This window comes from Eumetopias jubatus, unplaced genomic scaffold (assembly GCF_037043125.1).
Source record: "Eumetopias jubatus isolate StellerSeaLion01/CBP00866 unplaced genomic scaffold, mEumJub1_p1.0 scaffold_9, whole genome shotgun sequence".
Classification (NCBI taxonomy): domain Eukaryota; kingdom Metazoa; phylum Chordata; class Mammalia; order Carnivora; family Otariidae; genus Eumetopias; species Eumetopias jubatus.
In genome coordinates this window covers 35,775,220-36,057,546 of record NW_028274815.1, presented here as the reverse complement: position 1 = coordinate 36,057,546, position 282,327 = coordinate 35,775,220, and the positions used below count along the sequence as shown (strand labels likewise).

Here is a 282,327-nt window from a genome sequence, read left to right as displayed (position 1 = left end):
TGGGGTGACTATATAGAAATAAAATCTCTTGAAATAAGTGCTGGCCCAGGGGGAGGTCTCTGAACTCGGACCTTCATCTAGCTTCCCTGTCCATAAATGGGGATGATGACTTCCAGCCTTGTGTACCCAGACAGGGGAGGAAAAGTTCAGAACCCTATCAGACAGGCAGAGATCGCTCAGGGAACAGGTGCCCACTGCCATGCTCAAGAGGACCACTAAGACTGGATTTGGGTAGCTGCATGGAGCATGGCATTTGGTTGGCAACTGCCCATCTTCAGCATTGTTTTAATCAAGTGCTTGCAGCTTTGGAGACACAGCATCATTCAGGTTCAAGGCTGAGTTCTACCACTCACAAGCTGTGTGGCCATGAGCAGCTACTTAACCTCTCAGAGCCTCCATACCTCATCAGTAAAATGGGAGTCATTCTACAGACCTCAAAAGCAAATCACATTATTTACTGGCAATTCCTGCCCTGTGAATCCTTCCCTGAAAACGTCCCTCACCTCCCTCCCGATTCTTTCCCCTAGCATAAAAGCTGGAAGTAACCTCTTGTGCCCTCAGGATGGCATAGCAATTGTCATTTTCCACTTCATAGAAACAGCCCTAGGCCATTTTATTATTTTGACAGAAGCCCCAGATCTAGACTGACCCCCACATTCACACACACTATGTGCTAGGAAGACCATGGATATTGCATTGAGTTATTATTGGCTAAGTTTGTTTTTTCATATCCTGCTGGAAACCAAAGTATGGTCCTGGGCTTCTTATAAATATGAACCAACTAAATCATCAGCAAGTAGCTCAGAGCACCCTCCAGGAGCTCTGCTATGAAATCAAGACGGACCCATCTCTACTTACTAATACTCTTTACGTTCACAGTCATTTAATTTCCTCCGTGGGCAGTCAGCACAGTCAAGGCTGGGTCCATCCTGGCATTGGGTAAACCTTCTTTGGGCATTTACCATGGGCTAGGTTCTTAGCCAGGCAGCAAAGACATGATATACAGGGAAGAAGGCAGGCACATGGAGGATGGACGTGGTAGATGCCCTGCAGAAGGTAGAGTATGGTCCAGAAAATGAACATCAAGCAAAGGAACACAGGTGAGATAGGCATTCACAGAGCAAGGGACAAGCCGTCCCTTGACCTTGGCCGGGAGAGGTCCTGGCCCTGGGGACCTGGTAGGGGCCAACAGGCCTTGGCACAATGGCACCCTAGGTCTCAGGCCACCAAAGCCAGCAGCACCAAGGAGTCCCAGAGGGACGGTGGGGTTTTCTCATTTCAATTTCCTGGTGCCTCTCCAGAAGCGGTCAGAACGGACAGCTCATGAGTGATGTAGGAAAGACGTTAGGGTTTGAAGCCAATGGCCAAGAAAGAATTCTTGAGACATCTTTGGCTCAAAAAACGGGTTTTATTAAAGCATGGGGACAGGACCTATGGGCAGAAGGAGCGGCACTGGGGTTGTGAGGAGCGACTGATGATACAGTTTCAAGTTGGGAGGGGGGTAGGGACAGCACAAGCTTCCCCGGGGATTTTGGAAACAAGGTTTCTAGGATCTGAGGGGGCTAGCTCTTGTTAGGAAAAGGTCATTTATTACTATTTGGTAAAAACTCAAGTCATGAGGCTCTTCAGATATATATCAGCAGGCCATATGCTTGGAGGATGACTGCCAACATGTATCTTGAAGGCTAGAGATAAAGGAAGTTTCCAAAGCAATTTTTATATGTTAAAGTAGACTTACAGGAATCTGGGGGGGGGGGGTCAGGCTAAAATTGCTTTTTGACCCCCAGCAAAGCATTAACATTGAGGCAGCTGATTTCCTAGAGCAAGATCACTCTGCCTATTTCAAGGACCTGTCAGTGAGCTATAGGGAGTAAGGAAATTTAAGCTTTCTTTTGTCTTTGTTTCCCACATCAATGGGCATGGATTTTTGCTTTGGAAATGTGTTCAGAATTTACTTCTCTTCATAGGGACTAGGAGAAAAAGAGCTGTGTAGAGGGGAAAGACTGAGGGTCCCCCTGGAGAGAGGGAAGCCCTGTGTCCTGCTCCTTGCTGTGGGTGAAGCCAACAGAAGCGCTGGGGAGGGGCGCCTGGGTGGCTCAGTCAGTTAAGCGTTTGCCTTCTCCTCAGGTCATGATCCCTGGGTCCTGGGATGGAATCACACACTGCGCTCCCTGCTCAGCGGGGAGCCTGCTTCTCCCTCTCCCTCTGCTGCTCCCCTGCTTGTGCTAACTCTCTCGTCAACTAAATAAATAAAATCTTTGGGGGGAAGAAAAGCACTGGGGAGTCTGATCTGGGGGCATGTCCTGAACTCCCAGCAGATTTTAGGCTTTAGGATTTGTAGAATAAAACTCAGTACTGTAATAGTATCTTAAAAATAAATGGGCAACTACTGGAGTCTGATACTTGTCTTAAAATAAAGGCAACAAAGAATAAATGAATCGTGGTCCAGAAAGAAACAAAACCAAAACAAAATCCAGGCAGTCAGAGCACATGAGGAGGAGTCATCTTACCCGCAGAGGCCCCAGGATACCCCCTCGGAGAGAAGGAGATAGATCTGCTCTAAAAGTGCCCCTCCCCGACCCTTGAATTCAATGCAGACTTGCCCCAGCACGGCCACCAGCAACCCTCCTCTGGGGGTCACATGGCTGAGAGCAACCTCCTACCCTCAGACTATTCGCAGCTCCAACGCATAGGGGAGTGGTGGACCGCGCGCTGGGCTCGGAATGCGCGGGGAGAAGGGTGGGTGGCTAGAGCTGGTCTCAGGGCTGCCCCCGCAGACCCCCAGCCTGCCGCCAACGGCAGAACTCGTCCCACCTGGAGCCTGAACGCGGAGGTCGCACTTCTCAACGCACCCAGCGCGGAATGATGAAGGAGACCCAACTTAAGAACAGTTAAAGCAATGGGGACCCTAGGGGTGTCACGGTGGGCAGTTTGGGGGGCCTAGGTATTGATGGTTATCATTCTTAAGGGATGGTGATCCCGTGCAAAGCGTGCTAAGCGCCTCGCCGAAGTGACTCTGTCCCGCTCCCGGTGGGAGGTGGCCCCGGAGGTGGGACGTAGGAGTCCGTCTCCCGCCCGCCGCGGCCCAAGTCCGCAGCGCGCCCTCCGGGTGGACCAGGACTGCACCCGCGGCGCTCCGGGCCGGATCCCCGTCGGCGCGCGTCTTGGACTTGGGCGGGGAGAGGGCGGGCGGTGACCGCGGCTCCTCCCTCCTCTGCCCCCGGCTCCCCTACTCTTAACCCGCGCGCGGGGGCGCCCGGGCCACTGGGCTCCGCAGAGCAAGCGAGCGGTCCGCGTGCGTCCAGTCCCGAGGCCGACGCCAGCACGCCCGCATGGCCCCCGCAGCGGCGTCGGGTGGCAGCACCCTGCCCAGAGGCTTCGCGGTCTTCGCCACTTTCCCGGACCTGCTCTTCATCTTCGAGTTTGTGAGTGGCTGGCGCGTCCGCGCCCGTGCCAGGGAAGGGGCGGGATGGGTGGTGGCGGCGGATCCGCAGGCTGCGCAGGTCCCCGGAGCATCGGGGTAGCGGGGCCAGAGTGAGGAAACCTCCTCCCACCCCACCCCCGGTCGTTTGGCCCCCTCTAGACAAGCCAAGGGGGTAAACAGTCTCCAGGACCTAGATGGGAAAACCAAATTCGCAGCATGGGTCAAATGTTGGAATTAGGCCTGGGTCCACTGGCTGTGCGCTGGTTTCAAAGCTGCGCTCCCAAGCCTCACAGGAGCCGCGCAGAGAATGCCCTTACTGGAGAGCGACGTCCTTGTACAAAATGCCCAGCTATTCCCAAGGTTAGGATTTCGTTAAAAAAAAAAAGAAAGAAAGAAAGAGAAAGAAAGAGAGAGAGAGAGAGAGAGAGAGAGAAAGAAAGAAAGCAAGAAAGCAAGAAAGAAAGAAAGAAAGAAAGGAAGAAAGAAAGAAAGGAAGAAAGAGAAAGAAACCTGAGTATGTATTGCCAATCGACGTCTGGAGATTGGGTTGGTGTTGTAGGAGGAGCTGAATCTGGATTATTTTCTTCGGGCCTTTGAAAGTTTCTGGCGAGTGAATGTACTTGCCACAACTTCGATCTGGAAGTAATAGAACAGGCCATCGTTTGCTGGCCACAGTCATTTTGCCCTGCACTGCGGGTGGGGGTAAGGGAGAGGGGCTGGCCTGAGCGGTCCTGCGCCTTGGCTCACCTTGAGCAGCAGGAACTCCACGGGTCCCTCCTTGAGCTGGAGCCGCGCTGTCTCCGCCCGGGAAAGCGCTTCGCACGCCCGGCTCCTAGAAAGGGGATCACTGTGTAGGGACGCTTCAGACCCCCCTCAGCCTAAACTCCGCAGGAGCTACAGACCCTTACCTGGGAGGGGGCGTGGTGTATTTACTCTGTGGGTGTGGTGCGTGGCGGCCACAGAGACTCGACTTCCCTGCACCCCCACTGCAGAAGTGGCTGCCTGGAGGGTTAGTTGGAAAAGAAAATGTCCAAACCTGACTGTTTAAAAACAGGACCCCGGCTTCTTATTGTCCGATGGGAGGCAGGAGGGTGTGAACAGCAAAGGGAGCAGGTTCTGTTCTCCCTGGAGGGCTTGGGGGAAAGGGTTAAGGGGGCTGAGGTTGCCTGGGGGCACCCTATCACTGAAGTTGTGTGAGTTGAGTTGAGCCCAAACCTGGATGTATCCAGAATGACTTCAAATCCTGGAGCTAGCCAGAATTAAGGAAGTGACATCTAGAAGAAACCCTGGACACCACTAAGCCCAGCCCCATCATTTATGGATGGGGACACCCAGGCCCAGAGGGGAGGGGCTTGCATTCACTGGCACATTCTTTTCCCAAATGGCTCATCTGAGCTTCCATGCAGCAGTTGGCCTGTGCTTGCCCAAGGCTGGATTTCTAAAAAGAACGTATAGACCCTATGACTTGGGAATAAGTAATGGGTGGTTCCTTCAGAGGCTGCTGCATTTACAAAGGCAGAGTTTCATGACCAAAAGAGATGATGGCTAATGGTGAGGTGTGATGAGGCAAGAGACATTTTTAAGCAACAAAGGGTTTTCCTCGTGTCTCTTAAATGGCCCTTATGTAGAGTGGCTTACTCTGCCTTTGTAGCTGTTTGAGGAGCATTAAAACAAGAATCAGGAGAGTGTGTTCCTTGAGCTCTAGGCAGAAGACTCTGGGGCACCATCCTCCTCTTGCCCTGACAAGAATGGGCTCAGCTGGCAGTAGGTGCTGGCAGGGGGCAGCTTCACAGAAGGGTTAAGCTCCAGGGCCCTCTGCCTCCTCCTGGTATCACAGTTTAGGGGAAGGATTACCCCTGAGGGTGGGAACAGCCCCGCTGAGCAGGGCCATCTGCTGGGTAGGGATGAGAGGATACCACCCCCAGAACCCAATAAGGGAAAGTGCAAGGCTGGGTGTGGGCAATCTCAGAACCATGGATTAGTGGAAATTTACTCCTCCTGGGGCTGTTTTGTGACCTGAGATGGTAGGGGCTTCTAGAAAAATCATTCTTTCTTGCTCGGAACAGTTTCCTCTCAGCTGTTAGAAGTGATTTTTTTTTTTTTTTCCCTCCTTAATGGCGCCTGGGTGGCATCTGACTCTTGGTTTTGGCTCAGGTCATGATCTCTGTGTCCTGGGATTGAGACCTGCCTCTGTTGGGCTCTGAGCTCAGCAGGGAGTCGGCTTGAGATTCTTTCTCTCTCCCTCTCCCTTTGCCTCTCCCCTGATTTGTGCTCCCTCTCTCTGAAATAAATAAATAAATCTTTAAAAAAAAAACCAAGTGATTTTTTTCCTCCTTAACCTCAGCCCTGCTCCCCCACCTCCCTTCCTTCCTCCCAACTTTCCGAGAGACCTCGCGTGCCCCAGTGTGTCTCTGAATCTCTTTCTTCCTCTCCAGAGTGGGGATGTACCCATGGGGTGCCAGAGAGCAGAAAAGAAAGCAGACACTGGTCCTTTAAGTTTTCCCCCAACATGGGTTGTAACATTGTAGAGCGGAAGCTGTATGCCTCTTGATGTGTGGAAAGAGTAGTGAGTTAAAGAACTCTGGGAGGGTTTTTTTCGGTTTGTGGGGTTTTTTGGTGTTTTTATTTTTTTTAATTTTTTATTGTTATGTTAATCACCATACATTAGATCATTAGTTTTTGATGTAGTGTTCCATGATTCATTGTCTGTGCATAACACCCAGTGCTCCACGCAGAACGTGCCCTCCTTAATACCCATCACCAGGCTAACCCATCCCCCCACCCCCCTCCCCTCTAGAACCCTCAGTTTGTTTTTCAGAGTCCATCGTCTCTCATGGTTCGTCTCCCCCTCTGATTTCCCCCCCTTCATTCTTCCCCTCCTGCTATCTTCTTCTTCTTTTTTTTTCTTAACATATATTGCATTATTTGTTTCAGAGGTACAGATCTGTGATTCAACAGTCTTGCACAATTCCCAGCGCTCACCATAGTACTGGGAGGGTTTTTTAAAATTACAGACTATTACAACTCAACAACAAAAAGACACAACAAGCCAGTTAGAAAATATGCAACAAACGTGAATAGACATTTCTCCAGAAGAGCTATACAAATGGCCCATAAGCACATGAAAAGAGGTTCAGCATCATTAGTCATTAGGAAAATGGAATAAAAACCACAATGAGGTACAATTTCACGTGAAATTATGGTGATTATTATTTAAAAAAAAAAACAGAAAATAGCAAGTGTTGGCCAGGATGAAATTAGAACCCTCATACACTGCTGGTGGAAACTAACATGGTTCCTCTGCTTCTGGAAAACAGTTTGGTGGTTCCTGAAAAAAGAAATTACCGTATGACCCAGCAATTCCATGGCTAGATTTTTAACCAAGATAATTAAAAGCAGGGACCTGAATAGGTACATGACATGCATGTTTGTAGTGGCCCTGTTCACAATAACCAACAGGTAGAAACAGCCCCAATTCAGTGGATGGATAGAGAAACTGTGATCTATCCATACAGTGGAATATTCTCCAGCCATAGAAAGGAATGAAGTAAGTACTGGTACATGCTGCAAAGTTGATAAACTCTGAAAACACTATGCTAAGTAAAAGAAGCCAGACACCAAAGGTCATGTATGGCACGGTTCCATTTATGTAAAATATATTCCAGAATAGGTAAATCCATTGAGACAGAACACAAACCGGTGGTTGTCCAGGGACCGAGATGAGAGGGAGAATGCGGAAGAACTACTTAATGGGAATGGGGTTTCCTTTTGGGGTGGTGAAAATGTTTTGGAGTTAGAGGTGGTGGTTGCACAACATCGTGAATGTATTAAATGCCATTGAACTCATCAATTTAAGATGGTTCGTCTTATGTTATGTAGACTTCCCTTAAGTTTGTTAAAGAACAAAAATTAAGAAATACTTCATATTTACAGAAAAGGTGCCCACATAATTAGCACTTCACTTTGTCAAATCTTAATATCTGGCCTGATTTACTTTTAGTATTCGGGAAATAAAGCTTTTCAGGTGGCATCTAAATGCACTGGCTGTTCTACGATTATCTTCTCTTCCCTCCATCCTCAGGACAATCCCTAGGCTGACCATGGTGTTCATTACTCCCAAGCAGAGTTGATTTAAACCTAGACTGCACACCTCACTATGGGTGGACTGCACGTGGCATTGTTTTATATGTTTTCACTTTATGAAAATAGTAACATCCCGCAGGTTGACCCTATTTATTTGTTCTTCTCTTGATGGACATTTTGGCTGTTTGCAGTCTGTTGCTTTCTGCTAGCACGGATAGCCTTGCCAAGAACATTCTTGTATGTGCCCTTTTAGTTAGATGTGGGGGAGTTCTTCCCAGAGCACACAGGGAGGATTTGACCTCCTGGTTCATAGGGAATGCACATCTTCCTTTTCCCAGCTGTTACCACATCGCTATGCAAAAGGATGATTCCAATGTACATGCTCCAGAAGCAGAGTTACCCGGAAGCCGATGAAGCATAATTAAGCTCAGGCCCCTTCCAAGACCCTGCCTTACTTCATATTCTTTAATAAAGAAGGTCCCCAAATTGTACACGTTTCAAGCAAAACCTGGACCAGGCCAACTCCCACCAGCAGTGTGTGAAAGTCCCCATTGTTCCTCATCCTTGCCACATGGGGTAGCATCAGAATTTGCAATTTTCTGCTAACCCAATGGGTGTGAAATGCTTGGTATGTTTTAAATCTGTAGTCCTTTGAGTTGATTACTCACGGTTCATACTCCCATGCCTGACCTCCACATAGCCTGGGAGTCACAGATGCCAGCAGCCAAGGCCAACAGGGTGAAGCTCCCCTCCCCTCCCAAGGCAAGGAAACTGCCCACAGGGGCAGGGAAGGGTGGTGGCTCAGGGGAGGGGTGGGTGGGGGTGTATGGCAACCTCACCCTGGCCCAGGACCCCACCCCAGACCTCCGAAAGCTGCAGGGCTGTGGCAGGGAGTGGAAGGCTGGCCCAACCAGGCGGTGTGAGCCACACAGGCCATATTGCTGCTGTGGGCAGTGCGGTCACAGGGGCACCCCAAATGGGCGGGCTCGCTGTGGAATGTCCTCTCCCAACAACTCAACCTGGGGCTTTGCCTCTGGCCTGTTCCTCTGTCCCCACCCAAGGACTTTGGGGACCACAGTCTCTGCTTCCTCTTCCTCCTTCCCTTCTAAGCCAGGGGCTCTGTGACACTTGGTCCACCATTTACAGAACAAGATGTTAACATAGGAAGCTTTTTGTCTCAGCCCTGGCCAGGGCCAGAGGAATCTTCTCTCACAAAGTCCCAGGAGAGATGACCGCACCCCCCGCCCCCTTCAGAACTTGTGAAGGAAATGCCCGAAAACAGGTTATGAAACCATTAACTCAGCTCATCCTCCCCAGCCCATCAAAGGGCAAAGCTGAGGACAGATCGGCTGGGAGTGAAGAGAGACCTGGGGAGTGCAGAGAATGAGGGTGAGAGTCCTGGCTCCTGGGGTGGGTGCACTTTTCTGAGGTGGGGTGGGGGAGCCCCCTGGAGTGGATTTGCAGTTTTGATTCTCACAGTGCACTGGACACAGTAGTTACTCACAGGAGACTGCGTCTCTGACCCAGAGTGACTGGGGACTTTTATCATGAGAGTGACCAGACAAGTCCTGAGACCTGCCCTAGATTTTCACCTGCCTGGGGAGCAGCCGCCCCAGATCATCCGGTGGAGAGGGTGGGGTGGGGGCAGGATGACACAGCAGTGTTCTGGTGGGTGGTCCACATTCTGGTTACACTGAGAACATAGCATGAGGACTCAGAGGAACCTGATTTTTCTGAGCTGGGAGGAGACTGAGGCTGCAGGGGGAGGGAAGAAGGGGGAGCATAGCTTGCCCAGGTAACTCAGTCTCCAGGGTGGCACTTCTTGCAGTGACAGCAAATCATGTCCCAGTTTCTGCCTTCACGCAAACACCCTCGATGAACTTTTGCCTGCAGCAGGAAGGACCATAAAAGGGGCCCCGTCCACAGGGCAGCCCTGGGCAAGGCCTGGTTCCCTTCTTCCCTTCTCTCCCCCAGGGAGTGAAGGGGCAGCTCGGAGCCACTGGGGAGCTCCCAGCCCCTGGGTCTGCTTGTCAAAAACACACCCTGAGGGATCTGAGTCACTACATCGAGGCTGGGCCCAAGAATCTGCATTTGCTGAGCCATTGATTCAGCAAGGTTTGGAGTAGCCACAGGAAGACCAGCCCACCCCCTCGACCTAGTTTCCACCGGGGACAGGGTAGTGGAGATGGTTCTCAGTAAGAGGCCAGGGAGGGAACCAGATGCCCTAAAGGTTCTCCTGGGTTCAAGGCAGGCACCCTCTGTGCTCTTGGTCAACTTTCCCTGCTGCCCCAGCCAGGGATCTCTTCTATAGTCCCCAGGGAGTCGGGGCTGGCCCTGCTGGACAGCGGCTGAGCTTGGCCTTCCCTGTCTGTGCCCACTGACTCCTGGCCCTGTGTCTTTGTCTTGCTTTGGGGGCCCCCCCCTCCTTAGAAGGGGATAAGGACCCTGCCTGGCTTTTCTCCTTTCCTCCTCTCTAAAGGGAGGGGAAGAATTATACATAGAGGTCTCTCACGGGTTTGTTCTTGGAGTTGAGAAATGACTTTTCTGGTTTTTCAAGAACCAGAGGACTGCTTTGATCAGGAGTCAGTGACTTGGAGCTGTTCTCTGGAAACTGCTGAGTGCGATGATGGGGCTGAACTCCCACACGGTCACGCATATGTCATCGCATCCACCATTCATTGAAAAAGCTTGCTTTTAAGCTTTCCATAGGTCACTCCCTGGCTTGATGCAGATGGGCTAATTCCTTGGGCGGTGTGAGGCATCCTCTCAGTCCGAGCATTCAGAAGAAAGGAGGATCCCAGATGCCGCTGCAGGGGAGGGGGAGTGCTCGCACGCAGGTCACTCGGGTTGGGTCAGGGACAAAGGCTGACTATTTGCACCTACACCTGCCACGCCCGGCAGCAGGTGGGGGAGCCCGCCGTTCTGCCAGCCTAGGCCAGTTCGCACAACCTTTGGAACAGCTTGGCTTTGCTCTGGGATTAGGCACATTCTCAAGGAAAGGCTACAGGAGGGGACTGGACAACCTGGGGCCTACCTTGAGGTGGGATGGGGCCAGCCGGCCTGGACCGGGCCAAGGGCCGAGTCCTCACGGATTCATGGTTAAGCCCTGGCCTCCACCGCCCACGCAAGGCCGTCTGGGGCTTCCTTTTGGACTGTCAAGTATCGGTCCCCAGACATAATGTTTTGGACCAAAGACCACCAGGGGCAGACACTAAGATCCTCCAGCAGGTGTTCTCTTCAGGGGCTGATGGACGAGAGGATGGTGAGTGAGTGGCCCCCCTTGTTCCAGAAGCACTGATGCCATGGGCAAGTAAGTGTAGGCTGACTCCTCACAGGCTTCAGACGGTTCCTGGGGGCCTGAAGCGGGTTCCTGGTCCTCTGCATCGTGGGGGCCCCACCTGCCTTCCACATTCTGGTGGAAAGGTCTAGCTCCTGGTTAGCTCGTGCTGGGCTCCAGCAGCATGACTATTTCCCAGGGTAATAATGTACTGGCATTGGTTTGTGCCACGCTGAGCTCCAGGCTCTCTACCACTCCCACCTCATGCATAGCTAATGTTCTGCCCACACTGGGCAGCTCCCCCTAAGGCCTGAGAAAAATATGTGGGAACTAAAAGAAAAGCCTTGTCACCAGCCATCATACATTGATATGCACGGGCAGCAGGAAGAGTCACAGCCTGTCTCAGCTGACCTGAAATTCCACACCAGAGCCCCAGATTCCTGTTAGAACACAGTTGGGCTGGGAGCTGAGGGGGCAGGAAGAGGAAGGAGAAGGGGGGAGAAGGCAGGAGGAGTACCCCCCAAAACTCCTGGATCCAAGTTTGAAGAAGGCCCTCAGAAAACCCAAGGGTGCAGGCTCTAAATGGGGGGAGCAAACAGGTGGCAGCCTCACACCTGTTAGTAGGGGTACAGCTCATGACAAGTGTCCTGCTAATGGACCCAGGGATGAGAACCGCAGGCCTGTGCCTACAGAAGAGGGAGTAATGTCCTTTTGCTTGTTTTTTGGTCTTAAACACAAACCTTGGTATTCTTTTCCTCTGAAAGAACAGAGCCTATTGAACAAGCGGGGGGTGGGGGAGGGGAAGCCTGCTCTGGAAGCCACCTCCCTTGCAGTTCTCTCTAGACCCAGGGCGGCTGGGAGCAGGGCTCTGTCTCCTGTTACTTGACTGTATTCAGGGCTGTTTCCAAAGCGACCTTATAGACAGGGGAGAGATTTAGTGGCGAAGTGCTTGTGGGTTGCCTCGGGTAACTGCCTCACGCATGGAGCATCTGACCGAGGCTCCACAACCAGCCTGTGGGAGCGGATACTCAGTGGCTGCGAGGATGCGAGCAGGCAACCGTGCCTTAGTTTCTGCATCAATAAAATGGGGATATAATAGCACCTACCTCAAGGATTGCTGTGAGGAATAACTGAATGAGTGTCATATGCACAAAGCTCTTAAAACGACACGATGCACATAGTTACTGCTCAATAGCTATTAAGTACAACTGTTATTAATTTTCTAATGACTCAAACACCTGCTCTGAGATCAACTGGCCAAGCCCTGCTAAGGGGGCAACTGCAGGATGGGGGCCGTAAGACCCATCCCGTACTACCTTTTGCCTTAAATACCCTTCTCAGGCAGGGGTGAGTAAGATTTGGGAGTGGGTGGGGCTGTTGCGGGCACACTTGACTTGGCTCTGAGGTTGTCAAGTAGAGCATAGATCCCACCCCTGTAAGGCCTTCCCCGTGCCTGCCCCGCTCGGAGCTGCCCCTGGCTAGCCTGCTGCGGCGGCCAGGGGGAAGGGGCACCATGGCAGTCCTGTCCTGTCTTCTGCCTCGGGGCAGGGAATGTCTGGAGCCTCTCTCATGCACCACCCTGCCCGTTTGGTGCCAGGATGGGTGGGGAGAGCTTTGTGAATTCTCGGTGCCCGGCACCTTGCTGCATCTGCCCCCAGGGGAAGGAACCAGTTACCAGTGGGCCTGGGATTAAGACTTACGGAAATGATTTGTCTTCAGTGTCAGTGTATCGCCATCTGGAAGAGCACTGGTTCAGGGAGAGGGCGGCCTCCGGCACAAGAGTGCCCCCGCCTCTCCCAGCCGCCATCCTGCCCTGTGGCTGGTGATAAGCCAAACACGGATGTATAGAGGGGCCTGACAGGAAGGTTCCACCTTGCTTTTGTGTCTTAGGACTCTTTCCAGAACCAGCCCATAGTCCTCCACTGGTCTCCATTTAAGGCGTTCCTTTGGTGCAGGTGGCATGGTGGGACTAAGCCCTCTATCCTTCAGGACCAGACTTCCCCAGTGCCTCCACCGGGAAGCCCACCCTGAGAGCACCCCTTTCCTGGCACTTGGCACCTATACGGCAGGCCCTTGCTTGGCTCTGTCTCCTGCCTGCACTGTAAGTCTGTCCGTGTCCCCGGCACAGGCAGTGCCCTCTGAAGCATTTGTTCTTATCATGCATCAGTAGGATGGGGGCTAACTTCTCATCTCCCACCTGGCTGATATGAATCACAAGAGGAGTGTCTGACTCCAAGGGCAGATGAGGATGAAGCTGATAGTCACCAGCAATCCCCAAGAAAGAACCCCTAGGACCCTGGAAAGAAGCCCCTGGCCCTATATGGGCAGTTCCTTCTCATTACAGAGGGTACACACCTGTTTCGTCTGTTCGCTCACTGAATTATTATCCTCATGGTAACTCCCATTAGTACCTCTTGTTTTTCTGGCACTGCAGCCATGCCCATCAGGTCTAGCATTTCCCCGGATTTGCCCTTTTTACAGGTGGCTTACTGGTATTCTTCATGGAGCCTACTGGTTTCTGTTTATCCTGCTGGGTAAAGCCCGTGGGTATAGGTGTGGTTAGGAAACTTTTCCATCCAGATGAGGACATGCTTGTCTGAATGCCCCTAGCTCTGTGGACCCGAAAGAACTTTTCATTCATTCAGGAATGGGTGACTGTCCTCTGCCCAAGGAGAGAGTGATGAGCGGCAGGTGCTTCAAGCCGAGGTCTAGTGTGTACCGTGGAAGAGATTTCCCTGGGACTTGAGGGAAGTGGGATCGTGGGCCTGGACAGGGGCCTCTTCTCAGTCCACCCTGACCCTGTTAATGTCCACTGCGGACCTGAACTCAGCCCCTATCCCTGTGAATCTCAAGTCTCTACCTCCCTCTTCACAGACTCCAGGCCCCCTGAGATCTGGCCTTACCTCCAGATTAGATAAAGGGACACTATCTAAGCCTGCTTTGGGAGGGATAATGGCATAATGGGTTCCCCTGGAAGGATGAATTTGTTGATGAAGGGGCCGGGAGGGCAGAGCAACTTGCATAGGTAAACTGAGTCAGGTGGCCTCAACACCACTCCTGGTGTTTGCTTTAAGAGTAGCCTCAGAGGTCAGACTCCCAATCAGCTGCCTTCTCAGTTAACAGAGGGGGTGGGGTCCACACATGGAGAATCTTCTGACCCTCCCCCCCACACACACCTCCCTAGGGGGTCTGTGCAAATTGCTGCGCTCTGTCCCCGTCCTGGGCAGAGGTGTTTAGCGCGTCACCCTCCCTGGGGCCCCGACACCTTTACCAGGGCCTGACTCTGCCCTTGGTGGAGCCAGCACTGTTCCGGTGGAGCCTGGCAGCAGGATTTGAAAGGAGAGATGGACTCCGGACATTGGTGTGAGTCTCTGGATAAGGTCTGCCGCGGTGGCTGTACCAGCCTCAGCTCTGGCCGGGCTCAGGAGCACTGTCAGCGTCTGCTAAATGCACGGATGACCAAACGAAGGAGGGAGGGGGTGAGCGAGGGAGCGAGTGAAGGAAGCCTCTCCTTTGACTCGCGGCGGGGCTGAGCCCTTCCACACCAGGGAGGTGGGCTTCACACAAGAACCAGAGATGCTGGCATAAGCCCCACATGGGTGCTTCCTGCCATCACCACTCCTCAGAACAGGGAGAGTCCCCAGCCTGCCTCTCAGACCTGAAGAGAAGAGCTGAGGGATGTTTGGAGAAGGCTTCTGCGTTTGGGGGTCTTGTCTTGGTCTTTCCCTCTGAGCTCCCTCTGCGTCTGGGGCTCCATTTTACTTAGTCAGGGTCTTCACAAGCAGATGCTTTCCCAGTCACAAGTCAAGGTGTGAACTAAAGAGGATTTCCCTCGCAGGGCTTCCCACATACACGCTTGGTAGTGTGGCACCTTGGGGTCCAGCGTCAGACTTCCCAACGGCTCCGAGGGCATGGGGTGGCTTTCCTGAAGGCACACGTGAACAGGAGTGTGTAATCTGAACTCTCGAGAAGCAAAGGAAACTGGTTACAGAATGCAGACGGTGTACCCAACACTAGGCTGTCCTGCCACTTTGTGAGAGGCCACGGATCATCTCCCCAGGAAGGAAAAGGGAAGATGGCCACCCCAGATGAGGCTCCCTCTGCGTCTTCTCTTACCACCTGGTCTGAATGCCAGGGTGGTGCCAGGCATCCAGCTCTGTGGACCCCCCTAGCATTTCCCTCCTCCCCAATAGCACATCCATAACCAGCCTCCACACACCAATCCACATGCTCACTCAGGCACACACGCTCCCACGCACGTGCTCTCACCCACACGCTCACTCAGGGACGCGCACTCTCTACTCTAACTCACAGAATGATGAATCTTTTTAGCCACCCAACCCTTAGAGCTGGTTGAGCTTCTTGCAGAGCACACAGTTACTACACTAGTAAGATCACCTACGCAACACGGCTTTCCGGCATTGCAATAAGCCCTGACTGCTCAAATAGTCCAGTGAGTACAGACAGTTCCCTCAACACAAATTGAGGTGACTGTTCCTGGTGGCCTCGAGAGAGCACCAAAGGGCTCGGAGCTCATAGCAGCTGGGACCAGCTCATGGCAGCTGGGACCCGCCTCATTTGGGGTGGCCATCTTCCCTTTTCCTTCCTGGGGAGATGATCCCGTGGCCTCTCACAAAGTGGCAGGACAGCCTAGTGTTGGGTGCACCGTCTGCGTTCTGTAACCAGTTTCCTTTGCTTCTCGAGAGTTCAGATTACACACTCCTGTTCACGTGTGCCTTCAGGAAAGCCACCCCACGCCCTCGGAGCCGTTGGGAAGTCTGACGCTGGACCCCAAGGTGCCACACTACCAAGCGTGTATGTGGGAAGCCCTGCGAGGGAAATCCTCTTTAGTTCACACCTTGACTTGTGACTGGGAAAGCATCTGCTTGTGAAGACCCTGACTAAGTAAAATGGAGCCCCAGAAAAGATATCCAGAGAATTTGAGCGATTCTCCTGCACTGACCTCAGATATCCCAGCCGTGCAGGAAAAACACTGGGCGATTGTGGATGCAGAGCTCTTTCAGCCCGGCACATGCAGTGGAAACACCACACAAATCTCAAGAATGTGCTGGAGGATTCCTTTTCCCCCTTTTGTAACCAAGGCTCATTGTTTGAAGGAAGGCTCTCTCCTTTTTAAGTGTCTTTTGAGTTTCCTTCCACAGAGGCGGACACATTTTTCTCAACTTTTGATTTCTGGGAGATCATCTGTTTTTCTCCTTTCTGATGTTTTTGAAGTTATTTTTAAATTCTAGGTCCCAATCCTGTTTGCAGTGGGTAACTGTGCACGTGGAGATCCTAGACCTACTGGAATTTTCACACGGTTACAGTTGAGAGAGCAAGTGCTCAGGCGCTCACCATGTGTCAGGCACTCCACAGACACAACCCCATTTCACTCCAACCCCCTGGGGTGGGCACTGTTGTTATCGCCGTTTTGCAAATAGGGAACAGAGAGGTTAAGCAACGTACCAGAAACAACCAGCCACCCAGCTAGTAAGTGGCAGAGGTGAGATTGAAACCTGGTAGCTCAGGTTCCAAAGTCTACACCCTTCACCATGCTAGCCTGCCTCCTGTGGATTAATTCGGAAAGAAAAACGGAGAACCTTCTCTAAGTTTACACAAGAGCTCCCTCAAAGACTATCCCCTGAGGAAATTTTTTTTACAAAAATCATTTGATTGGGCAGGCACAAATATAAACTCTTTGAAGTCTTTGGAATTTTTCAGTCTGGTTTTGTGTATTACCCCTGGTTCCTAGGGAACCTCAACTCTGCTCAGCATCCCAAACTGGGTGGTTTCCAGTCCTCAAACACCAGGGGCAAGGGCCTCAGATCACCAGCTCGTTCCCCTGCATCTGGAGGACGCCCAAGGACGAGCTAACCTCACATTCAAGGCAAGACAGGGATTGAAGCTTGAGGAGAGGAAAGGGAAGGGAGCTTTGCACCGAGAGCCCAGTTGGGACCTGGAGAGGCTGCCTCAGTGGGCATCGCTGGACCACCGAGTGGGGCATTGGAGACAGGAGCCAGTTCTTATTCTGTTTGAAAGGAATTACCAGGACATAATCCATGGATTATGTCCTGGTAATTTCTTCTCTCCACTGGAGTCAGATCGCAGGCATTGGTGTCCCAGACAATTCTAGCGTAGAGTGAAGGCTGCAAACCATGGTGTTAGCTCAGACCCACCACTATTTTCCAGCTTGGGGTTCTGGGCCCCACCAAGAGAGCTCAATGCAGATCATTCTCAGGCCACCCAACTTAGAGACTGTTTCTGGTCTCTATTATGGAGGACGGTGACCTGGTGTAGGCAGGGGGTAATGGGAAGCCCGGCCTGTTGACAGAGATAAACAGAAACTGTGGTCATGCCTCCACTTGGATGACTAATGTTTCCGAATGATTGCCTCGGAGCACTTGCTGCCTGGGAGCTGGGAGCTGCTTGGAGTTTTCTTTACAAAGGGAAATGCATGAACCCTCACCTACCCCCTTCTCTTGACAAATATTTGGCCAATTGGGTCCTGAGGTCAGGATGGGGTGGACTGCTCCCTGCCCAGGATGCCTTATCTCCCCGGGTATGGATGCTATGCTTGTTCTGTTTGCTCTCTGCACATTTAGTAGGTGGGGTGGGGCAGGCACCGGCTTTGTCCCATGATTCACACTGAACCCCAGCTTGCCATGGAGCGGGGCCTTAAAGGCCTTCACGCCGGCCCAGAGATCAGTTCTGTCTCGAGTGTCGTCCCCGTTGAGCCCCATCTTCAGCCACCCCTCCCCCTCACTGCCTACCTTATGCCCAGCTCCCTGGCCTTCTGAAGCCCTCACTGCTGCTTCCGCAGCCTCTGGACTTGGCCGGTTATGTTATGTTATATTATATTATATTATATTATATTATATTATATTATATTATATTATATTAATTATATTATTATTATATACTCCTTCCTCGCCCTGGAAAGCCACTCCTTGACCTTTCGGCCCGGTAAACCAGTTAGTCCAACCGTGCCTTCGAGACTCGATCGGGGCCCTGCACAGTCCGGGCTGCGGCGCCCCCTCAGCGCCGGTTCCCGTCCTGCCTTGTAGACTGGCTGCCTCTGCACGTGTCTGAGGGCTGCTGGCCTCGCGGGAGAACAGCGTCTCACCCCAGTGGTGGGGTGCTGCCGGGCACCGCGCCAGGAGCTCCGCACTCACATCCCTCGCGTCAACCAGGGTGCGCCAGCCTGCCGCGCCGAGACGCCGCTGCAAACTGCCGTTTGTGGACGACGAGGCTGGCGCCCAAGAGCCTGCCTCACGCCGCAGCCTCGTGCAGAGGGGGTGGGTGGAGAGAGGCCCTCGCAGGGCTCGCGAGCCGGCGGCGGCGGCGGCGGCGGCGGCGGCGGCGGCGGCGGCGGCGGCGGGGTGCCCGGGAGGCGCGGAGCCTTCACACATGCGCAGCTGGGACCGCTGTGGCCGCTTCCAACCGGCGCCCGCGCCCGGCTTCTCACAGCCGCGGTGCCTGTATCCAGGGCGCTGCTCCCAGATATCTAGCTGGGAATAGACTCCTCGGCCCAGGCCCGTCTTTTTTCACTCGCCCCCTCCCGTCCTCAGGGTTGTTCGGCCCCTATCTCAAACCCCCCTGCCCGGCGGTGCTCGCCTGGGGAACCCTTTGGGCAGGGCTGTGAGGGGTAGAGGGCAGGCCCCTGCCAGTCTTCTGGGAGCAAAACCCCCGGGTTTTAGTCATTTCACCTGTGCTGAGGACATGACGTTCGCATGGTGTGTAGCTTAAAATACATTGCAGGGACAGTCTGGGCTGGTGGCGTGCCTCCTCCGGGAACGTCCCTGGGAACCCGTGGCTCCTCAGCTGTTTGCGGCTTGGACGCTCCAGAGAAATGAGACACGTGCACTCAGTGTCCCCCCAAATGGTGGGGGCTGGAATGGGCCAGTGGGGTGCGCTATGATGGTAGCTATTTCGTAAAAGTTCCCTTGAGAGGGAATTTCTCACCTTGAAAGACAGGATGCTAAAGGAAAGAAGCCAGTCAAAAAAGCCCATCTTTTATTATATGATTCAACTCATGTGAAAATTCGGAATAGTATAATCTAGAGACAGGAAGTAGGTTAGTGGTCACTTAGGGTTGGGAGGGAGGGAAGCGAGCGATAGCTAAAGGGTACGGGGTTTCTTTTGAGGTGATGAAAAGGTCCTAAAGCTCGTCTGGAGATGATGATGGCACATACCTGTAAATATTCTCAAACCATTGAATTTTACAGTTTAAATAGGCAAGTTGTCTAGTACATGAATTATATTCCATTAAAGCTGTGAGAGAGAGAGAGAGAATTGCTTCCCACCATCTTACTATGAAACTTGCCGCTATAGACAAATGGTGCAAAGAAATAATTGTTAAAAGGACCTTGGCAAGGTTGTAGACCCAAAGGCAGGATAGGGTCCTGAGGTCTGCCAGAGGGCAGGGGCTGGGATTGAGTTCAGGGTGGGCTTTGCTCCTATGGACAGGTATTCTTACTACAGACTCCAGGAGTCTGAGAGAGAGAGACAGAGAGAGAGAGAGAGAGAATGCATTTTCCAGGGAGCTGGAACACAGCTGCATCAGACTGGTAAAAGCACACACCTGAAGCAGGTCAAGTGTCCGGATGAACCCTGAAGCTTCCCTCTGCACTGAGTACCAGAAGCTCAGCATCAAAACTGGGGCCACTTCTAGCTAGTGCATGCTCCGGACTCTATGGCAGGCGCTCCGGGCCGTGGCTTCACTCTGACTTCACCTTCTTTCTCCTGCCCATGATTCCCAACCAAGCCCCACAGGGAGAAACTTAGCTGACAGAGGTAGAGTTAGAGAAGTCTGTAGAGCAGCCTGAGAGCCATATTCTCAGATTTTGCCATTTCCTGGTACCATCTGTGCATTAACTTACCCCATACGGTTTTTAGTTAATTTTGTCCAAAATAACTGTATCACTATCTTAAAAATAAAAACAGTGTCATTGCCCAGTTCACCTTTGCCAGCCCATTCTGGGAGCCCATGCTCTAAGGGAGCTCCAGACCCCTGACTCAACCCTGAGCCCTTCTTGCCTTAGAAAAACCAAAGAGTGAAAAAGAGAATCGTTTTTCCTGGTGTGGTATTCGGTGTTCATCAATACCATGTCCATTGGCTGCCCACGAGCACCTCCGGCCCACTGGGTCCCCGCATGATTCCCTAACACAGGGCTCTGCCCTCCACACACAACGCATAAATCATTCCAGTTTACCCATACCCCCCTGACGGGAGCCCCCGAAGGCCAGTTAACTAACTCAGACACTGACGCACAGCTGGACAGGTGTCCCACACCCAGGAGTTAGCTGTGAGCAAGGGGACCCTCGCCCCCTCCATCACCTGGTCAGGGATAGTGCCGTTTTGTAACTAACCAAGTACACCTGGATGCTGCTAGGGAGAAGGAAGGGCAGGGCTCCCTGAGAGCATATGAGGGAACCTAACTGAGATGGGTCCTCCTTGGATGGTCACCTGGCGCCCAGGTAAAGGACGCTCAAGAGAGGAGCATCCCAGGCCCTTGCCTCTGCCCTCCAGACAGGCACTGTCCCCTTCTCCTGCTTCTCCAGGCCACGCTCAGCCAAGTTCTCAGCTGCCAGCATGTTCATGTCCCTTTGCCAGGGCCCGTGATGGAGAAGGCCGGTCGTCTGTGTGATCTTAGAGGCAGCTATGGATGAAATGCACACACACTCAGATCGGATGCTACAGTGGTCTAAGGATTTTTGTTTAAACTGCTTTATTTACCTGTTTGTGCATTTAACTGCAAGTTGTTAAATGTGTCCCACCGCCTCTGCCAGTGCCTTCACAGACCCTCAGATTCAACAGTAGAGGAAGTGCTCTAGTCAGAGATGCCCAGATCTGAGTCAGTAGGCCCAGCTTTGTTTTGATAACCCCAGTTTCTTCATTGCTCTGATTTTTCTACTCAGATGTGATCCCATCCTGAAGCTTCTCAGCTGAGAGGCTCAGAGAGCACCTGTGAGGATGGTGGTCTCTTGCCCAGCAGGTGGGCAGCAGGTGCAGGAGAGGGAGCCCAGGCACCACTTGAGTTCACACCATAGGGGACGTACGGCTGGGAGGGCAGCCTGACCTCAGCCCCTAGATGCTCCGAAGGACCTTGGGGACCTTTGGCCACAGAGCCCTCTCCACCTGTGTCCCAGCCTTCCCAAGCACAGTCCTTACCTAGGTGGGGGATGGTGGAGGAGACTGAGCTGCCTTCCCGGGGGTGAGGAGGGAGAGGGAAGAGAAGACAATCCCCGATTCAGTATGTGCGCTTTTGTCCCCGGGGAGCCAGGACTGTGGCCTCAGGGTGCTGTTATGATTCCTACCTTGTCCTGCGCTCCTCTTTGAAAACATGGGGCTCCCTGAGCCTTCAGACACCAACAGGGGCTTCTTCCGGATAACAGCAGGGAAATGCTTCTCTCACACCACTCCTGGGCCCCCCGAGGAGGTGAGGAGGCGGGCTGACCTCTCCATCCCAGCCCGGACCCCAGTAGTCAGAGCACTTCCTGGACTTGGGGCTTAAGGGGTCAAATAAAAAAAATTATGCTTATGACATAGTGTGGTCGATTATTTTGCCAAGTAAAGACCAAAAGAGTCTGCTAGTCACTAACCTTTCATAAAAGGAAAGATATTTTAATGTCAAAATGTTAGTGATTTAATCTAGGATAAAACCTCAGAATAATGATGATACTGGAGGAGATAAGTCCTTTCTTGGGATGACAAATCACTTAGCGCCCATGTGCCTCAGTTTCCCCATCTGACAAACAGGTCAGTACCTCGTCCGTAGGGTTGTTATGAGAATTAACTGAGTTAATATTTGCAAAGCGCTTAGGACGGTGCCTGGCATATAAGCGTGTGATATACGTTTTTGTTAAATACAAAATTAAAATTGCATTTAAAATGTGAATAAAGGCAAGCAAGCAGGGGATTGGACTGAGACTGGCAATGCAGGCAGAAAGAGTGATTTTTGGTAAGGAAAATGCCCACTGCCATTCTCTGGCTCCTTCCTGTTTTTCTGCCCCTAATGCCCCAGCATGACTCTAGGTCTGGCCCTTCCCGGGTGCGGGCTCTCCTGCTCTGATGCTCACTCCTGCCCTCCCTCCCTCTGTAGGTCTTCGGGGGCCTGGTGTGGATCCTGGTTGCCTCGTCCCTGGTGCCCATCCCCCTGATCCAGGGCTGGGTGATGTTTGTGTCCGTGTTCTGCTTCCTGGCCACCACAACCTTGCTTGTCCTGTACATAATTGGTGCCCACGGCGGGGAGACTTCCTGGGTCACCCTGGTGAGTCACAGCCCGGAATGTTTGGGGTGGGCGGGTGGGTATTGGACCCTCTCCCCTGGCAGGCTGGTCTTTCCAGTGCTGGGTGAGGCTGTCCCATCGATGCGTCCTAGCCCCGTTCCCAGGCTGGGCTGACCAGGCCTTTGGCTCTGAGCTCTCCCCAGCAGCCCAGGGCTCCACACAGCAGGGAGGTCAGGAGAAGGTGAAGGCAGAGGTTGATTGTCGCTGCCTGATTCCCACTGGGCCTGCTCTGCTTTCTCCTGCATGACTGCCTTTTTCATGGATAACCAGCAGCCCAACCCCCGCCCCCCCTCCACCACCTGCACCAGCCAGGTGCCTGCTGGCGTTTCCCAACATCCAGGAGAGCTGGTTTCCATCCTAGGAGGGGGCAGGGACCTGGGGGCTGGCCTCGGCTGCCCAGTGAGGCTAGGCTTCCTCCCAGTGATGGCCTTCTAAGTAGGGTCCCCAGAGAAGAACTTGGAGGCGGTAGAGGGATGGCCTGTGGTCCTAATTCTGCATAAGTTCTGCCTTGAGGTCCTCGAAGGGAGTAAAACTTACACATGGGACACCTGCCTTTTTCCTATGGCAGAAGGGGGCAGGGCCATTTGGTGAGGCCTCTACTCTCAAAAGGCCTCCTACTTAGACTTTCTTTTTTTTTTTTTAAGTTTTTGTCTTTTTTTTAAGACTTTTTTTGAGAGAGAGTATGAGAGCACAAGCAGGGGGAGCAGCAGAGGGAGAGGGAGAAGCAGACTCCCCACTGAGCAGGGAGCCCAACTTGGCGCTCGATCCCGGGACCCCGGGCTCATGACCCGAGTCGGAGGCAGACGCTTAACCTACTGAGCCACCTAGGCGCCCCCTACTTAGACTTTCGAAATCACCTCCAAATTACAGCTACTCAAAAGCCCATTCTAGTACTTTTTTGCCTTTAAACATACCTGGAGCTCCCCCACCCAAGAAAAACCAAAGACTAACAAGACAAAAGCACAGTGGGAATGGCCTGGGCCTCTGTCACCCTGCCCTGGCCACTGAGGCCACATCTGAACTGGGACTGTGACCACCTAGGGGATGCTTCTCAGGGCCAGAGCCCATCTCTACCTGTTAGATCCCAGGCTGCCCCTTCTGACCCCCATCTCTTCCTTGATCCCACCTCAAAGGAAAGCAGAGTGCCTTCTCTCCTGAAGTCCTGACTCTGGTCCCCACACCGGTGAGACGGAAGCATCTGGGCAGTGCTGGTTACACATGCTCTGTGAAGAGGGGGCCTGGGTGTGGTGTTGGGTGGACAGGGTAAGGGTCGGGGCGGGAAGGCCCTTCTTTTCCAAAGGAAGGGGCCGAAGATGAGGGCAGGAGCTGAGCCATGCCAGGAGGGGACGGGGGGGCAGGGCAGGAGACAGGCCTTGCTAAGACCACTCTGACGGCCCCCTTTGACCCTACAGGATGCAGCCTACCACTGTGTTGCTGCCCTGTTTTACCTCAGTGCCTCTGTCCTGGAAGCTCTGGCCACCATCGGGATGCAAGAGGGTTACACCTATAAACAGTACCACGAGAACATCTCTGCCGTGGTGAGTGTCCCAGGCCCCTTGCCCCTGGGCCCAGCCGCCGCGCCCCCCCCCCCCCGATAGAGGGTCAGCGGAAGGGCTCTCCCCTCTCTTTTTACTTCACTGACTTCTACGGAAATAAAGCCCTGGAGAAAGCCCTGGAGAAGGGAGCTAACGTGCCCCAGCCTCCCTGAGCCCTCCAGTCTGTGCCATGCTGCGCAGGCCTGGACTGGCCCGGGGGTCTGCACCTGGGTGGGCTTTGCAGAAGGGAAATGACCGCGACTGTCAGGCACTGTCTGAGCTCTCCACGAAGGATCTAACGCTCCCAGTAGCACTAAGATGTAGGCGCTCTTATTAAACCCATTCACAGATGCAGAACCAGGGCACTGAGACCATGGATAACTTGCTCCAAGAGGGCCAGGTATTGTTGGTGTCCAGGGCAGGTGCTCTTAGCACCCGTTTGGAGCAGCGAGTCTGGCCACGTGGGGCTCCTGGCTCTCCCTGAGTGGTATTCCCTCCAAGTACACGGTCAGGCTCGGGGAAGCACTGAGGCCACAGATGGAAAATCGAGTGGCCAGGGTCTCACCAAGCCCCAGCTTCAGGGCTGGGGCTGTGAAAAGGCTTTTCTGGGCCCAGCATGTCCAGACCCCTCGGCTGTGCGTGTTTGTTGCTGCTGTTAGGCCTTCAGCTCTTCGTGACGATGCTTCCTGCCCGGCAGCTCTGAGAACCTGCTGGAGCAGGAGGGGCCGGAGCTCACACCTCCACCATTTCCTTGAGCAGGTGCCTCAGCTTGCTCATCTGTGAAATGAGCCCGTGGTTCCTGTCTAACTCCCTCAGAACTACAGAGATGTTAAATGCCTTTCTCCGAGGCCTCACAGCGAGCAATGGGGGCCTGGGGGCTTGAGCCTCATTCACTCTGTCGGCAGAACAAATGGGGGTACCCACTGTGTGTGGCCAGAGTGCACGGTGCATGCGGGCCTCTGGACCCTGAAAGAGGCGTTCTCCAACTGTGGGGCCAGACCCATTGGTGAACTTTGAGGTTATAACCCAGATTTTCTTTTTAGTGGAATGAATCAGAATGACAGAGTAGGAGAATGTTCTGATTCATAAAACCTTTTTCCAGAGCTCTGCACGTGTGGGCTCCCACCAGCATGCGAACTCACAATATCAGATGTATTTCTAACCACTTAAAAAATATTAAAGAGGTTCAGGAAGTAGATTTCTTCCTTAGATTTCTAGAAGTCGACATGTGGATTATACAAATCCTGAGGTCAAATGGGATGATCGATCAGAAGATTCCAGCTCCAGGTGCCAAAACTGTGCCATCCCCACTTTTTGGAAAGAGTAGAGCAGGGGCTGAGAGAAAACCCACAGGGAGGGGCATTGTTGGGCTCTAGGAAAAGATTTAGCAGGGGTGTTCTTCCTGCTCCCAGAGAGAGGGGTCTGGAGGAAAGTTCCTGAAAGACTGTGGGTCCCTAGGGGCCATCCCCTGTCCCAAAGAAGCCACACATTCCCCTTAAGTTCCCAGCCTACTCTCCAGTTCCATAAATATGGCCACTTCTGGTCCCTGGCACCCCCTCAAATGTGCCACAGTGTGGGAATGTCTCCCAATTTGGCTCATCTCCCAAGATGGTTGGTTTCTAAATAGGAACACAGCCAGGCGGCACCTTGGTTGTTCTTCCTTCCCTTGGGGGGCTGGTAAGCTGCCTCCTCTGTCGTCCTTCACACCTCGCCCTGTCCCAACCCGGGAAGCCTTCTCTCCGAACAGACATCAGTAGCAAGGCATTTGACAACAACTTCCATAAAACTATTGCAGATGACAGTCGTGACATGCATGTGGAATGTAGCTAGCAGGGAACAAGCCAGTTAGGGTGAATGACTGCCTCTTCCCGGGGGAGAGATCTCTAGTTGAGAACCACTGTGATCTACTGTGTTCCAACTTCCCTCTTTTTCTTCTTACCGAAATGCCACATACAACCAGAGAAGTGGGTAGGTTGCAAGTGTACAAATGGGTTAAATTTCCATCAAGTGAACTTCTCTGTGTAACAAGCATCCACACTGAGAAATAGAACATAATGACTGTCTCCCAGGGTCCCCTCGCCTTGCCGCTGTCACCACACCCACATGAAGGGTACCAGCCTCCTGATCTCTAGCTGCCTAGTTCAACTGTCCCTGCTTTTGAACTTCGTGTAATGGAGTCATGCAATGTGCGTTCTTTTACGTCTGGCTTCTTTCTCTCAACCTTAGGGCTGTGAGGCTCATCCACATTTTTGGGTGGGGGTGTAGAGTGTTCACTCTCGCTGCTGTCTAGCGTCCCACTGATGACTACACCAACATCTATGTATCCACGCTGCAGTTGATCATGTCCCCCCATTTTTGTTAGTTGAATTAGGTATACATGGGCATGCCCAGGCCAAGTCGGGAGTGCGAGAATCAAGAATGAAAATGTTGCCAGCAGGCCGATACCCTGGGCTAAAGGTCATGTATGAGCCTGGTTCAATGTAAAGTCATGCCTTTCTATTCAAAATATCAGCTGTATCCGTGCGCAGGGGAGACCCTGCCCATCCACAGCGAGCCTTTCCCGAGTCCTGGGCGTAGCCAGCCAGGGGAGTGGGGAGGCACCTCAAGGCCTTCTCCCACGCATTCCTGACCTTTGGAAGCATCTGGCCTGCCGCTCCCTCCTCCATGTTACTTGTTGGAGCTGCCTCAAAAGCTAAGCTTCTCCCTCTCTCCTTTGTTGGCAGCAGAGAGTCTGTGCCAGAGGGATCCCTGGGATTGGTGAGAACGGAGAGGGCAGCTGGAGACGGTCTGCAGAAATCTGGAATAACAATAATGGCAGCCATTTAGGGAGGGGGTTTCTGAAGCCCAACTATATGCATTCATGTCCCTGGCTCTCAGGGTCCCCAGTGTGCCATTGCTTGACCTCCCTTGGAGAGTAAGTGTCTGTTTCCTGCTACTGCGGGGGACATCAGAGGTGCTCCTGCCAACAGTTCTCACTGGGTCTGGAATTCCCCAGACAACATACTGCTCCCATCGGACAGGGAGAGGTGGGTTTTTTTGGAGGGGGGAGGTGCTGCTCACTCACATACAACTGCTCCTTTTAGATGGTGTTCCTGGATGAGTGCTCTGAAATTTGTTATTAAATAACTTGGCTTACTCATCGCCCCTGGCCAATGAGGGTGAAGGGTTTGTGGAGGCAGGGAGAGATCAGGCATGAGGACTGCTGGTGTTTATGGGCATTTTCAAGAGTCATGGAACCGTAGCTGCCCTAATGTCGTGCCTGGGTTGGAAACTCTTGACCCCACACCCAAGGTCACAAATCCAGGTGCAGATATTTGACTTGGGGGCAGGCAAGCCTTCAGGGAGGCCAGCCACCCAGAGCAGGTGATAGGAATAGACGGTGCCCACGTGAACACAAGTCAGGGCTTTGACAGGGACAAAGGGACTATTTGCCCCATTTCCAGGGCCTTTGTTCCCAGCGTCAAAACGCTGACTGGATCTTTCCAACAGCTTTCTGAGTAAGCCCCCCTCCTTTTTGCCAAAGCCCCAATCCCTTGTCCCTGTCCCAGCCCCTCACTTCCCATGAGCCTGACTCCCTTGCCCATGCTTGTGAAATTAAGATTCCTGGAATAAAATTCTGGTGGGGGTCTGAGGATGACCAGACAGCAACAAGACCTTAACCAGAGCCAGCAAACTCACGCGTTTATATTCTCTTAGCCAAGAGAGTATGGGCTCTGCCCTTAACTGGTGTGGTGGGGGGGGAGGATGTTTTCCATGGAGAGCAGTGTCATTTGAGGGGTCTCTGAGGGCCTCCATTTGTAGCTGGGTCGCACCAGCACGATGATGTGTGGCGGCAGATAGTTGACCTTGCACACCAAGTCCTGTGGGTTGGTGGGTCACCTGGAGCTCTGTGCTGAGAGCATTCTGGGGCCACATCTGGGCTCAGCAGGAAAAGATGTCTGCGGGAAGGATGGGAAGCAGGGGCAGTCCACACCCTTTCGGGCCATCGACCCCGAGCACCATGCCAGTGGCCAGCTCAGTGTGGACGGCCCATGCGTTGCCCTCTCCCCATGCACCCCCATTAATCCTTGTTTGTCTTGGTTTCAGGTGTTTTCATACGTGGCCACTCTGCTGTACGTGGTCCATGCAGTGTTTTCTTTAATCAGATGGAAGTCTTCATAAAGCCGCAGAACTTTTGCTGAAAACTCAGACGGTGTTCACTGATCAGCCCGCCTTCCAGTATAACATTTTAGAATGCACAAATACTCCCAATGGTGGAAAAAAGAAAACAAACAAAAAGCAACGCTCTGTTTCTTGTGGGTGTTATGTTTACTCTCCCATATACCTTCATGTCAGGGTTGGGGGCTTGCTGCATTTAACCTCCAACGACTGAGCTGTCTTTCTAGAGTCATTTTCTGTTTGTGAAAGAGGGCTGTCGGGGTGGGAAATGGGGGCTGTGACTGTGAAACCAAGATCCCCTGCTGACCCCTGGACCAGATCTTGAGAACTGTCTGTTGGAATTTTCCACAAGCTCTCTTGAGTACCCATCCTGGGGCTCGTTTCCAAGTCTTCATGGATAGTCTACCTGTCCTGGGGAGTAAAGCTCACCCAACAAGTGTCTGCAGATGTCCACAGTGGAAGATGATAAACCTTTGAAATACTTAAAAGTGCCTTTATGCTCAGTACTTTTGTAGGGTGTTTGGGGGGTTTTGTTTTTAATTCCCCAGTATCAGGGACTCCATCACTTTAGCTTTCTTCCTGAGGAATCCTTTGGCTTAGACGGAATCTCTAAAGGCAGCATCAAATGGCAGTTCAGATGACAGCTGTGTGTGCTCGGCCACCACGCTGCCAGGGAGCCCGTCACTGGGTATCCCACCCTCCCCAGCTACCACGCTTGTCAGATGGCTTTGCCCTCTCTGGAAACTCGCCAAGTACCAGCCCGGGGGGACCCCTTCTTTCTAATGGAACATAGAACCCCTACAAGACAAAGGGGTCTGTGCTCCATGAGGAAGTCCTTAAGCCAGGGGGCACCTGGGTGGCTCAGTCGGTTAAGCATCCGATTCTTGATCACTGCTCAGGTCTTGATCTCAGGGTCATGAGTTCAAGCCCCACATTGGGCTCCACGCTGGGTGTGGCGCCTACTTAAAAAAAAAAAGTCCTTAAACCAAAAGAAAACAAGGTGCAAAAGTTTCTTCTCACTCCTCGTGAAGCTGATCGGAAATTCTCTGGACAGTGTGCTTTGTGCTCTGTTCAAATTAGGGATGAGGGTAATAAACTGTTTTTTCAGAATTTCCTTGGGCCACTCCCAAGGAGAGCGGGAGGACCAGACCCCTGAGGGAAAGGAAGTAAAAGGACAAGTGGTGAGTGCCATGTTTTAGGTGTGGGATGTCTGTATTGAAAGGAGCGGGGGCAGTTAGGAAGGAGGCGCTCAGTTAGGAATCAATCCTGAAAGCCCAGTTTCCATTTTAAAATGCTGCTTTGTCTCTTTGCTCAGAGAATTTAATGATATTCCACAGCTGGGCACCAAACAGGTGCCTCAAAAACCTCCCAGCTATGGAGGTCTACAGGCAGAGGCTGGACGACCTCTTGCTAGTGGCCACACACAACGAAGATTCAAGCCTCGGGCAGAGGTTTAGCAAGTTGACATTTTACTCCCTTTCCAACTTGGGGACGCCTTGACTAAGTGGGGTCTCAGTGGTATTTTCAGGAGATCCTTTATGATCCCAGGGTAATGGTACCAGAAAAAGGCCACTTTTGGTGAATCCACTTTAAACAAAATTGAAGTAAATATTTCATAGTAAATTAGGAGCAAAAAGTTTGATTGAGGCTTTATCCTGAAAAAGTACACATTAAAAATCATGAAGAAATGATAGGAAGTTTGTCGTGTGTTTAACAAAATTTGCAGTCAAGTGCTGATTGAGGGAAGGGGCATTCCCTCCCCCCCACAAAACTGCCTGTTTGCATCCTGCTGAGCCAGAAACACGATGCCAATGGAGGAGCATTTTTGACCCCCATCAAAAAAGAGAAACTGAAGGCTTGCTTAAATTTCCTAAAGGTTCCTCAGTATTTTGGAATTTTAATCATTCTCTTTAAAGGAATCTTGACTTGTTCTTTCTCTTTTCTCCTTTTCATGTGCAAATTGGTCTAACAATAAAATGGATAAAATCCGTATTCCTCCGAGGCTTTGCAGGTGACTCTCTGACAAGACGTTCTCATCCCTCCCACCCTGAGTCCTTTTTTTTTTTTTTTTTTTAACTTGCAGTTTCATCTGGCATTTGACTTGCATCCTGCTCTCCTTGGATGTTAATGGATGGCCAGCCTCCCAAAATGCTCTCTCCTGGTCTTGCTTTTCCCTTTGCCCAGACCCTCCTCCCTGCCCCCGCCCCGGAACCTCGTCTAGTTTCCTTGCTCGTGTGTCTCATTGCTCAGCTCTTCTGCACCCTGCTGTTTAGGAGGTGTTTGCAGGGCAAGGGCTGACTGTTGGGCAGGCCTCCCTGCTAAGGGCACAGACCCTCTGGAAACCCGCGATGCCTGGGGAGGGAGCACTTAAGAAGTCTGCAGGGCAATAGCCAAATGGTCCTCGGATCCCACGGAATGGGCATCGACTGAGCACCTGCTCTGCGGGGACCGTTGATGGTGTGGGATGCTGTCTGCCCCCCAAAGCTTCTTGTAGCTGGCATGCCTCACCTCTTTACCTCTGGGTCTTGAACAGAATGGGTCCTTCTCTGGGGCATATCTTGGTTCTAGCCCAAGGGCAGATAGGACATTCCTTAGATACTGCCTGCTTGATGTCCCTGATGGACCAAAGGTAAGGTAGCACCAACACCCAAACATGACTGCCCAGAGGACCCACTTGTGCACCCGTGTGGCCATTCGCCTTCCATTTTTGGAGCTCTTGCCTTGGGCCCGGCACTGTGTAAGCACCTTCCATGTATGTGTGTAGCCTCCTGTCATCCCCACAATGGCCACAGGAGATAGCAAACCCTGTCGTTTTACAGGGGGAGGAAAGAGGCTCACTCAGCTGACGAGAACTGGAGCTGGGTTTCTGGCCGGCTGCTCCTGCTTCCTGCCCTCGGCTGCCCAGACTCATCCTCCCGCCAGTCTTCCCCCCGCCCCTGCCTCTCAGTGAGCGACAGTGAGACAAGCCCTCGTAGTGCCCCTCATACGGGCAGGCAGGGGTCATCTGAGGGGGCGAGGCCAGCATTTGGGACAGCCCAGCCTGCTGGCAGGGTCTGCAGGGGGCCACATGGGGCCGTACCGAAAGGGGCTGGCGGCGCCGGGCTGCAAAGTCGTGACAACAGTGCCCACCCAGGCAGGTACCAAGTTTTGCTCTGCAGCCTCCAGAGAGCCAAAGGCCCACCTGGTCCGGCAGATCCTTTGCAAGAAGGCGGATAACTGGATGTTTTTAAGGTCATGGAACAAAGAGCAGAATCCCTCCATGGATCTGAGAGAGGATTAAGAAGCTGATGTCTGTGATGTGACCACAAGCCAAAGCTTGCAGAACAGAACAAACCACGGTCACCACAAATACGTGGCAAGGGCAGGCATCACAGGAGGGCAAACGGCGACAGACAGCTGCGGAGCAGATCCAACCAGGACACTGTGGGGACTCTTACCTGTGACTACAGGGGCTCTGGGGGCATTCTCCTGGTGGCCTTCCCCGTACAGGGCAGGGTGGCCTGATGGGGGCCTCATCCACAGATGGTCCTCCTCCGCGAACCAATCCCTGACCTCCCATTCTGCTCCCAGGAGGCCCCCACTGGATCTGCCCTTCTCCTAGAGAGGACAGTTGATGGGCGTTGAGCTTCATCAGCATTTAGAAGCCAACTCTACAGAGCACTTCGTAGCAGAACCCTGGCAGCAACCCGCATGGGGGATTTCAGGCCTCCCCTGCTGACCTTACAGAGACAGCAAAGGGTTCGTGCTGCCAGCCGAGGGCCCGAGGGAGCAGGCCTTTGGGGCCCACACAAGGGCCTGTTGTCCCAGTAATCACTCGGGGCCGGTTCGGGGGTCACAATGGAGCCTTTCAAGGGACAAAGAGCCTCTGGCCCAGCGGAGTGTCCCTGCACACATGGGCATCTGCCCAGGGCATTTAAAATAACAGGATTTGGAAAAACAGATTTAAAGTGATGTTGCCCACTCTTTGCATGATTCAAGGCCTTTGTTCTGTCTCCGTCACGCTTGGCCATGGCAGCCGTGGTGCGGTGCTGGAGGCAGATGCCAGGGCTCCCTCTCAGGTACCACAGGGACAGTCACTGTGCCAGGCTCGGATTTGATACACACAGTGTGTTCAGCGTCCAGGGCTCCTCTCAGCCAATGCATGGTCTATGAAAGCTCACTAGGACAGACACCCAGGGACCGGAAGGGGGAGAAGACTCACCAATGACACCATGTGCCCAGTACTGCGTGACGTGCTGACCTCTTCACATAATCCTCATGACACCCCTATGTGATGGATGTCATTTGGATGAGGAGTATGAGGCACAGAGAGGTGAAGCGACTTAACCAAGTTCACACAGCAAGTCAATGTGATTCCAGTTCCAGGGTGTCTAGCTTCAAAGCCCCAAAGATACCTGTCATGTGCCACATCTCACCATGATAGGGTCTCTGTCCCTCTGGGAGCAAGGAGCACAGACAGGCCAAGCACGTCCTTCATACCCACAACACTGACAGACGAGATAAGAAGCTTCCAACCTGCACACAAGGAGTGTGGGCAAAACCCAGCCAGAAGCCCAGCCCGCCTGGGAGGTAGGTGTGAGATGAGGAGGACTTTGTTGGGCAAAGAGGGCAGGGAGGGCCTTCCTGGGCAGAGCCAGGGTGGGGTCCAACCCAGGGAGGGTGGGGAGGAAGAGGTCTCAGGAGGTTATGAGGACCTGGGGTGCCCCTGAAGGTGAGGCCGCAGCCTGGCTTTTACCCAAGGAGCACTGGGGGGCAGAATCCCCGTTGGACCGTGGCACATGTCTAAGAGATGGCGGCAGCGGGAGGGTCGGGAGGCAGGCGTGCAGGCTGGGCTGGGGAGGTGGGGCAGACCTGAGCAGACTGTGGCGGGCCGAGAGCCGCTAGAAGGGAGTGGCCGAGGGCATGCACCCCTGAGCTCGCCCAAGTGTGTGGCCTCTCTCTCAACCTCAGCTCCCTTCCCTGAGGAAGTGCCAGTAGCGATCACCATTATGGGAACGAAGGGAAAGGTCTAGAATGATCCTGAAGTTTCTAACCTGGGCAGGTAATGGTTATTGGCTTTGTCTTTATTCGTTAACCATGTTCCTGACATCAGAAACTTGGATATTTTGCTTTTCCCCACAGAAGTGAACGTTTAATTAGCCATGACATAGTTTAAAATAACCCTATTTAAGCTAGCCTGAGTGGCTCAGTCGGCTAAGTGTACAAATCTTGATTTCAGCTCAGGTCATGATTTCAGGGCTGTGAGATCGATCCTACACAGGGCTCCACGCTGGGGGTGGAGCCTGCTTGGGATTCTCTCTCTCCCTCTGTCCTCCCCCATGCTCGCACACTCTCTCTCTCTCTAGCTCTTAAAAAAAAAAAAAAAAAAAAAAAGCCCCATTTAGCGAATCAAACTTCAGTCCCTTGGAAAGAGGCCATTTCCTCCAGAGCCCTTCTGACCACTACGTGAAGTGCACCATGAAGGCCCGAGAGAGTCAGGGTCATCCAACCAGACCCTGGCTCCCTTCGGTTTCCTGGGCATGAGTAGCCAGGCCTGAGCAGCCTGAAGCCCCCATTCCCCTGGGGTCAGGCGGGACAGCGGTGCTGGGAGGGATCACAGAAGTTGCGGATGAACAGGAGATCCAGAAGTCCAAGAGACCCAGCCAGCACCCAGCAAGTGAGTGCTGGAGTTGGCACTCAGCCTTGGGCCCCCGGGTACCCTCCTCTGCCAGCCACCCCCTTGTCTTCCTGCACCTGCTGCCCTCCTCTTTCCTCCAGTTTTATTAAGATGTAATTGTCATGCAACATTGTACAAGTTTAAGGTGTACAACATAATGACTTAATATGTGTATATATTGTGAAATGCTTACCACAATGAGTTTAATTAATATCCATTATCTCGTCCCTGTTATAAAAAAAATTGTTACACATTTTTTTTTCCTTGGGCTGAGATCTTTTAAGACTTACTCTTAAGCCACTTTTAAATATACAGAACAGTGTTGTTAGCTGTAGTCATCATGTTGTACATCACGTCCCCGAACTTATTCGTCCTGTAACTGCAGGTTTGTGCCTTTTGACCCCCATCACTCAATTCTCCCGCCCCCCACCCCCCACTTCATGCAACCACTAATTTCACCTGTTTCCACGCGCTTGTTGTGGTCTTTTTTAGGTTCCACACACAAGTGAGATCACACAGTATTTGTCTTTCTCTGACTTATTTCACTTAGCATAAGGAAGTCACTATCCCAAACAGATATGGGCACCCTCCTGTTCACAGCAGTATTATTTACAGCAGCCAAGATGTGGAAACAACCTGGACGAATGGGTTAAAGGAATATTATAAAGGAATAAAGGAATATTATTCAGCCATAAAAAGGAAGGAAATCCTGCCATTTGTGACAACACGGATGGACCTCGAGGGCATTACACCCTGCTTAAGACACCCCACTGCTCTCTGCCTCATGCACTGTGGTGAACAGAGCAGAGCTATATTAGCAAACTGTGCTGGTGACACGGCAAGGTGGTGGCGGGGAGAAGAGCCATCCCTGGATAAATACCCAGGCTTGGTGGTCCACTGGGAGACTCTGTGGTCTTCAGTTTCGGGGGTTAGAACTGATGACCATCTTGAGCATCACACAGGACATGCATCCAGCAATGGCTTGAGTGAGGGGCGCAGCTGTCCCCAAACATCATGCACAAAGCACCCAGCATACTCTGTGCACATTGTACCATGAATGTCAGTGATGGTGATGATGGTGGTAATGGTGTCATCCACCAGCCTGAACCCTGCCTGGCTGACATGCCACGTCCTCCAGGGCACTGTCCCCCTACCCAGCCGGTTCCTTCTCTTGGGTATCTTGTCTCTTCACACCCCAGCCTCTGCTCCTTAAGCCTGCAAGCACCCCACTTCCCATCACTTCCCGGGCAGATGGCCTGGCGGGTTTCTCTGCAGAAACCTATGCGCACCCGCCCCCCCCAACAGGATAGAATGAGGCCAGAAGGACCGACGGCCTCTATACAGCTCCCAGGATGGAAAGTGGCAGGGGAAGGAGGACATGAACTGGCCCCCGGGCCTCTGCATTCCTCCCATCCAGGCCAGGAAGTGAAGGCCGGCAGGGGACATGCAGGTGGACAGACAGCATATTTCCATGGACCTCTCACATCTAAAAGCAGGGCTGGGGCCCCCAGTCTTGGCCTAGGCCCTGCTTGGTATAAACAATAACCGGAATGCACACCGAGACCGCGTGCCCAGGGAGCAGGTTGCCACAGCTAGCCGCCCTGCCTTTCACCCCACTCACCCAAGGCAGGCAGTGTCTGGCCCCTGCTGCTAGCGGGCAAATGATGTTGGCCCTCTCAGGGGGGCCCCGCTGGCTGTCCTCCATGCTCTGGCACAACCCCCCGCTGTAATGGAAGGGGCAGGGGTTTCTCGCCTCCCTCGGCAAGAAGGTGGCGGGGAGAGGAGTGATGGAGGGACAGAGAAAGCTGCCCTGTGGTCATCCATTCTTGCACATCCCCAAACTTCTCCACCAATGAGTGTGTTCTTCCTGCTGGAGTGGGACAACGACCCACCCCCAGTCCTGAGGAGCAGTAAGCAGGCCCCAGCATGCCTAAGCAAGCTCCGTCCTCTTTAGGCCCAGATAAGTGATTTCCCCGACAGCTGTGAGAAAGAGCTGATGCAGCCCGGAAGCCGGCAGGGTCCGCGAAACATCAGGTGGCCGGGAGAGGACGAAGATGAGTAAAAGGACCCCTTCCCTTCTTGGATGTGACCACACGGCAGATGTGGGTTTGGCGTTCTGATTTCTGGCGTTCTGATTTGCGGCCTTCGTTCCCTCCAGGTCCCTACTTCAGCACTCGGGCCAAAGTCACCTGCCAGATCACTCTCCTGCCACCTGCCCAGAGGGTGGGCATCAGGGACCCTTCCCCCCTCCCTAGTCAAGGAGAAATGCTCTGTGTCTTCTGTCCTCCTCCCACCCCCAGGGTGCTGAGAACACTCTGTGGCTCTCCGAACTGGTGTGTCTGGCCACCACACTCCCTGCCTCCAACCTCCGCAGGACCTCCCCAGCAACAGAGGCCCATCCCTCGCCCGAAACAACGTGAAACTCACATCTTTCCTTAAGCCCCGATTGGTCACGCGTTTCTAGCACCGCAAGAGACCTCATCTCCTACTTCCAAAAATTTAAAAGGAAGAAAAAGAAGAAGCCCATGAGAGGAACTTCCCCATTGCCTTGTCCTTCCTGGGCTCCATCTTCCTGCCCCACCCCTCCTAGTCTACAAACCTACCCCCATCCTCCTGGCCACGTACAGCCCCTTCACCTGCCCGAGGCCAGTCTCTCCCGCACTCCCCCTCCTAACCTTCCGTGGCTGCTCTCCTCCCTGCTGGGGTTTCCACCAGGGCACACGCTCACACACCTGCCTCTTCTCAGACAGCACCAACACCAACAGGAGGCAAAACCAGATCAACAAAAAGCAAAAACTAAAATAGAAGGAAGTAAAAACAACCCAAGTGAAACCAAACCAAACAAAACCTGCCCATCAACCCCCTCTTCGCTTCACAGCAGGACTGGTGAAGGAGGTCCCCCCTGTGCACTTGGAGAGTAGAGGTGAAATTGTTTCACCAACTTTATTGAGAGATAATTTGGCTATAATAAAATGTACCCATTTTCACATATATTTTGTTAAGTTTGACCAACACGCACACCCATGTAACAATGACCTTGATCAAATTATAGAGCATTTTCATCACATAGAAAAGTTCCCTTGTGTCCCTTTCAGTCAATATCCTACAGCTCCTACCCCTCGGCCCCAGGCAACCACTCATCTGCTCTCTGTCTCTATGGATGGATTTGTCATTTCTAGAGTTTCATATAAGTAGAATCTTACAGAATATACTCTTTTATACCTGGCTTCTTTTGCTCATCATGATGTCTATGAAATTCATCCATGTTACCGAGTTTTAAGCAATTCACTCTTTTTTTCTGGTGGTTTTTCTAGTATTCCATTGTATGAATATGTCATAATTTGTTTATCCATTCATCTGTCAGTAGACATTCTGGTTGGTCCAGCTTGAGATATTATGAATAAAGCTTTGTCTTGTGTGAACACGTTTTCTTTATTCTTGGTAAAAACCTAGCTGTTGGATAGCTGGGTCATGTGGTCAGTGCCTATTTAGGTTTATAGGAAAACCATTTTGCTTTTCAAAATGGTTGTACTATTTTGCATTCCCACGGAAATGCATGAGTCCCAGTTCCTCCTCCTACCAATATTTGATATTATCAGTCTTTTTAAATTTTAGTCATTCTGGTGGGTAAGATTTTAATATGCATTTTCCTAATAACTACTGATGTCAGACAACATTTCACGTGCTTATTGGCCATTTGTATATCTTCTTTTGTGAAGTGTGTGTTGAAATCCTTTCACATTTTCTACTGGGCTCTGTGTGTGTGTGTGTATCAGATATATATTTGATTCTCACTTGCAGTAGTTATGTCCTATAAAGTCACCACAAACACTGACCTAGCAAATACCCTCCTAGGGTAAATACAGGATTAGGTTCTATGAGCCTCTGGTCACAACATTTTCGTCATCTGACAAATACATAAACTTGTTTTATGTGTGTCTCTGTTTAAAGACACCTTATTTTATCTATGTTTTCAATTCATTAACATTGAACTCATAGCCAACAGCATTTTAACTTATTCCTGAAAGTTATCTAACATAGGGCTGCCTGAGTGGCACAGTCAGTTAAGCATCCGACTCGGTTTCAGGTCAGGTTGCGATCTCAGGATCAAACTCCAGGCTGGGCTGCACCCTGAGTGGAATCTGCTTGAGGCTCTCTTTCCCTCTCCTCTTGCCTCTCCCCACCACCCCTCTCGCATGTGCTCTGTCTCTCTCTAAAATAAATAGATCTTGAAGAAAGAAAGAAAGAAGAGAGAGAGAGAGAGAGAGAGAGAGAGAGAAAGAAAGAAAGAAAGAAAGAAAGAAAGAAAGAAAGAAAGAAAGAAAGAAAGAAAAAGAGAAAGAAAGAAAGAAAAGAAAAGAAAAGAATGAAGGAGGAGAGAGAAAGGGGGGCATCTGGGTGGCTCAGTCATTAAGCCTCTGCCTTCAGCTCAGGTCATGATCCCAGGGTCCTGGGATCGAGCCCCGCATCAGGTTCCCTGCTCATCGGGGAGCCTGCTTCTCCCTCTCCCACCCCCCCTGCTTGTGTTCCCTCTCTTGCTATCTCTCTCGCTGTCAAATAAATAAATAAAATCTTTGAAAGAAAGAAAGAAGGGAGGGAGGGAGGGCGGGTGGGAGGGAGGAAAGAAAGAAAAGGAAGGAAGGAGGGAAGGAAGGAAGAAAGTTACCTAACATATGTATTTTCTCCATAAGACACATCACAGCTTTTTTGTACCAGCCAGCACTATGGTTGGGCACCATTTTAAAAAGCAAAATCAGGGCGCCTGGGTGGCTCAGATGGTTAAGCATCTGCCTTCGGCTCAGGTCATGATCCCAGGGTCCTGGGATCGAGTCCCGCATCAGGCTCCCTGCTCCAAAGGGGGCCTGCTTCTTCTTCTCCTTCTACTGCTCCCCCTGCTTGTGCTCTTTCACTCTCTCTAATAAATAAATAAATAAAATCTTTAAAAAATAAAAAAAAATAAAAATAAAAAGCAAAATCACTAACAAAACCCACAAAACTGCAAGACACATGGCATGACACAGACCACAGGAAAGACATTTGGTTACAGCATGAGGGCTGAAACACAAAGCAGAGCATCAGCTTGTCAACCCCAGGCAGAATGTGCACATCCAGAAACTCAAATTTTTTTGCCACAAGTGACTGCAAAAGTGCCACAGGTATTGAATTTGGGGTCACAAATAAGTGTCAGTGAGTAGATGAATTTGTGGTATGGAATCCACACTTAACGAGAGGCAACTATAAATATTCAGAGGAATACATGGCCCAAGTTGGATACAAGATCTTTGTCAGATGTATGTAGTGTGAATATTTGTTCCCAGTCTGTCTTTTGAAAAGCAGATTTTAGTTTTATGAAGACTAGTTTATCAATGTTTCTTTTTATGATTTGTGATTTTTGTGTTTCTCTGACACATCAGTCTTTGCCTAACCCAAGGTCTTGAAGATTTTTTTCCTACATTAACTTCTAGAAATTTTATTGAACTTTTATATTTAGGTTTATGATCCATTTTGAGTTAATGTTTGTGTTTAGCCTAAAGTAAGGTCAAGATGTATTTTTTTCCCATATGAATATCCAAGGGTTCCATCACTGCATGTTGAAAAGACTATCCTTTTCCTCATAGGATTACCTTGGAGGCTTTGTCAAAAATTAGTTGACCCTCTATGTGTAGGTCTATTTCTGGATTCTCTTTGGTATGCCATTGATCCATGTGTCTATCCTTTTGCCAATACCACAGTTTTTGTCATTGTACCTCTATAATAAGTCTTGAAATCAGGTATTGTAAGCCCCTTTTTTCTTCTTTTTCAGAAGTGTTTGACTCTTCTTTATCCTTCATATTTTCATTTAGATTCTTTGTCAATTTCAGCAAAAAACCCTGAAGGGTGTATGATTGGGATTTCATTGAATCTACAGCTCAACTTGGGAAGGACTGATACTTTAACAGTATTGAGTCTTCTAATCTTTAAATGCGTCTTTCTATTTATTTAATCTCTTTAATTTCTCTTGGCAATGCTTTGTTTTCTAGATACATATCTTGCACATATTATTATTAATTTTCTTCCTTTCTAATGCTATTGCAAATGATATGTTTTAATTTTAATTTTAAAATATGTGGTGCTATATATAAAAATATACTTGATTTTTACATATTGATCTTGTATGATCCTGCTAAACACTTATTAGTTCTAGAAGTTTTTCATAGTCCTTAGGATTTTATACCCATACAATCATATCATCTGCAAATAAAGACAGTTTTACTTTTTCCTTTTCAATCTGGATGCTTCTTATTTATTTTTCTTGTCTTATTACACTAGCTATAACCTCTAGTACAATGTTGAATAGATGTGGTAAGACTGGACATTTTTGTTTTGTTTCCAATCTTAGAGAGAGAACATTCTGTGTTTCACCATTAAATACGATATTTGTGGCAGGTTTTTCACAGATGGTCTTTATCAGGTTGAAGACATTTCTTTTTATTCCTAATTCTCTAAGAGATTTTATCATGAAAGTTGTTGAATTTTGCCAAATTCTGTCAAATGCTTTTTCTGTATCTGCTGAGATAATCATATGGATTTTCCTCATTCTGTTAATGTGGTGGATTACATCACTTGATTTTCAAATGTTAAACCAACTTTGCATTCCTAGGATGAACTCCACTTGGTCATGGTGTATTTTTAATGTTTTTATATAACAATACATGTTACTGGATTCAACTTTGTAATGTTTTACCAAATGTTTTCGTGTCTTTGTTCATAAGGGTTATTGGTCTTTAGTTTTCTTGCTTTGTAATGTATTTGCCTGGTTTTTGCTTTAGGGCAAACCTGGCCCCATAGAATGAGTTGGAAAGTTGTCCCTCCTTTCCCACTTTCTGAGTTTGTGTAAGATTGGCATTGTTTTATTCTTTAAATGTTTGGTTGAATTAATCTGCAGTTTTCTTTGAGTGACAGCTCATATTGAAGTTCTGAGTACAAGGGAGGGCTTTCCTGGAGTGTCGCTGCAGGGTGATCTGGATGGACTGTTTATTAAAGGAATCTCTAATACCACTATCTGTTAGTCTTTCCTCCTGCCTAGTTAGATTCCCCCAGAGCAGACTCTTCCACTCTCCAGCCCAAAGGGGATAGACTGGCGGCCTGCCAGGGGGAACATTCTTATTTTGGACTTATTTTAGACTCCTTCTTCAGCCCTAGAGTTCCATGGCATCAACAGTTCCCAAGCCTTTTGAGGATTCTGTGTTATAGATTGGGTTGGTTCTAGGCTTTTCCTACTGCCTCCTCAGGGTTCAGGGGGTTTTTTAGTCTGAAAAGCTAGTTACAGTCTTTCTGGTTTCCAGCTTCTAAACTTTTTCTTCTCTCATTAGTCCTGTCCTTGTAGGTTTATACCTTTCAAAAACAACCTTTACTATCATTTGAGTATAGTTTCAAGAAAGCACTAACGTAGATATGCATGTTTCATCTGCCATATTTACCCCCCAAAGAACTTGTTTTTCTTTTTTTTTTTTTAAGATTATTTATTTATTTGAGAGAGAGCGTGCATGAGGCGGGAGGGGCAGAGGGAGAGAGAGAGAGAGTCCCCATGCAGGGCTCCATCTCACAATCCTGAGATCACCGAAACCCAGAGTCGGGTGCTTAATCGACTGAGCCACCGAGGCGCTCATTTTTATTTTCAATCCACTGCAATCTGGCTTCTGATCCCACTGCTCCACAGAAAGCTGCTCCTTCCTAGCTCACTAATTAACTCCTCCTTATGAAGTACAACGGGCCCCAATCAACAGTTCTCTTCCCCAACTTCTCACCAGCATTTGATATCACTGGGCCCCCCTGCTTGACACTGCTTCCTTCTTAGGCTTCAGTGACCTCACTGTCCTGGTCTCCCACCTATTTCTCTGGCTTGGTGGGCCTTCAACACTCCAACTGGAGCCATCTTCTCTTCTCCCCCCACAGCCCATGTCCATATTCTTCCTTGGAGAAATCACTCAGATCCACGCCAGTGATTCCCAAGTCCATTTATCCCTGTCTCTCACCCAAGTTCCAGATCCATGTACACAACTGCCTACCAAGTCTTCTCATCCATGAACATCCCATGTCTCCATTTGATCAAGATGTTTATGTCCTTCAGTAGAGATTTGTTGTCTTCTTAAAAATCTTGCATATTTCCTGTTGCGTGTGTTCCTGTGTTCTTTATAGTTGTGTTGCTATCATGGCTGGAACCTCTTTGATGTTACTTTGATGTTACTTTCTCTAACTGGCCATTCTGGGGCACTGGCCTCCTGATGATTTCCTATGGGGTCACCTGTATCTGGCCACCTTGAGCCTCACTTGTATTCACTCTAAGAGTCTATCCATTGATCCTCTTGGATAATATAGGTGGACAATCATGTCCCCTGTAAGTGAAGACTGCTTTGCTCCTTCCTGTCCCTTCTCTTGTCTTGCTATGCTGGGTCAACTTCCAAGACAGAACTGAATGGTAGAGGAGCAGGCATGCATGTCCTGTCCCATCTCTGAATGGAAGGAATGTTTCTAAGTTTTCACCACTAAGTTCCAGGTTTACTCTGGTCAGGACCCCTTATCACATTAAAGGCATTCCCTTCTACTCACAGTTTGCCAAGAGATTTTATTAAGAGTGGGTATGATTTTGATCAGTTTTCTTTGGCGTCTCTTAGAGACATCACAAGGCTTTTCCCTTTTAAGCTGTTATTCTACTAAATTGCACTGGTGGACTACTGTTGAACTAACCTTGGAGCCATTGTTCTGGCAGCCTTCTTGCCACCTTAACTCCATCGTGTGATGATTTCTCCTTCTCAGGGGAGTGGAGAGAGAGAATAAACCAGAGCCCATGTTCCCAAGCAAGTTTCACCAGTACCTGTTAGTCCCCTTACTGGAAGATAGCCTCAGGTAGCAACATCATGTAGGTCTGCACACTTTCCTTGTCTGATCAGTCTTTGGTGATTGGGCTTGCTTATTGTTTAGTGAAGAGTTGCACACTTCAGGTCCTGAAGGAGGATGGAGCCAAGCCAGGCTATGATCCAGACCTGTGATTTCTGCTTCAAGGGATATAAGCAACCATTTAGAACACCCCCCCACACACACACACATCCACCTGCTCATGCCCTCAGTGCCTGGTTGTGGACGGCAGCCTAACCCCTCTGTGTCTGCCTGTAGGACAAGTGAGCCACCAGCTCCAGAGTCCAGGACATTCAGGCTCAGGAGAAATTGTACCCTTCATAGAAAGATGGCTGGGGGTGAGCAACAATTTTGTCGGTCTCCATCTCTTGGTGTCTTGAAAGTTCATCTCTCTGATATCAAAGGAATCAAAGTAAAGATTTGCCCAGAAAGGGGATTAATTGCCAATTTCAGCAGCGCCAAACACAGTAATGGTGTAATGTTCTTTATATGCACCATAATTTATTGGGGATTTTGGTTTGGGGATGAATATGTGGGATTGACGCAGTTTTCTTTTCATGCACTGCATGGACTTGGGAAGCTTAAAAAAAAAAAAAATACAGCACAGGGTCCAAGCCCTGGAGATTCTGATCCAGTTGCCCCAAGATGGAAACGGGAATCTACATTTTTTTAATGATTTATTTATTTATTTGAGAGACAGGAAGAGAGAATGGGGGTGGGGGAAGGAGCAAAGGGAGAGGGAGAGAGAATCCCAAGCGGACTTGACGCTGAGCCTGGAGCCTGACCTGGGCCTTGATCTCACAACCCCAAGATCACAACCTGAGCTGAAACCAAGAGCCACATGATTAACGAACTGCACCACCCAGTCACCCCAGGAACCTGCATTTTTAAGAAGTTGTTTAGAGGCTTCTTAAGGACAGCCAGGTTTGGGAACCACTGACCAGGAAGATACTGGAAGGTCCTGGCCTCAGCTTCATCATCACTGAGATCTAGGGATTCCTATAGGGTCTTAGAGATCACATGGATACAACAGACCTTATAGCCTGATGTAGCCAAAGTGAAGCAGGAGTATGTGTGTCTGTGTGCACACTACTGAATCCAGCTCTCTCTGGGAAATGGGTGACCTCAGATTTCATAAACTTGTGGTCCCTGCCCTGATAATCCTGGGGATTGCATCTGAGTGTCCATCTGTGGTACAAACACCTATATACTCTTTAGTGCTCTTTTTCAAATATGCGTGGATGTGTTTGTGATACCTACAATACAACATCATTTAAAAACACTGCTGAACTCAGAGAAGACTTTTATAGGTGTTATTTTTCTCTATCAACAGTTACTAGAGGTGCACCTACTATTATAAGTGTCTCAGGTAGGGGGCCAATCTGTGATTTTTATTTTTTGCTTTTTCAATTTTAAGTAGGGATCTTCATCCATAGAAAGGCTGGGAAGTCCTAGGGAGAGGCCCTCTGGAGCCAGCAGTGTCCTTTGAGTTAACAGCAGCTGGGAGGTTGCTGCCCTGTCCACTGGGCGGGCAGTCACCACCCTCCAATCCCCCCACCCCGCCCACTCGGGTGACCAGCTGGCCCGGGTGCTCTCCAGGACTTGAGTCATCCCAGTCTGTGACAGTGAGGGCTCCATTAGAAAGGAGACTCAGGACCCAGGGATGGAGTGGGTCATTTGACTATAGAACAGTAGTAGGGGGTGAGGAGGAGGGCACTATGGCTGCCATCCAAGTGGACGCCTTCCCTCCCCTCCCCCTCTTCGGGCTGACTATTAGATCCTTAGAGGATTTCTCAGCCCTCCCAACTTTTAGTGGAAGAGTCTATGTGCTAATGGCCTCAAAAGCTTCTGTAAGGGCCACGAAGACACCATGTATAAGCTCTCATTACCTAACCAACTTCATGGCCCTTCCCAAGCGAAAAGCTATAAATCTGGTGACCTGGTGAGTGTCTGACTCACAGACTTAAATCATATGGTCAATGAAACTCCCCCATGGCTCCCTACTGAGAGGGCATCAGACTTTGTTCCTGTGAACCTCAAGGGCACAAAAGCCCTGGCAATGCCACCATCTTGAGAACACACAGGACATCTGAGGTGTGTGTGTGTGTGTGTGTGTGTGTGTGTGTGTGTGTGTTACTACCTTTTCCTGAACTATCTTGAAAACCCTGTCCTCACAGCATTTTCCCCAAACCCCATTCACCCCAGCTGGGAAATTCTATTCAGTCCTGAGTAAATGCAGTTTCTGAGAAAAAAGCACTCCTGCCTTCTCAAGGAAACTTTAGGGGTCCTTTTGTTCTTACTCTTGCCAACAAAGACAGGTATACCTGCTTTTTGAAAATTTCCATTAGGCCACTTCGCTTTTACAAAAAACCTATATTACTACCTGTTTTCACCAACTGTAAGAAATCCGAATTGGATTTTGCTCTTATGGAAAAAAGGCAAAAGGCAAAAATAGCTGTTCAGTGTTTATTTTTCAGCGAGCTGTCACAGAGGTGTGCCCAGAGCGAGTAGCGCCACCTAGCTCCTTCCCCGGGAACTACACTCAGCCTCTCAGCCTCCAGCCGCCAGAGCTTTGAGTCTGTACTTTATCTGGATTTCCTTTGGGCACACATTAGAAAGATATGTCCTAAGGTTTCAGAAAAGCCTAAGAGAGGTTATTTTTTGGGTCTGGGAATGCTCAAAGTTTTTCCCATATAAATTAATGATAATTATTTCTTCAAATTATGCCATTTTGGCTTACGAAAGCTTTCATAGAAATGCTCTACTTTCTGATAGAGGAGAAACCTGTAGTCTTATTTTGCTAAAACTTTCATGACAGAACGCTTAGGACTTTGCTCTTGTTTCCATTGTTAGAAATGTTGCCATTTGTTCTCAGTGCCTCTACCCAACCCCTGCCCCCAGCGAGGTCCTTTCCTGTTCTAGTGCTTTGAAGCAGCCGGTTTCCTCTGGCACAACATAATGAGAAGGAACTCCTGGGGCACCTGGGTGGCTCAGTCAGTTAGGTGTCTGCCTTTGGCTCAGGTCATGATCTCGGGGTCCTGCGATGGAGTCCCCTGTTAGGCTCCCTGCTCAGTGTGGGGAATCTGTGTCTCCCTCTCCCTCCGCCCCTCCCCCACCTTGAGCACACTCATGCTCTCAAATAAATAAATAAAATCTTTTTTTAAAAATAAAAAAAAAAGGAACTCCTCCAGGTTTTATTTCAACACAGGGAGAGAGGGGCTATTAGCTTTGGGGTGGGGGGTGCCAGTCTTGAGGGCTTCCAGGGAGCAGAGGGCAAAGGCTACTGGAGGCCTGGACACAGGCTACAGGTGTGGGGTAAACAGGGGTAAAGCCCCCTGGGCAGCAGGTAGGGAGAGTTGGCAGTTGGAGGGGAAGCCTTGCTCCCCAGGAGAAGACTGGAACCCAAAAGGGTATTGCCACCACAATCTCTGTGGAGCCTTTAGAAAGGGCAGGGCAGCATCCAGGCAGGAAGACACTGCAAGTGGATTGCTGCTCACCAAGGGGACATCAGGAAGGGGTACAACTGTGGAGTCTCCTCTGAAGACTGCTGTGATCCCAGCATTAGCGAAGGGCCTGAGTGAGGTCAGACTCCCCTTTTAAAAGATCGAGGTATGGGGGCACCTGGGTGGCTCAGCTGGTTAAGCGTCCGACTGGATCTCAGCTCAGGTCTTGATCTCAGGGTCGTGAGTTCCAAGCCCCTCATTGGGCTCCATGCTGGGTGTCGAGCCTATGTTAAAAAAAAAAAAAAAAAAGAGTCATCAAGAGATTTCCTGAGAGCCACAGAGACCATGACTCATGGGCTTCTGTTTGCCTTGGAAGAATGCCCTTGGCCATGCTGATGGCAATCCCCCCTACCCTTAATGGATCCCCTGGCATCTGCCCCAAGAGACTTCTCCCAGGCCTGGCCTTAGGAGACAGAGAAAACATATGCGGGGCCTCTGTCCTGGGCCCCCAAGATGACATACTTTGAAGAGAGTTTAATATCAGTTTTGGTGAGTTAGGGAATCCCCATGGAACTAGGGTCCACACTTCTGCAGCAGCGGCTGCATTTGTAAGATGAAAATCTTACCCTGATTTTTTGTTATGTCTGCAGTGTCCTTAAAGAGAGAATCTCCTGGTTGATGTTTACTAGACGTGAATTGAGCTGATCTCCAGGGACATGATGAGACAAAAATAATACAGCCCTGCTCTACAGTGTGGGCCCTCCACGGACAACCAGGAGGCCGGCGGCAGCTTCCTTCCCAAGGAGGCACCACTGTCAACGATGAACCTTAAGCTCAGGGCTTATAGCTATTTGCTCAGGAATGTACCATGAGTGAGTGTCCTATGGATACGTCCATCTCCTGTGCGTGGTGCGGGGGGGGGGGGGGTAGCTGTGACCTCACATCGTGCCCCAGTATCCAGATCCATCTTCAGTGAGCCTGAAGTCGTGGCCTCAGCCCCAGTTAATGATCACTTGGTCCATCCCTTGTTTTATAGATGTGGAAACCGAGGCCTGAGGAAGCTAGAGCAGCCCCAGCTTGCTGTCTTTTTATTATTAGAAATTGGTGTCCCCTACCTGTGGGTGCCTCCGGCTTCAATCTCTCTTGAAATCCTGGTATCTAACCGGGTTCGGGCAAGGGGGTGGTGGTGTTCCCAAAGGAAACAGCGAGCGCTTCCTGACTCACTACCTGCTTCAGAAAGCGTGGTGTCCGGCGGGAGCGTCTAGATCCGCACAGACCACTCCCTAAGCCACCAGCGGCTCAGCCTTGCAGGGTCGGGGTCGGGTGGGGGGGCAGGACAGGGGCCTTCCTGATGAAAAAGAACAAAGTCTCCTTTCTGCACGTACAGTCCAGGAGCCCAGCCCAAGGGGAAGTAGCAGGCCCGCTGCCCAGTAAGGGCTGGAGGCACTCCCGAGGCGGGAGCTGGTACCAACGGTGACCCAAACACAAGCGCGCCCTCGCCCTGGGCAACTCCCAGGCGGAGACGGCCAGATTTTCCCACGGCCCAGGGAGCCGAGAGCTGACGTCCTCCGGGCGCCGCCCGCCTGCAGCGGCCTCTCAGCTGGGAGCTGGGGGCTCCGCGCTGCTCCAGGGCTGCAGCTGCCGGGCCGGCGCAGACGTTGGCCGGGAGGAAAAGCTGGGGGGCCTGCCGCCGACCCACCCCACGCGCCTGAGCGGCTGCACGCACCCCGCCCCCTCCACTCCCTAAAAGCCCTCGCAACCCCGCGTCTCAGCAGGGGTCGCCCCGCCGGGCCCCCAGACGCATCCCTTAAGGCAAAATTCCTTTACTTCTCAGAGCTCCCGGAGATTTCTTTCCATACTTCTACGAAATCCTGTGACCTCCTCGAGACCCTCTGTGCTGGGTTTCCCCCCTCCGACCCCAAGATTCCTCCATAAAGGAACTTCTGCTTTATTGACACGACCCGCTCTTAGGGGCTGGACACTGGGGCCTGTCTGCTGGGGGCCAACCCTGGCTCTGCCTCTTACCGGCTGTGTCACCTTGAGCAAGTTTTATAATCTGGGAATCTCAGCGCTCAAGGGCTTTCTAGTTTAAACAAGTAAGTGGATTACAACTCTGTTTAGTATGTGTTAAGTCCTCAATAAATGTCAGCCATTACCATGCTCATTATAGAATAAAAATTTAAGGGGCGCCTGCGTGGCTCAGTTGGTTAAGCCTCAGACTCTTGATTTCAGCTCAGGTCATGATCTCAGGGTCCTGAGATCTAGCCCCACATGGAGCTCCACCCTCAGCAGGGAGTCTGCTTCCTCCTTCTCCCTCTCCCTCTCAAATAAATAAATAAATCCTTAAAAAAATTTTAAGTCACAGGACATAAATGCATGCCAAACAATATTCTCTGTAAGGATGAGGCTCTCGGAGCGCCTGGGTGGTTTAGTCGTTGGGTGTCTGCCTTCGGCTCGGGTCGTGGTCCCAGGGTCCTGGGATGGAGCCCCGCATCGGGCTCCCTGCTCAGTGGGAGGCCTGCTTCTCCCTCTCCCACTCCCCCCTGCTTGTGTTCCCTCTCTCGCTGTGTCTCTCTCTGTCGGATAAATAAATAAGATCTTTAAAAAAAAAAAGATGAGGCTCTCAACATCAAAGTAATGGACAAATGTCTGAGGGTCTGGGATCGCTGACTTCATGCTAAGAAAAAGGCAGGGGTGCACTTGCCTGGTACAGGTTACAGCACAAGGACAGTCATTGTTCCCAAGTATGCTCAGAGTGAGGCACCTTCTGCCCTGTGTCCGGGTCTCTCTCATTTGCCAGCAAGTGTTGCCTTTTTCTGAAAAGTTGAGCCCTTAGAAGCAGCGGGGCTGGACTGGTGAGAGGAGCCAGCTCCACCTTACCCAGGTCCAAGAGTCCCCAAAAGAGAGGGCACTGGAGCCCCTCCCAGGACTGCCACTTGTCTGTTGTAGCCCACCAGCCACCGCTCTCCTCCATAGACTTCGCTCATGTGCTCCCCTCCCTCTGATATGGGCCCCGGGCTGCCCTGGCAGGCAGTGTCAATTTTATAAGCAACATTCATGTCATTCCTCATTTTTAGAAAGCTGAGACTGGGGGCTGGAGTTACATAAAGTGATTAAGCAACGTGACTGATGTCACACAGCAAGTTGGTGGCCTCTGAGCTATAGTCCCCAGATCCCCCGTGCTTCCTGCAGCTGCCCTCCAACCCTGACTTACGCTTTGGATTTGTAAACCTTAGTTTGAATGCCGTGATCTGCAGCTGAAAGAAATTTGAATATCCTCATGAGAGGAAGAGGAGCAAATGTGATTCTTTCAAGACAGTATTTGTAGCACAAATCTGAAAGCTTAACCTGAATCTTGTTGCTAGTAGGTGTTTATATTCCCCCCCTCCCCCGGGGATCCCACCTCTAGCATTGCAAATTGTAATGATTTATCTATGTAGTAAGCAAGCATTCCTAACTACAAAATATTTGAGAGAGCAGAGATGCGTTTCTACTAGAATCATCAATTTCTACATTGTACTAGGTCCTGCCTCACTGCCTCATTGGGTAAACAGAACAGGGACTATTTGGAGGAGCTCTCCCTGCCCCCTGGTGGTTCTAAGTATAACTCTTTAACAGTTTCAGTGAGGTTTAAATAACATAAACTGCACAGGTTTAAACGTACCAAAACATGGGGCGCCTGGGTGGCTCAGTTGGTTGGGCGACTGCCTTCAGCTCAGGTCATGATCCTGGAGTCCCGGGATCGAGTCCCGCATCGGGCTCCCTGCTCAGCAGGGAGTCTGCTTCTCCCTCTGACCCTCCCCCCTCTCGTGCTCTCTCTCTCAAATAAATAAATAAAATATAAAAAAAAAAATAATAAAAAAAAAAATAAACGTACCAAAACTTTGGTGAGTTTTGACATATGCACATGAAAGCACTATGAAATCATCACCACAACCAAAATAATAAACATATCTATTATGCCCAAAACTTTCCTTATGCCCCTTTGTCACCCCTCCTTCCCACCCCTCCCCACCCTCTCCTAGTATTGTTGGTTTACACTTAAACAATAGAAATTACCCAATCTGAACAACAGAGAGTAAGCACACTACAAAAAAATAAGAGAGCTTCAGATACGTATGGGACTACAACAAAAGATCTAATGCTTAGGTCATCAACGTCCCAGTAGGAAGTTGAAAAAAATAGCCAAAGAAATAAGAAAATAATAATACAACCCACAGAATGGGAGAAAACTTTTGCAAGTCATGTATCTGATAGGGGGCCTGCTCTATAAAGAACTACTCCACTCAATAAAAACACAAATAACCGATTTTTTAAATGCACAAAGGATCTGAATAGACATTGCTCCAAAGAATAGCCAACAAGCCATGAAAAGATGCTCAACATCCTTAGTCATCAGGGAAATGCAAATCAAAACCACAATGAGATACCACTTCATTCCTACTGGGATAACTATCACCAAAAGACAAAAGGAATTTGGCAAAGATGTAGAGAAACCCTTATTCATCACCAGTGGGAATGTAAAGTGGTGCAGCCATGGTGGGAAACAGGTTAGCAGTTCCTCAAAGAGTTAAGCAGAGAATCACGGTATGACCCAGCAATTCCACTCCTAGATATATACCCCAAAGAAAACACTGATCTACACAAAAACTTGTACAAAAATGTTCATAGCAGGGGCACCTGCCTGGCCTCAGTCAGAAGACCATGTGACTCTTGATCTCAGGGTTGTAGGTTCAAGCCCCACGTTGGGAGTAGAGATTAAATAAAAATAAAATCTTGGGGTGCCTGGGTGGCTCAGTCATTAAGTGTCTGCCTTCGGCTCAGGTCATGATCCCAGCGTCCTGGGATCGAGCCCCGCATCAGGCTCCCTGCTCGGCCAGGAGCCTGCTTCTCCCTCTCCCACTCTGCCTGCTTGTGTTCCCTCTCTAGCTGTCTCTAATAAATAAACAAAATCTTAAAAAAAAATCTTAAAAAAAATGTTCACAGCATCATTATTCATAAGAGCTAAAAAGGAGAAACAACTCAAATGTCTTTCAACTGATGAATGGATAAATAAAAATGTGGTATATCTACACAATGAAGTTTTTATGGGCAATAAAACAAAATGAGGTATTTATATAGGTACATGAATGAATCTTGAAACATAATGCTCATTCAAAAATGCCAGTTACAAAAGACCATATATTGTGCGATTGCACCTATGTGAAATGTCCGGAATAGGCAAATCCATTGAGAGTAAATCAGTGGTTACCACAGGCTGGAGAGATAGGGTCCTGGGAAGGTACTGCTAATGCGTATAGAGTATCTTATTCTTAAAAGTTCTTAAATTGATTATGGTAATGGTTGCACAACTCTGTGAACAAACTAAAAACTACTAAGCTGTTAAGAGAAAACTTGAAGAAATTTTAGGAGAAAAACTTCCAAGTTTGGCAAAAGACAGATAAACCTATAGATTCAAGGTGAGCAAACCCCCCCAAAAAAATAAAATGAAAGAAATCTACCTATACCAAGACATATCATAATCAGATTTCAGAAAACTAAAGCCAAAAAAAAGTTCTTGAAGGCAGAGAGAGGAAAAACAATACCTTGTCTGTAAGGGGAAACCATTCAAAGGAAAGCAAATTGTCATCAGAAACCAAGGAGGCCAGAAGAAGTGGCATATTTGTCGAGTGGTGAGAGAAAGATTATCAGCCTGAGCCTGACACCTGGCTCTGGGACCTACTCTGAAAGCATAAGCAGAACTATAGTTGTATTAGTTGCATTAACTTAGTTCCACATTGTTTTGTTCCCTACTTAATTAACTTAACCTTTTCCACTCTTACTCCCTGTTTACCCACTGATGAGAATGGGATGGTAACATTGGTCTTGACATATCTAATCATGCCAGGTCCCAAATAGTGCCTCCTTGTCCAGAAGAATGCTCACCTCCAGATTGTTTCAAACCCCTCACCCCACCCCACCCCACCAAAGGTTTTAAGAAACGCCTTATCCTTCTCTCATGCATGTAAGCTCAACAGGGCAAGGCAGATTTGGGAATGATCCCCTGCCTTCTCATTGGGCTGCCCTTCTGATAATAAAGCTTTCTTTGCTTCAAAACCAGCATCTCAGACATTGGCTTACTGTGCACTGGGGACACGGACAAGTGTGAGTATGGTAACAAACCTGGAATTCTCTATCTGCTGAAACTATTCTTTAGGAATGAAAAATAAAGAGATTCTCATTGAAGGAAAACTAAGAGAATTTGTTAGCTAGAGGAAGTTCTTGCAGCAGGAAGGAAATGTGTGAGATAATAGATTTATTTACTTTCTTGTTTGCTTATTTATTATAGAAAACAGATATATATATATGGTAGAAAATAGAAAATAGAATACATATTGCTCTCTGCCCCCAGTTCCTGGCACAAAGATCCTAAAATCACTGTCATTTCTTAAGTGATAAGAGTATTGGCAGCATCTTTTGTTCTAATAGTTGGTTTTTGACCCCAGTTCCTGACACTTCCTCAATCCCTTGGAATTTCTTAGGTGATGGCATGGTCTTTTGTTCTAATGAGGTGACTCTTGGTGGGCTCCTGGATGGGTTCTGGTCACCAGAAAGACCAAGCCATGATTAGCAGCTTAGAATTTTCAGCCCCACCTCCCATTCTTCAGAGAGGGGGGAGGGGCTGGAAATGGAGTTAATGATCCATCATGCCTATGTGGTAAATGTGGTAAAGCCACCATAAAACCTCCAATAGTACAGGGCTCTGGGGGATTCTGGGTTGGTGAACACACGGAGTTGCTGAGACTGGCGCATCCTTTCCCACGTACCTTGCCCAAGGCACCTCTTCCATCTGGATGTTCATCTGGATCTTTTATCCTATCCTTTCATGATAAACTGGTAAACAGAAAGTAAACTGAGCTGCTCTAGCAAATTCATCAAACCCAGTGAGGGTGCCGTGGGAACTCAGAAGCACAGAGGACAATACACTTACGATTGGCATCTAAAGTAGGGTGAGGGTGGTCTTGTGGGACTGAGCCATCAACCGGTGGGATCGGACCCCACCTTCAGGTCAACAGTGTCAGAATTGTGTTAAGTTGCAGGGCATGCCAACTGCCTGGAGGAGGAAAACCCCCACAAGTCTGGTGTCAGAAGTGTTGAGTTCGGCAGTAAAGGGGATATGCAGGAGAACTGGGTGTTTCCCTACTCAGAATGCTAACAGAAAGACTCCTGGAAGGTCAGGAAAGAACAACTGAAAAGAATAAAAATATGGGTAGGGCACATCTGGCTGGCTGAGTGGAGTGTGGGACTCTTGATCTCAGGGTCGTTGAGTTCGAGCCCCACATTGGGGGTAGAGTTTACTTAAAAAATAGAGAGAGAGAGAGAGAGAGAGAGAGAGAGAGAGAGATAGGGGGACCTGAGCGGCTCAGTCAGTTAAGAGTCTGACTCTTGATCTCAGCTCAGGTCTTGATCTCAGGGTTGTGAGTTCAGGGCCTGTGTGGGGCTCCATGCTGGGCGTGGAGACTACTTAGAAAAAAGAAAAAGAAAATGAAACAATAAATAAGTAAAATTTAAAAATATGGGTAAATACAATAGGCTTTTGTTTTCTTCTTGAGTTTTCCATATTATGTTTGATGACTGAAGCAAAAAAGTATATCTAACTTGGTTCTAAACGTAGGTAGAGGAAATTTTGAAACAGTTATAGAAATTGGGGAAGGTAAGGGATTTAAAGGGTGGTAAGGTTTCTACACTTCAAAAGGGTAAAATATCAACACCAGTAGACAGGTGATGAGTGATGTATGCATAATGTAATACCTAGAGCAACCACTAAAACAGCATACAAAGAGTTTTAAAAAGAGAATTTCTAGAGTCAAAAAGAACAGGGTTGGGGCGCCTGGGTGGCTCAGTCGTTAAGCGTCTGCCTTCGGCTCAGGACATGATCCCAGGGTCCTGGGATCGAGCCCCGCATCGGGCTCCTTGCTCAACAGGGAGTCTGCTCCTCCCTTTGCCTGCCACTCCTGCTTGTGTTCCCGCTCTCGCTGGGCCCCTGTCAAATAAATAAATAAAATCTTTAAAAAAAAAAAAAAGAACAGGGTTTGCCCATTTTCCTCTACTTTCTGAGTGACTGTAGTCAAGTACTTAACTGTTCTGTAAAATGAAGTTAATAACATTCATTTTGGACAAATCAAAGTTAATATATATTAGCTATAAATATTATAGCAATTATTTTGCATATTATTTTTTATTGGATCAGGCTATAAACCCTGTCTTCCTAATTCATTTACTTTTGCTAGTTTAAATGAATATTTAAAGTAGCCTTGAAGGGGTACCTGGGTGGCTCAGTCGGTTAAGCATCTGCCTTCGGCTCAGGTCATGATCCCAGGGTCCTGGGATTGAGTCCCTCATCAGGCTCCGTGCTCAGCAGCAAGTCTGCTTCTCCCTCTCCTTCTGCCTGCCACTCTGCCTGCTTGTGCTCTATCAAATAAATAAAATCTTAAAAAAATAAATAAATAAAATAAAGTCGCCTTGAAACTATATTATGTACTGTTCCTATCACAGTTCCTAGCATATACCACATGCTCAAAAAGTTAAAGCTATAGTTATTTATTATTTGTCAATAAAGAAGGTTGGCCTGTCCTTTAAAAAGAAAGTGACATTCCAACATGTGAGGGGTTGAGCCTCCTCTAGGTGCTAGACAGGACCAGCTGCTGCAGCTGTACGAGGCCAAAGGGAAGCTCAGGTAGCAGCTCTCTTTAAATTCGACCACACTGAGCGCTTCATTCCCTGTGCGGCCTTCACTTCTTCCCAGTCCAGTTTGATGTCTGGAACCTCATCTTCTGGCTCGGGATCCTTTCTCAGGACTCCCTGAGGGGAGGCCACCACGATGGGCAGAGGGCCACATTCCTCCCGGAATTCTACAACGTGGAGACTCTTCTTATCAGCCAACTGTTGATGGGTTTCCTGGGCAAGATCAAATTGAGAAAGCCAGGTTAGGTCGATGAGAAACATCTGTAACTGAAAGAAAAGGAACGTCCACGTACCACTTGGGGGACTTCCATTTCAGAGGATTCTGGGTAATGTATCTTGCAGCTAAACCACAGTACCTAGAGTGGATGGTATCATCTCCCCACTCCCCACTGGAATGGAGGAAGGGCCCTGGTCTCTGGGCTCTTGCCTTCCAAACCCCCCCAATTATGTGCCATGCCATGCCCAAAACTGAACTTGAATCTCATCAAGCCCCTAGTTCTAGCTACTGTTTTACAGGACATGCAGGGAGAGAAGACATTAAGAACCCACGAGTATTTCGCAGCACACTGGGAAGCTACAGGACAAACAACCCAGTTTCTAAAAAAAAAAAAAAAGGGGAAACCTACAGATTAGAAGTGCCCTAAAAGACATGGCAAGAACTTATAATGTATTGATCTTTGCTGTACTCTAACTCAAACGAATTATGCAAAAAACTTTTGTAAAATTCAAACAAATGGATACATTACTAAGAACACTACCTAGGTAATTAATGATACTGCGGCACTGTTAACTTTTAGGTATAATAGTAGTGGGGGGTAGTTTTTAATCCTTATCTTTTAGAAATACATACTGAAATATTTATGAATGCTACAAGGTGATGTCTGAGACCTGGTTCAAAACAACTGGGCTGCATGGGGGAGGTGCTGAGAGACAAAGGTTGGCAACAAGCTTATAACTGCTGACCCTGGTGAGAGGGCCATGCGGATTCATTACAGACAGCAGCCACAGAAGTCTGGAAAAAGGCAAATAAATTTAGTAGATGGCTTAGTGATAGTACATTAAAATAGCTGGTATGTCCAACTTCATGTTTCCAGACTCTATGGCCATCTTGTACTATTCTAATTCTATGTAAGTTTGAAATTAGAAAAATGAGCTATTTCATAAAAACAAAATAATTTAAATTAATGGGTCTTACAATCAATGGCATATTGCTTAAATTGGTGACATTCTTTTTCTTTTTGAGTGGCACATGAAATAATGTAACGTTTTATTTATTTATGTATTATTTTTATTATTTTTGAGAGCACATGTGCGTTGGGGCGGGGCGGGTAGATATCCCAAGCAGGCTCCACCCTCAGCACAGAGCAATGTGAGGCTCAATCTCATGACCCTGAAATCTTGACCTAAGCTGAAATCAAGAGTCAGTCGCTTAACTGACTGAGCCACCCAGGCGCCCCAAATAATGCAACATTTTATAGTTGATGGCATTTTAGAAGAGATGATACATGGTAATCATATCAGAAAATTCAAAGTACTAACATAAAACAAAAATATTACAGGGGCACCTGGGTGGCTCAGTCTGTTAAGCGTCTGCCTTCGGCTCAGGTCATGATTCCAGGTACTGGGATCAAGCCCCACTTTGGGCTCCCTGCTCAGCGGGGAGCCTTTTTTCTCCCTCTGTCTCTGCCCCTCCCCCCACTCGTGCACACACTCTCTCTCTCAAATAAATAAAATCTGTAAAAAACAAACAAAAAATAATTACATAAAAGAACAAGTCTACTTGATCATAAATAATACCTATCTAAAACCAATACCTTAGTTACATCAAACAAACCTCTAATGAGAAATATGAATTTAGAAGTGCTTTTGAAGCATATTTTAGATAGTACCAACACATACACACAACTGTTCGCAAAGGATCTTTCAACCAAAGCTTTTCTTCCAATTAATCTTCCTATTTTACACAGAGATACGGATAATTATTCCACAGACCACTTTACTCAAAACCAGCTATCACTCTTTCTAAATATCAGGAAGATTGTCAAAGTTGAATCTCTTGAAATCTGGCTGTCTTTTCCACTCATCCAGCTGCTAAGGTCTACCCATCCCTTCAAAGGACAGACTAGCCCTTGGAGCAGGTAAGAGCGCAGCCCCGGAAGAGGGGCTTCTCCGCTGTGGAGCAGAGCGACTGCGCGCCTTGCCCAGGCTGGGGGGCAGCCCAGGGCTCTCAGCTCTGCAGAGAAATAACTCGGCATTTTAATGTTCATAGTTCAGGGCACCTGGGGGCTCAATCGTTAAGCATCTGCCTTCGGCTCAGGTCATGATCCCAGGGTCCTGGGATCGAGTCCCGCATCGGGCTCCCTGCTCTGCGGGAAGCCTGCTTCTCCCTCTCCCACTCCTCCTGCTTGTGTTCCCTCTCTCACTGTGTCTCTCTCTGCCAAATAAATAAATAAAATCTTTAATGTTCATAGTTCCTTCTAGCTCGGGTGTCCGTCTGAATGACCTATGCGGGTAACATGAAAACCGGCTGTGCTTCTCCTGAAGACGGTGCTCTCGAGTGGAAAGGCTTCACTCTAGTCCCAACTGAAAGGACTAAATTAGGTAACAGCCTTTCTCTTTCTACTTTACATTTCTATACTGTAAGAGTTGTAGAACAAGCATAAATTCTTTTCATAATAAAATACAGATTATAATTACTGGCTTTTAGAAATATTTCATTTCAAAACTTTAGAACAGCCATGCAGTATTTTTTAAAGGGTAATTTTCAGGCACTAACTCTCCAGTTGGATCGACTAAACTGATGCAGCCACAGGCAGCAAAGAAATGCCCAAGTGCTCAGGAGGCGCTGGGACAGCAACTCCAAGGGGCTCCCAGGACATCACGGTCTAAGTGCCCACAACTGAAATATGAACAAGAATTTCTATTTCAGAACCCAGGGAAGGTTACCTGGTGGGAGAGCCCATGGAAGAGGCCCCGTGTGAGGTTGAGCATGTTGACGGACCCAGAGACCTTGGCATACATGTCTTTGATGCCAATGAGCCGGCAGATGGTGATGATGGCCCGATGGCAGCGGAGGCCATAGCCTAGAAAAGGAAAAACGCCATCAGTCACCCTGCTGCCTTTCACACAGCTTTGGGCTCTGAGTTTGGGAGGCCCTGGTTCACATTCTGGATTCATCACTTCCCTGGAAAACTTACTTCCATAATGACCCTGATTTAAGTGAGATGTTATAAAGACTAAAGAAATAATAAACATACATTTCTTAAGCATGGGGGCAAAAAAACAGGGATGTTATAAAGATTAAGAGAAATGCGTGGAAGTTCTTGACCCCCCCAGGCCTGAGCTGGCTAAGAATAGAGGGACACATCTGTTTTCACCCTCCTCAATTGCTCAGTTGCACCAAGACCTTCTTCCTCTTCCTGGAAAAACTCCTCTCTTGGCTTTGGTAACACACCCTCTCCTCCGTTCCCTCCAAAACACAGCATCTTAATTGCTGCTTTCAGGCACTTAGTGGAACTTGCTTATCTGATGTTTCCCCTCAGTAGAATGCGGGCTCTGTGAGGGCTAAGAAATTATTTCTACTGTATTCCCAGAGCCTAGATCAGTACCCAGCAAATGCAGGTAGCAGTGAGAGAAAGACAGCCCAAATTTATACGCACATTTTGATTAGCCAGATAAGGAACTCAGCACACACCTCCGTGCTTTAAGGTAGAGGATCACTCTATATTACTGGCTTTCTAATTTCCAGTTGGTAATGGTAATTCAATATATGTATATAAAAACTCTATTTGGATCCAAGCACCTAACATAGAACCATCCCTTCTACTTGAAAGAGTCAATTAAATGTGGATCCCAGAGCTATGCCAGATCATGTGAAAACTAGGGACCTCAGAGGGTAGCTAAGACAGGCAACAACAGGGTGGTTTGTCCTTCTGTGCGGAGTTATACACACAGAACAAGTGTCCATGTGTGAACAAATGCATGCATGCACAGATGTGTATAAATGCACACACATCTAGAGACTGGTGCCCACGAAAGAGGGTGCAAGGCAGATCATGGAAGGGCCTGGAAGGCAGACTCTAACCTGCTACTGCTCACCGGATGATCCCAGGCAAGAGCCTCCCTTCTCCACCACACCTACTCAGCAGAGCTGATGCTGAGCTCCTGAGGGAAGGCAGGTAGACTGCACAGTCCCTGGACCACACACGACACTCCCCAAACTTTGGTAGCCAGCTTTGTACATATACAAACATCCATGTAAGAGTGGTCACAGTCCTGTGGTAATTATTTGAATGTACTCTGATTGTGAACACTTCCAGGCAGGCACTGTGTTAAAACCCTTGTTTAATGAAAGTTAAATTTGTGTGTGTGTGTGTGTGTGTGTGTGTGTGTGTGTGTGGTGTGATATGGGACATGCTTGGCAGTGCTGCGTGAGGCATTAAACATCAGGCTGCAGCCAAGGAAGAAGCGCCCCATCGTCAAATCAGCCAAGGAAGAGGCGTCCCATGGTCAAATCAGCCAAGGAAGAAGCGTCCCATGGTCAAATCAGTTTGCGAACACCGCCTTCTCCATCCCCCCCGCCGGGGAGATTCACATCGCAGAGCAGTGCATTAAAGACTGCAACAATCCCAAAGATGTACAAGCATCTTTTCTTACTTTCCATAACTGTTTTCCCACATGGCACTCTTTCTGGAGTTCACACCTACTAATATCTCCTCACAGAAATAGCAATGCACAGGGATATAGTTTAGGAACTGCTGTCTATAACACAGCCTACTGTTTTAGCTTCAAGATCAGAATATTTAACCCCAATGCACAGGGAACGGGTTCAACTATACAGAAACCTGAAAAATACAGCTTCAGGAGACAGGGAAGATAAAAAAAGCAAACTTCAACAATTCAGCCATCTTTCAAAAATCTTTCAGATACAAATGTATCTACACCAACACTGTTCCACAGAAGTAGGACATAAGCCATACATGCAAGCCATCTATGGAATTTTTAATTTTTTCATCAACGCATTTTTTAAGAAGAGGTAAAATTCATTTTAGTAATGTCTTTTCTTAACCCAATATCCCCAAAACACTATCATTTCAACATGCAATCAATAATAACGTTGAGATATTTTACATTCTTTGTTTTCAGACTGAGCCTTTGAAATCTGGCGTATACTTGACACTTGGCAGAAGCCACCTTTCAAGTGCTCGAGAGCCACTTGGGGTCCCAGCTACCACGGGAACAGCACAAGTCAAGAAACCTTGACATCTAAGTGTTCGACTCAATACTTTCTAATAAAAATAAAGGTTTTTATTAAGTATATAAATGATTATGATTTTAAAGCAAAGGCAAATTCTCTCGGTGCACAATTAGTACTGAATTTGATGCTTTTTCTTCCTCATTTATTTCCACATACGAGAAGCTTTGACATGAAAAATTTAGATATTTTATCTTTTTCTGATCCAAACTTTTTAAGACATACCTAGAGTATCATTTTTACTATAGAACCACAGGCTAAACACAAATCAAAGTGCTCAAAGAATTCTATACCCAGGGTCCACTGGGCATGACTGCCCCAGCTCCGTGACCCTGAACTCTGCCTGCCTGCTCTCCCACGGGACAGGAAGGTCCACCTCGGCATCCCCAGAGCTTAGCATAGCACCCAGCTCACAGTGTTCAATCGATACTTGATGATGTGGATGAATGACTGGAACCGAAGAAGCTATAAGAGTCCGCCACCTAATACTATCAATAATTCTCCAGGAGGAACTGATGGCCCCACTCATCCAAACCCAACGACTCACTCAGTTGCGCTTTCCCATTCAGAGTGTGCTCTTTCCACCCAGAATTGCCCTGGAACATGCCTGTGTTCATGGGAGCCCGAGTAGGCCGACTACTTTTTATTCCCTGAGAGCCGCGGCCTGCTTACATCTAACGTAGGCCTTTCCTTTTTGGTGTTTTCAAAAGGGAGTTCAATACATGTGATTAAGAAGAGAGGAGAGGATGGATCTGTGATAATTTCTCTGCTTTATCTTTAACAAATTATAAGAGTATTTTTGGTTACCTCTGGGTTGTTTCTTCATCTTGATATGTGTCCTTTTAAATCTTAAAGAAATATCGTGGAATACTGGAGGGTAAAAACATAAACATAAGAAGGATTAGGTGTGTAGCGTTAATGCCCTTGTAAAGACCACAGTGCAACTAATACTACCCTAAGCAGCTAGCACACACCGGCCAAGGATGAGTGACAAAACTCTGATTTCACTCATGACTAACCTTCTCAGGGGAGAAAATCTGTTTCTGTATTTTATACAATTATTTGTCCAGAACGTGATAACCAGCAGAGAAACACAAAGATAGCCATAGAGCTAAACTGTCACACTTAATGAAACAAGTGTAACCCTGCAAATTTTACAAGAGAAGATGAACACTCACTCGTATGGTCTTCGTATCGTTCTATATAATGCAAATAGTGAACTGCTCTATTCTTCGCCTGAAAGAAAGAAGGAAAATAGTTTTCTTAAATCTATTGATGGAATTTACATTTTCTTGGAGATTTAAAAAAAACAGCTTCCATAAAATATTTTATTCCAGAAAATTTCACACTTACACAAAAATTATATACTTCTAAAAGCTAAGGATTTTAATTTTAAAAATTTGTAACAGTATCACTATCACACGTAAAAAACATTAACAATAATTCCTTAGTATCTTTGAACATCCTGTCAGAGTTCCAACCTTCGCAGCTGTCTCCCACTTTTGGTCAGCAATCACAAGTCTGCTAAAACCAACGGAAAACAGGTGCTCCTAAGGCTGCTTTGGGGGAGATAAGTAACTTCTGACAGGAAGCCTCAGGGGAAGGTTCTTATTTTCATTGTTATTTTTTTTTTGCAGTTCTAATGGTGACTAGCCCACTGATCTTTTACTATCAACAAAAGAAAAATGTACATACCTTTCTGAAAGCATCCATCCGATCAGTGGCTTTCCCAACGGCAAAACCTTAAAAAAAAAAGTAAAACTATGAAAAAGGGCATAAATTTGGCACACAATGTCTTTCACCACATTTCAAGTGTCAGTTCCTACAATACTGCACAGCATTTCATTTGTCTTCTGCCCACAGAAAACCTGTTATCCAAAACAAATGATAAAACATGAGGCCATAGGGGGGCACCAGGCTGGCTCAGTTGGAAGAGCATGCGACTCTTGATCTTGGGTTTGTGAGTCTGAGCCCCACACTGGGTTGTGGAGATTACTTAAATAAATAAAACTTAAGACAAAACAAAACAAAACAAAAACAAAAACATGAGGCTATAGAGACTCACCTGTTTTGGGGCATTTGGGAAAGATTACATTTGAAATTATCTATGAAATCCAAGGTTAGGTATATAACACTACCTTTTATAAATCTCTAGATAAAACTAAATATACTTTAAAAAAAACTAACCATGCTCTAAATTAGTAAGATAAATAGTCTTGAACATTTTTTAAAATAGATTAAAATAACCAGAAAGGTTGGGGAAAAATATATATTGCTATAGAGTAAAACCACGACTTCACTGGAACTTTCAAATGCAATTCAGATTTCAATTAACCAGGAAATAAAATCAACAATTCTAAGTTTGTGAATGCTTAACCCTATGAAATGAAATTTATCACAATTTAACAGAAATGTTGCCATTATTTGCTATTACGTTAATTACTTTGAAGAATGTATTTTATTTTTAAATTACACATAGGAAAGTAATATAAAGCAATACTGCTCCATGAGATAGAAATGCAAGACATCTGAGGGGCGCCTGGGTGGCTCAGATGGTTAAGCGTCTGCCTTCAGCTCAGGTCATGATCCCAGGGTCCTGGGATCGAGCCCCACATCGGGCTTCTGACTCAGCGGGGAGTCTGCTCCTGCCTCTTCCACTGCTCAGGCCATCTCTCTCTCTCTGTGTCTCTGTGTCTCAAATGAATAAATAAAATCTTTAGAAAAAAAAAAGAAAAAAGAAATGCAAGCCATCTGAGAACCCGGGACAAAAGGGGCTGTAGATTTTAATCCCTAGTGTTTTGGGTTTTTTTTAAGATTTTTTTTTTAATTTATTTGACAGAGTAAGAGAGACAGCGAGAGAGGGAACACAAGCAGGGGGAGTGGGAGAGGGAGAAGCAGGCTTCCCACCGAGCAGGGAGCCCGATGCGGGGCTCGATCCCAGGACCCTGGGATCACGACCTGAGTCGAAGGCAGACGCTTAACGACTGAGCCACCCAGGCGCCCCTAATCCCTAGTTTAAACAAAAGAAATTAAGCCATATAAGTCTTAGAGGAAAATACAAGTGAACTTGTACTGAAGGCTTTGTAAACAAGACACAAAACTAGAAGAGATAAAAGACTGATAAAGTTGCTATATAGGGACACCTAGGTGGCTTCGTTGGTTAAGCGTCCAACTCTTGATTTCAACTCAGGTCATGATCTCAGGGTCATGAGATCAAGCCCCGAGTCAGGCTCCACACTCATGAAGCCTGCTTATGATTCTCTCTATCCCTCTCCCTATGCCCCTCCCCCGCTCATTCCCTCTCTCTCTCTCTCAAAAAAAAAAAAAAAGCTGCTACAGAAAGGTTTAAAACTTCTGTGGATTTAAAACTTTTGTGTAGAAAAAAATTAAAAACTAAGTTAAATGTATGATAAAGGGCTAATGTCCTTAACTTAGAAAGAGCTTATACCAATCAGTTAAGAAAAGAACCATCACCCAACAGGAAAATGGGTAAAACATGTAAACTAACTGATCTGAAAAAGGAAATAATGGCCAATAAACATGTAAAATGGTGTCCAAAATCTCATAATTAAAGAAATGCAAATCAAAACTAAGAGATACGCTTGACAATCAGTGAAGTTTGATAATACCCAGGGCTGGCCAGGGTGTGTTGATACTGTAGAACGTAAACTGACGCAACCTTTTGGGAGGGCAATCTGGCAACACTTATCAACATTTAAAATGCTTATAACTTTAAGGCAGCAATTTCACTGCAAGAAGCTTCCCCTATTGATATACTTGGAAAAGTACAACAAAGTACACATACAAGGAGCTCACTGGTTTTTATAAGTGGTAAAAAATGGAAATAACACATTCACCAAAAGGGAAAAGGTTACAATAATTATGTTTCTCCACACAATGGAACACTATGCAGTCAGTACAAAGAATGAGAGGGAATCTGTTTATGCTACTAAAGGAAGATCTCTGGGCATAATACTAAGCAAGGAAAGCAAGGTACAAAATTATGGATATACTCTGATCCCTCTGTGTAAATTTTTTTATTTTTATTTATTTTTAATTTTTTTTAAAGATTTTATTTATTTATTTGAGAGAGAGAATGAGATAGAGAGCATGAGAGGGGAGAGGGTCAGAGGGAGAAGCAGACTCCCTGCTGAGCAGGGAGCCCGATGTGGGACTCGATCCCGGGACTCCAGGATCATGACCTGAGCCGAAGGCAGTCGCTTAACCAACTGAGCCACCCAGGCGCCCTGTGTAAATTTTTTTAAAAGGTAAATGGTGATATATGAATACAGAATTTCTGGAAGATATAAAAGTAACTGTTAAGAGTGGTTTCTTTTGGCAACATGGTATCACAGAGATGACTTGTTTTGACAGTGTCAGTATGGGTTTAAATAGGAAGTTTTCCAGCTTCTTTCGCTAATGCATCCATGTATACACTTCAAAACCAGATGTTCACTGGAAAACTTTTACATAAAAGTATAAAGAAGAAAATTTAAATGATGCACAAACCTTTAGATTAAACACTAACTTTTTTCAGTGTATATCCTTCTAGTCTTTTGTTTTCATAGAAACATAACTTACATTAAAAAAAAACAAAAATTGACATATCATACAGTCTTCTGTGAAGTTTTTTTAGTTGCTTATTTTTAGCATTATTTTGTAAGTAATTTTCCATTCTTCTTTAATGGCTACAGAATATTACAATGTGTGGTTATACTCTTTTTTGTAACTATGTCCCTATTGTTGAACATTTAGTGGCTTTTCCCCCCTAATTTTTCACTATTATACATAATACAAGAGTGTCTTAAACCCTTTCAAATATCCATTGTTCTCCATGGAAAAGGCAGGTAGAGGAAGATCTGTTCTTTTTCCTCTAAGGGATTTTATGGGTTTGCCACAAAGTTCGTGGACCCAAACCACTCAAAAGGTTTAATCTGTACAAAGAGTCTGGCCCGCAGCAAGAACCCACGGACTCCAGAGCCAAGCCCAGGCCACACCCGTCCTGTGCCTCCACCACCAGCACCGCATACCACACCCCATTCACCTGCAGCTCCTCTGGCGTTCCCCACCGCGACCAGGACACGGACTGATTTCTTTCTTCCCTCTTTTGCTGTCATATTGAAAACATTCCTTACCTAAAAGACAAAATGTTTCATATATATTACACCTTAAGAAAATTCTGGGGGCACCTGGCTGGCTCAGTCAGCAGGACATGCAACTCTTGATCTCGGGGTTGTTGAGTTCAAGCCCCACGTTGGGTGTGGAGATTACTTAAAAATAAAATTAAAAAAAAAAAGAACAGAATATTCTGAAGTAAGGAACCAGAGTGACCTCATTACACACACACCCCCATGCCACGCAGCTACATCATCGTCCAAGTCATGAGCACCAACAGCAAACTTTCTCCAAAGGAAACCTCTCTCCGCACTATTTCTTCAGTGGTGAAATGGACATAAGACTTTCCCTTCCTATTTCATAAGGTTGTTAGAAGGTTGGACTGAGATACCTTTTGAAGGGATTCAAAACTGTGCAATTCAATATACACTATTTTAATGAATTTCACAAAGGAAGAGAGTTGCTGATTAAACTTTGAAAGAATTTATAACTGACTGATAACATATCCCAATTATCAGAGATGTTAAGATATGAAAAAATGTGCATCTTAGAAATGAATGAAAATGCAGTACATAGAAAGAATTAGGATACGACTGGATCTCTATGCTAAGGATTAGGCTCACCTGATAATACAAAATTTGGAAATACTTGCTTATTTTAAACTACAGGAAATTCTATGTTTTATTTTGTTTGCTTATTTTGTTTTGTGGGTTTTTTTTTTTTTGGTGTATTTAAAAGGCCAGGAATTATCAAACTGTTACCTTTAACTGCTTACATAGCAAGTCCTTTCCCATAAAATAAGGTTAAAGGAAAAGGGAGCTCCAGTCCACACCCATGGATAATCTTACAGGAAATCACCCACGGATACAAGAATTTTTCAAAGGGATTACTTCCAAAAGGTATAAACTGGGACCCAAAGACATAAAATGCTTGTAAACATATTTTAAATTACTGATAATGATGAAAGAATATACATATCCGATCACAAAATCAATAAGTGGTTTTTCCATATCGTATTTAACCCTGACCACGTATGTGGTACTAGCTCAAAGGGAAGCTCACTCTCTTAGGAAGTGCCCTGGAAAGAGTGATTGAAATTTACCTGATACAGGCTTCAGTTTCAAGGACCCACAAACAGCCCTCATCAAGAGCTGGGCACTCACAGCAACTCAAGCTTTCTTCCCCTGCCCCATGGTTCCTCCCCTCTGCTCCCTGAACTGAGGGCCAAATACAGCTTGTTTAGGATTCAAGGATAGATTGCTAATCCTACTTTAGCTTTAAGAGGGAGGATTTTAATAGTAATTTCCAAATTCTGTTCTCAACAATACCACTGAGGTTGCCTTGTCATGAAACCGCAACTGGTAGCCCCCATAAAGGGCAGCAGTCAGGAGAGCCAGTATCAAGTAACTAAAATTAAAATGTCATTATTTCCTTATCCAAATCAGCTCTCTGTCTCAGAAAAAGTCATGCATCAAGGGCTTTTCCTCAGGGGCACTGGGTGTTGCAATCAGTTAAGCATCCAACTCCTGATTTCAGCTCAGATCATGATCTCAGGGTCACGACACTGAGCCCTGTATTGGGCTCTACGCTGGGTGTGGAGCCTGCTTGAGATCCTCTCTATACCTCTCCCTCTGCCCACCCCTGCCTGTCTCCCCCTTTCCCCCACCCTGTACTCTCTCTCTCAAACAAAAAAAAAAAGAGCTTTCCTCATGGTTCCTCTCGTGCTATTCCCACTCCACCCACCCCAACTTCTCCAAAGGCTCAACGGGGTATTTAATTCTGCATGCCTACCTCAAGTATCCTGGTATCAAAATCATCATATGTTTCTGTAGAGAGAAAAGAAGCAGGCACACAGATAAATGTCTGTACAGTTAGTGCATGAAATCATTTTTCAACACAGGCAACACCACCGATTTTTAAGTGAGAAAGAATCTCAGATCTTTTGGTGCTACTCCCTGGTTGTCCATCACCAGTGACTGCTCCTACACTAAATTCATAAACTCCGCCACCCTCTCCCTGACTGCATCATCCCACCTTTCCAGCTCTCTCACCCAACAACTCGCATGGTGATGGTTCCTGGAGCTCCCCAGCACCTCCAGACTCTTGATCACTGTCTTCCCTTCCCTCTAACCCTCTCTGGTATTCACAGCCTCTAACACTCAGCTAAGACACCACAAGCCATCACTTCTACCAGATCTTGCAAATGTCCTCAATTCCCTCACCCTCTTCTCTCTCCATCCTGCTATCCAGGCCAGAATCAATGCGCCTGTCTGGCCACACCTGGCCTGCTGGGTGCTGCTGGAGAGAAGTCAAAGCACAGTACACATGTGGGCCACTAAAGATTCATGGTCTCCAACGCAATCAAGTCCTCCCTGCTGCCCACTGGCGTTTTATGTCCTTCTAGATCTCTTTCTACTCACCACAGCAGCCATTTCAAACACTCTCTGTGTTGTTTTATTTATTTTTCCTATAGAAAATTCCAATCATATAAAAAATAGGAGAGAACAGCAAAATGAAATCTTACATACCCATTAGCCAGCTTCAATAATTATCAACTCATAGCCAATTTTCTTTTCTCTAAACTCTTAACTCCTATTCCACTGGATAATTTTGAAGCCAGTCCCAGATACCCTGCCTCTTCATCAAAAGATTCTGGTGGCCACGCTCATCAGTGCCCCCATCCTACTTTCAACAGATGACCCCACCTCCTCCTCATAGACTAACTGAAGCCACCAGACAGACAGCACTCACACACCATGCCCCCAGCACGCACACATTTCCACTACCAACCGCACAGGCTCCCCTGAATCTGTAGTCACAAGTTAACCCATTGATCCATTCTGGATCTGGGCCCTCATTAGGGATTTAGTTTATGGGTTTTTCTCTCTCCAACCCATACCTTCATCCTCCCAACTGAAGCATTTTGCTCCATTCTAAGCACATTCACCTGAATCTCTCCATCTCAACTCCTCCTCTCCTCTTTAAGCCAAACTTGAGAAAGTAGCCAAACTCTTGTCTATTTCTTCCTCTCCTACTCATTGGCAAGAGTGAATTTTTCAGATGGATTTTTACTTCTTTACATATTTGGAATGGGGTTAGGGGAGAGGACTGTTTTCTAATTTGGCCTGATAAGTATTATCAATTTTTATTTCATGTATGCTTTTATAAAGCTGAACGACAACTATCTGGTTTACCTTCTGTTATCAAAACAGCACTCCCAAACCATGCTGCTCTATAGGTACCCCAGGGGAAACTGTTTCTGGGGAACTGCATCCTACAAGTGGTTTGTATAGATCCAAAATGCATACTACCACATTCAAGGTTCTGAGAAGCCACACAGTAAGGATGCCAAAAGCCAGTACTTTGCTTCCTATGTGTCAAACACTTCTTGGTTACGGGCCTCTAGAGTTCCATAAACTACAACTGAATAATAATGTGAAATTATTCCAATAATGCTCAAATCCTTTCTTAGAAAAAGGCAATCTAAACAGACAAATAAATAAAATCCTATTAAGGAATTCTAGAACTGTAAGTGCTCTCTCTATCACAAAGGGAAGCAACACCAGGACTCTGCTACCTCCATTGGGACCAGGGTCAGGGGGGCCAAGACTGACGCCTCCCCATGTGTTTCCGCTCCATCCTCGCTCCCGTTTAACCTTCCTCTTCCTCTTCCGGTCCCACTCTTCCCTCTGCTGGACCAGATCAGCCTCTACCTTCTCCTGCTCTTCCTTGCTTCTTTGGGCAATGGTCTGCACAGCTCCCTCTCTCATAAGAGGGACATTCAGACCAGGCCAGAGGAAGCCATGACGCCCTGAAGGTTTAAAAAAATACATTAATGAGAATTTTTAAAAAAAATCATTCATTTCTTAAATGTTAAAATGGCAGGCAACGGGTGTACAGACAATGACACTGCTGGACAGAGCTTAAACTAACGATCACCTGGCAGGCCACTTGGCACTGTCTATTAAAATTTTAAGTGTACCTTCCCCGTAACTGGTAATTCCACTTCATGATGTTACCTAGAGAAACACTCCTATACAAGTACGAGGCATAAGCGTGCTTAGACAAGGAGGGCCACTGAAGTGTTACTTGTAAAGGCAAAGAGTGGAAACAATCTACATGTAAAGCAATATTGGACTGGTTAAATGAACTATGGCATCTTCAACCCATGAAATATTTTTTACTAAACTGAAAGAGTAAGGTAGCAATATGGATTCAGATATGGAACAATTTCCAAGACCTATTATTGAGTGAAAAAAGTAAACTATAAGACAGTACATACCATGATATAATTTAATTTTTTTAAGAAAATATATGGTTTTTTGAGGGTATTTATGTATATAAAAATATTTTAAAAAGTCAGAAGGAAACATCAAAATGAGATCAATGCCTTGCTTGGGGGCAGCAACTGGGATTGGAAGAGATAGAAAGGGCATCAAGGGGACTTTAGATTTCTCTATAATCGTTGAATTTTTAACTGAGACGGTATATGTAATACGATTGTCGTAACTTTTAAAAACGTTAAAAAATAAGATACAAGGTGAGTCACTAGAGAAAAACATTCAAATAGACAAGCAAGTGCAGTGAACAGTGTTTTCTTTATGACTGGAAGCCTATTACAATAAAGGATAATTTGTCAGCCACCATAGCACAAAATATCGACTCAAGTACATTGTACTATTTTTACTCTTCAAAAAACACAAGTATGAACAATCATATGTTCCAACGGTTGGCAAATTAAGGCCCAGGGGCCAAACCCTGCCCACCACTTGTTTTTGTCAAGTATTATTAGAAGACAGCTATCCCAGTTTGATCATGTATTACCTAGGACTGTTTTTGAGCTCCCATGGCAGAGCTGAATAGTTGGAACAGAGCAGAGTTTTAGTGACTCACTAAAGCTAAAAATATTTACTAACTGGCCCTTTACGGATAAAGTTTGCCATCTCTCTCAATGAATCATAAGCTCCTTGAAGGCAGTGACTGTTGCAGAAGATGTGACACAATGGCACTTAAGGCTTGTTGAATGAAAAACTGAACGAATTCCTTTCTATGGGATTTTCTTCCCCCAGAATCATGGGGCATTAAGTGGGCCATCTGGTTGAACTCTAAAACTACAGACCCTAATGCCCTTCTTGAGAAATGTATGAGGCTTCTAGTCTATAAAAATCTCTATAAAACTAGGAAGGAAACCTTAAAAGACACATTAGCTTTTTTATAAATAAGCTTACCTTCACCAATGATCTGACCCCTGTTCAAATCCTTTTTTCTCTTTTTCTTAGTTCTTTTGCCTCTTCCTTTTCTTGCTCCTGCTCCAGTCTCTGCTAAAGCGCCTTTCCAAAGCTCATCGGCTGTCACTGTAATGAAACAGGTTTTTTGGTTTTTTAATTACCAAGCAATGATCTACGGTCCCCTATTGAATAAAAAAGGCCAGAAGAGGCCAGCTTCACTTGTATCACTGTAGAATTACAGGTCATTTTCTTCTTTTTGACTTTCTGTATTTACCAAATAATCTAAAATGAACTGGCTTTATAATCCTCTTTTTTTAAAAAAAACAGAAACTCTTTTTTTTAAGTAATCTCTACACCCAACGTGGGGCTCGAATGCACAACCCCAAAATCAAGAATTGCATGCTCCACCAAATGAGCCAACTAGGCACCCCAATTCTAATTTCTTTTAATTTGCCTAATTGTGAGTTCTGAAATCAATCTCTATTTATTACAAGCTAATTTCAGTTCAGATTGGACTATTTCAAATACCACTGCAAGTAGGAGTAGTGTTAGCAAAACAATGTCTAGTTAAAATTAACTTTTCCTGATTTGTACTATCTCCCCAACTAAAAGTGCAACTGAGAACAGACTTGGAGTATATTCTTGTCATGAATCTAAATCAGCAGGGATTTGGGACACAATTCAATACTCTTTAGGTCTCAGGTGCCCCAAACAAGGGGATTAAAGTAAACTAGTGCGCCCCAAAGTACAGTACAAATACAAAGTACAGTCGGTAGTATGTGAGATAATTCTAGGAGGTACACTGAGGAATATTTTTATTTTAATAGCACATCATATACTAATTTCTAATGTGTTAATTCATTAAAGAAAGAAGAAAAATTAAGATACAAAAGCACCTTTTATTTTCCTGTTTCACGAAATGGTAAGTTTGTGGCCAGGCTACGTACATTTAGTGAAGAAACTATAGGATCTATACTGTTGCCCCATCAAATTACTGGGAGAAAAACTCAAGCATTGTGTCTGTGGCGCACAGGTCAAGCTGCTGAAATGATGGTTGTCTCTGGTCCCTGGAGACACCAGAGGGCCTGTAGGTAGATGGAATAAAACTCCGAGTTAGATACCCATGCCTGTGAAAAAGTATTGCCAGCACCAAATAATTAATCATTCCTGATGCAAATAAGTCACTAAAATCCTGAATTTTTAAGAGTCATATTTTGAGGACAGCCTTTCTTTAAAAAATAAATCAAAACTTAGACCGCTGAGGTAACTGCCCATCCTCGTTACAGAAGTGATAGTTCATCCACATAATGGATGCAGCTGTCTAAAGAAAGAAGTAGACTTGTCCTTCCCGGGGTCCTCACGGCGCTATGTTGCCCTGACAACCCCATGATCAGCACTGTTCCTCTGGGCAAATGGTGACCTCTGCTGTATTCAGCAGGCAAGGTACCCGTGTGGAAAGACCTGTAAATGGTCTGGTTAGAAGAGCACAGTGCCAAACAGTAGAGCACCCTACCCTTCGTGTTGAAAAAACAAGGAGGGAACATGAATATACTTTATAGACTAATTTCAGAAGCAATATATAAGAAACTGGTCACGGCAGTTGCCTCTGAGGAAGAAAACTGATGTGTTTGTGGTTAGTAGGAGAGATTTGCTTTTTTTTGGAATTTTTCTAACCGTATGCATGTGTCACATAAGAAAGTGTTTTCAAATAGCCATGTCTTAGAGGCAGCCATCTGACCAATCCCACGGATGGTAGTGTCCTGTGAGAGAGATGGCAGGTGACAAGAATCAGGGACTCAAGGAAATGGGAATGTTGATCACAAACAGTGCACACACTCCAGCTTTGTATTTCAATGGAGAATTTAGTCACTATGACAAAAGTGAGGAAGGGGAGAAAGGAAAGCTCAGGTAAGTTCTGGACCCCTCAAGCAAGGCATGAAGGCATCTCAACAAGTGGGGTTAACAAGATAAAAGGGAGTTAAGACTAAAAGTAAAGTTCAGCACAGAGAGTTCCAAAAGCTCAAGGACACAATGAGATTTCAATTCTGCCTTAACCACAGGAAAAGTGAAGAGAATAAAGTTGATTTCAGGGCACTGGGCTTGAACAGAAAGCCAAAGAGTGACAGCAGTTATTTTCACGTCTCTGAGAAGTGAGGCCAGCCTATGGCCTTCCTCACAGAAGCCTTCTGCAGGCCCTCCAGCAGCTCAGGTTGCGGATACTACCTGGCTCACAGTTAAGGGCAGAGTCAGTAGTTTATGAATGAATGAGTCACCCAAATAAAGGGAAGAGCTCAGGTAAGCTCTGGACCCCTCAAGCAAGGCATGAAGGCATCTCAACAAATGGGGTTAACAAGATAAAAGGGAGTTAAGACTAAAAGTAAAGTTCAGCACAGAGAGTTCCAGAAGGTCAAGGACACAATGAGATTTCAGTTCTGCCTTAACCATGGGAAAAGGCATTTCACTGACCACAAACACAACATGGGCTCAGGAAAGGCGGGCTTCCTTCCCTTCTGGAGAGTAACTGAAGAGAAGGCCCTGTACTGTGTCAGTGTAGGAGCAAAGACCTCTGCAAAGACACAGCTTTACTGGGATGCATCACAGTACCCAGATAGCTCTGGACCCAGCCCTGCCATTTACTGACTGTGTGATCTTGAGCGAGTCACTAAGCCTCTCAGAGACTCACTCCATCATCTGCAAAATGGAAATGAAACCCCCTCATAAAAACTGGTGAGAATTAACCAATATAACATGTTACAAGCTTGATACACAGTTATTACTCCAAAAATCATAGCTATTTTTTTTAAAGCCTTGAAGTATAACAACTATAATAAAAAAAAACTTGAAAACTACTCTAGCCCTTATGCACTTCCACTATAAAGAATGTGTGCTGTTCATTTACATTTATGCCTACATAAAGTACTCTAGCATTAGATCTTATAAGAAAAGGCAGTTGGATAAACGAATCTCACCGTTGCTGAGAACAGTCTTCAATGCCAAAATGGAAGCTGTTGGAAAGGTGTTTTGGTAAAGCTGTCTGGACCATATGTGACCTGTAAATTAAAAAAAAAATTCTTTTAAGATACATTTCTACATTAAAAGGAACATTTTTAACACCCAAAGAATATTAGTATCTATAGGATAAAGGAACCAAGAGAAGTAAATGAATCATTTCCAGGTCCCATGACCACTTGAACATCACATCGTATCTTCTCCTTCATGCTCACATCTAACCAGTTACCGAGCCCTATAAAGTCTCCTCAAAAATGTAACAGCTGCATCCTCTCCCATGGTCTTACTGTCCGTTCTTTGCTCAGGCGCCATCCCTCAGCCACAAGATAACAATAGTCCCTTAGCAGGTCTTGCTGCTCCCCTAATTCTCCGTTGTCAGGCAGGTCTTCCTAAAATAACACGCCTGGTCACTTCCCAGGCCCGATTTATCATTCTTTGGCTCCCTACTGCCTGCAAAACAAAGTCAAAACTCCTCAACATGGCCTACAGGACTGCAACATGGTCCCAACCTTCCACATTAGACTCACCTGCCACCACTACCCCCTCCACCCTCTTTCACTAAACCAGACTTCTAGTCATTCTTGAACACACTCTGCTCTTCAATCCCTTTGAGTCTCTGACATGTTCTCCTGAAACATCACCTCTGGGTGAAGGCTCCCTAATTCCCACAGTGCCCCCTAAGCCCTCTGCTCTCCTCTCTCCTCCAAAGCCCCAGTGGCACCAGGCTGCAACCGTACTGTGAGCCACTTCACTCAGAACAGTGCTTCCAAACAGGCTCTGACAGCATTTACTGGTAACTGATTTTTGAAAAGGGTACCAAGACAAATTAGTGGGGAAAGAATAATCTTTTCAAGAAATGGTAATGGGACAACCTAATATCCACATGCAAAAGAATGAAATTAGAGCCCTACTTCATACCATATATAAAAATCAATTCAAAATGGATCAAAGACCTAAAGTTATGAGGAAAAACTATAAAACGCTTAGAAAAAACCCTAAGGGTAAATCATCATGACCTTGAATTTGGCTTTGGTTTCTTAGATATGCTAAAAGCATACGCAACCAAAATTAAATAGATAAATCAGACTTCACCAAAATTTAAAACTTTTGTGCTTCAAGGGGACATTATATTCAGAGAGTGAAAAGATAACATACAGATTGGGAGAAAGTTTTTGCAAATCATATATCTGACAAAGAACCTGTGTCTAGAATATATAAAGAACTCTAACAATTCACTAAGAAAAAGACAACCGTAGAAATGGGTAAAGATTTGAACAGACATTTCTCCAAAGAATATTTATAAATGGCCAAATAAACACAAAAAAAGATGTTCATAAGCCACCAGAGAAATGCAAATCAAAACCACAAACTGATTATCACTTCATACCCACTAGGATGACTATAATCAAAAAGACAGATAATAACAAATGCTGACAAGAATGTAGAGAAATAAGAACCCTCATGCACTGCTGGTGGGAATGTAAAATGATGCGGCTATGTGAGAAAACAATTTAGCCATTCCTCAAAAAGTTAAAACATGGAATTACCATTTGATCCAGCAATTCTACTCCCAGGTCTGCACACAAGAGAAACAAAAATATTTCACACAAATATTTATAGCAACATCAGGCATAATGGCCAAAAGGTGGAAACAAGCCAAATATTCTTCAACTGATAAATGGATAAACAAAATGTAGTATGTACCTGCAACAGAAATTCAGCCATAAAAAGGAATGAAGTACTGATACATGCTACAACATGAATGAATCTTGACAACCTTATGCTAAGTGAAAGAAGCCAATCACAAAAGACCACATAGTATATGAAATACCCAGAATATGCAAACTATAGATAGAGAAAGATAAGTGGTTGTCCAGAGCTGGGGGCAATGAGGAACTGGGGAGATGATAGCCAAAGGGCATACTTTTGCGGTGATGAAAATGTTCTAAAAGTTGATTATATGGTGATGGTTGTATAGTTTTGTGAATATACTAAAAACCACTGAATTGTACACTTTAAGAGGATAATTATATGGTGTGTAAATTACATCTCAATAAAGCTGCTACCAAAAGAAAAGTTTATAATATACCAGAAAAGGGGGTGGGTGAAAAAACAAAACAAAACAAACAAACAAAAACCAGGCTCTGGAGCCAAGTGGTACGGGTACAAAAACCTGACCCCCTTCCAGTGTAACCTTGAACACATTTCCCGACCTCCGTGTCTTGATTCCCTCATCTGTATGATGGGAATAATAAAGCATCTATCTCACAAAGGCACTGTGCAGATGAAGTGAGGAAGAGCATAAAGAGCTTAAGATAGTCCCTGGAACACAGTAAGAGCTCATGAAGGAAAGCTGTAAGTGCCACAGGTGCTATTTGAATGGAGCCTTGAAAAAGGAGGAGGTGGTCACAACACGGACAGAGGTGAAGAATGTTCAGGACAGATTTTTCTGCCAAATATTTCAAGTTAAGTTTCCCAACAAAATTAGTTACAAGAAAATCTTCGGTTTTTAGAGGTCTTTGGGTTTCGGAAATACGAATGCTGGGTTGTGGATTTACAATAAAATAGAGCGAAGAAAAAAGGCCAAGTCGATCATGAAGCACAGAGATAGACCTTATGCTAAAGGATATATAGCAGATTGCCCCTCCTTAGGCTGAAACCAACAAAGGTGGGAAAGGACAATTTAACAGCAAAACCACGGACATTCAAAGCATCCTCCTTTTCAATAATGACACTGATCAGCCCGGAATCTAAAATGACTAACCTTATCCGACTCAAGCTGGAGGACTGCCTCCACCTGCCTCGAACCCACATCGACATCTCCACATGAACCCACCACCAAATGAATCGCCATCACGCCCGCCGGGAGGACGATGCATGCTTCCCAGTCCCCCGCGCCTCTCAGCCAAGCAGGCACGAGAAGTTTGGTGAACTGGAAGGAGCCTTGGACGGCGTCCAGTCCACCCTCACTTTACAGACAGGAGCCCTGCGATCCAGAGAAGGCGCGGAAGCCCGCAAGGTCACACAGCGGCTCTGGAAAGGACGGGAGCCGAGCATGATGGGCCCAGGGGCAGCGTCCTGTCGCTTCTTTCCGCCCGTGCATCTGCAGTCCGCGGGCGAGCCCCCGCTCCCGCCCCCGCTCAGAGCCCCTCTCCCAGCCTCCCGGCTCTCACCCGCCCGCAGGGCACACAGCGCAGGGAAGCTGCCAGCGGCGCGTACCGCCGCCGCCATGGTGGAGCCCTGAGAGCGCCTCTGTCAGGACCGCCTTCTCCACCGCCTGCAGCGACTGCAACTCCCGAACGACCGGCCACAGCCTGCGGCTGAATTCCCGAGGCCAGAGGGCCGCGCCGCAGCGCAGACCGGGGTGGTGATTGTCTGTACCGGCAGCAGGATAGAGTGAATCCGGCGCAGCCGCGGACAGCCCCTCTGGGGTCCTCGCGTTAGGACCCGGGGGCGGGGCTTGGGCTAGCTGCGGGTGTGGGCGGAGCTGCCTCGTAGCGTACTCTGACGGGAGGGGAGGAGAGTGACCAGACCGAAAGGGCCGCGGATGCTTCGGTTGGGTAAGGTCCGCCTAGGGCTGACAGGAGCTGGGGCTGCGGACCGTTGGCAACAAGAAGTGCGAGGCACAGACGAGCACGAAAAGGGTCTAAGTAAAGGTGCAAGGGGTGATGTCTCGAGGAGGTTCAGAATAGGTAAGACAGTGAGTATAATAAAGTCGTTCATACCCAAGTCCAGAAAAGCTCTGCAGTTTTTAGATTTATTAAGCACGTCAGGTACCTTGGATTTCACACGCATTTACGTATTCTTCCGATTCTAACGTTTGGTCACACACTCATATCCCAGACCTACGCTATGGTGTTTTCACCAACCCCGCTCATGGCTTCATTGCACCTGGGTCTGCCCGGATTGCCCAAGTATGTGGACGGAGAAAAGATACGGACTTCTTTTTTTTAATTTTATTATGTTATGTTAGTCACCATACAGTACCTCATTAGTTTTTGATGTAGTGTCCCATGATTCATTGAAGATACAGGCTTCTTGTAAGAAGCTAATACTCCTGCTCAGCCAGACCTCCCATTTTCAAATTCAGTATAACAATTTTCAAACATACAGAAAAACAAAAATAATGAATTAGATTCCAAAAATTAAGATCGATTCGGTCGCTTCATCTACTCTTTTTCCTTTTTCTTTGCTGAATTATACAACCTGTTTCACCCCTATTTTATGATGCATCCCATTTTTATTTATTTTTTAAAGGATTTTTATTTATGTATTTATTTATTTATATTTATTTATTTTTTAATTGTTTATTTTTATTTATTTTTTATATATTATTTATTTATTTATTTATTTATTTATTTATTTATTTGACAGAGAGCACAAGCAGGGGGAGTGGCAGGGAGAGGGAGAAACAGGCTCCCCTGCTGAGCTGGCCTACGCGGGACTTGATCCCAGGACTCTGGGATCATGACCAGAGCAGAAAGGAACCACTTAATTGAGCCACCCAGGCGCACCTGATGCATCCCATTTTTAGTAGACTCTTAACATATCAAGTTGGCTAAATTAAGATATTGATCACACAGCGCTGGCAGGGATTTGGGTAAGAGGCACTCAAACAGTGGATTAAGGAGGGAAAATTACTACTCAGTTAAAAAATTCATAGATGGTAGGATTTCTGCAAAGATGGTCCCAACAATTCCTTCTCGGCCTCTAACTTACATGTTATTCCTCCCATCAAGAAGTGAAGTTTAGGGGCGCCTGGGTGGCTTAGTCGTTAAGCGTCTGCTTTCAGCTCAGGTCATGATCCCAGGGCCCTGGGATCGAGCCCCACATCGGGATCCCTGCTCAGCAGGAAGCCTGCTTCTCCCTTTCCCACACCCCTCCTGGTGTTTCCTCTCTCACTGTCTCTGTCAAATAAATAAATAAAATCTTAAAAAAAAAAAATACAGCAGTGAAACTCCAGAGTCAATTTTTCAGTATATATTTCACAACTAAAGAAGAAATCTTCAGAAAGTAGATGTGATACAACTGGAAGCCTAGTCCAGTAGAGGACTTCAGACAGGATTCTCCAAGATACTCTAGAAGCAGCTGATCTTCAGAAGTATATAGCTAACCAAAGACCTCTGGAATAAGTCGATGACCCATAATGAATAGCTTCTGCCGAAGATGTCAGACCAAGACTTTTGTCAAAGTCCTGTTCCGTTTTTCTTCTGCTTGCTTATATTATTTTTCTCATTCCTATAGGTCTCTGGTTGTTATCCACCCATAATGGTCCTTTTTTCTCTTTTTTTTTCTTCTTTAATATAATTGTTAGGTCAGACATATTCATTCTAATGCCATTCTTAAATTATCCTGAACCATAAGCACTACTCTCAGTCTTACCAGCTGCTAAATATGCCATCCATTGCCAGGCCACCATTACCAATTCTGGTCTCATCAAATGAGACTATAGGGAATTATAGTCAATGGTTTTTCCACTTGTACCTACAGGGACAAAAGACCTTAAACAAATCAACCTGTGACTGCTAGTGTCCCTGTGTCCCATAAAAGGCTAGCTATTACAATGTAATGATCAGACCACAGGTAACTGTAAATTTGAATTTGACAACCTTTGTAGTGTAATGGGTGTTACTTATCACTTAGATAATAGGAATCCAAATAGGTAACAAAGTTAATGTAAGGCTTTGGTCCCAATCTCATGTCATGAACAGCTTTTTTCCCCCTTGATTTCTATGTGCCCCTACTGTATTCTGCTTCCTTTGCAGCCAGGACAACTGTCTTGTTTTTCCCAGACTAAAACCTAATGCAGTTTAGGAATAGTATGCTAAGATCTGAGTGTGTACAGAAATCCTTTGTACAGAAATCCTAACTGTAAGTCACCGATACTGGAAATTCCAACTCAGATAGGAGCTCCAGAATGAGGAGCTTGAATATTCAGGCACTCAGGCAAATTGCTACCTCATTGTTTATGTGAACAATCAGAGTAGTATTTCCAATGGAGGGAATTAAAAAGACTTTAAAAGACCTATCACTGACTCTGGCAGAAGTTATTAATGATATCACCTCTTCCCTACATGGAAGATCTGTAAATCTGCCTCATTTCATTTGCACAAGTAGTTACGGGCACTTGTGCTACTCTAAACTTCTAATTGACTAACCATGGTGGTATCTGTGCCATGGCTATAATTTCTTGCTGTTCTTAGATATATGAAACAGACATGGTAGCACTGGCTATATATTGCCTTAAAGAAAACACTACTTGGCTCAATGTTTCTGCACAACTGCTCTCTTATTAAATGATTGCTGTGATGATACAACATCAAAAATAGGATACAGTTTGTATGGGGACAACTGAACAATCCCCAAGTTGTGAAGATCTGGAGGTCTAGTATCTCTGAATTGGCCAACGTCTCTCAAGCAAGGGAATGACCGAAGAGGGGGAAACTGAGGAACTAAATATACCAAGTGACAAGGGACACACCATATATGACAATAGAACTCTGACACACACCTCTGCAGCAACCAGCCTGAAAGGCAAACCACAGCCTCTACAGCAATCAGCTCAGAACAACCAGAACTTGGTCAATGACCGCTAGTTCCCCTATTTTGTTTGCCCCCACTTTCAACTTAGGATCAACCATAGAGGGCCAAATAAGCTCCCCAAACCAATCACATAAGATGTCCTGCTCCTAGCTAACCTACCTCCAGCCCTCCCATACCAACAACCTCCAATCAGGGCATACCTGAAGCTTCGTTCTTCTCATTTTAAAGCATTCTTACTTTCGGCATGCCTCTGGATCTCTGCCTAAGGCAGGTGATAGTAGCTGATCCTTCGCTATAGCAAGCTCTGAATAGCCTTTGTGTTCTCATTTAAGTGGGCTTCACTTATTTTCACAAGTACAGAGCCCTTCATCTTACAGAGAAAGCTGAGGCCCAGAGAATTAAGGATGTGCCTTCACACCCAAATGGCTTTGCAGTACTGGGTCTTGAGAAACAGATTCCTGGTCATCTGTCAGTATCCATCATCCTCTTTTTCCTTAATAACAGAATTCCCCAAATTTTACTAGGCTCTTTGCTGCCCAGGACAAAGACCAATTTCTGGCTTCCCTTGCCATCAGCTCTGGTCCTGTATCTAAGTTCTTGCCAGTGATCTGTAAGCAGAAGTGGTATATAGCAGTTATTTGTTGAGGAATATCTTAAGTACAGTCTAAATGTTTATGCTTTGTTTATTTGGATAATAACTGAAGAATTGAGGATGTGGAGAAAAGGAACCCTCTTGCACTATTGGTGGGAATGCAAACTGGTGCAGCTGATGTGGAGAACAAAGGCAAGAGAATGTAGATAAAATTAAGTCTCCTTACAACTTACAGCCCATTGACAAATACTTGGATTAAAAAAAAAGAAAGAAAAAAAATAATTGAAGAAGCATTTTCACGTTGATTTGAGTGTGTGCTTCTGTCATAAAGAACTTGGCTCGTCTTTGTCCTTGATTCCTGGGAGGTAACCCCTAAATCCTTGGAATTTCCTGAGTGATGAGAGTGTCTTTGTTATTCATAGTGGGTCTCTGGGAACACACCTGATAGTTCATGCTAATGAGATGACTCTTGGGATGCCTGGGTAGCTCAGTTAGGCATGTATCTGCCTTTGGCTCAGGTCATGATCCCAGGGTCCTGGGATCAAGTCCTGCACTGGGCTCCTTGCTCAGCAGGGAGCCTGCTTCTCCCTTTGCCTGTTGCTTCCCCTGCTTGTGCTCTGTCTCTCTGACAAATAAATAAATCTTTAAGAAAAAAAAAAAAGATGACTCTTGGTTGCCCCTGATTTATGCTAATTAGATTCAAGATGGGCGCTGACCAAGTCAGAAGGCTGACCAAGTCAGAAAGACCAATCTTGTGATTAGAGGGTTGGGACTTTGAGCCATGTGGTATCAGCCTGACTTCCAGGAAGGGAAGGGGCACTGGAGATTGAGTTAACTGTGTGGTCAACCAACCATGACAACATAATGAAACCCCAGTGAAAACTGGACTATGAAACTCAGGTGAGCTTCCCTAGTTGGTAGTACTCTGCATAGTTACACATTGCTATACCAGCAGGTGATGTGTTCCTGGGGAAGATGAAAGCCTCACATTTGAGATGCTCTCAGACCTCAATCTATGTGCCTCTTCCTTAGGTTGATTTTGATTTGTATCTTTTTGCTATAATAAAGTTATCATAATAAATATAGCCCTTTCCTGAGTTCTGAGATTTGCTCTGGAGAATTATCAAACCTGAAGGAGTAGTGGAAACTCCCAAATTTGTAGCCAGCTGGTCAGAAAAGTAGCATAGGGACCCCCAAATTTGTGGCTGGCGTCTGAAATGAGAGCAGTCTTGTGGGGTATTGTATCTTTAACCTGTGGAGTTTGGCCTAATTCTGGGCAGTTGATATGAGAAGTCATTGTAGTGCTACAAAATAAAATAGCAATGAGTTTTTATGTACACACATACCAACCCACCCCCAAAAGATGGAACAATGTCAATCTATATTTGAATTTGAAAAATAATTACATGAAGCAACATTGTATTTTTCTAAGAAAATATTTAATAGGTAGTTTTCTAGAAGGAATGTTTTTCATCTAGTACAAAAGTGTGAAGTCAGGGGCACCTGGCTGGCTCAGTCAGAAGAGCATGCGACTCTTGATCTTGGGGTTGTGAGTTCAAGCCCCATGTCGGGCATAGAGATTACTTAAATAAATAGTATTTTTTAAAATGTGGTATATCTATACAGTAAAATATTTTTTTAAAAAAAGTGTGAAGTCAGAAGCAGTGAGAAAACATGGGCAATACAAGTTTTTCCCAAATTAACACATGGTTAGTAAGCACCTACTGTCTGCTCATTTCTGAGAGGAAGTATGAGAAATTATCTGAAGCAGCTGATAATCTGGTTCAGGAGACAAGTGGCAAGCTGATAAACAAATGATTTAAATAGATCAAGACAGTAATAAGAACTATCCCAAGACATCTTTCATTTTTAAAAACCTTAAGCAAACACAAATGCTTTTACAATTGCAGATCAGTAAGATAATGACTTCACATCAGTGTTCGAGAATTCTTCCCTGATGAGAGGGTATTTGAACAGGGTTCTAATTATTAGGCTTCAGAGAAGTGGAGAGGGCACTCCAGACTGGTGGAACGGGCAGGGGAGTGTGAAGGTATGTCTGAGGTATGGCAAGCAAATTAGTTTGTCTGTAATAGAGGTTCTTGTCGGGAGCAGCAGCAGGTTAAGGCAGAGTGAAGCAGGCATTAAATGCCAAATGGAGGAGTGAGGATTTATCTTGTAGGCAGTACAAAGGCTTTCAGACAGGGCAGTGGGTACAGACTAAGAATAGTTACCATGGCAAAGATACACAAGAGAGACAGATGTTAAGCAAAGACCAGCTACAAAGTTGCAGGTGTCCAGGTATATAAAGTGACTTAGGTTGGGGTTAGAAAAGATAAGACAGAACAAACTAAGCTATTACTAATATAAGAAATTTGCTATTTCTCTCCTGTGCACTTTGGCTCTCTAGAAAGAAATCCCCATGATTTCTAGGTTGCTGGACTGGAATTCTGATCTCAGCTGTCAGATGCCTCTTGTTCATCCTCTCTGCCTTAGCCAACCGGTTGGACCCCTAGATTCTGACTGTCTGCATGGACATCCACTTTGAACTGATTCCCTGACGTCTAGGCTCAGCTTCCTCATCTGGACCTAAAATGCGTGAAGGACTGTCTTTAGTACAAGCTAATCTCTTTAGTCAAGGCTCTCCTGCTCTCTGCCTGCTCCTACTCCTGGCTTCTCCACGTAAATTTCAGATGCATCGTGATAGGAAATTGAGATCCAGTAAGCTTAGGGTTAACTCTTACAGCAAATAAAGACACACAGATGGCTTGAAGTTACCAGACAAGATAGGAAAAGTAGTTTAACAATAGTTGGTATATCTGTATATTTGTTTTTTTTTTTTAATTTTACTGAGGTGTAATTTACATACCATAAATTTCACCCATTTTGTGTGCACAATGCAGTAATTTTTAGTAAATTTACCAAGTTGTTCAGCCATCACCATAATCCAGTTTTAGGACATTTGCATCACCCCAGTAAGATTCCTTGTAACATTTGCATTTACTCCCAGTTGCCTCTCCCGGCAGCAGGCAACCACTAATCTACTTTGCCTCTGAGGATTTGCCATTTCTGGACATCTACTATAAATGGAATGGTGCCTGGCACCTGGCTTTCACTTAGAATAATGTTTTTGGAGTTTTTATTTTTTTTATACAATACCCACATTTTAATGTTTGAAAAGATTTTATTTCAAAAATCCCAAATCTCGTAGCATAAAGATCCAATAAAAAATTGCTTTTTGCTCAAACTTTAAAAATACTACTCCAGTGCATGGGGGGTTTTGTACAGGAAGAACTTCAGTCTCTCAATCTCAAAACCACAGCTGTGAACCAGAAGAAAAAGAGGCCCAGCCCAGTGCATGGCATTTTCAGATCAGTTTCCTTAGCCCTAAGATAGGGTTTGGCTAAATCAGTGGTGGCTCTCCACCTAGCTCAGCTTCCATTCTCTTCACCTACACAGTAACACCTCTGCCCCCATCAGTAACGGGATAGGGAGGTGAAGCACAGTGCAGTTATAGAGCCCCCACCAAATAGAAAACCACCAGATTTGATTTCTCAGATTCCTTTCAGCTCTTGTTTTATGAATCTCAAGTCTGAAAGGAACTTGCCCCACATTCAGTAAGTCTCCAGGGTTTCTCTTTGGAGTGAAGCCTTAATGTATGCTGAGGCCTGAACTGTACTAGTGGGTTTTCCCAGTTTCACCAAATTCAAAAAGTCACTCTAGGACACATTCTCTGATGTACAAAATGAGTGGAACATCGGCCAAAGGCTTTTCCACATGCATTACATTCCCAAGGCTTCTAACTAGCAGGGTAAGTTCACTGATATTTATAAAGGAAAGAGGTTTGGCTGAAGGCTCTCCCACATTCACTATTTCCATAGTGTTTTTCTCAAGAATAAATTCTCTGATTTTTATTAAGAGATGAGCTCTAATAGGCCTTCCCACATTTACTGCTTTCAAAGGACTTCTCTTGTGTATGTGTTCTTGGTGCTTAGTAAGGGAAGAAGTATTACAGACGGCTTTTACCACACTTGAGTTATCTATTTATTTACTTACTTACTGAACAGTATGTGACTGAAGGCTGTGTCATGCTCATTGCATTGATAAGGCTTCTTGCCAGTAGAAACTGTCTTATGTTGAATAACTTGTGTCCTCTGACAAAAGCCTTTCCAAATCAAATCACATTTACTTGGTTTCTCACTAATATGGATTCTCTAGTGTTTGATAAGAGGCAAGGTGTGACTGAAAGCCCGCCTTCTTTCTTGACATTGATAGAGCTTCTCTTTAGCAGGTACTGTCTGATGTTGAACAAGATAGGTCTTCCAACCAAAAGTCTTCCTACATACATTACACATACTGGATCTCTCTCCAGTGTGTGTCATGGGAATATTGTGTGTATTCCAGCTGAAAGCCTTCCTACGTTCACTGAATTCATACGGCTTTTTTTCCAGCATGACTTTTCTGATGTTTAATAAGGGATGCAGTATGAGCAAAGGCTCTCCCACATTCATTACATTTGTAGGGTTTCTCTCCAGTATGAAATCTATAATGTTGAGTGAGAGATGAACTTTGGCTGAAGGCTCTCCCACATTTATTACATTTGTAAGGTTTCTCTCCAGTATGAAATCTATAATGTACGATGAGAGATGAACTCTGACTGAAGGTTCTCCCACATTCCCTGCATTCATAGGGCTTTTCTCCAGTATGAGTTCTCTGATGTTTAATAAGAGACGAAGTATGACCAAAGGCTCTTCCACATTCATTACATTTGTAGGGTTTCTCTCCAGTATGAAATCTATAATGTAAAACAAGAGATGAACTCTGGCTGAAGGCTCTCCCACATTCACTGCATTCATAGGGCTTTTCTCCAGTATGAGTTCTCTGATGTTTAATAAGGGATGAAATATGACCAAAGGCTCTTCTACATTCACTGCATTCATAGGGCTTTTCTCCAGTGTGACATCTCTGGTGGCGCCTAAGTTCTGACTGGAAATGGAAAGACTTCCCACATTCATTACATTTACAAGGTTTCTTTTCTGAATGGGTTCTCTGGGAGTTATTTCTCCCTGAAGTCTGTCTGAATTCTGTATCACATTTATAGGATCCTTCTCCTATAGGAACACTGTGTTGGTTAACAAGGACTGATCTTAAGCCTAAACTTCTCCCAAATTCACTCCGTTCATGATCTGTCTTAAGGGTGGTAGATTTTTGAGTGATTGACATTTCTTTCAGATGTCTCTCCTGGTTTTCTGGATGTATCTCTAATTGGTCATCACAACCATAGGTTACTTTCAGTTTGCAGAAGCAGAGTTCATCTCTGACATGTTTTTCCACTGATGCTATCTGGAGTAATTCTTCTTTGGAAATTCCCTGATTTAGTATCGATTCCTTGGCTTTAGGCCTTTTTTCCCAGTCTGAGGAGGGGAAAAAAAAAGACATTCTAGTATCTAGTATTAACTGTTCCATGTACCCAGAGGAAGTAAAGTCCTATAATGGATGTAAGATAATCAAGTTTTAAAATAATATCTGAGCTGTGTACAGTTTCTTTCAAGTATAGTGTATATCTGAAGAAGGTTTTGGAGTTATCAAGAAGTGATAAACAAGTGAATGATTAGGAAAACCTGAAAAAATAGTGATTGGATTCCAGTACACAAGGTAAGTCCAAAGATCATAAAGATGAGAAGAGGGTAGGAAGATGTCCTCCACAAAGCCCCCTCAGCCCCTCAGTAATATATTACTGTATATAATTGTGATAGGCAAAATAATCCCCCCAAAGACATCCATGCCCTAATCCCAAGAACTTGTAAATATGTTACCTTATATGGCAAAAGGGACTTTGCAGATGGGATTAAGGGCCCAGACCTTTAGATGGGTATATTATCCTGGAATATTCAGATGGGCCCAATCTAATCACATTAAGTCCTTAAAATCAGAGAACATTTCCTGGCTGGGTCAGAGGGATGTGTGAGAAGGACTGAGGCCACCATTTCTGGCTTTGAAGGTGAAGGAAGGGCACCATGAGCCAAGGAATGTAGCAGTCTCTAGAAGCTGGAAACATTCCTCAGTTGACAGCCAGCAAGAAAACAAGGATCTTAGTTTCACAACTGCAAGAATTGGTTCTGCCAACAATTCAAATGCCAGAAAACAGAATCTGCCCTAGCAACTCCAGAAAGGAACACACCTCTCCTGATATCTTTTGTGAGACCCATGCCAGACTTCTGACCTATGAACTATTAATAAACTTGTGTTATTTAAAGTCATTAAGTTTGTATTAGTTTGTTTCAGCAATAATAGAAAACTAATATAATAATAATAACACTTCTGAAGAGGTAAATGATTAGTGATGCCAGTGCTCCCAGAAGCCAGATTCTGAGTCAGTTAGGTCTTATGTGACCCCTGGAGATCTGTATGTTTAACAAGCTCCCTGAGAGATTCTGAAACACAGCCATGTTTGTAGAGCACTGTCAACAGACAGGTATTTATCTTAAGACTAGATCCAGAGGTCACACCCTTGTTCCCATTCTAGAAGGAAAAAAGATCAAGAAAATATTAATATAGCAGAGATCAGCAACTTCCCTCTCTGTTCTCTATTCTAGGCTCCTTTAATGAGGCCCAGCCTGTGCTCTCAGGATTTGAGCACTGATTTCCAGAGATTTACCTCTGACCCAGGCTGATTCTACCTCCCAGAAGGACATTGGCACAGACTGTCACCTTCCTCCATTGTGCCTGGGCTACACATGGCAGGCAGGAGAGCTTGAGTCCAGAATTCTGCTCCAAGAGGTGAAGCCTGTCAGGTACTCTCAAGTTACCTAGGAATATATGGTCTCAAAGAGATGACATCAACAGACAGCAAGGAGAAATTTTTGCTCCTGGAACCACCTCTGTTGAAGCTCAGCTTAATCAAGCTTGAAGTGTCTTCAACTTGATCTTGACTTCTGTCTGTCCTGGCCTGTAACTCTTTAATTTCTAGGCTACTCTACTGTTTGGTCTCTCACTAACTCTCTTAGCCCTGCTGATATAGGATAGCCTCACCATTTACAACTGTCAATCTTTAGATTCCATCCAACAATGACCATATGACATCTAGTGATGCTGAGTGGCACCAAGAACCCAGAAGGGGTGAGCAGAGATGGGTACCAAAGGAAGTGTAAATGCTAGAGAAGAAAATGAGCGTCTCTTCTTCTGACACCAGATATAATTACAAAAGCCTAAAAGTATTCAAAATGTTGCAGTGGAGGGCTCCTGACAAGTGGTCTTACCTTCTCAAAGGAAAGCCCCATGACCAAGGGTTCAGGGCAATTTCTCACCCATGGCTGGTTCTTATTATGTGTGATGCTGCTTAGGTCTCACTCACTCACCTGTTGAGATTTCTCCCTCTAACACATAGGGCTCCTTCCCTTCCTCCAACTGGGAGATCACGTATGGTTTAGACACTGGAAGCCCTGATGGTAAAGAAAAAAGGATCATGACTGTGTATGTTAGAGGCCAAGGCTTTGGCCCTAGGTCTTTCTGGGGGAGACCAGAGTGTAGATGTGGAGAGCCTCCAAAGAATAGGCACTGTAAAATATTAGGAGCAGAATCATGAAACTTACTACAATTTCATATGAAGCAGGACTTTTCCTAGTAATGAGAACCCCAAAGACAATGTAAATGTCAGATTCCATAACCCTAGTCCAAAACTCAGCAAACAGGTCTAGAAACCCCAAGCTTTTAAACACAAAGAAATAAAAATGGCAGGCCTTTTGGGCTTTGGAGGAACTGAGCTCACCCAGAGAGGCCAGGTTCTTGAAGTTCTCCAGCATCACTGCCCTGTATAGGTCCTTTTGAGCGGGGTCCAACTTCCCCCATTCCCACTGGGTGAATTCCACAGCTACATCCTCAAATGTCATCAGATCCTGAAACACAGAAGACACTCTTGTACCCTCAGAGAGCACACTCTTATACCCTTAGGGAGCACACTAAGAGCCCCGGGGGGGAAGAGTGGGTGGATCTCTGAGTAGAACTTTCAGATGTAGAAGGGATTCCAAGAGTTTCTAGCTATCCCAATGCTCAGTTTTGGGTTTTGTCATCCCAAAAATATTTTAAGCTACTCCAGGGATTGTATTATCCTTACTACTTGGTATCCTACCCAATGCCCACTTTTGTCAGTATCACGCTGCTTAGAAATACAATCAGGATCTCAAGAGAATCAGGCCTACAGAAACATTCTGCTAAGGTAAGGGAGATAAATGCAATCCATTTCCTCAATCTTCAACATTTAATTAGAATCAACTAGAAATAACAGACTAATATGTTTTGCATTTTTTTAAAGTCTTATTTACTTATGTGAGAGAGAGCGTGAGTGAGTGTGGGAGGCGCAGAGTGAGAAGGAGAGAGAAACTCCAGCAGACTCCTCACTAAGCCTGGAGCCTGACGTGGGGCTCAATCCCAAGACCCTGAGATCATGACCTGAGCCCAAACCAAGAGTTGGACGCTTAACCAACTGTACCATCCAGAGGCCCTTGTTTTGCATTCTCAAATGCACTAGTATCAATAGTCTCCAACTGTTTTTGAAACTTGTGGCCTATGATTTTAAAGACAATTATTACTAAGTCCAAATCAAATAATTTGGGATTTATAATAATTTATCACCACCACCACCACACAGTTCAGTGCAAGTATATCAAGGGGCCTTATAATGAATCAGTAAGTCTTTTGTGAGTTTGATTACCATGAATCCTCTTGCCCAAAGCCTAATTACTTTTCAATTCCTACTCATTCAATTCCTGAATGTGCAAAACTGACAAAACTGACCCTGAATCCCAGGTCCCCACAAGGTACAACCATTCTGTGGGTCGCACCAGGACTATCCTGTCATCCTCTATAACAGCAATAGAACACCTCCCATTTGACTTACACTGTACAATAATCCACATACCATGAACTAAAATGCAGATAAATGAAGACAGTATAAACTCCTGCTACATTTCCCAAAATGTGTTTAGAAATCAAATCCTATTTAGGCATTGATTCCATAGAATAAGTCAAAGTAGAATTTTACATTAACACGAAGTCAGTCCAAAATAATCAAATATGGAAAACTCACTACTATAGTAACCTCCTGTGATAGATTATATTATTTGTTCAGAATATTCACTGGCTCTCCCTACAGGATTGAGTTCCCTGCCCCACTGACCCAGGTGTAGTCAAATAATCTGCTTTTGCAAATGGAATATAAAACAGGTAATGCAGCCAAGATATAGATCTTTGTTGGTATAAGTCTTAGGGTTTGCTGTTGTTATTACAGCATAACTAGCCTAAAATGACTCATTAAAAAGCTGTACTTAATGTAGAGTTCTGCCATAACAAAAAGCCTAAAATTTGTGACTTTGGTTTCAGGGCCGGGTAGTAAAGAAACTTATTGGTGAAATGGCAACCTATATAATTTGGTGGTGAACTGTGTACAAAAACTGTTGTCCGCAATAACTGGAAAGATGAACAATGTAAGCATGAACTTGTGATGTTACAAGAAGAGGCTGGAACATCAGTAGTGTGAGTTGGTTGTTATTGGCAGAATTTGACAAAATATTACAAGAAAAAAAACGAGCTCAAGAGTTTGCCAGTTTGCAAAATAAAAATGGAAGGCAAAAGAAAGTGTCCAGAAATTCCAGGACTTGCAGAGTTAAGAGATTTAACCACTTCTCATTTCCAGCTGGTCAAGACAATATAGATAAGGCTTTTGCATGACAGAGGATGATTAAAACTCAGCCTTAGGGAAGGACCAAATCATGAGTGTGGTAGTCAAACCTTCTGTTTAAACCTCTGAATAATTCCAGATGGCTCCCAGTAAATCTTTTCCACTGAATTGCTTAGTGACTAAAACAATGGCTGTCCCAAGAAAACCCCCAGAGCTCCACAATTAAGCCTAAAGAGAGGGGCATATTTAAAAAAGAACTGTGGGTAAAATTGCTGACACATGGAAGTGACAGAAAACAGATACATTAAAAGCTGATGACATTTTGAGAATTACACTGAACGTCCATGACTTGAAAAAATCCTTGGGCATATCAACCTACTAAGGCAGGATGAAAAAGGTGGTCAGCCCTCAAGTGAGTTTATTCTCCAATATCATTTCCTATGTGACCAAGGAGGATATTGCAAAAGGAACTTGGGGGGCAGAGCCAAGAGCTAAGGAAAACGGGACTGAGGAGCTCCACCCACAGAGAAGAACAAGGACATAACGAAAAGACTTCCCAGTCCCAAGATGAGTGGTTCTCACTAAGTCTGCCACGTGGAATTGCATAGCTGTTACAGACCTGAGACTGCTGGGCTCCTCCCATGCTTCCCTGTTCTGAATAGGGGTGCTTGTTGTGGTTATCCTGTCTCCATTGTTCCACTGTATGTTGGATATATGGATTCAGGCAATTTGCCCTTTTGGTTCACAGATCTCCAGATCCAGAAGAGAAACATCCAGACCTGATGTTGAAGCCATCACCCCATCCAGGACTCTGATCTTGATGTTCCTACTAGATAACTAAATGGGAGTTTTAGGGCTATCTTTTGGGGAGAGAATTTGTGTGGAGGGAGGGAAGTGAATATTTGTAAGAAAACAGACAGTGGTAGACTCATTTGTTCAAAATATTCACTGCCCCTCCCCTGGCTCCCCTCACTATGGGAGGCTTGTATTTCCCACCTCACTGACTTTAGGCTTGGCCACATGACTTGCTTTGGCCAGTGGACTGTGGGCAGAAGCCAGAAGAACCATCTCCTGGTTCTGACACTGCACTTTTCCCTGCCACATAACATCCCAGACAGGATTAAGCCTGAATCCCAGAGCAAAGAGGGTCTGGAGCAGTCACAGCCAGTCCACTACTGATATGTAACAGAAAAGAAATACACCTTTGTTACTATAAGCCATTGAGATCTACAGGCCACTGTTACCACAGCATAACTAGATTAAGCTCTCTGATGTACCTCTGAATGTGTACATCAAGGCCAAAGAGATTTAAACTCTATTACTCTACTAGCTATTTGTGAGACTTCCCTATTGGTGGGGGTTTCCCCCATTGGCTAGAAAATTAAACACAATGTCTATCATTAAGCTAGAATACATGAAACTATCATCTAGGTAGTACCAAGATAGTACCATCTTGGCATCCATGCTACGAAACAATGCAGGCTGGCATTCACAGCCTTCCACTTGGTTCTCCGGCCTACTACAGCCAAACCTGAACCCACTTCTGGAGTCAGTCATTATTACTCCCTCTACCCCCAACACAACTGAAGCTGACAAGGACTAAGCAGTTACCATTTGCCAGAAGACTCCAGCAACAATATGAGGTAGTTGCATTACTGAGTGGTTAAGATCTTGGAGCCAGACAACCTGGATCTGAAACTAGAATGCCTTCCTTATGAGCTAGATAACCATGAACAAGTTACTTTCTCTCTCTGTGCCTTGGCTTTCTCAGTTGCCTCGCTGTGCCTGAGTTGCCATTCCTCAAAATGAGAATGTTTGAAAGATGAAAAGAGTTAGTTTAAGTAAATTGTGTAGAATAGTTCCTGATACATATTTAGTTCTCAGTACATAATGGCTATTACTACTTTCATCATTATCATTAACATGATTACCATCCTCATTTTACAGTTGGCAAAACCAATGCATTAGAGAAGTTAGGTGAGTCTTCAGCCAGGAAGTAGTGAGTTAAGTCTATCTCCTCACTAATCCAGGAAGGTAACATCCGAACAGGGACATAGCTTCAAATGGCCTCCCCACCTGTCCATACCCTCAGAATCTCTTTGCCCCTCTTCTCCATGAGCCTTCCCCAACCTCTCCAGCACAGGCTGATTTTCCTTTTACTAAACCTTGAAGGAAAGGCCTATCTGTGCCACTCCCATCTGTCATTAAATCATGCACATCCTCACTGTGACTGGGGCTGCATCCTCAGTACCAGAGTCCTCCCCTTTCTGTGGTAGTGACACTCTTTTAAGGCCAGGGCTCTCTCACATTACTTGGTACTCACTGCAGTGCTCATGACAGAAATAAACCAAAGGATCTGAGTGAGTGCATACTGAGCAGAGAGGGGCCCTGGAAAGGGGCAGGGAGGCCAGCATCCACCCTGATGGGCTCAACCTCCTGCAGAGAAGGAATTGGGGTCAGTTCCCTTTGACGTTGAACAGAGGCTCCAGAGAAAAGGAGGCAAAGACATCCATAGTTCAGTCATTTGAGGAAAAATGAAGAGAACCCCAACTCACCTGGGGCCTGGCTTTCAGGAATAAACTGGTTGTTCCCTTTTCTCCTGGGTATCTCTCTGGAGGAAGAGCAGAGTCCTGAGAGGGGAGAACTAAGAAGGTAAAAGGAGCCATAAGGAAGGCTAACCCCATGGCCTGTGCAGCTCCCAGACTCCCCACGCTGGAGATTCTGAAGAGTCAGTGTGTCACTTCCACGGTTCTGGGGACAGAGCTGGGTCAAAGGGAGCTGAGGGGCAGCCTCTAGCTATCCCACACGAGAGAGAAGTACACAACCCCCCCGGCCCACTTCCTGTCCAAAGGCCACAGCAGGTTGCAGGTAACTGAAGTATCACCATAGCCTGGCCACTCCACTGGACAGTTATTTACTGGGTATCCAATATATAGGTCCTTCTAGGCTTTTTAAAAATATAAACATGGAGAAGGCTTTCAAGGAACTTTAAATCTAGCCTGCGGTATGACAGGTTAAGCATACAAAACAAGGCCCAGGGCAAGGCCGCAGAGGGATATTGACTTTAAGGGAAAGAAGTCACACATTTCCCCTCATCCTTGGGAAGCCAGCTCAAAGGTCAGTTCTTCCTGAGAAGTTCCCAAGCATCATTAGGTCTCTGCAAGCATACTTTGCAAGTCCCTCTATGATAGGGTTTTGTATTTGTTTTTAAAGCCTGAAAACAAAAAACTAACCCCAACCATACCAGAGAAGTGGTCATAGCTAACAACAAAAGCACGGAAGTGGCAAGCAGCATGGTATAGTATAGGTCAGCACTTCTCAAACTTTAATGTGTGTATAGATTCCTGAGAATCTTGTTAAACAGACTCTGATTCAGTGGATGTAGGATAGGGCCTGAGAGTCTGCATTTCTAAAGAGTTTCGAGATGATTCCTGTCCTGATGGTCTACAGAACACAGGCATAAAGGAATACAGAAGGGGTGATAGTCCCAGAGATTTGGCCCAGTTCTGCCATTGGCCAGTCTTATGACCTTGAGCATTTGCACTGAAGAATGGAAAGTCAAATTAAAATGCCCATTGGTGAAGGACAGGAGACTCTAAATTTACAAAGGAATGGCTTAAAACCTCCTGGGTCACCTGGATTGCCTCCTCCCAAACACTAGTGAAAGGGTCGCTACAGGAGGTGCCCCCATGTACACTGCTAATCTTGTATACAGTTGAGCTAGACGAGCTAGAGGAATCTTATTAGTTAATGAAGCAATAAAGGAAATGGTGGCAAGGCTCGAAATGGCCCCACCGCCCCCTGATCTCTGGCCAAGGACCGCTCCCCCACAGGTTTGTTTATTGTTTACCCTCTCCCTCCCACACAGGAAGAGATCCTTTCCCTCCGCCCCCGCTCTCCTCTGGCCTTTCGGAAGTCTTCCATGGCCATCCCCCCACTTCTACCATGGTGTTTGGATACTAGGACTTCATGCTCCTGGGCCTGGCAAATTAGGAAATGCCACAGGGAAGACGGTTGCAGGCTCTGCCCCATCAGTGGATTCCCCGGCTTCTTCCTAGGGTCCTCCTCCTCCTCGGCCCACTACTAACTCCCCAGAAGGGCTTCTGGCCCTCTGTACCCTCGAGAGCCAAACCTGATGCTGTGGAGTCCATAGCTGGGGCTAAGGGACGACGTCCTTTCACTAGGTCCAAATCACTGTCCTGCGGCCGCAGCCCTGTGGTCCTCCCTACAGTTCAGGGAGCAGGGAGTAAGCTGGTAAGATGGGTAACATCGAGCATTCCCACTCCGCGCGGTGACGCCCAGCCGACCCGCAGGGCCCAGAGCAGGGCTATCAAACCCGGACTCCCGCCCGGGCGCGGAGCGCTGCCGCCCGGAGCGGGACGGTTCCCCCGCTTTCAGGCGCGCTCTCAGACCGCGTTCCAGAGCCGGGCCTGGGCGCACTAGCTCCGCTCCGCCGCCCTTCTGGGACCAGGCTCTGGAACGGAGTTCCCACGCAGACCCACACCCACAGTGACGACTACACCACCAGGAGGTAGGGCCGTAGTCACGCCTGCGACCTTGGTGGCCAGTGCTCCTCCAAGGCCCTAAGACAGCAGGGATTCGGGGGGAGAGCCTCACAAGGACACGGACCGACCCTGCAACTCTTTCCCCTAGCTCCAGGCCCCCGTAGCCCCTCGCAGGCGGGCAGGCGGAGGAGCACTCCCAACTCTGTCACGGGCCGGGACGCGGTGCCCGGAACAGGCCTGCGCGCCCGAAGTCGCCGAACCCACAAAGAGTAAAGGCCACTCCTGCCCCAACCCCTGAGCCAAGACCCGTCCCGAGCCTGCGCAGACGGGCCGCCGCGCGGGGGTCAAACCAGCGAGCGTCCGGGGCGGGTCCGCGGGGCGGGGCGGGGCGAGCGGCGCCTGCGCCCTGGGGGCCGGAGCGAGAGGTCCTGGGCGTGCGGGCGGGGAGTTCCCCGGGAGCCGCACAGTGAGCTACCGACCTTGGTATAGGGTTTCCCGTGCTCTCACCACCGGCTGGGAACTGGGAGCAACTTACATCTTAGGTTCGATAGCCGGGTTTGGGGCTGTCCAACCAGAAACCACTGGAAATTTGTTAAAAAGAGAAGCCTGGGCCCTACCCTGAATCTGCCGAATAAGGATTTCCAGGAGACTCTGGGCGTATCTCCTACAGAATGCCCAGGAGATACAGATGGCTCATTGCTATTCTACAGGCCGTCCCGTGCCTCTCCGCCTTCCTCGCACTGCTGCAAGTTCTGAGTGCAGCGAAAGGTCAACGAAGAAACGACTGTGGACTCCTTCCTGCTCCAGAAACGTGTATCATTTAGGACCTAAAAGAAATATAGAAAAGGTTTGAATATTCAAACGATGGCTCTCAGGAGGCAGTCCTCAGCCAGAGAGGGGAGGACTGAGAATGGTTTATAGACCCTATCTAGGGATTCAGGGACAACCCATTGAGTCAGGGCAAAAAACACCATTTTCCCCTCTTGTTTTGTTTTTTTTTTAAGATTTTTTATTTATTTGACAGAGAGAGACACAGCGAGAGAGGGAACACAAGCGGGCTTCCCGCCGAGCAGGAGCCCGAAGCGGTGCTCGATCCCAGGACCCCGGGATCATGAACTGAGCCGAAGGCAGACGCTTAAACGACTGAGCCACCCAGGCGCCCCTCCCCTCTTGCTTTTTCAATCTCTGTCACTTTCTGCCAGCACTCATGGTGGCACACATGGCCAGGATGGCAGAGCAAGTGCCCAACAAGCAAGCCCTCTTCCTCTGGGGCTAGGGAGGGGGCTAGCAGGTGGGACGGAGGTGCTGCCAGGGAACCATGGCTGGCCGAGGAGTTTCTCTTCCCTTCTGTGCTCTGGAACCAAGAAGGTGAAGGGATGGACAAATGAGAAAAAAAATGTCATCTCATTGGTGACTTAGCACAACTAGATAGAAATGGAACTGCTCAGATTATCTTGAGGGGTGCCATCTGTCCCTGATGTGTCTTTTGGCATTGGCCTGCTACAGTGTCTGAAATTTCGGTCCTCTTAAATTCAGGACAGAGTGTGATCCAGAGGCCTATGTCACAATGCACATTTGTTACCCAGGAGAGTTAATCAATAGCTTAACAAGGATGTCCCCTCTTCCAGAGTGCTCTCATGTGCTACTTGATGTCAATTACTGTTAGGGTAGCTCTGGTCCCCAGCAACCTGGTAAGTTTGTGCATGACCCCAACATTCCCTTTTGCTGCTCCTTTGTAGTCAAACATTTCTCCCATTCCAACCTAGTGTGACCACTGATCTATCCCTATAGTTTAGCCTTTTCTGGAATGTCATATACAGGATTATACAGTATGTAACCTTTTGAGAGTGGCTTTTATCACTCCCTTGAGTGATAAAAGGCATAAAGCCCTTGAGATCCATCTGTATTGTCATGGGGATCAATAGTTCATTCCTTTGTACTCTTGACTCCGGCTGTCCTGTAAGGAAGATTGTCCTGAGGAGCTATACAGCACATCCATTTACATCCTATTTACCAGAACACTTGACCACATCTAGCTGCAGAGAAATGTACTCTTTAAACATGTGCCTGGCTAAAATTCTACTACCATGGAAGATGGAGAGAAAAAACGAGAAACAGATTTTAGGAACAATATTGATAAACTATAGTTTACCCAGAGGAAGAGTAGGTAGCAAGAGCATCTCAAAGTCAAATTAGCCTGAGGGAGATGGCTTACCCTATTTTAAGCTAATTCTAAAAAACAAAAATGTGAAGGTGCTTTTGTAAGGCAGAACTGAAGCACAGATTGTTTTCTACAGGTCCCCTGTGTGCTCAGGCATCCATCATCACACAACCTCCAACTTTCCTGGGTTGGGAGCCCCATGGTAAAAACAGAAACCTGTTCACAATTAGGGCTCAGGAATATGCAGTCATGGAGGGTGGACTAAAGATGCCCCAATGGTGGCCATTTTGAAAGAAGGTATTCCAAGAACAAAAAACAGAGAAGTAGAAAGCCATTCCAATCTGGAATCAGACCTGGGTATTAAAAGCAGCAGTGTTTTACAGGGATAGTGTGAAATTGTGCCTGAATATTTCTCTCCCACCCCATCACCCAGCTTCTGATCATACACAATTTCCACTCTCAGTATAAGGCTAAATAAATTAAAAACACCACCACCACACAGAAGGGAACAGCAAGAAAAATATGACTTCAATCAAGTCCTAATCCTGGAAGGTCCAAACCCTTACTACAGTACAAAACCATCCCCAATCTGGCCCCAAATTATGGTTGTCAGCCCCTAAATACCCCCTGACCATTCATCTTGCTAATTTTTCACACTTTTATCCCCTAGTCTATCTTTGTGGGTGCTCTTCTCTCTGCATAGATTGCACTTTGTTGTTGTTTTTTAAGATTTTATTTATTTATTTGGGGGCGGCAGAGGGAGAGAGAATCCCAGGCAGAGTCCACCCTGAGCATGGAGTCCAATTGGGGGTTCGATCTCAGAATTCTGAGATCATGACCTGAGCCCAAATCAAGAGTCCGAATCTTAACCAACTGAGCCACCCGGGCGCCCCTTCTTTCTTCTTAATAAAGTAAGTACTCTTTTTCAAGTGGATCACTTATAGGACTGTAACTGTCATAGGCCTTTTCTAACTTTCTCAGCCATAGTTAACTGCTTCCCGGTTGTACGCCCCTTGTGTCCGGGACGTGACATACAGAATATACCGCATTGTGTTGTAATACTTTTACATTCTGGTTTTTCCTTTGGACCATGGTTCGTTTGGGGCAGTAACTGTGTCTTATTTATATCTGTAACAATGCCTTGCCTATGGTAGGCATTATAGGTTTTTTGAGTGGAAGTGTAGACTTGTTCCTGAAGTCTATTATATTCTTGTAATCTCCAGTCTTCTCTGAAGCTCCAGCTCAGTGGTTCTTAGCTCTAGCAGCACATTAGAATCACCTGAAGATCTCTGTAACTCTCTTTAGAGTGGACCCCACGTATCAATTGTCCAAAGCTTTTCAGGTGATTCCGACATGCAGCCAAGGATGAGAATCCCTACGACGTCTCCAACTAGGCAGGGCCCTTCCCGCAATACCAAGGCAGGCGGACTGGTGTGCGCTCAAACTGTCGGTAATCTGCCGGCTGCCCAGTTAAACAGATGTGTATCCTGGGCTTTCCTCTTCCGGCGCAAAAATGTACACGTACCCTGCCTCAGGCCCAGCCTCATCCTAGAACCGAATTCTGCGTTTCTCCGGCCCAAATTTCAGAACCAAATCCCTGAAAGTGGGCAAGCTGAAGCAGAAAAAAAGCCTCTTCAAAGCGCCAGGAGACTCGTCGTTCTCGGTCTTTCGGTCGGTGAAAACCAAGGGTAGGGACCGGCCCCAAAGATCAGACACATTTCCTTCGGACGGCCCTTCCATCGGAGGACTGGAGGGACGTGACATCACACGTAGACAGTACTTCCAGGGTCCGGTAAGTCTCCCATACATCCACCAACGTTCCCTCACCCGGCTACAGCAACTGGAAAGCTGTGACGGACTCGCTTTAGAGCCGTCAGCTCCTTCCTTTCCCAGAAGCGTGCGCGTGCGCAGAATTTCATACGCCATATTGGAGCGCGCCGACCGCTGAGACTTCTGGGGAATGGAGTCTGTGAGAAGGCCGAACATTATTGGGAGCGCAGACGTCAGAGCCTTCGCGCAGGCGCATTACTTTCCCGACCTGACGAGGCGCCGTCTTCCTGGGTCCCGAGCACTCTGTGCCGGAGGTGAGGGCTGGGTGTTTGACTTCGAGATGCGGAGTGAGCGCAGCGGCCGAAAGAAGGGGACACTGAGAACTTGGGGGAGGTGCTGTGGGAGTAGAACGGGGTGACGCGGGCGGTGCCAGCCTGCAGAGAGACTGCAGAGAGTGTAAGTGTGTGTGTATGTGTGTGTGTACACGTCCCAGCTCGGAGAGGTGCGGACGGAAAGTTGCCCCTCGCCCCCGATGTGTGCGTGTGTTCCGTGGACTCTGGGCACTGTCAGGAGTGATCTTTCAGCATACACCCACTATATTGCCAGATCCCAACTTTCAGGTGTAAGTTTGCAGCCTTCCTCCGCCCTCGTCCTCCTTCCCATAATGTGTGTTTAATAAATATGGGTGGAATTGACATTAAATCTGTGGGGACGCCTACTCCACCCCCTCCCTCTTTCCCAGAAAACGTCTCAGATTGTCTCGGTTAGCTCCCTGTCTTGGGCCTCCATACGAGGCCCTCATTTAAGGATGGATACATCATTTTGTAGACTACATCATTGAACTTTTTTTTTTTTAATTTTAACCATGGCACTTTAACTTTTAAGCTGGTTGGAATCCATTGTTGAAACCGATGGTTATTATTTAGCTTGCTGTCAAGTTTAATTCTAGAAGTAACTACATCTCTAAGATATCTATGATTTAAAAAAGGATATTCGTGAATTGAGTCTAAGATGCAGTCCTTAAAGCTCTTGGCTTGACATATATGGTTATCCATTAAACCAATAATTAAAGCTACCTTAATGCCTAATGTGTCTGTTTCGGCTGTCACCATCATGCACAATCTTTTCTTAGTTCAGAGGAATGAATGGTAAAAGGAATGCTTTAATATCATTCTTTAGTTGCTAGGGGCCTTGATGAGGCGGAACCTTTCATGAAGGAGGTAGGATTGAGGTGAAAAAAGAAAAGGCAGGAAAGCAGCAGCAGAGCATTAGGCAGATTTGGGAGGGAGCTGATTTTAACTGGAGTGAAGTGTCAAGGAGTAGTTGGGAGATTAAGGGTGGAGAAAACTACACTGGCATGACGATACAGAGGGTCAGGACAAAACACAGGAGGCAGAGTGGATTGTATAGTTCTGATCTGAAGACTGACAGTAATAAAACTATTTGGGGACAGTAATTCTAGAGGTCATGTCCAGGACTAGAGAGAGGAAGGGACTAGTGGCAGGGAGCCAGTTAGGAATGCATAGTAATCCTGACGCAAGTTGTTACAGACCTGAATTAATGGTGTCAGTGGTAGGAAAGGATAAAAATGAATGCAGAAGAAGGGTCAGAAGGACCTGGTAACTAACTAGATTTGGGAGGAAAGAGAGCAAGGTAAAAGTTTGAATTGGGGGCATCTGGGAAAATAATAGAACATCTGACAGAAATGTCAAGCTAGGGAGAGGGGTTAATTGGGGAGTTGCATAGGAGAAGATGTTTTGAGGTGCTGGCAGAATGCCTAAATCAAAATTTGCAGTCACTTGGAAAGGCAAGCTGAGTTTGGAAGAGGTATTGGGACTAGCCTGGGAACCATCTCTGTAGAGGAGGAAAATGGAGGGCCAGGTGGATGGACTTTCTGAGCGATAGCAAGAACATTGTACAAAGACTGAGCGTTGGACAGCACCCAAGTTTCTAGGGCAAGACTGGGGAAAAGAAGCAGGAACTTGTCAGAACAATCAAAAGCAGCAGAGAAATAAAGATAAGGAGAAAACGACTATTGTAATTAGAGATGCATTGGTAATTTTCGAGCGTACAGTTTCAGGTGGTGAGGGGTGGCAAGAACAGAATAACATTCAAAAAGAGGAGATGGAATCGATAGATGTGTGTCACCAAGAAGTTTAATCATGAAAGGAAAACCCAAATGAGAACTCTTTTGCTAGAGAGAGGCCATGGGATTCGGTGAAGAAAGTTTCAGATAGACGAGGGTTGTATCTGTTTGAGGATGTGGGAAAAGAAGCTACTGGTGAGGTGGGAGATGGTGGAGAAAGAAAGACTGGGTAATGCAGGGAACAGATTCTGAGAGGCAACAGTAGTGGAAAAGGAGATAGGACACAGAGGACACTCAGGTAAAGACCCAGAAACGGAGACATTCTGTTTCATTGTCCTCACACCCCATGCTACTATGCACATAGCCGGTACTTGGACATATTTGTTGAATAGCAGGATGAATGAGTGGATGAATAGGTTGGTGTTGGGCAGTAGAAAGGAAAGCAATTTTCATCTGTTGAACAGACTGTAAGATAAATGCTTTACATTAAGTGTTCATTTACTATTAATAACTCTCTGTGAAGTAGGTGTTAAGCAACTGGAGGTCAACTTTTAGCTTAAGTAATCTGCCCAAGCCTTCCCATTAATAATTAAATGCCTGTGGAATGCTTTTTACCACACAGACTGCCTCCTTTGGAACACACTCTTGTGAGTGTTCTTCTGAAATTGAATGGTAGCCATGGAGTTTTGGAATAGCTATGGAGCAAGGATGGGACAGTAAAAGCTTTCTAGGCAAGGGCTCATTTGAAGATCTAGAATAAGAATTTGAGGTTTTTTTCTCCAGAAATACTCTGAGAACCAGTAATAGGACAAGAGAAAACAGAAGTGACTCCATGTGAATTTGGTGGATTTGGGGAGCCTTGAGTACCATTGAGCCTACTGAAGCAACCGCCAAGGTGGCGGGGGGAGTCAGCCTGGCAGGGAGCCCATGGATAATGAACACCTTGGGAATACCGACTGCTTACTTAATGGCTGGGGAGCTTTTATGCTCACCACCATTTGTAATGTGTTCAATGCTCACTTCATGAAGTCATAATCCAATAAATAAAACTTTGAAAATTGTCTTTAAGGATTTAAACATTGAGCAGTTTCAACTACAATTTCAGATGTAGTTCCACTGATTTGTTCGAAAAGTTCAGATGCTTTAGACAACATATTCAAATACTTTGATTCCAAAGTTATTACTACACTTACACTTAAACCTACTCTAAAACAGCAACAACATGTTGTAATTAATATTTTCATTATTTCTACCTTCCTAAGATTATAACATGACTTTTAGCTAATGCTAACACTTAGCATGTTATTCTATATGCTTTATATGTATTCTACTTAAGCATCACAATAACTATGAGATAGGTACTTTCATTATTCTAATTTTACAGATGGGTAAATTGAGACAGAGGTTGAGAAACTTGCCTAAGGTCATTACAGGTAGTAAGAGGCAGAGCTGGAATTTTATTTCAGGCAGTCTCTCCCGTATCTCTAAATACTAATTTACTCTCCTGTATCTCTAAATACTAATTTGGACTTCTTACTAGGGCCCAAGAGTAATGTTTTAAGACCCTCCTGAGAATGGAGGAATCTTGACAAGCAAGGGAAAGAATGCTGTCTTAACTCAGCTTGCAGGCTACTGATGATGTCTTATTTGTTTCCATTTGTGTATATATCACTCTGCCTCCTCCTAACAAGATTCAAATCCCAATCTCTCCTCAGGTCAAAATTCTTTCTTTATACTTATACTAAACATGTTTTTCCAGTAAGTTTTTTTTAAGTTTTTACCTTTTGCGTAGGTTTTAAACATTTTTGCAAACTGGTGTTCACCCTCAAGGTAATATTCTTTTAAAGTTTTGCTTGGCCAGTGTTCAATAACCCATTGTCTAGTAAATATATATTGATCTGGTCTTCTGGTGTTTTTGAAAACTTAACTGTACCTTATTAGTATCTCATAACTAATAAGATGAGATAGTGGGCTCATCTCCTAAGGGAGGAAGAATTAAGTCTGCATGGTTACTTTGCCTCTTTAGAAGAGCTCATGCTCTTTCTTCCTCTCCCCAGCACTGATTAGACCGTTTGGGGTTTGTAGTTCCTGATTCTGGGATTACTTGGTTTATCCCCATTCCCAAGATTTCTTTCTTAATGCTTATGTGAATGGACACAAGTATATAACCTAAAGATACATCTGTACTTTGTGAATAGTCATACAATTAATAGGGAAAAAAAAACAAAGTACTTATTTATATTACTAAAGGTATAAACATTGCCCTCTTTGTATTACAGCCATTTTTAAAATAAATTAATTTTTCCATTTTGAGTATGGAACTCATGGTCTTTCAAAATTCAAACTATTTCATTCAACAATAATAATTTTTATAACCTGGCCAGTGGAAGCCAGAGTCACCTGATTTTTCCTATCTAAAAAATGTGGGAACAGCTCAAACTCTAAATATTCCAAACTGTACTCATTAGCTTTCCCTCTAAACCTTCTTCTTCTCTGTTGCTCATCTCCATGAATGGTACCATTGTGCACACCGTTGTTCAGATCAGTGACCTGGAAGTCATCCTTACTTCGCCCATCACCCTCAGCCTCCACTTGCAGTCTGTTCTCTGTTCTTCTTCTTCTTCTTTTCTTTTTAAAGATGTTTTTATTTATTTGTCAGAGAGAGAGCACAAGCAGGGGGAGCTGTAGGCAGAGGAAGAAGCAGGCTCCCTGATGAGCAAGGAGCCTGATGCGGGACTCAATCCTAGGACCCTGGGATCATGATCTGAGCCCAAGGCAGATGCTTAACCCACTGAGCCACCCAGACGTCCCTGTTCTTCATGTCTTGACAGTAGTTCCCCTTCTGTCCATTTCTGCTGCCACTACTTTTGCAGTTTTCATCATTTTTCCTTATTTAATTATGAGATTCCTCACTGGTCTCCTCACCTCCATTCTTGCCCTCCTCTAGTCCCATTCTGCTCTAGCCACCCAGAATGGCATGGCTGCCTGTGTCGAAGGTCCCCAAGATCACCCCACATTCAGGGATTTGCTGGAAGGACGTGGGGCTCAGCCTACAGTTGCAGTCATGGCTAAGATTATGACCGTGATCTTGCAAGGATGTACAGCTAGGTCATATGGGGAAGAGACAGAGTCTGGAGAAACCCATATGCAGGCTTTCTTGTGCTCTCTCCCCGCCATGAGGGGTCCCACCATACACATCCTCTCCAGCAATGAAAATGCAACAACATGTGTGTGATGTTCCAGCTCACAAAAGCTCATTAGAGACTCAGAGCCCAAGTTTTTTTTATTGAGGGCTGGTTAGGTAGGCACCCTCTGCCTTACACATTCCAAAATTCTAGACCCTCTAGCAAGAAAGCAAGTGTTCAGCATAAATCACATTGTTTGCTCAAATAGTTTAGGCATAATGGACCACCCTTCTTTCTTAGGGAACCCTTCCAAAATCAAAGTTCCCAGACCCCAGCCAAGGACCAACCTGGCAAGTAGAACTTTCTAAGAATAGCTGTCTTGGATCTGCTGTAACTTTTCTGTATACCCCCATTCCTTCCTGTTATTTTTCCTGTACACCAAAGTAAATACATACTCATAAAAACAAAAATCAGGATATAAAGAATTATAAGAAATAGAATAAAACCACTTGTAATGCCACCACTCAAATTCCACTTACATTTTAGTATATATTCTTTTGGACTTTTTTCTATACATATATGCATACACAAATAAGTAATTTTAAGTACGCATTCTTCACTTAATATCTGTGAATTTGTTTAAAAAAATTTTTTAATAAAACATCACAAAGTTGAACTCTCCTGGTTATCTGTCCCAATTCCATATCCCTCCCTTCCCAGAGATAACTCACAATTTGGTACTTACTGTCCCATATAGATTTTTGTAGATATTATTTACCTGTTTTTAAGTTTGTTTGTTTTTTTTAAGATATATTTATTTGAGAGAGAGAGAAAGAGCGTGAGCTTGGTAGGGAGGAGCAGAGGGAGAGAGAGAATCTCAAGCAGACTCCCCACTTAGTGTGGAGCCTGATGCAGGGCTCAACCTCATGACCCTGAGATCATCTAAGATCATGACCTGAGCCAAAATCAAGAGTCAGAGGCTTAACCGACTGAGCCATCCTGGTGCCTTGTTTTTAAGTTTTATATAGATATTACACAATAATTCTAAAACTTTCTTATTTTTTGCTCAGTAATTTTTGTGATTTATTATTAACACAAGACTCTACTTCTTAATGTATAATGTTCCAATACACATAAGTTCACACACATAAAATAACAATTTATCCTTCTGATGAACATTTAAGTTGTTTGCAGTTTATCGCTAGTGATCTTTTCCTCAGTGATTCGTAATGCCAGCTCAGCTGTATATCAAGTTTCCCTACATGTTTGGATATGTTGGGGGATTTTTTGTTCTAGTCTATCGGTCTATTATCTGTGTGCCTATTTTTTCATGAAAATAAAAATCACATTATAGCATAGAGGTTAAAAAACTGATTGACAGACCTGGGTTCAAATTCTACCTCAGCTTCTTTTAACCTTAACTTCCCTAATCTGTTAAATAGTACCATCCTGGGATCGAGCCCCGCATCGGGCGCCCTGCTCAGCAGGGAGTCTGCTTCTCTTTCTCCCTCTGCCTCTCCCCAGCTTGTGCTCTCTCCCTCACTCTCTCCCTCAAATAAATAAAATAAAATCTTTAAAAATTAATTAATTAAATAGTACCTACCTTATTGATTTGTGAATATGGAATTAAATTATCCTGAGAAAGAGTGCTTAGTTGGGACACCCGGTTGGCTTAGTCAGTTAAGCGTCTGACTGTTGATTTCAGCTCAGGTCATGATCTAAGAGTCACGGGATCAAGCTCCATGTCAGGCTCCCTGCTCATCAGGGAGTCCACTTGTCCTTCCCCCTCTGCTCCTCCCCCTGCTTGTGTGCTTTCTCTCTCTCAAATAAATAAAATCTTTTTTTTTTTTAAGATTTTATTTATTTGACAGAGAGAGACACAGCAAGAGAGGGAACACAAGCAGGGGGAGTGGGAGAGGGAGAAGCAGGCTTCCTGCCGAGCAGGGAGCCCGAACGGGGCTTGATCCCAGGACCCTGGGAACATGACCTGAGCCGAAGGCAGACACTTAACGACTGAGCCACCCAGGCGCCCCTCAAATAAATAAAATCTTTAAAAAAAAATAAGAGTGCTTAGCACAGTGCCTGGTAAGTAGCAAATACTCAATAAATGCTAGTTATTATTAATATGATATTAAATGGTATTACAGTGTATGGATGGGCTAGATTGCAAATTATTTAATCATATCTCCTGTTTTAGAAACATAGGGTATTTCAAATTTTTCCTGTACTGTAAGGATTAAATGAGATAATACATGTAAAGTGCTTAAAAAGTTACCACATGTAGCGCTCAATAAAGGTTAGTGTTAATGATGACTAAGGATATTCTCACTTATTTCCTTAGGATAAACTCCTAGGAAAGATTTGCTGAGCCAGAATATGTGTATTCCAAGGCCCTTTATACAAATTGCAATGATCTTTCTAAAACACAAATCTGATGATAATACTTCCATGTTTAAATTCTTCAGTGATCTCCTTGCCTGTAGTCCCTCTTCCATATATGGGACCATACAAAGCTGTCCTTGATCTAGCTGGTCCCTGTCTACTTCGCCACAGCACTGCTCACAGCCTAGACCTCTGCCATTCTAAACTAGTTACAGTTGTTAATCTTGTCCATGTAAAGACCTGCCTCCTCGTTTTTGAAAAACTTGGTATTTTTCCTGCCCAGAATGTTCCACCCCCTCTCCCACATCAAAACTTCCTTTACATCACATTTCTGCCAAGGAGTCTACAGCCTCCTATGTGGGTGAGGCAAACCTCTGATGGGCTTTCATAGTTTTTTGTGGGTATCTCTTTATAGTACGGATCCATCCTATAGTGACACATTATTTGGGTTACTTGTTTGCCCTATGTTCTAAGCTATAAGCTTTTGGGGGACAAGGATAGTGTCCTAAAGTTTTTGTGTTTGGTATAAATAGTTGGTGCTGAATACATGTTGGTTGGATAGAAGGATGAGTGAATAGTAAGGATCAATACCCATATCCCCTTGACTGCAGGAGAGTAATCAGTGAGCCACCTCCTTGCCTCATCCTTCCTTGGGACCACACTTCCCGTCCCACTCATGACTCCTGGAAGTGCTTGACTTAACTGTGTTTAATTAGACTCTTGACTGTGGGAAACTGAGACCTACTCAGCTAACTCAAATAAAGGGAGTTTAGTGATAGGATTCATGCCAAGCCTAAGAAGGTTAGAGTGTTACAGCAATCCAAGAATAAATAAGACTGGTCTAAATGCAAATTGGAGCCCAGGGGTGGTACTGCATGAATTGAGGGACTTCAAAGCCAGTAAAAAACTCTTAGGTCTTTGCTCCAGTGCTTCACCACTAATGGGACCAGGCTCTTCTTCCCCACAGCCTGTGTCTAGTCTTACCAGTTCATGCCTTCCACTGACTCACGGGTTCTGCTTCCTGGTAACTTTGGCTCCCCTGATCCTCATGGCTACTTCCATCCCTTATGATATTCTTTTCAGCTCATCGCCCATCTGTTGTCCTAACATTTCTTAGTTTATATTCACCTTTTCAAGCTAGATCACATCTCAGTCTACTACCTGAGGCCTACATCAGTGTGGCTCCAGGAGTGAGACACAGCATCACGTGGAACAAAACATGGTTGCCCAATGGCTACTCCTTTAGCACAGGGCTGCAAATGGGGTATTTTTCCCTTAAAGAGGCTATGGGTGGGACGCCTGGGTGGCTCAGTCGGTTAAGCATCTGCCTTCGGCTCAGGTCATGATCCAGGGTCCTGGGATTGAGTCCCGCATCAGGCTCCTTGCTCAACAGGGAGCCTGCTTCTCCCTTTGCCTGCCACTCCTTCTGCTTGTACTCTCTCTCACTCTCTGTCTAGCAAACAAATAAATAAAAATCTTTAAAAAAAAAAAAGAGGCTATGGATATTTACTTGACATGTCTTTCCATATAGTCATTTATAAGATTTCTTAGACTTTTTATCTGGTAACATCAGGGCAATATTGAATGTGAACTTATAAATACAGTATAAGCTTCATATGTTCTTGATTCCCAGGAACAGAACTCTTCCTCTGGGATCATGGTCAAACCAGCACCCCCTTGTGTCCTGACTAGCAATATCCATGGCCTTTCATTCCAATTCTGGGTTGGGGTGGTGTTGCTCCTGGCCTTGCTTTGCTTTGCCTTCCCTTTTTGTAGGGTATTAAGAAAAAGAATAAGTATATAACTCACTGGTATTTGCAGATTTCTTGCTTTATGGGTCGGAAAACTACAAACCGTCTAAGACTGGTCTTTCTCATACCATCTTTCCCATCCCACACCTCTTCTTCATTAGGACTCTGCCCTTTTCTACAAGGAGAGCACACAGGAGGAATGGCTGCTGTGTCTCCGACTGCCAGGTGCCAGGTGAGGTGGACTTTGTGTGTCTGAAATACTCTGTGAGTCTCCAGATTGCAACCACTCTTCTTTCTCTATCCGGAAGCTTCTTCAGTCAAACCTAGCCAGGTGAATGAAGGGCTCCGGAGGGAATGCATCTTTCCCATTTGACTTGTGGTATCCATCAGTGACCTTTTCTTGCCTTGAACATGTGCCCATTAGCTTGTCACCAGGCACATGGCCACTGTGGCCTTGGCTCTGAGAGCTTTTGCCTAAAAAAATGAGGGTATAGGTCAGCTTGGATGGTTTGGGGAACAGTTCTAGTCCTGACTTCCCTTCAGTGCATCCCTCTGAGAGCAGATCCCACGAAAGTGCATCCCTCTGAGAGCGGACCCCAAGTATTCCAGGAAGTGTTGGATTAGGCTGGGGAACATGACACTTGCTGAAGAGCCCCGCAGTGAGGTGGTAAGAGTCCCGAAGAGAGATGAGTGTGGGTAGAGACATGGGGCTTGCCCCATTCCTGCCTATGGACCCAGAGTCTTGAATTCTATGCTCTGGCTTATAACTTCAGCAGGCACACTGGAGACTCATCTGGGGTTTTAGGACTGAGGGTAAAGATGCAGTCTTATACAATCACAAAGCATTAGCATGAAATGAGGGGATCCGAAGGACAACCTAATCAACACCATCATTTTAAGGATTTGTAAAAAAACCCAGATAATGGGTGGAATTCAAATAAGGTTGTAGATTATAGTATAATATCAATGATATTTTCTTGACTTTCTTTACTATACTGTGATTATATAAGAGAATATCCTTGTTTTTATAAAATTGCATAAAATATGAGTAAAGAGGCACCATGTTTGCAGGTCACTCTCAAGAAGTTGAAAAAGATAGGATAATGTGTATATACTGAGAGAGACAAAAAGATAAAGCAAATGTGGAAAATGTTAACATTTGGGGAAGCTGGGTGAAGGGTGTACATAGGCTTTCTTTGTTCTGGTCTTGCAAATTATCTGTAAGTATGAAAAAAGAGCCCCTGACATTCACAGGCTCAGCTGTGAATATAAGGATTATGACCAAGAACTTCATGCCTCAGGGAATTATGCCACTTACCCCAAGTGCTTCAAAGCCCTACTTTATCAGAACCATTTCGCTTCCCCTTCTTCCACAACCCCAGGGCTGTCACCTTTATGACTGTTTTGTCTGGTCCATATAAAGAGAAGGGTTATGAGTAAGGGACAATGTGATTGTGTTTCCAGGAATCAGTGACATTCGAGGATGTGGCCGTGATTTTCACAGATGAAGAGTGGAGGCATCTAGTCCCTATTCAGAGGGACCTCTACAAGGAGGTGATGCTGGAAAACTATAAGAGCATTGTCTCATTGGGTAAGGAGAACTTCCCGTAAGAAGTCAGACTCTGTACTGTGTTAATGGGGGGTTGAGGGGCCAATAAATGATACCTCTTCTCCCACCTGAGTTCTGAAGCACCAAGAGACAAGATGGAAGAGTAGAAGGATATGGCTTAGGTGAGCTTCTTAATCCTGAACCCCAGCATTGGACAGACTTGCTTCCTGAGCCATAGGCAGGTTGTACAACCCCAGCCTCCCTTGCTCAGCAGCCTGTCCCTACAGTACAGGGGACCCACTCTCCAAAGGGGGAAAGGGGCAAACAAAAGCAGCTGAGTTACATATGTCCTGTTCCTTCCCCAGCTCATCAGTCAGGTAACTTACTCAGCTCCATCCAGAGGACTAAGGGTGCCATCTTGTTGAGAGAAAATTTCTCCTCAGAGAAGGAGAGGAGGGAAGGGAGAAGTGTTTCCCTTTAAAAAGAGGGCAGTAGGGGTGTAGAAATACAAGGCTGTGCCTCAGAGTAGGTCACTAGAAATGAATTTGATTTTGAATATTTATCTTAAGTGTGGTCTTAGAGAGAGGCCCGCAGAAGGCACTTTGCTGTTATTAGAGACTTGTGTGACAAAAGGAAAATTAAGAATGACTGCTGACGGAGGTGCCTGACCGGCTCAGTCTGTAGAGCATGCAACTCTTGATCTTGGGGTCGTGAGTTTAAGCCCCACACTGGGTGTAGAGCTTACTTTAAAAAAAAGTAAAGAAAAGAAAGAATGCTGGTGTGAGATATTCATGAGAAGTAAAGGTTGGGCTCCTGTACATAATGACAACCTCCTAGGAGCTTCCAGAATAAGAGACTGAGAGAGTGTGCAGATTCAGAAACAGGTGTAAAATAAGCAGCAGGTGGCAGTCAAAGGAGTCACACTGCAGATTTTCTATGAGGCAGGTCAAGAATTTAAATAGGCCACATAGGAAAAACAGGATGGAATGTTCAGGGAGCATTAAGGGAGACTGCTGAGCCTTTGTCACAGACTTTGGTGGGATGAAATATTGGGGAAAATAGAATTCCTAAGATCAGAAACAGGAAGCCATAGGGAGGCAATGGATGTGGCCGATTTGTCAGCAGATGGTCAGCATTTAAGCAGATAGGTGATCCCTGGGCCCAGTAAGAAAGTGTTTCTCTTTCCCAAAATGGGGGGGCCCCAATGCAAGTTGAAGTTTAGACTTCAAGACTACTTCTAGGATAGATTCTATTTCTTTAAATAACCAAAAATGGATAGATTCACTTAGAAATTCGTCCCAAGCAAATAATAAGATCAGCAGCCCCGGGTATACAAAAATGTTCATCACATCATTGTTTGTTAATAGCAAGACAGTAAAAACAGTTCTGAATGTCTGTCAGCAGGAGATTAAATAAATTAGATTATTCCATACAATTAACATCATGTAGACATTAAAGTGGTGATGTAGATCTGTGCTAATTGAAATAAAATAATATTTTAAGTTTATTATGTGAAAAAAAAATCAAGTTTACAAGTCAGCATTATTTTATAACCCAGTTTTTAACAGAATATATCTATAGGTATCTTTCAGTTTCAAAATGAATAGAAAGAAAAAATGAATACAAAGTACAAAAGGTGATTTTTCTTTTTATTTCTACTTACCTCTAATTTTCCTACAATGAACAGGACCCACTTGTATAAATAAGAGCTTAATACCAAAGGGTAAACCAACAAACAAAATTACACGTTTTTCACTCAAGATGATCTGTTTTCATTCTTATCTTCCCTGAGCCAAGGACTGTTTCCCACCATCCTACCAGTGCTAAAGCTATGACATCCCGTTCACTTCAACGGGGAAAATAAACACATCAATTCAAATGGATTTTATCAACTTTTTGACCAAGTGCTACTTGTTCCTTTTTAGAACCTCAGTCTTGACCTCCATTCTGAGTTTCCCTCATCCTTTTGCATTACTTTGTACTCTGCATTCCTGGCGTGCACCCTCTGCCTTTCCATTTTCTCTCAGAAAGATTTGGAGGTTGGGTTTAAGCTTTGGAATAGTTATGTATTTTCATCACATACCTGGCTTGTTTCTTTCTCCCTGAGCAGGACTTCCAGTTCCTCGACCTGATGTCATTTTTCAGTTGAAGAGAGGGGATGAGCCTTGGATAGTTGATCTTCATGGATCTGAGGAGAGAGAATGTCCAGAGAATGTCTCTCTAGGTAACTGTGTATGAACAGGGCAGGGCACAGTTTTGTTTTGTGGTTGTTATTTGGGTGTGTGGGAAAGAGGCTTGGGTACCATGTTTTTCTCACATTCACATCTTCTGCTTTCGTGTTTATTCTCTGTCACCCACCGCTTTCATTTTTTTCTCCACACCTGTAAGTGTTACTCATCTTTATCCACCAAATGTTATTATTCTGTCAGATCTGTCATGTTGCCCATTCACACTTTGATATTCCTGTTGCCACCGTCCCCCCCACTTACCATATTCTCCTAATTATCCTGGCCATGCGCCCAATGGAAAGTCTTCTCTCTTCTGAGCTGTCCACTGTCAGTTCTGTTCCCTTTCCAAGTCTCAGTCTTCTCCCAGTGCAAAAAACTGTCTGTGGGAGCAAGTGGGGCGGTTACCATACACTACTGTTCCAATTTATTGTAGCATCTCTTCTTTCTGCTGTAGTAGTTCCTACCCCAGGAAAGAAACTACAACTGTATTTTCTGTCCATTCCAGACTGGGAGACTAAGCCTGAGATTCACGGTGCTTCAGAAGAAGAATCAGAAGGAACAGCGAGGGGAAAGCTTGGAGGAGAAGTTCCTGTGTGTCCTAAATTTGAAGCTCATGCACTGGAGGATGAGTCGGAAGAAGGAAAGGAGAGCCCTGCCGTCCAGACCTGCAAGAAGTCCCTTTCCCAGAAGGAAAGCTTGCAGCAAGGGTCTACCCCTCTCAAGAAAATTCTCACTAAAGAGAGAGACCAGGAATGCAGCCACTGTGGGAAGACCTTTTTTGACCACTCATCCCTTATCCGCCACCAGAGGACTCACACTGGAGAGAAGCCCTATGACTGTCACGAGTGTGGGAAGGCCTTCAGTCACAGGAGCAGTCTCAGTAGACATCTGATGTCTCACACTGGGGAGAGCCCCTACGAATGCAACGCGTGTGGGAAGGCCTTTTTCGACCGGTCATCCCTAACTGTCCATCAGCGAATTCATACTGGAGAGAAGCCCTTTAAATGCAGTGAGTGTGGGAAAGCCTTCTTTGACCGTTCATCCCTTACCCGACACCAGAGAATCCATACCGGAGAAAGCCCTTATGAATGTAATCAGTGTGGGAAAGCCTTTAGCCAGAAGAGTATTCTTACTCGACATCAGCTCATCCACACTGGCAGGAAGCCTTATGAATGTAATGAGTGTGGGAAAGCCTTCTATGGTGTCTCATCCCTGAACAGACATCAGAAAGCTCACACTGGAGAGCCGCACTATCAGTGCAGTGAGTGTGGGAAAGCTTTCTTTGACCGCTCATCCCTTACACAGCATCAGAAGATTCACACTGGAGACAAGCCATATGAGTGCACCGAATGTGGGAAAGCCTTTAGCCAGAGATGCCGGCTTACGCGACATCAGAGAGTGCATACAGGAGAGAAACCCTTTGAATGCAGTGTGTGTGGGAAAGTGTTCAGTTCTAAATCGTCCGTTATTCAACATCAACGACGTTACGCCAAACAAGGAATAGATTGAGTTGGTGAAAGCTTTAGTCAAAGGACCTCCATAGAAACTCAAGATAGGTCTTCCCCATCATAAGCAAATCCATCCTTTGAGCATTCTACCTATTCTGGCTACTAATCTCCTTTTTCATCTCTGCTACCACAGTGTGAATAAACATTCTCTACCTACCATGTTATAGAACTGACATGGGATGCCAGAAGTTAGGATGTGACTCTAAAGGGTCGACATTTTGCGGAAGTTTGTCAGACAACAGGATAAATATTAGGAGGTGATCCTCAGACACGCCTCTTGTCTGAGGCCCCAGATATCACTGCACTTTAATAACTGGAGGCTTGAACAGGAGGGAAGGCAAAATTGGAGCAGCACTGTTGTTTCCAGAACAGTTCTTTTTATTGCTGTGTCCCTTTCTCTGGGAGCTTTTTTGGGCACCAACCTTGTTCTTTGTGTCCCAGCTTTTAGGTTCCTCCTCCTCCTCCTACTACTACTAGTTAGCACTTACTGAGTGCTTATTATGGGGTAAGCACTCAGCGGAGAGTTTGGGAAAGAGTAGATTATTTGGTCCTCTCACCAACCCTGTGAAGTAGAAGTAGGTACTATTACTATCCTTGTTTTACAGGTGAGCAAACTGAAGTTTATAGGTGTTAAATAATTTGCCCAAAGTGACACAGCTAGTAAAAGGTGAAGCTAATCCTTGAATACAAGTCTACCTTCAAAGTCTGTTCTCTTAACCATTATGGTATATGGTTAGTTTAATAATTTATGTACATGTATTATCTCCTCAACTAGATTGTAAGCACTTGGAGGCGTGACTTATGTGTCTTTGCATCTCACACAGTGCCTTGCACATAATAGGTGCTCAATAAATATTTATCTGAATTAATGACTTTTCTACTTACCGAGTTCTCTCTATTTAAAACACCTCTTGGATGTCCATCCTGTGTCTGAATTTTCAGTCTACCCTACACCTTTTTCCTTTCAGGCTCCCATTACTGTGGTAGTCACTTCCTAATTTGAATTCTTCCCTCTTCACCATCAAACAGAGGTATGCTAAGCTCTGGTAACCCCCCAACTGAAGATTCATGTCTCACATAAAATCTGATGTGAGTCAGTCTGTCTTACTCCATCCTCATCATTTAGAACATGTTGCCTCTAAGGTTATCATAAAAGAGAAAACTGGAAGATATTTTAGGATATTTTTAAGGGCCATCACTTGTGTTCACATCTCATAAACCAGAACCCAGCACCAGAGGCTAGGAAAGTAAACAAGCACCTCAATATTTGGTTAACATCAAAAGCTTCTGTCACAAATTACATTTTGCACATTACTCTTAGACCAGTCTTTCTAAATGACCCCTTCCTGCTCATCATTGCCATACTCAAGACCTAAAATATCTCCCTGTTTAATGAAAGCTTCTCTGAACGTTTAAGGTCTGCCTTGATGTGATTCCACATCACTGAACTTTAAGTTCTGACTCCCTAAATTCTTCTATGCCCTGGGCCCAGCCCTATATTTTTATTTTATTAAAGGTCAGGGACTAGGCAGCTTTAACCCTAGGTATCTGCATTCCCTTCCTAGTTGCTTGATGTGAAGCCTGGAAGAGGACTTGATTCTGAAAGGCTGTCTGGAATTTAGCTTGCCTGCATGAATCCCAGTGGACCAAGATGCATTTCTCCTGAGAGGTAAAGTCAGATTCAAGAAGCTGGATTGCCAAACAGAAGGGCCCCCCCCCCAATCTACTAACAACCCTATTTGTCCACCTTTCTTAAAGCAGATGAGTGACAGGGAAGAATTCACATGTGAACTCTTGAAGCAACTTGAAGAAAAACACTTCAGAGAGTGCAGAATCTATCAGAGTGGATAATATCTGGTATTATTTAATAATGTCAAGTAGAAAATAAAAGGGACTATTGATGAACTTTTGACCAATGACTAAATCTGAGAGTTCTGAATCTTCAATTTATTCCCCTGTTAAAAGTAAATTGAGGATCAAGTATTTCCCCAAGATATTCTGCCATTGTCAGCAAGATGAGACTAGAACAAATTCAGAATACTAATGGAGTTTTGAGTATAGTGTTAAGTGAAACAGAATGGGGACATAAATAGGATAGTTTCCCTTTGTTCCCTTTTTAAATTTGGTGATCTGCAGAGCATTTTTAAAAATGTGAAGTACTCTTCCACCTCCTACTAAAAATTCTGAGGGAAGGGCCATTTTCCCTTTTAACTGATATCTTCCAAGAGGGCATACAGTACTGGAGATCTTAAATTTTGAGGGTTTTTTTTTTAAAGATTTTATTTATTTATTTGACACAGAGAGAGACAGCGAGAGCAGGAACACAAGCAGGGGGAGTGGGAGAGGGAGAAGCAGGCTTCCCGCCGAGCAGGGAGCTTGATGCAGGGCTAGATCCCAGGACCCTGAGATCATGACCTGAGCCGAAGGCAGATGCTTAACGACTGAGCCACCCAGGCACCCCCTTTTTTAAAGATTATTTATTTGAGAGAGAGAGCATGAGAGGGGAGAGGGCCAGAGGGAGAAGCAGACTCCCTGCTGAGCAGGGAGCCTGATGTGGGACTCGATCCTAGGACTCCAGGATCAGGACCTGAGCCCAATGCAGTCGCTTAACTAACTGAGCCCCCCAGGTGCCCAAATTTTGAGGTTTTAGCTTCACCAAGTGATCATTAGGAGTATCAAATCTTGGAATCAGAAATTGGTCAAATTGGAAGTATGCCATATTTTTAAAATTGAAAATGAAACTGGTGGAATTTTAATATTTCGTTCAATATTTGAATTTAATTCAAATATTTAAAAATCTCATGCAATGTTATTTCAACATGTAATCAATATAAAAATTATTGAGATACCCTACATCCTTTTTTAAAAAACTAAATCTTCAACTACTTTGTATTTAGAGCACATCTCAAATTCAGACTAGCCACATTTCAAGTGCTCAGCAGCCACCTGTGGCTAGTTGTATTGAACAGCACAGTTTTGGATAGCCATCTGGAGCTTTTAGAGGGAAAAGATAAAGGGATTATTTTGATCATTGGAGATGTTGGAGGGATGCTTGCTTCTGGCCATGTGGCAAGCTCTCTGCACCTGTAGAAGGCAGTCTTCTGCTTCCAGTAGGTTAAGTGGTGTCCAAGCCTGGGAAGCCTGTTGTTACCATCCCTCGGACACATTTTTAACAGATCTCAAAACAGCTGCTCTGATCTCTGTGTGCCTGACTCCTTTGTTCTCTCTGAGTTGAATCTTTTATTATCTCAGGTGGGGAAGAGATGTTATGTATGAACCTTTAACAACCCAACCAGGATATGGAGGAGGAAGTATCTAAGGTTGCCAGTTAGTGAAAGATAAAAGATACTTTGTGTGATCATTTCACCTTTTCTGAGCAGGATATTAGAATCCATTTATTATGATTCTGGAGGGAGGAGGATGTTCTGTTAGAATGTGCAAAGCACAAAAGGGTGCTGGCGATGGATGTGCCCAGTAGAAGCCACTAGAGCTCCCCCACCACCCCAAAATTGTCAATATAAAACATTCAGAAAAATTACAGCCATGATGATAAAGTTGGAGGACCTGGGAGTGCTTTGTCCCACCATTTCCTTTCTGATTCCTTGATTTGTCTGGTCAAAAAGCTAGATCCTGGAAGTTAACTATCTCTGATAATACAGAAAAGCTAATGAAATGGAGTCAACTGTAGCTACTTCTGTGCTTCACCTTGTTTCTACATTGGAAGGTAGCTGTAAGTTGCCCTTTGACTGATATGTAGACACTGATCTAGTTAACACATTCTTTTCTGTACCCATTAAGTTGATCCACCAATAGCAGTGTAAATTTAATTTCACCTAACACACTAGCAATTTACTTTTACTGGCCTGCCACTGAGATTTTTTTGTTTGCATTATACCATAATTTGATAAAGCAAGATTTAAATCATTAAAATAATGAAATTATTCATCATACTAATGACAGTATCTGTTAAAAAGAGAAGAAGAAAAAGCCAATAAATAGCATGTAATCAAGTTAGTCACTGCCCTGGGCACCTGAGGCTCAATCCCACTGGGACCTGTGAGTCATGTTGAATGAGCCTCGGAATTGTCTGCCCCTGACGTGGGGAGCATTTATCTACTGGCTCCCATCCCCTGTTGGTTAAGTGTTGCTGTGTGTACACCCAAGGTTTCTGTAGCCATCCCCCATGGCAAAGTCAGAGACTAACTCCAGGGAGGAAAGTGACAAGGGTGGGGTACAACTGAAGGGAGGGTTTATCTGATTATGTTTGTGCAAATGTATTTGCTGCAGCATGGCTGGGGTAAAATTTGGGCCAAGAGAAGATGAGGTAGTGTACCCAATAGAGAGTGAGCTCAATTGAATATATTGAGCTTGAGATGCTTGTGAAATATCCAGACATATGTGGAAATGTTCTGTAGGTAAGACTGAAGTTAAAAAGAGTAATCTCAGATATATGGATATCTGAAACCATATGAGTGGTGGGAAATAGCTTATCAAAGTGTAGGTAGGAAGAGACTAGGATCTAGGATAGGTCCTTGAAGAACACTGAGATTAAACGGGCATGAAGAAAGGAAGAGCCCATAAAAGGAGAGTGAATAGAAGAGGATAGGGAGGTAAGAGAACCACTAGGTGAGAGCAGGGTTACAGGAAAGACTTTCAAGAAAAAGAATAGTAAACAGTATTCAATGTTGCCAAGTGGTCAAGAAAGACAAAGCCTTAGCCTTTTCACGAAGATGGCACCAAAGGCAAAGAAGGAAAACCCTGCTCCTCCCAAAGCAGAAGCCAAAGCAAAGGCTTTGAAGGCCAAGAAAGCCGTGCTGGGGCATCCACAGTCACAAAGAAAAGATCCGCAAGTCACCTACATTCCCACAGCCCAAAACACTGTGTCTCCGAAGGCAGCCCAAATACCCTCCAAAGAGCACCCCCAGGAGAAACAAGTTTAACCACTATGCCATCATCAATTCCCCCGACTATGGAGTCAGCCATGAAGAAAATATAAGACAACAACACAGTTGTGTTCGTTGTGGATGTCAAGGCCAATAAGCACCAGATCAAACAGGCTGTGAAGAAGCTCTATGACATTGGCAGAGCCAAGGTCAACACCCTGATCAGGCCCGAAGGAGAGAAGAAAGCATGCGTCCAACTGGCTCCTGACCATGATGCTTTGGATGTTGCCAACAAAATTGGGGCCATCTAAACTGAGTCCAGCTGGCTAAATCTAAATATAAATTTTTTTCACCATGGTTGGGGGGGAGACAAAGCTTTAGCGTTCCCTCCCCCCATCCCCCATGTTTGTCGGTAACTTGGATGGTGGCGCCAAAGCCATATTGGAATGAATTTGGTTAAGGAATGAGTGGGGGGAGTGGAAGGTAGAAATAGAAAATATCCTCAGTGCTGAGTAATTTGGCTTTGAGAAGAAGGAGAGGTCAAGATTGGTAGTTGGAGGGGGAAGTAAGACTAAGCGAATACTTCTTTTAAAATGTGAGAGATGTGAACACGTATCAGGATGCCTTCAGGTACAGGGGACAGAAAATTCTTCCCCAACTTGCTTAAGCCTAAAGGGACTTTATTAACATAGATTTGCAAAGCCCCAGTGTGCTCTTTTTTATTGTTATAATTGGAGAGGCTGTAGAATGGACGTAAGGAAAGGCAAATTTTTACATCTGATTACAGGCAAGTATGGGAATTCTCTCTGATGCTTCTTCCGGTCCACCCCCATTCCGAAAGTGAGGGAGAAGATGAAGTAGCAGGTGCCTGAGGAGAGCAGAGGTTACAAATATCCTCCTGGAGAACTGGATAGAAACCTGCATAAAAACAGAGGCATCCACGGTAGGGATCCGCCTGGGGCAGGCGAACAGGGCCAGGAGACAGCTTTGGTTCTTCACCCTTCGGCTTCCCTTCATTTTTACCCCAAATGTCTCCTTCCACCTTTTGAGGAACGTATTCGTGTACCCCGTTTGGTACCTTAGGGGGCGGGGCCTCCGAAAACGGGCTGGGCCTCTGGTTTTCCGCTACTCCCGCGGCCTTCTGGGAATCGTAGTTTTCTGAGGGCACTGTGCGCAGGCGCTCTGTGGTCCTTGCTCCTTGTGGGGCCGCCGCGAGCAGGTTGGCACCCAAGGTGAGGAACAGGGGTCGGGTGTGGTGGAAGCGGCGGCCGAGGGAGGGAGGTGCCGAAGAAAGGACGGGGAAGGAAGGAGGGATGCGAGGCGCGGTGACGTGAGGCTGGACCCGAAATGGGGTGTTTCGTACTATCCCTGGCCCCCGCCCCTAGGCTGCCCTTGATCCGACCTGCGGCGGGGCAGGGGAGGAGGCGCCAGCTGCAGGACCGGCACGACTCAGGGCGACGACGTGGCAGCGAGGTGAAGCGAGATGTCGCTAGCCTGGTCCCGGAGTGTGAGATGACGTGCTCTGGGGTGCACAGAGCCGCACTCCGCAGTGCGTATTCCCCGAGTAGAATGGCGCATTCCCTCCCTTAGCCTTCTTTTCCGAAGCTCGCCCTGCGGTCCTTCCCCTGCTTACCTGTGGCAGGGGTTCAGTACACCAGGACTGAACTGACTCCGCGGAAACCAGCTGGTCCATCTTTCCCGGAAAGCACCTCCGCTCCGTGGGCCAGGTTCAGGCGTTTCAAGCTCTTACACCTGGCTCGTTGGAGCTGCCCAGTGGCGCTCCCTCTTCTGAGCGCTGCTTTCCAATGCCAGCCAGACTTTCGTGCAAAACTTGGTATTTCAGTTAGTCTGCAAATAGTTCTTGAGTACTAACTATGTGGAAGTAGCTTTCTTAGTGTGAGGGAAGCAAGATGTGGCTCCCAAGATTTACCACCTACTTGGAAAGGTACAAAGATACTTATATACTAGGTGATTGAATCAGAAATCTGAAAGTTCAAAGAAGATAAAGACCCTGACTCTTTGTTTCGTGATGTGGATCCATTTGGTTGTAGATTGGAAAAGAGTATATAGGCTTGGCTGGAAGCATCCATAGCTTATTTTAATGACACTGGTGGGCATCTTAAGATTAATATCACCTTCTGAGTTCTGTGAGGCACATTGGATGCTGTGTCCTCTATGTACCCCCAGGACTCTAAAGAGGTCTTAAGAGGAGAGGTCTGGTAGCAGAACATGAAGAATGAAACCTTAGGCGAGGAAGGTAGAAGCTTGCCTTTGCTACCTGTCTGAGTCTCTGGGTTGCAAATTACAGAAACCCAGCTCAAACTAGTATGGAGGGGTTCATTTTGAGGATACTTGGTTAGGTCACGGAGCCCCAAAGAAAAGACTACAGGTGTGTAAACCGGAACAAAACAAATTCAGGACCCTCTCTTAACCCCTTGCCCCTTCTTCTGTATGCCCTTATGTTTCATATTTCCCTGTCACTGCTGACTGGCTTTTTCTGCTCTCAGATGGCTTGACAAAATGTGACTGTCAAGGGCCCTCACGTGGAGCCTCATGAGAAGAGACTGATCTCTTTTTCTTGGTTCCACTTTCAAAATTCCATGGGAAGGACTAATTTGTTCAGATGCCAGTCAGCTTTGGCCAGGAAATGGAGTCAGTTTTTATTATTGTATGGATGTGGGTGAAGCTATTTCCTTGAAAAGAGTGAAGTGTTGGCAGAGCTCAAGAGACAGAACAATAGCTGCTGCTGGTTGCCTGTCACTCACCTTGAAGTAGAACTACTAAGAAAATTACTTTATGTAGAGTAGTAGGCCTGTCCTGGCCATAGTCCCTTTCTCTGAGAACTGCTCTTTGTGCTCCTTGGGAATGGCTGAGTGGGCAAGAGGTGGAAACATGATCTAAGGTCATTAGTCTCTCAATGGCTAACAACCGATAGGGCCTTGAGAATTCTAAGTAGGAAACAGAGACCATGGCCAGTTAATTGTGGGTGTTAGATCAGTAAGCCCAGGAGGGCTGGGAGTTAAAGAACTTATTGAACCTTATCTATACAGAGGACAATGTTCTGAGAACATTCCTCTGAGAACATTGTCTTGGGGGATGAAAAGATGCAAGACCCATTTAGCCCTTGCTGGCTTGAGAGAGTACCTTTTGTTTCAGCACCATTCTCATTTGTGGTCGCCTCTATGCACGTGTCAGATGGCCTGCATACACAGAAATTATAAATATAATCTTGCTATTGGCCATTCTAAATATCCAAGATGGCATATACAGGTTCTCTATGTAGAGCTCTTAAGAGCAAGAGGTAAAGATATGCAGCGCCGTCATCCTTCAATATCCAGTGGGGTACGCAAGTCTATTAATGAAAAAAATAAAATCTGATTGGTAGTGGATCACAACCATAATTGGAATCCAGAAGATGGTGCCAAGTAGGATTTATCGCACTGGATCATATGGATTGTATTATATGGAATCAGCCTCCGATGAGCACTGATGGATCCCTTTACCCGTTCTTTTCTACTCTTCAGTCCTCCCTACTAGTACTGACTCCATCTTGCAACAACTTTTGTCATAAATCCCTGACAGAATATTGTTATAGTAGTCTCTGTGGGCAAGCTTGGGGAGACCATTGTTCCTTGGCTCCACTTCTGGAAGGGTTTTTCACTTTCCCTGACTAAAACTTCTGTCAGATGAATGAATTTTTCTCTTGAGAATATTGTTCTCTCTCATGTCTTCCAGGTACTGTTATGTCACAGGTTTTCTCCATATCAGGCCCAAAGATGAGTAGGATTAGAAAGAAGAGGACAGAGATTCTTCATCCTGTTCCAGATGTATAGTTATTCTGTGTAGTCTGCCTTCGTTTTTTGATATTTGACTGCTGACAGCTCTTAAGACTCACCCCTCCTTCCCCTGGTGTCCCACACCTGAACAAGCTGATAAGGAAGCCTGAATGCTCTCTCCCTGGGCATTGGCAAGAGGTTCACATCACACAACTCCCTTCCTGTGGGCATGGGAACACTCACCCTGGCCCTAACCACAATAAAAACCCAGGCCAGTCTCCTTTCCTCACTTTCTCAAGCCATTTTGGGCCTGCTTGAGAGACCTACCCTGGTCTCTCCCAGAGACCTCAGTTACGTAAGTAATAAACATTTTCATACACTTGGTCTGTGTTTATGTGGCATCATCATTCTCAATATTGGAACCAAACTTTGGGTGGGGCCTATCTGCCTCTGCAGGTGACCATTACACTCTGGATACTCTAGCTCTCTAGCTAATCCTTTATTTCCCATGGTCTTCTGTGATGCCAGCCAATGCTGCAAGGGCAGTGGTCAGTCAGTCCATCCTGGTTGGTCCTGCTGCCCTGTTTCTCCTGCAGGAGAAGCAATTGTATTCAGTCCTGAACTCACCATTGAATATCTGGGTGTCATTTTGCATATAGCCTCCTAGTTCTATGGAAACTTTAAAAATGACTAACAGAGGTGCTTGGCTGCCTCAGTTGAAGGAGTGTGCAACTCTTGATCTCAGGGTTGTGAGTTCAAGCCCCATGTTGTGTGTGGAAATAATAAACTAAAAAATAAATAAATAAACTTAAAAAAATGACTCTACCAAAAAAAAAAAAAATGACCCTAAAGAAACTGGCTGGAAATTCTAGAATTTGGTGTCTGACTCCGTTTCTTGGTTGGATGAGACCCGGTCACTTTCTTGAAACTTTGGCAATCAGGAAGGAATTAGGACAGGAGGCCAGTGCTCTTCAGATCCCGGTAAGGGCCACAGATGTCATGAGGCCTAGATGCTGTTTAATTACAGTATTCTTATAATGCCCACTGTACCCTAAAAACAACACCTGAGTTGGCTTGAATGTATTTCTGTCCTTAGAATGAAACAAAACTTGACTAATACACTAATAAACTAATTTGCTTTTACTTTTTAATTCTTGATCATATAGGCTTCACACTAGCTTTATTTTTTGTTTTTTTAAGATTTTATTTATTTATTTGACAGAGAGAGAGAGCCCAAGTAGAGGGAGCAGCAAGCAGAGGGGTGGGAGAAGCCGGCTTCTCACTGAGGAGGGAAGCCTGATATGGGGCTTGATCCCAGGACCCTGGGATCATGACCTGAGCTAAAGGCAGACGCTTAACTGACAGAGCCACCCAGGCTCCCCATTCACGTTAGCTTTTAAAAAAAATGTTAGTATAAGCATCCTCCTGGTCATCTTGAACTTAAAAGTCAAATTGGGTTATTTATTAAATTGCTTATTTATGTCAAAATACTACAGAGTACAATGCTTATTATAGATTTATGAAATGGGGTAAAAACTAACTTCATTGTAAACTGTTTGATTTTTTAATAGTTTTCTGGTGTGGGTTCTGTTCCCAGGAAGCTGCTAACTCAGGAACAGAGTTATGGCAATATCCATAATTTCCATCTCCTGGGAAACGAATTTACTTCTAGGCTTGCTTTGCTCTTCATAGAGTATTGAGAATAAGGGCTGTTTCATACCTAATTGATATGTAGAGATTTTTAGTCTGGGTCAGAGAACTACAAAATGTAATTGGTCTCTGTCATGTTTCCTCTAGCTCTGCCAACTCTGGCATGGGCCTTTTCCAAGAGAACATAGAGGAGGAGAGAATGGCAGCCAGATGGCAGGTGAGTTGGATTTTCTTCAGTCCGGAGCTTCTTTGCAAGCCTTGGAGATTCATCCCATTATGGTAAAAGTTGGGCTCTGTAGAGAAGACGAGTACGTTTGCTGGCTTCAGATTCTCTTCTTTCTCACCATACAACGCAGCTGTAGGGATCTTCCTTCTGAATGGCCCTTCATAACGCCTTGGTGACCGGCCCCATCATATCTTTTGTAATGGTTGGGGACCAGAGGATTGAGGCAGCTCTGCCATTAGCAGTGAGCTCAGGGAGTGCTTAGAGAACTCTCATGAGAATATAAAAATTCTGAATCTTCTGGTCTGGAATGTTATATTCCTTTCAAAGGGACACCATATTTTTTTTATCTTTTTTCTCCAGTTTTAGTTCTTAAAAGTATCTTCTGTTCCTCGTACACTTATCATGGATCTTCCCTTGACTTGAGAATCAGTTGTTCAGGCTGAGATCCTCTTGGATCCCTGAGTGTTAGAGCTGAAAGGGAATTTAAAGATCATCTAATCTAAAAAAAAATAAAGATCATCTAATCTAATTCCTTAATAATTTTATCGTTTAAAAAATTGAGGCTAGGGGTGCCTGGGTGGCTCAGTTGGTTAAGCGTCTGCCTTTGGCTCAGGTCATAATCCCAGGGTCCTGGGATCGAGCCCCGCAACAGGCTCCTTGCTCAGCAGAGAGCCTGCTTCTCCCTCTCCCTCTGCCTGCCTCTCTGCCTACTTGTGCTTTCTATCTCTCTGTCAAATAACTAAATAAAATCTTTAAAAAAAAATTGAGGCTAATAACAGTGTCCCTGAAGTTTGGAGGCTCTGCCATGGATATGACATGAGGCCATCAGCAAGAGTTTCATGCCTCAGGTCACAGACCTGTACCTCTTTTTTTTTTTTTTTAAGATTTTATTTATTTATTTGAGAGAGAGAGAAATTGAGCATGAGCAAGGGGGAGGGCAGAAAGAGAGGGAGAAGCAGGCTCCCCACTGAGCAGGGAGCCCAACGCAGGGCTCAATCCTGAGCCAAAGGCAGACGCTTAACCAACTGAGCCACCCATGTACCCCATTTTTTTAAGTAGTCTCTATGTCCAGTGTGGAGCCCAACACAGGGCTTGAACTCACGACCCTGAGATCAAGACCTGAGCTGAGATCAAGAGTCAGACACTTAACTGACTGAGCCACCCAGGTGCCCCTCAGACCAGCACCTCTTATGTAAAATATCCAGTGCTCTTACATCATTAAAATCATTTCTTTTTTGTTCCATATATCCTCTGGTGCTGTATTCTTTTCTCTTACTTAGTGAGACATAAAAGAAGACACATAGGTGAGTAAGAACATGTCTGTCTTTTCAGAAGTCACTCAAGTTTAAGGATGTGGCTGTGAAGTTCTCAAAGGATGAGTGGAAGCAACTGGTTCCTACTCAGAGGGATCTTTACAGGGAGGTGATGCTGGAGAACTATCAGGGTTTTGTTTCTCTGGGTAAGCATGACTTTCCTTGGTGACTCAGAATCTGCCATTGGGTGTGTGTGTAAAGAAGATGGCCCTTCTTTTCTTACTGGGGCAGAATTGTACATCTTTGGATAGATCCCCAGGAAGGGTGTAAGTGGTTTATTTTTTGTTGTTTGTGTTTAACTAATAGCTGTCAGTACTGTCAGTAAATGGCCTTTTTGATCTGGATAGAATCTGTAGGATAAGTGAAGTTTGGTCTGAGACCCTAGCTTTAAGCAAAAAATTATATTATATAAAATGGAAAATGGGTACCCCCTTTCCTAGGAATTTTCAATAAGGGGGGAATCAGATAAATGTTTATCTCTGTTTTGCCTAAAATTGTAAAACAATGGAAACAACGCAGGCACTTGGGAATAGGGATTTAGGTAAATGAATCATTGTACATCCATAATGGAGTACGTTGTACACCCACGTGGGCCTTTACCATGAATGATATTTATAGAGTTGGAAAGATATTAATGATATCCTGTTAAATGATAAAATCAGTATATGAAATGACTGGAACCTGAGTACATTTACAACATATATCTATATGCATAGAAAAAGTCTGGAAGAATCTACACCAAAATTTTACCCCTAATTATCTTTGACTAGTAGGCTTACAGGTAAGTTTTTCTTTTTTTTTTTTTTTATATTTCTTAATTGTCTACAATGAACATGAAATATTTTTTTAATTAAAAAAATTATTTTTGAGAGAGAGTGTGTGTCTGTGCATGAGCCAGAGTGGGGGGGTGCGCCTCAGAGGGAGAGGGAGAGAGAGAATCCCAAGCAGGCTCCATGCTCAGCACAGAGCCTGACATAGGGCTCGATCTCACGACCCTGAGATCATGACCTGAGCTGAAATCAAGAGTTGGACACCCAACTGACTGAGCCACCCAGGCACCCTGAACATGAAATATTTTTAAAACTACAAAGATGAGGAAACATTTTTAAATGCATTGTGATTAACACCAAAGTTAGTATAGTGGTTGCCTCATGGTGGGGAGGAAGAGGGGTTGAGGGAGGGGCTTCAATCTTAGTATTAATGTTTATTAAGTTAGATGGGTTCATAGGTGTTTGTTTTAGTCTTTATGCCTTTTGTATGCTTAAACATTTAATAATGCAATTAAAAACTAAATGTAGAAAATTTATGTGTCACTAAATAAATTTATATATATATGACATTTATAAATGTCACTACTTTAAATCATTAAAAACCAAAGACATTATAATTTTTCTTTTTAAGAATTTCTAAAAAATTGTTTATTAATGTTTTAAGTTTTAAGTGTTTCATATTAACCGCACATAAGTTGAATATTTCTTAAACTGCTCTAGTTTGAGTTGTAGTTGCACCAAATTCAGTATAATTGCACAGAAGTATAATTAAGGGATACAAATCTATTATTTAAAAAACTACAAAAGAAAATGGGATAGCTTCTTCACCTTAGCTCCTTGAGGTGCAGAACCTTCTCCATATTCCACTTCTCTAAGCTAAGAATTTCCCCTCAACTCACAAGAATACTCGTTCCATCTGGGGGAGGTTCCTAGATTAGAGAAAAATTAGTGAAGTACTTCAATAGATCTAATTCAGACTTTCTAGAAAGTACTGACTTCCCTTCAGAGAAGGAGAATTAGCATCTTATCTTAGAAATTAGCATATGCTTTTGGGATACTTCCATTTTCCTCTCTAGAGAGTAAGGGGATCTTATTAAACCCTGGGATAGTTGTGAATTTCTATCCCAAACAGCCATTTCTCATTTTGTCCTTTGTGAGCAGGACTTCTAGTTCCTAAACCTGATGTGATTTTCCAGTTGAAGAGAGGTGAAGAGCCATGGAAACTTGATTTTCAGGAAGGTGAAGAAAGTGATGTCCCAGGAAGCACTTTTCTAGGTATGTGTGAACTGGGTAGATGGGATTTCGCTGGACAGTTCACTTGTGTGAACACTCCTTGTGCTAGTCATAGGCCTATGGAGAGGGTCACTTCTATACTGGGTCTTTGTCTGGAAAATTTATGCCCAGGTAGCCACGTGGCTTTCTTGTCACCTTTTTCAGGTTTTTGCTCAAATGAGCTGCCTTCTCAGTCAGGCCTGCCCTGACGACCCTATCTGTAATTGAACTCTCTCCATCTCTTTCCTCCTTCCCTGCACTACCTTAGCTCTCTTCTCAGGTGTGTCTTCCTAACATACTATATTTTTACTTCTTTATTTTGTTTCGTGTTTGTCCATACCTACCCTGATGAAAATGTAAACTCCGTCAGAGGTTTTATGTTGTTCACTACTGGATCCCCAGTGTTTAGAACAGTACCTGGTATAGGACGCCTGGGTGGCTCAGTTGGTTAAGCGACTGCCTTCGGCTCAGGTCATGATCCTGGAGTCCCAGGATCGAGTCCCACATCGGGCTCCCCGCTCAGTGGGGAGTCTGCTTCTCCCTCTGACCCTCTTCCCTCTCGTGCTCTCTGTCTCTTATTCTCTCTCTCTCAAATAAATAAATAAAATCTTAAAAAAAAAAAAAGGAACAGTACCTGGTATATAGCACACACTCAGGTATTTGTCAGATGAACAAACAGGTATCAAAGTCCCACCTGTTGGGGGTTTTGGGGGAGGAGGCTGAGGGAGGGTTGAGACCTATTTGTATTTAACTCTGATAATACTTTTTTATCTTTCCTACTTACCTTTTACCACATCTCTTCCTCTTCCTTTAAAAACCATTGTCATTGACAGTTCACTTTCTCAGGTCCTAGCTGGTCTTCCCACTTATTCTCTGCTGTTTAAACTCACTGACATGTAATAAACTGCCCAGTCATTTCCATGCTTCTTTGTGTATCCCCTGTTTTTCTGCATGTACCCCTCCCTGAAATGTTCTTCTTTTGGTTGTTCACATGGTTAACATATCTTCCAGATGACCATTCTTAAGTTTTCCTTCTAAAGAAAACCCCACTCCAACTTCCATTCATTATTTCCTTCACTGGACTTACCATATCTGTTACATTTTATTTGTTTACTCTTTGTCTTCTGTCATGTAGAATATAAGCATCATGAGGACAGGGACCATGTCTCTCTTATTCAATAGAGTCCCAGTGACTTCTACTGTACCTAGCACTTTGTAGGCACCTAATGAATATCTAATGAATGAACAACAGAAGCTTGTTTGGTGGGCTAATTGCGCACCTTCTACTTCTCTTCTCTGTTCTTCTCTTCTCCTCTGCCATTTTTCAGCCTCTTTGTGATGTTTTTCTTTTGAGGAGTTATCAATAAACCAGGCAGTATTTTGTATTCATTTTTTTCTTTTTTTTTTAAGACTTTATTTATTTATTTGAGAGAGAAAGAGCGTGAGTGAGAGAGAGCACAAGCCAGGGGGAGAGGCAGAGGGAGAGGGAGAAGCAGACTCCCCACTGAGCAGGGAGCCTGACGTGGGGCTCAATCCCAGGACCCTGGGATCATGACCTGAGCCAAAGGCAGACACTTAAATGACTGAGCCACCCAGGCGCCCCTGTTCATTCTTTTCTTAACATAGATAATGTTCTTTTTTTCACTAATATTAAGACCCAGTTATATCTGTAATTTCTATTTGTTTTAGACCAGAATGCTAGACTTGAGAGCCAGGATTCAACTCAAAGGCAGGATGTTTCTAAAAAAGCAAAGTCACAAAAGACATTAATGGAAACACTCAGAAAAGATGGCCCTCTGGGTCCTGTACTTGGCCCAGAAAACCTTGAGGGCACCAAGAAAGAACATCTTTCAGGGGAGACTTTGAAGAAATCCTCCCCCAAGGAAGACTCGCAAAGATCCACTCCTGCCAAGAAAACCAACAGTAAGGGGAGAAACCTTGAATGCAGCATATGTGGGAAGACCTTATATAACCACTTATCCCTCACTCGTCATCAAAGGACCCACACTGGAGAGAAACCCTATAACTGTCAAGAGTGCGGGAAAGCCTTCAGCTATAGAAGTAGCCTTAAGAAACACCTGATATCTCACACTGGGAAGAGCCCTTTTGAATGCAATGAATGTGGGAAAACTTTCTATGACCGATTAACCCTTACCGAACATCAGCGAACTCATACAGGAGAGAAGCCCTTTAAATGTCACGAATGTGGCAAGGCTTTCTTTGTCCGCTCATCTTTTACCCGCCATCAGAGAATTCATACTGGAGAAAGTCTTTATGAGTGTACAGAATGTGGGAAATCCTTTAGCCAGAAAAGCATCCTCGCTCGCCACAAGCTCACTCACACTGGAGAGCGGCCTTATGAATGCAGGGGGTGTGGCAAAGCCCTGTTTGACCACTCCTCCCTCATTCGCCACCGCAGAGCACACACCGGAGAGACCTGTTTTGAATGTAATGAGTGTGGGAAAGTTTTCTTTGACCGCTCATCCCTTAATCAGCATCAGAAAATTCATAGTGGAGACAAGCCCTATAAATGCACTGAATGTGGGAAAGCCTTCCTCCAGAAGAGACCGCTTACTCAGCATCAGAGAGTGCACACTGGAGAGAAGCCCTACGAATGCAGCGTGTGTGGGAAGGTGTTCAGTTGCAAGTCCTCTATCATCCAACATCAGCGACGTTATGCCAGGCGGGCTTCAGACTATCACAGAGGTGCTTCAGCCCAGCAAGGGACCCCCACAGGAACTTAAGCCACTTTTGTGCAAGGTAATGAAGGTTTGTGTTCGAGCACCTTCTAACTGCTGCTTATTCTCATGCCTCCATTTGATACTAGAGTCTCAGTAAATAGTCTTAATGGACCATGCCGTAGACTTCCCCTTGGATGCCTCATACTTAATATGATACTCTGAGGATCCCCAGATTGGTCAGAAGCTCTCCAATCAATATGTTTTGTAAGTGTTTGAAGGGGACCCTAAGATAAGCATCATATGTTATTTATTTATTTAGTTATAATTGTTTTTTTTATTTCTGGACCACTCTGTAAGAATGGGAACTATTTCATATCTGTGCATTGCTGTGTCCCCAGTGTGGTGCCTGCCACTTATTACATATTTTCTCAATGAATGAATACCTGTCTAGTCATGAGAACTTGAGTCCCCAGTCAAAAGTACTTTCTAGAACTAGAAACTTCAATAAGAAAATTAACATGAAGGTAATATGTATGTAGGACTGTAAATACCTTCACTATAACTGCCCTATTAGCTCTTAATCCACTCTGCTTGGAGGTTTCTGGAGCCCTGGTTTGGGTATGCCCTTGTTCTTCCCTCAGGATCCTTAGTTTCCCTGAACTTTGGCTCTAACCTGACCTTTGGGCTCTAGTAGACTAACCTATCACCCTTGTTTCTAGGTTAATGGTTGTGTTTTTGTTTTATGTTTGTTTAATCTCATTGATAACTAAAATTCCTTAGCCCTGGTTTTGCCATTCCATCCATACCCTGGACACAACACCTTCCCTTTCTCATAATGTATTCGCGTATAATTGCTGAAGGGAAAAATATTCACACCAAACGTTCAAAGTCCAGTTGCAAGCCAGCTGTAGCCATGGCAGATGGGTGGGGTTCCAGGCTGAAGAAGTCAGCTACAATGAACCAGGAGATGGTGCTATGTCTAGTCTCAATATCACAAAGCCAAAGTTAACTCCAGGCATAGCTCATCCATGAGTAGTCATCCTTCAGTACTAAAGCAGCAGACATGAGAATGTAACTGAGACCCAGGCCACCACATCCTATTAGACATGATGTCCTTCTTGCCAGAACATCAGTATCTGTGAAACCAAAATGCAGACTGTCCTATCCACACCTACATAGTGGAGACGTAGATTGGCTTCCTCACACCTTCACCTTGAGAATTCCTCCTTAGTAATAAAGCAGTAATTCCAGGGAGCAGCTGAGAGAACACAAGCACTTAGATGAGGAGGAGGACAGGTTCCTCACATCTAGATGTTTGTTTTTTTTTAAAAAAGCACAGTTGTTTCAGTTTCTTATACCATATTGGTATTATAATGGATGAAGGGTAGAGAATTAGCATGGCACTCTCTTCTTTCACCTTGTTAATGGACAGGAATCTGGAACCTTGGGCAGGACAAATGGAGTTATAGTGAAGCCCAGTAGCAGAGACCACAAAAAATCAGTCCCCATGATGATCAAAGATCTGTCCCCTTGTATGATGCCCAACCTATAAAATATGCCATAGGTATCAGGTAAAAATGTGGATTCCTTTCCATCACACATATGAACATATGATTCCCACATTCTGTACACTCGTAACATATGTGAACATATGTCTAAAACCTGTGCAAATTATGCAGAAGAAGCAATTGACCAAATATCCCAGGATCAGTAGTTCAACTTACTGAGCCATCTTACAGAACCTCATGATTAAGTAACTTGCAAAAGCCAAAGTGTTGATAATAAGCATTGATTAATGCTTACTGTGGCAGAAGCTGTTAGTTGCCTAACTTGTAGTCATACTTCTTTTCTTTCTTAACAATAGGAAATCCAAGTCTCTTCTGAGCAACAGAGTGCTCAACTATATTGCTCAGCCTCTCCTGTAGTGAGGTATATCTAGTCAGGCCAATGAAATACGGATATATCAAATGTCAAGCCAAGTATATTGATATATCACATACCAGACAAATGATATGTTGATATCATTGGAATTTGTTGGATAAGACTTCTGGAAAGGCACCTTAAAAGGGAGGGATATCTAAGAAACCTCCTTTTGCCTTTGCCTTTCCCTTCTTCTCTACCTGGAATGTGGATTTAGTGGCTGGAATTCCAGCAGCCATCTTGTGACTTTGAGGATCTAAGTCATGCCTGAAGGATGGGAAAGGAGAAAAACAGAAGACATCTGATTCTTTGATGATCTTATGGAGATTCCATACCAGCTCTGGACTACCTACTTCTGATCTTGCATGAGAGAGAATAAACCCTTATGTATTTAACCACTATATTCACAGCCAAAGGAAATTTCTTAAGTTGATGGGCAAAGAGAAACAGAAGGAATTTATCTGATCAGATTCCTCCTGTTTCCCTCATACTTTCAGGTTGCTTCATCCAGCCACCCCTAGGGAGGCCAGATCCCACAGCCCACTGTGTGGCACTTCAGCAAGCCTGGAAGTGGTGCAAGGAACCAGAAACTTGAGCTGTGCAGTTGTTTAGCCTGTGGCAAGCAAGGGGGAGAGACTGACACTCCCAAGCAGATAACTGCCCAGCTGAAGCTGGTGCAATCAAATGTCTGAGTGGGTTCATTGGCTCAGGCAGCTGAGGTAGAGCAAAGTGCTGAGGGTATGTGCACAGGCCCAAAAGTAACATGTAACTTGACTAGGCACATACTCATGCCTGATTTATTGCCTTTGCTATTTTTTTCCCGCCAAGTTTGATTACCTGTCTCAAGTCTGCCTTCTTCTCTCCCTACCTGAGACCTGTAGCACCTCTCTCTTCTGTTGAATCTCATGTCCCTGAGACCTCCACCTGTTTGCCACACAAATCCACCTTTACATTTTCAGTTTTGCCCTCTTCCGTGGTGACTAAAGGATTCCTTGTTTGTCACTCTGCATATCAATTTTCATCTCAAAGTAAATGGCCTTTCAAGGCACTGTAGCTTCAAAGGAATGCAAAGATGCTTTCCTAGTGAGATGTTGTGGCAAACACAAAGACAGACTAGAAGGAAACAGAAGCACTCACTGAATTTAGGAAAACCCTTAAGAGACTATATCTTAAAGTGTTCCAAGTCCACTCTACTGTGGAACACCAATTTATGTGCTTGGGCCAGCTGGTAGTGTCCAGGGCTACGTGATTAAAGTAGGGCCTCTGTAAATAAAAGTAGGGTTACGAAGGAAGTCCAGGTTTTCCAAAAGCACGCAAATGAAAGCCAAGAAAAACAATGAGGGCAATGTTAGTTTCAGGCATTTACACCTTCTCTACAAGCACAGAAAAGAGTATACTCAGTTATTGATCATCTAAGTAGCAGTAAATACTCCGGGATACTCCTCCCATGGAGCTTAATCTGTGGTGTATGTGTGTTGGGAGATACCCAATAAACAAAATTAATTACGTTAGAAAGAGATAAGTACTATGGAAAAAAATGAAGTGGTCAGCGAAGTCTTCACAAGGAGAACAAAGGCTTGGAGGAGGTGAGAGAGCAAGCCATGTGGATACTTGGGGGATATCCACCCATCACGTCTATCCAGGCAGAGGAAGAAGCGCTCCGTAATGGAAGCATGCCTCACTCAATTGAATGATAGGTCAGTGTGGCTGCAGCAGAACAAATGAGGGGAAAGTGGTAGAAGATGAGATCAGAGTTAGTGTGTGTGGATTTTGCAGGGCTTTGTGGGCCACTGTAAGGACTTTGACTTTGTTTTGAGATTGGAGAGCAATTGTGTTAAGAATAGTATGTATAGGGCAAGAGTAGGAGTGAGACCAGTCAGCAGGCATTTGCAGTGATCCAGGCAACAGTTGATGGGTGCTTCGACCGGGGTGGCAGCGGTGGAGATGGCGAGACGTGGTCAGATTCTACGTGTATTTTGAAAGTACAGCCAACAGGATTTGCAGAGGAACTGGATGTGGGTTGTGAGATAAAGAGAATGATGACCCCAAGGTGTTTGGACTGAGCAACTAGAAGGATGAGTTGCCATTTACTGAAGTAGGGAAAACTGTAGGAGGAAGAGTTTATGGCATTGGGGGAGGAAGGGCATCAAAAGTTCAGTTTTGAACATCCTATTTTAGAGATATTTATTAAACATCCAAGTAAAGAGATTGAGGAGACAACTCAAGGTCAGAGGAGAAGCCCATGTTAGAGATACGAATTGGGAATTGATCACATTTGGATGGTATTTAGAACATCTAGACTGAACAAGATTACTAAGAAGTAAGTGTTCACAGAAAAAGAAGAGCAGCCCAAGGATTGGTCTCTGGGACAGTCCAACATTTAGTTGGTCCCCAAATGAGCAGCTTCAGCAGCCCTTGGGAACTTGTTAGAAAAGCAAAATCTCAGGCCACACCCCAGAATCCTAAATAAGGTTAGAGTTCAGCACTTTGTTTTAACAAGTCTTCCAGGTGATTCTGATCATGGTATAGTTTGAGAATCACTGGTTTCAAGGCTGGGGAGAAGGAAGAGGAGTCTATTTAGAAACTGAGAAGGAGTCACCAGTCAAGGAGGAAAACCAGAGTTTTTCCAGGAGGAAGGAGTAGTCAGTTTTATCAACCGCTGGTGAAAGATGAAGTGAGAGGAAGACTGAGAATTGACCATTGATTTGGTAACAAAAGAAGGGGGATTTCTGTAATGGGGTTGGTTAACAAAAGGAAGGTATACCCTGGTGTTCCAGACAAGTGGTGCCTTTCATATACAACGGTTTTTCAAAAAAACTGTCCATTCCATAGCTCTTGCTATGGAGGGGGTTGGTTGGGGGGAGGCTCCTTTCAGCTGTTCTTTGAGCTGGTAGGGCTGTATTGTCTACCACATGCCCTCTCTCCTCTCAGCCCTAGCTGATTGGACCAAAAGCAGCCAACCTTACAAATCAGTTAGAAGATAAGTGTAACTATCTGTACAACAAACCTAGTGTAATAGTGGCCTATATAAAATAGAAGTTTACATCTCTCTCACATTAAAGCTCAAGTTCTGTTCCACCAAATTGTCAGGGGCTCAGTTCCTTCTATGGTGTTGGTTTGCCATTTCTCTCGTGTTAACCTTGTCCACGTGGTCCACAATGACTTGTGTTCCAGCCAGCATGGAGGAGCTTTCCTCTTCCCTTTAAGAATCACTTTGCTCTCATTTCCCTGGCAAGAGATAGGGATGATAATAAATATAATCTTGGGGCGCCTGGGTGGCTCAGTTGGTTAAGCGACTGCCTTCGGCTCAGGTCATGATCCTGGAGTCCCAGGATAGAGTCCCGCATCAGGGAGTCTGCTTCTCCCTCTACCTTCCCCCCTCTCATGTACTCTCTCTCTCTCATTCTCTCTCTCAAATAAATAAATAAAATCTTAAAAAAAAAAAAAAAGAAATATAATCTTTACTCTAGGAAGCTTTAGGCCTACCTAAAAGTTGGGAACACTATTAGAGAAAAGACAAATGGACATTGTGGCTTCTACCCAAAGAGGGACAGTTAGGCTAATTTGATTTTCTTTCTTGGGAATTTGAACTAGAGAGAAAACTGGCTACTTTACTGTGGAAGATACGTGAGACCATGCACCATCCTGAAGATACACCCAATCCCATCTGACAGCTCCTCGAACTTCTCTGGAGTCTTGAGAGACTTCCATGTTCCAGTCACCTTGAGATTGGCGGTACCAGTTATTAACTAGTAACTTCTTGGGGCTCTGTGTCTGGGTTGAGGTGATTTCCAGGACAGAGATTCTACTTTTCCTTATTCTGCAGCCTGGAATACACACCCCTGATTACTTTATATAATCTCTGTCCCCGTCACAATGGGCTAACACCATGGAGGCGCAGGAAGGAAGCGGTGGGGATGCGGGCGCCTCCCTCGGAGGGAGTACCGCAGGTAAAGAGGGAATCCTGGGTAGGTGGTGGGGGATGTCGCCAGGCCCTCGGCCCATCACAGTTGCCATGCGAGGCGGGGTTTAGCGTGGCCGAACACATCTTCTGGGCCCGGGCCCAGAGTCGGCATCGAGGAAGGCGCGGCCTTTCGAGCAGCCAGCAAGGGGTTTCCTAAGGGGCTCGACGCCCTTGGAAACTCAGTAACTGCATCACGCCGCAGGCTTCTCAGCCCTGAATAGGGGGGACAGCCTGGCTAGCGTCCCGCGGAGTCCTCTGGGAAGCGGCGTCCCGTGACGTGAGCCGCGCCCCGCGGAGGATTCTGGGAGTTGTAGTTCAGCCTCGAGTTCGGGCCGGCGCAAGTTGGCCCCGCGGACTCCTAGATACCTTTGCCGCCTGGCTGGGGCTTCCTCCGCGTCGTGAGGGAGGTCGAGCCTGTTGTCGAGGAGGGCTGAGCGCGGGGCCTTCCAAGTCTGAGTGGCCGGAAGGAGGGCGGCGGGAGGGCCACCCGCGTGGCGCCAGGCTGCCCTGAGAGGGTCTCGGGGCCTCCGAGTGCACCAGAGCGGTGGACCCCCGGGGTCCCTCGCCCGTTCGCTGCTCCCTTCTCCCAAGGCAATCGTCACCTGCGCGGGCCGGGGGAGGGAGTCGCCATGGAGCCTGGGGGCAGAGGTGAGAATTTCGGAGGGATGCGGCTGCAGAGCCTGCTGGAGAGAAAAAAAAAAGGGGAAAGGCTGCCCTCTGGCTGGGGCAGGCTCTGGAAGGAGAAGCATCACGTCTTTGTGAGACGACAGCCCTTTCCAACTGGTTGGTCTCACGTTGGGGTTTTGAGGGAGAGCCCGCTACCTCATTGCCCTGCTGTTCTTAAGAATGATGTATGCCTCCCTTGCACCCAAAATCACCAGATCCGACAGTGTGGCTTTTGACAATGACTTTGTTTTGTCTTCACGGGAACCCCATAAGGTGGTAGGAAGGAGATTGTTATACCCATTTGGCAGATGGGGAAAGTGAGTATTCCAGTTGTCACAAGATTTGTTTAGAATCCTGGATTTTTTCCCCATAAGACCCATTGCTTTTCTAAGAATGCCAGTATTGTATCTGAAAAGCCAGTGTTCAAGAAGAATTTAACTAGTCTTCCTTCATCCTGTGAGCCTGGAATAGAACAGGAATGAATCATTAAGCGAGGATCGGATGGACACAAAGAAACTTTGAGTATTACTTTGATTCTCACTCAGCGATGAGAGTTAGAAATATGTATTTAATTTATGTGTCCAGATTTTCATAGCAGAGTCCTGCTAGAGTTTAAGGGCAGAGAAAGATGGGAGGATTTGGAGGCAACGATGGTCATGTTTGTATTAATTCAGGGATGTTGTGGGATTGTCCCTTGATTTCCTGTGTTGACTTTTCTCAGGTGACAAGTAGCTGTGTGTGGCAGTATCCTCAAGTTTACTGCAAAGCAAGAGTAATCATCATGGCTCCTGTCTCCACTTGTAGGGTCACTTTCTGAGGACTCAGGCCTTCCCTGTGCTGGAGACCCAAAAGAAAATGGCATGACCCCTGTGCTGCTGACCCCTGCATCCCAGGTGGGTTTAATTTCCTTTTTTCTCTTGTTTTCAGAACAGAAATACGATTTCCTCGATTGTTATGGAGTTGCTCAGCTATGATTCCTAGACTACTGGGTTCATCCTGATAAAATGATGAGTGATGAACCTGACAGTAAATGCTCCTCACTTGTGCAGAACTTTCCCTCCAGCATTACTTCTCCATCTACTTAGTGCTCAATTCACTCTTAGATCTTTGGTGCTGTCACTGGCCTCATGGTCAGGTGCAGAGTAATAGAAGCCGGTTTCCCTGACTCGCAAAATTTACTGAGGAAATAAGACAGAGATAAGGAAAATAGTTAATCAGCAAGAAGATATATATATAAAGATGCAGAAATGACTGGTACAGATAAGTCATAAAAGGCCTTGGAAGAGGTTTTACATCCTCTAGAGTATTTGGGGAAAAAATACTGGGATAAAAGCTGTACTTTGGAAAATAAGAGAGGGTAGGTAGCTGGAGAATAGAACACAGGATTATTCCAAGAGAGAGAAACAGCTTTGGCAGAAAGTCTGTTAGCGAGTTGGAGGTCTTCACGGGGTATGTGTGTCACTGTAGGGTGAGCTAGAGTGTGGTAAGGGAAGCTTAGGTATGTTGTAGCCACACTGCAGGAAAACCTACACGGGGTCTTATTCCAAAGGTAAATAAAACCCCATAAAAGTTTGTAGAGGCCCAGCAAGACGAAACATGCCTCTCTCTGATTGAAGGGAAATTAGTCAAAATGTTTCTGTAAGATCTGGCCTCAGACCCTGGGAGAATGGCACCTCTGTGGTAAAGGCAGTGGGACTATTTGACAACTTCAGACCTGCCTCACAGCGCTTAGGTCTGAAACGCTGGGGGTTCTGATCTGAATTTGTAGATCTCTTTCAGAGGAAAGGGGAGAGAGAGTCAGTAGCCTCTGCTGGACAGTTTCCAGTTGGTCTTGCTGTGTCTTCCAGCCCCAGCACATGCACACTGAGCAGCAGCTCTTTAAACAAGTTCAATTTCTGAGGTTTTCTCAGGAAACTAAAGTCTGAAATGAACTGCCAGTTAGTCTGTTACTGTTTGTAAAGAGAGGAGACCATATAAATTATATTGCTGTGTTGATCACTCCTGAGGCATATGGTCTTAAGGGACCATGAACTTAAATAAAAAGGGTAGTGATTTTATACTTCAAGTATTAAACAGTTAACATATGTGGAATTTAAGAAACAAAACAGAGGAGCATAGGGGAAGGGAGGGAAAAATAAAACAAGACAAAATCAGAGAGGCAGACAAACTGTAAGAGACACTTAACTATAGGAAACAAACGGAAGGTTGCTGGAGGGGAGGGGGTGGGGGGATGGGATAACTGGGTGATGGACATTAAGGAGGGCAGGTGATGTAATGAGCACTGGGTATTACATAAGACTGATGAATCACTGACCTCTACCTCTGAAACTAATAATACACTGTATGTTAATTAATTGAATTTAAGTTAAAAGAAAACAAGATAAAAGATTCAACATAAAAAAATAAAAATAAAAAAATTATTTTGAGCAGGGGATTTTCCAAGTAGGTAGTTATCTTAACTTTATTTTATTATATGAATTGTTTTTACCATTTATTTTTAGAAGGCTGTATCATAAACACTAGAATGCTGACTGCAAACAAAATTACCCATTATATTCATATGTATGTTCAGGGAGCTATGGCAAAAGTGGTAGTTCAAAGAGAGACAAAACTGTTTCATTTGCTAGCATCCCAGGGACAGGTCTGTTTTAGTGTATCACAATTAAAGTTGTACAGGAAGTTTTTTATATAAAATTAGAAAAATTAGTAGACGTCTGTCTTATCAGCAGGAAATAGATTCAGCTGCAGATTCAGATGAGCATTACCCACTCTGCTCCCTTGCCCTATATTTTAGGAGAGAATCTGAACTTTGTGCCTGTCACAAAAAGATAGATCCAGGTTAGGCTTGTACTCCTGCAATGTATGACATCCTTCTCGTCCCTTCCCCACCTCTGTTCCCACACCCACTTTTACAGAACCCCATTTAAACTGTTGCTACTAATTCTTCTTCTTCAAGTGTTCCTTTCTTCCTTCAGCCCTTGACGAATACTTACAGTGTTTCTGCTCTGTGCCAGATAACTAGAGTTGCTTCAGTGAGCAAAATTAGACCCGGCCTCTGCTCTTGTGGAGCTTACCGTCTAATGGGACAGACAGACATTACTCACAAAGTCCCCTCAGTGTGTGCATCACACAAGAGAAGGGGAAGAGCATGGTGCTCCAGTCCAGAGAGCCAGGAAAGCCTTCCCTGAGGAGGTAACACCTGAACTGAGATCTGAAGTGTGAGCAGGATTAAAATAGCTGAAAGGATGCGGCAGGGGGAGAGCATTCAGGAACAGGAAGCAGCCTGTGTAAGGGGGTAAAAGGGAATGTGGCACACATCTCAAGCAGCTGAAAGGCAGCCACCAGCTGGAGCACAAGGAATGTGGGAGGAGTAGTGTGTGATAGGGGAGAAGTAGACAGAGCAGGAGATGGGGAGGTATCACACTGATCAGGGCCATTATGAGACATGGCAGGAACACTTGTGTGACTTTTATAATTTGAGCTTGAGATACTGTTTTACAAATAAATCTACATTCTGTGACATGTATAGCAAACGTCTTAACTTTAGTATGTATTGGGCAGATTTTACTCTCAAAGGAAAACTAGAGAGAAAAATATTTCCTGTTTCTTGAACCCCTTACAGTTTAAAACCATACCACAGAGAAAATAGTTAACTCATAATTATATTTTCTCCCTTCCCTGTGTCTAAATGGTAAGGATTTCTGTAGTTGTGTAATTTAATTTATCGATCTATAAACTAATAACTTGGTCCCTTCAGGTTTTACAGTGAAGGTTCCTTCCTACTTGCAGGTTACATGCAGTTCTCATGTATGGACGCAAGGAGTGAGTCTGGCTACAGATGCGCCAGAGAATCTTACTGTTGGAAGGGATGTTAGAGGTCCTTTTGTCCAGCCCTCCTTCCTGTCTTCCTTCTGTTATGCTATCAGTTTGAGTCCCTCTCAGAGGCTCCTGGAAGATCCCTTTGTGAACACAGGTGTGTTTGGTTTTTCAGGAGTCATTGGTGATCAGGGATATGGCTGAGGCTCTTGCCCAATGGGGGCAGCTGAACCCTCCTCAGGGAGATGTGCCTGAGAAGCATAGGCATCTGGTCTTGCTGGGTAAGGTTGGCCTCCTCCCCCGCTTTGAACTTACCCAGTGTGGTACCTTTGCTTTCTCGGTTCCTAGGAGCTCTGAGAATCAAAGATTCTTAATCGCTGTGTAAGTCCTGAGACAGGCAATGTCTACTTTTGTTTCTGGATATATGTGTAACTCTCCCAGAGTTAGAGATGGACTCCTTTTGACTGTATTTTCCTAGGTGGTAGCATCCTTCTTCTCTCCTCCCTGACCAAGGATGTTGAGACAAAGTTCTAGTGCAGATACCTTTTAAGAAATGGGTGCTTGGGGCGCCTGGGTGGCTCAGGTGGTTAAGCGTCTGCCTTTGGCTCAGGTCATGATCCCGGGGTTCTGGGATCGAGCCCCACATCAGGTTCCTGGCTCAGCGGGGAGCCTGCTTCTCCCTTTCCCTCTGCCTCTCCCCCTGCTCATGCTCTCTCTCTCTCTGTATCTCTGTGTCTCAAATGAACAAATAAAATCTTTAAAAAAAAAAAATGGGTGTTTATTGTTTTAATAGAGAGAGGTAAAAACAAGTGACTTAGTTGTTTTGCTCAAGTAGACCCATATCCATCTTCCTACCTTCTGAGCACTGTTGAGGGAGAAATCTAGAACTGACCTCTCTCTTTCTTTCTCTCTCTCTCTTTTTTAGAGATTTTATTTATTTGACAGAGAGAGAGCCAGACAGCACAAGTGGGGGGAATAGCAGAGGGAGAGGGAGAAGCGGGGAGCCCAGTGCGGGACTCGATCCCAGGACCCCAGGATCATGACCTGAGCCGAAGGCAGACACTTAACTGACTGAACCGCCCAGGCGCCCCTCTTTCTTTCTCTTATACTATCTTCCCTAACGACCAAGGAAATAACACTTGTTACCAAACGAATTTTTCTTTTCCCATGAACAGGGCTTCCAATTTCCAAGCCTGATGTAATCTCTCAGTTGGAGTGTGGGGAAGAGTTAGAGAGAGAAGTATCAAAAGCATCAGGTGAGTGATAACATAAAACCCAGATGGTCAGTGGTATCAAATGGATCAAAGCATCTTTGAGGTGCTTGTGGAGGAGCCTTTCCAGATTTCACTAGACCCATGGAAAAGTTGAAGTGAAGTCCCTTTCTCCCCATGCCACACTCCAGCTCTGTGGATGATCATCTTTTATAAATGCATACTTTTTAAATTTTTTTTTTTAGAAAATAAGTAATTTCCACCCTTTTCAAACCTATTCTTTTTCCCAAATAAGGTAAAAATGAAGTCAACATTTTAATATTTGTTAATAATATGCTTGGGTATTAGGCTCTAAACCAGGCTTTTTCATATTATTTTTTATTTTATCTCTGCAGGATAGTGTGACTTTTTATCTTGGACCAATGACTAAAAATCGATCTCTGAGTTTCCCCTTGCCTTCCTCTTTATCTAAGTAGAGAAAGCATAGGGTAGTGGTTGCGTGCAGACTTTGGAACCAGTGTAAATGTGTTCAAAGCCAGTCTTAACTACTTACTAGCTTTGTGACCTTTAACAAGTGAATTATCCTCTCTGTAACTCAAAGTCCTCAACTATAAAAGGGGGATAATGATAGCACTTAACTCATAGGGTTGCTGTGAAGATCAAATGAAATAATCCAAAAGAAATGCTTAGAGTAGTACCTGACCAAATGCTGAGCAAGTAATAACTATTGATTAAGTCCTGGTAAATTATTTTGAAAGATATCATGAATTTGACCTGATCATTTCTATCAAACTGGATACCGCAATGGACTACCTGCTAATTATACGTTCCTTAGTCTTACCCTTGTCTAACTGAGGCAGCATACCACTGCTGGATTCCCCACTCTGCCAGTTCTGTATTCCTCTACCCTGCTTTCAAGGCTTTTGTTACTACCTGCCTAACCATTTCACCTTCTTTATCCTTCAGCTTGAACCCTTAACGCCAGACAGGCAATCTCCTACTTTCCTCCATTAACTGTGTTCTCCACGGACATTTTGGGATTTAATTCTTCTGTTCCCCTTAGCTGAAAGTCCATTTGCCTTTAACCTGTTTCTACCCATTTGCCCTCTAAAATTCCAGGTACTTCCCTGATTATATGCAGTTGAGAACATTGTATTGTATTGATTTATTTCATATAGAGTCATGGTTGGAATGGATATTAAAGACCATTTAAGCCTGGAAATATTTAAACATTTTTAGCTTTTCTCCCAAAACTCTTACTAGGAAACCTAGGATTTGGGGCAGTTGTCCTGACAGGTTGGGAACCAATCTGAGCATCTAGGGATTTGACCCTTCTCCCTACATGCTGCTCTTTTTTTTCAAACTTCATTCTATTTAACTCTTTATAGGGCTTTTTTTTTTTTCAAGATTTAATTTATTTATTTGACAGAGAGAGACACAGTGAGAGAGGGAACACAAGCAGGGGGAGTGGAGGAGGGAGAAGCAGGCTTCCTGCGGAGCAGGGAGCCTGATGCAGGACTTGATCCCAGGACCCTGGGTTCATGACCTGAGCCGAAGGCAGACGCTTAATGACTGAGCCACCCAGGCGCCCCTCTATTTAAGTCTTTAAAGTTTGTTAGGTGTGGGGCAGTCAGAGGTGATCAGTTGCTTTTTTTTTTTAAGATTTATTATTTTATTTTATTTTTAAAATATTTATTTATTTGAGAGAGAGAGGACAGATGGGAGGGGCAAAGGGAGAGGGAGAGAGAATCCCAAGCAGATTCCGTGCTAAGCGCAGAGCCTGACATGGGGCTCAGTCTCATGACCCTGAAACCGTGACAGCTGAAATCAAGAGTTAGATGCTTACTGACTGAGCCACCCAGTTGTTCGATTTGCCTCTTAATCACTAAGCTTTGTGATGATGTGAATTTGCTGAGCTGGACCACTTTGTTTCTTTGTTGTTGTTGTTTTTTATTTTTTTTTAAGGTTTTATTTATTTGAGAGAAAGAGAGAGAGAGCGAGTGCACAAGAGCAGAGGGAGGGGCAGAGGGAGAGGAAAAAGCAGACTCCCCACTGAGCAGGGAGCCTGATGCGGGACTTGATCCCAGGACCCTGAGATCATGACCTGAGCAAAAGGCAGGCACAACCAACTGAGTCACCCAGCACCCTGATCTGGACCACTTTGAATGCTAGCTTAGAGAATCGGTGTCTCATCTTGGGACCATGGAACCAACAGAGTTTTTTTTTAAGGTTTTGAAGGTTAGTCTGTTAGCAGTGATTGGGAAATCCTGGGATGGGGAAAGATTGGTAGCAAGGAGATCAACTAACGATGGTCTTTCTCAAGACATGAGGTGCAGAGGCTCCAGTAAGAGATAAGAGTGGGCAATCCCTGTGAGACTTTTTCTGGCTCCACCTCACCCGTTTTTAAATCTTATCTGCCATTTACCCACATGACCTCTGCCTAGTCTTATTCTCTGTTATTCTTTCTCATCTCCTACCTGCCTAGATAGAAGAGTATTGAGTTCCTGCTCACTCTTTCCCTTTTGTGCAGTTGCATTTCTTTGCCCACTCACCTTTCTTTTCTCAAGTTCTTTCAGAATTGCAAAGCTATTTTTGAGAGCTTTCAAGTTCCTGTGTTCTCTTGTAAACATTTTTCATTATTTTCCTACCACAATAGTTATTTTTCTTTCCCGTGTAGGAAATGATACATGTGTATTTTTGTTTCTTTCAGACTGGGAGACAATACCAGAAAGCAAGGAGTTTACTCCAGAGCAGGGTATTTCTGAGGAAGAATCAGCCGCTGGTGTGTTAATAGAAAGATTTCCAAAGGAAAGTTCCAGTGAATGTGAGGATTCTTTAGAGAGTCAGGAGGAAAACCATGAGAAACATTTAATACAGGAGGTTGTCACTCAGAAGAAATCTTCTGGGGAGGGAAGTTACCAGTGTGATGAATTTGGGGGAAGTTTTAGTCAAAGATCATTACTTATTCAACAGCAAGGAGAGAGACTACACAACTGTGATTCATTTAAAAAGAACTTAAAATTCAGATCTAATGAGGCACGAGAAAATTTGTGCAGAGAAGAAACCTTGGAAGTGTAATGAGTGTGAGAAAGCCTTTAGTTACTACTCAGCTTTTGTCTTGCATCAGAGAATTCACACAGGAGAAAAGCCCTACGAATGTAATGAATGTGGTAAAGCTTTTAGCCAGAGCATACACCTTACTCTACACCAGAGAATTCATACTGGAGAGAAACCCTACGAATGTCATGAATGTGGGAAAGCCTTCAGTCACCGCTCTGCCCTTATTCGGCATCATATCATCCATACTGGAGAGAAGCCCTATGAATGCAATGAATGTGGGAAGGCCTTTAATCAGAGCTCATACCTCACTCAACATCAGCGAATTCATACTGGAGAGAAACCTTATGAGTGTAACGAATGTGGGAAGGCCTTTAGCCAAAGCACATTCCTTACCCAGCATCAGGTCATTCACACTGGAGAGAAACCCTATAAATGTAATGAATGTGGGAAAGCCTTTAGTGATCGATCAGGCCTTATTCAGCACCAGAGAACTCATACTGGGGAGAGGCCTTATGAGTGTAATGAGTGTGGGAAAGCCTTTGGCTACTGTTCAGCCCTGACTCAACACCAGAGAACTCACACTGGGGAGAAACCCTATAAATGCAATGATTGTGCCAAAGCCTTCAGCGACCGCTCAGCCCTTATTCGTCATCAGAGAACACACACTGGAGAGAAACCTTACAAGTGTAAGGACTGTGGAAAAGCTTTCAGCCAGAGCTCATCTCTTACAAAGCATCAGAAAACTCACACTGGAGAAAAGCCCTATAAGTGTAAGGAATGTGGAAAAGCTTTCAGCCAGAGTTCATCCCTTTCTCAACATCAGAAAACCCATGCTGGAGGGAAAACCAAAGAATATGGAAAAGCGTTTAGTGAGCATTCAGCCTTTGGCCAGCAAAAGAGAATTCATACTGGATAAAGACTATGTAAATGTGGTACATTCAGAACATATTTATCGAACAATTACTAAACACGGTGTGAGGGCTACAAAGGAATTTCAGCGTGTATTACACAAAAGATATTAATTGAGAAGTCATTGCTGATACAAGGCATAGCTTACTTAGAATGTGAAGGGGGGGGTTTACATTTTTTCAGTGCAGCAGAGGACTTTGAATTTCCTTGGGGAAAGAGGAAGATTATTTCCAACACTCTAAGGTGTATGTAAGCTTCCAAATCCTTGTGGGAGAAATAGGGTGTGCGATGATGCAAAGAAGAGATCTTCGCTGGATAGTCTCTTAATGCTAAGGAGATGAAGCTTTAAAGAGATGAGGGTTTCTTTAGGGAAATTGCAGAGGCAGAAATAAGAGATTGAGAATTCACAATGAGTTTGTCCAGGGTTTGGGAGTAGAGGTGGAAGGAAAGTTGTCCTTAGGCTTAAGTATAAGGTCACTTAGGAGATAGATGAGAAGGTTCGAGAAAAAGAACTGGGGTAGTGAACTCAAGAAATGTTGATTGAGATAACTACTCAAATTTGAGTGCTCCCAACCAGGGAAAATGTTAGACTCGTTAGTTGGTCAGGTGCAAAGTTTCCACCCTGATGCCAAGGAACGTTGGCCTGGCAGTCTGCTTCTGCGCTTTTTGTCTTGGAGACCTTGGTTATTGATTCACAGCTTGCTAAGAATCATATTAACTCCAGGGGTCAAGGCTGACAGCCTAGAAAGAGAAGGTATAGGAGGGACCTTTGATGTTTTCAGTCTATCTTAAGCTACCTATTTTAAGCTAAGTTACCTGAGAATATGCTTATTTATAAAGATTTTACCTCAATCGTATGTAGTTTGTACTTTAGATTTAGTCATACCATAGTCAAATTAAGTTGTAGACCTGAGCTGACACTGCATAGTGGATTGTGAAAGATTCGAGAAGGCTTTGAAATACTTACCTTTCACCATTTTATTCTTGGGTAGAGGCACATGACAGCCTTGTATATATTTTTTTCCATTGGAACTTCGAAGGTTATTGCATATTTTGAGTATTGTGTTTTTAGTTTTCACAAGTTTGATGATATGTCTTGATGTGGATTTCTTTGAGTTTATCTTGTTTTCTGAACTTCAATTTGTAGGTTTATGTGTTGGGGAATTTTTAGCCATCATTTCTTTGAACACATTTTCCAGCCCTCACTCCTTTTCTCCTTCCAGGACCCTGATGACACACATGTTAGATCTTTGTAGTCCCACAAGTTCCTGAGGCTCTGTTCTGTGATTTTTTTTTTCCAGTATATTTTTATCTCAATCTGCTCAGGCTACCATAACAAAATAATGTAGAATGGGGGGGCTCAAACAACAGAAATGAATTTCTCACAGTTTTGGAGGCTGGGAAGTCCAAGATCAAGGTGTCAGCTTTGGCCTCTGGTGAGGGCTCTCTTCCTGGATTGCAGAGGACCACCTTCTTGCTGTATCCTCATGAGGCCTTTTTTTGGTGCTTGCAGGGGAAAAGAGAACTCTTCTATTTCCTATAAAGCTGCCAGTCCTATCTGGTTAGGACCCCAGCCTTATGACCTCATTTAACCTTAATTACCTCTGAGAAGCCCTGTGTCCAAATACAATCATTTTGAGAGTTAGCACTTCAACATATGAATTTGGGGGGCACACAATTCAGTCCATAGCATTCTGCCCCTAGTTCCCCCAAATTCATGTTTATGCAAAATACATTTGCTCCATCCCAACAACCCCTCAAATCTTAACTCATTGCAGCATCAAGTCTGAAGTCTTTACCTAAATATCACACAAATCAGATATGGGTGAAGCTTAAGGTGTAATTTATCCTGAGACAAAATTCTTATTCAGCTGCGAATCTACGAAACCAGATAAGTTATGTGTTTCCAAAATATAATTGTGGGACAGGCATGTGATAAATATCCTCATTCCAAAAGAGGAAAGAAGGAAGGAGTGAGAGGTCCCCAGCTAGTCTAAAACCCAGCAGGACAAATTCCATAAAATCTTAAGTCTTGAGAGCAAATGCTGTTTGGCTTGATGCCCCACCTTACAGACCCACTGAGGCAGTGATCCCACATTTTGGACCCACTGGTACAGCAGTCTCACCACCAAGGCTCTGCTGGCCTATTGAAACTGAGATGATGTCCCTACCCTTTGAAACAGGAGGCAGCAATGATCCTGAAATTGACTGGAGTCACTCTTTTTTTTTTGAAACAAAAAGCATGTTCATGGCTGAGTCGCTTTACTGTCCAGTCCTATAGGATCTAAGAAGTCGGACAGTCTTCCTCCATTTGTCTAGTTTTTCTGTCCCTTGGGCCCAGCTGGCTTGTTTCTGCTGATATAATCCCTGGCTTCTGTGGAGATGCCTGAACTTAATCACACCCATGAGTCACACCCATGATCTCTTTTTCAAATGGTTGTTCAGCCACACCCTTAGTGTTCTCAGGCAGAACAAGCTTTCTCCTATTTTGCAACATGGGTGGATGGAATTTTCTAAATCTCCAAGTTCTAGGGTTTTGTTTTGTTTGTTTGTTTTTTTGTTTTTGTTTTTGTTTTTGCTTAACAAGTCTTCTTCAATTTATCTCTCGGCCTCTCCTATTTTGTTATAAGCAGTAAGGAGGGCCCGAGCTGCACCTTTAACACTTTGCTTGGAAATCTGTGTTGAATGTCCACAGTTTCTTTGCTCACAAGTTCTGCCTTTCACAAAACACTAGAACACCGTTCAGCCAAGTTCTTTACCACTTTACAACAAGGATTACCTTCCTTCCAGGTTCCAGTAATGTGTTCCTCATTTCTGTCTGAGATTTCATCAGAGCGGCCTTTAACATCCATATTTATAGTGTGCACCTCAAAACTCTGCCATCCTCTACCCATTACTCAGTTCCAAAGGTGCTTCCACATTTTTAGGTGTTTGTTAGAACAGTACCCCTCCTCTAGGTGCCAAAATCTGTTAATCTGCTTGGGGGTGCCATAACAAAATACCATAGACTGGGGGGCTCACACAACAGAAGTTAATTTCTCACCATTCTAGAGGCTGGGAAGGCCAAGATCAAGGTGTCTGCTGATTGGTTTCTGGTAAGAAGGTTCTCTTCCTACTTGTAGATGGCCACCTTCTTGCAGTGTCCTCACAATCCTTCCTCAGTGCGTGCGGGCACAGAGAGAATTCTCTCTTCTTACAAGGCTACCAATCCTGTCAGCTTAAGACCCCATACTTATGACCTCAGTTAACCTTAATTACCTTCTACAAACTCTATCTCTAAATACAGTCACATTGATTAGGGCTTCAACATGAATTAGTGGTTGGGGGATGGTTAACACAATTCCATCCATGGTAATTTTCTTTCTGTTCAAATTTATATTATCTTCAACTTCACTGATTCTTTCCTCTGCTTCTTCCATTCTGATGTTGACTCCATCATTGGATTTTATTTCAGTGATAGTTTTCAGTTCCATTTGATTCTCTGTATTATATTTCTTTAGTGAAACTATTTTCTAAATTTGTGTCAAGCATGTTTGCCATTGCTCATTGAGGCATTTTATGATGGCTGTTTTAAAATCTTTTATCAGGTAATTCTAACATCTGTGTCATTTTGGTGTTGGCGTCTGTGGGTTGTCTTCTCATTCAAGTTGAGATTTTCCTTCTGTGTGTGCTGACAATTTTCAGTTGAAATCTGGGCATTTTGAGTATTATGTTATGAGACTCTGTCCTATTTAAACTTCTGTTTGGGCAGGCCTCTGTGGAGAAAGGGTTGAGGGGATACTGCTTATTACTGTAGGTTGGTGTTGGAAGTGCAGGGAAATCATTGGCCTCTACTGACACCTGGATAGGGGGCCTCACTCTGCCAGATAGGGGTGGGGGTGGGGGTTACAACTCCCTACCAGACCTCTACTGACACCACACCAGCAAGGAAGGGGAGAGACGTCTTGTCTCTGGGTAGGATTGGAAGCCTACTCCCCACGTCGTCTTCAGTGGACACTGCCAGGATGGGATGGGGAAAGAGTTGGTTTGGAAAATTCTGTCCTGACTTGACCCTCTCAATACTACTGTGGTGTGGGGGTGGAGCATTGAGGAGCCTCGTTACAGACTGGTGAGGGTAGAAGTGTAGCCTCCCCACTTGGTCTTGGGTCTTCGGCTGGAGTAGGTTGGTTATTATCTAAAAGTTTTCTGTCTTCCTAGGCCACTTCTTTCCTCATCCTTTTTCCAGAAAGAACAGACTTTTCTTGCCCCCCCCCCCGCCCTTTTTTTTTTTTTGGTCTGTGCTCATTGGCATTTCTCGGTTGCCAACTTCTTCTGAATCCAGTCTGGGATAGATGAGGCAAAAGGAAAACCCAAGGACCTCAGTGCTGTGGTGTTCTTCAGGTCCTGAGGTCCCCAACTGGTCTGCATTCTCTCCACCTTTCAGAATCTTATGTTGTTTTATACAGAATGTCCATGGTTTTTAGCTGTACTTTGAGAAGTAGGGAAAGGCACTACTACATATTCCCCATGACATCCTTTCATTTGACACCAAAATAGCAGGTCAAGTTGTTGTCAAATTTTTGTGGCACACATAGGTCATTTGCAACCAGTTAGGATTAAGTACCAAGAGGAGTGCTCACTTGTTCTTCAATATAAGTTACCACGTTGGTAGGTAGGAACTACCAGGCTGCAAGCTTCATCTAGCTTTCAAGGAACTATAGTGTTTAAGTTGAGGAAATGCCAGTATTTAATTGTAGATTATAAATTTCAGAAGGAAGGATAGATATGATTAAGAATATAAACACATAAACTTGTGTTAATTTTTTTAATTTATAGCTTTGTTCCAAGAGCATGTAAAAACCACTGGAGAATTGAATTCAGAATTTTGGTGTGGTTTTTCTTCTATAATGTATTACCTGTATGTAGATATCTGTTCATTTTAATTTGATATATAACACAGGAAATCATAGAGAACCAACAAAGAATGAAAATAATTGGGATTTGGGACAAATCACTTCATCCTTTTAAATCTGTTTCCTCATTTGTATATTTTTTAAAAATGTAATACCTCCTTCAGAGTGGCTAGACTATGTAGATAATGGATGCAAAGTGATTTGCAAGCTATCAAGTGCTATATAACTATTAGGTATTGTTGATATAGTCATTTAAGACCTGTTCATCATGTATACTTTATGATGGTGTAGTCCAATAAAAATGATGAATATAATGGAATGTGTCTTTTTATATTTTCTTAAAAATAACTTTTCTTGGACAGAAGTAAAATGTGCATCTTTTGAGATGATCATATGGTTTTCTTTAATCTGTTAATGTGGTACATTATAATGATAGATTTTTTTTTTTTAATGATAGACTTTCTAATGCCAAAGAATACTTGCATTCTTGGGATTATCCAACTTAATGATTTTTCCCACTTCTGGAAGAGTTTGTTAAGGTTCTCCAAAAACACACAACCAATAGGATATATATATTCTATTGGATAAATAGTGATATTTATTATAAGGAATTGACTCCTGCATTTATGGAGACTGATGTGCCATGGCCTGTTGTCTACAAGCTGGGGACCCAGGAAAACTGGGAGTGTCATTCCAGCCCAAGTCCAAAGCCTGAGAACCAAGAGCACCGAGGGCAGAAGACCAATGTCTCAGCTCAACAGTCAGGCAGGGAGAGCTAATTCAGCCCTCGGCCTTTTTGTTCCATTTAGGCCCATAACATAGTGGACGATGCCCACCCTCACTGGAGAGGCACTCTGATTTTCTCAGTCCCCCAATTCGAATACTAATCTTTTCTGGGAACACCTTTACAGACACACCCAGAAATAATGTTTAACCAGGTATTTGGGCATCCCTGGCCCCATCAAACTGATACATAAAATTAACCATTACACTAATATATTTTTACCAGTTAGTCTTGTTCTATTTGCCTTTCCCTCTTCTTTCTTGTTTTCTTTCGGATTGATTAATAAGTTTTATTTTTTACTTTGCAGGTTTGAAATGTATATACTCTGTTTCTATTCTTTTTAATGGTTATTGTTAACATTTTTAACAAGCTGAATTATATTAAAGCACGTTTAACTGAAACTCTAAAATTAATATCATTATTGTTCCTACAACAACATTAAGGACCCTAGAATGTTTTAACTTCAATCATAACTGTATCAATTATTGCTGCATAGCAAACCAGTCTAAAATTTAGTGTGTTTTTTTTTTTAAGATTTTTATTTATTTGAGAGAGAGCGGGAGCATGAGTGGGGGCGGGTGGGGCAGAGGGCGAGGGAGAAGCAGGCTGCCCCCTGAGCGCAGGGCTCCATGCGGGGCTCAGGACCCCAGGACCTTGAGATCATGACCTGAGCCAAAGTCAGACACTTAACCGACTGAAGCACCCCTAAAATTTAGTGGTTTAAAACAACAGCTACGTATGATTCCTCATGAATCTGCAGGTCAGCTGGACGGTGCTGCTGATCTGATCTCAGCTGGGATTGGTCCTGTGTCTATAGTCAGGGGGTGGGTTGGCTGTGGCTGGCTGGCAGAGGATGGTCTTGGATGGAAAGGCTCTGCTCTCCTCCCTACTATTCCAGTGGGCTAGCTCAACATGCTCTCTTGGTGGCAGGGACCAAGAGAATAGAAGCATGCAATGCCATTTGAAGCCTCAGCTCAAAACTAGCACACCCAAATTTTCATCACATTCCATTGGCCAAAGCAAGTCACAAGGCCAGCCTTGATTCAAGAGGTGGGGAAAGAGACTCCACCTCTGTATTAAAGGAACTGTACAATCACATCACAGAGGGTGTGGACACAGGGAAGGGTGAAGAACTGGGTCAGTTTGCAACAGATATACCACACTCCTGCCCCACCCCCGCCATCTAAAGTATAAGTGCTAACATTGTCATTGTTCAGATTCACCCAAATGTTTATCTCTATTCTTTCTTGCATTCCAGAAGAACTTCCTCCTGGAGGCATATCCTTTCTTCCTGAATGAGATCTTTTAGAGGTTACTCTGGTAAGGATCTGCTGATCGTAAAATGTCAGTTTTTGTTGACTGATGTCTTTATTTTTGCCCTAGTCCTTGATGTATATTTTCAGCAGGTAAAGAATTCTAGACTGGCTGTTATTTTTCTCTCAGAACTTGAAAGATATTGTTCTACTTTAATCTGGCTTGGTTTCTCATGGTTTCATAATCATGAGTTATGAGCTTAAATGTTATTGACCTTACGGTGTGGGAATACTGAAAAAATGGGTTGTGGGTGTTTCTCCAGAGAAGAATTGAATAAATCCATTTTGTCGACTGAGATTTCCTGGCCCATGTAGGAAATACTACCTCAAATGACAAACGCACAAATGCTCCTCAAATAGGTCTGTGATTATGATTTACTAGAGGAAAATCCGCATCCCAAACTTCCATCACCAAGTTTGGGGGTGCTCACGTGTCTCTGTGGACTCCCCTTTTTGGTGGTTAGATTTATTTTCTGCCTCCTTTTCACGAAGGATCTCAATCATATGTGGTGTCCTAGATCTAACTCACCACCCTGATCTGGGCCAAGGGCTTGTCTACTGGACTCCAGTGGCTCTTGCATCCCCAAGTTCTAGGTTGTTAAGATTGGCATGCAAGGCAGGAAATTTCTGGTTTCTTTTGTCCTTAGAAATGGCAGTATTAAAAAAAAAAAAAAAGAAATGGCAGTATTTTAGGGGCACTCAGGAGGTTAAGCGTCCGACTCTTGGTTTCAGCTCAGGTCATGATCTCAGGGTGGTGCGATCGAGCCCCGCACTCAGCGAAGAGTCTGCCTCAGGATTCTCTCTCTCTCCTGCACCTCTCACTCTCTCTCAAACAAACAAACAAACAAACAAACAAATAAAATGTTAAAAAAAAAGAAATGGCAGTATTTTATTAACCTAATGAATTTTACAATGAAACAACAGCAGGAAGGAAGCTGAGGATCCTCCCTCCTTTCTTCCCTTCCTTCTCCTTTTTCTTTTCCTTCTACCACATTTGCTTTGTCTATATATGTTTTCCTTTGCTGAACTATTTGAAACTAAGTTGCCTACATTGTGGCATTTCATCCTGATATTGTATGTTTTGTAGGAATATGTATCAGCTTGCATCTTGTATGAGCAACAACATTCTCCAACATAAGCACAATGCCACCATTCAACTCAAGAAATGTAACATTTATTCAATAATGTTATCTAACATAGAGCCAGTTTTAACTTATTCACACTTATCCCAAAATGTCATTTAGAGCCCCACTGCCTAGTTTCCAGTCAATGATGACACATCGCAAAGTTTGTCCTGCCTCTTTAGTCTTCTTCAGTCTAGAATGGTCTTTCGACCTCTCTAGTCTTTCATTTTGAGAAGTCCAGGCCAGTTGACTTGTCAAATGTCCCACAATCCGTATTTTTTGATTACTTTCTCATGATTAGATTCAGATTAAGCATTTTTGGCAAGAAATCTACATAGATGTTGTGTTATCCTCAAGTCACATCAAGAGACTCAAGATGCCAGTTTGTCCTGTTATTCCTAATGCTAAATTTGATTACTTTGTTTACATGTGGTGCAGTCCAAATTCCTTCATTGTAATTAATAATCTCTCCTTTTGGACTTAATAAGTAATCTATGAATACTTTGTTTCCCAGCAACAACCTTCCCCCAGTGTTTTTGGACTCATTGATGATCCCTGCCTGAATCAATTATTAGTGCTTACAGAATGGTATTTTTCTAACTCTATCATTCCTTCTACATCAAGTAGCTGGCTGGCATCCTTACAAAAATAACAACTTTCCATCACCACCTCCCACCCTGTTTTTGTGGTATCACTGTGGGTTCATAGATTTCTTTTTCAAATTTTATTTTAATTGAGGTTAAACATTCCTAATGTGTATAAATCTTCAGTATGCAGCTTGATGAACTTTTACATATGCATAGACCCACGTAACCACCAACACATCTTAGGTCAGGATACAGAACATTTCCATTATTCCCGGAAGGCTCCCCATTGCCTCTTTCCAGTCAATCCACCCCCACCCCACCTCATCTTCCCAGCCTCTCACCTCCCTGTCCCCCAAGGTAATTACTGTTTTGGTTTCTATTATCCTGGACTAGTTTTACCTATTCTTGATCATCATTAAAAAAAAAAAATCATATAGTATTGGGCTGCCTGGGTGGTTCAGTCAGTTAAGTGTCTGACTCTTGGTTTTGGTTCAGGTCTGATCTCAGGGTTATGAGATCGAGCCCCATTTCAGGCTTCCTGCTCAGCATGGAGTCTGCTTGAGTTTCTCTCTCCCTCTTCCGCTGCCCCTCCCTCCCTTCATGGGAGCTCACTCTTGCTCTCTCTCACTGAAATAAATAAATAAATAAATCTTTTTAAAAAAAATCATATAGTATGTAATTTTTTGTATCTGGCTTCCTCACTCCACATTTTGTGTAATTCAACCATCTTGCATATATCAGTAATTTGTTCTTTTTCACTGATGGTGTAGTATTCCATTGTATGAATATATGGCAGTTTGTTTATCCATCCTGCTGTTGAGGGATATTTGAGTTGTTTCCAGTTTGGGGCTATTATGAGTATAACTGTTATGCACATTCCTAGTAGACATATGTTTTTCTCTTGGATATGTATATATATATATATATATATTTAGGAGTAGAATTCCTGGGTCCTGGATCACACATATGTTTAACTTTAGAAGATAATGTCAAATGGTTTCTAAATGACTTTAGCAATTTACAACACTTCTATCAGGAAAGTATGAGAGTTCCAGTTTTTCAACATGTAACTTTAGTCTTTTAAATTTTAACGGCCTGGTTAGTAATCTCTCATGGTGGCTTTTATTTTCATTTTTCTGATAACTAATGATATTGATCACTCCTTCAAATGTTAATGGGACACCTGGATATCTACTTTTTTAAAAGTGACTAGTCAAGTCTTTTGTCCATTTAAAAGAATTTTTTGGTTTATTTGTGAGAGTTCTTGATACATTCTTGACACAAGTCCTTTGTTAGATATCTATACTGAGAATTTGATCTCTGATTGTTTTGTTATGATGAAATGGAGAAAGTGGGAGCCCTTCATGCTGGCCCCTCTATCCTTTCCCTTGAGTGAACTCCCTGTTTTTTAGAGAAAGAGTGAGCATTTGTACACACATGAAGGGAGGGAAGGGCAGAGGAACAGGGAGAGAGAATCCTAAGCAGGCTCCACACTGAGCCAGACGAGGCGCTCGATCACACGACCCTGAGGCCATGACATGAGCCGAAATCAAGAGTTGGGCACTTAATGGACTGAGCCACCCAGGCTCCCCTAAAGTGTGGTGTTTTATAGAAGGTCTACCTCACCTAATGCTGACATAATAGTTTATATGAAGGCTTCTTCTCCTTGTTTTGCCGCTCATGTAGAATTGGACTCCTCCGAACTTTAGAAATGAAAGGAATACTGCAGGTGGGAAGGTAAAAATTCTATCACCATATTGGAAAATGATTTGGCAGCTTCTTATAAAGATAAACATATACCTACACATTGACCAGAAAGCTGACTCCTGAATATTTGCCCAAGATGTGAAAATATTTGTTCGTGAGAAAACTTAACACAGAATGTTCCTAGTACGTAGTACTATTCTTGGACACAGCCCAGATGTCCCTCAGCAGCTTAATTGAAAGACAAATTATGGCATATTCACACAATGGACTGTCACTCCACAATAAACAGAATGAGCTCCTAATACACGGATGAATTTCAAAAACATCATGTGGAGTGAAGGAAGTCAGAACACTACAGTGCAGACTATATGATTCTGTTTACATGGAACTCTAGAAAAGATAAAACTGGTCTCTAGTGACAGAAATTAGAAGAGTCACTGCTTCTTAGAGGAGGACTGCCTGGGGAAGGGCCCAGGGATATTTTCTAGGGTGATGAAAATGCTCCTTATCTCAACTGGGGTATGGATTACACAAGCGTGTATCTGTCTGTTGAAATGGTACAGTTAAGATGTATGCATGCAATGTATATAAAATTGTCTAAAATGTGTGTATATATATTATATGTAATGTGTATATATATATATGTATATATATATATATATATATGAGTGTGTGTGTGTGATTCATGTCTCTGGGTTTAAAAAGAAAGAGAAATCGAGGCACCTGAGTGGCTCAGTTGGTTAAGCAACTGCTTTCGGCTCGGGTCATGATCCTGGAGTCTCAGGATCAAGTCCAGCATCAGGCTGCCTGCTCAGCAGGGAGTCGACTTCTCCCTCTGACCCTTCCCCTTCTCATGTGCTCTCTCTCAAATAAATAAATAAAAATTTAAAAAAAGAAAGAAAGAAAGAAAAAGGAATGGAAGGAAATGCTAATTGCCTGGCAAAGACTTAGAGTTAGCTGAGCAGATCTCGGCAGTGTTGGGGACTCCAGGACGCTGCTGTCCAGGAGCTCCCCCTTCCGCTCGGTGCCTTGAGAGATTTATTGGTCTTTAAAGAACTTCCCTGTAGTTCCCTTAGGCTTCACCAGGTGGCAGTGTTGCACCAGCCGCCAGGTGTCTAGGAGGGGTCAGATCGCTAGATACCCTGCTCTCTGGAGCCACTAAAGAGAACCGGTTTCCGTATGTTATCATAATCCACTATAAATAGATGATATTACTCATCTCAATTGCCTATATAATTCGCCAGCCTCATCTGAAACGACTTTTATCTTTTTCCAAAAATTAGTATCTAGAGCGCAAATGTGCCACCACCGCAGGTATTCAAGAGAACGTACCTAAGGCCCTGTTGAAAGCTCGGCTGAAGAAGAGCTCCCCAAATACTGAGATGTCATCTCCCAGACTGGCTGACTTATGGCATAGTCCCCCTGGAGGAGTTTGGGAAGTCTACATGATTTCTCTCCAAAGCTTCCTCCTTTGAGGGGCCATGCCACCATGATTCTCAATGTACGAAGGAGCCCCAGGTTCAGCTGATAATTACTACCATTTGTCGAACCTTTGCCACGTGGCAGGAACTATTTTTATGCTGAATATTCATCATATCATTTCCACTGTGGGAAGTAGGGACTAGTAACACACCGATTTCCAAGTGAAGAAACAGATTAAAAGGTGTTCTGTGGGGCGTCTAGGTGGCTCAGTTGGTTGGGTGTCTGCCTTCAGCTCTGGTCATGATCTCAGGGTCCTGGGATTTAGCCCCACGCTGGGCTTCCTGCTCAGGAGGGAGCCTGCTTCTCCCTCTCCCTCTGCCTGCCTCTCCCGCTGCTTGTGAGCATGCTCTCTCTCTGTCAAATAAATAAATAAAATCTTAAAAAACAAAACAGATAAAATGTGATGTCCCAGTGCTAGTGAAAATGGCGCTGGGCGTGACCCTGGCGGGGGGGACACCAGAGCTACAGGTAAGACTAATGGATTCAGACTCATTTGGTCTAGTGGCTGAGTAAAACCATGGGAGACACGTTTTGGCTGACATTTCCAGGATGGTATTTTGCTTTTCATCTCTTCAAAACTCTGGAGTGACTTCACCAGTTCGGTGTTTGTGGGTCTCAGTACATCCCATAGATTTGCTGACATTTGATCCAGAACCTTCCAGTGTGTCCACTTCAAAAGAGAGGAAGAAGGCTTGACTATGGAGAAACAACAACAAGAAAAATTATTCTATATTCTTATCATCGCTTAGCACATCTCTGTACCCTGGTCCTTTCAATAGCTCCTACTAATTTAGGCTTGCTCCTTTTTTAAGCAAACAGAGTTGGAGAAATAGTCCTCCATTCATCCGTGATCCCAGCATGGTGGTAGATATAGCATGGGTGCTCGGCAAAGGTTTGTGGATTGAATGGTCTTTTGAATTCTTTTCAAAATACACCTGAAATTATTTTTAGCTCTAATTTCAGTTTGCCTCATTAGGTGGGATGTCCGGTTCTCTGCTGGACTAATTGTTTTGGAAAGATGCACTTTGCCCAAGGACAACTTCAAGTCACATTCAGAACCTTTGGTTTTCGTTTCTGGAAGTACTCCTTTGTCCAGGGTTTCTTATAAGGACTCCTAATTATAAATCTTTGTTTCAGCTTTACACACACACATACACACACAGGTTTTTAATATTTCCTTTCCTTTTCAATGCACACATTTCCTCAGCTCCGGACAGGCTGCTCTAGCTGACACCTGGACAGGATGGCGAGCCCACACACTGGCTTGTCTCCCAGTCTCCCACTGTGTCAGGTCTGGAAAGCTGTTGCCACAGAAATGACCAGAGGCCTCAGGATGGGGGAGCAGATTATAATCTGTGGTAGGGAGATGGCTCTGACCCCAGCTTGTCAGATGGGAAAAGGTGCCCTGGGGAAGGTGCCTAGGGAGTCTTTGGGATCCCCAAAATAGAGGCTCTGAGTTGAGGTTCCCTCTGGCTGCACATGGAGGTGAGACTGAGACCTTTTGCCTGGAAATGTGCCTTCTGGGTGGTTCTGTCCCGAGCCAGGCCTTCACACACAAAATCTATGGAATGTCTTATTGAGCCTGCCCTGAGTTCTTCCAGTGATGTAGTCTCACTTCTCAGAAACTCAAGTCTAGCGGAGAAGCGAACAGAAACAATTACACTACCAGTGGAGAGGTGTGGCCGCGGAGACAGGTACTCGGGCCTCTGACCCCCGCGCTCCGCCTGAGGGCTCTCTGGAAGGCCCCGCTGGGTGGCGCAGGTTGAGGCTTCGCTGCAGAGAGAGCCACAGGAGGGCACTGGGGGTCCCCACACAGCACATTCAGTGGCGGAGAGATAGAAGCATGACAGACTGGTCTGTTGGGGCAGAGACACCTTCAAGGCGGCTGTGTCTGGGGATGGAGGGGTGTGGCAGATGTCCCTGGAGAGAACAGCTGGTTGTGGGAGGGTTGGCCAGCACGTGAAGATGCTGGAGTGTGCCTGGTCCATGTGGTGGCTGTATTTAGTTAGAATAGTCTAGGTTCTGTTTCAGGAACTGAGTAACTACAGATCTCAGTGCCTAATCCAACAAGGAGTTATTTTCCACTCTGGTCCCTGTGTGGTACCAGCCAGGGTTCGTGTGTATGGGGGGTGGAAAGGGGGAGAGGGGCTGGGTTTGGTGCCTCTGCCAAGGCCCAGGGATCCAGGCTGAGGGAGGCGCCACCAGCCTGTACGGTCACCATGCCACTGTTCAGCTTCAGCAGTCCCACGAGCCGGAGGAGCTGAGTCCTGGGACCTCACACCTGCTTTTGCTGTGCTTTATTGGGCGTGAGGGGCTGTAACTCACTTTCCTTCCGCTGACAGCCTGTTCACCAGGATTAGTCACATGGCCCCAACCCAGCTACGAGGGAGGCTGGGAAAGGCAGTCTTCCTCGGTCTGGGGAGAGGAGGCTGAAGCGGGGCTGGGTGAACACAAAACACTGGCTTTGCCGTAGCATTTAGCAAATGCTGGGGACAGGACCTCATTAGGGGGCAGGAATAGCCCTGAGGTATTTTAAGTAGGGGAGTGTTATGACCAGGTGGGGTCGCCTGGGGGCCACCATGTTCCTGGGGCTGTTACTCCAGGACAGGCCCTGCGGAGGCCCGGGGGCCTGGGGCTTCTCCACAGCGGGGCACTGCTGCGCAGTCTCGAGGATTTTCTACCAGAGTCAGAAGAGGGGATTCTGGCTCTGCCCACCCGCCGACCGGAGGCAAAAACCACGTCCCTCTGCAAGTTTCCAGGGTGCTCCGGGCTGCCTGACGTCTACCCAAGAAGAGCTACTTGAGCCTTCTTGTCAGAACTTCCGTTTGGAGAAACGTGGAGTCCTTGAGCCTGGGCCCCGGAGCACCCGCCTCCAGCACATAGGCCCGGATCCTGCCGCTTCTGGGGTTCCTCCTGCCCGCTGCCTTGCTCTGCCTTCCTGCCCTTGACCGCCTGCCTGTGAGACAAGTTCACCTGCCTGGGGCCTGGGGCCTTGGTATCTGCATTCACCTAGGTCTCACCTGTGAATCTAATTCCTGTGGCGCCCAGCCTGCCAAGGCCATCCCTTGCCAAACTGCTGGCCACCCGCGGGTTTGGCACCTCATTGCTTCCCGCTGACTTTGAGGTGAGTCCATATCTGGACTCCATGCTCCCTGCCTGGGCCCTGATTTGGTCTAGGTCCTTGGTTCCAGCCTCTTCCCTTAGCGCTGCCCATCCCGGCTCTGTCCTGCTGACACCCGTAATCCCCACACAGGCACGCTTACTTCTGAAAGGACCAATCTGCATTTGGGCCCGGTGCCTTCTTCACCCCAGTGTACTCCTGGCCTGGCCAGGGAGGGGACTCTGCTTCCTCAGATGGCAGTGGTTTATCCTATGGGTCACCCCACTGGGCAATGGCATTCACCCCCGTTGCCCCTCCATCCGAGCCTTGATGTTCTCAGTCTCTTGGGTTTCATCCTCTGACCCTCTGTTGATATTTTCTTCAGTCCTCTCTAATTTGGTCTTAGAATACTTTCACTACTTTGGGGCTAGGAGAGTAGAACACACATGTACCGGGCAGCTAGATGGAACACATTTTCCTATAGGTTAAAGGAAAAGAGCCACCCCTCCGTGTGGAGGCTCTGCTCTACTCCCTCTGCATTTCAGTGGCACAGGTCTGCCCCCATTGTCATCTTGATTTTGAAGTCCTTCCCTCACTGTCCTCTACATTGGAAGCACCGGCTGGAGCAAGGTGGGGACCTCACTGCTCTGGTCACTGACCTCCTCTGTTTTCCTGCCGGCTCATTAGCCTGTCCCTGTGCTCTGAGAAAAAAAGGCATCTGTAAGCAAATGCGCTTGGGATAGCCAGGGTGGCAGTGACGGCTGGATCCACCCAATGTCCCACTTCCCTCCTCCCTAAGCCACAGAACCCTGGCTTTATTCCAGGCAGCAGATCGCCCAGTCCAAAGAGCATGCTTACCAGCCTCCCTGGAGCTCTGTGTGGCCTCATGATCAAGCTCTGGCCAATGAAATGTACATTCAAGGTCCGGGAGTGACTTCTGGGAAAGCTGCTTTAAAGGAAGGTGCCTCGGCCAGAAGGAATATCGACCCCTCCTGGCCATCCCCCGCCTGGAATGTGAATGTGAGGGCTGGACCTCCAGTTGCCATCTGTTCCACGAAGCAATCACAAGGTTAGAAACAGAGAAGGAGCCTGTGTTACTGTTGCTTCGTGGAACCGCCAGGTTAGCCCCGAATGGCCAGCCTCCAGTCTCATTTCATGCGAGAATGCCCACTGTTAGGTTGGATTTTCTGATCTAGTCAGCTGAATCTAATCCTAACAGATACATCTGACGTAGGAAAAAAATTAATTAGCAAATTAAAGACAGTTGGAAGCTCTACCATAAAGAAAGCTCTCATAGGCAGAATTCCCAAGATGTCCCCCAAAGATTCTTGTCCCTTGGTTGTTCAGTCACATGGTATTCTGGGAGTTGCTGTGATACGACTTTGCATGTGTAATTAAGGTTATTCATCAGCTGGCTTTCAGATAGATAGCCGGGCAGGAACACCCGGGTGGGCCCGCTGGGAGTCCCTAATCACAGACTAGGGAGCGGAAGAGGCCACGAGAAAGAGAGAGGAGATGGAAAAGACCAGAGGAAAGCAACACAAGGGGGGTGGAGGGGATCGGAAGGATTCCAGGTGTGAGAAGCACCAGACGCACAGTTGCTGGCGGAGGGGTGGAGGCGCCCACTGCCCGGAGCTGAGAGCAGCCTCGAGGAGCCAAGGGCGGCCCCCAGCTGGCAGCCAGCAAGGAAATGAGACCAGGGGCACCTGGGTGACTCAGTTGGTTAAGCGACTGCCTTCGGCTCAGGTCATGATCCTGGGAGTCTCAGGATCGAGTCCCGCATTGGGCTCCCTGCTCAGCGGGGAGTCTGCGTCTCCCTCGGACCCTCCCCCCTCTCGTGCGTGCGCTCTCTATCTCATTCTCGCTCTCAAATAAATAAAATCTTTTAAAGAAAAGAAAAGGAAATGAGACCCAGTTTGAGGCACTGCTCTGCTCTCCGCTCCGGTTGGAAGTCCACCGTCCCCCTGTCCTGTGCTGTGCACTCGGAGGCGGTCTTCCCGTCCCCTCTGCACGGGGCAGGCACGGAGCCACACAAACGCCCCTGGAAGCAGCACCCTGCTGCCCAGTGTGTTTGTACATCACTACGGGCTCTCTCGCTGCTTCACTGGGACTTCCTCCTCCCCTTGCCAGTGCATTTTGAAGGCACAGCGGCAATGTCCTCTCCGTGTGGAGGCTCTGCTCTACTCCCTCTGCATTTCAGTGGCGCAGCTCTGCCCCCATTGTCATCTTCCCTCACTGTCCTCTACATTGGAAGAACCGGCTGGAGCAAGGTGGGGACCTCATTGCTCTGGTCACTGACCTCCTCTGTTTTCCTGCCGGCTCGTTAGCCTGTCCCTAAGAGCTCTGTTGGGGCCTCATTAGGGACCCAGGGAACCCCAGAGGCTGCCCAGACCCTGGGCAGGGAGTTCTCGACATCTTCAAATTTTCTGGGGACAGGTGTGAGTCCCCAAATCCCAGCTACTCACAACTAACTGAAGGCTTCCCAAAAGGTGCCTCTGGGGCCTTTCTGGGACCCAGCTCTCTCCCTGTGACCCACTGCTTCCTGCCCCTTATGCCCCGAGAACAGCCGAGGGACCCAGCTCTCTCCCTACACTTCCTTCTCATGCATACCCTCCCCCCCCACCTCTATTGATCTGGTCCTCCAAAGCCTGGAACAGAGGCACCTGCCTGTGGTGGGTGGGAAAGGTGGGGGTGGAGATGGCCACAGGCAGGAATGGAATCCTGACACCCTATTCCACACCCCCGCAGGAAACTTGAGGAGTGTGTGAGGTGGGGGTGCCCCTGCCCTTCAGGATAAAGGCTGCTTTCCTGGAGGGGGGCTGGTCTGCCCATGGCAGTTGCTCTTGGTTCACCTGGTCCATCAGAACCCGTGGGGAGCTCACAAAAGCTGCCAATACCAGAAACCTGCCCCTGGAGAGTCACATTTAGTGGGGGTGCAGCCCGGGCATCTGCAGGTGATTTTGTGGGCAGCTGAATTAAGACTTTCCCAACTGCCTGTGGTGTGGAAGGTCTTCATCTCCACTCTTGCCCTGTGGTTCTTACTGGCTGAGCAGCAAATTTGGTCTCAAATGATAGTTCCCTTACAGTCCCCCAAAAACCTGTTCTCCAAACTGAAGGTTTAACAGGAAGAGAAGGTCTCCTGTGGGAATGAATAGTTTTGCCATGGTCCCTGTTCCTCGAAAGCTGGCTTTTCTTTGGGTCAGGGTATGCCCTTCAGAAGCCCCTCCCACAGTTTTATGATGCTTCCTTGTGTCTTAGGGGCAGAGACTGGTGTGTAACTCACACCCCTAGGGGAGCCCCTCCTAGGGGAGTATGTCTACATTTAACGTTTTGTGATAGCTGAGTTTCAAACAGCAGTATCTGCGCGTTGGATAAATGCACTACACGAGATACCTGTCATGAGATTCGGCCTTCTCTAATGAAATGGGGGTAAGGGTAGCGTTCTTATTGCAGGTCACCCGGAGAGCAAAGACCTTCCCTTTCAAAGAGGCCCAGAAAAGCAACTGTCCAGTTCCTTCCTGTGGCTAGTGTCCTGCCTCCTGGGAGAATGCTACTGGGGGAATAGTTCTGAGGGGCCTGCTGTGGGGTGCAGGAGTGCCTGTGACCTCCTGCGTGTCAAGGTGTTCCCATGTCTCCCATGGCCTAGGCGGACCCTGGATACATTCAGCCCCATCCTCATTCTGGGGAATGCACCAGCTACGTGAGAAAGGGAAACAGAGCCCCTCTGTTGGGTCTGGGCTCATCTCCATCCTTCAGTGGCCATGACCCAGTCTTGGTGGCCAGGTCTGTGGAGGTTCAGAGAATGCAGATGAGAAGTGGTGGGAGGAGACAGGCAGGCCAGGTCCCTTGGCTCCTTTTAGTATGAAAGCCCAGAAGCCAATGGGGGCTTTTCCCTGCCCTTCCTGTCCCTCCTCCTGACCTTCAGGTGGTCCTGTCCTGGACTCGGGTGGCTTCTCACGGCTTGGTGTTCTGGCCCTGCCTCGTCTGGTCATGGCTATCTGGGGAGGGCATTCAAGCTCCAGAGCAGGGCTGAAAAGCACAGGACAATGCCACTGGGCCTCTGCAGGGGGACCTTTGACCTCTCAGGCTATCTAGCATTACAAAGGCACCTTTGGTATCCGGCCTCATTATTGACTCATGCTAACTTGTGGTCAGCTGATCCATTATGGTCTTTTTGTCTCCACAAACAGTTATGAATCTAGGAATCTGTTTGTGAATTGGCCATAACATTTCTCCTGCTTCCATTTCATGCTGCAAGCTTGAGCCCGCCATTCCAGTGGGTCAAGATTCCTTCGAATCCTCATTCCATCATCGGGATCTTGCACCTCGCCTCCTGGTTTCGTGTAGTTGGTGTTGAGCAAGAGGGACAGGTTCTGACCCAGAGCAGTCTCCTGGTTGTGGTTGGGTGGGCTTGTCTTTCCGGTCTAGCTCCTCTCTTCCAGGCCTGCAGTCATGAGGAGCCTCTGCTACCACATCCTGTGTCCTTCCAGAGCTATCTCAAGGGGACAAAGGGTGGAGCCACTTTTTCCTAGTTGCAGTATAAGCTCTCTCTACTTCAGGTGTTTGCCATAGAGCTCCTGGGCATCTGGGCAGCACATGCCCACGAGGAGACTCAGGGGTCAGACAGAACTCCTGAGAGTCTGGCCAACGGTGCTGTCTTGAGTACCCAGGAGGAAGAAATGGACACATGACACCTCCAAAGAGGGGACGTCAATAACCTTCCCTCGCAGTGAATGTGGTGACGGGAAGAGCCGGGACTGCAGACGGTCTTACAATAGGGGCAGCAGCTCATCTCCAACATGTGTCCATTTGCTCTCTATGTCAGGCTCTAGAGGGGTCATGGCCTGCCTTTCTGATGCTCCTGGACCACACGAAGCCCCAAATTGCCCCAAGGTTCTGCAAACCAGACTCTGTCTTCTCCTCAAAGGACCATGGCTCTAAGTGCCACGGGTGGAGGAGGGAGCAGATGTCCGTGTCACGTGTGGCCTAGGCCTTGACCTTGGAGAGAAGGGGTAGCCCAGGAGGCTGTGGGTAATGAGGAAGAGGGTACTGGCTAGACTTGAGGAGGTCTGGCTCAGGCCAGAAGATGCTGTCCTCCTAATTGACACAGAGACCAAGAAGTCTTGGGAACAGGATGACCCTCTGGTCTCAAGGGGATTCGCCTGGCCACGCAGAGAGTGCACAGCCTACCCAGGGGGCCTGGGCTGGAAGGACTGAAGTCTTCATCTGACCTGAATCCTTCTGGACGATCTATTCAGTACTGGGCTGCTTCCTTTAGTAGACCAGAGCGCAGCCATCTCCATGTGCCTGGGCCCCTGCCGTCCTGACTACAACCACTTCTGACAAGGCTGTCTGTACCGACAAATCTGCCGCCTCTGTGGTTGTGCCCAGGCCGCCATGTTGAAAGCTGCACCTGGTCTCAGTGGTTACCACAGGGATGCTAGAGCACTTTGCTGAAGACCCCACGTGCTTCCTGTGGCCTGTCTTTGGGCTTCGCCTCATCCTTAATGCTTGGCGAGGCTAAGGAAGAAGTTCCCAGGGGCATGCCACTCACCAAAGAGCCTTCTCCCTTTCCCGTCCCACCCCACCCCTTCCTTGCCTGCTTCACTCACCACCGCATGCACAGAATTTCGGCTTGGAGACTCTACCATCTCACTCTCTCTCTCTCTCTCTCTCTTTTTTTTTTTAACTTTTATTTTAAGTAGGCTCCATGCCCAACATGGGCCTTGAACTGACGACCCTGAGATCAAGAGTCACATGCTCTACTGACTGAGCCGGCCAGGCGCCCCATCTCCCGTCTATTCTTGAGTCACATTCACTTGCAAACTCTCTAGCTGACAGAGACTGTTTTATCTTCGAATGTTTTGAAATCTGCTTTCTAGTCTAGGGAAACATTTATTGGGAATACTTTGGGTGCCAAGTTCTGTGCTTGGGGCTAGGGGCTGGGGGGATGTGAGGGTGAATAAAATACAACTTCTATGTTGGGGAGGCAGACTCATGACCAGGAAATATGGACCAGCCTCAAGGGACCCCCACCTGAACCTGGGGGAGGGATCTGGGAGCCTCCCAGAGAGGATGACCATTGAGCCAAGTTTGGATGAACAAAAATGGGGTGAAAGCAGAGGGTGGGATTCAGCAGGGGCCACGTGGTCAGGGACAGGACAGAGCAGGTATGAAATGAGAGCAGGGCCCTGTGGGCACCACCAGTGGGGCTGAGGGCTCTGGTGGTGCTGGGGGAGACAAATTAAGGAATTCACTTTCATCCTGAGGCTGGAGAAGGAGCCACTGGAGGGTTTGAAGCCAAAGAGTCACATGGTCTGATCTGCATTTTCAATGATCCATTCTGGAGAAATGCTCAGGCGGTGGCCCTGGAAGGATGCAGTTGAGTGGCTGGATGCAAGAAAGAGGGACGAAGAGTCAGGGATGGTTTTGTGGCTTGGGGTATGGGGTGGTGGAAATTCTCCAAAATATTCCCACGAAGTTACACCTTCTTCCATTCTCGTGGAATTCGTACCCAAAAGCTTTTCAGAATGATACACATTAGGTGGCATACGTGTTTGGTGGCTTCTTGGAACAAGGTTCTGCTCCCACGACTGTGGCCCCCATCTTCTGGATGTTGCCTCCTGCTCAGAGGACTGTCCTCACGGCCACCACCATGTCACTGTGGCCTGGGGGATACTGCCTTACACTGGCACCGTGAGTCTCTTTGCGCTAGGATTCAGAATGCGGCCCGCAGTGCGGTGGGCTCTGGTGACATTAGACCTGGGAGAACAGGTAGACTCAGATTGGCAAGACAGCCCTCTCTGTCTTGTTGGACGCAGAGAGGTGGTCTGCAGAGGGTCCTGGCCAATGCGCAGCAGGGAGAGGCCTCAGTCCCAACAGACCATCTGAGACAGAGCAGTGGGCACTCGATGGGTTTCCTGTTCCAGGCTCTGAGCCCTCCTGAGGCCCAGCGCCACCTCCCGGGCGTGGACTCCGCAAATGCCCTGTTTCTCTATAATAAATTCTCACTTTTCAGATCCTTTAGCAGCTTAACAGCCATTAGAAGAATTTTGACTACAAAAATGTTGTGCTCCAGCCTCGACAGTTCTGTCCCCTTGGGTTGGTTTATAACCCATTCCCGGGACACAGCATGGACACCTGAGGCCAGAAAGAAGGGGAATCAGCTTGCTCGCCTGATGTTTCCTTGAGCCCGGCGAGGCATGCTCTCCCCTCTGTTTCCAGCAGGTGGCGCCTGAGGAGGCTGGCTGGCCACACCCGGTGTCCTCCCGCCCTGTTTTCTGAAGGGCAGAGCCCCTCTCCTTGCCCAGGTCTCCCCCTCCACACTCCCTACACTGACCTCGGGACTGTGGGGTTTGGGGACCGTCAAACTTCTGAGAACTGTGAGTCAGGAGTGGGAAAGTGGCCCCAGGAAATATGCCCAAGGTAACCAGGGACAGCTTATCCCAGATCAACCAGAGAATTTCCATGGAGGGCAGAGAGTCCCAGGGGATCGCAGGAAGAAGGGACATGCAGGTGTGCCAGAAAGGTGTGACTAAAAGGAGGGGACGGAACAGGACGACCCCTGAACCCCTTTCCACCCTTCTAGAAGCCCAGCATCCCTGCTGCCAAACCGGCCCAGCCCACCCAGTCCCAACACAGCCACTTGCTCTTCTGCCCTGCCTCCAAGGAATCCAATTATAGCAGCAGGTTCATGGCTCCTGCCTGGTGCCCAGGGCTGGCCAGGTGGGGCTGGGGGAGGGGGACGAGGCTGGGGCTGACCGGCCAGTCTGATGATAGATTGTCCCATCAGGACCGTGCTCAGGAAGGAGATTCCTGGCCTCCTCGCTGACTCGGGAAAGTCTCTCCTCTGGAACCTCACTTTGTGCACCTGTCAAACAGGCAAATTCGGTATCTTTATCGACCCTCCTGCCCCTTAGGCCAAAAAAAAAGAGCTTGGTATGTTTTGTTTCTTCTTGGGGAAATCTTACCTTCAAAGTACAGTGCTTTTATTATAGACACTTATGAAAACAATAGCAGTAGCAACTCATGGCTTAATTACAGTAGTTGGGAAGAGGGAAAGAGTGAGAAGCTGCACGGGGTGGGGGCAGGGCTGCTCCTTTCTCAGCCTCAAGCATTTCCCACCTCCTGGGAAACAGGCCTAAGCTCCCCTGCCACCTCGCTGAATCAGAGAATACCAAAAAACCTTAAATGGACTATACTGCACCACAGGTGGATTACAGCAAGCTAGGAAAGGGCTATTTCTGGGGCAGGATAACGTTAGGCAGTGCTCACCGGGGGAGAAGGGGTAGTTCTTCCTAACAGCTCACACTTAGGAGAGAGAGCTGAGAGACCAGCCCTTCCCCTTGGCAGCTTCCAGGGGCCATGGTGCCCCGGCACAGGTGCTGGGCTCTGGTGAACGGGAGGGGGAGAGTGAGGGGTGGATACAGCCTGCCTTTAGCTGTCCTGAATATTCTTGGGGCAGAGTGGTCAGGGGCCCCCCCTCCATGGGCTGGGGTTGGGCCTCCAAGGGGTAGTGCTGGTCCTGGACCCCTCTCTGGACCCGAGGAGCCAGCACCCCCAGCCCATTCCTCATTGCAGCCCTGATCCTCATCTCTGAGTCACCCTTTGATGAGGTTCTGTTTCCTGTCTGCACCCCGTTATTAACTGGATTATGCCTTCTCTCACTGTACTCTTGTCCTGGCTCAGAAGAAACTTTGAGGGCAGCCATAGGAAGGGTAAGGATTCTGCTGCAGGCTCAGCCCTGACTCAAATTTAAGTTACTTCTTTATGGCTCACCCCCCCCACCACCACCACGAGCAGCCTGGAATCCCTGTGCCCTTCCCTCACCCCTGCCAACCCCGGCAGTGCCTCGGGGGTTCACAGACCCAGCCCTTCCCTCCAGGGCTCCCATCGAGAATGGAGCTGCCATGGAAACTCACAAACTTCTGCTACTTCTGTGAACACAAGTAACACATGTTTATTTCACAGAAATTAGCAAGTACAGATGAGCAGGGAAGAATTAAAAATCGCCAAGATTCTACCCAGAGACGGTCAATATTTTATACCTTCAGTCTACATGCTGTGCCGTAAGCAGCTGTTGGCCCTTAAAGCATTGTATCTTTCAAGTCAAAAGAGCCATTTCCACATCATTTTCTTTACTGCCTGCCTGTGTGTCCCGTGAAATGCTCATTTCACCCTTTCCTTGGTGGTGGTGGCCCTCAGGATAGTTTCATATCATGAATAATGCTGCCAGAAACATCCCCCAACCGTTTAGCAATATTTCCTCACAACCTGCTCAGCTACAGGCACCCTCTGGGTGTTGGGCACACAGCCATTGACAAAGCAGAGACCTGTGTAGACACATCTCTGGCCCTATCCTTGATTATTTCCTTCAGCTGATGACTGGATGGGGCATTGCTGGGCCAAAGGGCACACCTTTGCAGGGATTCGCCCTCCCAAAGGATTGTGCCTGTCCCAGTGGCTTCTCTGAGAGCCACTCTGGGCAAAGCCTGGTGGCCTCTCTGCTCCAGATTGGATCGGCGGCAGGTGCAGGCATGACCCGAGGGACAGAACGGGCCTCAGAGGAAGCTGGGGGAGGAGCCTGGTTCCTGGGTCTGTGCCGCCTGCCACCCCTTGGGCCAGGGCTGCACTGGGTGGCTGTTTTCCCAGCCCCACATTGGGCTGGTGGGTCTGGGTATGGAATACCATATTTGAAATTGGGCCACCTAAACAATCCAGAGCCACTGAGGTGTCTCCCCTACCCAGCTCGGAGGCGGCCCTCCCAGGAGGATCTGGGGAGGGCAGAGGGAGCCCGGACTCGCACCCCAGGCCGCTGAAGGCGGTCCCCGCCAGGCCCTGCCCCCTTATCCCAGGCCTCCGCCCCTGCCCTTCCAGCGCTGCGGGCGGGCGCCCAGGTAGCTCAGGAGCCCAAACCTGTCGGGCCGGTTTTGAGAGCCGCGGGGACGCAGGCTGGTGAAGGATGCACGGCCTGCCCCGCGCTCTGTCCGCACCCCCGGCCGCCTGAGCCCCGTCTGGCCTGCCCCGCAGCCCCCCGGCCCACCCCATGACGCGCGCGCCGGGCCTCTTGGCGCCCCTGCTGGGGCTGGGGCTGGGGCTGAGCCCGCCCGGGGCGGGGGCCGCGGACTGCGGGTCCCTCGGCGGCGCAGAGCGCCTGGCGTTCGCCCCGGCGGCCAAGGTCCATTGGCTGGCCCCTCGCGTCCGCCCGCGGGGGGCCCTGAGCCCCCTGTACGGCATGGTGCGCCGCTTCCTCTCCGTGGTGCAGCTCAACCCCTTCCCCGCCGGTGAGTGCGCCCCTCCCTCGGGTGGGCCTCGGAGCTAGTGGGTTCCCACTCCACTGCGGGGCTCCTCCGCCCTGTCAGCAGGCATTCGGAGGGCAGGGTCCCCGGCCTTACCCCCCACCCCTCGGCTTCCTTCCCCGAAGCCCCCTGGGCCCAGGGGCATCACCTGGAGAGACCTTCCTGCGTGACCTGGCAAGCCCTTTTTCCTCTCTGAGCCTCAGTTTCTCTGCCCTCAAGTGGAAGAACTTACATTAGAAGTTCTCAAAGGCCGGGCTGAGATTTTTCCCTGGGTCTAGTGGTGCTAGGGGTTGGGAGGGCCAGGAGGGGCTACAGCCCTGTCCCTCCCAGCCGGTCCGCTGCCTCTTGAGGGAAAGGGCTGCTAAGCCAGGCCCCTTCTCTGCTTCTAACCAGGCAGGCGGCTTCTCCAGTGCGGGGCCTAGCTGTTGGGTCCAGGAGGAGGGGTGGGACAGGCCTCCTCTCAGCCTCTCCCTCCTGTGGTGGCACTGAATCCTGGGCATGATGGCACAGGGCTTCTCGGAGGGTGCCATGGTGGTGGGAGGAGCCCTTCCAGAGATTCCCCCCCCCCCCCCCCCCCCCCCCCCCGCCTGACTCTTTCCCTAGAGCTGGTAAAGACCTTGCTGAATGAGCCGGCCTCCGTGAAGGTGGATGAGGTGAGCTCTTGGGGCGGTGCGGGAGGTGGTGGGGGGGGCAGTTCAAGGGTAAGCATGAGGGGCAGAAGTAGAAAGGCCTCCTCAGCTCAGCCCCCATTGCTGGGTGTCCCCCATCGTGGGGTCCCGGCCATCCCTTCCCCCCTTCCATCAGCGCTGCACTTGGCAGACCTGATTTCAAACCACAGCTCTGCCGTTAACTGGCCCCGGGGTTTTGGAGGGAGCAAACGTGGACTTCAGCTTTCTCATTTACAAGCTGGCAAATAACAACAAGGACCCCGTTCTCCTTGCATGGGTTCAGGGAGATGTGTGCAAGGTGCCCGCCGTGTGTGCATTCCCTCCCCTTCTGGTTCCCCTGTGGCGCCAGGCAGGAGGCCATGTGAGGGTCAGGACGGCCTGTCATGCCTGCCGCCTCGCCCAGGTGGTGCGGTATGAGGCTGGCTACGTGGTGTGTGCTGTGATCGCCGGCCTCTACCTGCTGGTGGTGTCCATCGCCGGGCTGTGTTTCTGTTGCTGCCGTTGCCGCCGGCGCTGCGGGGGCCGAGTGAAGACCGAGCACAAGGCCGTTGCCTGGGAGCGAGGCACCCTCGCGGCCTTCCTGCTGCTGACCACCCTCGTGCTACTGTGAGGGGCGCTTAGGCCAGGCGGGAGGCGGGGGCTGAGGCCCGGGCTGCCCATGGGCATCCAGCAAGCCCCTGCCTCCTCCCCCATCCCTGCAGGATTGGTGTGGTCTGTGCCTTTGTCACCAACCAGCACATGCATGAGCAGGTGGGCCCCAGTGTTGAGGCCGTGCCTGAGATTCTGCTCAGCCTCCGGGGCCTGGTCTCCAATGTCCCCCAGGTAAGTACTGAGCAACCCCCTCACCCCCCCTCGAGCCCCCATGAGCACCAGCCCCAGGCACGACAGAAGAGTGCGGGACCTGCGAGTTAGAAAGGGTTCCACCTTCAACACACGCCTGACTGCCTCCTGCTGGAGAGTTGCAGTAATAAATAAATGCACCCAGGGCATCTTCAGGATGACCACCCAGCTGCGTGTGGCGTCCCAGGAGAGAGCTGGGGAAGGGACGAGAGGGGGGCTGTCAGGTGGCACGGGAGAGCAGCCTCCTGACCCTGTGTTTGCCTAGGAGCTGCAGGCCGTGGCACAGCAGTTCTCCCTTCCTCAGAAGCGAGTCTTGGAGGAACTGGATGGTGAGCAATACAGCTGGCTGACAGACTGGCCGGCCCCCGGATCCCCCTGCTCTGGCCTGCCTTGGGAGACCCCTCTCATCCCCTTATCCTGGACTCCCCCTGGGCACAGCCTTGGAGAGGCAGGGATGGGGCCCAGCCGGGGAGCACAGTAGTCCCTGTTGCTGCAGGACCAAGAAGCCAGCACTACCCTGCAGAGCCCAGTGCAAGGCCTGGGGAGGCTGGCTGGATGGGTGAAGAAGGCCCCTAGACCCCTGGGGGCCAGCCCTGCAGACCACCCTGTGCTCTCCAGGTGTCGGCATGAGCATTGGGAGCACCATCCACACCCAGCTCAAGAGCACCGTGTATGAAGCGCTGGCCTCAGTGAGCAGCCTGGGCCAGGGTGAGTGGGCCCAGTGTCCTGGGTGGGCGTCGCATGGGGACAGGCCCCACCCTCACCCAGCCCGGGATTTCTTATGCCGCCTCAGCGAGCCCCTCCCCTGACTTGCTCATGGCTTTATCCTCGGATCCCCAACCTGGCTTAACATGCCCTAGGGCAGTCTCCATTATGAACCTACAGAGGTTCATGACCCACATCCCTTGGGTTGGGGGGAGGGGGGTGTTCTATCTCCCACAAGACCTCTGAGGTTGTCGGGTCCTGAAGGGTGTCTCTCAGCCCTGCAGGTCTCTGTGGATCACCTGCAAGCCCTGAACACCACGTTGGTGGAGCTGCGGAAAGGACAGCAGGACCTGGAGCCAGCCGTCCGGGAGCACCGCGCGCGCCTCCTCGCCCTGCTGCAGGAGCCCGGCTGCCGGCGCTGCACCGAGGCCCAGAGCCGAGCCCGTGCCCTGGAGCTGGGAGCTGACTTCCACCAGGTGAGGGCCCGCCCGAAGGGAAGGGGGCTGCTCTGCCCGCTGCCCCGGGAATCCCTGGGTGTTTCCCGAGGCAAACTCTAGCTCCCTTCCCTCGAGCAGCTCCTCCCCTCTCCACACAGCAAGGGTTAATGCTAGTCATCCTGGCAGCCGGGCGAGAGCTTTTTCCTGGGCCACGCGCTGTGCTGTGGGCTTCCTGTATCTTAGCTCCTTGAGTTCTCCTTGCCACCTTGGGAGGTGGTCCCTGTTTTGCACGTGAGAGCAATGAGGGTTTCTCCCATCCTCCCTCAGGGTTCCCCCTTTGGCCTCTCCATGGACTTTGTCATACCACTGCCCCCATTTCAGGTATCCACTGTGGACGACGTCCTGCATCGGCTGAAGGGTGTCCCAGAGGCCACCTTCTCCAGCATGGTCCAGGAGGTGAGTGCCTGCCCATTCTACCTGACTTCCCTGCCACCTGGCAGCTCACAAGTGAGGGGGCCTCATTTTCCCCCTTTGGGGGTGGGAACCCCGTTGAACCTAAGACTTGGGTCAAATCAGGGCCTTCCCTACCACAGGGCTCCCTGGGCTAGAGGCTCATGATGCTGGTTCTCGAGTGCACGCAGTCTGGTGGGGGAGGCAGGCCGGGAACTCAGAAGGAAGAGCTGGGCCCCTCGAGGTGGTGGGGGCTGGGGTGGCCAGGGAGCCAGGACTCGAGCCGAGCCCTGGAGGTGCAGCCCTTGGGGCAGATGGGCTGTGGGGGAGGGTGCACATGAGGCAGCACTGTGACCCAGGGCCTGGAAAATGCCAGAGTTGGGGAAATGGTGAGTCACCTGTGCTGGGTGGCTGGAGCCGAAGGTCCCGGGAGGAAGGGAACAGCAGCTGAGGCTGGAGGAGTAAGTTGGAGCTGGACTTTGGGGAGCGAGGCTGGCGTGGCAGGCAGGATGAATGAAAGTGAAGAGGGTGGCCGGAGGCTGCCACAGCCTCAGCAGGAGGGGCGGGGAGAGAAAGGGGCGTCTTCCAGGAGCAATGTTCTGGGGAGCCGAGTCAGGCTGGGCTGAGGGAGCAGGGAAGAGGCCATCCACCAAGAGAACAAAGGGAGGCCTGTTTCCTGATCTCCTGAGCTGGGAGCGCTGAGCGGGATACCCTCCCCCGCCCCGGCCTGGTGCTGTCAGGGGCCCCTCAAGCTGGGACCGTAGGGTGCAAAGCAGGAGGCACAGCTGCCTTTTGTTCTGGCAGGAGAACAGCACCTTCAATGCCCTCCCGCTCCTGGTGGCATTGCAGACGGCCAACGTGGTCAAAGGTGAGGCCCTGTCCGGGGGCCGGGTTGGCTGCCGAGCGTGCTGCTCCCGCCAGAGAGGCTCCTGGAGAGGGGGGTGGGGCAGTAGGGGCGATGGGGGGAGGGTGCAGGCTGTCCTCCATCTGGGCCTGGTCTCTTTAGTGGGCCCTCTCTGGGGGTCCCAGAACTTCTTCTGGCCCATCCGTCTCCTCCCTGGGCTCCTGGGAGACTTCCCCCTCCCATGAGTCTCTGCTGCTTGGGGCAGAGCTGAAGAAGCTGGTGGCCCAGAAGCCTGAAGGGCTGAACACACTGGCCGAAGAGTTCCCAGGCTGGGAGGCAGCCTCTCGCTGGAGCCGGGCGCTGAAGGAGGTGGAACAGAGTAGCCGCCCCTACCTGAAGGAGGTGCAGAGATACGAGAAATACAGGTGCCCGGGAACCCATGGGCTTGGGGATGGGACAGGCAGCCTGGCCTCTCAGCCACGCTGGGCCCCGATTTTCAGCCCTCACCAACCCCTGGCCATATTGAGCATCTGCCTCCATTTCAGCCAAGACCCCTTACTCCTTGGGCCTCCATCTCCACCTTGGCTATGTACCCTTGGGACCTGAGCCTGGGGAGGCAATGAGGGAGCAGTGGGCCCCCACCTAGCCATAAGGCCTATGGCAGCCCAACCTGGTGTCTCCCTTCTCAGTGACACCACACCCTCTCTGTGGCAGGTGGATTTTGGGCTGCGTATTGTGCTCCGCAGTCCTGCTTGTGGTGGTCTGTAACCTGTTGGGCCTCAACCTGGGCATCTGGGGACTGTCTGCCAGGGAGGACCCCAGCTGCTCGGAAGCCAAGGGCGAGGCTGGGGCCCGCTTCCTCCTGATGTAAGATGGGCTGGGGGCAGGGGAAGGGTCTCTCCCACCGGGCCGGCCGGATTCCTCTCATGCCCATGGACAGCTCCTAGTGTGGCTACAGGAGCAAGTCCTGAGAATCAAGAGGCTGAGTTTGCTTCTGGTTCTGGCACTGACTCACTGGGTGACTCTGGGCCAATTGCTAACCCATCTGGGCCTCCACGTCCTCATCTGTGTAAAAGGGTTGGACTAGAGCAGGAATGGCATATACGAAGCACTTCCCCCTTCCATACCAGTGGCAATTATAGTAACCAATGGGCACTCTGTCCCACTGAGCTGGACGTAGCCTCAGAATCCTTAACCCAGCATCTAGATAACACTACCAATAGGAGGTGGCCCCAGAGGTAGAGGTAGAATCTGTTTGCCATCTCTGGACTAGATGGTTTCTAAGGCCGGGGCCGCCACATTCAGCTGTGCAGGCTGGTCCTTGCATAATGGTGCCTGAACAAAGGGGCGAGTGGAGGCTGAAATCTAGTCCTTATTCTATTCTCCAAGCCTCAAACCCTGGCTTGGGGCTGTGCCTATCCCACAGAGAAGCCCTACAGGTCAGCAGCACTGGTCCCATTCAGCCCCTCTAAGTTGCAGTCCCCACTGTGCCAGGGGGCTCTGTTGAGGGCCGAGCTCTGGAGCCGGTCACCTCCATGTGCCCTCGGCTCAGAGGCAGGCTGTCCTGTGTCTTCGAGCAAAGCAGCTACTCTCTCCTCTAGGCTGCCAGGGCCAGCCAGGGCGTCAGTGATAGGTGGGAGTGGGGGTCGGGGGGGGCAGCCAGCTGTTCTGACTTCTCCCTCCTGGCCTTAGGAGGCTGAGTCCTCAAAGGGCTCTGCCCTGGGGCTGACTCGCTGACCATGCTGGCCGCCCCCCCATGTGGTGGGACAGAGGGTATGTGGTCCAGGGTAGCCAGCCTCCTGTCTCCCACCTCAACCCCGTCCCTCTGCCTTCCGCAGAGGTGTGGGCTTCAGCTTCTTCTTCGCCGCACCCCTCATCCTCCTTGTATTTGCCACCTTCCTGGTGGGCGGCAATGTGCAGACTCTGGTGTGTCAGAGCTGGGAGAGCAAGGAGCTCTACAAGGTGACCCTGCCTGCCCTGCTCTGGGACCCAGAGGGAAGTGGAGGGGACTAGGCTCTCGGGGAGCTGGGGGTGGCCTTGCCCTCAGCCTGCTCAGGGCCCTTTTCTCTTTGCCCCATTTCCAGTTTGCAGACACCCCAGGGAACTTGCCCCCATCCATGAACTTGTCTCACCTTCTTGGCCTGAAGAAGAACATCAGCATCCTCCTGGCCTATCAGTGAGTGGGAAGCCTCGGCTGGGGGACAGGGTGTGGGGAGGAGCTGAGGTAGCGGATGTCAGCCCCCAACTGCTGTCCTTTTCTGCCATCTTCGAAGTCCATTATTCCTCCCCAGGCAATGCAGGGAAGGGGCCGCGCTCTGGAGCATCCTGCAGCTCAATGGCTCCTATGACCTGGAGAAGCACCTGAATATCAGCCAGGTGAGGGAAACTTCTGGAAGGCTGTGGGGATCCCTCCTGCAGAAACCCCCTCCTCTGGCCTTGCCTCTGTGGCGGGACCATCTTATTGAACCCGAGAAGTCTGCAAGAGTGATGGAGGTACCTAAAGGGGCGGAGGCCCTTGTAAGCTCAGGGCCGGGCCCAGGGTGAGAGTCTAGGATGTAAGCTCAGGGCCTGGCCCAGGGTGAGAGTCCAGGATGGTTTCTAGGGTGTGTGGGAGGATGGGTGAGTGCCTGGAGGCACAGCTCCGAACACTGTACTCCAAGAACTGAACACGGTTGAGGTTGTAGCAGCAAGGGCTGGTGAGAGTGAGTGACAGGGCTAGGGTGTGCGTGTCCTGACTGAGGACAGGCATTGGTTGGAATGCTGCAGTCAGTAGTGGGGTGGTTGGGGATGGGGTGTGACAGTGAAAACAATGATGATGATGTTGGGAGTCCCTGGGGGAGGGCTCACCAGAGGCCCTCCGCTGAACTCCCACAGCCATAAAGGCGGGCCAGGGAAGCTATTTTATAGTGGGTGGCCAGGGAAGGTCTGTGTTGCTGTCCACTGGCCAGATAGGTGCTGGTGGAGAGCTAAGTCTTGGTGGGGGTGGGTTGGAGTGGGGGCAGGTGAGAAGCAGAGGCCTCCTGGGAAACTGTCTGGGGCTGGAAGTTTCCAACATGGGGGTCCTGGACATGCAGAAGGAGGGCCCTGAGGGCCTGGTGACTCCTCACCTAGGATAGCAGCTCTGGGATCCTGGCTCAGCAACTGGGCACGCCCTCACCCTGTCCCCCCGCCCTCCCTTAGTACACTGCCAAGCTGCAGCAGGAGTTGCAGAACCTCAAAGTAGACATGAAGAATCTGGACCTGCTGAGCCCAGCCGCCCACCGGGACCTGGAAGCCCTGCAGAGCAGTGGGCTTGAGAAAATCCACTATTCCGGCTTCCTTGTTCAGGTCAGCAGGGAGCACCTCAGGCCAGACCATGGCAGACAGAGGGGCTTGCAGAGGAGCTGGGCCGAGGGGTGGTGTCTTATGTCATCACAGCCCTCCCCATTCCCTCCACTTTTGTATATGTCCCTGGGGGGGGGTCTCTTCCTGTTGGGGGTGTCTGTACACCATGCGCCTCCTGCCTGTCCCGGTGCCCCCATCTGGGCTGGGCAGGAATGAATGGGCTCCCACCCAACAGCACATGTCGCTGTTCATGGTCCTGAACTCACTGCTGTGGCGAATGCTGGTGGGAGGCGGCCTCTTCATTGAGTTACACCAGAAGGCGTCTCATTGTTTGTTTGTTTGTTTTCTATGCTAATAGAAAATTCCTGATATATTTCACAGTTTCAGGTCAAACCCACTGTGAGCCGTGTGTCACAATAGACTTAGCTGGTGAGGGGTACTTCTGAATAGATTGGGAATTGGAGGGCTGGGGGAGCCAGAGTGCATTCCCTGTTGGCCTCCCTGTCTGTCTCCAGATCCAGAAGCCCGTGGTGAACACCAGCATGGAGAAGCTAGCCCAGGAGCTGGAAGAATTGTCCCAGGCCCAAGTGAGAAGGGGCCAGAGACCCCACTGGGCAGGCCAGACTCAAGAGAGAGGCCCGGGAGGTGGGAGAGCGTGGGAGGGCTTACACTGGGGAGGGGCGCGAAGACCAAGGGGGTTACAGGGTTCCCACCAGTGAGCGCTGAGGCTCTGGGTCCCTGGGGCGGGCTTAAGGGTTTTGCAGTATCAATTCTGACTCAAGCTCTACCTCCAATGGGCTGTGTGGCCATGGGCAGGTCATTCAGCATCTCTGAGCCTCGGTTTCCTCATCTGTGAAGTGGATTATCCTCCACCTCAGACCAGATGAAGTGACTGGTCGGACATCATACAGTGAGGCAAGCATTTCCAAGTGCACACTGCTCATGGAGTCTGCTGGGGCAGGTGTGAGGACAGTGCTGTGGACTAGATGTCGTGATAGTTATCCTCAAGAAGCTTAAACTCTACTGGAAGAAGTAGCATTTTGTATTTATAAATATTTAGAGCTTAAAAAGTGCTCTTTGAGACACGACTCCACACTAAGCACTCAGGTGGGCAGAATGAGGAGTATTACTGTTTTAGGAGATGCCACTGCACCTCAGACAAACTCAGTGTGGCTGGTTTAGAGGTATCTAGTAAACTAGTGGTAGACCTAGAACTTGGGCTCAGTGCCTCCAAACCTGGATCAGGCCCAGGAGCTTAAGGAGGCCTCGGTTTTCTGCCTCTGAGCCCAGCACTTTCCACATCTTCTCAGTATGTCTGACTGAACAGGTGGGTAAAGCATAGGTTGGCAGCGGCTGTCCTGTCCTTGGCAGAGTACTATTCCCATCTCTGTCTCCCCTCAGGGCAGTTCTGTGCTGGGGCAGCAGCTGCAGGAGGAGGCCCAAGGGCTCAAAAACCTCTATCAGGAGAAGATCCTCCCCCAGCAGAGCCTTGTGGTAAGTTTGGAGGCCCAGGGAGCCTGGAACCTGGGGAAGAGGAGAGGCAGGGAGGGGTAAAAGAGGAGGGAGGGGCAGGAAACTTTCTTCTCTATGCATCCCTTCCCTTAACCAGCCCCGCTCTCTCCTCCACAGGCCAAGCTCAACCTCTCTGTCAGGGCCCTGGCATCCTCAGCCCCAAATCTCCAGGTGGCTGCTGGGGATGGGGAGGGTCGGGTGGAGCAGGTGGGCAACAGAGGGAAAAGGAAGGGTCCTGCTGCCTTGGGATCTCATCTGCTCTGCCGAGTCCCCCTGGAGGTTGAGGGTGGGGGCGGGTGGAGAAATGGGGGTGGATGGGCAGATCCTTAAAGACCACTGTCTTTGGCCTCTGTGTCTTAGGGCCTAACACCCCCAACCCAAGGTGAGTATGTGTGCATGAGACGTTGAATTAAGGAGTGGGTGAGTGAATGCATGGCTGCTCCTGACTGAGCAGGGCGCTGATTCAAGCCTCTCTCCTTTCCCCCAGATGGAGACCTCTGGTGTCTTGGACAAGGTCGCTTACCTAAAAGGAGAGCTGCCTACCTGGGCCACCAGTATCTTGAGGAATGTGAGTGGGACATGGGACAGGGGCAGGGGGGCTGCCACATAGTCAGAGATGTTAAAGTACATGGAGCGTCCACCCAGGCTTCTCCTCCACTTTGAGCCACCCTCACGGTGGCTCCCAGGAAAGCCAGCTCGGCCTGTCCTGCTGGTGCTGGGCATGGGGGGCGGTGCGGGCTGGTTCCTGGGACACCTACCAGCCATGGGCTCCTCTCTCTCCTGCAGGAAAGTGAGTGTTTCCTGACCCGGGAGGTGGGTTACTTCTCCCAGTATGTGGCCTGGGTAAAAGAGGAGGTGAGTGGGGGTCCAGGCCCTCCCGGCCTCAAGCAGGCTCCCGGCGGCACCGGCTTTCCACACTCTTGCATCCCTCCTCTGTCCCCTAAAGCCCCTGGGGGTGCCCTAGGCCTCCAACATTGAACCCAAACTCTGTGTCTGGCATCTGCACCCCTGCTTCCTGGGGGGGCTCTGCTCACTCAGCCTCTGCCGCAGCCCTTCTCTGAGGCCTGAGTGTGAGCTGGGCCAGCCGTGGCTCTCTAGAGCCTTGCCTCTGTGCCCTTCCTCATGCGGACCCTTTGCCCAGCTCTCCAAGCGCACCGCCTCCTGCAGGCCTGTGCTGACCACAGCCTCTGCAAGCTGTCCGGCACCCACACTGGGCGGGTGCGGTCTTGCTGAACCCCAAGTGTGCGTGTGCGTGTGCACGTGTATGGGGGGCATAGGTGTGTGCATGCACACCACACGTGGGGCCTCTCCAGTGTGGGTGTGAACCTACGGAACAGTCCTGGGCACACAGTAGGGGCTTAATCCAGGCTGGCGAATGGGATGGGAGAGGCAGGAGCAGAGCAATGAGCCTGCGTCAGTGTGTCTTCATCTCCATGTCCCTGCATCCACGTGTCTGTGTACAGCTGTGCTGTGGCTCCCAACTGTCCCCAGCTCTATCTCCGTCCCTGTCACCCTCCTTCTCTGAATGTGGGGTATGCACCCGTGCATCTGAGTGTCTCTGCTTGTGCCTGTCTCATGTTGACACTGCAGGTGACTCAGCGCATTGCCACCTGCCAACCTCTCTCCAGAGCCCTGGACAATGGCCGTGTGGTCCTGTGTGACATGATGGCCAACCCCTGGGTGAGTGCCTCCAGCTCCTCAGGGCATGGGAACTTCCTCCAAGCCTGCACACCAGACCTTCCCCTCAGCCCCGAGAGCGCTTCCCCATGCCCCTCGCTGAGTCAGTGGGAAGACTGGGGCTGGGAACAAGTCGCTGCCTAGCCACAGCAAGCTGACCTCACACCCTCTGTTCTAGAACGCCTTCTGGTTCTGCCTGGCATGGTGCACCTTCTTCCTGATCCCCAGCATCATCTTTGCTGTCAAGACCTCCAAATACTTTCATCCCATTTGGAAACGCCTCAGGTGAGGAGACTGCCAGGACTGAGGGGGACAGCTGGGGTCCAGGAAGGAGTCCTGTAGTCGCTGGGTACTGACCCCCTGCCACACCCCCTCCAGAGGCCTCCCCGGCAGAGGAGGCTCATGCCTAAGCTCTGAAGAGTCACACGCTCTGAGCAACTCCAGGGCCAGAAAGTTCTTTCGTATGTCTGCCCCATAACCTGCTTGTTGCAACACATCCCCTCCAGGCACAGCTTTTTGGAACTCTTCCTACCCCTGGAGAGCTTCTACGGTGGGAAAATCGGGCTCTGGGCTTGTCCCTGTGTCGGGGCGGAGGGTCTGTGTCTGGGGGCTCCCTCACTTTCTTTTTGCGACATCACAGTTCCACCAGCTCTGAGGAGACTCAGCTCTTCCACATCCCCCGGGTCACCTCCCTGAAGTTGTAGGACCTCAGTGGGTAAGTTTCCCCACCCGCTTCGTTCCTTGGTGCCGGGAGTGGGGCGTAGGAAGGGAAGGGATGGGTTTGGGATCTGGGGTCTCTAGGGCCCAGGAGGGCAGGAAGGTTCTGGGACTTGGTGGGGTCTGAGTGTTGGATCTGGCCCACTCAGCCTGAGCCCTGCCTTCCCCACCTTCTCCCTCACCTTTGGTTCTTAATCCATAACAGGGGTATTTGCTGGCTGCAAGGTGATGCCTGGGGCTGCCTGCCTTCCTCCTCCTCTGATTTGCCCTGGACCAGAGGACTTCTGTTGCCCTTGCTCAGAGCCCAGACTGGCATCAGGCCTGGATTGTCCTTCAACTCCAATTACCTGACCCCATTTTGCCTATTTCTTCCCCCCGCTTGCTGCCCATGAACCCCTTTTTTCATTCTCAAAAGCACATTTAACTTTTGTTGAGCTACAGGAGCCAATAGGTTCTTCCAGATATCGATCCCTTATCCTCCCCACTGCAACATATTAGTACCAGGGGGAGCCTGTTCTCCATCTGTTGGAACCCCTTCCTCAGCCCCCTGGGTGAGACAGAGGCCCTGCCCAACCCCATTCTGCCACCCTCTGTCCCACCCCCTGCCACACCTGCCCCCACTCCTTACCAAGCTCCTGCCCCTTTACATCGTCTGACCTGCCCGCCTGTCCAACTCCACTCTGCCCGAGCCCTTATGTCCTCCCCGCCAGGGAAACCTTTTTCCCTGCTTTGTCCCCTTTCTACCTCATCCCACTACCTTGCTGGCACCCGGGGACCCCTCCTGCCCAACTGAGCTAATCAGGTAAAGCCACCAAGCAGGCCAGGGGACACTAGGGCTCTGCCTCATGGCCCTCAAGCCCTCCACTGCCCAGACACCTGGACCCTCCACAGGCCTTGGCCTGGATTTCTGGCCACCCTGTGGAGTGAGGGAGGCCTGTCTGAAGGCTGAGCCCCTTGCCTACACCCTGGGTTGAAAATAGTGTTTTGTCCTGCAGCTCCTCTCTGAGCACTGTCTCCCTAGGAAGGGACCTGGGACACGGGCCAGAGTGGGGGGGGTCACCCCCAGCTCCCCAGAAGGTAGCCTCTTTGACAACCCCCACCCAGCTTTCCCAGGAGAGACCTGGTGGCCACAAATGGATTTTGTACTTTGGCCATTACTCTTTCCATCCTATGCATGAGGCCTGGTCCATCCTGTGTCTTCTCTGCATGCTGGATGCTGAGTCCCAGAAACAGGGAGAAGGAGAAGGAGAGAGAAGAGATGGACAAAACCTCAGATCCATTAAAGTGTTGTCACTTCCTAAGCCTTGGCCTTGGATGTCTGACACCAGCTCAGGCTAGGGCCCTCTATGCAGTTGGTATTTAATGAGTTTTTTTGGAGAGGAAAATCCAAGGCTTCCTCTGACTGTAGACATCCAGGATTACCCCAGCAATCAGCAGATGGGGAGTGGGACCCACTCTGGGAGCAGGCAGACCTGGCTGCACATCCTGGCTTTAATGCGTGGTAGCTAGGACACCTTGAACATGTTCTGTGTGTTCCCTAGACCTCAGTGTCTCCATTTCTAAATTGGAGAAAATAGTCATGACCGCCTCCTAGGGCTATGAAAAATGTGACATTGCATGGAAGACCCTTGGCAGGAGCCTGGCACAAAACAAATGCTCAGATGCTGCCTTTTTTTTTTTTTTTTTTCTGTGACTGCTCTGGGCCATGGGCCGAGCTGGGTCTTGGCAGGTACAAAGGAGGAGGGAGATGGGTCCCTGTTCAAAGGTGTGAAGCCCTTTAAGATATTAGTCTGCTGAGTTTCAGGGGGTGTTTATGTTGAATTGCATCTTACAAGCCAGCAACCGATCTGCTACTAGAAATTAGGATGGTGGATACACAACCTACTGTCACTGTTGCAAGCACACTCCAAGCAGGCATCCTTGAATGAGGTACAACTGCCTTTTTTTTTTCTTTTTTTTTGGCTTTTCCCAAAGCTTTTTGGGCTTGTTTCTCATCTGTTGCCCTACACAGGGGAACTGTGGCACCCTGCATGTTAAGAATGAAATTGATGGGATGAAAATAGAGAAAACAATTAAAAAATAATTTCCAGTTCTCTACCTTATCTTTTTGATAGGTGAGCATACCGCACATGGTTATTTTAAAAATTTAATAACTTCCTAATATGGAACCTCTTGGAATCTATTTCTAGTGTCTGTTGTTTATCTTGGTTTTTGTTGGTTTTGCCTTGTCTCCTCACATACTTGGTGATTTTTGATTGAATGCCACACATTGCCTCTGAAAACCTGTAGAAATAATCTGAGGCATAGGATGAAGTTATCTACCATCTCGAGGATTATGTTTACATCTGGTGGATGGCTTGCGATCTAGCAAACCAGGATTGTTTTAAACTAGTTTCAGGACTGAGATGATTTGCAGTCCCTTGGGGTGCTGGTCTATTTCCAGTTCATTTGTATCCTGGGGCTGACTCCCTCTAGGGTCCCAACCCAAAGCATAAAAGATTTGCCAGGCACCTCCTCCTCTTGGTGGGCCTCGTTTTTACCTCTACCAGCTCTCTGCTCAGCACTTCTGTAGGTCTTCGGGGATCAGCGGACCTCCCAGGGAGAAAGTAGCCTCAAATGTCAGGCACATGTCTCTGGGTTTCCTTCTTTTCCCAGATCTTGGCCCTGTGATTCTTTACTCCCTGTTTACTCTCTGATACCTCCAATCAAACTTAAAAATATATATTTTGACTAGCTTTTAAGTTGTCCTTAGTTGGGAATTTAGGCCAAATTACCTAGTTCACCATGATCAGAAGTAGGAGTTCTACAAAATTAACGGATTCCCCCCACCACCACCCACCACCACCACCCTCCTGACTCGGGAAAGGCTTTCACTCACTGAATCTAGGATCCAGAGACCTTCACCCAGCCAACTGAACACTGACTGTTCAAAGGAGCTTGGTTTGGAGAGTATCACTGTAGGCCCTGGTAACTGGGGATGGGGGTGGCACTCAGCAGGTGACAGAGAGACAAAAATAGCTACAGAGAAAAATAAATTTTTTCTCAGTTTTAAAATGCTGGAGTCCTAAAACGCTCATCCTACTTTCTGTGTAAAACAAAGCCCCTTTGTGGTCACATTCTCTTCTGTTTTCATGACATTCCCTCAAGGCGGTGGGGATTTTCATGCTTGTTTCACCGTTGAGCACGAAGCTCTGGAAAGCTACGGGACAGAGTCAAGGTCTTACAAGTCGAAGCCCAGCCAGGCTTTGGATTCAGGTCCTTTGGTTCTGGTGGCCTTTCCTTCTTTTCCTTCTGGGCACGCTGCCAGTTTCAATTCCCCAGGGCTGTGTGGGAGGGAGGCCCTGTCTCCAAGGAGATTTGATCCAAGTGCCCTTGCTGTCCCTGTGGCAGCAGGGATGACAGATTGAAGGCCCTGGGACATGCCAGATGCTCCAGCCTGGCCGTCCCAGAGCAAAGGCCCAGATTCCGCCAAAGAAATGCCACATGGGCTGGGCCTTCTGAGGTCCCAGGTGGCTGGCCAGGGCAGTTCCAGCTGGCTCCAGTGTGCAGAGGAAGGGCCGTGTGGGAAGGGGCCCACTCAGGCCACCTGGGGGGACAAAGACAGTTAACATTTATTGAGTTCTGAGAATGAACCAGGAAGTGTGCTAAGCACTTCACATGAATTAGCTCAGATGCGAGCACTGTTGTTCACCTCTTTATGGTTGAGAAAACTAAGGCCCAGAGACTGGATAGGAGCTGAGTAGAAGGGGCGCAGTTACCCAGAGGCATCAACCAATGATGGTGGCGTTTCCGGTGGTATCTGAATTCTCTGGGGTCAGCCTGTGTTCTGGCTCTGGGGGATCATGGACTGTGTCCCTCTTTTCCACCCTCCTAGAGTCAGGACCTCTCTACTTTTCTCTCCTGGTGCCCTGTCTCCCAGGCCTAAACACCAAGGATTGACCTGGGAGGTGTGGCCAGCCTGGTCCACACCCCATGTGCTGCTGGATTGAAGCCTCTTCCCTGTGGCCCCCAGTCGCTCCTTGCCCTTCCTGAATGGGCCACTCCCGGAGCAGTGAGCATTCCCCCATCTTACATATGCTGCCAGAACACCGCAGCACCCTGGGGGACGAAGGGGGGCCGTGCGCTGAGAGCTGACGCCACCCCAGCCCCGGGCTCTGCCCACGAGTGATATAGAATTTAGGTGGCCTGAATCCTCACCACACTGAGGACACCCAAGAGTCAGGTGTTGAGGTTGGAGCGGGGAGATTTTGAGGTGAGCGGAGCCCAAGGGGAGGGCTGGGATGACCACCCGTCCAGCCAGAAGGAAGGGGCCTTCATGGTGTCCCCTGCAGTTTGAGAAATCGGGTGGACTGATATCTCACCTGCACACTCTAGAGAGCCGGAGACAGGCTGGGCTTCTGGCCCAGGCGAGGGATTGTGTGAGGGGGTCCAGTGGGCTCTCAGGCTGGGTCCCAGGAGGCTGCCTCAAGCGTGAACAGACCACAGCGACAGAACGTGGGGCCCCCACAGGGAGTCCAGGCTCCTTGGTGCCCTGAGGCCCCCGTGAAATAGCCTGGTCAGGGGGGTGGCCAGGCCCCGAGGACCCGTGGAGGGCCTGCGGGAGGGAGAGGCGTAGCTTTAAGCTTCCCACACCAGAGCGCATTGCAGGGCAGCTCCGTTCCAGTAGGCCACAGGCCCCACCCACCAGTCACCCTGTGGGGTCCCAGGGGAGGGGATGGAGAACTGTCGCACCCCCCTACCGAGCAGCTCCCGGGGCCTGCCAGGTGCCCATCCCGCCACCCGAGGGCGGGCAGAAGAAGAGATTTCAAGGATCAGTAGTGACAGTGACTTCCCAATTCCACAGCTGTGCTGGTGCAGCGTCATGGTGACATCCCCGAGTGCTGTGGCACTGGAGGAAGGCTTGTTTGGGGGCCGCATACACTTCTTGAGCTCTTGTGAGGAGGGCACTCCCCATGTCCATCTGCACCCAGAGCGGCCTCCCTCACAGGCGGAGGCTCTTGGTGCGGCGAGGGCCCAAACCTGGAAACCCTGTTGAGGATCTTCCTCTCTCTCTTTCTCCCCCTGCACTACCCCTGCTTGGCCAGGGACAGGCAGAGCCAGGGCCCCCTAAAAAAGACCCGGGAAAAGGATACAGACTGGGGGCTCCATGGAGCCAGGTTTGGAGTCCCTGAGGATGAGGAATTTGAACTTGGGCCTGGAGTGGGGAAGATAGTGAGCAACAATTGAGGAAGGTCCAGAAGACCCAAGACGCGCGGGTGGAGGTAGTGTGGGCCCCTCACCAAGGAGGATGAGAGGAGAGCCCCCAGCCAGCTGAAAGTGCTCGCCCCTGCCTCCTCTCAAATGTTGTAACACAAGGAAACAGCCTTCTCCAGGCTTGAAAGGACCCCTTCCTGTCCCCTCTTCCTGTCCCCCCTTCCTAACTCCCCATTCTTGGGCTCCCCCTCCTAACTGCCAATGTGAGGAAAACCATAGCTGAAACCTGTCAGGCTGAAGTGTGTGCAGCCCACAAGGTAAGGCTCTCTTGCAGCCTTTCCCAACCTTTTTTGGATCTGATACACTGCCAAAGAATCTTGGGAAACTCCCAGACTCCCTCTTGGGGTAAGTTTGCTGATGCCCACCGGCCCACACCACTGTCGGGGACTTCCAGCCCCACTGAGGCCCATGTGAGGAGCCCTGCTCCTGGACACCTCCCCCTCCATTCCCTCCTGCTCTTTCTCATTCCTGCATCCCCCAAGGGCCCAGTGAGGGAGTCAGCTGGAAGTGCCTGGGGCTCTGGAAAAGCCCTGAGGGTGTGGGAGTTAGAGAGGGGCGGGAAGGGACCTGTAGTGGGGCAAGGATCACGGCAGGGGCACACATATCCCAGATGAGCGTTGTATGAGGGGCACCTCATTGATGGCAGCTGCAGTGGGATGTCCCCAAGGCCCATGGGCTTGGGGCTCGGCTGAGGAGGGCAGCTGTCGGTTTTGTCGCAGCTCAAAGCTCCTTCCCTTAGAAGAAAGCATCCCGAGTAGGGGAAGTTCAGCGAGTGTCCCAAGTAGCAGGTGGGTGATTCTGCAGAAGGCCGTGCTGGTCTGGGGAGTCGCTTCTTTGGGGTGCAGCCTCCTCACACCATGCCCTGAGTCAGGCCAGGCCTGTCCTAGATGGTGTGGTGGGGGTTTCCTAGCCGATGCATGGGACGTGCTGCAAGGTAGGGTGGGATCTTACCCACATGGTCACTTTGGAATGAAAGGAACAGGCTGTGTGTACTGGCTTTGTCACTTTCTGGCCTATGACCCTGGGCAAATCCTTTAACTTTTTTAGGTCTCGTTTTCATCATCTGCAAAGTGAGATCATGACACTTTCCTCCCAAGGCCACTGTGAAGACAGAATGTTCAGTGAGTCCCTGCTTGTGGGAGCTTGCTCAGAGCAGAGGTGGCCAGTGGGCAAGGACTTGGCCCCAGAGAGCTTGGCCTCTGACCAACAGCTTCTCACCCTCGTTCTGGGGCTGCCAGCATGAGGTCCAGCCTGTCCAGGAGGACAGGACACCCGGGCTGTCTCCTGCCCTGGAAACAGCCCTCCTTGCCTCAGTGGGTCAACAACTCCAGACTATTTTCTGCCCCTGAGGATCGGAAAGTTGGAGCTAATTGGCTGGCTCAAAAAAAAAAAAAAAAAAAAAAAAGGGGGTGGAGTGCAAATTCTCTTGAGCATGCTGCGAAGGAGGGGGGTGTCTCTGGCTCTGTTTCCATGGAAACCACTGGCACAGGCTGGCTCCTCGGGTTGCAGAAAAGGGAAACTTGGCGGAGGTTTTGGGCACCTGGCTCCTGGGTGGTTTCCCAGGGCTGAGCAAATGGCCAGGAGTCTGCCTTCCCAAGGGGCAGGAAGGATTCCCCTCCCAAACTCAGGGGCCCTCACCCTTTTCCTCCAGCACCACCACCCCCAGGAGATCTGGCAAGGTCCCTCAGCCTCCCTAATGTGGTCCCACCCTCAGACCCACATGGGGACAGATGACAGGCCCTGGAGGCACAGGCTGCCTTGGGATATAAGTGCAGGAGGGCTGCCCACTGCAAGGTCCCATGTGGGAGGGAGGCAGTTGAGGGTCGGGGGGAGAGATGAACAAGCTGGAAGCACCCCTGTGTGTGACCTGAGTAATGTGGCCATGGCGGCTTCACCCTTTCTGGTGGTGAGCTCCCATCAGTGAGGCCATTTCCCACCCAGAGACCCAGAATGATGTCCCCAGAAAGGATGCCCAGCACCAGGGGTGGCCAGAGGATGTCTGCAGGGCAGCGGGAGGGACACCAGGAAGATCCCAGGCCTAGGTGGAGCCAGATCCCTCTTTGCAGCCATCTTGACTAAGACAGCCTGAGGTTGTCTGTGGGGGGCAGCAGGGAGGGGAAGGGCTGGCCTGTCCTGGAACTGCCTCAGGGGAGGCTCTCCAGGCTCCCCCCCACCCCTCCAAATACCCCGTGGGTGCCGGGGCTCTCCTCCCCCCAGTGGAAGCTCTCTGCACCCACCACTCCACGAGGTAGGGGAGCAGAGAGTGTGCGTGTTAGAGAAAGAGACAGACAGTGGGGGGATGGGGGGGAGGGGGGAGAACCATGGGCCCTGCAACAGGAGCAGGGCCAGAGCCAAGGGCCGGGCAAAGGGGCTTCAACAGGCTCAGAGGGAAGGATTAAGAACCATTTATACCCAGAGTGGGACAGAGAGCCAGGGAGGGGGACTGAGAATCCGTCAGAGAGGGGTGGGGAGGAGAGAGGGAGGGAGAGGGAGGGAGAGAGGGAAAGAGACAGGGAGGGAGGGAGAGGGCTTGAGGGAGGCAGAGCAGAAGGGGTGGAGCAGGGAGAAGCAGGCGGGGCGGGAGGGGTGGGCAGGGGGCGGGCGAGGAGCCGCCCGTAACAATTACGTGTGGGGCCAAGCAAACATGAGGCAGCCACCCGCCGGCGCGGCAGTCCTGATCTCAGCGGCAAAGAGGGGAGGCCGGCCACAGTTTGCTTCAGCGCCCAGGATGCATCGGGCGAAGGTAGGTGCCGGCGGGGCTGGGGGCTCTCGCCCAGGGGTGGGGAGCCAGGGCTACTGCGGGTGGCCCTGGACCAAGGGAGCCTTGTGCTTCCTCCTTTGACCTCAAGCGCTGTCGTCCCCTGTAGGGTCACTTTTGAAAAAGTAAGTGTCGGGGTGTCCAGTCTGGGAGGCTAGCCGTCCGGGGCCCCCTCTGGGCCAGAGAGGCTTTAGGTGTTTGTGGGGTAGCAGCTGGACAGAGGAGGAGCTTGGGGTCAGGCATGTGGCTGGTGCTGCTTGTCAGGTCCCCGGGGCAAGGGCCAGAGCAGCTTGACCCTGACCCTGAGCCTGACCCTGAGCCTGACCCAGACGCTGAGCCTGGGCCCACAGCCCTGAGAGGTGGGGGAAGACTGAGTGCTGGGAGGTGGTGCCTTAGGCTTGAAGGCTGGGCAATGAGTGCATCTTTTAATCATTCAGGTGATTAATGAAGTGCAACTTCCTAAAGGGCTCTGAGCCCCTGAATAAGGACACGTGCTCCTAGTTCCCACTCTGCGGGGCGGTTGGGAGGTTGGAGAGAGAGAAGGCAAAGGAAAATGCCTGGGACAGAGTTCAAGAAATAGTAGCAGGGTGTTGGGAAGGCTGAAGAATAAGTAAGTGAAGAAGAATGAGGGAGAGGAAAATAAGCCGGTTCCCAGACTACAGTTCGCACTCAGAAAATCCGCCCTGATGCCTTGCAAGCTTCTCACATGTTTGGGATAGTCTTGCTTGGGAAGGAAGAAGCAGCATCAGGCTTAGATCTGGCTGCTCAGATCTGGTTTGAACAAGGTTGGTTGCATTTCTCTGTCATGCAGAAGTCCAGAGGGAGGCCATAAGGGGCTGGCACGGGGGCCCCATGGTCAGCAGGGACTCAGGCTCCATCTGTCTCACTGGCTCCCATTCTTGAGGTTACCTTAAAGTCCAACATGGCTGCTGGAGCTCCAGCCAGCACATGTAGGCAGCAGGAAGTAGAAAGAAGGACGGGCAAAAAACAAAACAAAACAAAACAAAACTTAAATAAAATCAGGGTCTTGTGAGTAAGGAAGAATAGATAGATACTGGGCTGACATCTTGCTATCTTCACCGCCCCCTACCCAGAGGTGGATTCCTGTCTCTCTCTCACCCTCAAGGACAAGCAGCCCAGAGTCAGCTCGTGGGTGGTTCCAGGCCACACTTCCCCAGAGCCTGGGCCACCCCTGCCCTTTCTGGTCCATCTCCCAGGGGTGCCAGAAGGATCAGCAGAGGTGATGACATGAAACCCCTTGAGCCTGGCGACAGGGCACGTTGAAAGGTGCTTTCTCTCCTGTCACCTCCAGTCTCCCCAGCAACCTCCAGAGCAGAAGCAGAGAAACTGCGCGCCTGGTTACAGGTGTCTGTGCCTGCGCTCACTGCACACTCCCGCCACAGCCAACACAGGTGCTATCCATCCACAGACGTCGGTATGAGTATGCACCGCACCAGCATGCCCCGTGACTGTGCCCACAGCTGACAGCATGCACACAGAGGCAGGCGTTTCTAAACCCGGGCTGCACATGGGCGCACACAGCCTGCGCTGTCCACCAGCTGGGAGACAAGCCCCCTTCCTTTGTTCTGCTGGCCCTAACTGCCAGGAGGTCACTCCCTGCCCCTGACTGGTGAGTAGAGGGTGTGACTCGAGTCCTGCAGGTGCATCTGGCCCTTTCCTTGGCCACTGTGACCCCACACTGCCCTCTGTGCCCCCTACAACTGCTCCTGGGCCCCAGTGTATCTCACTCTGCCTTAAGCCTGCCGGTGGCCTTCCTGGGGCTGACCTGGCCAGAGATTGGAGCGGGTCCCACACCTTCTGGTGCTGGGCCAGGCAGGGACAGTGGTTTTAAGGGAAGCCACCACTGGCTCCCTCACCAAGGTCAGCAGGAGGCTTGGGAAAAAAGTCTTCCACTCTAGTGGCAGCAGGGACTGCAGTTCAGAGCCCAGGCTGGGAGTTGGCCCAACTCATTCACTCTAAGCTGCCCGTCAGTCATGGTCAGCGGCTGCCCCCAGTGACACCCCATGGGTGTTCGGTCCCTCACCTCTCTGTGCACTACCCAGTCCCTTGTGGATCCTTGTGACATCCCAGGAGGGCAGGCACTGCCACCTCCCTTTCTACAGACACTGAGGCTCAGAGAGGGGAGCAGGATGTGCAGCTTGAACTCTGTGAGCTCCTAGGGGAAAGGAACAAGCAGAACCATGGGGTCTCCTGTGGCAGGTGCGAGCTACCGTCCTAGGCCGTTGGGGAGTGATGTCTTCATGGCCTGGCGCAGGCACTGGGAACCTCTACCTACCCAGCTTCCAGCCTTCTTGCAGGTGCTTCTGTAGGTGGGCCCGAATTTGCTCACTAATTTTTTTTTTTAAAGATTTTATTTATTTGACAGAGAGAGACACAGCGAGAGAGGGAACACAAGCAGGGGGAGTGGGAGAGGGAGAAGCAGGCTTCTCGCCGAGCAGGGAGCCCAATGCAGGGCTCGATCCCAGGACCCTGGGATCATGACCTGAGCCAAAGGTGGACGCTTAATGACTGAGCCACCCAGGCGCCCCTGCTCACCCATTTTTAAAGAGAGTGATCAAAGGCCTGAATTGAGATGGGGAGTGAAGTGGCTGACTGTCGTCCAGGTGGGGTCTGGGAGAAGGGCAGGGCTGAGGGGCAGGATCCCTGAGGTGGCCACTTCTCCCTGCACGGCCTATCCAACAGGCCCTGCACCTGCATTATCTCCCTAGACCGCTGGGCAGCCCCCGAAGAAGCTCTTGGTATTGTACGCACTCTACAGGTGAGGAAATGGAGGTCTGCCCTAGATTGCAAGCCAAAAAGTGTTATAGCTGGAATTTGAACCCTGCTCCATCTTATTTCAAAGCCCAGGTCCCTAGGGCTTGGCGGGAGGGTTGGGCAAGTCCTGGGGGAAGGTTACGAACAGAGAGTGGATTGCTTGTCACCAGGCAGCTGGGAAAGTGCCCCATCCCAGCTGGGGGATGGCTTCATGCGTTTGTGGCCCATTGTTCCTTCTGAAACCTTTAGTGAGAGCACATGAACCACACCCCATCCCTGGCCATGTCCCCTCGTTTAGCCATGTGACCTTGAGCCAGCCACAGATCATTTTCTGGGTTGTAGATCCAGAGCTGCAAAGGAAAGGACCCCCATCTTTTGAATTCAGGATCCCTTTTATTAAAATCCTCCACGAGAGTGGGAGGTGCTCTGCTGATTCAGGCTGGCTTGGGGCCCATCTGCTCTCTCTGTCCCACTCCAAAGCATCTCTGGTGATGCCCAGGAGCAGCTGCGGAGGCCTGAATGTGGCCTCTATGAGGGAGAGGGGCAACCTTGGTTTCCAAGGCAAAGAGGGAAGAGGAGAGAGAACTTGGCAGGTCTTCCTGAGCTGGTCCTCCAAACAGGGATGGGGGGTGGGGCAGGAAGGAAACAGACAGGAAGGAGGCACAGTGGGGTGTCAGTCACTGTGTGCTGTGCCCCCACCCCAGCTCCCTATTCCCAGCTGACTGATGTTTCCCTTGAACAGGTGCATCTGTCAGCTGTGATCAGCCTACATCCTTAGAATGCCACAGAGCAGCCGCGTGACAGGGAGAGAACCAAGGCCACAGGTGCCAGGGCTGGAGAGGGGGAGCTAAGCTGAGTTTTGGCAGGTCAGCCCAGAGGGGGCCTGTCCCACCTCCCAGTTGGCCCGTTTCCTGCCTCAGGTCTCTGCCCAGCAGCCCCCGAGCCCCACAGGCACGGGCCTATGCCGCGCTCAGCTAGGCAAAGCAGGCCCTGGTCTTCACGGGCCACATCTCCAGCTCTGCCCCCCACCACTGCCCACCCCGCCTCCAGCACACGCCTCCAGGACAAACAAGGGCTAAACCTGAGCCCACCTGCTGCCGGTGCCATGCCCCCTGTGCCCAGCCCAGCCTGATTCTGGTTTAAGATCTTCTCTCAAGACGGACACTCTGAGCAGTGACCCCCGGAGAGCCAGGTTCTACCCCCAACTCCACCCAGTTGACCCTGTGAGCTTGGGCAGGTCCATCCCCTCTCCGAGCTTCAGTATCCCCATTTGGACCTTAGATACACTCCTAGCCTGTGCCAGGCCCTCACCTGAGGCCGGTGCCTTGTGCTGACCGGTGGGGGCCCGGAGTAGAGGTGGGGGACACTACCAAAAGTGCCAGGGGGCAGTCTCATGGACACACAAATGCCCACTAGCTTATCATGGAGCCCCATCTCCACCATTTGGTACTGGATGCCAGCCAGGAGAGGATGGTGGTCTGGGACGGCTGTTAACCTGGCTCTGCATCAGGAAGATCTAGGCTCAGTCCCAGCTCCTTCATGCATTAGCTGTGTGTCCTTGGACAAGTTAGCTAGTTCCTCTGTGCCATGATCTCCTCATTTTCCTGGGGGAAACTCATCATCCTCCCAGGTAAATGAAGTCCTATATCATCCTGCTTAGCACAGCCCGGGCATAGAGCAAGAGCTCCATAAATGGTTGGAGGGTCAATGTCACTATTTTCTCATTACTGAGTAGAGCCTGGGAAGGGCACTCCAACAGGAGAATGTCGTCAGTGAGCATGCCGCGTCCCCCCGCCCCCCCGCCCCGCCCCGGGTTAATGAGACACCTGCATCGCCTGGGCAGCATGGGCCAGGTGGGGAGCTTGTGTCCTAGCCCAGGTGGCAGCCGTCAGACGCAGGGTAGCGATGACCCAGTCCTCCCTCCCCTGCTCCAGCATGTGTGTGCTCGTGCAAGTGTTGGCAGGGACTCCTTCCCAGCTCCCCCCTCACCAGGCGAGCTGCCTAGCCTGCATCTGTAGGTGCCCAGGGGTGGGTGGAGAATCAAGCCTCCCCAAAGTCTCCCCCCCCAAATCCTCAGGGCCTGCACGACACGACGCCCACCGCCACTTCCTGCCATCTGTCCCAAGTGATGGAAATAGAGCGAGCAACGAGGAGTGGTTGCTCAGTGAGCCAGCCTGCGCTGCCACAGTCCCCAGGACAGTGCTGGGGGCGTGGGTGGGGGGCAGGCAGCCCCACATCTGAGCAGCTCTGCGCATCCCCAGCTGGTCCAGTCTCTGGCCCTGAGGGCAGCCCTCTTAGGAGCGGGCCAGGGGCTTAGGGGAGACTGAGACACTGAGACCCCTTCCTCCCACAGACAAGACCAGAACTTTCCACTGGGTGGGATGAGCCCTTTAAACCCTAGCAGCACTTTCAAATAAGCTCCTCTATTGAGGAGCTTTATAAAAATAGAGCAGCACGGGCTCCACCAAGTCAGATAATGCAGCCTGCAGGCAGCCAGATGTGGGGGAAGCTCCCAGGTGATTCTGATAGGCAGCCGCTGAGCAGAGCAAGTTGGCTCGCTCTCTCTCTCTGGAAATCCCTTGGCCATCGCTTGGCCCTGCCCCTTGCTCTGGGTGGCAGAATTCCTCAGCATCAGCAGGATAGGGACTATGGATAATCGCGCTCCTGCTGGGGCTTTGTATGTCACCTCACTTAACCTTCCCTGTGGTCCTATAAAGGCATATTAATATCCCTATTTACAGATGAAGACACTAAGGCTCAGCGTGGTTGAGTACTTTGTCCAGGGCTGCCCAGCTGGGAGGTGCGGGTCTGGGATTCAAATCCCCGTCTGGCTGACTGCAGACCTCTTCCCACTGTACGTGGTAGCCCAAAAGAACATTAACCTGCCTGAAATCCCCCCTCCCTGGCTAAGTGTGTCTTCTGAGCCAGGATCCAGTGGGTCCTGGTGGTCCTTATGCAACCATTCATGCTATGTCTCATCCATAAATGTAAATATTTGGGGAAAAGTACCTATAATATTTGCATATGCATTTCCTCGGATGACATTACCTCTGAGGAATGGAGCCTGGGTGTTTGAACTTGGATTTGCCAAGACCCTCCATGGCCTCCAGCCATGCACCCCCACCCCCAACGGGCTGCCACATGCCCACAGGTAACCTCTGGGCTTCGCTTTGGGGGTTCTCAGAGCCCGACTGATGAGAACCACAGAGACAGAAGTAGCTGCTTGAAGGTCTCGCCTCAGGGCACCCCTAGTCCTTGGCCTGATGGGCCCTCACAAGGCGACGCTGTGCACATTGGGCATGGGGCAGTGAGCAGGGTAGCAGCCCTCGAGGCTACTGGCCTTTCGGGGGGCTGCAGAGGGTGGGGACTCATGAGGTGGGATGTCCAGGCCCAGGCCCTAGTAGTCTGTTTACGATGATCTGGCCTCTTTCGATGGCGTGGTGAAAACTCTCAGCCAGTGGTGTTCCTAGTGGAGAGTGCAGACCTTGCTCTGGGGTGGCTAGAAGATATGAGGGGTTATGCTGCTCCCCCGTCTCTGTGGAGACAACTGTCGCAGTTACTGGGGAGTCCCCTCAGCAGCCCCCACTACCCACATCCACAGCAGATCCTAAATACCCACTAATATCTTCACCCCCCCTCCCACTGCTTGGGCCTGGCTCAGCACCCCCACTTCCTCCCCTGGATTTGGGCACCCCCCCCAGGTTGGCCTCCTGCCTCCTTGCCCCCCCACCCTTCCTCCACACCCCACTGGGCCACCTTTCTGAAACAGGTCTGACGGACCCTAGCTGGGACTTGAGAAGGAGAGAGGAACTGGGGTCAGCATATGCCCTGGCAGGAGGAGGCTGCCCCAAACCATCCAACTGGCTGGTCTGAGAACCATCTAGAACAGTGCTAGCCAATAAAAGTGTAGTGTGAGTCGCAGGTGTCGTGTTAAATGTTCAGGGAGGCACATTAAAGAAAGTTTTTTTTAAAAAACAAAGTTAGGGTGCCTGGGTGGCTCTGATGGTTAAGCGTCTGCCTTCGGCTCAGGTCATGATCCCAGGGTCCTGGGATCGAGTCCCACGTCGGGCTCCCTGCTCGGTGGGGAGCCTGCTTCTCCCCCTGCTTCTCTCTCTCTCTCTGTCTCTCATGAATAAATAAATAAAATCTTTAAAAAATAATAAAAATAAAAAATAAAAAGCAAAGTTATTTTTAATCATATATTTAACCCAGTGTAAATATTATCATTTCAATATGTAAGCAATATAAAATTAATAAGCTATTTTATATCCTTCCAAGTAAGGCTTTGGAGCCAGTGTCTATTTGCACTGATGGCACATCTCAATTTGGACTAGCCCCATTTCAAGTGCTCAGTAGTCACCTGCAGCCGGGGCCCCTGTCTGGGGCAGCTCAGACCCGGGGACTCAGAAAGGCTGCACCAAGCAGGTCCCTAGGTCTCCAAGCTTCCTAGCTGTTGGTACTCTGTCTTCACTGACTTTGCCTTATCTGCCACAATCTGTGTGATTGGTTTTTTATTTTTTCTTTAAATTTACTCATATTTTAAATTTTAATAAATGCATTGAGAGGGGAATCTTTAAATCATTATTGTAAATGGAAAGAGGGGAGCCACTGATGAAGGAGAAGGTAACAGTATGGATGCCGTGAAAACAAAAACAAAACAACAGCATTACCCCCCCCCCCCCGCCGCCATGTGGCCTGCCGAGACTCTGAGCCGAGGCCACACCCCATCTCTGTAAGGAGGAGGCAGAGGTAGAGGGGCAGTTGGGGCACCCCTCCCACCCCCCAGAGTCTAAGGCGTCTCCCAAACCAGTTGGGAGCATCTCCCAGGTGCCCAGTGGCCAGCTCCAGCCCTGGGAGCCCATGACCTCCAGCCAAAGCCCACCAAGGACACACCTGAAGTTGGACAGTTAGGTGGACTCCTCCTTGACCCTGAGCACGAGAGAACACACACTATGGGGGAACCAGGCAAGCTTGGTAAGAGGGTGTGAGGAAGAATCTATTCTGGGACTTGGGCTTCAAAGGGCTGATTTGGAGGAGGGTCTAAGGAACCTCAATAGATTGGTGTGAGCATCAAATAAGACAGCATCTCCATACTCCTAACCAAGTGCCTGGCCCATAGCAGGTCCGTCACCAGCTTGGTGTCCTCTCTGTCCCTCCCTTGCTCCCCACAGACCTGGACTTGGAAGTGAACTAAGACCTGCCCCTGACCCATCTGGCCAGACAGGAGCTGCGATTCTCAGCTCTGGGTTGTCAGGGAACGACCTCTGCCCTTTGGGGAATCTGTGGACCTCAGAGAAGGCTGCAGGTCCGCAGGGCCAGCCAAGGGCCATTGCTGGGCCTCAGGGCGCAGGTCCTCTGGCTTCATCGGTCTCTGCCACCCAAACCTGGCCACCCCTTGAGGCCCACGGAGGATGGAGGGATGGCTCCAGCCACTGTGGAAATGATGCAGGATCAAGCAGGAGTGGGAGGAGAGAAATTCTCAGTTGAATTATGACAAGCGTCAGGGGACTTTCATCTAGTCATTTGTGAATATTTCTTGAGGTTTTCGAGTGTGTATGTATATTTAACAGCCTTTTTTGTTTGTGGACAGTATTTTTATTTGAGACTTTACTGAGATCACTGTGGAATCACATGTGGCTGTAAGGATTAATATAGAGAGACCCCGGAGGGAAGCTGCGGGGCAGGGAGTGGGGTGGGGTGGGAAGCAGAGGAGCAACGGTTCGCGAACCTGCCTGGCGTGTGTGAGGAGCACAGCGAGGCTGGCGCTGGCGCTGGCGCTTGGTGCACGTGGCCGGCCGATCGGGGTCGGGCTGCGCTGACTGAGGCTTTGTAGGTGGGGGGAAGCCATTGGGGTTTTATTCGGAATGCAGTGGAAGCCACGGGGTGCTTAGCAGGGATGGGAGGGGATTTAATTCAAGCTGGAGTTTCCTCACTGATTCAGCGCTCCTCAATTCTGTCACCTCTTAGAACAGAGGTATCTTGGGGTGAGGGGGTTGTGTCACCTCTCAGGGCTCCCTCCCTTCTATGCCTGAGAGCTTCCAAATCAGGAGCAGGGTGCCCAGAGTGGCCACTAACATTTCCTGACAGCCCAGACAGACCTTCTCCCAGACAGACCAGCGTCAACCATTCATGAGGATGACCTGCGGTCACTCGTCCCTCTTTGCCCTCCTGCCTGGGAGGATGGGCCCAATCCACAGCCTGTGGACTGTGCCCCTCCTTGCAGTTGTGTGGCCCTACCCACAGCTGTGTCAGCCACTGTGGGCCCCTCCTCTCCTGTAAGGACCCCTCACCCACTTCACAGGGGGAGGCCATCATAGGCCCTGCTTGCGGGGCTCCCAGAGCTCCTGCCACTCCCACCCCCAACTCACTGCATCAGGGAGAACACACATACTGGGGCTCATCCATCCAGGAGAGTATCAGGACATTCATAGACTGTTACTCTGATGTGGCTGGGGGCTTGGGAGCCCCTCCCCAGCTTCCGAGGCCTTTCCGGAGCCTGGCCCCGGGAAGGCTAAGCAGTGCAGCCTGTGGCCAGCACCACCTGAACTTTGGAACCAGGAGACCACAAGTGCAGAGAGGCCCTGGCTTGCCCCCAGACTCTCCGGGACTTAGTTTCCTCATCTTTAAAATGGGGGTGGCGTTGCCGACCTTGTGGGATTGTCTTGACGGTGAGACCACATTGAGGCCCAGAATAAAAGGCCCAAATGGAGCTCTCCGCCCTGCCTGTGGGTCTTCCCAGCCCTCCCTGGAGGACAGAACCCTGGGCCCCCTGCCAGGTCTCTCCTGCATTAGTTAGGCCTGGTCTGCAAGACAGAATCCCCGGGACTAGCCTCGGGCCCCACGAGGACAGCCCCTGCCAGCCAGCATTGGCAGCATTGTCCTGGGATAGACGGGGTCCCAATGGATAGCTCTGAGGCCCGGTGCAGTTTTTCCTCCTGACATTCTCCACTAACCCCAGCTGCAGAGCCTACAGCAAAGAACGCATGAAGTAATGAAGCCCCAGCTGCCCATCTTCCCCCTACCCCCCTCCTGGACCGAAATAAAGACCTTATTCATTGAGGCCGTTTCTCTCCTGAATGAGATTATTAATAATGGAGAAGGTGCCTCTCTGACACAGCTGGGGCAGGACTGGGGTGTATGTGTGCGTGTGTAAGTGTGTGTGTGCATGTGCATATGGGGGGCCTCCTTCAGTCTCCCTGGCACCCTGAGACCCCTGGCCACCCCTGCTCACCCCCTCTTTCTCCCCACCAGGATAGGGTGTGCTCACCCTCGCTGCAGCTCTGGGCACCGCTGACCCCCCTCATTGCCAGGGCCAGCCTTGGAGAAGGGAAGGAATGTGGGGGTGCTCCTGAGGGTGTGTGTCGGGGAGATGGCTTGGAGGGTGACGGTGATAGAGAGGGCACTTGCAACTGGGAAGGCCCCAGAAATCAGGAAAACGGGTGTGGTCGTCACCCTGTCTAGGCGGCCACTTCACCAAAAGCTGACCGGGAGGCAGACTGTCCAGCCCTAAACAGGAATGGGCCTCAGGGAGCCACGAGCCAACCCAGCACCCGGAGGGTTCTCCGGCTCAACTGGAGCCTGCGGGATGCAGCAGACCAGCTTCCCCTCACTTGGGCATTTGTACAAACTCCTTGGTTCAGGGGACCTTGTAGGCATTTTCTTACTCCTTGTGCCCAGGAAAGCCCATACCGGGGACATGAGAGAGCCTTAAAGTCCAGATGCTCACCTTCCTGACTCCTCTTGCAGCCAGGGAGTAGGCATAGGACCCGGGCGGGGACTATCAGATTCCTCCACTCTCAACCTTGAACCTGGAGCTAGGGACTCAACTGAGAAGACCCCCAGAGCAGCATCCAGGTCCCAGGGCCAGCAGGCCCCCCGCATGGAAGCGCGAGCAGCAGGGGCCGGGGTGCTCTGCTGCAGCAGAAGTGCTCTCCCGGGCCTCTTCTGGGGGTGACTGTGGCTGAGGGCCGCTGTCCCTTGGCTCGCTCTTTGCTCTGGTTTGCCTTCCCAGACTGGCTCTCTGTCCTTTCTGGGGAGGCTGTGGCTGGCCCGGGACCCCCACAGCTGATTCCTTTTCAGTTGTCATCTGCCGGGGTCAGTCTCTGCTTCTGGCGCCCGAGGGCTGACCGACACAGGGGCTCTGTTTGGGGCCCTGGGTCTGCAGCACTTGCCCAACTGCTCATCTGTTTATTGGCTTTGGGGAACCACGTACATTTCAGGATGACACAAAGGCAGCACATGTGGAACCCCATGACCCTGGAAGGATCTCCCCAACTGGCCACGCTGGTAGCCATTGTCCTGGCCAACCAACCCGACTGCTCAGACCCAGTGCCCACGCAGAGGGGCGCCCTCCCACAGCTGGAACTCAGGCCATGTGCCCCGGGTAGAGTGAATCTGGGAACAAGACCCTGGTGGGATTAAGGACGACCTTGCCCCAGAGGTTGGGGTCGGCCTGGAGGTCCTCTCTGAGCAAAGGCTCAGGGCTCCTCTGCCTGTCCCTGCTGCAGGAAGTGATGAAGGTGTCAGATGGCAGCCTCCTGGGGGACCCTGGGCGCACACCACTGAGCAAGAAGGAGGGCATCAAGTGGCAGAGGCCGCGGCTCACCCGCCAGGCCCTGATGCGGTGCTGCCTGGTCAAGTGGATCCTGTCCAGTGCAGCCCCACAGGGCTCAGGTAGGGGCAGGGGTGGGCTGGGGGGAGGGCAGAGGTGGGCGTGGGGCATCTGTTCTGAGCTCCCTTCTCTCTGATGGCTCAGAGACCACCCGGGGACCCCAGGCCACACCACCTCTGCCTCTGTTGGGAGATAATGTTTTCATTCATTCATGCAAGCAAGGCCACTGCGCTCAAAGCAGGACCTGTGGAGGGTGAGGACGGAGGATTGGGACCATGCTGGGGTGTTCCACCTCAGTTGCTGGGAGGAGAGAGCCAGGGGCCAGAGTCCGACAGGCCTGGCTGGCTCTGCCTACCCTTCGCGGGTCACCTGGGGGCGGCTCACGCATCCTTCCTCAGTGCTCTGTGAAAAGGATGGATGGCAATGTGTGCAAAGGCCCAGCGAGGAGGAGGCCCTGGCCCTCGCCCCTCCTCGGTCCTGCCCAGTGCACCCAGGGCCTGTGTGGCTCCGAGGGGACTCAGGAAGTGGCTGGTCTGCACTTGCCCTTGGTGATATTTGATGCCTGCCGAGCGTGACAGAGCAAGGGACGCACAGGGAGCCTCATGCAGCCCCCGAACTCTCACACCTACATACACACGCCACACAGTCACACCTGTGCACACCCACCCACCACGCCAACGTGGGTGCACACCCAGGCGCACCCACTGCTCACACCCACGTGCACACACCCAAACGCATGTGATCACATACACAAGGCGTGCAGGAGAGCCTGCCTCTTCGCCTTTAAGGAAAAAGGCAGACCTGAGCCCTAACAGCCTGTCCCGTTTGTTGTCTCAGTCTGCGTGATTTCCAGGGACCCTCAGTCCCTCCGACGGGAGAATGGGCATAAATCACGGCCCCAGTCTCCCGGGCTCGATGCAGGGAGAGGGGAGGGGATGGCCTGAGGGGCCCCGCAGCAGGCAAAGCAGCTGGCAGCCACCTCTGTCGAGTGGTCAGTGGTGGCGTGCAGCCCCCCTGCAGGGTGCTCCTGGCGCCATTTCAGCCCCTCCCTTTGGCCGCCGCCCGGAGCCCCTGCCCATCTGCGCTGTTGGCTGGCATTTGCTCCCGACCCTTGCCCTCGGCGCTGAGGCCTTTCGCAGAAGCACTGGTGCACGTGAATCCATGTGTGGGGTCCGTGCGTGCTCCCCAACGCCTCAGGTACTGATGGGGGCATGGATTTTGCATGTGGCGGAAACGTGAAGGCCCTAAAAGTTCATGCGAACAGCTCACCTGGGAAGCTGGCATCTTGACTGCTGTCTGTTCCACAGCAGGGTAAAAGCAACTCCCTTTGCTATCAGGATAGAATCCAAGAGCAGAGGTCAGCCATGGGGCTGTGGCGCTGGGATGTGCCCAGCCGTGTGCATCGAGGGGTCCAGTCCGCTGCAACGGACAGAACTTGTGCTGCTGGGGGCTCCAATACCCCACTGGTCTTGCCCCCCAGGCTTGCTTTCCTCAATGCCCCCCACCCCCACTCGGGGCCTCAAGCAGGCTCCTCGCCCAATGTGGGGCTTGAACTCATGACCCCGAGATCAAGAGTCACATGTTATACCGACCGAGCCCGCCGGGCGCCCCCTCCAGGCTTTTCTTGGCAGTGGCACAAGACCATCCCCTCAGTGCCCCTCTCTGTGTCACCCTCCCTGATCCTCTCCGTCAGGCACCCCCACCCCACCCCACCCCTAGGCTTCGCTCCTGCTGGGCCCTGTCTCTAACTTCCAACTTACAGGCAACTTTCAGCTGCTTCAGGATGGGGCTGGAGGGTGATGTGCCACCTCCTGGTGGAGGCTTTTTGAGGCCCCGAGTGGGGGTGGGGGGCATTGAGGAAAGCAAACTGGGGGGCAGGCTTGTTGTGTTAGAGGTCACAAGGAGAGGGGCCCCGAGGGGCCCACAGATCCCACCTTTAGCTCAGGGCAGGTCCCTGGAGGTCAGGAACCCATGCTGAGCTGTCAGGATGTTTGCTGGAGACCTGTCATAGCCCAGAGCTGTGGGGGCAGCAGCGGGGGTGGGTGGAGCGGGGCCCAGGACACCATCCATGGCTCAGACCCAGCCCGGTACATTGCCCTGCACGGACACACTCCCCAGACACCATGCCAGGCACTAAGAGGCTGTGTGACGCGTGGAAAAACAAGATCATATTGCACTGAATGGGGTTCAATGATCAGATGACTCTGTTCTGCTAACGAGTCCACTGAAGCTCAGGGAGGTCACATGACACAGTGGGTCACAGGGCATTAGGGGCTGAGCAAGGGCTCTGACCTGGAGCTTCCACATGTTCCAGGCAGGGCGCCCACCCCGACGTGTGTCCTCCACATCTCTTCTCTCAGGGAACCTCCGGCATCCCTGGAGACGGCAGCCACCCTCCCAGACTGAGGAGCCAAGACCCCAGCGTACCCCTGGTCTCCACTAGGCCTAGCTCCCAGACCCAGTCTCCTTAGTCCAAAGGTGTCCTCCGTGTTCCCCTTCAGGATGGCACAGCTGGCGTGGTCACACTGAGGGCTTTGCATGCACGTGAGATGCTAAAGTGTGCCCAGAGGAGGCGCTTCTGCTCCTTCAGGAGACTTCCCGGGCTTGCAGAGAACAATCGGTGCATTCAGTGTCGCTCAGTCCCTGAGCTCTGCAATGCCCAGCCGTGGTGTCCTGAGCATCGGGTGCCTTTGGAAGGCAGGCGCAAGGCCGAGACACTACACCCTTGTTGTCAGGGGTTTTTCCATTCAGAGGAGACAGATTTCTGGGATGGCTTGGGGGAAGAAGCCAAGGCCCAGTACAGCACATGGATGTCCCCGAGGCTTAGGCGGCCTTGTCAAGCAGGGGCCGGGGTTCGAGAGGGCAATGGCGGACCAGCTGCTGCTGCATCTGGAGGTCCCTCCTGGGCTGTGAAGGCCCCCCCTCCCATGGAGTTGGGAGCTGGCCTGCAGCAGTGGCCTCTGAAATGGGCCCAGGAGCGGGGGGAGTACAGGAGAGCACAGGGCGGGCGGTATAACCCCAACCCCACCCAGGAGGAGCCCCCATCCTCAGGCAGAAGAGTGTGTCCCTCACCAACACTGGGGAGCCCGTCCTCAGTGACCCAGAGGCTGGGACTCTGACCTGCTCTGCCTGTCTCCCCAGCATCTGAAAGTCCCTCCTGTCAGGATACCAGAACGTCTCTCCAGGAGCATGGCTAAGCTACCAACTGGAGAGACAGGCTTCTCAAGTCTGGCTTCTGAGGAGGGCAGTAGGACTGGGTTTCCCCAACTATAAAACTGTAATCATAATACTGCTCACAGAATAACCTGGGGTCTTGGCAGCAGACCACTGAACCCAGGCTGGCTGGTTTAACCAGAGACACATTTAGTCTAGGCTGTTGGGAAGTTCACAGAAATTCTGGAGAACCAGAGAGGGAAGCTTGGGCCCTGCCCGCCACTCCGGGAAATGCCCCACATCCCTAGCTGTTCCGGTAGGAACACTGGAGCAGGAATCCCATGCTGTGTGGCACGTGCGGCCGCTCCTCACGCACCCAGACACACTCCTGCCCCTCCCCAAGGTGGAGACCCAAATTTTCATCCACCGCTGCACTCATCTCTGGGTACTCCTTTCTCCGGGGGCTCTGTCAAGCCCATGTAAAATCATAAAGCCACCACCACCACTAGCAGCCTGATAAAAAAAAAAAAAAGTGGTAGTAGAAAGGTATGAGAACAAAAAGGTAAATTAACTTGTCTATAACCCGTAAGGATATATAAATAGCCAGGATTTTAATGTGTTTGAAGCACTGAGATATTCGCAACATTGTGTTTCAAATTGAGATGCCAGATCAGATGCAAATTTTCAAGGATTTCTCTGAAAAGTGGCCACGTAGCTCTTGAAGCTTTCACCCTCATCAAAAATAGAGAAAGGTGAATGGTTGGGGTCTGGCAGGGGGGAGATGATTGGTGAAGAGGATTTCTCTGGAGAGAGTGTGTTGAGTTCAACCTCTGAAGCTGAGAGAGGGATGTTTCAGTTCCCTTTTGTCACCTAACAAAATGCCCCCAAATACCACCCTTTTGTCTTCCCTCATGTCTGTAGGTGAGGCATTGAGGTAGGCCTCCCCTGGATGGTTCTTCTATTCCACCTGGCATTGATTGTGATTATTCACTTGGCTTTGTTCAGCTGGTGGCTGGGCTGGGCTGGGCCAAGAAGGTTCCACCCACATGTGTGACCTCAGTGTCCACATCTCCCCCGACAGGGCTGCTCGGGCTTCCTCACCGCATGGCGGGCCCACTGTTCAAGGGGACTGGCTTCTAAGAAGGGTGTTCCAGTAAGAAAAGGCCAAAGGGCTCTTGAGGCCTAGGCTCTGGAACTCAGAGCATCGTTTCCGCTGAAGGTTATTGGTCACAACCAGCCATAGGCTCAGCCCAGATTTGAGGGGAAGGGAATAGACTTCTTTTCCATGGAGCTGCGGTAGGAAATTTGTAACTGTCTGTGAACCACCACAGAGGCCTCAGTTAAGAGTCCTTGGGGAAGTGATCCAAACTCTCATTCCTGAGGGATCTGAGCTCCTGGTCATCCTGCCTGTAACGCCCCACTAACATTTATCACTGTATTCGGCAGTATTAATAAATTCCCTGGAGAAGTCACTAGATTTGGGACATTGTGCTCTCCGCCCCCACCTCGTGCAGCTGCCACACCTTCTCCCCTGGATAATCAGGGTCATTCAACCCACCCAAAACCCGTCTATAAGTTGGTCTAAGTGGTATGAGGAGCCCAAAACGGCCAGGTGGCAGCCTCAGCCTCCAGCCCAACAGGTCCACGGGTGTTTCCTTTCAGGAAGCATCCTTGATTTGGGATCCAAAACCTCTAATCCGGAGCCCAGAGTATTGGAGATGCGAGGCAAAAATGCAGTGAGGGGGTTGCTGAGGGCTGCTGCGAGGGCCCACTGTCACCACGTCCCTTGGTTTCTGAATCCGTCACTCTGCTAGGGAAGCAGCATATCCAGTAGCACATCCAGCGTCTGACGGGACAGCATCTGAATCATCTCATGGCTGGTGCTGGGGCCAGGTCTGCAGGAGGCTCTTCCATGGTTCGATAAGGCCAACTGCTTCCCGGCACGGGGAACAGGGTAAGGTCCGTGGGTCTTGCAAGCACTGGCTTTGGCCATACTTCTTCGTTGTCAGAGGAGTCCCTCGGGCAGCAGCAATGGTATGTGGGACGCTGTGACGGGTGATGCTGTTGGCAGTAGCGGGGCGGGCAGGGAGGAAGGTCCGGATGTGGAATGAGGGTCAGTTCCAGAGAAGATAAGTGGTGGTCCCTGCCAAGATGAAGGGGTACAGAGGAGCTGACCTGCCAACCGGTGGCTGGCTTGTCACCCAACAGCTGTAGCCACATCAGCCTGGGAAGGAGAAGTTCCTTCATGGAAACTAGAAGTCCTCTTAGACCACACGGCACTTTGCTGGTGAGCAGTGCCAGGCAGCAAGGAGTACAGGCTGCTAGGTCATCTTGTCTACCCGACTACTGAGCTCTTTCTCAGGCCTGCTGCCCTTTGGACAACAGTCGCCACTCCTCCTCTCTCCTTTCCTCCACCTCCCTGGCCCCTGAACAAATGGTTCGCAACCATCCCTGAGTGAGTGTAGATCTGTACCCCAGGCCATCTCTTCTTCTAGGAAATGTGGGCGAGCAGATGTATTCGACACTCTGCCCACGAGGAAGACTCCCCTTCTCCATTGTCCTTCCCTGCTGAGTGGGCCACCACGTCAACCTAGAGTTGGTGCCTTGCAGCTCTGTCTATAAATTACATATGACTGCTTTTCCTCTTTAGATGGCCTTAGGGACTCCCCATGGGGTCACAGGTATGGGTTGAGGGGAAGCTGGTGCAGCGTTTCCATGGGGGCCTGAGTCACTTGCTACACACTTACCTGAGGCTTCCAGACCCTCTGCCCCTGCACTCAGACAGCCCGTGCACACAATGATAGAGTATTGCACACACACGTACGGGCCTTTAGAGCCGGGGGGAGGTCGATAGTCCACTCGACAGTGGAGGTCCATGGCCACCTGGTGTCCTACAGGCATTCCATCTCCATGAGGGCCCAGTAGCGAGCCACTAGCTCCATGGCAAAAGAAAAGATCTTTGCCAAAGAAAGCATGGCTTAACTCCAAACCCGGAGAGACCATCAACTGTTCCTCCTGGAGACGGCCATTGGCCTGCCGAGTATGCTACCTTGCCTGAAACACAGTGTGTGCTCATGAATGTGCAGGGTCAGGAGGCCCAAGGGGCAGAGCTGCTTGTCTGCCGCCTTTGCTTACTCTCAGCAAAGCAGGCTCAAGCAACCGTTCGTCTTTCACTTCAGAGGGAATATTTTGACTCAGCTGCACTTGTGTATGACAGAAACCCCAAATAACAGCGGCTTAGATTAGACAGAGATATGAGAAATTTGGGCTAAATAGTGGCTGGCACTAGTTTAGCAGCTTGGGGAGGTCAGAATCAAGGTCTTTGGGGTTTGGGGTTTTTTTTGGGGGGGGGTTGCCCTTTTCCTCACAGCCCCAAGGTAGTTGCTTTGGCTCCAGCCATCATGGCTTCATTCTAGGCAAGGGGAAGGAGAAACTGGGTGGAAGGAGGAAATGGTAGTGCCTACATCAGGAAACCAACACTCTCATGGAAATCTCTGGAAGATTTCTGCCTGTATTTCCCTGGCCAGAACTGAGCCACCTTGACTGCAAGGAAGGTGGGAGAATGTTGTTTTTTTTTAAAGCTGGGCACATTTCCACCTCCAACAGAATCTGAATTCTGTAGGTGAAGAAGCTCAGGAGAATGAATACTGACGTGGCATTTCTCGGCCACACATACCTTGTGAGGTTGTTTGGATGACGGAATGCCCTGGCGGCCGGAAGCACCTTAGCAAACTGCCTGGCACATGCTTGGTGCCCAGCAAATGTGGGGGCGAGGGGTTGGCCAGCAGTTTCTGCCCCAGCCATCCACTTGTTTTCCTCTACTCTCCTCATCAGAGGGACCCCTTTTCATCTCCCCATTCTCTACTCTATAGAGGCACCAACAGTGCTGTGGTTTGGTGTCAGTGAGCGGAGACCAGAGGTCAAGAAATAGCCGAAAGTCAGGGCCTTACCCATCCCCCAGCTCCGCCCAGACCCCTGGCCCCTGAGCTTCCCAGGCGGAAGCCTGGGTGGGAGCAGTCTGCTCCCTTCCTGGCTGCGGAGAAGCCCTGGGTCATGGGTGAGGCCCCTTGCAGTGAGATCACACTCTCAGCCGAATATCACACCAGTGGCACCTCCTCCATTGGTGCTGGGAGCTCGGGAGCAATGCCCACCCCCACCCCCATACCCTCCCCAGCCCAGGAAGCTGCAGGAGCCCTTCTGCCTCCAGCAAGAGTGAGCTCCGGGGTCCTGGAGAGCCAGAGCCAGCCACAAGGTGAAGGGGCGGGCCTGAGGGTAGGAGCAGGGGCTGCTTGAGGAGGTCCACCCCGGCAGTGGGGCTGGCAGGGTGCTGGCCGGCCCCTGGGCGCTCTGGGCTGAGGGCTGAGGGCAGGTGGTCCTGGGGAAGGCAGAGAGAGCAGGAGGCAGAGATGGAGGACGGAGGAGGGAAGCAGAGTCCAGAGAGGCCGAGACCCTGAGGGTCAGCTTGAGACCAAGAGGAGAGACAGACCAGAGTGAGGAGAGAGAGAGAGAATTCTGGAAGGAAGGCTCTGAGGGTCAGGTTGGGGAGAGGCAGGCAGAGGAAGAACGGAGCAGCCTGGGGGTGGCCTGTACTGTGGCTCGTCAGGCCGAGCTGAGGGCAGGACCTGGGGGCCCCAGGATGGGGCCAGGCCCAGGGGTGGCAGGGCGTGGTGAGACCGCAGGCCCCGCCTGGGGGCCTGCTCTGAGGCTTCAGGAGTGCCACCGTGGCTGCAAGAAGCACCTGGGAGGCATCATCAGCTTCTTCTTCCGCTTCATCTCTGGGAACCTGGCTCGAGGTGAGGGCTGCTTTGACAGGACCGCTCAAGGGAGCAGAAAGAAGTGGGTTTGGGACTCTGCCTGCCTTGAAAGGGGCCGGGGCAATCGGAGGGGGCGGTGACCTCAAGAGCAGAACTGGAAGGCACCCCCTGGCTCAGAGCCCTGCCCTATGACCGCAGGCAGTGAGTGTGAAGCCAGGCTCCTGCACCCTGGGCCCGGGGCGGGAGACGAGGTGGGAGGGGGCTTCCTTCTCCAGGGGCACAGATTCAGCCTGGGCCGGGAAGAAGCAGGAGGCTCCGGGGCCAGCCCACCTGCCCTGCCCACACTGACCCCATTGCCCCGGGCTCTCCCCTCTTTCCTCCCCTCCCCAGAGCCCCCTCCTGCTCCACCAAAGAGATGTGTGACTTCTGTAGTGAGGATGAAAGAAAGTGCTTGATCGGTGACAGCCGTCTTTTTAAAATCTATAAAACCAACCAACCTGGGATTGCGGGCAGGGATACAATGGGGCCATCAGGCTCAGGCCTGGGGAGGAGCCCCATGTGGGAGTGAAGCACAACAGGCCAGGGCCCGCTTCTGCTCTGTCCCCTCTGCCCCTCACCAGGGTGGGTGCCCCAGGGCTCAGCAGGATCAAGACCCAGCATCAGCCGTGAGGACCAGGCACAGGGAGAGGGGCTCCTGCCTCTGGGCACCTGGTGTTTTCTTGGCCAGATACGCTGGGAAGGGTGGTGTCAGGAGCTCCAGATGCTGAAAGGAGAGACCCTCAACAGCTTGGGGCTTCTGGGCCCTTTTGTCTTACCTGTTATTAGAGGGATATGAAGGGAATTCGGCTAAAGTAATCACATGACTCTCTAAAGAGATGTCAAATGATATCTCTAATACATAAACATGAGTGAGTGTAGAAATGTGATATATTGGCTTTTTAGCCAAAGCTAAAAAATGCTTCTGCTGCCCAAAGATGCTCATAGACCCTGAGGGACAATGTGCCCACACTGAGCGGGGCTGGGCTGAAAAGCCTGGCTGTTTGTCCCCTCTCTGGGGGGCGGGGGCCTTGTCCCCTGCTCTGATTCCCTGCCCTGACCCAAGCTCTTGGCACAAAGCCTGGTGCACTAAATCCTTGTCGAACTAATGAATAATATTTTAAGAAGAATAAAAACACAAAATTGAGCATATAGCCAATCATATCAATCATCTCAAAATTGGTCAAATAATGGTTTCAAATACTCAAAAGCAATAATAGATGTCTAGTCATGAGAAGACAGGATTCTGATGTAATGACCCATCTGATGATGGAGATCTGAGTCTAAAGCAGGGGTGGCAACCTCAGGGGCCTTTAAGGCGGAGGGGGGGTGTGGACTCAGGCCACTGTTGCTGCAGGAAATGGGAGCCCAGGGTCACAAGCCAGCTACAGAAGCACTGGAAGCTCTGTCTCTGCTCGTGATGCCCCTTAGCCCTGCCTCCCAGCTGTCAGCCTTCCCCACCCGAGGCAGTCATTGTCGGGGAGGATGGAACTTTGCACACGGTGGGTCACTCCTCTGGGAGGGGAGACACCTGGGGGTCAGGCTTAGTGGCAGAGGGATGTGCCTGGCGTTACCAAGTCTCTGCGAATGGATATGTGTCAGGGTGCCTGCTACACAGGGCGACTAGGAGAGTCAGCAAGACTCCTTGCTTACTGAGTTTCCGTGAATGGGAGTCTTTATTGCCCAGTAGTTTCATGCACCTTTTTCAAACCTTTTTACATGCTTGATTGGCTCGCAGACTCTTAGGGCCTTTTCTCACTCCTTCTGTGTGTTTGTCTGTCTCAGTCTGTCTTGCAAGGAGGAAGGAGACTGCAACTCTGTGTCACCCAAGGGTGCAGTCTGCCTCCCTACGCTTCAGATTCCTCATCAGACATAAAAAGCAAAAAACAAAAAAAAGAAAAGAAAAGAAAGCACAAAGACTTGAGCTTGCTGCCCTACTTCTGAGCTCCTTCCAGCTCTAGATACTGGTTCTGGGATTCACAGTAAGTGAGGGTGCAAGGGAGCTGTCTGGGAGCAGGGAGCAAGGAGGTCAAGAGCAGGCTGGTGTGAGCACTGAGATGCTGCTAGAACACAACCACTGGACATCCCTGTATGGAACAAGCTGGGGGCAGGGGGAGCGATCCCTTGTCACCTCTCACCCTTTCCGTCTGCCCTGCGGGATTGCCCTTCCCTGTCGTTGGGGGAAATTCTGTGCAGGTCCTGTGGGCATCTTCCAGGTGTTCGTGCGTCCTCAGGGAATCCTGCCTGGCCCAGATCAGAGTTCCAGACCCTCATTTACTTTGGGATCTCCCTCCTGCTGACTTGTCTCAGGCCGCAGGGTGGCGCAGGAAGGTGGAGTGTGGGTAGGGTCCTGCACATCTCCAATCCTCCTTCCCCTTGCTTCCCACCTGATTCTGGGGGCCAGGCCACTGCCAGCCCTTGGCCTCGTCTCCCAACGGTTGAGACTCCCCCTCTCCAGCCAGCACGAGGAGGACCATTGAAGATGGATTCCCCCCGCTCTCTTCCATAGGGTCCGAGGGAGCTCTGGCTCCGGGACCATCACCTCCGGGACCACCCCTGGCTGCCTCCAGCCACTGTAGCCATGGCCATCACCTGACCTCCTCCCTGTGTGGGTCAGACCCACCTGGCCCCAGACACATTCCCAGACCCCGACAGGCTTCCCAGAAGCCCCTCAGTTGGACAGAGGACCAAAGCCCCTTGGTGTAGGAGGAGGGAAGGCACCCAGCACAACAACCAACCTTCCAAAGATGTTCCCTTTCTCCGCCTCACCAACCTTTTCCTTCTCTGCCACCTGGCAGGGTGAGGAAGGGTGAGTCACAGGACCGGTTTCCTAGGCCCTTCGTATGACCTGCAGAGCTGGTCTCTGCTGCTGGGGCCTCTGCCCAAACTCAACAAGGAAAGCCACATATAACACCTAGATATGAGACATGGAGTCTACATCAAGACGGGGGAGAGCTCTGTCTTCTGAGCCCCTCAACCCACCCTGCAGCAGGTGCCCAGGCCCCGGGCCTCCCAGGGACAAGGCATGGGGCAGAGGCGGGGAAGGGCCAGGAGCCAGGAAAGAGGGCTGGAGCTTGAGACTGAGGCCACAAAGCCTCGAGGTTCCAGACTAAGCTGGGCACAGCTAGCTTGCATTATCAAAGCATCATCCTCTATGTGTTAAAAATATCGTTCTCCCACAAATAGACAGTGAGTGTGTGTCAAGGTTCTATTGAAGTACTTAATAAGGAAACCAGCAGAATGACAAAGCTGATTCAAAAGAGAAAGAAACACAGGAATTTTTAGAGAGGGTAGAAATAAAAGGGACACTGAGATATGACCTCTCAGTTCGACTGAAACTAAGATCCAGGGCATTGAGACTGCCACCCGTGGAGTTATCTTCTCTGCCAGAGAGAAGAGGAAATCATCGCCTCTTATCAGTTTTATAGGCTTGTAAAATGTGTAAGACCTCATCCCTTGTTCCGCTCACTTCTGCTCCCCTGGAGAGTCCGAGGCTCCAGGCAGGCGCTGGACAATGCCCTAGCGGGATTGAGAAGCCGTGCAATGCTCTCTGCACCTTATTCCCGCAGTTTTTAAACAGAATACCATCTCTGGCGCTCACAGCTGGTAAAAAGTAAACTGAGGCACATTAAAAATGTCAAGAGTTTATCTGAGCACACATCCATTCAGACAGGACAGCGTCCCCCCATTAGGTGGTGAGGACCGCTCCACAGACAGGAGCTGGTGGAAGGGTTTTATAAGGAAGGAGCTGAAGTAAAGCAAGGAAATCTTTGACTGGCCATGGCTGACGTGGCTGCCTTATTTGGGAAAGCCCAGTTGGCTGTTCGTGATTGGTTGTTCTTAAATTTCCTGAGGTTTGGGTTCGGTTGCATAGAGCCAAGGCATTAGATCTGCCACAGTCCAGCAGCCTCCTTGTTTCATCTCTTTAACAATTATCCCCTTTCTGTCACCCTTTCACACATGAGGGATTAACTGACAATTTGGCATTACTGCCTCTCTCAGTCACCCTCAGGGTTAGGTTCTGATCTTGTCATGAAACACAGATTGTGATGTCAGGCCGTGGAAGAATCACTTCTGCTGTTCATTTCATTGTTCATCTTGTTTCTGTGTCTCCAAGCATAGTGAGACCATCTGATGTTCTGATGGCTGTGAACGTATATTTCAGACCCCGGAGAGAACACAGTGCACCAGGGAGATCACAGTGATAACTCTCAGGAGGATAATAATGACAAGAGGTTGAAGCGTGCTCCTTCACCAGGGCACCCATGAACCAAACGAGTTGGTAGCCAGTAAATCAAAGAAGGTGTCTGAAGTGGCATCAAAACTGTTTTAGCCAAGTGGCTTGTTTGTTAATTTCTCGTATGTGAATTTCTACTATACAGGAGGCATTGATCCAGGTACAGCATGAGGTAATTGCCATAGCACAGACTCCTCCTTGCTCAGCCAACAAGTAATCCAAAGCAATTCTAAGATCTAAAACCATTTCATCAGCTTAAAATAATGGCTATGCCCAAGAGGCATATTTTGGGGTGGCATATTTTGCTATCCTTTATTCCCTGCCTTTGAAATCCCTCCAAGGAGTTTCACAGTCAGGGATTTGAGCTGGTAGATTGTGCCATCCCACCGAACGTGTCCCTTAGTCCTGAGAATAGGTCAGCTCAGTTAAATGGTTGTGTCTTATTTCAGGAGGCGGTACCCAGGAGGGTTCCTAAACCTAGACCTAGATGGTACAAGCAATCAGGTATTTAATACAAGGCATTTCTGTGGAAACAGAAGAAAAACAAAGGTTAATGGTTAGAGGAGACTATAACCCAGTTTCTGAGCCCAGAGGGAAGCCAGTCAAGATTTCTAGATGTTGGTCTCCTAGATGTAGGGCTCAAAGCATCTTTTATAGTTTGAATGTCTCTGGTGGTGTTGCCAGTGTTAGGGAGAACTTTCTGAGCGACAGGTACAAAGCTTATCCACACATGAGCCATTGTGGTGAATTCTCTATTTATTATCTAGGTGTCTAGCATTCGTTGGCAGGGCTTTGGGAAAAGGAAAGGTTTTGTTCTTAATGAGTCCAAGTCAGAGAAAGAAAATTAGAAACATTAGTTTGGAAAGCCATAGCGAGATATCAGAGGAAAACTGGAAGAACTTAGGATCCAAGCCAGTTTACAGGTAGATAACCTCAAAGACAATGAACACGACTGGAATCTGATATTCACAAGGGTATGTGATAGCTTTCTACAGAAACTATAATTTTACCCCAATTTCTAGCAAAGATAATAAGACAAATTTGTTTGCAAAGTAAGTTGTCTCATTAAACTTGGCCCGATTATTTATATAATGGCAAGAATAGTGATTTTATGTATGTCCTTAAATATAATATTCCATTTAAAGCTTGGTCATATCTAAGGGGCTTTATTGGATACATAAAGTCATTCCTGGTTTATTAGATTTTTTTAAAATCTCGTTAGTCTAAGAAGTCAAGCTAAGGACTTGCCCAATTGTGCCCTGTTACAAGGAGAACAGATTCTTATTGAAGTTATGCAAAAACCTGCATTGTCATGAAAAGTAAGAATAGCCAATAAGAGTTTCTGGATTCTGGAGGGATCAGGCAGAGAGAAAAAAAATAATGTATTATTATTATTATATATTATTGTATGTCAGATATAATATATATCCTATTTTTGTTTACAAAAGAATACTTTACTAAATTGCTGTTACAGATAACTTTAAAAAAAGGAAAAGAAGCATTTTTTAAATCCAGAAAACAAAACACTAAAGAACCAGCCATGCTTTAAACAAAGTAATAAAACTTATAATTATCCTCATCAATCCATGCAGTCCCACCTCATTAAATATTTTTTAGAGCTTTATTTATTTATTTTAGAGAGAGAGAGAGCAGGGGGAGGGGCAGAGGGAAAGAATCTCAAGCAGACCCCCCCACCCCCCCCTCCGCCGCTGAGCACAGAGGCCGACTAGGGACTCAATCCCACGACCCTGAGATCATGACCTGAGCCAAAACCAAGAGTCTGGATGCTTAATGACTGAGCCACCCAGGCGCCCCTCACGTCCTGAATTCTTGATCCTCAGAGTTCTCATAGAGTTTAGTGGTATAATCTTAAAGTTATCAGAAATCTGTCCCTGTCAGAATTCTTTCCATGAATCTCTTTGAAGAGAAGCCCTTCTGCAAAAGCAATGGAGTAAAACAATAACTGTGTATAAATATCAAAAGACTTAAAAGTGACCACGGTTAAAGATCTGTTGAGAGTTCATTATAGTGCAGTTAACAAGGGGTTTTCATTATTTCCATGACATACATCTTAAGATAATAGCTCGAATTAGAATTGGTAACATGATACCAGGACACATGAGATCTCTAGGAATTTCATATAATTTCTGGAACACTTAACATCAATAACACATATCTGTACAAATATAACTTAGAGAAGGTTTAGCCGGCACTTCTTATTTGACAATTCTTTCCATGTAATTTAATGTATCCAGTAATAAGCTTTATTGAGTTTTATGGCTCTTATTTATAAGGAGAGAGAACTAATCGGCTGAGATGTTCCAGAGCCCTCTGGAGAATTCCAAGGTAGTTTAAGGCCAGAAAGACTTCATTTAGAATTTGATTATGGGAAGTTTATACAAAATATCAAAAAGTTTGAACAGTTGATTAAATATGATCTTGGTAATCTAGTCAACCAAAGTGATAAAGACTAAGGCAAACAAGATTTTGTAAAACAAACACACACACACACACACACACACACACAAACCTTAGCTCTTTTAATAGAAAAGACACCCTTCTCCCAATTAATCAGAGACCTGATAAAAAAGAACATGAAGCACAAGAAATTACTTTGGTAAAACACAATCTTTCCTTTCCAGGTGGATTATCCAAAGGTGAAGGAAAACCTTTCATAATCTCTTATCAAGAGCAGACCAATCGTCTAAGAATACTTTGTTTTTTAACAAATGAAAGAGAATTACATTTTAATTATGCGTAGGCATACTATTGATATTAAAGCTTATTTTTAAAACCCTTCTAAAAAATCCATTCAGTGTTAGCCACCTGGACCACCTTAGATTTTCCTCTCCTCCCACTTTCCAGATCCATTTAGTTTTGTCCTTTATTCTCCCCCTTCTCGTTCTGAAACAACCCGTTGCTCTCCTGTAGGGCACAATAACTCCATTTTCCCTTAACAAAAATGCATTTCCATACTTTATGCCTTTTTTTTTTTTTTTACCACAAATACATCCTACTTCCCTTGCGTGCAGAGTTGTCTCCTTATTTCTAGTAGTTTTGATTACATATATCAGGTTAGACTTTTTAACCCTTGGGAACCCTGATTTCTAGTGAAACTAAGGAGCGAGGAGTTGTGGACTATTACACCAGCACTCTATAGATTGGCAAACTTCTTAATACGTTTCATAATTTCTAGGAGCATACTCTTCCTCAGAGTAAATTTTTCCACATGGCACAAAACATGTTGAGTGACAGAAGTCTCTTTAGTTGGTCTGTATTAAGAAGCCAAAGGGAGAAAAACCTAGGTTCAGTAATGAATGCTCAGTATTTTATCTTATTTGGAAACTGTTGGGAAAGGCAGTCTCATGCCCCACAGGCTTGGACCACCACTTCACCCCTTAAGAGAGGGCCTCAGGCCTGGAACACTTCCTTACTAAGAGGTAAAAAGCCCACATGGCCTGTGTTGGGCTTACCACCTTTTGTGGGCATATCCCTCCTTGTTTACCTTTCTGAATATTCTTTTGTCTCTGCTTAAAGTGTGTGCCCCATTTGGTACCTGGACAAACCAGGGTTCTATCTGTCCTCTGCAGGGAGGGGCAAGGTTTGTCCATTGCAGCAGGAGAGGGGTGCTTCTAGGTCAGCGGCCCTGTGTCAGCCATCAGGGGAGACCTGCTAGCCACGGGGGATTGATGTTCACTCTGGAAGCTGATCTTGCTCTGCCTCTTCTCTCTCTGAGTAAAGTGTTGTTCCATCCAATGCTTGGCTGGTATGTGCTTTCACTGGCGACTCTGATGCTAAGATGCCGTGGACAGAAGTGTTTAGAGTCCTCTAAGCAGGACTGGTAACCGGTGCTCTGTGCCCTACTCTGTGGGGATTGGTAAAAAGGATAGATGGGCTTTGAATTGCTTCAAGAGCTGCATTTCTGTTCTTGTAAATTTGTTGACAAGTTGGATTGCAGTCTGAATGATATCAAGGGGCTGCCCGCCCCCCCCCGCCAGCCAGCCACGTTATGTTCAATTCACTTCTTTATATCAGGGAAAAGGTTTCCAACTAAGATGGAACTCAAAAGATTCCTACATTCTAGATTTAGAGCTGTCTTTGGAATGTTGTTTCACAAAGTCTTCAGGTTGTTGTCCTTCCCTTTTAGCTTAGAAGGCCTTTAAAAAGTTCCTGTCAGGTTCTGAATATAGGTCTCCAATTTCACCAACTTCTGTCTGTAGATGTCCTCTTAAAAAATCCCTTCAAATATCTTATCATCAGGTTTGAGTTGGGACAAACAGGAAATATTCCTGGCAATGTTAACTCTTTAGAAGGGACTCTTTTGATTAAGTTAGTCTTAGAAGCTTCTGCATACCAATCAAAAATGCATCCCACTGTTTTGGGGAAGTTTGGGACCCTTTTTTCTCCAGGGCATCTCATAAATGGATACGTTTATTTATGTTAAAATTTCTCCACTGTGGCCATCATAATTCAAGATTATCTCTGGTAAGCTTAACCCACTTGTTCAGACAAATCTGGGTCTGGGCCCATGATTTTCATGCACAGAGTCCTAAATGGAGGAGTCCTAGACTTTCTGGATTTGAAGCAACCTGTTTTCTCCTCTCCTTCCTTTAAAACAAAATTGTACTTACCCGAGGCCTCACCCTGGGCTCAGTCCTGTTTCAGTCAAGATCCAGTCTGGTTGAAATTGGAGAGCTCATAATGTTTAAGTTGCACCCAGTCTGGTTAAATAAATGCTAAAATGAAGTCGGAGAGCTTATAAGGCAAAAGCTGCAAAGCTCAGTTATCTGCGAGGGACTTAACCCTGACCTTCATTCAGGTGCAGGGAGAAAGCAGTGAGCACAAAGGGCTCAGCAGGTGCTCCCAGGGCCCATCAGGGTCTCCTTTGGATTCCACTTCTGGCACCGGAACTGTCAAAAGGTAAACTGAGGCACACTACAATTGTCAAGCTTATATGAGCATACATCGATTTGAATCCAGGAGTTGGGAGCACTGCACGCATGGGTCGGGGGGAGGGTTTAAAAGAATATACGGAAGCAAGGCAAGGACATGATTTGATTGATGACAGCTTAAGCCGTTGCCTTATTTGGGAAAGCCTAGCTGGCTATTTGTGATTGGTTGTTAAGTTTTGTTTTCTCAGATTCAAGTTCCTTGACTCTGGCTTAGGTTTGGGTTTGCTTCCATAGGCTACCAAGGCCTTAGGGGCCACCCAGTCTAATGGCCTCCTTGTTTGAATACTTCAACATAGCATGGAGGAAATTGCTTCTAACCTCTCTGTTTCTTCATCTGCAAAAAGATCATAAGAATAATGAGGTCATGAAGAAGGTTGTTGTCAGATGGTCAGATGCACATGAAAATCTTGCACCCGTGACTTGGGCTTTTACCTCCTCCATTTTGCTACCACGTGGGCTCCGGTATTGGCCGGCTGTGTATTGGTGTGTGACTTTGGGCAAGTTACTTGGTCTCTAGGAACCTGTTTCCTCAACCACTGAGCAGATACGATAGTGGTTTTGAGGGTTCGACCAGAGCCTATAAAGGGCTAGGTCAGGGCTACCCCTCGGGATTTCAGTGGCAGGACTGGGATCCTGGGGATTTACTGTGTGACTGACAGCTGGAATTCCCCCCTTTCTGGGCCTCAGTTTCCTTATCTGGGAGGCAAGAGCAGGAGAGGGCAATTTTCAAGGCCAAGGACCAACTGTAAATCTTGTGATTCCCCCCAAACTCTTTAACCAGACACAGGGACCTGGGAGCTTGGGGTGCATTTTTGGGTCCTGGATCCTGGGCAAGGCCTACCTTTGGAACCACTGCCCCCTCCTGCCTTTTCCCGGCTTTTCCCTGGATGGCCTCTCCAAGTCCTGGAAGACTCTGCGCCCTCCCACCACTCAGAGAGCCTTCCAAACCTCTCCCCAGGGCCTTGCTAAGGAAGTGAAGTTCATTAAAAGCCAACTGTGAGTAGCTTGATGCTTTTCCTTAGCTTGAGTGGGGAGGATTCTCCGGACACATATAATGGGCTGCTGAGGTCCCCGCCTCTGCCTGCCTGGCCTCCCCCATTGCCTGCCTCCAGATCAGAATGGGTAGGAGAGGCATGGCTGGGGATGCACAGGGAGGGTCAGTGGAAAGGGCACTGACTGGAAAAGTGGGCAGGGGGAGACCCCCAGAAAGCTGATTGGTAGTCACCTGCCCATATACAGGGACCCCCTCGGGCCCCATCACCACCTTCCTGTGCCAGAACTCTTTCCCAGCATGGTGTGTATGTGGTGCCCCTGATGCTGTGGGGCCCAAGTCCCCGTCCTCTCGGGTGGAGGGAGATTGGGGGTTATCTGGGATGGTGGGGAGGAAAAACAAGAATAGCTTCCAGATGCTTCAGGAGGGGAGAGAGTGTTTGTGCTGGCCTGGAGCTGCTCAGGGAAAACAGGACCTTGATGACTGAGCAACTGCGGCTCCTGGGCAGATGCGCACAGGCTGGAGAGCCTGGTGGATTGGCCTGGCCACCCGCTTCCTGCCTCCCTCCCTCCCGGCCCGGCTGCCAAAGGGTCTCTCTTGGCAGGTATTTCCCCATAAGTCCACCAGGGGGCAGCAGGAACCAACACGTTTGCCGCACTAGACCATTTTTAATCTGAAATCACCAGCTCTGCATTCTCCTGCCAATCAGCCCTTCCCGATTGCCCTCCTGCCTCCACATCCTCTCACCTTTGGAGCAGAGGAACATAGAGATCTGGAGTTCCTGGGCTTCCATGTGCCTTCCAGGACACATCCTGGCTCCTGATGTTCTGAGCTAAGCCCAGGACGGGCTGGGACCCTCTCCCCAGCAGGCCTCCCCTCCCCGCTGCTGCCCATGATGTGCTGGCCCCAGGCGCTAAGCCTCAGTGTGCCTTCGGGTGGCAATGGTGCCTTCTTGGATCACCCCCAGAGGCCTCAGGAATGTGGGGTGAATCCTAGTTGTTACATAGGAAGGCCTTCTTTAGCCATCCTCCTTGGGTGTGGGTGAGGGGGCAGGTGCAGACAGGGGCCATGTCCGCACCCTGGGCTTGTGCCTGACGTGGGGAGGCTGGCTACCTGTAGTGACCTAACACGAATGCTTCCCAAGATAGACCAGGCTCCTGACCACCGGTCCGTAGGCTGGTACAGGTTTCCCGAGTGAAATGAGGAAAGACAGGTGATGAACTCTCAGTAAACTAACTGTATTCCCTTTCAGTGGTTCAGTGGTTCACGTCTTCATTTCCTTTGAAATAATGCTGAAGAGAGATGGGAGTTAGGATTTTTAAATTTTTTTTTAATGCCCTTGCATTGCAAAATGAAAGATGAAATTTTTATGCCCTCTTCCAAATTTGGGGGAAAACATGAGGGGGCCTATAAAAGCCTGACTGAGGCTGGCTGGTGGAAGGAGGACTCCAGTGGAGGAGTGGTAGGCAGAGGCCAAGGACAAGGTGGGGAGGGCAGGTGTCTTGGCTGCGACCTGCGGAGGACATTCTCCCCACCGCCCTTCAGAGCAAGGTGCAGCCCTGATGTAGTTCACAGGCCTGGGGCCCCCACTCTGGTGACCAAGAGCTGTCCCTCCCAAACTGAAGATTGGGCCTAAGCGGTGACCCCAATCCTGGTAATGGAGTTGGGAGTGTTAGACGACACAGTCCTCAGAATAGTGCAACTCGGAGCAGGTGAATGAGTGAGGGAGTGAGCGGAAGGAAGGAGCAACCAAGGAAGCACTTGTTTAGGAGTACTGACCCACATAGTCCAGCAGGAGGGAGGAAGCCTCATGCCACCTCTAAGTTTTCAAAAAGAAAACAACAGTGAATGGAAGGGTTGGCAGAAACCGGTAAGCCGTGAGCAGCCTGGGGTCTAACCTGGGTGATTGCCTGTGGAGGGTCCCCAGCCAGGTGGGAAGCTCATGGCACCAAGGCCACCATCATCCCCTACCCTGCCAAACAGAGGGGCTGCCCCAAGTAGGGAGCAAGGAGCCTGGGAGGGGGCAGGTCAGGCTGATGGAGAGGGCTGGGAGCCTCAGGATGGAGTGTGCAAGCATTGGGAGGAAGAACCCCCACCCCTTCCCCTGCCCCCTAATCCAGTAACCCCAGCAGAATCCAGTAACCCCAGCAGAATCCAGTAATGCCAGCAGAGAGCACCAGAGGGTAGTCCTCATTACTGCTCATTCCTTGCTTCCTTTTCTCATTCCCGTCTCTCCGATCTGAGGTCTCTCCCGGGAGGTGGCCCTTGCGGTGCATGCTCCACTCAGCTGCTTTGCAAACATAAATAAGTCATTCTCCTGCCAAAAGCCTTCAGTGGTTTCCCTTGAACCTTAAATAAATCCAGGGCCTTGCTCTTCCTCTGCAGGATGTTAGCGCATGCTGTCCTCTCTGCCTGGAGCATCTGCACCAGTGGACTTTCTCCCCCTCCGGGCCTCGGTTCAAATGTCACCTCCTCAGAGGACTGGCCCTGTCATATCACCACAGGGGCAGCACATAGCAGGTGCCTGACCAAATGGCATTTGGTAAAGACCACTCTCAGTTTTGGGGATTCAACCTGGACTATGCACTAGGCCTCGAGCTTCCCTGTGTATATGGAGCCGGCAAGACCAGGAGGCTGCCCATCTAGTTCAGTTCTAGGGATCAACTCGCCCACCATTCACGGCCACCCCAGGATCCCATGATCCCCTTGCATTTAGGGATCCCAGTCCAATGGCTCTGAGGTGACATGCAGGCTCCCTGCCCACTCTTCCAGGAAAGGCATGAGCTTATACCCAGGATGCCTGGAGGCAGGGGCATTGTCTTTGTTTATAGCCCGTTTGCAAAGAGGCTTCTGAGCACTGGCTGTGGCCAGGGCAAGGGGCAGGGGGAGCTGAGGAGGGAAATGCACTGGGCAGAGCATACTCCCTGGGCCCTCAGCCATCCTTATACTGATTCTGCTAGGTGAGCATCACCATCAACCCCACCTGCTGGGAGCACCTGAGGCTTAGGGAAAAGCTTGTCCATCTGTCCGTCCATCCATCCATCCATCCATCCATCCATCCATCCATCCATCCATCCAATACACATCCATGAAGCACCTACTGAGCCTGGCACAGGCTGGGAGGGACAAGGAGCTGGGAGACCTTCCCTTCTGCCCTCCCCTCCCTTGCAGGGCCCTAGCCACAGACCCCTCCCCACAAACACACCTGGGAACCTGCCATGGTTGGGCTTCAGGACCAGCCTTGAGCTGTTCAGGACTTGCGGCCGCCTCTGCTGGACAAACCTGGAGCTCCAAGAGCTCTGCACCTTCTGGAAGGATGGGAGCAGAAGCAAGGCTCTAGGTCTGGTTTATCCTTGCCCCCCGCTGGCCCATGAAGATCTCAAAGTCACCCCCTCCCCATCTTCCCTGAGTCTGGGAGAACGAATCAAATATGATGGCAGACTCCCCCACCCCCCACCCCCGGTGGCCTTCATCTTAGACCTGCTGAGTTCTTAAGGCACAAATGGGGGAACTGAGGCCTGGGAAGGAAAGGGGAGCTGTCCAAGGTCATATAGGTCTGGGAACTCTCAGGTCAGGGCTCTCTTCTCTACTCTCCCCAGCTGTCTTAGTCTTGGTGTCCTAGCTTGAGAAGCCTGAGGGGCCCAGAGAGAGAGAGAGAGGCTGAGGGCTCTGTCCCAGCACTTGGAGGAGGGCAGTAGAGAATGCCGCGGGCGGCTAAGCCATTTCCAAGCACTGAACACACAAGGGAAGTGGTTGAGTCGAGCCTGTGGGGAGGCCGGAAGCCACAAAGTGCTGGCCTCGCCGCACTTGTAGGCGCGTGCTTGCGTGCGTGTGAGTGTGCGCACACAGTCACCATCCACACGTCCTCTACGGTCAAGGTGGGCCTTGAGACTGCCTGTGTGCTGGGGAAGACACCAGGTGCTGTTCTTAAAGCAACATCCTCAGTCCACGATCAGAAGGTCCTTAGAGATCGGCCAACTGACCCATGGGACAGCCTGGCCTGTGCAGGCCCCCTCAGAGCCAGGATCTCAGGGCAGAGGGGTCGCTGGTAGAGGAGTAAACAGAAGCTGGGTTCTCTTTTGGCCGTGACTTTTGCTGGTATTTAGATGTGTCCTCAGGCATGTAGGCTGCTGGCCGGGGGCCAAGACACCTCTTGGAGGTGGGGGTGCCAAGGAGGAGGAGGAGAGGGCAGAGAGTGGGTCTCAGCGGAGCCCAGAGGTTTCTAGAAAGGGTCGGAGGGGCTCTGCTACTTAACAGCTGTGTGACCTAGGGCAAGTCACTTTACCTCTCTGAGCCTCAGTTTCCTGATCTGTAAAATGAGGAGTGATGATAGAACTTTCCTCTCTGGGCTGTGGCAAGGATTAAGGCAGCTACAGACATGACTCGGGAATGCCCAGCACGGAATGAGTGCGTAGTAAATGCGCCGGCTCCTGGCTCCAGGCTGAGCCTCAGAGTGGCCCCACACCAGCCATGTCATATTTAGATGGCTATAATTGAGAGCACCCAACCTCTGAGGCTTAACCTTGTCCTGTGTGGCAAATAAGTAAGAGCCCAGGGTAAGACCAGGGCCCCTGGCATCTGCTCCCATGAGGTCCTGGGCCAGCAGGACTGGCATTTGCCGAGTGTCAGCCCCCCTGGGAGTCACACTGGGAACCCTGAGGTGGGCTTCAGCAGCCCATTTTACAGATGAGTCCTGGTGGTTCAGGGGGGTCGAGCAACCTGCCCAGGGCGACCAGGCCAGGCGAGCCCAGCTGTTTCAGACTCCGGAGCCCATGGCCTTAGGGAGCCCACGCCATAGGGGACACGGCGGGTGGGGGGGAGCTTGGGGAGCTGTAGCCCTCTGGCTGGCCGGCTGGGGGTCTGCCAGGCAGGGACCCCTGTGTTAAGTGCGTGGCTGGTGCACACATTCACAGTTAAGCCGAGTAAATACTTATGGCCATTATGGCAATTGATTGCCTTCGATCCCGTGTGCGGCCGGGAGAGAGCCCTGCTTACTCATGCTTTCTTAAAAACGGCCTCTTCTCTCACACGTCTTTAATAATTCAGCTCCTAATTGTCTCCAAACGCAAACCCGAAAATGCCAACTCAGGGCCTTTGTCCCTGGGCTGGTCCCTCTCCCATCCTCCCTGCAGGGCGGGGTGGGGCTCACCCCTTTTCTGTGGCAGACCCAGGCCTCCAGGCCCTGCCTGTGACCACTTCCGGGAGGGGCTTGGGCCTGCTGGGTGCCCATATGCCCCACCTCTGGCTGTTGGCAGTCAGGAAGAGAGTCTTGGAGTCATTGAGTTGCAGGGCTGAGCGGGGCGGAGGCTGGAGCCGGAAGGTGGGGCTGCTGCTCCCCAGGGAGCCCTGCAGGGCTGAAGAACAGGGAGGGCAGGGGTGAGGACCTGGGGGCAGCTTGAGGTGGCAGGAAAGGCCAATTCTGAATGGGTCTCTGGACACACTTGAGGCCCGAAACTGCCCCCGTCTGGGCTGGGTGTGGGGGTGGAGCCTGACCGATGTTTAGTGTGTTCTGGGAGCCAGGTCTCCAGGCCTGGGCCTCCCGGCTGGTACATGGGGAGTTTGGGGGCTGGACAGTGTCCCGGGCCTGTCCCCCTGGCAGGGAGACGGGGCCTACTAATAGCACTACCCTAAGCTCTTCTTCCCTTCTTCCGCCAGGCCCAGCCAGGGGGACACAGGGCTTCTGGGGAAGAGTTACCTAACCCTCCCCTCACGCAGAAGGTCTGCCCAGTGAAATCCTCATGGCCATGAGGGCCAGGCCCCGTGAGGCAGTCACCATGGCAGGTGCAGCAAGGAGGGGACCAGGCTGTGGTGGCCCCACTTGGCCCAGCGGCCGCCACTGCAAAGGGACTCTGGGCCAGAGCGCCAGGGCTGTGGCTCCCAGTCCCTGTGAGTTCCCTGGGCTGACAGGGGATCCTCGTAAACATCGGGGACTCCTCTGCCCTCCAGCCCCAGGCCAGGCCAAGGCCACCCAGCTGTGCATTCACTCAACAAGCTATCAAGCTTGTCTGCCAGGCGCTGTCCTGGGCCCTGGGGATGCAGCCAGGATCTAAGATCAAAATCCCTCTAGTTTATAGGCTATAAAATGAGATTGATATATAAATTATATATTTGAAAGTAACAGGGCTCCAGAAATTACACAGAATAGGGATTACACAGGGGCGGAGGGCCCAGGGAAGGGCTTGGAAGGAATGTGTGACATTTGAACAGAGACAGGAGGTGGGGAGAGAAGAGCCTCAGGGAAAGCTTTTCAGGTGGAGGGACAGCGCAGGCCAAAGCCAGAGCTGTCTGCGGAAACCGGAACCCGGAGACGCTCACAGAGGTCACGGGCAGGGCAGCTGGAGACGGTCTGTGAGAAGCCCTCTGCGGGAGGCTTCAGCTCTTGGTGGGAGGGAGGCGGAGCCCAGGGATTTGAGCAGAGCCGTGTAGGGAGCCTGGGAGCTGCCTCCTGCTCTGAGCCAGTCCTCCTGCTGCTTCTTCGAGAAGGAAAATAAGCCCACGGGGGCCAGGCGGGTGGCGGGGTCTTTGCGGCCATCAGGCACGCAGGCTGGGGCAGGGTGCAGGACACGGAGGTGGTGAGAAGCAGGAACTGAAAGGATTTGCTGACAGGTGAGTGGTAGGGTGTAAGAGAAAGAGAGGCGGTTGAAGATAATGGTGAGGTCAAGGTTTTTGTCCTGAGCATCGGGAACGCTGAACCATCATTCACTGTGGCGGGAAACGGAGGAGCAGGCCTAGCATGGGGCAGTTAGTGGGTGGTGGGGTGGTGGAGGGGTTCCTCAGTGTAGCACGTTAAGTTTGAGACATTTAAGGACATCCTAGTAGAGAAGTGTTGAGGAGGCAATTAGCAGTTGGGACTGGAGAGAGAAAGTTGGGAGTCGTTGGCACATACACAGGATTGAAAGCCAAAGGACTGGGCAGAAGTGGTCTAGGGCCAAGCCAGGCACACACACACACACACGGCAAGGTCTCTGGCTCCTATGCCCACCCCCGGAGCTTGGCCCTGGTATCTGCAGAAGGTTTCTATGGTTTATTCTATACAGAAAAGCACTTACCCATGTTCTGGAAAGTGACCTTGATCTTGTTCTAACCACTGGTTGGGATGAGGGTTCCCAGTTCTCCATGCTTCTTGATCTAGATGTGGGCCCTGGACATTGCTGGGCCCAGCCAGAGCAGGAGCACCTGCTGGCCAGGGCAGGCACCTGCCCCATCCAGGCCAATGAAAGCCCTATCCAGATCCTTTGACAGTGAATGGCCCTGTGTCCAGAGCAGAGATACAGTGACACAGAGGCCTGGCAGCTTCTAGTAGCCAAGAATAGAGCCATGTGGAAGAAGCCATTTGGGTGTGTGAGGTGGAGAACAGTCTGAGCCCACATTTCTGGTCATTCTTGTCCCTTTCTCTTCCTGTAGTTTGGTTTAAGGGCAGATAAATCCCATTGCCTGAGACAATTCAATCAAGGGAGCCTGAATCTCAGCAGTCAGATGGAGAGAAGAGGCCGGGACACGGGTGCCTGGGGAGGTACAGAACTCAAGGGAAACACTGATTCTCCTAAGCCCTGGAAAGGCTCCCCCAAACCAGGCCTATGAGGGGCATGGGACACACAAGTGGTTCCTGAGGCCAGGACCAGATGAAGTGCTGATCAGTGAGTATTGACTGAGATCAGCACTGTTGGTGATCTGATACTACTGAGTCCATTGTTTAAATAGATAGATGAGGCCTATATTGGTTCACTTGGATTCCCGACAGAGGTTTTGACTGTTGGTTTCCTTGTTTGTTGATTTCCTCCACTAAGAATCTCAGGGAAACAATGAGTATATGGGGGGGGGGGTGTGCGGTTCATGCAGTAGCCAGGGTGGCTGTTTTGGGATTTGGAGTGCAGGGCTTCTCCCTTCCCATGTATTCTGGGTACAGGCCTCTATGAGGTCCCTCGTTCAGTACCCAGGAGCATCCCTACCAGAGGACAAACCAGACTAGGCACAACTGTGGAGCAGGATCCAGAGGACATCTCTGCTCAGGGCCTGGCACTCTCCAGGGCTTGGCAAATGTCACCTTCACACTTACTTATTGCACACCTCCTGAGAGTGGAGGCAGCTACGAGGATTGAGCTCCTGCAGGTACTGTCAAGTAAGGGAGACCAGACCAAGTGATCACAGTGCACACATCTACTTCCAGTTCTCCCAGGAAGGACAGAGGAGATAACCAGAAAAGAATGAGGAAGGGGTGACTTCAGTGAGCCAGAAATTGTGAGGAGTCCCTAAAAGGCAGAAGGCAGGTGGGATCACACTGAAGGAGGAAACTGGAGAAGGCATAGTGCAAAGGCATGGAGAAGATGCTGTGGCTTTCAGACTTGGGTGGTGGCCACAGAGAGCAGAAGGGGTGCAGAAGTAGGAGTATCTGGGGAGAACCCCGCCCCCTCCGCTGACCCCTTGTCTTTGCACACAGGTGCCCACCCCAGGTCAGAGCTAAGTTTCGGCATGTGGACCTAAGAAGCCGGGCAGTGCCCGGGGTGACTGTCCGTGCCTAAGGAGCACAGGGAGCCTGGTCCCAGAAGACGAGCCGAGGGTACACCTAGGCACTGGCCACCCCACCGCGCCTCACCCTCCCTGCCGGGATAGAGCCCATGCACTTTACACGCAGACGTGCGCTGGTGCCTGAGAGCCACCCCAACATTTGGGGAAAACCAACCATATCAAAGAGAAGCAGTAAGATCAGTGAAATGAAGAAGCAACACCCATGCGCTCCTGGTTCAGCCTCACCCCAGAGCCGGGGGCCATGCTAACGGAGATGTGCTGGCTGACGTGCTAGAACAGTGCTTCTCCAAGTGTGGCCTGAGGGACAGTAGCGTATGTCGTGGGATCACAGATCCTGGGGTCAACTACGTTTGGGAAGTGTTAGTCAGATGAGGTTAAACAAATTTTGCCCCGCCCAGGGCCTCGACTGTTCCTATCTGTTCATTGGGAATCATAACAACATCCCTGGCTGTCTTCCAGGTTTTAAGACTCAAAGGAAACAATGCATGTGACGTTGCATGTACGATTGTGCGAATACAAAATATCCTGTCTTGTGTGAGTCCGTCTCTAAGTCCTCTGTCTCCTTGTGCTTTAGGCTGTAATGGGCAGCTGCACAGACCCAGCTTCTCATACATCTTTTGGGAATTTGGCCCCCAGAGTCTATTCTTTTGGTAAAAATGTGTGTGCTGAGAGGAGACCAGGGTGCTCACTTTGGGGCCCCGTGTGTCTGTCCTCCGGTCAAGCCCAGGGCGGCCAGGATCCATCTGCCATGCAGCCAGCAGGTTTTCTTTGTATTTATCCTATATCCTGGTTTTGTTGAGCTGGTTGATAAAGTGGTTTGATATCTTTCATCTGTTTTGGAAATTTTTTTGCCATTGCTTCTTCAAATGATTGATTCTTCAGTCTCTTGCTCTCTCTCTGCTTCTTCTGGGATTCCAATTACACATTTGTTGGGCTTTCTGATTCTGTTTCTTTCTCTCTGCTTCTTCTGGAACTCCAATTACACATTTGTTGGACTTTCTGATTCTGTTTCTTTTTCTCTGCTTCTTCTGGACCACCAATTACACATTTGTTGGGCTTTCTGATTCTGTTTCTTTCTCTCTGCTTCTTCTGGAACTCCAATTACACATTTGTTGGACTTATTTACTTTGTCCCACATCTTCATTATATTCTTTTCTGGATTTTTTTTCTCTGACATTCAATTATAGTCCATTCACATTTACTGTAATTATTGATGTGGTTGGATTTCCATCTGCCATTTTGCTACTTGTTTACTATTTGTCTCTTTTTTGCTCTCTGTTCCTCCTTCACTGCCATCTGTTGTGTTAAACACATATTTTATACCATCTTAATTCTTCTGTTGATTTTTAATGCTGCATTATTTTGACTTACTTGCTTAGTGGATCTTTTAGGGATTATTATATACATTTTAATTTATAACAATTTACTTGAGAATATTATTAACTTAGTTCCAGTAAAATATAAAAACTTTCCTCCAATATATTTTCTTCTTTTCTCTCCTCCTGTATGCTGTCATCATCACATATATTATAGTCATATGTGTTATAAGCCAAAGCATACAGTGTTATAAATATTGGTTTATGCAAACATATCTTTTAAAGAAATTAAGAGTACAAACAAGAAAAAGTTATATTTACTCAGTCTGTTAAAAAATATTTTATTTATTTGAGGGAGGAGGACCAGAGGGGGAGGGAGAAGGACAAGCAGACTCCCCACTGAGTGCAGAGCCCAATGCGGGGCTCGATCCCATAACCCTGAGATCATGACCTGAGCCAAAATCAAGCCAGACACTCAACAGACTGAGCCACCCAAGCACCCCCTTACTCAATCGTTTAAATTTATTCACAGAATTTAAATTGCTGGCACACTTTTTTCCCCCCCTGTGGATTTGAATTTCTTCTTTTCAGCCTGAAGGACTTCCTTTAATATTTCTTACAAGGCAAGTCTGCTAGCAATGAACTCTCTTTGTTTATCTGGGAATGTCTTTATTTTGTTTTCATTTTTGAAGGATGGTTTTAGCTAGATAAAGAATTTTTGGTTGATAGGGTTTCTTTTTTTTTCTTCCGGCACCTTGAGTATGTCATTCTACTGCTTTCCAGCTATTTCCATTCTTTCTTTCTTTTTTTTTTTTTTTAAGATTTAATTCATCCATTTGACCAGAGAGAGAGAGGGGGCACAAGCAGGGGGGAACAGCAGGCAGAGGGAGGGGGAGAAGCAGGCTCCCCACTGAGCAGGGAGCCCAACATGGGGCTCGATCCCAGGACCCTGGGATCATGACCTGACCCAAAGGCAGACATTTAACCGACGAAGCCACCCAGGGGCCCCTATTTCCATTATTTCCGATGGGAAGACAGCTAATAATGATATTGTTCCCAGTATGTGATGTGTCATTTTCCTCTTCCTGCTTTCAAGATTTTCTCTTTGTCTTTGTATTTTAACTGTTTGACTATGATGTGTATAGGTGGGGATATCTTCATGTTTATCATTTTTGGAGTTTTTTGACCTTCTTGTATCTAGAGATTTATGTTTTTCATCAAATTTGGGAATTTTTGGCTATTATTTCTTCAAAGGTTTTCTTTGCTTCTCTCTTACTCTCTTCTGTTCTTCTGGGACTCTCATCACATTTATGTTGAATTATTTATTTATTTATCTATTTATTTATTTTTAAAATATTTTATTTATTTGAGAGAGAGAAAGAGCATAAGCAGGAAGGAGCAGCAGGCAGAGGGAGAGGGAGAAACAGGCTCCCCACCAAGCAGGAAGCCCAACACGGGGCTCAATCCCAGGACCTGGGATCATGACTGGAGCTGAAGGCAGACACTTAACCAACTGAGCCACCCAGGTGCCCCTATACTGGTATATTTAATATTGACCTACAGGTATCTGAGACTCATTTCAGTTTTCTTCTGTTTTTTCTCTTTGTTCTTCAGTTGAATAATTTCTATTGATCTATCTTCAAGGTTACTGATTCTTTTTTCTGCTAATTCGTATCTGCTGTTGAGTCCCCCTAATGAATTTTAAAATTTCAGTTATTTCACTTTTCATCTCCAGAACTTTCATTTACTTCTTTTATATTTTCTGCCACTATATTGAGATTCTTCATTCACTAAGTCACTGGTCACACTTTCTTTTAAGTCTTTAAATATGGTCTTCCTTAATTCTTTGAAAATATTTACAATAGCTGCTTTGAGGTCTTTATCTGCTAAACCCAACATCTAGCGATACTCAGAGACAGTTTCTATTGACCGTTTTTTTTTTTTTTTCTTAAGCATGAGTCACATTTTCTTGTTTCTTGGCATGTCTTGCAATTTTTCACTGAACACTGGTCAAGCATATGTGGTAGATGGTGTCTGCTTCTTTGGCAGGGCACCTGTGTTGTCAGGGTTGGAGGCAGTGAGAGACAGATGTGGGCTCCAGCTCGTTCTCACTTTTTCTCACTTCATATCCAGGCTTTTCCTCTATATTCTTGTCCTGTTGAACTACAGCAACTTCAGGCATATGTAGGGGTGATAGCCTTCCAGGGACTTCTTACTCAGCTCCCCCAATTGAGTAAGTTCCCATTCTTATAATAAAGCCTTTATTCTCTATCACTGTCTGCCTGTATCTGTATCCTATACCAGTCATAGTGGTTCTGCTTCCCTGATCAACCCTAATGATGCAAATTTCCAATTCTCTGTTAAAATTTAAGCTTCATCTTTTCATTCATTTTGTCTGTTTCCTTTTTTATTTTTGGAAACATACTAATTATAGTTGTTTTGAAGTCCTTATCTGCTAACTCCAAAATCTCAGTCATATTTGTATGTTTCTATTAAGTTCATGATCAGCCACCTTTCTTTCTTCACATGTCTAATACTTTGATTGCTGAATGATGTGCTTGTTATGCATGTGAATGTTATGTTGTAGGGGCTCTGGGTTAGCTTCTCTCCCTCGAAAGAGTGTTGAATTTTGTTTTGGCAGGCAGTTAACCTCCTGGCAAACTACACTCATCCTATGAAAGCTTGCATTTAGGCTTTGTTAAAGTATGTCTATTTCGGCTTTTTTCTTATGTATAGAGTGTAGCTCTTCTCTTAAGTCATTGTCTTAATCCTAAAATGTGGCCTTTCTGGGACCTCGACAGAAAGCCTAAGTTGTTCACCAGTGAATTGGCTGGGCTCAACCTTCAATACTTCCTCAGAGTTATATGAGTTTCTGAAATCTCTGTTCAGCTTTTATTTCCCTGAGCCACTATTCTCTGCAAGCCCTCCTGGAGTTTCTGTCTGCTCATGAACAGCCTAACAATTGACCAAGAACCCAAGGGATATTTTCATAGATTTTGGGGGCTGCTCCTTCTCTGTGGCTTCTTCATTTCCAGACACCTGCCCTCTCAAATCATGGCCACCTTAGCAGTCCTGAAGTCTGATCTCTATTTCCTCCATCCAGTGTGACCACCATTGCTAGGAGGTTTTGCTGCTCAGCATTTTGGAAAATATGCTCAGGAATAAAAAAGAAATGAATGTGGGGATCATTTAGTGTGATTCTCAGCGGTCATTGTCCTATGTTAATTGATGTCCAGTGCCCACATATAGTTGCTTTACATGTTTTTTCCAGATTTTATACTTGTTTCCATTGGTAAGGTAAGTTTGATGCCAGCTACTTCATCATAATTGGAATCTTCCTTTTCTGTGCTCAACAGGGCTGAGAGAGGTAATATCATTTGTATAGTTAAAAACACAGATGTAGGGTGCCTGGGTGGCTCAGATGGTTAAGCATCTGCTTTCGGCTCAGGTCATGATCCCAGGGTCCTGGGATCAAGCCCCACATCGGGTTCCCTGCTTGGCAGGGAGCCTGCTTCTCCTTCTCCTTCTACTGATCCCCCTGCTTGTGCTCTCTCCCTCTCTCCGTCAAATAAATAAATAAAATCTTTTAAAAATTAAAAAAAATAAAATAAAAACACAGATGTGTTCAAATTCACCTATGTTCTTGCTTGGTCTCTGAGTGTTGATAGGCTATACAATGAATCCTTTCTCTGTGATAATAACAGAAGCTTCAGCCCCTATTGAATACCTCAAGGAAAGTCACTGTTCTAAGTGCTTTGCATGTACTAATTTATTTTACCCTCATACTCACTTTGTGACATAGGTATTATCATTCCCATTTATAGTTGCAGAAACTGAGTCTTGTTGAGGCTAAGTTACTTGCCCAGGGTCACATGGCTAATAAGTGGAAGAGCCAGGATTTGAACCCAGGCAGTCTGCCTTCAAAGCCTGTGCTATTAACCAATATGCTATACTGTCATTTAAAAACAATCTCAATATTTTATTTTATATTTTAAGATTTTATTTATTTATTTGACACAGAGAGAGAGAGAGACAGTGTAAGTGGGAACACAAGCAGGGAGAGTGGGAGGATTAAAGTTAAAGGAATGGAGGATTTCTCTCACCTGTAGCCACAGACCTCCCACATTTCATCTGAAGTTGGGCCAGAGAAGAGACTGTGTGGATGGGTTCAAACAGACCCCAGAGGTCTGTTTGATTGGAAGACTTGGGCAATACCATAAGGTAAAGAGAAGTAGACTACTTTGGTGTCACTTCCTAGGTGTTTCTGGCTCTGAGGAAGTGGGCATCTCCAGGAACAGGGTCCCGCATGCCTGTCTTGGGATGCTTGTCAGATTGTCCATCAGCTTGTCAGATTCTCATAGTTCACTTTTTGACAGGCAGGTAAATTCACCAAGTGAATCTACAAGAAGAAGAGGGAAGCTCAGCAGGAACGCTGAGCAGGGAGCCCGATGTGGGGCTCGATCCCAGGACCCTGGGATCATGACCTGAGCCGAAGGCAGACGCTTAACAATTGAGCCACCCAGGAGCCCCCAATCTAAATATTTCAAAAAATGTTTTGTTATATAGACACTTGCGTCAGTTAAGCATTCAACTCTCGGTTTTGGCTCAGGTCATGATCTCAGGCTCATGAGATCGAGCCCCATATTGGGCTTCACGATCAGCATGGAGTCTGCTTCAGATTCTCTCTCCCTCTCCCTCTGCCCCTTCCGCTCATGCACGTGCTCTCTCTCTTTCTCTAAAATAAATCTTCAAAAAAAAGTTATTGTTATAAGTTATGAGAAAATCACTGTAGGAGCAGAGCCCTAAAAACTATAGCTTTTCTTCCCAGGCTGCATTTGGAATATGCAGAATCTGTCGGCTTCCTTCATTTCTCTCAATGAGGTTCCCTCCTTTCCGGTCCTTCAGCCTCTACCTGGGTGCAGGCAAACTTCACCTTTCACCCAAGCTCTTCCCCGTCCTCATCATGGGCTTCTCTGCCTCCAGGCTTGTTCTTGAAGCAGCAGGGCCAGAGAGAAAAGGCAGAAAGCTAGGCAGAGGAGCTCTGGTGAGGACTGGAGCTAAGAAAACCAGCCCAACCATTGGGCTGGAAGGTGGAGCAACATAGAGTTGGTGAGGAGAGCAGCAGAACAAACAGCTGGAGCCCTCAGTTGGAGATTGAACATTTAGAAGGAAGCTCCCAGTCACAAGACTGGCAACTGGCAAGGAGCAGGCAGACATCACGCAAGGCAGGAGTCCCAAAGAGCCAATGTGGTCAGCACAGGAGGTGAATGGGGAGGAAGGGGTTTTGAGGCACACCACCCATCTCTCTGTGGCACTGTCTTCACAGTACATTCAAAACCAGCTTTGCCTCTTACATGGTGAGCACTTGGTGTACATCTCTTAAGCCTCAGTTTCTCCTCAGCTTCATGGAACAGAAAACCTAAGTAATGGTGACTTAAATGAGACGAGGGTTTAGTTTTCTCAAGCAATGACAAATCCAGAGGTAGGTATCCGTTAGGTTTAGTTTGGCAGCTCAAGTCATCATAATTCAGGAGCCTGTGTCCTTCTCTCATGGCTCCAGGTATAGCCACCATAACCCATTCCAGAAAGGAGTGGAGAGAAATGACAAAAGGGCATATGCCACTGAGTCTCTCCCACTCCCTTTAAGGTAGTTTCTTAGGCGCCCCATCCAATGGCTTCCGCTTATATCTCATTGGCCCAAACTGTGTCATATGGCCCTCTCTAGCCACAAAGAAAGCTGGGAAACATAGTTTTTCAGCAGGGCACATTGTTGCCCCCTACAAAATTAAGATGCTGTTAGAGAGAAAGAAGGGAAGAACAGATCCCAAGTCTATGCAACGAAAAGTCTCTGCCACAGGGGTAAGTGGTGTTATTTCCTCCATAATTAGGGTCAACATGAAGACGAAACCAGGTAATTCTTGTAAAGCATCTAGCAGATACCTGGCTCAGTCAATAGCAGTGAATATTCTCAAACTCGAGGAACTTTAACTAATAGCCCATCTAAGAAAGATCTCCACAAGAAACTGACTCTGTAGAACACTCACCAGGACTACCCACAGAGTGAGGGCTCCCTAAATATTTGAGGCATTGACTTGTTTAAGCCCCACCCAAGGAGAGAGCATCAGTAGAGGCTGGTGAGACACAGTCTGAAGCCTTTTTAAAGCCCTGCGTTGGAGGAAGTGGACTCTCTTTACTTGATATCTCTTTACTTGGTGGGTAGAGGGATGAGACTTTGGGCCTTGGGCCTAGATACTATAAGAGAGGAGTATCAGTGAAGAAACTGTAGCTTGTCTGCCCCAATCTATGCCTTACTTTATCCCTCTTTAGAGAGCTCTGGTTCTAGCCCCGGGTTCAGGTGTCTCCCTTCCTCCTTCAGCCACAAGTAGAACTGGGCCTTCTCCCTCCCCCTGGAGGTGGTCCTGATTGATCTGAGCCATCATGTTTGCATTAATTAGTTAGATCAGGTGTTGTAGCAATGAGACTCTTAAAACTCAGTGGCCTAAGGACAAAGTTTATTTCTCTCTCCTGTGAGCATCCTGAGGTGTGTTCAGGTTGGTGAGTGGCTCCACTCCATGCAGACATTCAGGGCTCAGGTGCCATCCACCTTGTGGCTCTGCCAACTCCTTCCTATCGAAACTTTGGAACTGAATTCAGATAATTTTCTAATACCTTTCACTCATGAGTTCTCATACTTGTTATCCAAAACTCAAGAATCTGATAGATTTGGATGATACGTTATACTACTCATGACCAGAACTTAACTAAAATAACTCTCATATCTGAATTCAGAAAACATGTGGATTTGGATAGTGAGGATTCTTGGGCTATCCACCCTGCAGTGGAAGGAGAAAGCTTAACTAGCTACCTTTGTTCTGTTCTCTGGGTCTACCACCTTGCCCCCTGTCCTCCACAGCTCCAGCCTTGCCCTCCAGTCCCTGTCCATTTCCCTCTAGGCCACATTTGAAGTAGACATTGGGAAGTGTGTCCTCCTCTGGGACCATAGAGCTTTCCAAGTTTTCCACTAGTGCAATATGGGAAGGCCAAGAGTTACTGTGGGTCTCGATTACTCACAGGCTTTTTGGGGCCAGACTTCTGGCTTCTACCACAATGTAATTCCCTCAAAGACTTGGTCATTTTCTGGTCCATTTTCTTCCAGTCAGTTCTGTGTTCAGTAACTACTGCCAAAGTTCTTTTCTGAATACAGTTCTCCCATAGCTGCTTTATTTCTTGGCTTCCTTGTTCTACCCATTTCTGTCTCTCGCTTGAGGCCATCTTTGTTTGGTTGATAAATCTTAAAGGACCTTTGAAAAATGCTTTCTGCAACAATCTTATTTCTGCTGTTTGGTCCAAGTGTTTGCTTTTCCAACATTGTGAGGGCTTCATTACCTTTTATCTCCCTCTTCCTTTCTACCTTTATTTTCAAAATAGCCAGCTCTCACCTCACTTCATCTCTTTGAGAGATTTTTTTTTTAAGTTTATGTCTTTCTTCTTTAGCAGTTCTGTTCCATGAGGGTCATTCAGGGACCCAAGTCCCTTCCTTCTTGTGGCTCCACCCCCTCCTCCCCTTCTAGACTTGTCATAATCTGCATGGCTGAGGCTGGTCATCGACATGTCCGGGTTCTAGCCAGTAAGAAAAAGAGAAGAGAGAATGACGAGGAGACTCACTCCCTGACTTAAGGCCTCCATCCCCAAAGCAGCACCCATCTCTTCTACTGTTAAGAACTTAGTCATATGGCCACAACTAATTGCAAAGGGGTCTGAGAAATGCTGTCACCACTGGGCAACCATGTGCCTAGTTAAGGCTTTTTAACTGTAGGAGAGAGGAGAATGAGTTTTGGTGGAGAGTTAGCGGTCTCTCCCATAGTGGTTGTCTCATTCCTCTTGCCAACAACATATTTAGGCATGGCATGTGAAATAATTCCAGCCAAGAAGCACGAGGAAGTGTTCATGAGACACTTAATGGGTAAGTCTTCTTCATTATAAAAAAAGAGACATAGGAAGAGATGATCCCATCTTTCCCAGGACATTGTCACGTCAGGATGTGATGTCTGGAACAAGGCACCCATCTTGTGGTCATGAGGGGAACAGGCTGTGAGTACGGTTAATGCCTTGAGGCTGGAGGTGTAGGTAGATACATGAACCGAGGTCCTTAATGATACCCCTGAATCTGAGCTGATTGTCCCTGGAGCCACCCTCCTGCTGGACTTCTGTGTGTGACATGGTATATTTCCTTATAGTTTAAGTTAAAGGAATGGAGGATTTCTGTTACCTGTAGCCACAGACCTCCCACATTTCATCTGAAGTTGGGCCAGAGAAGAGACTGTGTGGATGGGTTCAAACAGACCCCAGAGGTCTGTTTGGAAGACTTGGGCAATGCCATAAGGTAAAGAGAAGTAGACTACTTTGGTGTCACTTCCTAGGTGTTTCTGGCTCTGAGGAAGTGGGCATCTCCAGGAACAGGGTCCTGCATGCCTGTCCTGGGATGCTTGTCAGATTGTCCATCAGCTTGTCAGATTCTCATAGTTCACTTTTTGACAGGCAGGTAAATTCACCAAGTGACCCCATTTTTGCAAGGAACAGCAACCCAACTTGCATTGGCTTAAGCAACAATAGGGGGATTTCTTGGCTTATATAACTGAAAGACATAGGTTTAGCTGTGCCATAAGGCACGGCTGGGTCAAGGCATAGAACATTGTGAACTGGACTTGAGCTATTTCTTTATCTTTTGTTTTCTCAAAAATAACTTCATCCTCCAGCTTTCTGTCCCCACATGGTGGCAGGGTGGCCATTTAGCTGCCCACAGTGAACAAGAGTGCCTCTCTCCTGCTTGTCCCAGAGCCAGTCATGAAGGTCCCTCACTGTCCTGGCTCCCAGCTGGTATCCACCCCTGAACCAATCACTATGGCAGTGGAGGGGTGGTATGCAGTGGGCAAAGAGGAGTTGGTGTTGGCTGACTAGTTATATCCCCAAACCTCCAAAATCACTGGACTGAGGCCGGCAGGGGCAGGGGGCTCCACAAAGGAAATTGGAGGGCTGTCACCAAATCAGGGAGAGGAATGCCAAGCAGACAAACACAACCAGTGTTGAGTCAGCCAGCCACTAGAGGTCTTAAGCAAGGGGAAAACAGGATCTGATGTCCATCTTGAGGTGACCACCCTGGTTGCTGAAAGGGGGAGAGACAGGAGGATGGCGGAATGGAGATGGGGAGAGTTGCTGGCAGTTGATGTCAGGAGTCCAGGAGAAAGGGACAATGGCATGGCCAGGCTGGTGGCAGTGGAGCTGAGAGGGATGAGAAAGAGACACAGTGCCAGAGTTTGTTGGTAAACTGGGCAGGAGTGGGACAGTAAAATTCCAGGCTAAGCCAGGGTTTTGGCTTGACCAGCTAAGGCAGGTTTGGGGGAAGGTTGACAGTTTAGCTTTGAATGCACCACATTTGAGGAGCCTTGGGGACATCCATGGGGAAGAGTCCTAGAGGCATTTCTTTGGGGTGTGGAATTCCACTTGTGGACATTCTTGTCTGGTTCCTATGAAATATGAGAAGAAATAAATTGAATAATGACTATTCTGCCCAGTAGAATGCACTAGAACCAAGGGTGGCCTGCCCTCCAGGAGAGTTGAGACAGGAACAACTTGCTGAGCTGTTGGCTGGGCATGGGTCCCTCAAAGAGCATGTGTGTGGCCCAGTCCCTCCCTTAAAAGTCAAAAGACCTTTTGAAATCCTCGGGCAGCTAGGTGGTCAGTAGTGGGCTGGGGAACCCAATTAATACTGGTCAAATGGACAGGGTCCCAACCCACAGGAGCTGACAGCGCAGCTATGGTGAGAGAGGAGAAGCATGGGGTGACATGGAAGATGTCTGGGCAGACAGCCAAAACACAATGCAGGACAGCGGGGTCCAGGCAGCGGAGGCCATGGCGGTTCTGAGGAGAAGGGGGTTGATGCAGGGCTGGCATAATCTGGGGAGGCTTCCTGGAGGCAGAACTGGAGTGGTATCAATATTCCAGGCATAGGAAGACCAGGATCTCAGGTGTGGGATGCAAGGCTAGGTTCGAGGTGTGCCCCAGACCAGCCCAAAACAGCTGGAGATCTAAAAACTTCCTAAACCAGGACACCAGGGCCTCCCAGAGCCTCCCAGACATCCTGAAGTCTTCCAAGTGAGGGCTCAGAGTTCCCCAGCCTTCTACTATCACTTGGGGTAGAGCAAGCTGCTCCCCCCACATTGCCCCTCGTCCTTCCCTACTTCTGTGGCAGTCCTCAGTACCCTGTGCCGCAGAGATTTCTCTGTATGTGCCCCTCCCCCAAGGCAGGGAGCTGGCAGGGATCACTGTCAACAGCCAGCATGCTTCCCCGCCACAGGAGGCACTTGGGAGATGTTAGGGAGGGGGCAGCTGGGAGCTGCGAGAGGAGCTACAGGCAGCTGGGAAAGGCCTGGCCTGGTACTTCATGGGTGTGGGGAGGATGTATAGGGTCTGGGGGCTTATCTGCCAGCTTCCCTGTCCAGGTCCTGTGGAAGCAGGGAGTGTGATGGGGCCATCGGCCCAGCCTCAGTGGACCTGGTTGGCCCCACAGCTGGCAAGCCCCAAGCTAGTGAGTGAGCGGGGGAGTCAGCTTCCCATCCATTAGGCCCATGGCCCAGGCTGCTAATGCCGAGCGGACGTTCTGCTCTCATCCCTGGTATCCACTTAGGCATCGTTAATATTTTACGCCGCAGAGCCAGGGGATCGATGTCTCATTTATAGCTCAGTGTTTATGACCAGTCATTTAAGCTTTCCCAGGGAAGATGCTCAGGAGCACCAGGGGAAACTGAGGCAGGAGAGCATGGGTGGACCAGCCTCAGGAGGACCCTTCATATGGCTTCCTTTGCTTGCTCAGTTCTCTGTCCCCCCATCTATCTCACATCTGGCACCCTGAACATACCCAGCTCCAAGAACACATCATAAGGGGCCATCAGAGCCTATGACACAGGCCAGCCCTTGTCTCACCTGAACCTTTACAAGCCCTTGGAGAGGTTGGCTTGTCATCCCCATTTTAGGAAACAGGCTTAGAGCGGTTAATGTACTCTTAACCAGACTACTGATTGAGGATTGGTGGCAACTAGCTGGGACACAGGCTAGATTTTACTCAGCACATAAGTGTGTAAATTAGAGTACAGGAGGGTCTTGAGCCTTTCTAGACTTAACACTTTAGCGACTCATGTGCTCCAAAAGAGCTGTGCTCTCTGGCGATCATTAGCGTCTCTGCTTAGAACTCTTGGTCAGTGGAAACTCACCGCATGCCCACTAAATGCAATTGAAAGCTGTGCATTTGCAGTTCTTTAAAAATATCTCCAATAACTCAGACTTTTAACCAGTTGTGTTAAATACTGAGGTTGAACTGCACAGGCCAGAAGAAACCCAGCAGCCTCTCTCCCATCCATTTCCACTGGAAACTGTGCAGTATGCTGGGCCAGTGTCTGCTCTGGAATCCAGGAGGCCTGGGCTGCACCTGTGCCCCTGCCCCAGTCCACCCTCTAGGTCTCGGTGCGTTTCCTTAATTGTAAAATGGGGACGAGAAATGCCCACTGGGGCAGCCCTTAGGGACTACGAGTAAACCTAAAGGCTTGGCTCCTGTATGCCAGCTCCAGAAGGGCCCTCGTCCACACACGCGGCTGTTTCCTGCCCCACTCGGGCACCCCCGAGCTCTGTGCCTGGGGCGCAGTATACGTTCAGTATTTGTTGAACGAATAACCGAGTGGGTAGCAGAGGCTCATACGTGGAAGCTACTAGCGTTCAGGTCCTAGGTCCAAACAGGCGTGGAGCGGGGCTGGATCTCCCTCTCCACTACGGCGGCAGGAGAACTAAAGAACTTGTTCGAAGCAGCCCGCGCGCTTCCCGCCCTCTAAGCCCGCGGCTGGCGAGTTCACCTGCAGAGCGCAACGCCCGCGGGAGGGCAGCAGAGAGCCACGGCTCCCGCCCTCAAGTCCCGGAGTTCGGGAACTTGAAGGATCCCGGGCTCCGCCCTGCTACGCCCCCTCCCCTCCCCTTCCTTTCTCCTTCCTTTCCTACCCAGTGCCCCCAGGCAGGAAGACAGCGATCCACAAACGAATTAGCGCTCCTGTGCACTGCCCTCGCGTTGCACTTGGCATCCGTTCAGCTCTTTCCCACAGGCAGAAAGGCAGGCGGGCACCAGCCCCTCTGTATGGAGGAGGAGTCTGCATGTCCGTGACTCGACCAAGGTCAAGCGGCAAAATCAGGAGTCTCTAATGCTAAAGCCCACACTCCCTCCAAAAGCCTGGAGCGCACGTGGGCTTCCGGAACTGGATAACTTTGGGTACCAACTTTTTCGTTTTCGGCGGGGGCCAGACCAGGGCCAAGTTCAGTCGCGAGCGGAGACCTGATGGTGTGGGAAATACCCCGGGGCGAGAGGGCTTCCCCGATCCCCCGAAGGCCGGCTCTGCGCTGGCCCGCGGGGCGGTAAGCGGCAGTGGCAGGCTCCGCACCCCTCAGCCAGGAGTCTGGAGCCCCGACTCCTCGCGGAGAGCGATGCTGCGGCTCCCTTCCTCTCCGGTCCCCGGCTCCTTCCCCAGCCACTCAGCCCCCACCCTGCACGGGCAGTTGGGTGAAATCGCCGACCGCGCGGCCTCCCTGGGACCCGCGGGGCGGCGGTGGCTGTGCGCCAGGCTCCGTCCGGGGGCTGGGCCGCGCGGGGCGGGGCCACCTCCCTCCGCCCCTTCCCGGGCTCGCGCCGGGGGTGGGGGGGGCAGGCCGCAGGGGACGCCTCCCCGGGTGGTCGCCGCGCCTAGGCCAATGAGCGCGCGGGGAGCCGCGATGGAGGCTGGGGCGGCCGGGAGCGCCCGGGACCCCCGCCGCCGCCGCGCCGCCGCGCCTCCGTGCCCCCGCGCCCGCCGGGCTGGAGAGGGGGCGAAAGAGGCGCGGCGCCCGCGCCCGCCATGGAGGCGTCTCTGGCCCGCGCCGGCCGCCCGAGCTGCGCTCCGCGCCGCCGCCGCCGCGCCTCGAAGTTTGCCGGCTGACTCGGAAAGTTGCGCTCGGGCTCTGCCGCCGCGCCGCGTCTAACCTCCCGGCCTTCCCAGTTTGCTGCCGCCGCCGCCTTCCGCGGGGCCCGGGCCCCGTCGACACCCGCAGCCCCGCCTGCCGGGGGATGTGAGCCGCGGCCTCCCCTAGAGGCCGGGCGGGCTGCACGGGCCCCGGCGCCTCCCGAGGCACGCGCGGGCGAGGGGCACGCCCCGGCCCCGGGCAGCTCGGGTCGCCATGGGCATCCAGGGCATGGAGCTGTGCGCCATGGCCGTGGTGGTGCTGCTGTTCATCGCCGTCCTCAAGCAGTTCGGCATCCTGGAGCCCATGTCCATGGAAGGTAACGCGTGGCCATCCGCCGCTCCGCCGGGGCCAGCAATGTGTGGGGAGGGAGCAGCGGTCGCGCTCCCGGGCGCGGGTCCGCTGGCCCGGCGAGTGCGGCCCTCGGGCGCACAGCGCTCAGCGGCACTGGCGGCCTGAGCCGCCGCCCCCTCCGGACTCCCGAGGGCTGGCCTGGGACCGAGAGGACGGAGAGGCCTGGGGCGCCCCAGAGGGGATGGAGCTGCGGCGCTTGGGGTGGGCGTGAACGAGATGCCTGGTGACACACTGAGCCAGCCGTCTTAGGCTTGCCGGTCCGAGCCGCCCCGGGTGAGCACAGCCGGCTCGGGCCTCCCGTTGGTGGGAGGTGGCTCAGGGTGAAGATGACTGGAAGGATCCTCAGCCTAGGGTACCTGATGGTGGCAAGTGATAAGAGACCTCAGCCACATCATGGGGCAGCCCCTTTCGCCTCGACCAACATCCCTAGACAAGGCTCAGGCCCACGGGATCAGTAACCAAATCATCGGGCGCCACATTGCTGTCCCAATTAAATATTAACTGAGGAGACTGACCTACTCTTAAATCAGACAGTGGACAGCCTCCCTGGGACCCCTGAGAGGCGCCCTCGGAGCTGCTTCCCAACCTTCTATACCTCCCTAAGACTTCTGGGGCAGGTTAGGAGGAGGAGCCCCTCTAGGGCACACCCATTCTGAAGGGGACCTTGACCTACCGGGGCTGTAACTTCCCCTCCCCCCAGTTCCAAAGAGGCATTTGCAGCCCCATACCTCTGTACTGTGGGGAAGGGGCCGGTCTGTCCTGTTCAAGTTACCCGTGCTCCCCTGCTGTCCTCTCAGGGGAGGATGGGCATCCTGCCTGCCTCAGCACTCTGCTGACCTTGCCAGGCTCCAGCTTCTGGGACTGAAACCCAGAGGTCCAGGCAGGCGAGGAGGGAAGGACTTGTCCTTGCCTCTGAACTGCCTGGCAGCCCCTCCAGCCTGAGGATGTGCCCCCCGAACCCCTGCCAAGGGCTACTGAGGACAGGAAGGGGCACAGGGCCTGGAAGCAAGGCCCTTCCTCCATTTTGCCTTCAGAACCTAGAGCTGACTCTTTAGCTGAAGTCCATGGCTATATTCCCCTAAGAAGCCATCAGGCTCCATCACACCTTTTCTAGGTGAGTTCATGGGGCCCAGAGAGAAGAGACGTGATCTAGGTGGTTCTGAGAGGTACCACCTTAAGCTTTAAATTTTACTCGGAGAGGAAAAGTGCCCAAGCTGGGCCTGCACTTGTCTGGATGCTGACCCCAGCTGGGAATCTATGACTGGGGATTTAGTGGGAAATGCATTTGCTTGGGATGAGGTAAGGGAAAGCATCCTCACTGCTGTGCCCCTGAGGACCTATGGCTCCTGTAGGGCACTTGTCTGTCCCATATACCCTGTCCTTTGCCATCTGGAGTCTGTGGTGGGTGTGGGGGGTGTTTGGTGCTCAGGCAAGCCACGGCCCCTACATTGATCTTCCCCGTTTCCTGGACCCTCCTGGGCCACCAAGGGGCCAGGAGCACCAGTGGTCTCCTTCCACTTGGTGCCGCAGAACCTTCTGAACTGAGCCCAACCCCCTCACAGGTCTGGGCCTGTGAAATTTGTCTTTGTAATTTCTAAGGAAAAGGGATTTCTTTACAAGGTGGTTAGTATGCACAAGACTACAGATACTTTCTTCAACCTGCTAAAAAGCCCACGTCAGGCTCTAATGAGTTTCTCTTTCCTGGTATGGTTGCCCACTTGTGCCCCCTTTGGAGTTCTGATGTGTTGATGCAGTGGGAGGAATGTAGAGCCTCAATGTCAGCCAGGTCTTAGCTGGGGGTGCTGTCACCCACACATGCTGGCTGTAAAGCTCCCTTAACCTTTCTCAGCCTCAGTTCCGTTCCCTGTAAAGTGGGCTGTTGCAGACGTGTAACTAGTCACTGGGGCTTTAAGGCTCTAGCACCATTCCTGGCATATAATAAATGTGCAAACTTTGCTAACCGTTGGCATCACCAGTAATTAGCAATGGAGTGATTGCTCGTAGTAACAGGACTGATTCATGGTTGAAAACATTCTCTCACTCAAACAGGCCTCCCCTCCTGCATCAGAGGGAGGGAGTTTTAAGTTCCAGATGTTGCATGATGATGGGGAGTGGTGTCCTTTAAGAGCCTGGAAGGCCCATCGGCCAGGCAGTGTCTACGGGACGGTCAGGTGGGTTGTGAGGAGCCCAGGCCTTGCAGCCCCAGCCTGGATGGGAGCGGGCACTGAGGGAGGAGGGCTGGTGCCCGGCTCCCCTCAAGCATGTGTGCATGCAGTTGTGTGTCTTGTCTTCCCTGAGCCTCCGTAGTTCCCATCTGTGAGTTGCCAGAGTTATGATGGCCCTGGGATTGTCAGGAACTAATGGATCTGGGTTCTAGGGATGCAGCCTTCTAGAAGTAGATGCAGATGATAAAAAGCCCTCTGCCTGCCCTGGGTCTCCTGTCCGTCTCTGCCATTGGGTGACTCTGTCGGGGAATTCCAGCCGGGTTTGGCCACTAGCTTACCAGGTGACTTTGGTGCATTTAACATTCTTGAGCCTTAATTTCCTTATCTGTAAAATGAGGATAAAAGCATATTTTCCCCTATCCATTTCACAGGGGTGTGGTGAACTAAAGCACTGTGGACAAGTGAAAAGCAGAACTCAAGTCTAAGCGACTCACAGGGTGGGGCACAGCAGTAAAGTGACCCTGGGCCGGTAATTCTTGGTGCTTGTTTGCAAGCCCTGACACCAGACCTTTTTGTCCACATCTGGGCCCGAGGCTTGACTTTGGTCACTGCCTCTTAGCTCAGGTCGGATTTCCTAAATTCTAGATGAGTAGCTCTCAACAGAGGGCAGATTTGCTTTTCCGTGGACATTTGGTAATGTCTGGGGACATTTTTGACGGCCACAGCTGGGGAGAGAGGGGGTTACTGGCATCTTGCAGGTAGAGGGCAAACATCCAGCCCCCACAAGAAGGAAGGATCAGGACCAAATGTCAGTAGGGAGGTTGAGAAGCCTTGTTCTGGAAGGAGCACTAGGGGCTAGGTGGCCAGGGGCTAGGACAGCTGCCTTTCAGGCCTGACTTAGTCCCTGACATGCTGTCATTAACTTGGGCGAGTCACTTTTCTTACCTGAGCTCTGTTTCCTCATCTGTCATGGGGTTTTGGATTGGAGGCACCATCTCCCCTGGGAACTTTCCCTCACCCCTCTGACTCCCCGCCCCTTTGGGTTGTGTTAGATGATGCTGTTCTGAAATTTTCTGTGTCCCCATCCCCACCGCATTTGGGCTTTCTGAGGGGGTCAGGGACTTGTGTCTATACCCTTAGGGCCCCAGAGTGTGCCCAGCACTGCCTGGCAAACAGCACGTGTTGTGTAAGTGTAAGTTATATGCCATCACCAGCACACATTTATGGGGCACCCTTTGTATGCCAGGCAGTGTGAAGCCACCAGGAGCACAAGTAATGCAGTGTCTTGGCTCTCCCTTTAGGACACCCCTGGGCAGATGTCCTCTGAGGGGAGGACCCCTCTGGCTGGGGTGGGGACAGGGAGGCTGAATTGTGACAGTGGGGATATATGTGGGTGAAGAGACAGAGGTGTGAAGGGGAGAACGGGGAGTGCCCAGGGGGAGGTATGCACGGCCTGACCCACCACCACCGCTCTTCCCTCTTTGAGGTGGCCCCACCCCTCTTCGTGTGTCTCATAATTTTGTCCTCAACAGCAGGCCCATCCTAGAGATGAGGAAGCTGAGGCTTGGGGAGGGTAAGTCACTTAACTGAGGTGACCCAGCCAGGGAGTGGCAGAGCCAGGACTTGTACAAACTCTGGCATACCTGTCCTGGACGCGTCCCTAACTCCGCAGGGCCAAGGAGCCACAGATGCGTCCCAGCCTCTTACAGCGTGGGTGTCAGCCACCCAGAGGGGAGGCAGCTGCCTGGGTCCAAATCCACAGTCTCCCTCATTGAGCCCTTGTGAAGACTAAGTGTGTGGCTGGGTGCAAACCCATAAAGCAATGCCCAGCACAGAGCAAGCACTTTATAAGTATTATTGCTTGTTATTTCTTGCCAAAAGGTGCCCTAGCCCCAATCCCGCCCAGTGTCACTCATCACTAACCGTGTCCTAGAAGTTAGTAGGGGGAGGAGGATGCACTTGACGGGCCCTTCACCGTGATCGGTGTCCTTCCTTGTGTGCTCTGTAAGGTCCTCCTGACTGGCTGGCTGGAGGCTCCTGGGCTGGGCTCTGGGAAAGGGAAGGAGAGAGGTGGGGCTCTGGGTGGGTGGCTTCTGCAGGACAGGGAGGTAGTCTGGAGCCTGAGGCCTGATGCTGCTGCACGATGGGAGATTTGGGTAAAGCCCCCTCCCTCCCCAAGTCAGTGCTTCAGCTGTTGCCTATCTAGTGGTTTCAAAGCGCCTTAGCCACGGAATCTCAAACGGAGTCTTACTTAGAAGCCTAGTACCCCCTGACTGACGGAAGAGGCATTGCTGGCATTCGAAGGGGAGTCTTGCCCCACAGTGGTCCCTGGGGCTCCTTGGAGGGACCCCCGGTCTAGGAGTCCCCTGACCAGCAGGGGCGGGCGGTCAGGGCTGAGATCTGCCAGCGGGGTAGGAAGGATTGGAGCCAGCTCATGTGGACAGCACCGTGGGAGAGTTTTGCTGCAAGGGGAACCGAGATGGGTGCTGGCTGGCAAGCCAAGGGGGCGCAAGACAAGGTTTTGCAGCCGCCTCCAGGGGAGCCTTGCAAAGGTGGAGGCAGCCCAGGGAGCTCCAACGGGCTCAGGCACTAGGTAGGCCAAAAATGCCCCTCACCCAGGACCTGGTGCATCTTTGCTCAGTGAATTAAAGATCTGGAGCCACCTTTTCCAAGCCCCTGCAGGTGGGTCCTGCACAGAGGGTGCTGTGTGGCACGGGGTCAGGATCCTGGACTGGAGCGTCTACTCCCTGGGAGGAGAGCCCCATTGGTGATTTGTCAGGTTGCTGTATAATGTGGGGACATTCGGCTTTAGAACAACAACAACAAAAGTTTTTTTGAAGAACAAATTTTTTTAAGTTTTTTTTTTTTTTTTAATTAGAGAGAGTGAGCACAAGCAGCAGGGGGTGGGGAGTGGGAGAGGGAGAAGCAGGCCTCCCGCTGAGCAGGGAGCCCGATGCAGGGCTCGATCCCAGGACCCCGGGACCATGACCCGAGCCGAAGGCAGACGCTTAATGACTGAGCCACCCAGGTGCCCCTAAGAACAAATTTTTAAAAGCTTCATGCTTTCACTCCTTTAACCAAATTTTTGTTTGATGGAGAGGTTAAATATTTGTTGCTGAGCCCCTGGTTACCAGTGGGGGGCTGGGGGGTGGTGAGTACTGTCCAGGACAGGCATCTGGAGGGCCGGGAGAAGGGCTGAGCCCAGACCGCAGAAGCAGGCTGACTTCCCAGTCGGGCAGAGCGCTGCTCCTCAGGGTGTGGAGGGGAGGTGGAGCAAATGGCTATTTAGATTCCTTAAATTGCCAGTCGTCCCTGTAATTGCAGAAGGTGGTGTGACGCCTCCGGGAGCTCCTAATAGATCTGGCTGCATCTCCCCTGAAACCAACTAGAGGGATGAACCTTGGATTTCCCTCGGGGTGGGGGGGGAGCCAGGAGAGGTCTCCAGTGTCCCCTGAGAGCACGTGGGGTGCCCGGGATTGGGTCGGGTGCTGTGGGAGTCAAGATGAAGAAGCCAGGTCCCCTGCTCCTGAGACAGTTCCAGACAGTTCCATGACCTTTGCTTTGTGCATATGTGTGTAGAGGGGGTGGAAGTGGGGGTGGGGGTGGAGGAGAGGGCGTGAGATCCCTCTTCCTCTTCGTACAGGGCCACCCACCCTACTAGATTAGTGCCCCACACTTAGGACCTCACCTTACCTTAATTACCTCCAAAGCTGTATCTCCTAATAGAGTCACATGCTTAGGGCTTCAACATATGAATTTTGGGGAGACCGAACTCAGTCCGTAGCACCAGGAAAGAGAAAAATATGTATCTGGTAGGGAATCATAGCCAAATGGAGAAAAGTAGAACAGAGATGAGGGATAGATAGGAACGGTGGGGGGCACCTCTGAGGAGGTGACATTTGAGCAGACGAAGGAGGTGTGGGTTCCGAGGGAAGAGCAGTTTCCTGTAGAGGGAGTGTGCCCAGTGGGCCTGCGGGGCACAAGGGGGCCGGAATGGCTGAAGCAGAGGGAGCAAAGGGAGAGACTGGGAGATGAGGTCAGAGCCCGGCCAGGGAGGGGTGGGGGTCGCGGTGGCCTGCGTTTATTGGTTATTTATTGGTTATTTTTGTACTCAGAGCTTGGGGGAGGTTGTTGAACAGAGTAACACACTGGATACTGTTTCCAGCAGCTTCCTCCAGCACTATTTGAAAACTAGACCTATGGGACCCAGGGCAGAAGCAGAGCAACAGGCCAGGAGAGAAGCTGGAGCCTTGGACCAGGGTGAGGACAGCAGAAGTGGGAGAGGGGGTCCGAGGTGGGAGTTGAGAGTTAGGGCCGGCTGGCCATGCCTGTGGAGTGAGCACTGGGAGGAAGGTCTACGCCCAGAGTTTTGGCCTAAGCACCCAACAGGACAGAGTTGCCGTCCCCGGAGCTGGGGAAGGCTGTAGGTGGAACGGGTTTTGGGAGGAAGATCAGGAGCTCAGTTTGGAAATGCTCCATTTGAGAACCACCTAGACATCCAAGTGCAGATGGCAAGCAGGCAAGTGAGTCTGGAGCCACGCGAGAAGGTAGCCCACATTCCGCAACTGAGTCTTGACTTTTAAAGTAGCTTTCAGACTTTGTAGATTTCACGAGTGTCAGATTTTTCCTTGTTCTCAGGTGCATTTTTCATACTAATGATTTTGAACACCTCTTTGTGTACCCATCAGCTTTTTCAGTTTGCTCACCTCTAACTTGCCCATGTATATCCTTTGGCCATTTCTTTTGGGATTGCTGTCCTTTCCCTTTCTTCCAAGTGTCCTATTTTGTCCAGACCAGACGTGTGTTCTCGCTCTCATTTTCTCTTGCTCTGGGTACTCTAATTACTTTTTTTAAAAAACAGTTTATTTTTTTATTTAAAAAACTTTATTTATTTGAGAGAGAGAGGGAGCGAGCTCGAGCAGGGGTAGGGGCAGAGGGAGAGAACCTCAGCAGACTCCATGCTAAGCGCAGAGCCCCACATGGGGCACTATCTTAGGATCCCGAGATCACAACCTGAGCCTAAATCACGAGCCCGATGCCCAACCAGCTGAGCCACCCAGGCACCCCTCTAATTACTTTTAAAGATTTTAATTAACCTCTAGCGAATTCAAATATGTATTTGATATGTGCATTAAAAAGAATAATAAACACCAATGAACCTATCCTCCCCATCCCTGGAACTAGAACATCCCCAGCCTGCCTGTCTCTTGAGTTTCTCCTCTCCCACCCCACAGAGGTTACCACCAGACAGATTTGCACTTGTCATTCCTGGATTTTTGTTCTTATTTATAATTTTATTGCTTACATATCCCTACAAATTGTTTGGTTATTCTGGGTTTTGAATTTTGTAACAAATATGTATTATGGTTCATTCACCGCTGTAGGACATTTCGTCCAGTGGATGGCCCATAAGCTGTTTATCTGCTCTATTGTCAGTGGGCAGGCATGTGGTTGCTTCAAGCTACTGTTATTGTAGAGAGCTGGGGTGTCTGCTCTCCTGCATGTCTCCTGGGCATTTTTTGTCTAGCACACAGTTCCTAGGGTAGGGTTACCACGCCCTAGGGTATGCAAATGTGTGCAGCATTAGCATGAAAATGCAAATACTTCCCCACAGTACTTGCTTGTACCAGTATACACACTCACTGGCATGCTTAAAAAATTACTGTTGACCTCCCTTCCCTCCCTAGCCAGCACTTAACGTTGGTCAACCTTATTTCTTTTTTTTTTTAAGATTTTATTTATTTATTCGACAGAGAGATAGAGAGCACAAGTAGGCAGAGAGGCAGGCAGAGGGAGAGGGAGAAGCAGGCTCCCCACCGAGAAGGGAGCCCAATGTGGAGCTCGATCCCAGGACCCTGAGATCATGACCTGAGCTGAAGGCAGAAGCTTAACCGACTGAGCCGCCCAGGCGCCCCAACCTCATTTCATTTTATTATTTCCTGCCAGTCTAGCTGCTGTGTTCTCAATGTAATTTGCATCTTCCTGTTTATTAATGACATTGAGCCATCTTTCTCATATTTATTCATCTTTCCAGGTTTTTTTTATGATTATCCTAGATATTCTTCTTTCGACCATTTTATACACTGTCTTCTCCCATTCTGCTGAGTGTCTCGAACTGGCCATGGTGCCCTTTTTTTGAACAGAAATCTTTAATTGTGATGTAATCAAATTCATCCATTTTTTTTTTTCCTTTACGGTTTGAACTTTTAGAGTTCTAAGAAATCTTTCCTCACCCTTAGGTTAGCAAGAGATTCTTTTACATTTTAACTCTATAGCTTACCTTTCACGTTTGGGTCTTTGCTTCATCTGGAGCCCACTTTTACATACGGTTTAAGAAAGGGATCCAGATTTCCGTGCTGAGCCAGTTTTCCTAAAACCACCTACTGAACAATCTGACCCTTGCACAAATCTGTGATGTTCCTGCTATACCTCGGTCTCTTTTTGAGCTCTCTGGTCTGTTTTTTGGTGTGTTTGTTCTTGTACCAACCACACAACTTTTATTACAGTGACTGTGAAAATGTATTAGTATTTTGGGAAAAATCCCCTCTATACTCTTCCTTTCTAGATTTTTATGGATTTTTGTTCCTCCATATGCATTTCAGAGTGATTTTATCAAGGTCCTCAAAAAGTCCAGCTGGATTTTTAATTGGGATTGTATTGAATTTACAGATTACTTTGGGGAGAGATGACATCTTTATATTATGTGATCCTAAGATGGAATGTCTCATTTATTCAGATTGCCTTTCTATAGAGAAGTCCTTTGAATTTTGGTTAATACTTAGATAGTTTTGAGTTTTTATTGCTATCATGAATGTTATATTTTTAATTCTATTTCTAGGTGGTTATTACTGGTATAGAAAATTGCTATTGATTTTTGTAAATTAATCTTATATCTGGCAACCTTACTAAACTGTCTTGTATACTGATTCTTTTGGTCCCTGTAGGGACCAAACATCTACAAGTAATGTTAGTTTTATCCTTTACTTCCCAATTCCTATATTATTTCTTTCTTGAAATTTCCTTAGAGCATTGGCAGGATATCAATTAGTGGTGATTGTGGCCAACCTTGGCTTGTCCCAAATCTTAAAGGGAATGTGTCTGAGCCTTTGCCATTCAGTCTGATATCTTCTGTAAATAAATATGTAACTTGCAAATATAAGCTACATCAAGTTAAGAAAGTTCCCTTCAATCCTAGTTTGCTTAAAGTTTTTGTTTGTTTAATTATAAATAGATGTGGATGTTTATCAAATGCCTTTTCTTTATTCAGGTTTTCATATGATTTTTCCCTCCATATTACAGATAAAACCTTGATCATGGTGTACATTTTTTTAGTACAGTTGGATTCAGTTAGCTAACATTTTGTTTAAGGTTATATGTACATTCAAAAGTGAAATGGGCATGTAATTTTCTTTTTGTTTGCTCTTCCAGCTTTACTGAGATATAATTGACATATAACATTGTAGAGGGGCACCTGGGTGGCTCAGTTCGTTGCACGTACAACTCTTGATTTCAGCTCAGGTTGTGATCTCGGGTTGTGGGATTAAGCCCCACATGGGGCTCTGTGCGCATCCTGCAATCTGCTTGGGATTCTCTCCCTCTTTTTTTTTTTTTTTTTAAGATTTTATTTACTTATTTGACAGAGAGAGACACAGTGAGAGGAAACACAAGCAGGGGCAATGGAAGAGGGAGAAACAGGCTTCGCGCGGAACACGGAGCTCGATGCGGGGCCCCATCCCAGGACCCTGGGACCATGACCTGAGCCGAAGGCAGAGGCTTAATGACTGAGCCACCCAGGCGCCCCTCTGTTCCCCCCCGCCCCTGCTCACTCACTCGCTCTCTCAAATAATTAATTAATTAATTAATTAAATCCTTTAAAAAAAAAACCCCAGAACCAAAAAAAATTATATAAATGTATGAAATGACTACTATAATAAGGTTAATTAAAATGCATCTATCATCTCACATATAATTACCCTTTTGTGGGGGGGGAGTGAGAACATTTAAGATCTATTCTCTTTGCAACTTTCAAGTGTACAACACAGTATTCTTAACTGAAGTCAACATGCTGTCCATAGACCCCCATAACTTACTCATTTTATAACTGGAAGTTTGTACACTGTGACCAACATCTCATCTCCCCCACCCCCTGCCCTGGCAACCACCAGTCCCCTCTCTTGTGTCTGTAAGTTTGGCCTTTTTTAGAGTCCACATGTAAGTGAGGTCATACAGTATTTGTCTTTCTATGCCCGACTTATTTCACTTAGCATAATGCCCTCAAGGTCCATCCTTGGTGTCACTGTAATTTTCATTCTTGTATGGCCCTTCTATGACTTAGGAGTCAGGATTACTGTATTGATCACTGGACTAGCAATATGGTGATCACTGGTGATTCTTTGAAAAGCAGTTTGTGTGGACTGGTGGGGTCAGTGCCCCGTAGGAGTTAAGTTCAAGGGAGAATAGGAGAGGAAGTAAAGACAGTGAGTTAAAGAAGAGAAGAAAGAAATAGCTGGAGGGGACAGTAGGGTTGAGGAAGAAATAGCAACAGGTTTGGGACTTTTGTTTTATTTTTTGACCCTTAGGGACAGAGGATTAAGTTATTCATCTTCTTTAGTTCGTGAGACATTATCAGTCTTGACCCTTTTAAACCCCTCTTATTTTATTTTTTCCCTTTTATCCCCCCATTTCCTTCTGCTCCAATAGGCAATTACTCTAGTTTCTATTTCCTTTGTTTCTAATCTACATACAGTAGAGTTCCCCTTTTTTGGTGTCCAGTTCTATGAATTTTGACAAATGCATAGTAATGTAAGCACTGCCACGGTCAAGGTATAGAACAATTCCATCACACAAAAAATTCTCTCCTGCTGCCTTTTCTGTCATCAACATGTCCCATGTGCCACAGCCCCGTGCAGCCACTGATAGATTGTCTTTCCCTATGATTTCCACAATCTTATCTTTTCCAGAATGTCATTTAAGTGGAGTCATACACTGCATAGTCTGGATTCGTTCACTTAGCTCGTGCATTTGAGGTCCATCCACGTTGCTGCGTGTATCAATAGTTTGGTCATTTTTATTGCTGAGTGGTATTCCACCGTGTGAATACACCACATGCTGTTTATCCATTCACTGGTTGAGGACATTTGGGTTATTTCCAGCTTTGGGTGATCATAAATGAAATTGCTCTAAACATTTGCATAAACGTTATTGTATAACTATAATAGGTTTCATTTCATATGGGTAAATACCCAGGAGTAGGAATTCTGGGTCATATGGTAAGTGTATGTTTATAAGAAACTGCCAAACTGATTTCCAGATGGGCAGTACCATTTTCATTCCTACCAGCAAAGTGTAATGGTTCCAGTTACTCCATATCCTTACTAGCCCTTGGTATTGTCAATATTTGTTAGTTAAGTGATTCTAAGAGGTGTGTAGTAGCATTTCCTTGTGGTTTTAGGTTGTATTTCCACAATTGCAAGTGGTGTTAAACACCTTTTATGTGCTTACTTGCCACCCGTATGTCCTCTAGGTCAAGTGTCTGACCAAGTTTTTGCCCACTTATTAGTTTGAGTTGTTTTCTTACTGTTGAGTTTTGAGAGTTCTTCATGTAATCTGGATATCCTTTGTCGGATATATGACCTGCAAATATTTTCTTCCAGTCTGTAGTTTACCTTTTTATCTCTTTTATCTCTTGCAGAGTGAACGTTTTAATTGTTATTAAAAAGTACAATTTACCCAAAAAATAAAATAAAATAAAAAGTACAACTTAACAATTTTTCTTTTATGGATCATGCTATTTGTGTTGTGTCTAAGAACTCTTTGCTTAGGGAGCCTGGGTGGCTCAGTTGGTTAAGCGACTGCCTTCGGCTCAGGTCATGATCCTGGAGTCCTGGGATCGAGTCCCACATCGGGCTCCCTCCTCAGCAGGGAGTCTGCTTCTCCCTCTGACCCTCTTCCCTCTCGTGCTATCTCTCATTCTTTCTCTCTCAAATAAATAAATAAAATCTTAAAAAATAAAAAGAACTCTTTGCTTAAACCCAGGCCATAAAAATTTCCTCCTGTGTCTTTTTTTTCCTAGAAGCTTTATAGTTTTATGTCTTATGTTTAAATCCATGCTCGATTTTGGGTTAATTTTTGTATAAGATATAAGGCTCATGTACCACGGATATATGTACTGCACATATGTGTTCCTTGCCTATGGCTCGCTTACTGGGTTTCTTAATAACTTTATTGGTTTTTCCTCTATGTTGGTCTGTTTTCTTTCTCACTGATTTTCACTCCTATTTTTATTATCTCCTTTCTTCTAATAACTTTGAACTTAATTTACTCTTTTTCTGGATTCTGAAAAGCTTAGAAGTTTATATTATTGACTTTATACCCATCTTCCTTTCTAATAAAGTAACTTAAAGCTATAAATTTCCCTCTAAATGCAGCTTTACCTGCATCCGGAAAATTTTGGTATCCTGTATTTTTATTATCATCCAATGCAAAATATTTCAAGACTCTCCTCGTGATTTTCCTTTCTGACTTATGGGTATATTAGAAGTGTGTTGTTTAATTTCCAAGCATTTGGGATTTTTTACCTATCTTGTTTTTTGGGATTTTGATCTAATACCCTTGTGGTCAGAGTTTTGCTTTATATTCCAGCATCTGGTACATGTTGGGAACCATAGGATGTGCTCCTGAAAAGAATGTGTATTCTATAGTTGTTAGGCATAGGGCTCTATAAATATTAATTTGATCAAATTGGTTGATAGTGTTTTTCAAATCTTGTATCTTTACTTGTACCATTTACTGGAAAAGCGTGTTAAGATCTTCAACTGTAACTGTGGTTTATCTGTTTCTCCCTTTAGTTTTGAATTTTTTTGCTTCAGGTATTTTAAAGTTGTTATTAGATATATGTATATATTTCATATTGCTCTGTCTTCTTGATGAATTAATCCTTGTGTCATTATAAAATATTCCTCTTTGTCTCTAGTTGGACCCTTTGTCTTGAGGTCTACTTTTTCTACTATTAATGTAGCCACACCAGGTTTTTTATTCATTCCACTCTTTTAATTTACATCTGTTGCTGTGATTTAAGAGTATCCTTTTTGTAAGTAGCATATAGTTGGGTCTTGCTTTTTCATCCACTCGGAAATGTCTGCCTCTTAGTTGAAGTAAGCAACCAGTTTTTAACATCCATTTATGCCACTGTGTGTCCTTTTAATCCACTGCATGGTTCTCCCTGGTGTGTACCCCCCATGTTGTGTCTGCCCATCCTGCCTGTGATTCAGCCCTGGATGTCTCCAACTCCCCCATCAAAAATACTATTGCCTTGAACATCCTTGTACAGTCCCCTTAGCTGGCTAAGATTCCATTTGGGATGTTTACACAGAGTAGAGTGGGTGGCTTGCAAGGTTTGCCTATACTTAATTTGACTAAGGATTTCCAGATTTAACAGTACGTCCACATGGTGATGGGAATGATCCAGAAGGGAGAGCAAAAAGATGATGAGGAAAGAGTGGGGAGGCTTGCTGTTGTCCCATGCCTGAGACAGTGGGGCTGGAACCCACTGTACAGGTGGAGGGGTTTGCCTCGGCCAAGAACCGGGACAGTTCGTTCCCAGAGAAGGAGGGAAAGCAGATATTTGGGCCAATACAGGTAGATGGGTAGATGTGGGGTTGGGAGCTTGGAGAAATTTTCTTCTGTGACTTCTGTTTTCTCAGTGATGTAGGAAGCAACCTGACAAAGGATGGGGGAGGAGGCACTGGGAATTTAAAGAGAAGGAAGGTATGAAAGAGCTGTCTTGGAGATCGGGAGCATGTGTGGACCAAGGCAATGGAGGCTGATTGCTGGGCACTTTGCAGGGCACAGTGGGCCTGAGCAAGAGCCAGCAGGACTCATGGGCGAGGCCTGGGTGCAGGGCAGCCCAGCACAGGGCTCAGTGTGCTCTGGTTCACAGTGCTGTACATCTGGCACTGCACTCGGTTCTGTGGGCACAGGGTGGGCAGCTCAGGGCAGCTCACAGCACTCACCCTGCAGTGGGAGCGAGTGAGCAGCTGTGAGATAATCATGTGCTTACTGTTTTGCAGGACACCAGGGGAGGCCAGGGGCCGTGACAGTGCAGTGGGGATCATGATCCCCATTTCAGTGGGAAGTTCTGTAATTCTTTGAGCCTGCTGTTCAGCGAGGCACTCAGTGCTGTTTTGTCTATAGCTTGATGTGTTGTAGAAGTGATGCACGCCGTTCCAAAAGAAATTAGAAAAATGTAAAAAAAAATCTTAAATAAAAAAGTAAAGATCACCTGAAATTGACTTCCCCCCCAGCAAAGATAGCCATGGTTAATTAACGTGGTTAATTAACATGATTAATTAACCATGGATGTGTTATTATTAAAGGATGTGTTTATTATTAAAGTATTATTACAATATTATTATTATTGGATATGTTATTATTAAAGGAAAGGTCTGGTCCCTGCCCTATGGGCCCTTGTGGTCTGACCTCCTACCCAAATGTGACTGACACCCTCACACCAAATGCAGCTAAGCAGCAACATGTTAGGCTGGATGGGCCAAGAGCGGCGACCTCCACATTCCTGGGGGAAATCAGGGAGGGCAGCATGGAGAAGGTGATCCGGGAATTGGATCTCAAAGGCTGAGGTCCCCTGAGTTTGTCTTGTTGTCTTTTTTCCTCCCACCTCCCTTTGTTCAGTGCCTCTCTAGGATAAGACCAGCTCCCAGCCCCCATCCCACATGTAGCTGAGAAGGTGACACACTCTAGATGCAAGTGGAGGGGGCCTGCTCTGTGTGAGGAGCAAAGCAGCAGAGCATCCATGAGGCACAACTCCTGAGTGTGTCATTCCACCATAGCCATTCCATTTGTGCAGTGCACAGCCTGTGGGGCCATACATGGTAGTCATGTAAGGAGAGTCCCTCCACCCCTACTTTAGCGCATGGCCTGGTTCCCACATTGGAGCAAGAGGAGGAACGGGGCTCTTGTTCCACCCTCCCTGGGTCTGTGTCCCCTTCCAGATAGCAGCGACAGTGAGCTGGAGCTGTCCACAGTGCGCCACCAGCCGGAGGGACTGGATCAGCTGCAGGCACAGACCAAGTTCACCAAGAAGGAGCTACAGTCCCTCTACAGGGGCTTCAAGAACGTAAGTGCTACCCATCCCTCCGGGAGAGGCCCTGACCCACCTAGCCCTCCTGTCCCAGGCTCTAGGAAGGCGGGACCCTGGCCCAGAGAGACCTTCTAGAAACTTCTCCATGGCATAGCAAATATCCCAGGGGCCTTTATGGGTCTTATGTTGTGTGGGAGAGCTGTCTGGGGTTGGTCAGGTCCCAGAATCAGTATTCTGAAGGCACCATCCTTTCTATGTGTTCCCAATGCTGGCACAAGGGAGGAGCGAATAGAGGGACTTACCACTTACCCCTCCTGCATCACCCGGCTTTCCCCAGCTCGGGGGCTCAGTAGAGCCCAGCAGTATCTCAGGCAGCAGTATCCCCAGAGGGAGGAGAGAGGCCAGGCCCTGTGGCGTTGGGGTGTGGGGCTGGGGATGGCTGAGGTCACTGAAGGGTGACTTCCTGCTGCAGGAGTGTCCCACGGGCCTGGTGGACGAAGACACCTTCAAACTCATTTACTCCCAGTTCTTCCCTCAGGGAGGTGAGTCTGAGGCCAGACCCTCTGGCTCTTCCCCAAATCCCCACATCCCCACTGTGGCAGCTCTACAAACAGTGGGTGTCACTTTGACCGGGAGGGGATGCTTGCCTCCACCCTTCGCCTGCCAGAGGCCTGGTGCTGCCTCTGTCCTGTTGGAAGGGCGGGGAACTCCAGCTCTGGATGCAGCTGGACCCAGCAGTGGCGCCGCCTGGGCTGGGAGCCCCAGCACACCCCAGCGTTCACCCTTGCTCTCCCCAGATGCCACCACTTATGCACACTTCCTCTTCAACGCCTTTGACGCCGATGGGAATGGGGCCATCCGCTTTGAGGTAGGTCCCCGATGACCCCCTCCCACATCCCCTGTCCCTGTAGCTCCCCGGGGGGCGGGGAACCTCCCTGCCCTGGTGTCTGTCTCCGGCCTTCCGGAGGCCCAGACACGATCCTGGGTGCAGATGGTCCAGTGTGTCCTCCAGGGAAGGAGCGGACTGTGCTCAGCTGGCCCTGGGCCTAGCTGTGAAGCTAGGGAAATGTGATGTGGCCATGTGGCCACCCTCTTCTCACTCAGCCTTTTCTTCCATTCCAGCCACACCAAGCCAAGAGAGCTGCTAAGGTACACCGAGGCCATAGGAACCCCATGTGAAATCGCATTTGAAAAGGGGGCAAGGCTTCACTCAGGGGTCTGTGCTTCTGGCAGGATTTTAGGCACCCAGCCCCAGAATTTATCCCTAGCCTGAGCGGGCGTGGCGAGTGAAGCGTGGGGTGCCCGCCTCCGACACCTGCCCCCCAGGAGGGCTGTGCCTGGGCTCCGTGGGCTGGCCCAGCTGTGGGCTCCACGCCGGCTGGTCACACGGGACCATTTGAGAGAGGCCCCGTCTGTGGAGCCCAGGCCCCTAAAAATAGCTGCAGGCGAAAAGCTGAAACCTCTTTGGAGAGGAGAACCTTGTTGAGAGCCTGGCCTGATCGATAACCACCCTGCTCGGCTTCCAGCGCCAAGGGCAGCTGACAGGAAAGCGGAGGAACGAGCCGGCCGGGCTCAGAAAGCCCCGGACGCGCTGGGGTGTAATAATAACCCGTGGGTAATGCCGCTCAGTTGATTTGTGTGCCGCAGCCAGCCTGCACAGCGACACGGGGCAGAGCAGGGGGTGGGGGAGCTGTCAAGGCCACAGTCTTGCCCGGTGACCACAGCGGCCCCGCCCGCCCCGGGCTGCAGGCTCGGCTGGTGCTGTGGAAGTACAGTGTTCATCTGTCCTGTCTTCAGTGACACCTGCACGTGGTAAAAACCCAAGTACCACAGAGGTTGACAGGAAAAATTGGTCATCCTCCCCTGTGACCAGGCTCTGGTGTACCCTTGAGGGGGCTCCTAAGATTTCCAGGACTAAAGGGTGAGGAGGAATCATGTGAGGAACCCAACCAGGGCTCTGGTAGAGACCTTCTCTTGTTCAGAAATCAGCTGATGGGACAGCTCCCCAGGGTCCCGGTGCGCGGTGGGTGTCAGGAAGGTCTCTGTCACCCTCCTGTGGTCTTTGCTCTCACTCCCCTGAGGGAGGGGTCAGGCTGTCCCTTTAAGTGGTAGGTGGCGGGTCTTTGTGTGGTGTCCTGTCAATGGCTGAGTTGGGGAGGCTGGTGCCAAAGCCCCTCTGCTAGGCGCCTTCTCAGAAGGTCAGGCATCTCTGGCATCATCCCGGGCCTTCTGCGGGCTTCTTTGCCATGAAATCAGCTCCTCTGGTTCCATATGCATATGTTTGTTTATCTTGAGGACCTACTTGATTTCAGTGTTCTGCTCTAGGAAAGCTTTTTCAGAAAGAGAGGAGGGCACGTATGTCCCAGGGACCTTCCAGGCAGCAGGGCCCAATCCTGGGTGCACCACGGGTTGGGATCCCCATGGCAGGAAGGACTCTGAGGGGTGAGGGTGACTCTTGGCCCGCCTGAGACGGACTCTTCCCATGTGCCCTTAAAACAGAAAGTCAGGTCAGCTTATTGATAATGATAATGATCCCAGTCCTTGTTGAATACTCTTGAGAGACAAACACATATCAATTAAAGTTTATTGATGTGGTAAAATATTGTAACTTCCCTAACCCTCACCAAAAAGAGCACCAGAAAACAAAACAGCACCCAAGCCAACCTCATCTTTGCCAAGCGGGAGCAGCTGTCCCACCTCAGGGTCTGCTTGCTGTGCTGTTCGTCTTGTTATGGGTCCTCTGGGATGTGCCCGCAGGAGGGAGCCCGGCCCCGGCCCCGGCCCCGGCCCCGGCCCCGGCCCCGGCCCCGGCCCCGGCCCCGGCACAGGCCATGTGCCTGCAGATAGATGCACCAGAACCCTGCATGCTATCCAGGGCCTTTCTCATTCAACCTACTTGCTGTGCCAGCACGCTGCTGCTCTTTTGGGGCGTTAGGGCCGGTTGTGTGTCTGGAGGAAGGGGCAGCCGCCCCTCCCTGAGCTCCCTCTGCAGTAGCCCCCTCCCTGTCATTCATTGGCCAAACCCCACGTGAGGGCAGTAACCGGAGAGAACGTGTGCAGGCCCGTCATCACACCCTCTGCTCCCCTGCTCTGGCTGAGCGCCCGTCCCCGGTGTGCACTCAGCGGTGTCTCAGCCTGGGAGCGCAGGCCTGCGTCGCCGTGCCACGGCAGGGCCCCTCATGCTCCCTGGGCTCTGCCTCAGGGACACAGCTGCAGAGCAGGGGCTGTGGAGGTGATGGACTTCATTTGCCTCGGAGTTAAGATCAGGGGTTACAGCTAGGGACAGTCCCACATGAAACTGTGCTGTGTGGGGCAGGAAATTTAGAACTGCCAAGTACTCGGACATGTGTTGGCAGGACATGGGGTCCTCTGTGGGTTATGGAGGATGGACCAGTGGCCTCGCAGGAGACATTCCCACCCATCTCTGGCCAAGTACCATCACCACTGTTCTACCTACACCCTTAAGGACTTGGAACGGAGACATTCCTCAGTTGGTTGTGGCTGACTTAAAGGGCTGCGAGGCGGCAGGCCTGGGTCTATGAAGACAAGACGGTGGAGGGGGGCAGATTGTGGTGCTGGTGCCCCCCGCCATGGCCCACACGAGAAGGGAGGCCCTGTGTGGGCCTCGCCATTCCCTGCGGTCTCGAGTGGGACTGCATGCCTTTGCCTCCCACTGGGAAAGCCTGTCAGATCCCGGGGACGTGATTTCGGGGAGGCTCTACCTGTTCGCTAAATCATGTGCAAGCTTCAGTGATGATTCCCCAAACTTGGGCGTATAGGAACCATCACCTGTTTCTCCTTTAACATTTTCATTTTCTTCACTGACACACACACGTCAGGCTTTGCGAGCGCCACAGAGTGACAGGGTGTGCCTTGGAAAAGCAGCCGTGAAGCACCCACCCACACACCCAGGGAGGCCGCCACCTTCTGCTGTAGCCCGTTGCCATTGTTTGCCTCCATGTCCCCAGTAGCACACGTGGTGCTCCTTCCCGGCTGCCCGGTTCTAGACTACTGGCTCTCTGCTGGGGGGCGGGTGAGGAGCTGGGTCTCCCATGGGCGCACACACCTTTCCCATATCCCCTGGCTTTCTGGAACGATAGGATTCAGGTGAGATAAGGACTGTGGTTTACTCTGATGGTGTGACTTTGATGCTCAGCTGAGCCTTCTGGTGAACTGATTATGTTTTCCTTTCCCAGCACACATTCTTATTTTGCCGCCAGTTAAGGGTGGTCCTGATTGTTGAGTTGCCTGGGGGCTGTGATCTTATCATGAATTCAACTCCAGGCCTTTCTCCAGTGTCCGGGCGGGCATCTCCCTGGGGACGCTCCCCAGCCTCTTTCCCCCCAGGGTTGGGTCTCCAGGTTCCAGAATGCCTCATCTTCCTCTTCCTTGCTTTATTCTCCCTTTTTCAGGGGTACAGCTACGAGCAGGGAGGTAACTTTTAGTCTTTAGATGTCTGAAAGCATCTTCATTGCGGTCCTGCTCTCGCCTGATCACTGGATGGGACCAGAGCTACACTTCGCAGTGGTGGTGGCTGCACTTCGGTGGCTTTTGGCCTCGTGTCGCCACCAGAGGCAAAGCATGCCGAATCCTGACCCTGTGTGCGGGACCTGATTTCATTTGTTCTGTTTGGTTGTGTTTTTCTCTCTGGAAGCTTGTAGGATCCTCTTTTTGCACCTGGTGCTTGCAGGGCAACACAGGGCAGTTCTGTACGCTGTGCTTGGCCTTGGCAGGACCTGGACGCTCCCAGCCTTCCATCCTGGGAGGTCCTTCCTTGTTTCTCCGGCCTGCTTTCCTCCATCTCCTCCAGGTCCCCCTGGAATTCCCGGTGCACGAGCCGTGGTTCCTCCGGAGTGGACCTCTCGTTGCCCTCTTTTCTCTTTTCCAGCTTTTTGCTTTTTCACATGACTTTATGGAAGATTCCACGTGCCCTTCCAAACCTTCTTTTGAATCTGTCATTTTGCTTTCTTATTTTTAATTCCCAAGAGCTCTTTCTTATTCTCAATGACTCCCCTTTTGTAGCACCCTATTCTTATTTTGGAGGTGACAAATGTCTAATCTCTAGTTCTAGTCATTTTTGTTAAGTTTTTTCCTCCTGGAATAAATTTTGTTTCTTCCAGACTGCTTTCCTGTTTCCCTTAGGCTCTCTCAGGTACAGGCCTCCTCAGATCCAGAAAATCTGATGTTCGAGGAGCAGCTCCTCCTTGTTCGAGGATCAAGCCCCCCCTTGGTGCATGGCCTGGCCCCCTGTAGTTCCATCATCCTCCACTCCCTGTCCCAGGACAGCCCTACTCTGCTCCCTTCTTTCCGAAGAACCTGGGAGGACCCCATGGGGCAGGGAAGGCTCACCCTGCAAGCCTTCTGGGAAATGGAAGAAAGGGCTTGCTTTCCATCAACTATTAGAGCAGTTGGAGTTTTCACAGGGAAGCCGCTGGAACATTCATGTCTTGTAACATTATAATAAATTATGTGCACACCTCAGAAATGATTGCAGTACACGGGCATGTCGTGACCCCAGAGCTGAGCACTGTTAGTTTAGCTTTTAAGCTGTAAGTTTTCAAGCACCTGACATGCAGATCCTTGGTGAACTAAAAGTAGAGCACCCCCCCTTTATTAAAAGAGCACCCTGGGTCTTCTCTATAAGTAGTCATGCATTAAATGGGTCTAAGACAGCATGTATTTGAATATCTTTATTTGAGAAGATCAGTACCAGCCACCATGCCACACACACACACACACACACACGCTCACATGCACACACACGCACATGCACACACTCACGTGCACACACACAAACACATGCTCATACACATGCTCTCGCGCACGCATGCACATGCACACATGCTCATACCCGCACACATGCTCACACACTCATGCACATGCTCACACGCACACACACTCACTCGCGTGCGCACACATGCACATGCATACCCTCACACTGTGTTGACCTAATGGACACCATCTGCTGGCACAGCAATGAAGCCGCCTCACCTGTGAAGGTGTGAAGTGTGAAGCCACACAGCAAACTGGAAATGAAATCTGGACGTTGGGCTGTCACTCCTCACCCTCCCCTCCCTCCGTAGGACTTTGTGGTTGGCCTCTCCATCCTCCTGCGAGGAACAGTCCACGAGAAGCTCAAGTGGGCCTTTAACCTCTACGACATCAACAAGGACGGCTACATCACCAAAGAGGTACAGGGCGGGGGGGCAGGGGCCACCTGGCCCGCTTCCCCGCTGCTGCACCATACTCCCAGCCTCTCTCCACTCCCCTGCTGCCCTGGCTGCCCTGTCTCCCTTTCCTGCTCAGAGACATGGCTCTCAGCTCCACCCTGGAGGGGACAGCAGCCTGGGGGCTCTCCCCCTGTCCAGGCTCTTGGTCCTGGACACCTGGGTGCAGGGAGCATGGTGCTTGTTGTGTGCCCCTCATCACGCAGCTTGATCTAGTTCGACAAATGTTCTCAGGCCATTCTTTCTCACAGGGAGGTCCTGAGGGAAACCTAGGTGGAGAAGCTGGGGACAGAGGGTAGGAGGTGTTGGCCTTGGCTCCCACCAGTCAAGGGGGCAGTGTGCTCCCTGAAGGCAGGCGGGGGCCCTCGCCATACTGGCCTACAGTTAGGTTTTGTTTAGCCCAAACATTTTTTGGTATATGAAATAGTCGCTACAGTTTCAAATTTTGGAGATGGCACATCAGAAGTGATCTCTAGCTTTGGCGAGTCAGAGGCTTGCGCTGAGTGCACTAGATGGGGGTGAGCTTGTCCCCGTCCACCTGGGGCACCACCCCTGCTCACTCACTGCTGCCTTGGAGGTGCCCTCCCCCCTTCAACGCAGCCCCTCCCCTTGGGCTCTGGTACATCCCCACGTCCTTGCAGCAAAGCTCACACCAGCCACTCCGGCCCCCCTCCAGGAGATGCTGGCCATTATGAAGTCCATCTACGACATGATGGGCCGCCACACCTACCCTATCCTGCGGGAGGACGCTCCTCTGGAGCATGTGGAGAGGTTCTTCCAGGTGAGAGCTCTAGCCCTGGACCTTGAGGGGAAGGAGGGATGGGCTCCCCGTCTTAGGACAACCCTGGGCAAGTGACTCCCCTCTCTGAGCCCTCCTACCCCCATGAGGAGGTTAACCTTGCATCCCCCACTGGGCTGGTTGTCAGGATCCTGGGGAGCAAATTAAAACATCACCCCCACTCCCCGATCCACTGAGCTTCATCTCAGGGCCGTCCAGGGCTTGTGGATTCGAGGGCAGTTGACACCCCAGGCCAGCGTTCTGGTGCCTTCCATGAGCTCTCTCAGCCCCTCCAGAAAAACCATGCAAGAGGAGTGGGGTTGGGGTGACCTTGCTCTGTGTCCACGAGGCCGAAAGGGGCTGAAGTTTCCACCTCCCATTTGCTGGCGGCCCATCCTGTGCCTTGGTTGCTCCATCTGCCCTGGCTGCCTTTTGGGGAGGTGAGGGGGTCAGATGAGCATGGGGATGCATTCTGGGAAGTGTAAGCCCAAGAAAGGTGCTGGGAAGTGGCTGGGTGTGGGGAGCAGCCTGGGGAGGTGCCAGAGAGGTCAGCTGTGCCTCGGAGATAGCTGGGGAGGGCCCTTTACATGGCCTGGATCCAGGGTAGAAGACAGAGGGGACAGGTTGGGATGGAGGGGACCCACAGACTCACTGAGGACATGGCTTGGGTTACAGAAAATGGACCGGAATCAGGATGGGGTGGTGACCATTGATGAGTTCCTGGAGACCTGTCAGAAGGTAGGTGGGCATCAGGAGTTGAGGACACCCAGGGTCCTGCCCCTGTCAGTCCCCAAGCCCCTCCCGACCTCCAAACTCCATGTTCACACCTTTGTCTGAACCCATCCCTTTGCCACCTGCTCCTGCCAGCCCACAGCCCACGGGCACACCATCCTTCAGATGCCCTCTGATGCTTCACATCAGAGGGGCAGACGTGGGCCAACAGGAGGATGGTTGGGCCCTGGGGCCCTCAGCACGGGGCCACACTGGGAGAAAGGCGCCTGGAGCCTCCCCCAGCCTTACTGTTGACCTTCCTCTTCAGAGAACCCTTGGGGGCCATGACATGTGCCTCCGCTGGCCTTAGCCATCCGCATCAGTCCCAGAGCGGCCTCTCGGGTGCCTCTGGCCTCCACCTGAGTGCAGCCAGGGAAGTCTGTCCATCAGCGAGTCAGCAGCCCCCAGATGCGCTTGCAGTCAGGCTCCGGGGCTGAAGAGAGGCTGTGCCTGACCAGCTGCCCCTTCACCCGGGGAGACAGAGTGGTCACTGCAGGGTTCTGAGTCCCTGGCAAGAATCTGCTCAAGGTAGGATCAGTTTGGGCACGGCCCCGCCCTGCCCACCCGGGGTCTGACCAGGCCTCTCCTCCTTCTCTCTCCACACAGGATGAGAACATCATGAGCTCCATGCAGCTGTTTGAGAACGTCATCTAGGACATGTCAGTGGGGAGGGGTCCTTGAGTGGCCACCGCCACCTCTGCCTCCAGAGAAATCTCAGTCCTGCAGGAGCAGCCTCTATGAGAAACTTTTTTCTAATATATTTGCAAAAAGTGAACAGTTTGCTCTGGACACACACACACACACACACACACACACACACACACACAGAGCCGTTCCTTTGGGCTGGTAGAGGGGGTGCAGAGGTCAGGGAGGGGCTGAGTCTGGCTGGGAGCTGGGTCCAGGTGATGAGACCGAACCACCCGGCCAGCCCCCGACCAGCCCCGGCCAGCAGTGGGGTGGGGCTGCCTCTGGAGTGGGTGCTGAAAGAGCCATGTGTGCAGGCTGCTGGCCGCGGGGTGCCGCCAGGAAAGCACTCAAGATCCCCTACAGGAATGGGTCCAGTCTCCAAAACAAAGGCCCCGCTGGGTGAGTCCCCTCGCCCCTCTCTCCCGCCACCCTTCTTTCTCACCGCACATCAGCCAGGTTGCGGGGGCTGCTCTGGCCTTCTCGTCCCCCAGCTACTCCCCTGCCGCCCGACTACACTCCCAGAAAGCTTGTCACCACAGGACACTTGGCTGGCAGTAGGGTCAAGATAGTTGGGACGAGGAAAGAGGTAGTAATGGAGACAGCCTGCTGTTTTCTGGAAACACTTCCCTGGGGTCCCCGGATGCCTGCCACTCCATTGGCAAGCTCCAGTGGTAAGGGGCCACTGGACTCTCTCCATCCTTTCAAGCTCAGGGATTGGGTTTCTTGGTGGAGAATCTTAGGGGAACTGTCTGCCAAGTCCACTGAAATGGAAGAAGCCTTCCCTTGCCCCAGTCCTAGCTCAGTGGGAAGGAAGTGGATGGGGCTGCCCATACCCCTCAGGCCTAGAGCATTCAACCCCAAGGTCATCATACGTTCTATGAGGAGGTCACAAGGATCAGGGACTGGCAGCCTGGGAGCCCAGGTGGCAGAGCAGGCCTGAGAAGGGGCTTCTCCCTCCTTTCTTGTCAGCTCCTGTCTCCCTTGGCCCCCAGCTTGGATGAGCTCCCCCTACCACTTTCTAGTTAGGGTCCTAGAGCAATGTGGCCATCTCTCTATACACAGGCTCACCCAACCCCATACAAAAAGCACAAGCACCCAGAGCAGCTAAGGTTGCAGCCTACAAAGGGAGCCAAGGACACTCTGTTTTTCCAAGATTGGGCCCTCCTAGAGGGCTGAGGCCTGGGTCACGGTGGCCCCCAATACAGGTAGCTCTGGAGAAGAAGCATGGGGATCTGTTCTGTGCCTCAGAGCCGTGCGGGCTCAAAGCCCATCCCCAGCCCAGCCCAGCTCACCAACATTCAAAAGCACAAATCGTAGGGACCCCTTGTTTGGGTTCTGCTCTGAGGATGGAGGCTGATGTCAGCCTGAAGGCAGAGCCAAGAGTGAGGGCTGAGGGGCCTGAGGCTGAGTGGTAGGTCAACAGAAACCCCCAGGAAAGAGAGAGAGCCTCCTTTTATCTGCCCAGGCCTCCCCAAGAAGGAACCCAGTCCCAGGTAGCGTGGGCCTGAGGAACATTCCCATACGATACATTCCACCGGCTGCCACCCACTCTGCTCAGGCCTGGCCCAGGGGTGAGCAGGGCCCTCAAAGGAAAGGTAGAATGGCGGAGGCCATGGAGATTGGCCTGGTTTGGCCACGGGGACCCCTTGGCACCCACACACAGGTGGTCCTCTCCCTCAGAATTATACTGACACCCCATCTCCAGTTTGACTGGGGGGGGGTCTTTCTTCCCTCCTCCAGGAGGGCATCAGCTTTCCCTGGCTCAGGGATCTTCTCCCCCTCTGCCCACCCCCACCCCCAGCCCAGCCCTCCCAGCTGGCGTAGCTGTGCTTGTAAGGGGCCGAAGCCATAGGAGAGGGTCACCACCATGCCCTTGCCCCTCTTGGCCTGGGGCCAGACTGGCTGCACGTCCAAGCAGGAGGGGTCTGTCTCCCACCCTGGGATGCAGACTGGCCGCATGTCTGCATGGCAGAAGCGTCTCCCTTGGGTGCAGCCTGGGAGGGTGGTTCCTGTTCTCAGCGCCCACCAATATTCAGTCCTGTATATTTTAATAAAATAAACTTGGCAAAGAAGAGGGACTCTTGTTGGCTTTATCCCAACTCTGGATTTCAGCCCAGCCCCTCCCATCCCTGCTGCTATTAGCCATGGCTCCTGCCCAGGGCTGTGCTGGTAAATGTTTGACATTCCCTGCATTGTAGCATTTGCCATTGTCCACGCTCACTCGCACTCATTCTGCTCCGCTCACTTTCGGGCTCCTGCTGTGATGTCACTGAAGGTGGAGCCGGGAAGGGAGGCGCACTGTTGGGAAGCCTTTACAAGAAGCTCCAGCCCTGCAAACTCTGCAGAGCCGGTGGGGCAGGGTGACTTCTTGAGGTGCCATTTGTATTTCATTCCCAGACCATTTTTCTTTTCCAGTTCTCAGAAGTCGTTTCTGCCATGTCCCCTTGGCTGGAGGGTGCAGGTTACAGGGCAGAAGCAGAATCTGCCTGAAGATAGCTTCCTCTCCTGGCTTTATTTTCAAAAGTGTAAACTCAGTGAGAAGGAGGCCAGGGGCGCAGCAAGAAGTGAGAATCTGGCAGGGAGGAGAGGAAGGGCTTTCCCCAACTCAAGGATGGGAAGGAGGGAGGTTCTGGGGGGATCTGCAGTGCTTTAAGGACCAGACCCCACGCCATGTGACATCACTTCCACAGTGAACACAGACCCAAGCCTCCATGAGTCACCATGGTTTGGCTGATGGCCATCTCAGCAGTAGTTGGGAGGACAGGTGACAGGAACCCACTTCCACCACCACACACTCCAGAGACCCCTCTCCACCTGAGCCCCGGGGCCTTGGCACAGTCCAGGTAAGGAAGCCCTGATCTTGCTGTCTAGGTTAGGGATATCCTGCATTTGCCACGGGCTGACCAACATGCTGAGCATGTTTACTCTGGTCACAGCCTAAAGGGCACAGATGGGGAAGCTGGGTTAAAAGATCTTGGGACCTCTCAGTCGTTGAAGAATGGAGCTAAGCAGGTGGCTCTAGGCTGGGTGTAAGCACTGACTCACTTCATGATGGTCTACAGAGCTCAGAGTGGGGAATGCTCATCCATCCTCCCTCCATGCATCCATCATCCATCCATTTATACTTCTGTTTTCCACTCTTTCACTTAGCACCTTCCTGACCTGGGCACTCAGTGCAGAGGTGGTGACCAGGGTATGCCTTCTGTGTGGCTGGGTGGCAGTGATGGGTCCAAAGGAGCCCTGGGTTCAGGGACAGGAGACATTAGTCCTGACCTGGGTCATAAAACGTATGTGGCCTTGGACAAGTCCCATCCTCTCTTGCTCTCTGGATGTTGGTGTAGAAGAGAAGGAGGGAACACTCCCAACTCATTTTAAAGAGTGGTATTACCAGGATTTTTAAAAAATCAGTCATAGGTAGGATAAGAAGGAAAAGTTACAGGACATTCTCCACTATAAAACAAAGATGTAAAAAAATCAGAATATCAGTAAACTCATTTCAACAATGTTATATGTACATGATATATATAATATATCATGACAGATTTGGGTTTATCCCAGAAATGCAAGGTTTACCATTTAAAAATACAGGCACCTCAGTTTCCAATAACATGGAGTGTCTAGGTAACTGAATTATTCCTTCCACTGAAAACAACTAAAAATGTAGAATAAATAACTTCTTAGAAACATCATTGAACTGACCAAAAGGTAAAGCATTCTTGGACCAGGAACTGAGTGGATGTGGAAATTCAGAGATGTAAGCAGAGCCCTGAAAGGACTTTTTGAAACAGGTGAGCTTGGCTGAGCTTTGGTTTCACAGCCTTCCAAAATCTAAGGTATAAGAGATCAAGCCCAGGATCCACCCAGGTGAAAAGTCTATCAAGAAATCCTTCCTCCACAGAACTGGAGCCCCAATTACAGCCTTGGAGATAATGAGCGTGAAATAGAAACAAACCCAGCTGTTCCCACCTTCTTTCCCAGGAGGCTGCAAGAAAAGTTGACTATCTCAAGCCCCCAATAAAACTGGGAAAATTCACCCCTAAAATTAGGAAGGGGCACGAGGGGCACCTGGGTGGCTCAGTCAGTTGAACATCTGACGCTTGATTTCGGCTCGGGTCGTGATCTTGGGGTCCTGGGATCGAGCTCAGCAGGGAGTCTGCTTGAGATTCTCTCCCTCCCTCTCCCTCTGCCCCCACCCTGCACGTGCACATGTTCTCTCTCTCTAAAATAAATAAATCTTCAAAAATATTAGGAAGCATGAGCTAAACTTTATGAGTTTGCAGCCCAAATCCAGAAGAAAATATGATTGAGAATTTAATTGGTAGTGATCTCTGTAAAGTCGAAGGAAAATGAGCAGATTTCAGTCAACAATGACTGAGTATTCAAAGAAACAAGACACCATAAGTGAGGTTTAGCAGAAACAACAGGCTGCATCAACAGACCCAGAGGGCTTCTGATAATGGAATTATCAGACACAACTATAAATGACTATATTTAATATGTTTATAGAAATAAAAGGCAAACTTGAAAATGCATGTTGAAAACACTATACTGAATGCCTAAGCATATCTGAAAAAAATAAAAACTTCTGGGGGAAAAAGTATATATATATATACATATATATATAGTGACTAAATTTAAAACTCAAGGAATGGGTTTAGCAATAAATCAGGCCCAGCTGACAAAATCATTGACTTGGAAATCAATCTAAAGAAATTATTCAAATTCTAACTCTGAGAAATAAAGAAATAGAAACTATATAGAGGTAAAGAAACAGAAAATAGAGTGAGAAAGTAAACCTTAAATCTCAATGTGAGTCCTGAAAAAAAAAAACGGGAATGGCCAAGAAGTTCCAGGCTTGACTTAACACTGTTTTTGTCATGGTTCCCCCGGCCAAAGGGGATGGGTGTTAAGGAATTGGCTCACATGATTGTGAGGACTGGGAAGTCTGAAATATGCAGGACAGGGTGGCAGGCTGGAAACTCAGGCAAGAGTTGAAGTTACAATCTTGAGTCCAAAATTCACAGGGCCTGCCAGCAGGGTAGAACCTGGGGCAAAATTTCTGTGGTAGTCTTGAGGTAGATTCCTTCTTCTTCCAGGAAACCTAAGTTTTTGCTCTTAAGGCCTTCAACTGATGGAATAGGCCCACCCACATTCTGGTGGGTAACCTGCTTTACTTAAAGTCTACTGATTCTAACTAGTAATGGTAAGCACATCACAAGATACCTTCACAGAGACATTTAGACTAGTGTTAGGCACCATAGTTTGGACAAGCATGAGGGGCACCTGGACACAGAAGATTAATCATTACAGACACCAATACACTGATTTAAGAAATTCAAACAAGTCCCAAGCAGGCTAAATAAAAGGAGACTGTCACCTAAGACAGTATACTGAAACCGCAGAACAACAAAAACAAAGATCACCAAGCCAGCCAGAGAGGAAAGAGCAACCGACTGACAAATGACATCTCATTGGTAACAACGATGCCAAAAGACAGTGGGTTACCTTCAGGTTGTTCAAAATAACTGCCAACCTGGAACTGTAGCCTGGGCAACATAAAAATGTTTTCAGACAAACATAACTTGAGAGAGTTTGCCATCAATAGACACTAAAGAAAATTCTGAGAGATTTATTTCATCTCAGGGTCTGAGGTGCAAGAAACATGAAGAGCCCAGAGAGCAGGAAACTTTAAGCCCATTCCCCTGCTCCGGGCACTGGTTCTGTGAAACTTGGCTGCTCGCTGCCTACACCTCCCTAGCGTGTGCAGTGTGTCCTCCTGCTACCAAACCCCTTTCCCTCTGGAGAGCACACTCTCACTGTCCCCAGAGGTATGGCTGGGTATGGCTTTTCACCTGCAGAGCCATCAGCAGCCTATGGATTGGCTGCCACGGGACAGGTGTCGTGGCTGGTCCAGTCAGCTATGTGGGCCAGGCTGAAGTGACTCGCCCCCCAGTAATCAACAGAAGTCTGGACTAGAGGGGGTGGAGCTGCCCAAGGTGGTGGGGGTGCTGGAGGTTGAGGGAGGCTTCTTATGGAAATCTTCTCTCCACCCTGCCTGAGGGTAGAGAATTCCTGTGTCCTCACACATCTCCATAACCTCCAGACATGCTCCACCTCTAAGGCCCTGTGACATTTAGGGCATTGGGCCCATGCTTTGGTTCTGGAGCTTTCTGTTTCATCCTAAGCACATCAGTTTACCTTGCTGAGCCTCAGTTTCCATACCGTAAAATGAGCCAAAAAATCCTCTGATAGAATTGTTATGATGATTAAATATGAATATTTACTAGCTTCTTGATAAATATGAACATCCTTCCTTCTTACCCCGCTGAAATTTTCATGTGTTTTCTCCCCTTTCTATAGAAGGGTGGCTCATATCAATAAGCCGCCAGAGAAAGGACAGATGTTTCAAAAGGAGTTTCCAGGTATTGGATATAAACCTGTGATGGTTCCCAGTTTCCCTGGTAACTTCCAAAGCCTATTTGGGGACCAAGTGGCTAAGGAGGAGCAATCAGGCCACATCAGGCAACCGCTGTCCACGTGCCCCATCCTCCTGCCACCAACTCACTTCGTGGTCACACTGACCTGCCCCAGCCAGGAGAGAGGGCCCAGAGCAAGCGCAGAGGGTCCTGGGGCCAGGCTTGTCTCATTCACTCTCATGGGCCTACAGGAGGCCCCTCCTTGTTACCTTTATTGCAGGGAAGCGGAAAATTGAGGCCCAGAGACACTGGGTGAGGAGCCCATACCCTTCCCCATCGTGTTCTACTACACAGCTTTCCAGAGCAAAGACCAGCCTACGATTTAGAAGATGCATGGCTTCTCTTTACCGCCCCCGTTTGGAGGTTTTATTGGAGACCCCGTTCGCTTGTGGTTACAAGTGCTGTGCTCCCCGGTGACCACCAGGGGGTGACCGCACCGCAAACGGGCCTCCACACAGATTTCCTGCCCTCAGGTTCCCGGAGGAAACGACTTGGGAGGGAAACTACTTGTCATTTCTTTCACAGCCCAAAGACATTTTCCTATTTCTGCCTCATTCTCCATGTGGTTTTTCTTCACAAAATGGACTTGATCAAGTAATAATTCCACAAGAGTCGGCCGAGCTGGGTGCTGGCAGAGAGGACACACTGTCAGTCCCTATTTTACTAACTAGGACACACATAACTACTCATCAGACTGCATAACTGTTACCACCCGGAACTGATTTAATTCCAGCCCATAGCAAGGAAGTTAACGTTTGGGTTCCCCGGTTAGCCTTGCCCATGAGGCTTTTGAAAATCCTGAAAAAAGCTTGAAATACCCAATGACACTCCTTAGGGTCTAGAAAGCCAGACAGGAGACAGTAGTTTGTCGCAGAAACATCTGGGCTGTCAGAGATCCTATGGGAAGGAGTCGTGTGTAGAGCAGGCTTCAAACAGCTGAGAGTGTGATCCTGACAGAAGCAAACTTTGAAACAACCGCCCCCTCCCCTACAACCACTTGTGGGGACTGAGATCTTTTTGCAATCTCTCGGCACTCTTCTGTTGCTAACCTTTGCTCAGTGCCCTGGAGCCCTCAGTTAACAGCCGCCTCAGAGGCTCCCAAAGTTGCAGAGCTGTCTGTCCTCTGTGAGCTTCTGATCGTTGTGTGTCTGCTTTGGGTGGTTTTCTGCCTCCTCCTTCACACCAGGCAGTGACGCTCCAGTAATCCTCTTCTCCGCCTCTGCCAAGTTCCAAATTCCTTGGTCTTCACTAAGGGAGGCATCATTCTACATTTCTTTTCTTTTTTTTTTTAAGATCTTTATTTATTTATTCATTTATTTGACAGAAAGAGACACAGCAAGAGCAGGAACACAAGCAGGGGGAGTGGGAGAGGGAGAAGCAGGCTCCCCGCCGAGCAGGGAGCCCGATGCAGGGCTCGATCCCAGCACCTTGGGATCATGACCTGAGCGGAAGGCAGACGCTTAACGACTGAGCCACCCAGGCGCCGCTCATACTACATTTCTTAGGCACCTTCCCACACACCAGGTGTGGCCTGCAATGTGAGGAGACCACCGTGGATAAGCCACAGTCTCTGCCTTTGGGAAATTCAAGTCCTGTGAGGACCCAGAAGGCAAAAAGTCCAAGGCAGGGATTCAGACCATGAGGGAAGTTACCACGAGGCACACGCCGGGGTGGAGTGGGGGCGAGGGGGACAGAGCTCATCCAGGAGGATTGCCGGAGGACCTGGACTTCCCATAGATTGTGAGTAAAACAAGAGGAAACAGTGAGGTTCCTCAAAGTGAGGAACTGAGGGACCCTCCTCAGTATAAGTATTTGTGATGTCCATTTAGAGTGGTTGGGAGCCTTTTTTCCCTGGTCTGTCCTGCCTTCCCTGACACATTCCAGACAGGAGCTGTGCTGCAGAGTCAGTAAGGCTTTGAGAGCTAGTGCGAGGCCCTCCTCAAGCCAGGTTCTGTCACCCTGGAACTGGTTCCTTGTTCTTTGCATTGCCCCTAACCTTCTCCATCCCAGACAAGCCCCCAAGGCCAAGGACACTCCTGCCAGCCCAAAGCGGGTACTGGGGCCCCCTCCCTGCCCCCTTGCCCAGTCACATGAGCTCTAACCCTTCAGGTTAGGGGAGTATCAGAGACCAGTCATCTCCGGTTTCACATGGGCCAGCTATAATCACGTGGACTTTGAACTAGCTTGTTGTAAAGAGAAAGTGCAGAATCTACTGCCTGCAAAGTGAGCTCTGCATGGTTCAGAGATTAGAGGGTGGGGTATAGATAGGGTCCAATCTGCACAGAGAATGGTGCCTGTAGGGCAGAACCAGAGACGGCGTGGCCAGGAATAACCCTTCCCCTAAGCAGAGAGGACCAAGATGAGGGTATCTGTAAGAAACTATCCATTGCACCCGCACTCGTGACCATTCATGCAAGAAACTGCACCTATCTGGAAGGGGAAGATAGGGTTTAATTAGGCCTTGGCCAGAACAGAGAGGTCCCAGAGAAGGGGCCTGACCGGAAGTCCCGGTGTGGCCCTGGGGAAGGGATTCAGGCTCCTCCTGAACAGGCATCTGAGCGCAGCCTTCTCTTGGGTGCCGGTGGCACCAGTCGGGGCCGTCCAACCCACAAACCTCGCTCCGACGGCTGTCCTGACTGCCGAGGGCCATCAGCCTTAGAACAGGGCTCCCTGACAACTGCCGTGTACTTCTTTGTTTTGTCTGTTCCTCCAGCAGGAAACCCCAGCTTCGGTAAAGCCCTGGCAGCCACGCTACCTCCAAGCCAAGCGAGGCAATGCCTTTCCCTGCCAGTGATTGGTTGAGGGGCGGGCACCTGACCCGATTACAGCCAATGAGGTCCAGGGAGACATGTGCTGGGCATGCTGGGAAAGACGCTGCCGCCTTACTCGCAGAAGCTGGGGCATGTGAGTGCTGGGGATGTTCCTGCATCTTTGTCCCTGCAGGAGCCGTGGGAATGAAGCTTATGCAGAAGATGGCCTGACTGAGAGATGAAGAGAGAGGAAATAAGGTCTGGGGAAGGCAAGTGGGGGCAGGGGGTGGCCCTTGAGCTAAAAATCAAACTGTACTTTAAGCGAGCCCCCTCCCAGTCCCTATAGACTCTTCGCTTAATAGGATTCGCCCCTAATAGGATTCCCCTCCTCACCCCCCACCCCCTTAAGCCAGTTAGAACTGGGTTGACTGGCACTTTTCCTGAAAAATTCTCAATTGCTATGAGCCATAATGTTAAGCTCAACTGTGGGGTGGTGAATGTGCTTTCCAGATTCCAGCGGGCCCCGAAGGAAGGGGGGGTCCGCGGCCAGCGTGCCCGGTGCTGTCTCTCCTGCCAGATTATGGGCATCTGGCAAGCAGGAGCCATGGTACTGGCACTGTGGGGGGCACATGGGGGCAGGGAGTGGTCAGTAATGCCGCTGAACTGAAGGTTATAGGGAAGGAGGCCACAGCAGACAGCCCAGGGTGGGGCCAGGTGTCAAGGCCCTGAGGGTGCTGGGTCATGGGCCCAGCTCTCCCACAGCACCAGAGTCAAAGTCTCTTTGAAACATCTCTGGCATGCGCTGTAGGGGGCCTTAGCCTGAGCACTCACCCCAGGCCCAGCCCAGTCCTTCTTTCTTCCACTTTTCCTTTCCTGAGCAATTCTGGCTGTCATGACCCAGGAGCAGAGCAAATGAAGCCAGGCAGTGCTTTTTCCCAGTTTTGAGAAATTACCAAATATAGTAAAACATCCAGAAACTAAAAATACAGACCCAAAGAGCAGGCTGGCAGTCCCCCACAGCCAACTGCCAGCCCAGACAGTATTGTGAAATCCTCAAGTTCCCTGCTTTGTTGACAAACTTCCCCAGGTCCAAGTGGAACTTTGTCCTGGGCAGAGCAAATGGGGCCCAAAGGAAGGAGACCGTGGTCTCTGACTTGTGTCCCCCTACCCAGGCCCTGTCCCCTGTGTATGTGGGACAGGCATCAAGAGACTGGTGTGGAAGGCATCTTCACTCCAGCTCCCATCCATCCCAGCCCTGGGCCCATACTTCACCATTCTTTCGTCGTTGAAAAAAACAAACAACTGTTGTACACCCAGCACTCTGCCGGGCTCTGAGCATAAAATGGCAGAATATTTGCAAACCCTTCCCTGCTGGAGCCTATAATTTCCTGGAGACAAGGCATTAATAAAGTAAGTCACTCAAACAAGTTTACATTTACAACCAGTGCTACAGCCACAAAAGTGAGGTCTGTTGTTCCGTGAGAACCTTTGGACAGGCCACATGACCTCAGGAGGCTTCCTGAGGGAAGTGGCATGTGAGCTGAACCTGAAGGATGAGTAGGAGTGAGCCAGGTAAAGGGCTGTGACATGAGAGGGAGACAGCACTGCCCGGAATCGGGCTAGATTGATGGGGCTTGGAGCCTGGAATCCTGAGCGCAAATGGAGGTAAAATGGGGAGGTCCTCTGGAGGCTTGGGCATAGCCTGAGAGCAGGAGGAAGCCACAGATGAGTGTCCTGTCAAGTCAGTGTTTTGAAAATGCCCCTCTGGCTGGAACATGGAAACCAAATTGGAGGGGGCCAGAAACGAGAGAGGAGGTTGTTGTGGTCTGCTATTGCAGCATGGCAGTCCTTGGTTGTTATTACATCTCACAGTGCTGCTTGTGCCGGGTCTCTTGTGCCCTTGCAGTTAGACAGTGGCTGGGGTAGGAGTCATCTAATAATTGAAGTTTATGGCAAATAGGGATGCTATATGGAGCCTCTGGAAAGCATGGATAAGAGAATCATCATGTCCAGGGTCTAGGACTGTGGAGCATGTCTATATATATAACCCTCTTCTGAAATATCTCCTCTAACTTCAAGAAACAGCTCTGGCTTGCTGTTGGGCTTTGTTAGAGACTTAGCACCTAAGTATGGGATATGAGCTTCCCAAATAATCTGGGTGTTGTTGGACACCCTCCTCCCCCGTCATAAGGTTGGACATGTGCAGCATCAATCTGTCATCAAATGGAAATGGTAGAGTCCAAGCTCAGGCAGGTGTAGAAGATAATAACTAAGTTGGATGAGCATTCTTTTCACGCTTCCTCTCTCTCAACCCACGTGCAAGGCTTCCTGTGATGGTCTTTGGGGTCAGTTTACTGAAGTTGAAAAAACTCAAGCATGGTTGGGGTGCCTGGGTGGCTCAGTCGTTGGGCGTCTGCCTTCGGCTCGGGTCATGGTTCCAGGATTCTGGGATCGAGCCCTGCATCGGGCTCTCTGCTCGGCAGGAAGCCTGCTTCTCCCTCTCCCACTCCCCCTGCTTGTGTTCCCTCTCTCGCTGTGTCTCTCTCTGTCAAATAAATAAATAAAAATTTTAAAAAAACTCAAGCATAGTTTACTGAGGGGTCTGCATGATAGGATGCTGATATTTCCCCAAAGTTACAAGGCAGCATGACTCTCAGGGATGACCTTGAAGGTCAGTGGTAAAGAAAAATCTTCCCTGTGGCTAGAATTTTGGGCAATATGTTTGATTTTCTGGAGTGAGAGATGGCCAGAAGTATGAATCTACTGGTTATTGATTCATGAACAGTTGTTAATGGTTTGACCATATGGCCAAGGACTTGGAAGGAACAGGAATGGAAGACTGATATAATAGCGTTCTCCAGAGAACAGAACTAACATAGGTAGATGAATATATAGATAGATTTTTTAAAAGATTTATTTATTTATTTGAGACAGAGCGTGCATATGTGCAGAGGGGAGGGGCAGAGGCAGAGGGAAAGGGAGAATCTTAAGCAGACTCTGTACTAAGTGTGGAACCCAACTTGGGGCTTGATCTCACGACCCTGACATCATGAGCTGAGCTGAAACCAAGAGTCACATGCTTAACCGACTACATCACCCAGGTGCCCAGATAGATAGACATTTTAAGGAACTGGCTCATATGATTGTGGAGGCTTTGTGTGTCCAAAGTCTAACAGGATAGGCCAGCAGGCTGGAGACTGGGAAGAGTTGCAGTTTGAGTTGAAAGGCCATCTGCTGGCAAAATTCCTTCTAGCTTGGAGTGGGGGTGGGGACCTATCAGGTTTTGTTCTATTAAGACCTTCAATGGATTGGACTATGGAGGGTAGTCCGTTTTACTCAAACTCCACTGATTTATTAGATCTTAATTTCATCCAAAGAATACTCTCACAGAAACATACAGAATAATGTTTGACTATATTTCTGGGCACTGTGGCCAAGCCAAGTTGACACATAAAATTACCATCACAATTGATGACAAGTAAGTCTAGAGAAGAGGTATATGGATGGACCTCCCTGAAAGGACACAGAGCATGAAGATAATAGGGTACATGTGAATGCCCACCAAAAGGCATCCATTGCTGAGGAGACACTTAACAATAGGTGGACAAAATGACATACTCTGGATGTTAGTTAGCCTCTCTCCCCAGCCACCCTGGTGCTTGCTCAATGGGCCCATGAACAGAGTGACCAGGATGGTAGGAATAGTGTCCATGCATGGTCTCAGCAATGTGCACTTCCTCTTACCGAGACTGACCTAACACTGCTGCTGAGTGCCTAATCTGCAGAGATCAGTGTTAATCCCTGATATGGTACCATTCCTTGTGGGCACCAGTTAGCCATCCAGCGGCAGGTGGATTGGATTACACTCGACCTCCTCCATCATGGAAAGGGCAGAGATTTGCCCTCACAGGACCCATATTAGTAAAGTTTAATGAAAAATACAAGAGCAAAGGTTAATGGAAAACTACAGAAATCAAAAAAGGCAGGACAACTGAGGGCTCAAACCTTTTGGGAATGAGAGTTTAGGTCACTCCTTTAGGTAAAGAACCCTGACCAGTGAGGTTCTCATTGAGGGCAGGGGGAATACAGTGTGTGCAGTGAAAAAAGAAAGCTAGCAATATCGGTTACAACCTTGTGACAAACTACAGAAAGGAGAACTGTAGGAATTTTGCTGCTCTTTTTTGGGTTTTTGGGTTTTTTTTCACTGATTTTTTAATCACTCTTTTCATCATAATAAGTATACTTTTTAATCCCCACCCCCTATTTTCCCCCATCCCCCTACCCCCCCACCTCCCCTTAGGTAACCATCAGTTCTCTATAGTTAAGAGTCTGTTGGTTTGTCTTTTTTTTCTTTGCTCATTTGCTTTGTTTCTTAAATTCCACATATGCGTGAGATCATATATTTGTCTTTCTCTGACTTATTTCTAACTAACTCTTTAGCTCTATCCATGTTGTTGCAAATGGCAAGATTTCATTCTTTTTATGACTGAATAATATTCTATTATACACACAGAGACACACACAGGCACACCACTTCTTTGTCTATTCATCTGTCTGTGGATACTTGGGCTGCTTCCATAGTTTGGCTGTTGTGAATAGTGCTGCAGTAAACATAGGGGGTGCATATATTCCTTTGAATAGTTGGGTTTTTGTATTTTTTGGGTAGTTCTATTTTTAATTGTTTTGAGGAACTTCCATACTGTTTTCCCTGGTGGCTACACCAGTTTGCATTCCTACCAGCAGTGCACGAGGGTTCCTTTTTCTCCACATCATCACCAATACTTGTTGTTTCTTGTGTTTTTTATTTTAGCCATTCTGACAGGTGTGAGGTGATGTCTCAATGTAGTTTTGATTTGCAGTTCCCTGATAATGAATGATGTTGAGCATCTTTTGATGTGTCTATTGGCCAACTGTATGTCTTCTTTGGAGAAATGTCTGTTCATGTCTTCTGCCTATTTTTTAATTGGATTAATTGCTTTTTGGTTATTGAGTTGTATCAGTTCTTTGTATATTTTGGATTATAACTCTTTATTGGATATGTCATGGCAACTGTCTTCTCTCATTCAGTATGTTGCCTTTTAGATTTGTTGATAGTTTCTTTTGCTGTGCAGAAACTTTGTATTTTGATGTGGTATTTCCTTTGCCTCAGGAGACATAATCTAGAAAAACGTTGCTATGGCTGATGTCAGAGAGATTACTGCTTGTGCTCTCTTCTAGGATTTTTATGGCTTCAGGTCTCACATTTAGGTCTTTAATCCATTTTGAGTTTATTTTTGTGTACGGTGAAATAAAGTGGTCCAATTTCATTCTTTTGCATGTGGCTGTCCAATTTTCCCAACACCATTTGTTGAAGAGACTTTTTCCCATTACATGTATTTTCCTTCTTTGCCAAAGATTAATTGGCCATATAATTGTGGGTTTATTCCTGGGTTGTCTGTTCTATTCCATGGATCTATGCATCTGTTTTTATGCCAGTACTATACTGTTTTGATTACTACAGCTTTGTAGTTTAACTTGAAATCTGGAATTGTGATACCTTCAGTTTTGTTTTTCTTTTTCAAAATTGCTTTGGTGTTCAAAATCTTACGTGGTTCCATACAAATTTTAGGATTGTTCTAGTTCTGTGAAAAGTTTTTCTTATTTTCTATTTGATCATTACATTTGGACATGCTAACCATTTGTTCCTCTCTCCTTCCCAATTTTCCTTTATACACAACTTATCAGAACTTAATTTTACATTTTAGGCAACAGAATATTCTAATCCAGGACTGGCACTAGATTTGTGATGGATACCATTACTCTTGGGGAAAGGGTGAGAACTTCTTTACTCCTAGGAAGCATAACCTCATATTAGATAGTAATCAAGAGTTGTTTTGTTGATGTACAGAATTTAAATATGTGTCAAGGGTGAATATGGAAGCAGAGTAGTCAAAGGATTGGACTGTGCCAGTTACCTGTTTGTTTATTGCTTGTCAGCTCCAGAGTCACCTGTTTTGCCTACTCTGTAAAAACGGACCCAGGCCCTTTAAATATTTTCTCCTTGCCAACTGACCCTGAAACATTGTCTGCAGAGGGCACTGGAGAAACATTCCAGGAGGAAAGGGTTTTGCTTCCTGGTGTCAGCATTCTCACTAGACAGCCTCCTGCAGCATGGGCAACTTCTTCAGCAGCAGGATCCTGCAGCATTCCCTGCTTCCCCAGTGCCCAGCTCCTGCAGTACCTGGTACCAGCAACACCTGTGGCCAACAGCCTCCCATGGCACCCCCTCCCTCAGGTGGCTTTGTAACAGAGTACTTGCAGCAAAATGTTGCCAGTACCCTAGAGGGTGGATTTCAGGTGAGCTCCAGATTTCTAGTTCCAGCACTAAACATCTCTGCCAACTCCAACAAGGTCTGGATCTCAGCCCTGGCAGGTTTCTTCCTTGGGTGTTTCCTTGAGCCCTAAGGGTTTGACTTCTCCTTGAATCTGATGCTTTTATAGTTTTTAGAATCTTACTGGGCAATCCCTCATGAAGCCAGTCCCCTGTTATAGTTAATACTTCCTTATGTTAAACTTAAATCTGTTCAGATTACCGTGTGATTTCTTTCCTGATTGGACCCAGATTGATACACTGTCTTGAGAGAGCCAAGAAGAGGCTGTCCCACCTTCTATTACCTGGCTGTTATTGGCTGAATTGTGTCCTTCCAAAATTCATACGTTGAAGTCCCAACCCCTAGTACCTCAGAATTGTATTTGGAAATAAGTCTTTTAAAGAGGTAATTAAATTAAAATGAGGCTGTTAGACTGGGTGCTAATCCAGCGTGACTAATGTCCTCATAAGAGGAAAGCTGGACACAGACACGAGAGGCATGCACACAGAGGGGCGGGCGCGCGCACAGAAGGATGGACGTGTGAAGGGCCGGCAGGAAGGTGGTCATCTGCAGGCCGAGGGGAGAGCCCTGAGGAGAACCCAACCCACCAACACCTTCATCTCCGATTTCCAGCCTCCAAAACTGAGAAAACAAATGTCTGTTCTTTAAGCCACCCGCTCTTATGGCAGCCCCAGCACACTAGTCACTAGCCTTGGCAGTCAGGCAGGGTCATCTGCCACAC

General features: G+C 48.6%; 8 protein-coding genes across 14 annotated transcripts; 6 read left to right on the top strand and 2 right to left on the bottom strand.

Annotated features, from left to right (window-relative positions):
- Positions 1-3,307: 3,307 nt before the first annotated feature.
- Positions 3,308-27,917, top strand: MAL (mal, T cell differentiation protein (MAL blood group)). Of its 4 annotated transcripts, XM_028117222.2 has the most exons (4): positions 3,308-3,425; positions 21,887-22,054; positions 23,485-23,610; positions 27,694-27,917. In XM_028117222.2, the coding sequence occupies exons 1-4, from the start codon at positions 3,333-3,335 to the stop codon at positions 27,766-27,768; spliced, it is 462 nt and encodes a 153-aa protein (XP_027973023.1). In that variant the 5' UTR covers positions 3,308-3,332; the 3' UTR covers positions 27,769-27,917. The 4 variants fall into 4 exon arrangements, with proteins under 4 accessions (XP_027973023.1, XP_027973025.1, XP_027973024.1 ...); XM_028117224.1 differs by lacking the exon at positions 21,887-22,054; XM_028117223.1 differs by lacking the exon at positions 23,485-23,610.
- Positions 27,918-54,323: 26,406 nt separating this feature from the next.
- On the bottom strand, positions 54,324-76,489 carry MRPS5 (mitochondrial ribosomal protein S5). Its single transcript, XM_028117239.2, has 12 exons — positions 76,263-76,489; positions 73,050-73,130; positions 71,028-71,165; positions 70,081-70,206; positions 68,430-68,663; positions 66,644-66,678; positions 64,782-64,872; positions 61,433-61,479; positions 60,916-60,973; positions 60,545-60,607; positions 57,430-57,566; positions 54,324-54,696 (listed from the first exon to the last, which is right to left on the bottom strand). Exons 1-12 carry the CDS (start codon positions 76,318-76,320, stop codon positions 54,472-54,474), a joined length of 1,293 nt encoding a protein of 430 aa, XP_027973040.1. The 5' UTR covers positions 76,321-76,489; the 3' UTR covers positions 54,324-54,471.
- A 7,752-nt stretch (positions 76,490-84,241) lies between these two features.
- Positions 84,242-94,126, bottom strand: ZNF514 (zinc finger protein 514). 2 transcript variants are annotated; one of them, XM_028117259.2, is made up of 5 exons: positions 94,030-94,126; positions 92,453-92,541; positions 87,990-88,116; positions 87,580-87,663; positions 84,242-85,635 (listed from the first exon to the last, which is right to left on the bottom strand). In XM_028117259.2, the coding sequence occupies exons 1-5, from the start codon at positions 94,046-94,048 to the stop codon at positions 84,653-84,655; spliced, it is 1,302 nt and encodes a 433-aa protein (XP_027973060.1). In that variant the 5' UTR covers positions 94,049-94,126; the 3' UTR covers positions 84,242-84,652. The 2 variants fall into 2 exon arrangements, with proteins under 2 accessions (XP_027973060.1, XP_027973063.2); XM_028117262.2 differs by lacking the exon at positions 94,030-94,126 and having other exon boundaries at positions 92,453-92,563.
- Positions 94,127-98,609: 4,483 nt separating this feature from the next.
- Positions 98,610-113,804, top strand: LOC148163521 (uncharacterized). The gene is made up of 5 exons (XM_088026417.1): positions 98,610-98,647; positions 107,839-107,909; positions 109,142-109,268; positions 111,337-111,450; positions 111,960-113,804. The coding sequence occupies exons 2-5, from the start codon at positions 107,877-107,879 to the stop codon at positions 112,961-112,963; spliced, it is 1,278 nt and encodes a 425-aa protein (XP_087882543.1). The 5' UTR covers positions 98,610-98,647; positions 107,839-107,876; the 3' UTR covers positions 112,964-113,804.
- A 9,622-nt stretch (positions 113,805-123,426) lies between these two features.
- On the top strand, positions 123,427-135,150 carry LOC114219617 (uncharacterized). 2 transcript variants are annotated; one of them, XM_088026416.1, is made up of 5 exons: positions 123,427-123,488; positions 124,830-124,956; positions 126,742-126,855; positions 128,542-129,612; positions 135,048-135,150. In XM_088026416.1, the coding sequence occupies exons 1-4, from the start codon at positions 123,435-123,437 to the stop codon at positions 129,594-129,596; spliced, it is 1,350 nt and encodes a 449-aa protein (XP_087882542.1). In that variant the 5' UTR covers positions 123,427-123,434; the 3' UTR covers positions 129,597-129,612; positions 135,048-135,150. The 2 variants fall into 2 exon arrangements, with proteins under 2 accessions (XP_087882542.1, XP_027972948.2); XM_028117147.2 differs by lacking the exon at positions 135,048-135,150 and having other exon boundaries at positions 128,542-129,825.
- A 4,971-nt stretch (positions 135,151-140,121) lies between these two features.
- Positions 140,122-149,296, top strand: ZNF892 (zinc finger protein 892). The gene is made up of 3 exons (XM_088026418.1): positions 140,122-140,180; positions 141,075-141,155; positions 143,821-149,296. The coding sequence occupies exon 3, from the start codon at positions 144,142-144,144 to the stop codon at positions 145,084-145,086; it is 945 nt and encodes a 314-aa protein (XP_087882544.1). The 5' UTR covers positions 140,122-140,180; positions 141,075-141,155; positions 143,821-144,141; the 3' UTR covers positions 145,087-149,296.
- Positions 149,297-170,113: 20,817 nt separating this feature from the next.
- PROM2 (prominin 2) lies at positions 170,114-181,527 on the top strand. The gene is made up of 23 exons (XM_028117240.2): positions 170,114-170,351; positions 170,970-171,019; positions 171,438-171,640; positions 171,736-171,856; positions 172,140-172,203; positions 172,493-172,582; positions 172,856-173,055; positions 173,398-173,472; positions 174,271-174,334; positions 174,576-174,735; positions 175,025-175,177; positions 176,149-176,272; positions 176,395-176,486; positions 176,602-176,686; positions 177,491-177,637; positions 178,150-178,221; positions 179,036-179,128; positions 179,264-179,317; positions 179,634-179,714; positions 179,933-180,001; positions 180,737-180,826; positions 181,002-181,108; positions 181,464-181,527. The coding sequence occupies exons 1-23, from the start codon at positions 170,114-170,116 to the stop codon at positions 181,525-181,527; spliced, it is 2,496 nt and encodes an 831-aa protein (XP_027973041.2).
- Positions 181,528-189,437: 7,910 nt separating this feature from the next.
- KCNIP3 (potassium voltage-gated channel interacting protein 3) lies at positions 189,438-265,976 on the top strand. 2 transcript variants are annotated; one of them, XM_088026181.1, is made up of 9 exons: positions 189,438-189,536; positions 200,834-200,999; positions 257,458-257,582; positions 258,019-258,088; positions 258,344-258,414; positions 263,630-263,737; positions 264,450-264,554; positions 265,227-265,289; positions 265,929-265,976. In XM_088026181.1, the coding sequence occupies exons 1-9, from the start codon at positions 189,438-189,440 to the stop codon at positions 265,974-265,976; spliced, it is 855 nt and encodes a 284-aa protein (XP_087882307.1). The 2 variants fall into 2 exon arrangements, with proteins under 2 accessions (XP_087882307.1, XP_027972996.1); XM_028117195.2 differs by lacking the exons at positions 189,438-189,536; positions 200,834-200,999 and adding an exon at positions 242,148-242,250.
- The last annotated feature ends 16,351 nt before the right edge of the window (positions 265,977-282,327 follow it).

What these genes read in the sequence shown, in the direction of transcription:
- ZNF892 (XM_088026418.1), top strand. Translation starts at nt 144,142, where the DNA reads ATGAGGCACGAGAAAATTTGTGCAGAGAAGAAACCTTGGAAGTGTAAT.
- ZNF514 (XM_028117262.2), bottom strand. Translation starts at nt 92,563, where the DNA reads ATGGCTCCTTTTACCTTCTTAGTTCTCCCCTCTCAGGACTCTGCTCTT. An exon ending in CAAGAACCTGGCCTCTCTGG is followed by an intron (nt 87,664 to 87,989) that starts GTGAGCTCAGTT and finishes CTTTACCATCAG; the next exon opens with GGCTTCCAGTGTCTAAACCA. An exon ending in AGAGGGAGAAATCTCAACAG is followed by an intron (nt 85,636 to 87,579) that starts GTGAGTGAGTGA and finishes TCCCCTCCTCAG; the next exon opens with ACTGGGAAAAAAGGCCTAAA.
- LOC114219617 (XM_088026416.1), top strand. Translation starts at nt 123,435, where the DNA reads ATGGGCCTTTTCCAAGAGAACATAGAGGAGGAGAGAATGGCAGCCAGA. An exon ending in TCAGGGTTTTGTTTCTCTGG is followed by an intron (nt 124,957 to 126,741) that starts GTAAGCATGACT and finishes CTTTGTGAGCAG; the next exon opens with GACTTCTAGTTCCTAAACCT. An exon ending in CCCAGGAAGCACTTTTCTAG is followed by an intron (nt 126,856 to 128,541) that starts GTATGTGTGAAC and finishes TATTTGTTTTAG; the next exon opens with ACCAGAATGCTAGACTTGAG.
- PROM2 (XM_028117240.2), top strand. Translation starts at nt 170,114, where the DNA reads ATGACGCGCGCGCCGGGCCTCTTGGCGCCCCTGCTGGGGCTGGGGCTG. An exon ending in AGTCTTGGAGGAACTGGATG is followed by an intron (nt 172,204 to 172,492) that starts GTGAGCAATACA and finishes TGTGCTCTCCAG; the next exon opens with GTGTCGGCATGAGCATTGGG. An exon ending in CCCATTTGGAAACGCCTCAG is followed by an intron (nt 181,109 to 181,463) that starts GTGAGGAGACTG and finishes GCGACATCACAG; the next exon opens with TTCCACCAGCTCTGAGGAGA.
- MRPS5 (XM_028117239.2), bottom strand. Translation starts at nt 76,320, where the DNA reads ATGGCGGCGGCGGTACGCGCCGCTGGCAGCTTCCCTGCGCTGTGTGCC. An exon ending in GCTGTGTGCCCTGCGGGCGG is followed by an intron (nt 73,131 to 76,262) that starts GTGAGAGCCGGG and finishes TTTAATTTACAG; the next exon opens with GTCACATATGGTCCAGACAG. An exon ending in TGACCCTGGTCCCAATGGAG is followed by an intron (nt 66,679 to 68,429) that starts GTAGCAGAGTCC and finishes TTCTCTCTACAG; the next exon opens with AAACATATGATGATTTTGAT.
- KCNIP3 (XM_088026181.1), top strand. Translation starts at nt 189,438, where the DNA reads ATGAGGCAGCCACCCGCCGGCGCGGCAGTCCTGATCTCAGCGGCAAAG. An exon ending in CCAGTTCTTCCCTCAGGGAG is followed by an intron (nt 258,089 to 258,343) that starts GTGAGTCTGAGG and finishes TGCTCTCCCCAG; the next exon opens with ATGCCACCACTTATGCACAC. An exon ending in ATGTGGAGAGGTTCTTCCAG is followed by an intron (nt 264,555 to 265,226) that starts GTGAGAGCTCTA and finishes CTTGGGTTACAG; the next exon opens with AAAATGGACCGGAATCAGGA.
- LOC148163521 (XM_088026417.1), top strand. Translation starts at nt 107,877, where the DNA reads ATGGCTGCTGTGTCTCCGACTGCCAGGTGCCAG. An exon ending in CTCCGACTGCCAGGTGCCAG is followed by an intron (nt 107,910 to 109,141) that starts GTGAGGTGGACT and finishes TTGTGTTTCCAG; the next exon opens with GAATCAGTGACATTCGAGGA. An exon ending in TAAGAGCATTGTCTCATTGG is followed by an intron (nt 109,269 to 111,336) that starts GTAAGGAGAACT and finishes CTCCCTGAGCAG; the next exon opens with GACTTCCAGTTCCTCGACCT.
- MAL (XM_028117222.2), top strand. Translation starts at nt 3,333, where the DNA reads ATGGCCCCCGCAGCGGCGTCGGGTGGCAGCACCCTGCCCAGAGGCTTC. An exon ending in AGACTTCCTGGGTCACCCTG is followed by an intron (nt 22,055 to 23,484) that starts GTGAGTCACAGC and finishes TTGACCCTACAG; the next exon opens with GATGCAGCCTACCACTGTGT. An exon ending in ACGAGAACATCTCTGCCGTG is followed by an intron (nt 23,611 to 27,693) that starts GTGAGTGTCCCA and finishes TCTTGGTTTCAG; the next exon opens with GTGTTTTCATACGTGGCCAC.